General features: G+C 46.1%; 5 protein-coding genes and 1 non-coding gene across 19 annotated transcripts in view; 3 read left to right on the plus strand and 3 right to left on the minus strand.

Moving 5' to 3' along the window:
- Nucleotides 1–9,157: 9,157 nt before the first annotated feature.
- On the minus strand, nt 9,158–30,307 carry LOC144128645 (cell division cycle protein 20 homolog). 4 transcript variants are annotated; one of them, XM_077662195.1, is made up of 12 exons: nt 30,159–30,290; nt 29,711–29,752; nt 25,681–25,901; nt 24,518–24,550; nt 22,834–22,952; nt 21,827–21,959; nt 20,026–20,151; nt 17,953–18,143; nt 15,460–15,789; nt 14,613–14,738; nt 11,040–11,157; nt 9,158–9,625 (listed from the first exon to the last, which is right to left on the minus strand). In XM_077662195.1, exons 3-12 carry the CDS (start codon nt 25,895–25,897, stop codon nt 9,444–9,446), a joined length of 1,575 nt encoding a protein of 524 aa, XP_077518321.1. In that variant the 5' UTR covers nt 25,898–25,901; nt 29,711–29,752; nt 30,159–30,290; the 3' UTR covers nt 9,158–9,443. The 4 variants fall into 4 exon arrangements, with proteins under 4 accessions (XP_077518321.1, XP_077518323.1, XP_077518322.1 ...); XM_077662197.1 differs by lacking the exon at nt 24,518–24,550 and having other exon boundaries at nt 30,159–30,307; XM_077662196.1 differs by lacking the exon at nt 29,711–29,752.
- A 7,186-nt stretch (nt 30,308–37,493) lies between these two features.
- Nucleotides 37,494–122,037, minus strand: Rab3-GEF (Rab3 GDP-GTP exchange factor). 4 transcript variants are annotated; one of them, XM_077662199.1, is made up of 36 exons: nt 121,880–122,037; nt 116,822–118,120; nt 115,663–115,804; nt 113,556–113,714; nt 112,465–112,596; nt 111,515–111,709; nt 108,986–109,177; nt 105,588–105,746; nt 104,418–104,484; nt 102,830–102,973; nt 101,285–101,389; nt 98,167–98,350; nt 95,237–95,300; nt 94,295–94,543; nt 93,361–93,507; nt 90,542–90,758; nt 87,122–87,187; nt 84,179–84,317; nt 83,210–83,393; nt 79,461–79,637; nt 75,476–75,625; nt 74,401–74,476; nt 73,282–73,374; nt 71,186–71,370; nt 64,383–64,550; nt 59,173–59,365; nt 58,337–58,457; nt 57,735–57,951; nt 56,309–56,335; nt 55,592–55,702; nt 55,219–55,383; nt 54,533–54,605; nt 53,046–53,152; nt 38,939–39,011; nt 38,568–38,614; nt 37,494–37,807 (listed from the first exon to the last, which is right to left on the minus strand). In XM_077662199.1, the coding sequence occupies exons 2-36, from the start codon at nt 117,409–117,411 to the stop codon at nt 37,730–37,732; spliced, it is 5,196 nt and encodes a 1,731-aa protein (XP_077518325.1). In that variant the 5' UTR covers nt 117,412–118,120; nt 121,880–122,037; the 3' UTR covers nt 37,494–37,729. The 4 variants fall into 4 exon arrangements, with proteins under 4 accessions (XP_077518325.1, XP_077518326.1, XP_077518328.1 ...); XM_077662200.1 differs by lacking the exon at nt 121,880–122,037 and adding an exon at nt 120,485–120,637; XM_077662202.1 differs by lacking the exon at nt 94,295–94,543.
- Nucleotides 122,038–122,914: 877 nt separating this feature from the next.
- On the minus strand, nt 122,915–200,856 carry Liprin-alpha (PTPRF interacting protein alpha). Of its 2 annotated transcripts, XM_077662203.1 has the most exons (25): nt 200,096–200,856; nt 199,409–199,510; nt 197,113–197,277; nt 196,395–196,469; nt 196,204–196,293; nt 194,162–194,380; nt 192,085–192,231; nt 189,937–190,047; nt 189,762–189,839; nt 183,244–183,438; nt 179,465–179,556; nt 175,160–175,439; nt 172,733–172,968; nt 170,147–170,372; nt 167,010–167,137; nt 166,566–166,652; nt 162,452–162,639; nt 160,939–161,047; nt 160,612–160,693; nt 158,192–158,392; nt 153,667–153,842; nt 142,302–142,399; nt 135,997–136,172; nt 129,891–129,959; nt 122,915–128,981 (listed from the first exon to the last, which is right to left on the minus strand). In XM_077662203.1, exons 1-25 carry the CDS (start codon nt 200,342–200,344, stop codon nt 128,925–128,927), a joined length of 3,636 nt encoding a protein of 1,211 aa, XP_077518329.1. In that variant the 5' UTR covers nt 200,345–200,856; the 3' UTR covers nt 122,915–128,924. The 2 variants fall into 2 exon arrangements, with proteins under 2 accessions (XP_077518329.1, XP_077518330.1); XM_077662204.1 differs by lacking the exon at nt 166,566–166,652.
- Nucleotides 200,857–201,392: 536 nt separating this feature from the next.
- LOC144130443 (fatty acyl-CoA reductase 1-like) lies at nt 201,393–227,204 on the plus strand. The gene is made up of 12 exons (XM_077664361.1): nt 201,393–201,495; nt 205,507–205,623; nt 209,878–210,056; nt 212,248–212,320; nt 214,496–214,602; nt 215,397–215,574; nt 220,062–220,106; nt 222,786–222,904; nt 223,342–223,581; nt 224,350–224,479; nt 224,986–225,113; nt 226,869–227,204. The coding sequence occupies exons 1-12, from the start codon at nt 201,397–201,399 to the stop codon at nt 227,068–227,070; spliced, it is 1,617 nt and encodes a 538-aa protein (XP_077520487.1). The 5' UTR covers nt 201,393–201,396; the 3' UTR covers nt 227,071–227,204.
- Nucleotides 227,205–239,973: 12,769 nt separating this feature from the next.
- LOC144128648 (uncharacterized) overlaps nt 239,974–288,358 on the plus strand; it is a 714,737-nt gene continuing 666,352 nt past the window's right edge. Inside the window, exon 1 of one of the 7 annotated variants that reach the window (XM_077662210.1) lies at nt 239,974–240,484. The gene's annotated coding sequence lies outside the window, so the exon portion shown is untranslated. Of the gene's footprint in view, nt 240,485–242,635; nt 242,929–288,358 lie in introns of those variants that run through there. The other 6 variants (XM_077662211.1, XM_077662205.1, XM_077662206.1 and 3 more) reach the window with 6 other exon arrangements.
- On the plus strand, nt 258,255–258,451 carry LOC144130720 (U2 spliceosomal RNA). Its single transcript, XR_013314185.1, has one exon. It is a non-coding gene; the product is annotated as a U2 spliceosomal RNA (small nuclear RNA).

Below are 288,358 nucleotides of genomic sequence, written 5' to 3' on the forward strand. Positions count from 1 at the left end.
TTATTGTGGCAAAGATTTCGGCAGTTCCACTGCACAATTTCGAGGTCCTCGCCAAACGCCATTATGAGAGTGGAGAGGAACGCGATGGTACGCGTTCCTTCTTTTTTGCCGGGGGCAGTGACTCATGGACGGATTGGAGCATAGATGTGAAAGATTCCAATTGCTTTGATTGTGCTTGGAGGGTGGTAAGAATCTGGAGAACCGAAGTTTCCAGCTGAACCAAGCGAGTGTGATGTGCCTGTGTGGTGGTTTCGACAAGGTCAGCCAAAGGGGCGACCTGGGCGCTGGAGGAGGGAGTGGGGAACGTGGCAAGGTGCTCATTTAGCTTGCTAAGCTGGGAGGTAAGAGAGGAGGTGGTTGTCTGGAGGGTTTGAGTCAAGGCATGTATCTGCTGTTGTAGATCGTGGGAAATGCGCTGCTGCTCTCGCTGCTGGCGTTCGAGCATTGCTAGCCGAAGGTCGAAGGAGCGGCTCGCGTCAGTCAAGGATGGAGAGGGTGGTGTAGTGGAAGAGAGGGACGCTGGCACCGAGGATCCTTTAACTATGGCGGCGAAGGAGCCTGGTGGTGACGTGATCGGAGCTGATGGATATTCATGATTAGAGGAGGAGGACGAGGAGGAGGAGGAGGGGGTGGTGGGTTGAGTGGCCCGGCGCAAAGCTAGGCGTCGGAGGTATGCAGCTTTAGCACACTCGCGTTGTTTAGCAAGGAGGAAGGGGCAAGTGGGGTCGAGGGAAGGGTGGGTATTCACCTGGCAATGAAGGCACCAGGGCTGGGCACACACATGAGCAGAAGGGTCAGCGGGTAGAGGGGCAGCACAGCGACGGCACTTTGCCGGAACGCTGTGCTGGGGGCATTGGTGAGCGCGGTGGCCTAGAGTGAGACAACGGGTGCAGGTGGGAGGCTTAGGTTTATGAGGACGGCACCGGAAGGCAACGCGTTTGAAATATACAAAGTGGGGGATGACGGTACCAGCGAACGTTATGAGCACTGATTGAGTGGATCCCATCATGCGAGCAGCGAGAATATCTGTTTTGAAAGATTCTAGTTCATGCATGAGCTCATCAGGAGTGAAGTGGCCACCGGCGTTATGGATGACGCCGAGGCATGAGATGGGAGGATGGGGGGAATAAGTTTTGATGCTGACAGGCTTACCGTGAAGGTGAAGGTGCGTGATAGAAAGTAGGAGGTGGGCGGTGAGAGGAGAATGAGTTTTTAAAAACACAAGGCTTTGGGCTGGCTTGGCCTGAAGGGTGATGTCTGCACTGGTCTTGGAGGAAAGTTGTGCAGCGGAGGTGACTGCGGCGAGCACGTCGTAGAGAGGCAGCTTGGGATTGAGGGTACCAGGAGGGAGTTGTATGCCAACAGTGATGAGCTCGGAGCGGGGTCGGGTGGCGGAAGCAGGCTTACGGCTGGCACCGATGGTGCTCCAGCCGATTTCCGGGGATGGAAAGTCGTCTACCGGGGACGCCATGAAGTCCATGTCTGCCGACGAATCGTCAGCCTGGGGCGCAATCTGCGACGCTGGTGCCGGGCTGCAGGTCTTGGTGTCAGCGGGTAATGTGGCTGGTGTAGGCGCGGCGGCACCGGCGGCGTCGACGAACGCAGGCGGCTGCGACGCGTCTATGGGCCCAAAGGTGTTGACGTCTCTTAGAGCGTGGAGTTGGCGAGCAGTGGACGCTGCGGCGACGACGAACGCTGCCGGCTGCGCCGCGGCCGTCGATCCGGAGCTCCCAGCGTCGCTCACAGTGTTGGTTGCGACAGGATTTTGCGCGGTGGCGTGGGCGGTTGGAGTAGGCCCCGCGGTGGCGGCATCAGTGGGTCTGGGCTGCAGGGGCTTCGTGAGACGCTGCATTGCAGAGGTGCAGGCGCGGCGCGTTAGGGTTAGCGAGGCGCCGCGCCGGTTCAGACTTTTGGAGGCGCTTGAAGGGCCAGCCCGGCAGCGGTTTCAGGATAGGAATCACAACAACGGATTTCCAGCTCTCGGGCACTGCGCCATCCAACCATACTTTATTTATGGTGTCAAGTAGTTGAGGGAGTGCAGCGCTACTCAGGTTCTTGTGCACCTCGTACTGAATATTGTCTGGGCCGGGCGCTGTTTTCCGTTTCGCATCATCTATTGCAGCCAGCAACTCAGGTATAGAGAATGGACACGCAATTCTATCTACGTCGACATCAGACGGCATTTGATATACATGCGCTGGGATGCCTGCCATATTTAAACTAGCGGATGCGAAAGGCACAGCATCGTATTTTGGGAAAAACTTTCGCGCTGCTTCTTTGGCGAAATCATCTGGCGACAAGTTAGCCGCGAAGCATGCGGTTGCCGCTGCGTCAGTCGAACGGCGACCGCGTTCCATTGTACGAAATATTCGCCAGAGAGAGGCATTCGAGGATTTTGCAGAAAATTGTTCGCACCACGCATGCCACTGCCGCCGAGAGAGGTCACGTTCATATTTGCGTGCCTTAGCTGTAAGATAGTGCAATCGCGTACGTGCCTGCGACGAAGTAGGGTCTCGCGTAGCAGCCAGCTCGACTTGATGGCGTGCTGCCCACAAGTTAAGAAGGCCAAGGTCTGGTGCCGGTCGACCAACATCAGTCCATTTGGTAGTTGTAGCACTGTTGAGCGCTGTTTGTATGCGCTCAACAAGGATTGGCGAAGAATCTGAGGAGAGATTGTCCATACAGGAGCGAATGGTGTACCAGTTGATCACAGAACATTTGTAGCGTAAAGGTCGGAAATGTGAGGTGTGAAGACCGATGATGATAGGGTGATGATCGCTTCCCCAGCAGCCTGGCTCCATGTGCCAGGAGGGAGTACCCGGACCCGATTACCACGTCAAGTCTGGAGCATAGGAAGCACTGCGAGCTTGACGCACTGGCCGTGTTGCTGTCCCAGGATGGTTGAGCAGCACAAATTGGGCATCCATGAAGGCGTCCCGCACACGCCACGAGGGCTTGAGGTACGGTACCCCCAATCCTGGTGAGGGGCGTTAAAGTCGCCTCCGTCTAAAATCGGACACCCGGGATACTGCCGACGGACACTTGTTAACCAGCCAAGATTAATAAGGGAGGGAGCACCACCGGCTGGTCTAACGTAAAATCAAACGACCACAACGGTTCCCCTCTTAAGTTTCGCAGCCACTGCCACTACCTCTTGATACGACGTGCACCAGTTTTCGAGAGCAAGGCGTACATGCGGAAAACGTGAGTCCACATGCACCGCCGCCTTTCCCGGGGGAGCAGTAGTTTGTATACGACGGTCTATCATTGAAGGGGACATGTAGGCACTGAAGCCTGGAATCGATGGCAAGGCGTTTGTTTCCTGTAGCAGCATGGCCCATACCTGGAGCTTGTGAACTTGTAGTCGGGTCTTGAGCTCTCCCATCTTCGTGGAAAGGCCTCTTCAGTTCCACTGCAGCACACCAACACGACTGGAATTTGCCATTTCTAGTTACTAGCCCAAGCGCTGTAGAATCACGGACGTCAGGTTAGACAACTGGTTGACCATAAACCGGAGCAAAGAAGTCGCAGAGTTGTCCAGTGGCATTGCGGTAATCTGGGAAGAGGTGGCAGGAAATGACACTAGTGGGTGGCAGGAAGGCGATGTTGCTGCGCCATTGATAGATGTGGCGGATGATTCCGCTGCCCGTCTACGTCGAGCGAGCAGATCACGGTGTTGCCGGAGCTTGGTGACCTAGCTCCGCTAAAAGACGTGCGATTTGTTCGTCGACTGCGGCCATATCGTCCTGCGGTAGTTCAGGCACACTGCGCTGCTTTGTTGGCTGTTTTCGGAGGCGTTCTTTTGGCACAATACCGTTAGAAGGCTGCTGAGCTGAAGGATCATGCGAGGTGTGGTCAGGGAGCTCCGGCCACTCGTCGTCATCCCACTGGAGAGCTGCGAACCGATTGGATGTCTGCAATGAAGTTATACTGTCTTGTATTGGCCAATGATTAGTCATTCGACGACGAGCCTGTTGTGTTGCCTTTTGTTTTGTCGGACAGCTTGGAGATGTTATCTCGTGGTCGTCGGATTTACAAAGGCCGCATTGATAAGCCACTTTCCCTTCCGATATACTTTCACCATCAGCAGTGAAGGGGCAGGATTTGCGCATATTCCAGTACGGAAGCAGTTATAGCAATATACCGCACTCGGTTTATATGGCCGAGGCCGTAAAATACAGCCATAATTGTACAGACGGGCTGGTAGTGTCAGAGGGTCTTGCAAGGTGAATTTGCAAGAGCGCCCCTTTCCCATGCGTCGGGCCTGGATGACACGGTGCGTGGGACAGTACAGCTCACGCTGGAGTGCAGTTTGATCGTCGGTGATATCGACGTTGTAGACGACGCAGCGCTGCAAGTCGGAGCCTTCAACTAAATAAACTTGTACTGGCACCGAGATTTCGCTTGTCAGCGAAATACTGGTGAGCGTTTGCAGCCGTTCTACGGCAGTCAGAGTCGGAAGCCACACAGCAGTGGTGTTGGACTTTGTCCTGGCTGTGAAGACCCGAAAACTTTTGGTTCCGAGGCACGTGTCCAAGTTAGCTTGTAAAATCTTGTTAGGTATATCCGTGAGGCTTTTGTTGGCCAGTGATTTAATGGTCACTTTGTAAGAAGACGATCCGGGTGTAGGCTCCACCGAGTTCTCGATCGCAAGACAAGAGCGCTTACCTTGGGAGCCATCACTTGCCGAAGATGGAATCGGTTGGCTGTCGTTTGAGGGACGCTCGTGAGTTGCGCGAGGGCATTTTTGCACGGGTAGAGGTGCCGATAAGTCCATTGGAATGCCCTGTTCATCATGCCGTGAGGTTTGAGGCCCATCCGGTGGTGTAGAGTTGATGGCCATGTGCCCTGGTGGCAGATCACTCACGAGCAGTCCGGCATTTCGGGAAGGCAGGAGGGGTGCATCTGCCGATGAACCGGGAGCACAAAGCTGGACATGGCGCCGCGGATCAGGTGTCGACTGCGTGGCAGGTGCTGCCACTAGAGACACCGGCAGAGCTACCTCCGCCAGCGTGGCAGCGGAGGCACTAAGCCTATTGTCAGTGCCCGGCTCAGCTGCACTCATGCATGGTTCCCAGGAGGCCTCAGACGGTGGGAAGACGTCCAGAGCTTCTTGAGAAGGCGAGGATGCAATTCTCTTCAAATAGGGCACGTATTTACGTGGATGGCGAGGTTTTTCTGAAGAACAATGTGCAGCCAGTTTAGGAGGGACACACTTCTATTTCTTGATATTCGTTTTTATCATACAGACAGCGCCATACGCTTCCTTTCTGGATTTAATAGATATTCTTGCTACTGATTATGCTGTTCATTGCTTTGATGCTTTTCCTAGAAATCAAGTTTAACTTCTCGCTTCTTCATTGTTGCTGTTCAAGATTTGTGACTTGTCATCTTCGGACCGATTGTAAGCAAAGTGAATACTAATTATGCGCATGGTTGTTTATCTGGTGACAACGTTATGTATTTAAGACAGACGATAGACTAAATTTCGCAAAAAAGCTGTTGTGTACACTATTGTGATTCATTTATCTTTTTGTAGCCATGTGCCTGATGCTTTTTCTGGTTGATTATCCTGCACACTGTTTTCCTCTTATCTACATACACTGTGCCTTCCCTTTCGATTCAGACATTCTGACGAAGGCCGTTCCACGGTCGAGACGTCAATAAAGCGTTTCAAACGTTGGTCTACGTTTACACACTGTGACCACAGACGAGGACATCATTTCCCAAGTTAAAAACATAGAGCGTGTCGCTGCCAGTGACGACGACGAGGAAGACGACGAGGCACCGGTGCAGCCCTCTGCTGCGGAAGTCATGGCCGGACTTAATGCCGCCCGCCTGTTCTTCAGTTTTGAAGAAAAGAAGAGGAAGCCTTCCGCAACATTCGCTCTTTAGAGCAAAAAGTGCTTGCTGTTGCCTTCAAAGAAAAAAAGCAGACCACAATTACGGATTTTTTCAAACATTAAATTGAACTGGCGCCATGCCCTGCTGCTTCCTGGTCGCGGTGTCCTGTTTTTCTTCATTGCTTTCGTTAGTTCGAACTTCGTTTAATTCGAACTGAGATGGCGTCCCCTTGCGGTTCGAATTAACGAGCTTTTACTGTACATTTCTTCCGGCATATTGTACTGTTGTGTTTCTCCCAATCTATTTACGAGATGCAAGTGATGTTCTCGTCTAATTCCTTTGTCTATGCCGCATGTCGTTGTGCTTCTTGAAGTTTCAAACTGTAGCCAATGAAACAATACTTGTGTATACCTTACGTTCTTATCGACTCCTGTGAAAATCAAAAAAAAAAATGGCCATGCTTAGCTTGGTTAATCAAAGAATGCGTTGCATATTGCGCGGTCTTCAGCGCTCGATCGCCTTTGAGTCGATAGACTATCGGTTCGAGGGCCCTCGAAATGCCCATGTGACAGGGGTATAAGACTGTCCCGGCGAAGGAGCGCAGCTCTTTTATACATATGCCGTGACGTCAATCATAGCGCAGCGCCCCTAGCGGGAGGAGCGGGAGTCAGGTGGTGGCTGCGGCCGCGCGCGACCGCGCGAGTTGGGGCCCAGCATTTCCTCCGGCTGTCGTGACGTCACGTCACGTGGTTGCGCTAAAGGTCAATGGTGGCTGCCCGGCCGCGCCCAAGGGCTGAACTGAGCGATTGCAATATGCAACGCATAAAAGGAATTGACAATACCCAGAAATGTAAATAAAAAGATTAATATGCAGTATCTGTCATTCTCTACATTCATAGAGTGCGGGGAGTCCTCGTGCCACTTCTGGTGCAATGGTGCAGCAGTCAAGAAGTGCACCACTGCCCCAGCAGGTGGCTGTTTCAAACAGCCACCAGTGGTGGATTAAACTACTAATGATTGGTCGCGAGAGATTGCTTGGGGAAAGCAATCTCTCACGACCAATCATTAATTTAACCACGGTGAGCAGGTTGTAGCAGAGTCATGTGACCTAGGTGGGAGGTGGGCCACCTGCTTGCTCCTCAAGTTTCGTCAGCAGACAGGACTGCTTTTTTGGTAGCGAGGAATGTAGTGCTAGCACACAAAAGGAGGCATCTGCATCAATGCAATGTCATTTCTTGCAGCCCAGGAACCCATTTACAGGAGATGTGCGCATGCATTCGAAGACAAGGTACATGAATATCCAAACTTTATGAAAACCTTTTGAGACTTAACTACATCTCCTCCCATTATCTCCAGTTAACCTTGTACTGCACAAGCTATGGCCACCCTATCTTTGCAAAACTTTCTAAATGTCGTGCTCCCACATGGCCTTGCTCCTCACCCCTACTATGCTTGCCTTCTATAGGAATTGATTCAGTTAGCATTATGAACTATTGGTTACCTCCTCTCCACTTTACCCACCTAGTTTATGGCCGTAATACTCCCTCAGAGAGAGTAGTAACAGGTATGCAGTACCTATGCCAGTATGCATGTCAGTACCGCCGCAGACTTCGGCATAAGTGGCATGCAGTGTAGCAGGGAAACATACAATGCAAACCTGGCAAAATCATGACTCTGGCGCATATACAAGCTACTATTACCCGCAGCAAGCGGATTACGACATAGGGCAAAATGCACTATTTCAGGCAGGTTTTTCCGAGTAAAATGATGTTGCAAGGTTCGCAGATTTCTCTGGCTGCTCGATAGTTTCGATCCCACAGAGCCCGAAATATTGCCCGGTGACCACATTTCTTTCTAAGCATATGCACAGACACTAAACAAAGAGCAATCCAGCAATGCCCAATCATTCTTGCATTTCCAATTAGTGCAGTGTTTCACACAGTGCTTCACCTATGGGCCAGCTAGATTATACCAACAAAATAAACAAAACCACTTGTGTGAAAGAAAATCTGCTCACAGTATGCCTCCAGCAAAGAAAGTCGCAAGTAAGAAAGATTAGCACAAGTGATTAGTCACTGGTGCAGGTAATCTGTCCAGCACTGCAGTGCACAGAAATGCCAATAAAGATAATGGCAGGCCTTCCTCAATCCTGCCTTGCACGATAACTTAGAAGAAAATCATAGCCGACAAAAATTTTTTCTGCCTACCTGGCCGTCAATCACCTGCCTTAATATTTTTCACTCTTAACTGTACACACAACAATGCCAAGGCCCATATGGGCATTCCCGTGTGCACTTACTGCCTATACCGCAAGAAACCTAAAATTGTCACTTGTCCCTAAAGGAGAGAAAAGGATGCCATGGTTCTTTGCAAAGTTATATATTCACAATGCATGCTAAATCAAGTGCAGTATAACTGCCGGTGTGGAGCTAACATACAACAGCTTGCAACCCTTCCACCTATATCCTTACTATTACTCAGAGCCCAGATGCACTGCAATATATGTTACCATAAAACACATAAGCAACAGTGGCACCTATCCTCTTACGGTTACAGTGAAAGCCTACAATGTCCAATTAGTGTTGTGGAAGTCACTCCTGAATGCCTCACTAACATGTTACTTACCAGTAATGAAGTGTACTACAGTAGAATCTGTGATCCGTATCTCACGGAGCCACGAAAAATTTATATCATCCGAAATTTTGTATCTTCTAAACAAACAAAATTCGTATGCAGAAGCATAAAAAATGCATTCCCACAGAGCTGTTTACGGCTGACGGGATTTATTCACTGTGCGGCCTCAGCTCACTACTCGCGGTGTGTACCGCGAGATTAGCGACAGAGACTTTGGCGAAGTGTGCGGGCCGCGCACCAACACTCAATGTGTGCGATGCGTACCACGCGATTAGCGATCGCGAAGTCTGCAATGTGCGGGCAGAGCTTAGTGTTAGAGGGTGCAATCGTGGCTCAAGCGTTCGTATCAGTAGAGGCGAGAGAGCAAGTTCGGAACATCCGAAATTTCACATATCGTACACAATGGACTGTGGCCGGGGAATTTCGCTAATTCGTATAATAAAGAAATTCGTATCAACCCGGATCGTATCAGCCAGGTTCGTATCAGATTGTAGTGTTATAATGTTGTATGTAGCATACAGGAATAGAGCCACACGTTCCACCATTCCAGTCATGACAGTAAAGAAGAGCTTCCAGCATGCATTAGTCTCGCATCATGAAAATTTCAAACCCTTGCTTGTGCATTGCTGACACCTACCGACCCAGAGTCTCAAAAGTAACTTAACACAAGAAGGCATGCTCACACTGTTGATCTGCACTTTATTAAGCTCACATTAAAAGTGATGAAAAGTAAGCATGCTGGAAATTTTAGGGATGAATAAATACAATGTGCTGGCTAAGCCAGCATGCAAACTTCCTTTGCTCCAAGCAAGACAGCAGTGAGCGAAAAGCGTTACAGAAAAGTTTCACACACACAGCAGTTCACACAGTCTACAAGCCATGGCCCAGAAGTTTCCGCTTGGATTCTGAGCAAGCCAGTAAGGATGTTCCAGGCAGCTTAAAAATCAAACCATGTGGGCAGTCGTTCAACGGATGCTCTGGCGGAAGATGGTTGAGGCTGTGGCAGTCCTGCCTAGTGTCTGCCGTTTTTTCTTTGCTGGATCAACAGCAAAGCAGTTCCATATACGTAGAGTCTCATCGCCACCAACTGATGCCACCATGGTTCCATCCGGGCTCAGACACATGCCGAGGACACGTGCAGTGTGCCCTGGAGAAAAACAGGACAAAAACCCCCAGGCAGATGAAAAGATGGAAAGTTTTTCTGCCATGAGAACACCTAGCATGCTTATACCCCTTGTGTAGTAAAACTGGGTTCCACGGAACTCTATAATTACTTGCAGTGTTTTCTGGTTTCACCGAGCATCTAAAACCAAGCATGGCTCAGTCCCTACATTTCCTTTCCCCAACTTTGTTTTGGGACCGGGATAGGCTGTGCAATGACACGGTCAGCTATGGGTAATCTTTATCTCAGTAAAACTTCATTCAAAGTCACTGACCACGAAAGGTACTCGAATTAGCGCACACGCATGCAAGCGCGCGCGCACACACACACACAGTGTCAGAGCCGCTCGGTCTTTCTAAGCATGTCAAACAATGCATCCGCACATTGCGTTTTCTGAACTGAGCGCAGCAAATACAAGGAATCCAAGTAAAAAATTTCATTGCAAGAACTCGCTACCTCTATTGGACAAACTTTGCGATTACTCGAAGTAATCAGGTGCCAATAACCTAACTCCCCTACCCGAAGTATACCACAAGAAATGATGCAAACTGGTGTTGCACATAGTCAACCTGTCTTGGGCAAAGAGCAAGAATGGTCGCACCGCGGGACATGCAGAGACTGTGCTAGGGGTGGGAGGTGCTTTGATGTCGGCGCCTTCACTATCCTGACCAAGGCTGGACTTGATAGGAGTGACGAGCATGTGCACCGCTACCTCTAGTCCAGCCAAGCCTTGATGAACCATCGAGAGCAGTTGACAGTGAGCCCGATGCTCCCTGCCGCATTGCAGCGAAGCATATTTTCTCACCAGCCGCGGGCTTCAGCAGTCCACAAACCGTACCGTAGAGTGGTTTTTTTGCTTGAACTACTGGGGCTGGGGCGCTTCGCACATCAAGTATCAGAATCGCTCCGTGACACCGCCTTGCAGCCACGAAGGGCTGTCACCTCACCGGGAGTGGGAATTCCCCGCATAGCACCCCATATATTTGAATTAACCGAACGAGTGCAGGCCACCGGTTCTAATTATCCGGTAAAATTTACAGCATAAATCACGGGACCACAGAAATGCTTCGAATTAAGCAGGATTTCGAATTGATTGCCATGGTTTTGGTTTTATGGGGTTTAACGTCCCAAAGAGACTCGGGCTATGAGGAATGCGCGGTGAAGGGCTCCGGAAATTTTGGTCACCTGGGGTTCTTTAACATGCACTGACATTGCACAGTACACGGGCCTCTAGAATTTCACCTCCATCGAAATTCGACCGCCACGGCCGTGAACAAACCCGCGTCTTTCGGGCCAGCAGCCGAGCGCCATAACCACTCGGCCACCGCAGCCCTAGTCGGAATAATGCCTTTATGCGCAATGCAGGTCTCACAGGCGTGCAACGCAGTAATGCACTTACCGGTGAGCTCTGCCACTTTCCTCATTGATGGGTACTTCCATATGCTCAGCTCATGTTTGGAAAAGCCGTGACCTGAAATGATTTCTTTGTACTCGTCAGACCACAGGAGAGATGAAACCTGAAAAAAAGAAAAAAGATGAGATTGGAGAAAAGAAAGCAACAGCCACCATCAGTGACGCTGCAAGCACAGTACACGGGCTGCTCATGAGTCACTATGTTAACTGATGCACCATTGCCCTGCGATGTCAGGTGCTGCCATCAAAGGGGCGTACAAGGCTCAGATTGCTCTTCCTGAGCAGCCTCTCTCGGCCAATCATTGACTGAACTGCCACCCCCCAAGGTAGGCAGTTCGCTCACAGTCCAGTTGGCAGGTTGTGATGACATCACAAGGTCACGTGACCTAGGTGGCCCGCCTGCCACATAGGTTGCTTCTCTGGGATTTTTTGCTCCCAACAACATCAACGACGACGCAGGCTTTTCTGCAACACTGTGCCCTTAACTCTGTCGCATTAATAGCCAATTCGCACAAATTCCTCAGTGCATTTAATGAATGCTTGTGAAGTCAGTTTCTAAGACACCTGCAAAGCGCATGTTCTGGGCAGATACATGTAATTCTGTTCTGTTTTCGTCCCATTTCCTCAGGTGTTCTTACAGACGAACCTCAATATAACAAACCCAGATATTACGAATTATTAGCTGTCTCAAACTCTTCCTAGATGATTTTAGCACACAGGCGTGTATTAAACTCCCCAGCACCAAGTGGTGCCTGCTCACATGGCAGGCGGCAAGCGCCACAAGTGATTAGTGGTGGTGCAGCAAGCGCTCGCGCCAAGATTCACGCTTTTATCATGCACTGGCGTTCTATCTCTGATTCGCCAAGAACGTCACGCGAAATACAGTTGCATGCAGGGCCAGTAGCCAGGGATTCAGCCCGCGGTGACGCCTTTCGCACCTGTCGTCAGTGCCCCGGAAGCAGCAGCGTGGACGGTTCTAGCCTAGCAGTAGCCATCCTGCATTCATGTCAGCTGCCACGGAGGTGGCGTTAACTGCGATATCTTATGCCGTCACGTGCCGTTTTCTATGCAAGACTGCTGTAATGCGAGAAAACCTCCCTAGCTAGCTAGAGCTTGGTCTGCCGCCACTGCATGCTGGCGATGCTGTGCGGGGAAGACAACCTAACTGGGTTTTGGCACCTTGGTTTTTGCGGCGTCAGGGGTGGAGATATCCCGGGAGCAGGAAAAACTGCATTTTGGCACAGGCTTGGAGTAGGCAAAACAGTTTTTTGAAGCAGGTTGGAAGCACCAAAAGCATGTCCTTTTAGCTTTAAAGTCAAATTTATTTTAGAGCAGTATAAATCAGCTGGTGCATTCACAGCATGCAGAATGCAGTGAGCGGTGAACATACCGTAAAAACCGGACTATAGGTCGGACCGGAATATAGGTCGACCCCCTAACTAACCAATTCTAAAAATGAAAAAGATCTTTTTTCAATGGGAAAAGTACCGAAAGACATCCTTACTTTGAAACAAATGCGACTCGAGAGGTTGGACAATGGTGACAGTATTTAATTTCATTTAAATGCAGCTTGTATGTACACCCGGCAAATTTTTTAACAATATCGCGCACCAATCGGCCCGCATGTTTGTTTCTGGCACAGGCAAGTACGGCGCCGTAGAGCAAAGCCCTCCTCTTCATGAATCGCCGCAACCAGGATGGCGAGTCTTTGAATTGCGCCCTCGTGAGTCTAGAGGCACGCGCGATCTCTGCCGCTTTCACGCGGATGCATTCGGCAGTCACAGGCAGCGATCTTGCTCGCAGCGCAACGTTTCCTTCCTATTCTCGATACACTACGGTCTGCCCACGAAATGTTTTCTTCTGGTTGCTGCAAGTTGTAATACGCAGCTTCTGCCTCCGCCAGTACTGAATGCTCTTTTCGGATACTCCAAATTCGCGCTGTACCGCCAGGTTCCCGTGAGCTTCCTCGTACTCAATCGTGTTTTTCTTGAAGGCGACGGTAAATTGCCGTTAGCTTCCGCTTTGCATCTACTAAAACGCAAAATGGCAGCACTGCTGCTGATGGCGATGGTGATGGAGGCTGTTGACTTCAGCCACCCATTGTTGCAAGACTTCCGTATTTTTTCCGCCAATGACCGGTATATAAGACGGGGGTCGACTTTTCACCATGGTTTTTTGAAAAAAAGTTCGACCTATATTCCGGTTTTTACGGTAATCCTGATGTGCCCCTAGATGGTTTACAACAGTCAAAACAGGCACTGCCACTATTCCGTAGTGCCAGCAACCAAGGCTGCATTAGATGAAGTACTAGTATCAAGCACGGATAGCTATTGCACGCATCTTTCTCATTTCGGTAAGCAGCTTGTTTAACATTGCCAGCAGTTCAGAACGAAGGCAGTTTACATTTTTACATGGCCTTTGAAATCGTGACTGCATGTCGCCATATAACAGCAGATTTTTTTGCCACTGTCGTGCCCCTGTATTTTCCTTCCGCTGCGAGGGTTACACACGCACGTTAATGGGCAGTAGAAAAAGAGCCCTCGACTACATCTTCTGAAGCGGGACATAGCAGCTTACGCCACCAATATCACACGCAGATCATATTTCAGGGAAAGATAATTGCGGATCCTCAATAATACGAAGCATTTTTCTGTTGATCATTAGTACCCTATTAACCATGAGTGCGGCCTTTGGACAAAAGTGCCTTTAAGCAAGCACGTATTGCAGGTTTTTGAACTCTTGTTTTTTTTATATCACACATGTGCCACAACACCCAACTACTGCCACATTACATTTGACATTTATGCAGTAAACCAGCTGGCTTGAATCGAATGCACTTGTAGAAGTAAACTAATTTAGAAACAGAGGCATTTGACTGTTCTGCCAACCGGACTTGCTAAAGCTCAAAAATAAATTCACCACATTCCTATTTGTCAGAACAATTTTAACTAATGTGAGCACTAGTAACTGCAATTTGTCTGGTATGGTACAGTACGGTATGGTAAGTGGGGCTTAAAGTTCCAAAGTAATGCATTGGCTAGGAGGGACACCGTAGTGGAGGGCTTCGAATTTCTGCCAGCTAAGGTTATTTAACGTTCTCTCACATCACACAGCAGACTGAAGTCTCTTGAATTTCGCCTCCATCCAAGTGCAGTTAAATACTGAGACAATCGTATGCTAGAATCACTGTTTAGAGGGCTACGAGATTTGCTGGGAGGCATAACTGGAAATTGGGGTTCCGTGGCCTTGATAGAACAGAACTAGGCTGAATGTACAGACATGTTTCAGTGCATGGGTCCTACAAGTAGGCTCTACAGAGTAGAATCGTGCGAGGTCAGCTTTTCCTCCGTGCTCAGCAGCATTACTTGCTGGTATGAACACTGTGTCAAATAAAACTCTTGCTTTAAGATGCAAGAAAAATGGCGCAATGAATGAGGAGAAAAGTAGAACACAAATGACAGGACCAGCGCCAGGACCGGGCACCGGTCCTGTCGTCTGTGTTCTATTTCTCCTTGTTTGTCGTGCCATTTTCCTTACATCTTAATCTGTCAAAATGTACCTGTGATCCGGTGTCAATGGAGTTTAGATGCGTCCCCATGCTGCAGCTCCAGAACCGAATGCAGCGGTCGGCTGTACCACCACCACTGGCCAGGAGATTGGGCTGCCATGGGCACCAGGCAATGGCCTAGTTTGGAAAAAGAACCACCAAGAGAATGCAAAGAGCCACATCGTGTATAAGAAACTACTTCGCTGTAGTATCACATGATTTCTGAGCTACTACAGTCGAGCAAATCTCACCTCAGAAAGACTCCAATAATTTCAAAGTTCGCAGATGGCAGAAGTGAACATATAAAATCAGCCAGACGTAGCAAAAAAAAAAATTCAACAAAGTGAGACCTGTATCCATTGAAGCCCTGTCTGCTTTCCTGGAGAGGAAGGCAGAGGAATTGGAGCAAGTGCTATAACTCGATAAGACAAGATGCTGTTAGGGTGAGCATAGCTAATGCAGCGCTGCCTTCAGATGTTCTTGAGATATTAAGCACTAGCACGCCCAAGAACAAGGCATAGGAAACATGAGGGGCTCACTGTGCAAAAAAATGAGGGGGAACTCAGAAATGAACAACAAATAAAACCAAGGAATGCATAAAGGATCTGCTGGGTTTCAACCCTACAACCCTAACCAAAAGTAACATCAATGCCAGATTGTGGCCTCTGCCAATCTCTTCTATTGCAGACAAAGTAGGCAGAGAGACCACACAATACAAACACCCTTTTGTTGTCCTAGCTTTATCTACATTCTGAAAGAACAATCAAGAGAGTAACAAACCAAATTTTGCCTGGCCCTAAGTTCACTGCAAAGCCTGTTGGCTCTCAAACAGCCCTGGAGAGAAAGCAGCACCACCAACCTTGACAGCAGCTTGGTGCTCTGTGAATGAATGGAGCGGCTGCACAGCTCCGTGGCTCATGGTAGTGGGCCAGACGCGCAGCAGGTTGTCGTTGCCACCGGTGGCGAGCGAACGGCCATCGGGCGCCCACTTGAGTCCGCACACCTCCTGCTGGTGTGCCTCGAGCGTCCCCACGTGGTGCTGGGGCACACGCACGTCATGGTGGTGCACATAGCCTGAACGGGCGCCACTGGACAGCACATGCCCGTTCCAGCCCAGCGAGCAAACCCGCGACGTGTGGCCCTGAAGCACGCGCAGCCGCTTGCGCTGCCGGATGTCCCACAGGTGAACCTGGGCCATCATAATCCCTATCAAGCCACCTATGTCCAGTGCAGGTCAAAGGCCACTCCCATCAATCTCCAATCAAACCTGTCACCAACTGTGACCCCCCCCCACATAGACTTCCAGACATCCTCCCACCCGACTGTTGCCACCTGCTATACTGGCTTTTTGTTAAGGGGAGACTCTCCTCGGAAAAACTTTTTTTTTTGTAACAACAGCTACATTACGGTAGCATTTTGAGCCTTCAGCGTGGCGGCGCCGCCACGGTGGCTGGTCACATGGTGCGTGGTGCGAAGCAGCTGCCAGCGGCGTGGCGCGCAGGTGAAACCGTGTGGGGGGGGGAGTGGAGAGGGGCAGAGAGTGAATCCACATCCAGGGACGAAGATGAAGAAGGAACGATCAGCGAAAGACTGACTTTGGAATTACACTGAGCGAGTACCACTCGGCCAGCTGTAGCTATTGCGTTGCTCCAGGTTTAACTAGATCTAAACCACTGCCAATTTTTTTAATTATGAAGTTAGATGGCTGAAATTTGCACACCTGGTATAAATTAAGCTTCTGTTATGAAATATGTAATCAGTTTTTTGATACCTACACAATTTTTCTTAATAATACAAAATTACAGAGCATCTTAAAGCACCCTGGGTAGTTCATTACAAGCCACAGAATGTTGAAATCTAGGTGAAATTATTTGTCTGCATCTTTTTCAGCCAAAAAATTCATGAAAAATTAGTGTCATTTTCTTTTGTACTTCAGTCTGTTGGTATGATACTCTTATAAAAATATGGTGAGACTAATTATATACAAGATTTCCACACTCTATGCGCCCCAAGGAAAATCTGTGCAAAATTTCAGTGTGATCCAAGAAGTACAAGAGGAAAAAAATTAAGTGCACAAACTTTAAGAATGGGCAAAAACATCAATTTTAGAAAAACTCAATTGAAAGTTTATTTGTATGTTGGATGCCAAAATTCTCCCTCAATTCACATGAAACTGGGTGGTAATGTAGCTCAACATGTTGGCCACTAGCCCTACAGGCTAGAACCTAGTCAGCTGATCGTATCTGACACCTATCGAACGCGCACCGCTTTCAAATTGATAGCGAAACTATCGCAGGGGCTGCCACCGCACTGCTCTGCGTCGCTGCCTTCATGGCTGTTGGTACCAGTGTGTCGCGACTTATTCACAGCAGAAGCTGCTGCTGCCGGGCATGCTCCATTTGCACACCCGAGCTCCAAGAAAAAAAAAAAAAGACCTTTCCGCTTGTTTTCGACCTCAATCACCGCGATTTCGCACATCCCGCACATGGCACTGCTAACAAGTCTGGTCAGTGCTTCAACTTCGCAGATAACGACGCTTGCACCGGTTCTGCTCTCTGCTATCTCGTCATCCTGGAACGCTGCCAACTTCTAGACGCGCTCATGAAGTCAAAAGCGTCACAGATAAAATCAGACGTGCTTCACTTTGCAGCGCTGGAAGGCGTGCTGCCGTTCTGCTTGCGTAGAGGGCTTGCAGCGTCCCGCAGCATTCGTGGCTCTTTTTCGCTTCTGCTTGCGCTTTCCCATGCACGGGCGTGCAGTCCGGCTCTTCCGGATACGAAAGGTACACTTCTCATTCATCATCGGAAACTTCCAATAATGAAAACAAACGCTCAGTAGCCGTGCGAGGCGATCTGACACGAGCGGATACGAAAGTGCTGGGGTGGCTCCACTGCATGGCGACAACCAATGGCGACCTCGGAACAGGAGCACTCGGAAGACACGGGAAAAAAAAGTTCTTTATATTTCTGTGAAAATACGAAATTGACTGTTGTGCCAGTCAAAAGCAGAAGGCTTAGCCTACTTTTTTGCAAGAGGCTACAATGGCGGCCAGTGCCGCTGCACTGAGCGGCAGCAGCTCAAAAATGGCCAAAACTGGGCAGCGCGCGCGACTTTTTCGGTCACTGCGCGTCATTTAGATGCTTTTTTTACTAACTTCTCATACCGATCTCGCTTTCATATTTTGCTGCATGAAAGTAGGGTGTTCAAAGATGGTAAAACAAGCAAAAACAGAAAACTGAAAACATTTTAAATGCCTATTTTTCAACCCGCGTCTCCCCTTAATATTTAAGCTCCGACAGACACAGAAATGTGTAGGTGCGGACTGACAAAGCAACAAGAGAAGAGGTCCAACCTGACTGTCCGATGTTCCCAAGGCCAGGTATGAGCCGTCGCCACCCCAGGATGCGGAGCACAGATACTCCGCAGGAGAGGGAAGCTCAAGCAGCTGATCCACCTCTCCCGAAGAGGCATCCCAAGTGTACACCTGCCCCTTGAGGCACACGACTAGCAGGTTAGTGGTAGACCAGTCCATCAGGTTAAGGTCTGCAGAAGAGGAAAAGGCAAGAAAAGGACGAGTATCGCAGGCAAAGACTGGCTTGTTCGCATAGCACAGCACCACTTGGTCAACTCTCTGATGTTACATTCAAATTAAAAAACAAGCATTCCAGAGAAATGTTATTTGTAATTGCAGCCCAGCAAACTTATATAATGGCCACAGTTAAAACAATCAGTTGTTTGTTATGAAAGTTGTGCTACTGTCAAAATACAACCTTTGTCCGTAAAGTTTAGAGACTGATTTATTTTCTTCTCTAGAAATGATTCCCCAAAGCAAACGTTGGTACTTATGTGTAGCGCCATCTTTTCAGGCTAACCTGAGCTATCTGTGTTAATTGCTGCGGCAGCTGCTATACGGTGCTACACGTAGAAAATATGTTGTCACTAGTCGTCTGCGCATTCTACTGTGAGTGAATGTGGAGAGATGAACGTCCTCCTCGAACAGCGTGTAAACACAAAATTCTGTGTGAAGTTTGGCAAGACGTATGACACCAGATGTATGAGCTCCTTTGTGACGCTTACGGCAACGAGACATTATCGCAGGCGCGAGTTTTCGAGTGGCAAAAGAGGTTCGTTCAGGGAGAACGTCGGTGGAAGACTACACAAAGCAGGGGTGCCCTTCAACCTCACGGAACGAAAATAACGTGGCTCGGATCAGGGAAATCGTACAGCAAGACCGCACCATTACAGTCCGCATGCTATCAGATGCTCTCAACATTAGTAAGACAACATGCCACTAAATTTTGCATGACAACTTGGGGAAACGGAAGCTGAATGCCGCACTCCCTCATACAGGACCAGAAAGGACACGCGGGGATCAGTGAGCGCTGACTTGCTCTCCGACAGCATCATTCATTGCTGAAGACGAAACATGGTGTTTTCAATACGACCCTGAAACAGAGTCAGAGCGCCAAATGGCGGTCCACAAGCTCTCCGCGTCGAGAAAGGTGTGGCCAAAACAAAGACGATGCTGATAGTTTTTTTCTATGCCAGAGGTGTCATACACCACGAGTTCGTCCCACAAGGGCAGACAGTGAATCAGGAGTTTCATATCCGCGTGCTCCAACACATACGTGATGCACTGCGACGCCGTCGCCCTGACTTATGGCCGTCTGGACAATGGAGCCTTCTCCACGATAACGCGAGGCCGCACACTGCTCTCAACGTGAAAAAATTTCTCACCAAGCACAGCATTACTGCACTTCCCCATCCGCCACACTCGCCAGACGTCTCCCCCATGCGATTTTTTCCTGTTTCCTCGTGTGAAGAGAGCCCTAAAAGGTCACTGGATGGGGAGCGTGGAGGCCATTCAAGTCGCCAAGACAAAGGAGCTGACAGCCCTGCCAAAAGAAACGTTTTCGAACTGTTTCCAAGACCTCAAGAAGCGTTGGAAGCTGTGTATAGACAGCATGGGAGAATATTTTGAAGGGGTGCTGCACAAATGATTTCAATGTTAAATGCATTTTTTTAATGGACACAGTCTCGGAACTTTACGGACAAAGGTTGTAGTAAAAGGGCATTGGTACAGCATCTGACAACGTAAACAACCGTGGCCATATCATCTAAGAGCAAATGAGGAGGCACTGCAAATTACACAAAAATTATTTACTTACATACAATATGATCACACGAACGTGCAGTGCATTGCCAGCTATGCACAGAGTAATGACTGAAAACCTTCAGTCTGTATTGACTTTTGACATACTATAAGCAGAAGTTGAGACATTCTAACTTAATTGTTTAATTCATATCTTTTGACAAGGATGCAGCTCTAGAGAAATTTTGGTAGGAAATTATCGACTTCAAGTAACACTGACCCGTTCGTTACGCACTGGGGTGCAACTGCACACTTAAAATGCGCCGAACTCACAGAAGTCGTCCCTGATGTCAGGGCAGTCCAAAATGCGTTCTGCAGTCTTTGGTATGTACCGAGCGTTCTTCTTGGCTGATGGCAGCTGCTTAGACGCACTGTAAAGAACCCGATTGCCTCCGTGTCCTGCGGATGACAGAGGTAATGCGAAAACTGTAAATGCATCAACGAGCCAACTTCCAAATTACTGGCTCGTGCACATGAGTTCTATACTTCTTTAGTGCTTAGGCAGGCGGGTGGCTTTGAATGTGTAAACACAATGTAGGAAATCAAGCTGCATTGGATATTTAAATTTTATAGCATTTATAGAGCTCCTTTGTGCTAGTTTAATTTTAATTTTGTATTTTATTGTTTCCTGAGCATAAGGATAGCAGCTCTCAATAGCACTTCAGGAACCGGCTTGGGGTCAAGCAGGTTAGGGTTCGATCAAGATTGAGTTGGCCATGTAGCAACACAGGATCAGCATTGTGCTTGTTTACGATCGAAGGAGACCGTGTGACAGTGCTATAAAATAAAATACAATGACAGACAGCCACACTGCCCACTAAAACATTCAGATTTCAAGGATACCGGAAAAAATGTCAGACTGTCCAAAAAGAAATAAGCCGCCAAATATGCGGCAAAGCTTTGAAAGCAGGTTTCACTGAATTATCAGTGATCAGCACGTGAAGAGCACGCAGTTTAGGACCATTGGATAAACAAACAGCAAACAATGCTGTAAGAAAGGAGAGCACAGAGTGGCACCGGAACGACAATGCAGCTCCTAAAAAGGAAAAGGAATTACCAGCAACATGCCAATCAGTGTTGTCCAAAAGGGATGTGCAGCTAGGTTCGTTTCACCGGCTGATACTCAGCAGATAGCTGCTGTCGTCACGGGCTCATGGGTTTTTTTTTTTCCCCTACTAGCAATGGGGGCTCTCCGACTGATATGCCTGCCGTTAAGCACAAATCAGATTGCACAGGCTGCAGTGTGCCATGCAGTAGGCAGGATATTTTCATGATCACTTGTCCTGTCGGAACCTCGGCTCTGTTCCCCTTTAATAGCTCTAAGTCAAATTCTGCGAGCTGTCCTTCCCACATACCACAGCTTACCAAAAACAAGATAGCGGAGCTCTTGCTAGAAGTTCTGTGGAGCCAACAGGACAAGCGCCACGGGTGTGGCCGTGAGGAATGACCCATGTTGAGAAAAATTGAACACAAGCTGCTAGATTTCAAGTTGTGAATAATCACCTGAAGTGGGTGCTTGGCCATCTTGTTTTCATCAACTGTGGCATGTGGGAAAGCACACTTGCGGAATTTAAAATGAGGTTCAAACCCAGCAGCATCAGACGACGTAAGCTGTGGAATGCTACTACCACACAAAGGTGAAGAAAGCAGCGACGACACTTTTGGAGTGTGTTCCGGATGCTATCAACTCAATCTTCGGATAATTTGCATGGACACAGGATTTGTCACGGTCAAATTTATGGCAAAATTTATAGCAGTTGGCAGTATTTGGTCACTGCCAAATAGTATCTGAAATGTTTTGAATACCCATCTTCTGAATAAAATATAAACCAAATAACAAACATTCGATTCGTATTTGAAATTCAAAATCACACACTGCTAGTATTAACACATTTCTACAGTTTCTTTTTCCTTTTTTTTTTCATTCGGCACAGTTTCCCTTACATTTACTTTTAAGCTAGTGCAATGTTTCAAAACTAGCAGCACCAGCAAGGTTTCTAGTGACCCATTGGTACACATTCTCATTCTGCTCCCCGCAGGAGAGGGAAGGAGGGAAATAAGAAGCGGCATAGACCTTCGGGTGCTGCGGGGGCTTTGTCACTGCATGAGAGAATGCGAAAGTTTGCAAGGTCCGGACAAAGTTGGTCCTCCAGAAGTGCCCGGTAATCTCCATTCTCTATGTCCTCTTGATTTTCCTGGTTGTTCAACTGAAACACAAACATTAAGTATGAACAGCTCTGTGCTTTGGCTACAGAAAGTACAGTATTGCATACAATAAGGCAACGATTAGCCTGAATGTGCAATAGTTTGACCAAGAAAGCCGTTGTATCAAAAAAATCACAGCTAAACTGCACAAGCAACAAGTGCGTTGAATGGCACTCCCCGTAGCAGCAGCAAAGGCAAGCCTTGCAATGCACACGCGATCTAGAATACATCAGATAAGGTTTGTTTGTGGGTTGCTTGCTTCGACATAAGTACAGACTAAAACAGCCCTAAGTTTAAAGGCCAGATGCAAGTCAGTGCCTGTATGCATTTTTTTACATTTCTCATCTTTGTGCTGTTTATAATGTGTGGCTGAAAGTACATTGTTTCTCTGTCCTAGCTTAACTCCTATAACTCAACCAAAACAAGCAGTTATCTGCAAGAAGCTAGCAGAGAAGCAGAACAGTTGAGGCAAAGCAATGGTACTGAGCAACCGCATCAAAAGTAAACAAAGAATACAGTGAAACGGCAAAGAGCATACTGACTGTCAGTGGCAAAAGGCCATTTTGAAATGCAAGGATCAAATTTCTATCACCGAGTCAACCCATGCACCACACTAAGTTGCCAGACTAATAACACGAGCGAACATGCTGACTGAGCACAACCAGGCGCAGTAATGAAAGCTGCAAGTGTTAATGCCCCAGCATGTGTTTTCCACTAAAGAGCAGCAAAGCAGAAACCATTGTTTCAAACATTCAGACAAGCAAAAAAAAAAAAAAAGCTGCAGACAATACATGCCACATCTGGCCATCAAGGACCAGGATAAATAAAAGAAAAAAAAGAAGCAAACTGAATATGAAAAGCTTGAAGTATACCAACCATATAATTTGCCAGCTCAAACTGCATTTTTTGACGGTTTGGTATGAAGCGATCCCCGCCATTTCGACCAACTGGTGTCGTCTGTTTCGCTGCATTTTTGTGGCTGCGATTGTGCTTGCCTGCAAGAGGTACAAGTATTATGCAGCCTTGCAATAAGTGGTAAACTATGTCAAGCAAAGAGCAGAAGACGTAAAGTGAAACTGTATAGACATGCTAGTTTAGTAACAGGTAGTGTTAAGCGTTCAATATATTATGCACTGTTTTATTCTCTACTCCCATGCTGCAATGTTATTTCGGTTACGACAACCCATATAAGTCTCGACAGGCTCGTTCTCACACACACAAAAAAACCATGCTAACAGCAATTGAGTGGTATTATAGAAGACCACGACATCTGCGCACTGCCGCACTATATTCCACAACCCCAGCATGCTCAAAGCCAATCAGATTTATTGCTTTCCTTTGTTTCAGTACAAATTATGGCAAAGAAACACTAATTTACCAGGTTTCCTGTGTTCTTAATAGGTTCTATCTGAATTTGACTTATGCATGAGTAAAAATTATTTAAATGCAACACTAAACAATACCTAATTAAGAACACAAAAGTTTTCTTCGCTGTAAAAATTAGTTTTCTGCAGAAATTATTTTCATGTCAACCTAGCACATCGATTGAATATGTTTGCAAATGTGGATTGGACAGCAATTGCCTGTGTTGAGATTGATGCCCATTGATGACGATTGTATATAAAATTGCAATTATTTTGTTCATTTTGTTTTCGAGCCTAGTTTATGTGTTCCTGTAGCTCTTGTGTGAATACAACAATCAGCGTAAAATATGTATGTTTTGAACAGTGCTGAGATGTATATGTTTGTGCTGTGTAACGCCATATGACTGTTCTGTTAAATTGTGCTAGGTTGCAAAGGTGTCCGGTTTTTCAACGTTTAGCGTCAGCTGCCTCTTTCTGTAGAAAAAATTTAGCTCAAATTTAATTTTTTTTTTGTATTAAGATGCACAGAGTAAAAGCCATGTCAGAGTCTGTGCAATTGAAGGCTCTATAGCAAGGGTCTCGACCTCATTTTGCCATGCCAGCTGCTTTGACAAGCATTTGTCTCCCATGGGCAAGTAGCCAAAAAGAACACAAGTACTTTTTTCACATTTTTTCTTCTTCACCTGATTTCCATAGAGTAGTTACTATAACATGTTTAAATTGATGCATACAATGACCCCATAGTCCTTTTTCTCACACTCAAATAACCATCTAGCAACAGCAAATTTCTCAGCAAGGGGTGCCTTACTGTACACCCCTTGCAGAGACTGGCAATGTCACAAAAAGCACAAAGAGCAAGGCCTCAAATCCAGCAGCACAGTTGCCATGCCTCATATATATATTGCAAGCCAATAATCAAAAACCAGTTTTCTATGTACTTGAAAAGATGCCATTGTCCTGAAGCCTTCGCATTTAAATGCCAAATACTACCATGTGGTAACACATAGCCACACGATTTTTCTTGTGCAGCCATTATTTGACTACATTCAGAGCACACTACACAATGAAGTGAAGTACATGAATAACAGGTATCAAGGTAGATTCTGTCCTTCTACATGGCAAAGAACCACAAAAATGGCTGTCCTTTGCAAATCATTATCAGCGAGCGCAATAAGAGGCAGAAGCCTCGCCCCTACCTCGTGAAAAATTCCGTGCCAGTATCGGAGCACCTGCAACAAGAGCGCCCCATTGGCATGAGCGCCTCCTCAGTAAAACTGACCTACTACTGCCTGCCATATGCCGCACTACTCAAAGTGGTCAGCGACAGCATCAACGATTATGGCAGTGCAAGGTTTCAGAACGCCAGCGGAACTGATTGTTTATTTGCGCAAGAGCACCACAGACTGACATTGGATGATCTCATGATGGAAGCAAAATTTATAGCAAGTGACGAGTATTAAACATGAGTGACCTTCAATAAATGGTAAACGTAGGTGGGAGTCAAATGCTCACTTAAAAGACGAATTGCAAAAAAAAAAAAAAACAATTTTCTTTGAAATGTTGAGTGCTGTTAATGTGATCGATGAATTAGATGCAAGGAAAAGTTCAGGGAGAAGTGAGATTCATTCTTGTAAACTTCTGGAAAAAATGCTCTGCTGCCACTATCACACTGATTACACTCAATGAAAGCATGCACAACTCATTATGACCACACTTATCACATAACGGTCAAGGGCTTGAGCAGACGTGCACTTTTATTTATTATGTTATTTATATTATATTTATGTGAGCCTTTTATTCTATCATGCTGCACTGTGCACCTTTTCCCCTGTATTTGTTTTTTTCCTTGGTCTCACCTACAGATGTTCCTGCACGTCACCGAAATTAAATCCGCCAGCTGATAGTCAGCACATAAGGTGTCTGGTTCTATTATGCCCCATCCTTCTTGCTGTTTTAAGTAGTGCAGAGAAGGCTATGTATAAGGCGTTTCGCTTTTATTTCACAGCAGCGAAGAAAAAAACTGAAGCCTCAACCAACTTGTTTTCCAAACATTCATCTTCCTAAACCTGCAGAAATGTGTAAAACTGTAAAACAACATCTAAAAAAATTGTCGGTAAAGCAAGCAGGAGGTGTGTCATGCTTGTGGGAATCCTGTAGCCATTGACACTGACTGGCATGAGCTTTGCGTACATAAGCATATCCTCCCCTGTTTTGCTGCCAAGTTCCATGAACTCTGAGATCTATCTGTTGATGCTCAAGCTGAGCTATTCGGAAGGCTGTGCCCTGCTGATGATGAGATCTACTGAAATGACTGCCCTCAGCTAGTATATAGACTTCTAAGAGAGCCAGGCCAACCCACCAGGAGTCTTCCTTGGAGTCTTCGAGGGCGTCTTGCTGATGGAGATGCTAGTCTGACACGCAGAGATGTTGTGTGATGTGTTGAGCAGAACTGAGGTGGAAAGAATAGATGTGTTGATGGCATTTAGAGCAGAGTTGTCCATCGTCTTGCAGGGACGCAGGGGACCTTTGCTACTGTTGGCATCCTTGCAGTCTCTGTCAGCCAACGGGCAGGACATGATGCTGTAATGAACACGGATTGCTTGTCAAACATACATGTTAAGTACAACAACCTGCAGTGGCTATTATGTATAAACAAGATTAAAACAGAAAACTAAGTAATGCACTGAGATCACATGCTCGCCATACAAGATGCAAGTTGTTTAAATTGGCTTTTGTATTTTGGTCTCTCTCTCACCCGTTGCGCACATTCAAAAGAACTGCTGTTTGCATGCATGTTTGCAGTATGAGGCACAGTCAGCAAACCACATCAAAAACCAAGCTAAGCTGCATTATCCCCGTCAGACCCCACATACATTATAATGCACATTTGTCTCGTATGGAATTTCTGCAGTCAAATTTAATGCCATTAATTGCTTACTGCCACTAAAAAGGATTCTGAGCTTGTCTTTTTATCATGGGAACTTACCTACACGCTCCAAACATTCCTAGAAACTTCGAAAATGTTGCCCTGTGCGGCAGATTTCTCTATTAAATGGAATTAAACGTCCCTGCTGCCGCCGCTTTTTTTCTCACCTATGAAAGTAGGAGGAGTCAACTAAAATGTGGAGTGCCTCTCAGCCAGCAGAGACGGCTTGCTGCTCTGCCATCGGCGAAGTGATACACAAAGCAAGGAGTCCACGCGTATTATTTCCATGAGCCTAATTTGTAGCATGTTGTATGCAACTAAAAAAATTTATTCACCAAATCCTAAAAAACAAAAGAGCAAAATCGACTGGCTGAAAAGCACTCCACGCACTGGTTGACTTCTACTCTCAAAAACAAGTAAAAAAAAAGGCGGGAACTGGGACATTTAATTCGATTTATATGGAAATCTGTCGCAGAAGACAATAATTCCAAGGTTCTAAGCATGCTCGGAGCGAGTAGATCGAGTTCTCATGGTAAAAAAACGAGCTCAGAATCCTCTATAGTGCACCTTTAATGGCGTTAGCCTTGCTGCCATTCACAACCTACTGAGTTTGTCACAACTCATTCGCCCGAGCAATGCATGCTCTCATCCCCATTCCACAAGCAGGAGCTTGCAACTTTGGTAGTAACAACTTCATATCCAGTAGAAAATGGTTTATTTGTAACTTTCACTCAGATGAAACATCCCTACTGCATTTTTGATGAGAAGGGCACCAATTGTGCAAGCACTCATGACAATCTCTGCTAGTGTGTTCACATGAGAGTTTATGGCTACTTAGTTGACTTGTCAAGCAAGAACAGCAGCATTTTATGCGAAATAATTTTTTTATTACATTTGAACGACACTGCCGAGATATTGTGCTCATCAGCAATGTTTATATTTGCAAGCCTTGTCGTCATTGTGACTTTCGTATAATGAATTAAATGTGGACGTGTAGCACCAACTCCGAAAATAATGGCAATGACAAACTTAAGGCCCTAAGCATTTACTGCCATTTCTTGTGCGCGTGTGACACAGGTATCAGTGCCCTTGGAAGTCGCAGAGCACTCACTGTGCTCCCATGCAGTTAAGCTTTTCAAAAATTGTGAAATGATAGGGGCACTCTGAGCAGCCTCCCAAGTTGGTGGATTTTGTCAAAACCTCATTTTTGCTTCCAGATGCCGAGCAGCTCCCAAGCCTCTTCTGCTTTTCCATGAGATTTCTTGAAATTTCGATCTTAATACGCATTTTGTCATGCATGTAAAACGCTGTTGCAAGTTTATGTATGCCCAGTGGCCCGTAGCAGAGAGCATACAAAAAAACTCAAAGGAAGAACTGTTGCACCTCCAGCTGCCAGATTATGTGTGTACAGTACACATTACAGGGACCGGCAAGACATGAGGTAATTATTTGGATTAACGCTAATAGGCTGAGCTTTTGCTCACATCTGACGAGGTTATATCTCGCTGAAACCTATATTCCAGCCCTCCGCAGAACAAGTTGCACTGACACTCTTATAAAAAAACTTCAATAAATGAGAAAAAATTAGCTTTGGATACAGATTTGGGTTACTTAAAAAGCACAAAAAAAACTAAGGAAGTTTAACATCCACATATTTGCTGTGAAAAGCAGCAAGACCAGAATCTTTTACTTTGTACTCAAGATAAAACACTTGCATCATTGAAAATAGGATCATTCCTGGATTTTGTATTAAATATTGTTACTGATGCTATTACACTGTATTTAATCACCTGGCAGTTTAGTGTAGTCAGTTGCTATATGTAGAGCCACTGAAATAAGATTCACAGTATGTTTCTCAAAGCCACAGACAATGGTGCTATATAGTACACTGCGGTTGCCAAAAAATGACCATACAAGGCACACAGAATTAGTCTTGCTGGCTTTGGTTGGTTTACGAGGTTTAACGTACCAAAGCGACTAAGGCTCAGGAAAATTTCGACCATATATGTTTCTTAACGTGCACTGACATCGCACAGTACATGAGCCTCTAGCATTTCTCCTTCATCGAAATGCAACTGCCATGGCCGGGATCAAACCCGCGTTTTTCAGCACCCAAGCACCATAACTACTGAGCCCCTGCAGAGGTTGAAAAATCAGTCTTCCAATTAGCCACTGCTTCCTACAGCAAGGTGAACATGTTTTCAATGGGAAACTGGGCTTTCACTCCAGTAGGCTTTGAGTACCATTAACATAAGGTAGTAACCAGTGTCACACTTACCCTTTTTTTAGCAGTTTGTTTTGTCTTAAAATAAATTTCCAAAATGATAAAAACTAAGCTGTGTAAAGTGCCATCTATTTCAAAGTTTTTGCAGTTCTAGGCAAGGGCAACGTGGCCTGTAAAGCTCTGCAAACAATAACTGCAGAAGATCCCACATCCACAGATACTTCAATTCCTCAGGCTCTCCACAAAATTCCCCCGTGCAGAAGTGAAGAAGCTATAAGACTGCAAGTCAAACCTTTTACTCAGGCTAAATGCCTTACATGGCTGTGTCTATTCTGCTGGCAGCCGGAATTCCCAAGCTGAAATTCTGCCGGAGCTCACCTAAAAACCAAGTGACACTTTACCATGAAATTGATTTTTGGTACTTTTACAGTCACCTTTCAGGAAAGAAAGTGCTCCGAACATTCCGTGCTGCACTGCAGCTATGAATTTTCATCTACAGAAACTTACCTGCTTGTGTTGCAAGCTCCTGAAAGGAGCTAAGTATTTAAGCTTTCTTTTTGAGATAGTCATGCGAGACAAATAAAATGCGGTGTTGAATTTTAGTGCACTGAACATGGAAACAAGTTACTGGGTGCATAATCACTGCAAAAACAATAAAAAACAAGACTGAACGAGGGGGGAAACAGCGTGCACCACTAAAGGTTTCAGTTCGTGAGCTCGAGACTTGCATCCGCATTCGATATGAGGGTCATTACAGAGCTTAGCTGCTTTTTGTGGCAATTTGTGCACCTATTTTTCATTGAGTCCACGTTCGGCTTGTCGAGCCGCATGATCTTTTAAGCTCACCAGAGACAAACTCTCAGTAGCCAAGAATGGCCGCAAGAAATAACAGAGGAACTACTCTCAAGCTGTTGCCAATCGCTGGCAAGAGCCGGGTCTATCTGGCACTTCTCCCAGAAGCGGCAAAAACGAACTGTGCCGGGAGAATCGGGGCCGTGAAAAGTGCAGACAAATTGTTCTCACGATGACCGATGCGTTATAGGCTGTATCCACATCCAGTGTCCAGCCCGAAACAGCTGCGCTCGAGACTCGCTGTGGCGTGTCTCGTGGCTCGAGCTCGCGCCGGTGTTCGACCGCCTCGCTGGCCGATTAAGCCTACCCCGTTTTCCAATTCAACACAAATGTAACTTATCAGGAGGGAATGCCGTAAGAAAAGGCAGTGCATTTTGTAATACCTACCTAAGCTGTGCGGCCTGCAGAGGAGGTGTGGTTGATGACGCGCTAGAAAGTCAGAATACGCCACATGAGAAACATGCCGTCATGACGAAAAAAAGAACAGTAAAATCCATTTTCAGCTGCCAACAAATTTTTGACAGTTTGTGACCTAGCTAGTCGTACGCCTGAAGACTGAACACAGAAGTCGATTTCACCGAAGGCCCACTGTTGTCACCGACGGCAATTTTTCGCGACATCCCAGCGGAACTAAACCCGAAATACACCGTCCCAGGCATAATTTACGTTTGCCGCTCAGCCACTTTAATGCTAAAAGGCGAAGACAAAATGGTAAAATGAAAGCAGCACAGCACACCTCACAGCAAAGCAGGACAAACAAGTGCAACCGAATCTCCGAACGAAAAATAATCGTTGCAAATTACGCTCTGCTTATTATGACCTAAGAGCGGTTTACCTTGTTGTGCAGTAGTCCAGGCGCCAAGTGAGTCCAAGTTCCAGAGCTACAGCAGGCAATAACGGCCACTGAAGGCTCGTTGCTACCAACCGTCCAACTGCTCCAACCGCCAAGCGGCAATGGACAGCTCTCCAGCCGGAGCCCGCAGTTTGAACGAGGGCGCACAATTGCGATTGGCGTGCCAAACACAACCTTTTTGCCACTGGTAGCAAGGATGGCAGCACAAAACTATCTAATTCATGAATGCTTTAAATTTGAGTTTAGCACATTATTAAACATAAAAGCCTACAATATGAAGCGAAGTCAAAAAGTCTATTGCACCAAAAATGTCCATGTAGGGCACGGTAGTTAAGGTAAAATAAATAAAACACTCATTTTGAGCATTTTTTTTTTAGCTCGTTTATGACGCCACCACATGAATGTCACAAGCGTCACAAAGACATGCACAAAACCACAAAACCGTGCACTATTTCCTTTGCGTGTTGTGCTTTACACCGTAACGTGCTGTATTTTCTTTGCGCGTTGTCCTTTCCGCATGTAACGGCGCAAAGAAAATACAGGAAATGCCTTAAGCTCTTTATGATGTTATTCCACCGCGAGATGGCTGCACGAATAGGTGAAGTTCCATGACAGTGTCATCAAAGAAGGGTCCGGACTAGTGTTCTGGAAGGCTCTGTGCGGACACTTTTATTTTGTCGATGACTGCAACTAACACTTCGTTATGTATGCATAGACAGCGCTCATACAGTGCAATTATTATGCGGAAATATCCATGCCGTATTGTTTTAGTAGTAAGTAGACACAATTCAGCGTAGCGCGTACCGCTCCACCAGTGCGCAAGCGCTGATTGGTTTCGACACGGCAGATGTGCGCACCGCTGAGAAACCGCTGGCTAGAGTTACTAGATATAGCATAGCGCGATCTGCGATCCGTTGCCGTGATACACTTCCGCCAGGCCTCACTGCGCGTGCGCGGAACGCCTTGAAGGCGCCAGATGACGCCCCGTTTCCGTCAGTTGCGTGCGTGCCTGCCGCGTCGGGACCAATCAGCGCGTACGCAGTGGTGGTGCCCCATCTGGTGCCCCCAAGGATATATATATTCGTAATTATAAAAACTGATATATGGATATTAATTACGGTGGGCTACACGCCCCTCTATAAGGAGCCTAACAGTAATTGTTAAAAGTTAGCTATTCAATATTAGTTAACCAGCCTGCTAGTTTGCACATATTTGCTGTATTCTGATGTACTATGCTGCTGAAAATGCTATTCCGAAAAAAAGCATTCTTCTAACACAAAAAGCCAATTGTTAAAATTGTGCAAAGCCTTAGGTGAAACACGCTGTATACTCTAGGCACTATACAGTGCATTGTGCATCTTTATCATATGAAGACTTAAAAATTGTCTTTGCAGCGACTAATTCGTAGATTACACTTCAATGCAATAAAAATTTAATTACGGAAGCTCCTGAGTTTTGGTGAGAGCGTAATACTCCTGTCACACGACCAAATTTAGTCTTTTCTACGAATGACACACGTTTATGGGCTCCGTGCGCTGCAGTTTGGCGTGCGCGAGTGGCGCCACCTGGTTAACAGCGGTGGCGAAAGGCGGACGCAGCCAACACAGCTCTCTGGTTCAGTTTGCAGTGAGCGAGGCGAGCGGTGAGGTGTTTCGTCCGAAGGCGAGAACAAATTTGGATAATTATGGGTGCTCTACTTACTGCTGTGTTTACTCAATGTCATAACAGCTATAAAAACACTGCAGTCAAAGTACCGAATATATTTAAACGCTTTTCTTGGACATCGTGCATGCTCGCTCATGCACAGAGGGTATGCTGGAAATGAGTGCACTGTGGAATTAAATTCATGGTAGTGAACTGGGAAATGGTTTACATTGACTGGGGTGTTTCGAACGTGACATCATTGGTAGGAGCAGCTTTATGTCTTTGTGTAGAGTGAAGGAATGCGTTCAATCAGTCACAGGAAATGGCCTACGGTGAAGTTCTTGGAGCTAGCGTCTGAAGTTTAATTCTTCGTTTGTTATGCTCATTTGTGGTTCAGCGTGTGAATTTTGTTTCTAGTTCTTTTTTCGTGCGTGTGTGTATGCAGTGGGAGCGACGTCGTACTTTTGAGAGTGCTTATGTCGTTTTTCACATTGTTTCACCTAAGCTTTTGTGTATTTATTTGCATCATTTTATTTCCTTCAGTGGTTTAAAATTTTGTATCTTTATTTGTTGCATTTATGAGATCTCAAATCCTGTTCTAGACGAATAAAAAGAAAAATAGAGAGTGGTTCAAATTTCTCTATATATTTCTTGGATTTCACAACATCACTAAACACTTAATTTCGGGAATTAATCTTTTTATTTTAATTAGGTTTATCGTCCCAATGCAACGAAGACTATAAGGGGTGCCATAGTAGGAGGCTCCAGATAATTGCAACCACTTGGAGTTTTTTAACGTGCACTGACATCGCGCAGTACGCGGGCCTCTAGAATTTTGCCTTCACCGAAATGCGACCGCCGCAACCAGGATCGAACACGAGTCATTTGGGTCAGCAGCTGAGCACCATAACCGCCGAGCCACCGCGGCGGCCTTTCTATAGTTAAGTATTTACCAAAAGAGAAATACGACCAAAACAATTCATGTAATTGGTGCCTTCATGAAATTCCTGAAATGAAACTGCTCTAACTGTGGAAGATACTTGCCAAGAAACCCATCGTCTTTTTGTATGCTTAGAGCTATGCTCCTCTGAGGGAAATATATAAAGTAAAGCAGGGTCAATCGTGCAGGATGTAGAGCACTATCATCTGATATTTATGTGTAGTAAGTTTGCGTTTTTCGCATTTCTAGCCGACCATTCACATCGTCGATGACACAGTGGATGTAAATTACATAGCTGATTTCATTATTTGGGTCAGAGCCTTGTTTCTCAAACTGTAAAGGTACTTAATTAATCTCAATAAGCTCAACTGCGCTGCCAGATATTGCAGTGCCGTCGGGACTGCAACACAATCATGGTTGCTCGGAATCGGTGATCAGCCCAAAAACGAAATGCAACAGTAGTGGCGTCAAGGCTTTCAATGCGTTGAAATCCGCAGAGAAGAAGGCGTTGACTTAGAATGGCATCGCGGTCAGTGCGCGTCTGCTATGCGGCCGGGCTGGCGCTAACGCATTGGGCATGGAGGAAGGCGAAGGGCCACCACGGCCAGTCTCGAGGGGGTCGCGCGCGCTCTCCCTTCGAGAGACCGGCCGTGACTGAGCGTCCGGTAAACGCGGCGAGTGCCACGAGGCGGCGCTGGCGATGTGGTCGCTGCTGGCGCCACCATACCAGCGCACGGAGCCCATAGTCATTCGCTCAGTGTCGCATGATTAACTTCACTGACACTGGCGGCAAACCCAGTCAAAAAAACCAATGGGTCCAGTTGGGCATACCATTTGATTCCAGTTGAAACCAGTTGGACCCAATTGGCCAGCCAGTTGGGCTCATGAATCCAACTGGGTAGTCCACTTGGTTTCCCTAGTCCCAGTTGGACATTCCAATTGGTTCTGTGTTTCCAACTGGATTACCCAACTGGTTTGTGAAGCTCCAATTTGTATCGGCAGTCCCAGTTGGATCACCAACTGGAACCATTTGAAACCAATTGGGCTCCCATTTGGAACCAAGAAAACCACCTGGAAGCTGATCTCCCAACTGGAAGCTCCAGTTGGCTCCAAATGGACGATCCAATTGGAAAATCTAAGTGTAAGTCAGTGATGTCCTTCATTCTGTATATATATTTTGCTGGCTATAAAACAGAACAGTAGGCTAATTAGGTTCTCGTAAAAGAGATATTAGCGGCTTAATCTCTTGAATTATTTTCATTACTTCTACCATCACCGCGGGCGTTCTTAAATTAGATAACTTTGCTTAATGTTCCCCCGCCACTGTCTCCAGCTAGACAGTCTCGTGAGGTGGGGTATATAATTGACTGCAAAAGTGTTCTGTGGATATACGTTGAGAACTTGTGTTGGTATACAGTGTTTGACTATATGTTTGTGCTTGTTGGTCTCTCTTGATTTTCATAATTACATGTAGTTATAATTTCAGTTGCCTTGTATAAATGTTGGCAGCAGTCTCACAGCAGTCATAGAAGAAAGGCCAATTGATTCCAATGCAACTCTAAATTTCTTTTTTTTTGCTAACCCGTTCAAACCATTTAAGCCAAATAAGTATGCCAATTGTGTTCAACTGGTGGGCCATTTGGTCTGGTTGGATGACCATTATTTCTAATTGGAAGCGCCAATTGGGCTCAATTGGTCGAGCCCAATGGGTGGCGAAAACACAATTGGTTTTCGACCCATTGGTTTCAACTGGAAATTTTTCAACTGGACCCATTGGCTTTTTTTGAATGGGAAACCACTCCTAATGAGTTCAGCGAACTCACTCCACTCAGGTGAAACAATGTGCAGTGCGTGAACGGGTTTCTTGTGCAGCACTTTTACCGGTACCATGCCGGCGTGATCTTACTTTTGCAGAAATAATTCCGAGCAGTGTATGCCTACGTCGTCTCGCTAGATCAGAAGTATGTATGTTCGTCTGTGAAACACCTGCCGGGCAATATGCCGTCAGTGCTGCATTTGACTCAAGGACGAGCGAACCATGAGGCGGGTCAGCACCGAGGGCATGAGCATGGGCCCAGAAAATTACTGCATGGAACCTAATATATTGTTTCATAGATCTCAGTGTCTTTGACCAAGGAAATTCACTTCGCTCGAATAATCGAATAGGAGAATATTCGATTCATTACTAGAAATTTTCAACTATTCACCACAGAGCACTTGAGGTCTAGGGAGCATCGCCCATACACGTCCGTCATCAGTAAAGGGTAGGGGTGATTGACGCTGCTAACGCAAGGGAAGAGATGCCCAAGTTGAGGGAGCGCGAGCGACACAGGTCCGCTCCTACATTGTCCCCAGCGAGAAGAGTCCCACCCATTGGCTACAGCTGTGCAACTGCGCAATCTCCTCATTGGCTAAGCCTCCTGATGCGTGCGTTGCCACAGTGGTGAGGGTAATCCTGCTTTCAAAATTTTTTAGAACTGATATGGCTGTTACTAACGAATCGCTTCAAATCACCGGGCGCCTATCGGTAATATCTGCCAATATTCAGGACTGCCACGCAGAATTTCTCCATGACAAAAAAGTAGACCATTGTTAAAACCCTTCTTTTTACCTTCACGAACAGTTAATCACGAGAAAAAAATATAAAGTCTAGAATTTTGAAACATCACTTGTTTATTATAGTCAAACATTAAAAAGTTAACTTCATTTACTATTATGATTAGCGTGTGAATACAGTACATTGTGGCCCAGTATTAGCAACTGCTGTTTGCTGTCTTTTAAAGTTGCATCCTACTGTAGTTATAGTTGGGTACAACTTAAGTCTGCAGTGAAGCTCTGCCCACATTCAGGACCGCCGAATTCTTCCACGGCAAACAGATGGTTCATTACTAAAGGTTTTTTTGTTACCCTATAATGAAGCTAATCAAAAAAAAAAATTACAAGCTCTAGAATTTCGATACCAGACTTGTTTACACAGCGAAACATTAAAAACTTAAATTCATTAACTATTGTGATTGGCCAGCGGAGTAATACAGTACGCCATGGACCATGACCCAGTGTTAGCAACTGTTGTTTTTTTAGGTTGTAGCCTGTTATAACAACATTTGCCTCTTTTTTTACATCTGCCAACATTGGTATTACTATGCCGCAAAAAGCTTCTTCTTACCTCAAAAACCACATTTTAAAAAATTAGTGGCAGCCTTCCCTAAAACACCTGGTGTACAGGTTAGGTATATTCTGTGCATTTCCGTTACCAGATTGGCGTGAATATTGGTTATTGTTGAGTATAGCCTTTCCGAACGCCAGTCTAGTCCTCTGGTTGACTTAAGTCTATGGTTGATCCAATTCAATTAGCGGATACCTTAGTAAATACCTTGTATACAACAGATAGTATGCTGGTTGGTCTGCAAGTTTTTAAGTCCTCGACATCTCCCTTCTTAGCAAGACGTCAGTGTTCTTCCGAGATTCCAGTAATCTTGAGGTCGTTTCGTATAGGTGGCAAGTTTTCCTAGCACAATGTCTCTTCAGTGCTTCAATGAATCTGCCGCTACCAGATTCTCACCGCTTTCCCCCTTTCCAGCAAGGCTTTCTTCCTTTTTCATTGCTGGATGTCCAATCCACCATTTTCACACAGCGCGCAGCGACTAGGCAAGAAAGGGAAGGGCATTTTTCCACGTGCCCTGGTGAGTGGGTTGTTCGTTGTTCAGACTAGGGGTGCGGAGGTGTTAAAGGTGCGGTGCAGTGTGCCCACTCACCAGGCCAAGTGCATCGAGGCACTCTAATTAAGGGGGCACGGGAAGTTGAAAAGATGGTGCAGGGTCGCTAGGGCTGATGAGGACAAAGGCCTCTGTCCCTTTCCTGCCTAGCATCTGCTGCAGAGCCAGAACTGGTGCCTGTTTTGAGGGGCATCAGGTGCTGCATTCTTCAGTTGTAACTCACTATAGAGGCGCATATGACAGATGACGGCAGCTGTCAAGCACTTACTTGCCACCTCGTATGCGCAGTTTGAGCCTCTTGGAATCGGACCGCGCCTGTGTCTCTCACGTGCGTTTGCTTTCAAACAGTAGCAGACAAATTTCCGCCGTTCCCCAGAGGGTGCCACGTCATGACAGTCCCTCGCTGCCCCCATCGTTATTGGCACGTGGGTGCCTTTTGCATTTCGCTTCCATCGAACCGTGGCCGCCGTGGCTGGGTTTGAACTCGAGAACTCCGGTTCAGTAGTCAAGCACCCTACTCCTCTGGGGATAAAATTAGTTTTTCAGGAAAAGAAATGGTGCAGTACCTGTTTCACATCTCGGTGGACACCTGATCCGTGCCGAAAGGGAAGGGATAAAGGAGGTAGTGAAAGAAGGAAGAAAGAGGTGCCATAGTAAAAAGCTCCAGAATAACTTCGACCACCTGGTGATCTTTAACATGCACTGACATCACACAGCACACGGGTGCCTTTTGCGTTTCGCCTCTATCGAAACACGGCCGTCACGGCCAGTTGCAGGGTTCCAACCCGGGAACTCGGGCTCGGTAGCTGAGCGCCCTAACCACCGAGCCACCATGGCGGGATCTCCTCTGGGGATTGTTCGCGTACTCTTCTGTCTGCTTTTCTGCAACATAGGGTCCTTAATGCTATCGCGTAAAACAAACAAAAGTGCGGCCATTAAATAAGTGCATATGCTATTTAATGACAAATGTATAGCTTGATGCTATCAGAAAGAGCAAAATGAATGCAGAGAGTCTAGTTTGAGTAACATCGATGTGCTTTTATTTTTCCAGTACAATAGCGCCAGGAGCTAAAGCCTGCTCCAGACCATGCAACACTCATAATCATGACTCTGGCAAGCCTGAAACTATTATATGACACATCTGTAACTTGTGACAGTGTCCTTTTTCTAAGTATATATATATTTATATATATATATATATAAACACCTCACTGTCAGCAGTGTGAACTCTGCTTCTTGCAACTTCGTAGAGTTCACGGATGACTGGGCCGGGGATCACCAGAAACAACGTATGAAAAAACACAGAGAACTGCATAGCATATATCATTTGCCTGAAATGAAAAAAAAAAAAGAAAGAGCAAGTCCAGGTTTTTAATGAAGGCAGACAGTCAGGCACTGACTTGAAAACAAGATGCTGTATCACACAAGGCACAGGAAGACTTCAAATGCACCAAATAATATCAGTGACAAATTATCTCAAAAGGTTACTTTAATTGATGCCAACTTGCCCTCAATGCTGTGCTCATAATTGCACAGGTCAAAGCCATGTGAAGTACCTGAAACAACACTTTTTTGGCAGGCCTCATGCTCTTCTATCTGGTGGACAGCTCTGAGCAGTTTTGACTGGTAGCAAATACCTGCCTGCCCCCCCCCCCCCCCCCAAATGTTTTTTCAGTCATAGTAGAATGGACTACCCCTAGATGACCACCGCTTCAAACCAGTCAGTGCATGCCTTCATACTTCTATTAAAAAAGCTAAAAAAAAAAGCCGTGACTAATCAACACCCAATAAGCATGAGAACTGCTTATTTGTAATGTTTGCCTAGACGGACAATCAAAGTGCAGGGACAGTGCCACTATGACCGTTGTAGGGCCCATATATAATTTGTACTCACAATACCAAATAAAGTAACCAGACACCATTCATTATTATTAATTGAAACTAATATTTTGCCGCTCAGGCTCACAAAACTGCACTAGTCGAATTCTTCTATATCCAGTTTACTTTAGTACTCTGCATATACTTTCAGTAGTTTATTCACAAATATTGCCCAGTTTTCGAGTAAATCTCTGTACTTAATCAGACACTCACCATTTTAGACTCATACTTCCTTTCAATAATACGATGAGTCTTTGGGTCTGCAACAAAAGTATTGCTATTCAGTACAAAACACGCATGAAACAGCAGTCTAACTGCAATGCTAACAGTTGTTGTTTTTCTCCAGGTTCACATTTCAAGGTATAAAAAAATGTAACGACCTTTGCTAGGTTTATAGCATTAACATTGTTTTAAAACAGCAAATTTAATATAGTAGCATTTGCTCTCTTTTTTTTTTAACGGAATGAAACAGACAGAACAAACTCTGGAACTTTCAAAACTGTATACCTCAAGCTACAAGCTAAAACAGGCATAAAATGCTCTCCAATTTGAGAAAGATCACCACACTTTTGTGGGCTACTTACTGTATTCTTCAAGTACAAAGATGATATTGTTCTGTGTGTAGCATCTCTTGATATTTTCTATTCTTACAAAGAACTGGAAGAATGAACAGGTTTTCCAACATCAGAAACATGCAGCATACATAAATTAGAAGAAATCGTCTAGTGCTGAATTTTGGGAACTATGGCTTAACAGCTATGCAAACACATTAGCTGTGTACCTCTCTCCTTTTATTTTTTTCCCCAGAACAAGCCAATGGAATGCATCACAAGGCTACGGACCTTAAGCCCACGGCGCAGAAGGAGAGGGGGGATGTGTTAAGGACCGATGTGTGCTTTATTTAAAACTTTTTTTTTTCTCCTTAAACAACATGGCAATGCAAATATCAGAGCGTTTTGAGAATCCCGGTGTGCTTACATTACCATCAATACTGTATTTGACGTCCTTAGTGCTAGAAATAAGAGCAAAATTCCTGTACATAAAAAGCAAGACTTGAGAAAAAAATGCACACTCCCACTAAAGCACAAAAACTGTAACAAAGCATGTTGGCATAATTAAATTTTGCACCAGTGATATGCTGTAACTGTCACTTTGCAACCTAACAGAGCTTTAATAACCCTTTAAAAATATAAATGGGCAAGACAGGAGTTGTAATTTTGGTTGCTTGTGTCGTGTGAGCATGTTGTAACCGTCACTTTGCAACCTAACAGAGCTTTAATAACCCTTTAAAAATATAAATGGGCAAGACAGGAGTTGTAATTTTGGTTGCTTGTGTCGTGTGAGCATGTTGTAACCGTCACTTTGCAACCTAACAGAGCTTTAATAACCCTTTAAAAATATAAATGGGCAAGACAGGAGTTGTAATTTTGGTTGCTTGTGTCGTGTGAGCATGTTGTAACCGTCACTTTGCAACCTAACAGAGCTTTAATAGCCCTTTAAAAATATAAATGGGCAAGACAGGAGTTGTAATTTTGGTTGCTTGTGTCGTGTGAGCATGTTGTAACCGTCATTTTGCAACCTAACAGAGCTTTAATAACCCTTTAAAAATATAAATGGGCAAGACAGGAGTTGTAATTTTGGTTGCTTGTGTCGTGTGAGCATGTTGTAACCGTCACTTCGCAACCTAATAAAGCTTTAATAACCTTTTAAAAATATAACTGGGCAAGACAGGAGTTGTAACTTTGGTTGCTTGTGTCGTGCGAGCTTTCAATATAGATGCTGATGAGTGCTTCTGTGCATATGTATGGAAAAGCACTTGGGCTGCCTGAACGAAACTGTAGTGTGTTCATTAACCTCAATGAATGTGCTTGGTGTTGAGATCCACTACAGAGATCGTCAATTTTATGAGACTGTCGAGTGATGTACTGCACAGAAAACAGAGTGACATACAGCTGTGGCTGCTGGGTTCCAATGACAATAGTTATGTGCAAACGGACCTACAGAGACCAAGAGGGCACAAAGAACCTCGAGGACACGTAGACACGAGTAACATACTTCGAACATCACAAATGTTGTCTATGTATCACCTTCTTTACACTGCAGTGCATCACTCGAACATTCTTCACAACATTGATGAGCACTGTACTCTTAGAAGCATACATAGGTGATGCAATGAGGTGAAACGGTCAAACTAAAAATACAACAAAACCTCATGTACGATGTCACTTCGCACAACAAAGCCATCATATATGAGACTTCATGTACGAAGAAAATTAGACATGAAACCATCATATATGATGCCAAAGTACAGAAGCCACCTTGAGGAAAGCCTATGAAGCTCAAAGCACCTGAGGCAGCTCTCAATAATTACCTACCCAAGTACCTAACGCATTATTGCAACTAAACTTATGTTTATTAATATTTGTGCTCATTTCATAATAATACATATGAATGAAGGAAGTATGCTTCCATACTTAAAGCACCAATTTGATGCAGAATGCACATAGGCGCCATGCGGGAAAATGCCCAGTGAACTCTAACTTACCCTGAATTGCAAAAACTACTGGTACATTAAAAATAAACAGTATTGATCAATACGAAGGAAACTGTTCTTAGGAGCTAAGTAAACTTTAGCCCATCCCTTAAGCTCTGTCTAAGCATTTTCCAGCAGCTGGTGTGTGCAAGAAAAAGATTAATTTTGAATAATACAAAGCAACACTGTTGACTGCTCAATCTTTTTTTGCTTCTACAGTGCTGACAATTTCAGCCTACCCTAGGTTTGATCCTCAGTAGGAAGGAATGTCAATGAGAAGTGAACTAGCCTTCAGTTAGTCCAAGAAATGAACATAGACTTGAAAAAAGTTTCAAATATTATTCTGCTTGTTACAAGCAATTTTATATGTTGGACAGAAAAGGAAAACAAGGACTGTTGAAACTGATTTGCCATAAGCAGCCTCTAAAATTAAGCTAACAGGCAACACATGAATATGTGAGCTTAACACATATTATGAGCAGACATCGAATTCTGCACTCTCAATAATGCTAAAACATATACCACTGCAGCCAAAAAGCAAAAAAAAAAAATGCTGAGTACTACAGTCAGAACAATGGCCATAGCACTTGGAACTTTCTCAGTAAAACAATCTGCCCTGCATTTGAAATTTCAGCCTACGCACGGCTCTTGCAATGAGGTTTTGCTGTAAATAAATGTGCTGCCTGTGTAACAGTAGCACATTAACATTAAATATAAGTAAAACATTAAAAAGTTAGAAAGGGATTAAAATGCAAAAAACAAAAAGAATGAATGAATGTGCAACAAACCTCTACGGCTAAACATGGACATATCAGTGGAAGGGTTTCAAGGTACAGCCTTCGTCAAAAGTAAAGAGCCCACTGTGAGACTGACTGTAGGCGGAGTTGGGCTGTTTGGGAAAGCTTCTGTAACCCACTTAGTGCTGCAAAGCTCAGATATTAAGGAAGACAGTTCTTCCAGCTCTACAGATTAACATAATCATGGAATGCCATATGCACCATATATACGTCCACATAAAAACAGAGTACACATATATGGCGTACATGGTTAGGTGAACCAGATATATGTGGCACGTGCTGTATATATACGTGTACCACACAGGCTGTCGGTTCTGGTTACGTGCGCAGTGGGCTCTTCATATTTTTGCAGACACTGTACACCATGCTCTACTGCTTATGATGTGAGAAATGTGTCATGCCAGTGCAGTGAGGTGGATGGGTGGAATAGAGAACAACCAAAGTGCATCAGTGGTATACACATGTGCTACCAATACCCAGTCTAGCACGCAACAGCAGGTCACTCAAAACTCAAAAAAAAAAGAACAGAAGGCGCAAACCACTTTTTTTTACGGGAAAAGAGGTTGTCACAAGGTGACCAGCCTCGCTGTGAGTTTTGACCAGCACCATTTGACTTCAAGGCACAGTTTTTGTGCTGATTAGGCTGGCCAGACAACACCTCAGGGCTGTCATCTGCCACGATGCTGTGATAAATAGCATTGCAAGATTCTGATTTATATTCTAATCACTAGGATAATGTCCAGGGCCTGCGAAAAACACAAGTATTGCATTCATTAATGACAATTCAGAAGGTCTGATCTTTGTTTAACTTAAAGCTCAAGCAACAGCATTGCTTACTGTTTAAAGTAAACAAATACAAAACAGAGAGAGAAAAAAAAAAGATGGGGAGATGAAGGGACTCTGATTGGCGACAAGGGGACTCCGTAGACTAACAGCAGCAGCTTCTAGCCAGCAGTAAAAAATTTGGTCAAATATATAAAAATACAGCTCACTTAGGCAGCTTGCATTTTATAGTTGCAAAAGCCCAGCAGTCAATCTATTTGAGGGCCTTCTTGTTGGTAACGGATGGACACCCTCATTCAAGTTAGTACCACTCGAACCTTTGCATAGGTACCTCACTTTTTCACTTTCAAGCTAAGCCTCATCACTCCCTGAGCTCAGCAGCCTAAGGAAAGGAGTGCAGAGAGGGAGGGAGACACAGGAGCACTGGGACCTGGAAGGTCTATGCAAGCTATACAAGCACATGCAGTGACAACAAACATGCAAAAACATGCTAAAATTGTGCAGTCGCGAACATCACTCCACTGCCGCAAGAAGACAACCGAAGCAGCCAAGGAGCAACAAAGACCGAAACCAGTCGGGTGAAGACAGAAAACAAAAGAAAAACAGCTGAGGCAGGAGTGTGTGTATGTGGTGTGCAAGTCTTCACCGATACCAACCAACATATGCAAGAACAAGCACAGCTGATTGACGGGGCAGGCAACTGGTCGAGAGGGGGAAACCACAGAAGTACAGCAGAAAAGATTTGAAAGAAAAATAAAATAAAAACAGAACAAAGCAAAGTAGAAACCCAAAGAACTGCACAGAAGATGGGGGGTGACACCCACAAACCGAAAGCAGCAGCAAAAGAAGAAACTTTTGGAGATGGTCAAAGTCACGTCAAATCATGTGGTGTTGCTCCAATTCTACGGGAACCAAGCAATATAGATATATATATATGATAGACGCCATCATGCTTTTTGAGACCATGTTGAAGAACAGAAAAAACAGAGAGAGAGAGAGAGAGAAAGAGAAGGTGGTAGGTGTGCGTGTGCGCATCTGCTCATGTTGGCACAAGTGTTGCTGCCAGGCTGTCGCAACATCAAGTTGCGCCGACCTAGCAGCCAACTCGCAGCTCTATCAAGTGCGCTCTGCTTTTTGTCTGCGTGTAAGACAGTAGCACGGCGTGCAACTACAGTGCAGCAGCTATATAAGACAATGCTAGTAAAACTATTGCTACGGCTAAGTAGTAACTGCTGTTGTAGTGACAGTTGTTGTTGTTGTTGTGGTGGTGGTGGTGACAGCAGTGATGGTGGTGACAATAGTAGAAGCAGCCCGCCCTCTTCAGCTTGATAAAAATAAAAAGAAAGCTTTGCTCGCATCTACACAGTGAGAGTGCATTTAGCAAGGGCACGCACTAATTGACAGTTAGCCACAAGTGAAAAAAGGCTCATTTTTAAGTGAATGCATTTTAAGCACATTTAGGCACGTGTATAAAGTTAACACTTTGCATCCTCCAGGCCTCTAATATGTTTAACTGCAAAAGAGTAGCGACAAGGGAAAAAAAATGAGTTGGGTCTGTACCTCAAAGTCCTTTTCCCCGCATTCACGTGGGAGGAGTGGACAAGAGACACACAGCGACATAGAAGAAAGAACCCCAGGGTTGGCATTAGTTAGGGGAAAAGAGGGAGAGGGGAGGGGGAAAATATATATATATGTATATATATATATATATACAGGAATGAAGAAAGACTGCATAGGTTGTACATACATGAAAAAAAGGTATATAACTACGGAAAAACAAAAATGCCAGCTTGGTAGAAATGACAGAGCACACAGCTGTGACTGCAAACACTGCTACAATTCTGTATGCAGGCTTGTGGCTCACTTAAGACTGCAGCAGAAGCCCGCTGCAAATGCACGAGACTAGAATTAAAAGAGAAACCACTCTCTCTCTATGCGCAGTAACTATCCTCTAACACAGTTTCACATAGGCCTAGTAGCTCTGTTTACTAACTGCTAAGTTCCTGTATGCCTACCTAACCTAATTGTAAAATAAATCAGGAGCAATGAAAGCAAAGTGGAAAGTATGGAGAAAGAAAAAGGGGGTTACTTGCAAGTACACAAGCAATAAACTATAACTGCATTACAATTTGAAATTAAACTATGACAGCAACATACCAAAAAAGTCTGCTCAAGTTGCCGAACGACAACATGCTGTCTCAGCACTTATTCACTTTGTTCTTAACCTCCGAGAGAGTCAAAGCGTAGGAAGAAATAGAATGTGAGAAAAATGAAACAAAGTGTGCAAACAGGCAGAAAGAAGGAAAGAAGACAAGACAAAATGTAAAAAAAGAGTTTGGGAAGAAAGAGGGCACTTCCATTTGCCTGATGAATAGAACAGAGAGAGAGAGAGAGAAATGGTTTTTGAATGTGGAAGGCAAAAAGACAAGCATGTTGACAAAAGCAGTAGTGGAAAAGACACAGTATAGGACCATCTCAAAAGTCCCTTCGCTTGCTCCTTTCTTTTCGACCATACGAAAAGATATCTTTGTGGGGTGGGGAAGAAGAGATGTGGTACGTGTAGATATTTATAAAAAAAATTTGAGCAGGAAAAGAGAGGTACGTATATGTATATACACAAGAGAAGAGGTGGTTATACGAAGATATATATATATATATAGATATACAAATGTGGAATCAAAAGCGAATAAAAGAGGGAGGTGGGCAAATGTATCAAAAAATCGCATGCACAGACCTCATTCCAAGATTCACCTCACTAGAGAAGTGAGCAAAAAGACAGCTGGCTTCAGAAGACAAGTAGAGACTGCTGCGCACACATTACAGAAATTTTATCCAAGCTAAGAGTCGCCTTCTCAATATAAAAGGCACCCCACTACCGTACAAGTGTCCAGGACGGCAAAATAGAAGCAAAAAAGAAGAAAAAAAAGAAGTGTGCATCAGCAATGAACACTTCTTCACAAGGTAGGTCTGGCAAAAATTTTGGACAAAACAGAGTGCTGGTATACTGCTACAGCTTCTATTGACGCTTCAAAAGCAGGAAAATGTTGAACAGAACTCATGTGTAGAAGAAAGCAGTATTCTTCGCCCTGTAGTAAGAGATGCACTACAAGAATCTAAATGTTAAAAGGACTTCAAGATTGCAAAACTAACAGGAAAACTTCGTGTCAGGTTAGGTAGTTTGCTAGCCTTTAAGGGCACTGCTCTTCCCGTATTAACTGTAAGAGGACCTAACAGGAGATAGAAATACAGCGTAAAAAAATAATAAAAATAAACAAACAAACAAAAATAATGGGGGAAAAAGAACAGAAAGAAGGAAAGGCAGATTTTTGCTCTTCCTTGAAGCAACACGGGCCAAAATGCGGTTTTGGGAGTTACACTGGCAGGTGGGAAAGGAGGGAGCAAAGGTAGCTCTGACATACAGCCTCAGTCACCTCAAGAAGGGGTAGAAGAAAAAAAGAAAAAAAAAAACAAACACTCAACTTAGTAAGACCGTGGGGGTCATATCAAGCATTCAGCAGCATTACACCAAAAGTAAGCAAATAACAGTGAAAGCAAGCAAGAGGAGGAGTTTTGAGAAGGTCCTCTCGACACAACAGAACCAAAAAACCAGAAACCTTCACTGTTGGCCTCGCTGCCATTTGCATCAAGGCCGCATACAGGTGTTGCAGAGAGTAACTGCTGCACTGAATTTTACACTATCATTCGCTTCGTTACACTAGAATAATAGAACCTAGCCGCAGGTTCCATGTTCTTAAACCACCACAGCATCTAGTTGGCTGTGACCCAACAGTAAAGAAATATATTTCAGGCCAGGTTTAGGGATCACCTGAGCACCTTATTTGGAAGTCATCCAAGTGCTCACATTTATGTCTCACTTGTTCTGTTTTTAATAAGAGAGTAATTAGTGCAAGTACAGCCATATGGCTACAAAGGAAAGCTAAACAGCTTCCACTGAAACCTCGTAGTTAAACAATAATTTGTCCTGGCATGGGGTTCGAACCTGGGACCACTGCTTCACTAGAGCAGTCGCTCTACCAGCTGAGCTAAGGCGAGAGCGAGTTGATCAATAACTCGAAGTGGGAACAGCATCAGTCAAATGTTTAGGGGAATCCCCCCAAGGTGGAGTAGATTTGTAATAAGGGAGTAATTACTCATTGGAATCCAACCAAGTGCAGCCGTATGGCTGCAAAGGCAAGTTTTATTTCATTTTTTAGCTCAACTATCATTCATTTCAGTTCATTCAGTTCATTTTTCAGCTCAACTGTCATATTCTGCCTAAGCCTGTCTACAGATCCAAAAGACATGAAAACTAATTACATACATATCCTGCACATATCTTGCGATGTATTTTGACAGAGCACTGCAATCTTTTGTTGCAACAGCACATAACGAGCAAGTAATGTTTCTGGCAAGAATGACCATGAAGCACACAATCTAAATGCATACAATGTTGAATTCAGCCCCCCCCCGAACAGCAAGATAACAGTAGCATTATGATCTAAGTTAAGTATACAATGCTTGAGAAAAACAGCAAAGGAAGGGCGACAGTTCGTGGCACTTTTACTAGTTGTCGGAAAAGCAGTTAAATCTCAGAGTTAGTTGCGTGGTTCTTCTATTGAAACAACAGCAAGTACTAAAACAGCCCTGCCATCATGGCAATATTATTGGCACATCCCTTGAACTGCCTACTAATAAACAACCTAGTCTCTGCCTTTTGCATATGACCACTTGAAATAAATTTCAATGAGCACTGAACAGATCGTCACTTGATGTCACCAAACATCGACCCAAACAAAGACTTCCATCGTTTCACGCCATGGTCACATAGATCTTTCAGGCATCCACAATAGGTACTTCATGGCTAAGTGTTTGAAATTTAAATCTCCTACCGTACACTGTCACAAACGCTCACATAATAAGGGCTCGTATTGTGGGTTTGGGCTATGATCGCTCCCAAAAGTTCAAACTGGTTGAATCAAGCACTGGAAACAGCAGCAGAAAAGTGCAAGCACGTCACCCGAGCTGACTTTCAACTTTTTCAGACAGTCCGTGCACAATCATGAATCAATAACGACTAAGCAGCATGACACAGGAGGGCTTGTTTTAATGAAATGAACTTAAAAGGACTATGCAATAAATTAATTGAGATTACGTAAAGCAGATAAGAGATAGGCATTTCATCACTCGTCACCCCAACACAAGAATTTTTAAGCTAGTATCAATAACAACGAAGATATAGACAATTAAAAATTAATCTCCTCCTCTCCCCCCTCAACTCGTACACACGGAGCACTGGAAAAAAAAACAAAGAAAACAGCCCTGGGACTAGGCCCTGCCCATGAATACATTATACACTGATGTTCCCTTTGCAACTTTCGGTTGTCAATCCTAACACCCCAGCAGCAGCGTCGGGGGCGTGATTGCGGCGCGCGTCGGGTTTCTTTGCTTGCCGTCTGTTGTAGTTAGCAGTAATGGACCCGGACCTCGAGGCGCGACTGCTCGCTCTTACGGCCGCGATGGGCATCGAGCCCTATGCGTTCACGCCGTACCGGCTGCGTTCCATCCAGGCAGCTCGCTCACGCACGTCTCTAGGAATAACATGCCCGAGTTCAACTCCTCGCCAGTCACTGGGTTTGCAGCCGACGACACAGCAAGGCACATTCATCTTGGGCGGAGAAAAAGACACTGCGCGTGGCTCCGGAACTCCCGACAGAAGGAGGTGGCAGAGGAAAATTGAAACCATATGCGCGAAGGCAATGCCCTGGCTCGCGCTTGTCCGAGAGGGGCGCGCGGCGGCACGAGCAGACGATTTTCACAGCTACCGGAAGTGTGCCCGTGATGTCGTGGCTGCCGTGGCTCCAGCGAATGAGAGCGTGTGGTGGCCTGCTGACGTCATCGGTATACTGACGTCTTTTTTCACGATTTTAGTTTCAAAATCGGTCACTACAAACACACCAATTGGCCCGCGAATTTTAAAAAATATGGTTTTTAAAAATTCATAATAAATTGCCGGCTCAGTTCCGAAGACTCATACTTAGTGTGAATGATCCTTAGCATCATTTCTAAGCATTTAAAACATTTACAAGCGACTTTTTATTCATTGCATAGTCCCTTTAAACATGGCTGCTGCTTGTAAGAAAAAACAAAAACTTCGCATCACCTGTTAACACCTGTGAGCACCATACAAATGAGATTATGTTAATGTTTCAAGTTCTTCTAACTCTATCAAAAGAAAACAAGAAAGAACACTATGACAACAGTGCATTTACAAGATTATTTATGTCTAACTTCCAGTCTTAGGATCTTGAAGTCTTTCTTACAGAGCGTACAAGTGAATAATTGGGTTGAGCATATTTGCTATAGGTGCCAGTCTCTATTGAAGACTTGTTGCAAACACACTGCCCCTAGACCATTGCCAATGTTTGAACTAATCAGTGCACTTTGCTGAAGACTATCCCTCTGGAGATTGACTTTGCAATAAAAGTTCAGATGAAAATGCAAGATGTGTCTGTAATCTTGCAACTCGTCTGTGTCCTAAATGATACCACAGGGTGAATGGTCTCCAAGAAAACGAAATGGATTCTGAAAATAAACACTAAGAGATCTGCACAAAAATACAAAGATGCTGTTTTTAGCTGCTACAACTTGACATTAACATGAGTGAAAACACACAGCATTATACCCCACTTCACATGGCGATATGTGCACATGGTCATCATGTGTTGGCCTTAAAGGGGCAAAGAGTATGCTGGGACGAGCAAAAAGGATTGAAAAATAAAACGTCCCTGCCACTACCACCAGGTATAATGGGTTTGCCTTAAAGGCACAGTCAGAAAAGAACTGTAGTTGGTCGGCATCAATAGATAAGCGCATTCTAATGGCTAAGAGGCTACTTTCACCAAAACAAACATTAAGCCAGAAACCATCAAAAATTAAATACTACAGGTATCTCCCACCACAGGCCATTTTCATAACCAAGGTGCTGTGCATCAAGATAGCTTTTGTGTGCGGATACCTGAGGCTACACCGCCATTCATTTCCCAATAATTATCACAGAGTCCTTTTCAGTTTTAACATCACGAGCTTGAATCAAATAATAAAAAATTCTAAATACAGGCTGTGTCAGGTTGTTGCATTTTTAATTCCCTCCAGCATACTTAGCACTCCACAATGAATGCAAAACCTCCAATTATGCAGTTCCAGTTCACGTGAAGTGTACTGAATGCTTCAAAGAGCTCGCACCCATGCTAACACATTACAATACTACTACATTATACGGCCACAGTTTACAAATGCTATTGTCTTGTACAGCACAACATGGAGCCCATTGTCGTTAATCTGCGGGTGCAGATGGCGAAGTGAATTGGGCATTGAAATCCAGTTAGTAATTATTTTTTTGTGTTGCTCAGGACATACGTAGAAATGTGTAGACTAGGGAATGAAGCAAGCATAAAAAATGGTACCAAAAGAGTTCACATATGTCCAGCCACACATTATTAGCTATCATTTTCTATGTATGGCCTTTGACTTTCACTATGCTTTCAAATGGTCCCCTAGAAGACGCACTATTGCTTTTGCTTTAAACAATGCAAATCTATTTTCACATCTGATTTTGTGTGTCTGAAAATGAGAAGTGTGTCCAGTCTCTAAAGAGCGTGTCCAGTCTCTTAGTACTTAATAGCTGCATCTAAAAATCAGCTTCTGAAGACATTCAACAGGGTTGTTTCAATGTCAATTTAAACAAATTGCTTATTTTTTAAAAACAGAAGAGTTTTAATGAATCTCAAGCGAGTCTGTGTGGTTTATTTAGTATAAATAGGAAGGCAAATCATTTGCATTTCAAGTTTTTGAAAACAACATGTGGTTTTTCATTAACAACCACTTCAGTCATTAAATAGCAAAGTTACCACTAGAACAAACTGCACTACATTTTACCAAGCAAACTTCCGGTGAATTCATGACCATGGTGGTCTATGGGTTTATCAGCTTGCGTCTCCTTTATAGGCATGTTTTTCTGTATGCATGCACATATAAGCAACGCACTTCAGCAAATTGAGGTTCATAATGGTACAGAATAAAGGCAAGTCGCTGCAGTACTCTAGTGACTACCATTGGGTAAATGATGTGCTAATCACTACAGGAAAAAAACAAAACAATATAAAACGTACTGTGCCAGTACATGCTCATCTTTCTCTATTATTTTGTGAGCCGAAATGAGACACGGTTAGACTGGCCTTCAAAAATTAAGATGCTGTTTCAAGCTACTTTATTAGCCACCCACTTAACTGTATGCAACTTACACTGGAAAGGAGCTAATAGTGTTTTATACACTGAACAGTACACAAGAGCCTGCAGGAATTGTAGCTTCTACATTTGCAGTAGCTTTGAATGCACACAACATACAAACAGTAACTGGGAATAGGCATTTGAAGTGCAGATCCCTTAATTCACTTTTGCCAAGGGAGCTTCTTAGAATGAAAATCAACAACAGTGTAAGGCTAAGCTAGCAAGGAGGTATCAACACAGCAGCATCAACTGAAGAAAGAGTGAAAAGTACTGTCTTCTTCTGCATTTCTCTTCTCCATTTCCAAAGGAAAAAAAAAAAGTTGAGAGCACAGTACCAAATGTAACATATTTTGAACAAGCATTGAAAATGGTTATAGTAAGACAAAATCACAAAATCTGGCAGGAGTGACTACAATTTACATTTGTCTTAAGTTGGCTATTCTCTGCTCAACATAAAGACTGACGTGCAAAGCGCCGGACTTTTATTTTACTCGACTCTAGCAGCACATCTGTGCGCAAACAATAGCTATATCAGCAGAAATAAAAGAAAAAATACAACAGTGATTTGTATGCTGCTTTGTTCTGCAGCAGCTGTCTAACATTAGCTGCAGCTAACAAAAGCACTTGGTTAGGCATCTCTTATGCACTGATTGGCTGTCTACTTGTATTGGTCCCATCATCTTTGCAATCAATTACATTTGACCAGCTCTGCACCGCTTCCCTTTGCAAAGAAAGGAACAGTGCTGCAAGCAAAAAATATGCGCACAATGGCGACAGACAATTTTATTACATGCAGAGTGCTGTTCCAAGATAACTTTCGGAACTTAAACATTATCACAGTTGTAAAATGTATAATGAGCAAAACCATTGTGATCTAAGAGAACCAGGAAGCCAGACTGACCTGGAGATGAAAATGATATTACAGAACAGCAAATGCCAGGTGCAAACATAGCATTATTGGCTGCCACTGGTGAAAAATAAGATCGGCAAGTACTGTGTCACTGCAACAATGCAGCTCTGAGGTTCACCAGCGATAAGGTCAAGTACAGTTAATTTTGCAAGGTATTCCTTTTACAGAATGTCTAATAACTAAGAAAGGTGGAATTGTCATGTTTGCCTTAATTTTACATTTAATTTAATCCCCCATAATCACATAACCACAGATGCTGAAACTACAAACTCAGCCTAAAATGAATGTGCACGGACAAGTTCCCTTAATTCATCTGACTGTGAATGCCATTTTGACCACACATCACTGAGTTTTCTCGCATAACAGCAAATAGTGATATTAACAACGAATGTCATTCATTGCAAACTTGACACTCCTGCCGTGTAACAGGGCCATAAAAACTGAACTTTGCATGCATGGACAGTCGAAGCTCACTAGCGGTTTCGATACAACCTTTCTTTCAATAGAGACTGCAGAGAATCATTACATTTGACCTGTGTCAAAGATAAACTGCTATTTGTCTACCTGCAGCACTGATTTCTCCAAGTTACAACAAAAGGTGTGAAGACATTCAAACTAAACTCTCTTACTAATAGAAAAAGAAATGGTGCAATATAAAATGCTGCAAAATACTTAGCTGAGAATAAATCTGTCAATATCTAAACAGTAAGCACTTTTCCAGATGATGGCAAGTGCAGAGACTTAATGAATGATAATATCAGTCACACTGAACTAATTGCCATGAGAAACGTCTTTACTGATCGTGTTACTGCCAGTGCCCAGAAACAATAGCCAGAACAGTACAAGAGGACACTGTTTTGATTCACCGTTTTCATTTTTTTTTTCGTCCATTCAACTAAGCTGTGTATAGGACGACATGCAGCCTGATGAGTACAACTAATGAAAGGATGATGTTAGTACATTCACACACAACCATCACTATTCAGTGCTGTCTCCTTTCGTGCAAAGTTTGCACCAAATTATGTATGAATATGGAGAATTTTAATACTAAAAAGATGCACTTCTGACGTTTTATAGAAAAAAATTGCCGGCATCTGAGCAATCTTGTTATTGAACCCATAGCCACCGGCTGGATGCAAGTATAACCATCCGTGTAGAGGTGCTGTCACCAATAAACCTGCTAATGAAGTGGACCAAGAGCTGACAAAAAAAAATAAACTGCAAAATTCCTTTGCGACACCTACAGCTACGGTGGTTGTGAAAGGAAAAACGTGGTCGCACACACCAGAAGAGTTATCACAACAAAGTACAGAAAAGCACAGTAAGGGTTGCACAGATTAAAAAAAAAAAGAGAGAGAGAGTCAGGCAGACAGACGGCCTACCTTGCTATTGGCAAAGAGCAAGCCCACGCCTTCCATGCATACTTGCAAAATGCCGCCTTCCCGAGTTGTCAAATCCAGCACTGGAAACTCTCCACCGAGTTCTGTGCCTTTACAGAAAAAGAGCATGCGATAAAGGATTAACACAAAGGCATGCAGTAGCAGGCATGGTACAGCATACCATGGCATACAACTCTCCACCGTAGGCCTGTGTGCATGTGTTAGTAAGTGCTATTTGTTTGCAAGCCACAGAAAATGAATAAGAACCTTAATGTGCAAGTGAACAGCCACCATTACTACTTTTTTAGCTGAAACGATCACACATGCGAAAACTATGACAAAGTGGAGTTAATGTGTTACAGTACATATGAATAAACTCAAGTAACTGTAGTAATGCATTAATTTACTTTGCACCTTTGGGGTAATAAATATGTCTGGCTGCAAATTAAATTATTTGGAGAAGTAGAGGCACTGCACTTTCAGGTTGTTTTTTTTTCTTCTAAAAATGCAGAGGGCCTTAGGAACAATAAAACTGTGTATTTATTACAGAATTACTTTTAGCCAAGAGTTTCACTTTGAGTGGGCTGCGATGTCGCAACAGAGTATGCAAAACCACAACATGTCATATGCGCTCACATAACAGTGATGCCGTTGCTGCTCCGTCATCTGCTGCCAGTACATGTGACTTACTGTGGTTGCGCACGATCTCTCACGTCACAACCTACATAAATAAAAATGAAGCTCTTGGCAGAAAAACAGCCGTAATAAGTAATTCAAACCACGGCAGGTCATATCTTCGCCGATCCTATCATTCCTGAGGTCTGGCATACAGCCATCACAAAAGACAGAACCTGAAAACTTGGTGCCCCTGCTTCTTTTAAGACAGCTCAGGTCACCTACTTATAAGGCCATTAAGACACAAAAACAAATTTTAAAATAGTAGATGTTGCCCGCCGTGGTGGCTCAGTGGTTAGGGCGCTCGGCTACTGATCCGGAGTTCCCGGGTTCGAACCCGACCGCGGCGGCTGCGTTTTTATGGAGGCACAAAGGCGCCGCCCGCCCGTGTGCTGTGCTACTGTTAAAGATCCCCAGGTGGTCGAAATTATTCTGGAGCCCTCCACTACGGCACCTCTTTCTTCCTTTCTTCTTTCACTCCCTCCTTTAACCCTTCCCTTACGGCACCGTTCAGGTGTCCCCTGATATATGAGACAGGTACTGCGCCATTTCCTTTCCCCAAAAAAACCAATTATTAAAATAGTAGATGTTGAACAAAAATTGCAGAAAGAAGCTCCACATTACAAGTATTTCCTTGTCCATAGCCACATTTACATCCGTAAGCTCAGAATCTAGCGTTACTGGTTTGCCATGAGCATTGTGTGGCTTCCTTATAACACAGCAGTTCATAAGTATTAACTTGTTCAACCCAATCAATGGTAACCAAGAGCTGAACTGAAGGCATGATGCATAAGCTAAAGGCAGATCTTACTTACCAGACTTGAGTACATTTCCTTGGGCAGCTGCCCTTTCCATTGCCTCTTTGATACAGTAGTACATGTCCTTGCACTAAAAAAAAAACAATTTGTCACCAATTTTGCTTATCATATGATTGTAGGTGACGAGCAGCAAGAGCAGCATAAGTAAAGAAAAAAAAATTCTCAAAATTTTGAAAGTTTCTAATAGAAATGCAGTAATGGTAAAGTTACAGGCGTTCGGAAGCACATAACTCAGCTTCATACTTTTCACAGTGCCCTTCCTTCGATACCCATCAGGCCTGCCCACATGTTTAAATCGTGCCAAGCCTTTGCAGACCAGAGCAAAAGGGCCCTAGAATGTCATAACTCATCTCCCAATGGGTCATTTTCGACGTTTTCAATTTTGCAGGGAGCACCCATGGTTTCGATGGATTGACACTGTGTTGTGTTCTATGTCCATTTGCCTTACCCGCCGCCCCATCATGACACCATGCATGACTTTTTGCTTGGACCATGACCCTGGAAACCATTGTTCCAGCATATGGCCCCACATTTCACAGCTAGTCAATCAGTTTGCAATTCTCAAGTGCAACAAAATTGCTATAGAAATGAACAAAAAAGAAACTGAAGAAGAAGATAAAAAGAGCCCTCCACCCAGCAAAATCCCTTGGCTGCTACGGTAAAAAAACACCTCCACACCTCACCTTTTTTGTATAGTACTTGTGGAGTTGCGTTTGGCCTGAGCTCCGCCTCCAGAGACAAAGTACCTTGTTTTTGGGGCAGTAGGACATGTTCACCAGCCTCTCATACCACCAACGTTCTATCACAACGCCATTGGCACCGCGCAGCACCAGTCCGTCGTCCCTAACCTGAAACGAAAAGAAAGCAACTTCGATTTGAGCAGGCTGCTGAGAACTACACGTACCACTTAACAGATTTTCAAAAACAGTCTCACAGACTGCCTGATCAAACCTGACACTTCGAAAACACAGCTGCGAGAAGCACAGCACAGAATGCTTTGTGCTTTTCTCATCACCTCATGAGGTTGGCTGCATAGCACACACTAACTGCACTCACCTCAAGAAAGCGCACTTCTTCGTCATCGGTGTTTGTGGTGGTGTGAACAGTGAAGCACTGAGACTGCATCTGCCGACTTCCCAGGGGCTTGAGGTCGATTTCGTTGCCATACTGCAACAGCAGGGCGGGAAAGATGCTATATTGGGCGATACGTTACAGTAGCTACAGCCTAAATTACCTCTCTTAAAGTGGCACTGAAGGAACACAGAGGACAATGCACCCAATTCTTGGGCAGACTAAAAATTTATTCTATGAATCATTAAGGCTATGCTGAAGTTTGTTTGCCAGCAAAAGATGCATTTATTGCTGAGAAAATTAAAAACTGAACCTAAAAATGGAACTTTTTTTTCCCTACCACTCTGCTGAAACTCATGATGTCGATAATGAAAGACTCCATGATCACAGTGTAGAAGCAAATGGCAAAATAGCCTAGCCTCAGAGATTCGCGTTTGCTTGAGAAACCAGCCAGTGGCAGCAGTACTTGTGCAGTATTTTATGGTCGTTTCTAGATTGTAAAGGTATGTTTTTAGTGAAAACAACCTCTTTCTTGTCAGAATGGAGTAATCTATAGATACACACAAACTTCAATTTGCCCTCAGTGCCCCTTCAACTTTCAGAGTACTCCACATAATTCCTGCACACAGCTGCAGACAGCTGCATTTGCAGTTGACGGCAAGAGCCACTCTGACAGACAGAGGAGGAACAAGTAATGCGCACCTTCCTGATCCTGTTTCCATCCCGGTCCTGAAACCAAACAGTGCAGGAAAGAAATTGATTTCAAGAAATGATCAAACTAATTGACAAAAAAAAAAAAAAAGGAGATTGAGGGCCACATTCTGGAAGTGTCAACTAAGTGCACATGCACATTTCAATCTTCACTGGCTGGTCGGAGTCTCTAATGTGGCAGCTGACCATTCTTTACTCTTACATTATCTCGGCTGAAACTGCACTTTCTGTTGCGTCACTGATTGTAGTTCGAAGGTGAATAGTATTAGAAAACTTCTGCTATAAATAACTTAAGATCAAAAATAAGTTCAATTTAAGGCAGTGAGAGGTTCTACGCAACATGATCCAAGATAGTGGTGTAAGCATTTACCTTTTTTTTGGAACAAGAGCACATGCCCTGTTTCCGCCAGGCCTATTTTGGACACGTCCACTTAGTGAACACTTTCCGAATATGGACACAGGTTACGTCACAAAGTTAGGAAAAATAAGCAAATAATGAGAAAGGCAGCCATGCATACTGTGTACCCAAGTTCTTGGCATTCTGTTCCATCAGACGTAGTAACAATGACATTTACAACAATTTTTTCAAGCATTTTAAAATGTCCTGTTGTATTACTTACAGTACCATAGCTGAGCATACATTTCACTGGGTGAAGAGCTTGCAATTGCTGCAAAGAGCTTATGGTCAATAAAATTCAGCACAGTGGCCCTCTGAAACGGAGGGCCTTGTGGAACGAACCGAACATGTGGTCTTCATTTTTTTTTCACTGCATAGTGTGCAATGTCACAATGTTCGAGTTTTCTAGAATCGCAACACCGGATAATTCAATTCTGCTCCAGAAATGCCCATTTCAATCCAACTGTTTAATAACATGGTGATTTTCAGCAGTGGGGTAGGTAGACAGGACAAGCATCACTGACTACAACCGCAGTACTAATTTGACTGTTCTTTTCTACACTTGCTGGCTGAATGAAAAGAAAAAAAAGTTCACCTAGGCTTTATAGCTTGTTTGTCCTGCAAACCTTAGTTCAAGAGAATGGAAGCAGCAACTAATGCTAAATACACCATTTGCCATTAATTTGCTTCAGAAATGTTGCCAGTGAGTATTGCACAAACTCTAAATACCGTGAACAGAACAAAGAAAACCAACTGACCGACTCAGTCAAAAAGGAAAATATAAAAATACAATAGATTTGCAATTTTTCCACAGCCTCAGTGATTAATTTGACAGCTGTGCCATGTCAATCATGCAAGCCTTCAATTTTTTTTTTGTAACCTGGGCTCACTTGCTCACTCTGCCTGCTTCATAGCACTGTTTTGAAGCCCAGAGCTGGCATAACAAAGACCATGCAGTGTGTTATTCAGCTCCAGCTGTTAATTACTCCAGGGTGCCCTCAAAGTAGTGAGCAGCCATACCACGTAGTCGAGAGCATCCAGAATGGTGTTGATTTCAGCGCTGTAGACGAGGCTGATGTGGCACTTGCCCAGCAGGCGGCGAGCCCGCCGCCGGATCTCTTCGATGGGTACCTCCATCATGAGCATGAAGGCGATCAGGTTAGAGAGTAGCGTCGACAGCAGCCGGTCTTCGTCGTGCTCCAACCGTTTCTTCTCAGGGCTCGACAGAGACCGGTACCTAGAAGAGGAAGAAGGGGCAGCAGATGCAATCTAAGCATCCCTTAAAAGGTGCCTGACAGGGGTTCTGACGTTTAAAGATTAGGCAGTTATGACTATAAGGGTGTGCGGATGTCCAAAACTTCAAATAATTTGCAAGCTGTATTTGCTATTCAGTTTGACACGCACCCCACTTTCACCATTGGAACTACCAAGGAACTTTGCCTCATCCATTTATTTTCACTGTTAACAGAGAAGGGGTGCTGCATCATTACATTTTAATTCCAGGACAAAAGCAAGAAAAAATTCCTTTCGAGATTCCTCACCAGCTCTACCAAAGCTATTTTACTGGAAACGACATCATGCAGCCTCGTCCACCTTCTGACAGCAGCACTGAAAATGCTTGCCTTTCCATCAGAACCCCCGGTTGCTGGTCCATCCCGATAAGGTCACGCTCTTGTGCGACAGCATCGAAGAAGGCATCTTCCCAGAACTGAGGCTCACCCCAAATGCTGGCTCGTTCTTTGCCTGCACAGGAAGACAGCAGAGTGAGGGCACAGAGTTAGCTGTGTATTGCCTCCAAAACCACAATGATGAAAGGCAATGGAATGCTTTGTGTACGGTCAATGCATTTCGTGTGAATGTCTCATGCACTGCTTTCTGGTAAAGCATGGCACCACCGAAATCTGCGAGCAACCTGCAGCTCAGATTTGTCTTTGTACTACTTGTGGTTATTCCAAAGGTACTCCTGTAGCCCAGCCTCCCTGTAGTCCTCTGCAAATCTCGTTAATGCAAAGATACAGTAAACCCTCATTAACCTAAGGTTGTAAAGCACAGAAAGCTTTCAAGACAAGCGAAGGAATAAAGTTTTCGGTACATTTAAATTAAGAACTTCATTTTGTAACAAAGGTTCCACTATGCAAAGTGAGCACATAATTATAATGAAAGCTGTTCTGTGTTAACAAGCCTGGAAACACAAGAAACCTGGACTACAAAGAGCAGCGCATGAGCGTTGAGTGTATGATTGCACAATTTTGAATCTACTTCACCTTGAGGGGTTCCCCTAAACGCATTAAAAAAAAACTTCTACAATGTTTCGAGATGTGCAGTTAAAGTTTATGAGGGCTCACTGCATTCCAATTTTTCACCAAATGCACAGCATAACCCACACGAGGGGCACAGAACAGATTTTGCCTCCACCTGTGCTAGAATGTCTTCGGCACAGCAACCTGTGTGCACCCACCGATCAGGCCTTGGTAGATGTACGTGCGGCACTGTGGTGGTGGGGACGAGCGAGTGGGCGTGCTGGGACTGGCCCCATGGGCCCCCTGGCCGCCACTGGGGTTCCTGCTGCCCCCGGCGAACCCAAAGCCTCCACTCAGGCTGCTCTTGGTGCTCCAGATGCTTGAGGCACGCATCTGCCTCGACATCATGAACTGTGCCGAGGTGGAAGAAGAAAAGGAAGCAACATGCACTAAGGGCAAAGCTCATTGAACATTTACCCTCTCCACCCTGGGGCTCTGCAGTGGAAGTTTGGCAACAAGCACCCATGTGTTGGAAACAACACTCACTGCACAACAGCACAATGCAACATGCAACTCTTCAGTAGCTAAGCAGTTGTGCAACAATTACTGTGCAACTACACAACACTGATTAGGCAATTACTTGTAAGCAGTCACAAGTTCTTGTTTTCCATTGTGAGCTTCAAAGAGTACCCTCACGGCCATCCAAATAACTGTCATAACTGCCTAACCAACGCAGCAGTGGCCTAGCAGTTTGACCATCCGTCTCGCATGTGGGAGGTGCAGGGTTCGATCCACAGTGTCGTTGGTACCCACCGATGATACAATGGGTACAAGCTTTCCCCTGCCTGTTGCTCGGCTTCTTTAGAGCAAAATTCTTGGGAAATGGGTCTTTGACCCCATCTTCAGTAGAAGAAAAAAACCTTGTGCCATGGCACTCTTTGGCCACAGATGCCCTTGCGTCATAAGAAATCATCATCAATTAAACAACCACTCACAAATTAAGACAGGCAAATTTATCTTCGGCAGCTCATCCATTCACTGCTGGTGGCAAGCCGGCAAGAGCGCACGTCGACTGTGACGTAAGCTATTGCTGGCAAACCACAACAAGCCCCATTTTTTTTACAATGTGTAAACTGCAAACAAATGTGGTCGAAGCACCAACAACTTAACAACCTTCAGATGGTCTGTGCAATGACAATTTTTCACCTTGTCAAAGCTGAATGTGGTGTCAGTGAAAGCTGAAAACTATGGCCAATAGCTTGCTAGCAATAGCTTTGCCCGATATCAGAGACACTACATTCACTGCCCCGGTCACCGATTACACGGGAGCACATTGCAGGCTGAAAATTTTCTGTCTGTCTTACATTGGAAAAGATGACCTGCAAAGCACCACAAAGCATATGCATCCTGAATGCTGTGTACAACTGCCCATACAGCAATTCTAAGACCAGAAAGCATAAGCATTCACACCTGACCACAACTACATCTACCATTGCTTACCGATATGTAAAACACAATTTATTCCAGTGTTAGAACTCGATTATGCCGTAAAGCAAGACCATGTTACAGCGTCTAAATAAAGCTTTTCACAAAGCCTTTTTGAAATACAGAACTTTCATAAAAGGGTGAATTCTTAGCATGCGGCCATTGAACTCTCTCCCTGTGCACACTAATGCATTGTGTAATATACCGCTCAACTTGAGTAACAGACAGCGCTCAAAACAAAATTGAGAGCTTTTTTTTTAAAAAAAGACTATATATATTCCTGGCAGCATACTGAAGTTCCAGGAACAAAGCAAGCCAGGCAGACTTTCATGACAGCTGTTATTATGGGACAGAAAAAACAAAAACAAATGCAAACTCACATGCATGCATATGCAAGCATGCAGTAACGAGCAATTAGTTGAGCTCTTCTCAGTGGAATGTCTGTCTCTACCTGCAACTTTAGACGGCATTTAAAAAGGGCAAAAAAGAAAAAGTGTTTGAGGAAAGTAGAAAACTAGATTCAAAGGCTTTGCACTTCATAAATGACCAATGATTTCAAGACTGCGCTAAAATGTACACTTGATTCTATACAGTGTTATATATTCATATGTGACACTATCTCAGCGCCCCAATGTGTGGCTGCTGCAATGCTTACCAATACCCAATGCCTACGAATCACAGTGTGCCAACCACTGCAGCAGAATTAAATGTTTACAAACTGAATCGCCTTGCAAGTCACACAGACCTAGCAATAAATAAATACTTACATGAAAAGTGCTAGTTAGGAACCTAATTGGTCATTCGGTGAAAATAAGGCTCGAGTTACTAACTCTCAGATGGACGTATGTATAAAGCGCAATGAAAATTTTGCTTTCGGTAGGTCTTTTTCTTCCTGCAGCCTGCTGTAATGAGACCTAGAGCTAAATGTGGCACAAATCAGCACTGCAGAAAAACAAGGACGTAAAATTGAGAAGTGAGCACGACAAATGCTGGACAACAGACAACCAGATCTACTAGATCCACTAGCGTCGATTAGTGTCAACTAGCGTACCCTACATCCCCGTTTTTCCTTCGCATTCGCGAGCATTTCTTGCCGTGTTATGAGCAACCAAACAAACTACCCCAGCTCTTTGCTTTGAGTGACAAAGTAATACATTAATAACAGCTGCCTGTCATGATGTTCACTGATTTGCCAACAAGTTATGCCAAAGTTATGGACAAAGAATTAATTTTAGTTTTTAACACATGCAACCTGTCGCAGCTCTCCCACACTTACTGTGGCATAGAGTAATGAATTTTATAAACAGCATGGTTCCTGTCAAGGTATGCTTGCAATAACGAACAAGGTCCTGATCCTCCTGCCCTATAGAGTAAGTGATTCTAAATGCAATACATAACATTTCTAACTAAGCGCTTGCTAGTTTTGTCAGTATAGGCAGCAGAACTTGTAACTGCCCATAGCCCCTGAAGAGGTGACATTACATTACGTGAGAAGGTGCAGTAATAAATAAATTCTGGCATTCAAAGAAGGGATAAATCACAGTTTATGAGGCTATTTAAAAAGACTACTGATTTAAAGCCTTTCATATCTTTAGCAAAGAGCAATGGTTCAGCCACTGGCATTTATTCCACTTATCTGGTATGGAAACCTGTTTTTATGGCTGAGGAACCCAGGTTTGTAAGAATGAGTTCATCTTCCGTGTCACGGTACTTAAATAAATTTTCATGCTAGAGCATGAGGCGAGTCACGTACCATGGGTGTGCTCCTTCAACAGTGGGGCTTTCAGTCCCTTAATTAACATAGAGCATGCAACAATGAATAAGCAATCTTTTATGCTGTGGCTGCAGCTCACAAAGACACGTTTGACTTTGTACTTTGTCTAACCTAATCATAGTAATCTCTCTTTATCAATAAAATGCTCAATGTATTATAACAGCTCTGTGCCATACCATGCCTTTAGTATGTTACATACATTTTCAACAAGCTTTGTAGCCTTATTTTTATTACTAGAATACTACAAGACCTAGTAGCCTTGAAAACAGAAAAACCTCTGAGTACTAGCTGTAAAATCTTCAGATTTAGGACATTCACATACAGAATGTGGTAATTACGTGCGTAAAGTACAAAAATGCAACTTATCACGAATGACTTGGCAACATGGACAGTCAAAAGACTCAAGTGGCAGTCTAATGATTTCAAAATACTTTTCATATCTCCAGTTTTAAGCCTGTCAAAGTGCCAGGGTGGGCTCATTCCGGTGCATGATGCAAGTTAGTGAAAACAAAGGCAACATATGACCTCAAAAGCTTGCACTCTCCTGAGGTATCGTTTTCCCAGAAAAACCTCGTACAATCTCTCCATGTTCCAGTTTCAAACACGTTTCCCAGTGCTCCTCTTTAGCCCTTAGCCGAAGCGAAAATGCTGCAGTGACATACCATACTGCATTGGTAGCCTCGTGAAGAAACAAAAAACCTTTCAGCAGACCCTAAGACAGACAACACAGAATGCAAGGCACACACACACACAACACACAAATAAGGCATGCATAACATGTCAGGCAAATAACTGGAAAGAATTGGAAAAAGCACCATTCATGTAATGTAGCCCAGATTTAACAAAAAGAATAAAGGTATATGCACTACTGCAACTACTACTACTACTACCACAAACTACCACAGCTACAAAGTATACCAGAAAGGGGTTTTATTTTTCATCATGAGTAAAAAATAATAAAAAAGTCCAAACTAAATATGTGCCACATCACAGCCTTTGCAAAACTGCTTTGATCATTCGCACAACACACAAGGCACCGAAGCAGCAAATAATAGTGTGTGTCATTCAGAGCATGAAGCACATCTCCAGTGCTAAGCAGACAAGCAGACAATACCAGATTGTCGTAACAGTTTAGCACAACATCACACATGTTCTTGGTGTTTGCAGACTTCACTACAGAAAGGCCTTTAGTGCATTAAAGAACAAATCAGCAGATAAAGCAGAAGTTTCCAAATTTCTTGTCGACATTCATATGGGTATTATGACAACAATGCGAATTAGACACCATTACCAGCCACACGTATGTCTACGAAGTTTACACATACTTTGATGAAGTTCAAAAAATTCTGCTGCATCAGAGTGGCTACAGCTTGGGCAACACAATAACTAAGTTCAAGTTGTTTCTTCTTAGGGACACTACATGCTTGCGTGTACGTGAACCATTTTAAAGTTCAGCAATTGCTCAGGAAAATAAAGTTATGCTTTGCCATTATACATTTCTGCCACATCTTACGTGCTGACCCTAGGTAAAACATACACGCCTCTTTAATGTCATTAAGGCTTGAAAGTGCTCCCAGCTAAGACACTGTAACCCTCCGAAGCTCCAGCTCGAAGACAACAACCAAGGAAGTTGCAAGCTTTGCATAGTCCCAGTGAATGTGCAAAATCATTAGAAATGCTTTTTAGAGAGCAAGCACCATCTCAACAAAACAGCAATATTAGTATGTTAAGGGGATAAACTTCAAACTGCAAACAAAAGACAGAACAAAAGCACCACCTTTGAAAGCCTGCAGCTCCAACTCGAGTCTTACTGTGCCTACTGGAGCCAGACGCTGCCTCATTATCTTTCAAGCATACATACTTATTTTTTTCTCCTTTCACTGCTGGTGGCATGCTTGCTAGTTGAAAATACAAGCTGGCTACTACATAGGCAGTCGATTGTGCAAATTTACCACATAAAGGAAGCAGGGGAACAATGGAGCAGCAAAGGGAATGCCTGACTAAATCGGTTCCCACAGCTTGCAGGAAAATATGGCACAGCTTTGCCTACCTCCCATACCGAGACGTGCTCAGAAGTTTACGAAAACTGCACCCCACTCGTATTACGATGGTCTACGACATCTACAAGAGAGGGAGGAAGCCGCAGATGAGGATGCTTGGTATACTCACGCCGCCTGCCTCCACCTCACTGTCAGAGACGGTCGAGCGAAAGGAGGCGTTGCTCCCACCTCGCGACTGGCGAAAGAAGGCAGGGTTCATGGTGACGCTGCCTGTATCGCTGATGTTGCCGCTGGGCACCGTCAAATCCGAGCCTTGGCTCGTGCCGGCGTCCGACACCTATGCAGGGACCCCCCAGACACACAGGTGGGTGCTGTTTTTACATTTTTACATATGATGATGGGGCTACACTACCACTTCTCACCCAACTACGACCTACTCACGACAGTTGATGACCATCGCAACAAAAAAACACCCCATCCCTTGGACGAGTGAGACATTCTGCCTGATTGAAGAATAAAAAGCTGTCCATCAACGACAGCTCCACAGCCAGGCTTCTTCCCTGGCAATAGTCGCCTATGATGGTATTTATTACAGTGGAGTTCTTGAGGGACTCCCAAATACAGCTATTCACGCTTTTCACCCGCTTTTGAGGGTAGCAATTGCGGTAGTTTTTTATCTTTCCCTTCTCAATTTCCGTGCTTCATTTCTCTTGTAGTATTCTCCCTTCTACTTTCTCAAACATCCCTGCGCCATTTATTGTATGACAGTATCAAAATATCCCCGCTTTTATAATCACTTTCCTCTGCTATATTTAAACTCTAGAAATAGAAGAACTCTTCTCAATAGTTCACCTGCACACACATGCTTCTGAGGTTCAACCTATCATCCCAGTGCAAGTGGAGCCCAAACAACACAAAGCCATATACACAGTAGAACCCCGCTGTTATGTTTCCGGGTGCTGTGTTCTCCCGGCATGTTTTTGAGGACCAGACCCATCCTATCTACCATAGAAACCCATTCAATACAAACTCAGCTTTTACATCACAACAGTGGCAGTGTTCCCACATGCTGCATCGCAAATGTCACCTCCCGGTACTAATTTATCCCGTGCCAGTATTTTGACATCCTACGTTTAGCAAGCGCAAACAACGACTACAGAACGGGCAAAGCTGGACTCTCTATTCCAACAGCACGTTGCACCCACACCAATGCCGAACACACTTACGGGAGGCTTAAATTTTGTTGTGGCTGTTGGCACAATTCCATCGCTGCTGTGGCGCGAGCACGAACGACTGAAAGCACGCACAAATGAAACTTTGCCATGGCAAATGTTGCACAGACAGCGCTGTTTGAGATGCAGTAATATGGGTTGGGTGGTATTAATCGACAACTGACATTAGCCTTACAACTGGCCTATCGGCAATTGCTCTGCCTGAGGCACTGATGTGAATGATTGTGTTGGCTCCAAGGCATGTTTCTGTCATCCACATTTGCCTTATTGCCAGCACCTTAAAAATGTAATTTATATGTTCAAATTGACAAGGTTTGTGTACGATCAAAGCAGCTGCACGAAAATAGCGCAAAAGCATGCACAAGTCCCCTAACTTCACCCGCTCCGCGCACCCTCCCTGTTCGTTGCTGCCTCCCTTCACCACCAACAGCAGCTACGGCAGACAAACAGCCACTGCATGGCGTTTAGGGCTTTCTGAGGATGTGAATGATCATGAGAAACACAAAGACTTGCAAATTCCAGAGAAGCAAGCTGCCCTTACTAGACATTAAAAAAAAGAAGGCATACAACAAGGCATACAACAATGTACATTTTTTTTCATGCGCGCTTCCTGGCTGTTACGTTTCCCAGCATATATGTTTTTTGTTTTCCACAGTCCCATGAAAAAACATAACAGCGAGGTTCTATTCACTGTGAATGGTGACGTGTGGTACTCGTCATATGGGCAATGGCAAAAAAACATACCAAACAGAGAGAGAAAGAACAGAAGGAACAGAATGAAGTACTCCAAGTAGCTGTTCAACTTGACAGTCAAATTATTCCATTTCTGACCTTCCACGAGCTCAGTTAACTCAACTTGCTCAAATGAGCAAATGACTAAATTACATTTGCCATTCATCAAAAGAAAAACAAACAGATGCGGAAAGAGAGACAGAAGAAAGAAACAGAGGGAAGCTACACAGCCCTCGTGAATGTTCATTCACTGCAATTGTTCTCAACTACTTTTCTGTAAGAAAGCTCAACACTGGAATCACGCCGCGTCGTTTCCCGCCTATGCTTACTTCATACATTTTATCATAACACAAGATCACGGCACGCTCTATTAACCGCCCCACTACAAACGTCCTCCCGGCTTAGTCACGGTAACCCGATAGCACGCATCAGTGGCCACACGTCAGCTTACAACAATTCATTTTTCCCCAACACAATAGCACTATGGAATTCACTGCCTAACGACATCGCTGCACGCACTGATCACAAAACATTCCGCGAGAAAATAAAAATTCACCTCACATAAATCTTGATCACTTCTGCGCTCTTTTGTAGCGAGTATTGCTTGACATATCTTTGTTAAATGATGTATCACTTGCTGGAAAACCCTGATATGACTACAACCCCTTTTATGTTTGTTTGTATGTTTGTTCTTTTTATTGTTATGCATGTTCCCATCATCGCCGTTGGAAACCAATATGCCCCCCCTTATGTAATGCCTTCGGGCCTTTAAGGGATCAATAAATGAAATGAAATGAAATGAAAATATGCACCACATGATTGTGCTGAGTGAACAATAATTGTAATTATTTCTTTATTTCAAACTGCCTCCCTGGATAGTTTCCCTACACACGTCAGGCTAGTGTAGCCTTCTAGGCGCTAGAGAGTTTTAGAATAAGGTGACCCTATTGCTTTGGGGGATTGGGGAATTGCAGGGTGTCAGTGCATATACCCAGAATGGAAATGCCCCTTGGTCTTTGGTTTAGCAGGTGAAGCTAACCCGAAACAGGCAATACAGTGTGGCCCCCAAATGCTGGGTAGGGTTAAGCAACATGGCGGCATCCAACAAAGTGGGTGCCACTTGCCCCACCACCGATTCGACGTTGCCGCTTCACTGCATCTCGCATTTGCGGCAGATGAATGGTGCACGAAGGTTACTGTTTGTCTCAAGATGCCCAAACCACAAAACTCCAATGATAAAACGCCACAAATTTTTAGACTGCTCCTGGATTTCGACAGCTCTAGGCTTAGGAGGCATGGGTTGTTTGGTCTCCATAAGACAAGACGTCAGACAGCGTGGGAGGTTCAAACAGGTTGGTGTTGTACACGTAAAAAAAGGAGCTTACAAACCAATTAAATTTTTGTAATGTGCTCTTTTTATTATTTACTACTGCATTTTGCTTAAGCTGACATAAATAAAACCAAAATAAAATTAAACTTATTATTATTTACAATTTATAGTGCTTAACTTTTCAGCCAACATGACGCTACACGCAGCTAATGCAATTCAGGTGCAGCTGGTGCTCTATTCTGAAACTTTCAAGAGTACACACCGCAAGGCTGCCGTATGCAGAGTGAATGGGCACTCCTAAGTTTGAATCCGCTATTCTAAAACTCTCTACTGTATTAGGCTGGTCCGCCATGATATATATATAGGCTGCTCACATAGCCTCATTACAACTTTGCACTACAACTTAGCACAACTATTCACTACCCTCCACTACATACCACATATACTCGTGTAAGGGCCACCCCTGAGTAAGGGCCGCACCGCCAACTTGGCAGCAGGTAATACGCAAAAAAAAAAGTAAGGCAAACATCTGTCCTGTGTACAAAATTTCGCCCAAGAAGCACATTACGCTGGGAGCTGACAGACGATAACTGCCTGTGACATTCGGTACAACCATGCATGCGTCGTCCCGCGTGCCGGACTAATTGCGAACACGTGGTGCCTCAGCAGTGCTAACTCGTCTTGTGTGCTTGGCATTCACATCAGAAAGGACAAAACATTATCCTACACAAAAAACTGTAACAGGCAGTACCAACGCTTGCAGCGCGTTTACTTGCGGCGATATGCCGGCCATCAGGCTCAGGCGATACGTGCTGTAGTAGCGCGCTGTTCGCCCGGTGTCGCTAGGCCTAGCGTGGTTCACATCGAAGCCGCAGCGAAAGTGCTTCGAACCTGCCACAGTTTACTATAAAAGCTAGCCTTGTTACTAGTTTACCATCACATAATAACCTCGCATTAGAAAGAATGTATAATTGATTTCCTCAAGGCCTTCAACAGTGAAGCGCACGGAAAAACAGGCCAGGCGAATGCCACTTCACACTAATGGGCACAGGTGGCACATTAATGGATGCCACTCTGAACTGTCGGCCAAGGCAACATTAATAACAGTCGAGCTCCAGATCATCATAGGATCTAGATCTTAACTTAGATTCATGTAAAATTTTGCAAGTAAACTGACCTATAGTACGATAAATCTTGAGAAAAAGAAAACTGCAGTTGGTACCAATAGGCCGCGGTTTGTGGCATCCTGTATTACTCCGCTGACCAATCACGACAGTGAACAAAATCAGCTTTTTAACGTTTGACTATCAATTAAGCCAGGGGCATCAAAATTCTTGAGCTTATAATTTTATCTCGAGGTTAACTTACTGCTTAGGTAACAAGAAAAGCTTTAACAATAGCTTTAAGTTTTGTCACAGAGAAATTCTGATCAGCGGTACTGAATGTGGGCAGAGCTTCAGTGTAGACTTGAGTTGTATCTGACCATAGCAACCTGTTTTACTTTGAGCGGTTAATTCGCGCCGGTCGTCAGACATGTATCCCATCATCCATATATTCAATGCATTATGTAGTTGAAGGATTCACTGCAACTGTGCTAATTAATCTCAACAATGTGTGTCGCAGCATAAAAAAGGAACGCATAATCGGGGCTCCACTGTGGTTGGAAAAATTTTACGGAAAAATGCCGGTCCCGTTCAAGGGCCACACCCCATCAAAACCATGGGAAAAAAGTGCGGCCCTTACACGAGTATATACAGTATACATGCATTCATAGTATCTGCTATGTAACCATCTCTACATGTCAAAATTTCAATGAATAGTGTTTCATTAAATTCGTGTCATTTACCCATTTAATAGGATGTGTGTCATATGAAAATGCAGTCTCTGATCCACTGCTTGGTTCATCAAAACAACAGTCTGATGTACAAACATAATATTTCATAAACAAGTATGAAAAACTTCACCACATAATTTATGCACCAATGACACCAGATATTCAAGGAGAGTGACGCTGTCTTGAATAAAAATCGTAGTGGCCACCTGTGTACGCTAAGAGAAGATGTGGAATGTGTTTGCGTACATTCTGAATTTCAAGTGAATTTGTTTAAACAAGACTAACTATTTTGAGCCTTAAAACACAAACAAGGTAAGCTCAATTGTCTTTTTTTTTTACTCAGTATGCTTTCATACATGCATACATTTTACCCTCAAGATTGGGGATGCACAATCAAAGAAAAAAAATGTAAGAAAGAGAGAGGAAAGAAAGAAATAAATGGCAAAGAACTGGTCGAAGAACACGATAGTTGCAGTGTACCAATCTATGCATCACAAGCAAGCTTATTTCACAAACTAAACTGCCCCAACCAATGTGCAACAAACACCACATCGCTTATACTTTTCTACACAACAAACTGCTATACAAGGACGGCTTCAAAGACCTTTAGAGCTTTTAGCATTGACTGTGGGCACACGCCAGAAGAATTCGCAAACCTTACCTTACAAAAGGAAAAGGAAAACATCTGTCCAAGTGCTTCAATTTGACACAATAAAAGTTCGATATTTGCGGTGCTGGTAACATTTAAAACAATATATGTAAAGACAAGCCGCAGTGTGAAAGAGGTGCTTTTTCCAAAAAGAGTGCATAGTATAAGTTTTTTTTTTTTTCAAGGTTCGGAACAGAGAGAGAGAGAGAAAAAGAGCAGGTACCACAAGACCAGGTTCATGCAGAAAGAAGCCTCTGTGAAACTGTATACAATAAGAGACTGCCATGTGCTTACAAGGACACTGCACCAACTTTGCACAGCACCAAAAGCCACAACAGTAACAGTGCACAAGGCCCCTCAAAGGTGTAGAGAGAGAACGAGAAAGAGAGAAAACCCCAAGATCAGAAAAGCATGCATTGCTGGCAAGGAGAATTTGCCAAGTTAGGATGCTCCAACTTCCCAATGCGAGCGGAAGCACAATAAGTAAGACGTGCACAAGGTGCCACCCCAAAAACAGTTGCCCAGAGAAGAAAGATGTTGACAGAGTATGGTCAAACCTCCACTGGCCCCTCTCCACAGGGTTAAGCTAAGTTATAGTTAAGCCAATCGTGAGAAGTTAAACAAGCAACCCTGCCTGTATAAAGCCGCATTTTTTTTCCAGCTGCCCTTATAAACAACTGAATACCTAAATCTGGCAATGATATATACCTTCAACAACAAAATAACAACTGAACTGCAGTTTTTCCTTTACTCTGAAGAGCAAGCTGTTCTGATGCTATTGTCATGAAGTATGTACTGCTTACACACAAAAATTAAGTGGAGAGATTAAGTGCAGTTGTATGTAAACATGACATCTTCCGAGCTTATGCAGCAGAGATTGCAGGTAATATATAAACCCTGCAATGGCTTTTTCATTTCCTGTGCATTCAAAACAAGACTTTTGGAGAACCAATAAGGAGGCAACAAGGAAATGAGTTTCAGACAACAGCATTTGAGTATGGTCCAGTATGTCTTGCTTGCCCCACAGAATCAGTACAGTGCTGAGGCTTGCATGCACACTTCACAATTGAGAGCGACTTATAGACACAAGTGTTACGAATCACTGTCAGCGACAACGGGCAAGGGTGGCAGAAAAAAAGTAACATGAGAGAGAAACAGCAGAGCAGCATGGCAGGACAGAATAGGATGCCTTTACCTCTGAATCGATGCTTGTGATTTTTGAGAGGACAAGCTTTTTGGCGTTGAGCAGCCCCCGGAACATGTCCGACGGCTCGTTTGAGAGGTCGATGCTGCCGCTGGAAGGGATCACATTCATTTGCGGTGGTGGCTGCTGTTGGTGCAGTGGTGGCGGTGGTGCGTGCTGAGACATGTCAGTCAGGCCTGGTGACAAGGAGATGGACGAGGGAAATTAACACAAACCAATGACGACATTTATATGAGAAAATACTCCATGGAAAACACAACGGGGCCTTGTTGACAAGTTCAGCTAAACAGAAGTTCCCAGAACACTGGTTTCACTACATAAAAGTGTTGCCAGTGAAGCTGCAATGAGCCAAGTATCAATAAGAAGCATAGCTTAAGAGAACTTCTTGCTGGGCTAGTTGGTAATTGATCATTGTAATTTAAAGGTGCCGAGTTTCGATAACCAATTGGCTAGGCTGGCTTTAGCCAGGTTCCCTGATTCACTCGTGACAAGAGTCGCCGAAAGCCTCTTGCAGAAGATGAAGTCTAGGGCAGTGAGAGCTGGGGCAGAGGTCCCTCGAGAAGAGGTGAGACCTGTGGCGGTGCCATATGTGCACAAGTTGGCCCACAATCTGAAAAAGGTTGCGAGCAGGCATGGTGTTCTGCTTATCTTCTCAGCCCCCTGAAGCTTAGAAGCGTTTGCCCTCGAGTCGAAAAAAGAAAGCAAAAAGAAAAAGAGGCTGCGGAACCAAGCATGGGCGACCATTCATGAGATGTACCGAAGGGGTAGTTTATGAAATTCCCCTCTCGTGCGGTCAATCCGATATAGGACAAACTGGACGCTGTGTCATTGAGTGAATCAGAGAACATGAAAGAAACGTGGAGGAAAATAAAGACGGCCCAAATTTACCTAAGCATATATGCTCTTGTCAGCCATGTTTTTCAAAGGTGCGGATTCTTGCCAGGTGTAGCAATGTGAAAGCCAGAGAACTGACTGAAGTGTTCTATATCAGCAAGAAAGGCAGCTTGTGCGCCTGCGAAACATCGATATCTTGGCATAAGGCGGAAGAAAAGTTTTTTGAGCGATGTTTATCGTGTACAACTTGATATGTGAATATGTTCCTTGCGCAGGAGCTGGCTGACTGTATATACATGTATGCGGTTTCTGCAAATTAAACCAGTTATGAGTGGCACTCTGTCCCGTTCTCTTATCTTGTGTGTGTGTGTGTGTGCGTGTGTGCGTGCGCGTGTGTGTGCAGGTGTTTGTGTGTGCGTGCGCGTGCATGAGTGCGTGCATGGTTTTGGCGTCTTTAAATTACAATGATCAATAAGAAGCAGTTTCCTAGGAAACAATGATTAACCAGTCAAAAAATATTGCGTACACGTCAATGAAAAATAAAAAAGAGCATGCTAATAGAAACGGCAAAAGCTAAATACATATCCTAGGTTTCGTTTCTCCACACCTGCTGTGTGTATGAGAAAAATTGCTTAGAGATTGCAAGATACCGTATACTGCCGCGTATAAATCGACATTTTTCCCCAAAACAACCATCTGAAAAAAAGGGGGAACGACCAATACACACAGCTGACCTATTTACATGCTCCAAGGTAGTTTCAGCCAAGCCAAAGGTAGTAAATGGCACATGCCAGTGCCCGCTCCCGCTAACCTCCGGAGCGCGCACATCCCACCAGAATCCAAAAGTACACGCCCGTTGGCAGTTCGATTTGATGCTACTCATCTGGCCGTATGCAAGCAAGGAAGGTAGAATGGAGTGCTGTTTCACTGCCTTTGATTTTATTTCCCTCCGAGTGCTGGCCATGCAATTGCATCATTACACGTTTTTTGCTTTGAGCTGCCTTTCCGCTGAGGTGGGAGGGGTATACGCGACAACTTATATTTGGAGTCTTTTTTTTTTTCCGGTCAGCGAGGGCTGCTAGTTGGGTAATGGGGGGGGGGGACGATTTATATTCGGAATCGACTTATAAGAGGCAACATGCAGTAAGTGCCCTAGAGTCTCCAATGGTATTCTTGTGAATGACAAAAACGTATTTCAGGGTCCCCATGAAGATAAATGACAGGTGAGAGGTGATGAATCCAAGCCAACTCACTGAAACGATGGTCCACAAGAGAGCCACGGTCAAATGAGCCTCTTTCTTCTCTTTGAGGAGAAGCATCCACAGGGCTGCTGTTTCCATAGATGTCTGCAAAGAAAACCATTTGAAAATATGAGCAGAAGTGGGAACCGTAGTAAACTTTCTGCTTTGTGAAGTGACCGCCTGGGTAGTCATTCACACTACACTGAGCTATCTACCGCAGATATCAACCATACCACCTGCAGTGATGCACATAGAAACATCTCACTAGATGAAGACCCACCAGTTTTCAAAACTCTGCAGTGCACAATCAGTGTTTTTGTCACATGCCAGCAAAGTGAAATCATTGGTTACAATCGTGACCAGCCTTATCATCAATATCCGAATGCTCAGTTACGTGATTTCTTCACAGCTAGCACATACATTGCAAAGAAAACAGAATAAACTATTTACTTGAGTAACTTCTGCACCCCCAATTTATTTTTTAAATTCTTTCAGAAGGTGCCTAAGAGCCCCACATATCTCTACTTTCATCCCTTTCTGCCCGATATGCTTGCAAAGAGGGCATGTATATGCACAGCGCCTCAAAAAATGCCCCATCTTCAATTCAATTGATAATCGCTACCTGCATGGTGAAACCTGCATGGTGAAACCGTCCGCTGTAAGCAATTACAGTATGATCAGTCCCAATATACTGAAGGTAAAAGAAAGGTGGAGGTTGAAGTATGCTCAAGAAATTTAGTGGTTTTTGAGGAAAGGAAATGGTGCAGTAACTACCTCATTCCTCAGTGAACACTTCACTTCAATGGTGCTAGGAGGGAAGAGTGGAAGGAGAGGAAGAGAAAATGGTGCCACAGTGGAGGGTTCTGGGATGATTTTGATCTTTAATGTGCACTGACAGTTTACCACATTTCCTCTCTGTTTAAACCTGGCTGAGTTCAGTTCGAACCTGGGTACTATGAAACCAAGTCAGAGAACCCATGCTCTATCCTAACTTTCAATGTGCTGCAGTATGCCACTTCCACTTAATGACAAACTTCATCTGGCAGTCAGCAGGGGTCTGGTCACTTCTTCAATTTGTCCTGAGCACCTACACGCTTTTCCAACAGGTTTACAGAGGTGCTTTACACTTACCGGATGAGGACGTCGTGATGTCATCTACCCCAGGCTGTCTATTCAAATGCTCACCACTGCCAAATGGCGTAGTGTCCTAGAGGCAGAAAAAACAAAAACAAAATAAAGACATTAATTCGTTCCGCAAAGCATCTTAAAGGTACCCTGCAAATATTTAGGGTTTCGAATATGAAATGAACAATAACCAGGTCAATCATTTAACTCTTTGTAGCCACTCATGCCAATCTAGCTGACAATACACAGGTATGAAAGTGCCTTCCAAAAGAACAGTGCATGTCCTGTAGTTTCTTGTCTGTGTGTGTACCTTCTTTAAGCGCCTCATATTGTTTCACTTCTGGGATCTACAGCAGTCCTGCAGCAGTGCACAGCTCTGAATGCTGTACTTGACCTAAACCCGTAAGTGCGCAAGTACTGTACTACAGCTATTCGTGCTTCAACCTGTTGGACAACATAATGCAAGCGAAAACTTACAGATGCAGCAAGTTTCAGCTGGTCCAAGTTTGCGCCCTGTGCATTACTTTTTCCCCAACTATGAAAGTCATCAAAGCTCAGTTACCAAGAAGTGCAACAGACTAACTTGATGGAAGCAAATGCATAGAGCAAGTATATACAAATGGAGGAGGAGCTTCAATTTCTGCTGCTAATGGACAGTATCAAGCACACTTCCAGGGGCTCTACGATACCCACCTGCTGGTGGCGTATGGCTGATAATAAGCCAATTCCCATGTCACCCGCTGCATCTTGTAATGATACTCAATGCGACTCTGGGGCGTCTTTAATTTCAGCATTTAAGCACACGCCAACAATTCAATGTGCACCTTGTGACAAGTTTTACCATTACTCATTAGAAAAGCGTAGTGTGAGAAGACTGCATTCTGCACTGCCAGATGTAGCTAGTGCACGAGCCTCCACAGCTACCCGCTAACTTTCTGAAGTATCATGGGGTTGCTTAGTCCACTCTCTCACAAGCGAAGAGCTTACACTGTGGTCCATTTTTTCCCCCGGAGCTGAGACAGATGCAAAGTGCAAAAATATGAAGGAGGAGATAGAGAATGGCACATAGAAAAGCACGCACGGAGCTTCGGCTGTTGCACTTCCCATCCTGGGCGCAGAGCGAGTTCTTGCGCGAGGACGCAGCTGAATGGTCAAGCAGACTGCTCGGCTCTGTGCTCTGGGGACGAAAGGCTGCACTGATGGAACCACGTACACTGCTGCTGGCACTCTCCTGAGACATGGGAAGCAACGAAACAGAAATGAGAAAATGCAAGTACCACGCAAACAAGATGTGGCTGAGAAATGGAAGCAATACACAATGCTTAGTCAGTCGTATTGTTGCAAATTTGTTTCTTTTTTTCTTTTTTTTGCAGCAGCAGTACGCACTGGGCAGTAGATGCCATATATAGTATATTTATCATAACAGAATTGTGACTTTGAGATTAAAGCTTTGATTCCCGTGCATAGAAAGCTCTGCGTGATGCCACATGAAGGTATGCGATGTAGCACGTCACAAATGCAACAGACTTGATGCACCCCGTCATATGATCAACTTTGTAAGCGCTCCTACAGACATGCTACAAAACACACTGTGGCAGGAGCCGAGCTCATGAAGAAGTGCAAGCCTAAAGTGCTGGAAAGCTATGCACTTAGTGGCCAATGAAAACAGCAGAGTGATCTGAATGCTTGTTCATGTTCAGTGCTTTGTAGGAAGGTGAATGCTTTGCTATTAGACAGTTTTAGTTTCATATATGCAGCAGCTTTACGTATGTAAAAATTTTACGGTTATCATTGCACATGTGCAGATTACAAAGGAACTGCGTGAGTCTCACAGACATACATGAAATTCGGACTTTAACATTGCGGTCTTTGCGTTGCTTTCATACATAGTGTTGACAACGGGGCAGAGCCCTGCCCGCCCACTTCACAGCGATAACAGCTTTGTCACTAATCCCTCGACGCGATATCGTGTTCTTAACTGTTGTATTCGCCTTCAATTTGCCTATTCTTACCCTCACATAAAGTTTAAAGTGACGAATAGCTTTTGCTTTTCAGATAGAAGGCAGATTCTTCAGATGTTAAGCCTGACGAAGTAGCATTTGTCATCGTCATAGCAATGCTCTGTCGCAGTTCGACTGGCTTTGTTTTGACTCATCTTGTATTAGAGTAGACACAGAAGTGTATCGGTCAGTAGATGGTGCTAGGAACAACGCGCGGCGTGCGTCGCGTATGTGTAACTGTAATGTTTCAAATGACATGCGCATAAGCTATGTAGATTTCTCAATTTGCGTACATGAACTGTATGTATATGCGAAACCGGAACTGCCTATTATGTAAACTGTTCTCTACTAACACATTGCAGGTAGTGTGGAACACACTTGTACGCTATAATGCAGATAAGAATGATACCCAGCTGTTGTTTGTTTGGACCCATGCAGTAGTTACAGCCACCTTAATTTCACATATTTCTTCCAAAAAAAATTGGAGGTCGCTTAAGCTTCGCCATTAAGAGTGGAATGCGACAGCGTGTTGCAGCGCTGCCAGGGAGCCCACGGATGCCATCGCCTTGCCCATCAGACAAATCGCTCGGAGTCTCTAAGAGGCCTCTGAAAACAACATAGATGCTGCTCCACACTAGCACTCGTAGACTGCTGTGGTTCCATCACACCTGTTCAGAAATGAATAACACTACTCCGACGCAGAAAGGTCGCCTACGTGCGCACCATCTGCCGGGCCCGCGCCATGCATGGTGAAGAGGGGTTTCAGTAGATGCCACATGACTGCGCTACAACTGCACGCCAAGCATGGAGGAAATTTTCCGAAAATGCATGGTACTCACTAAATTTCGACATCTGTAATTTACATGGTCATGATTACTCATGACTGCCTCAGTACAGATCACGAAGGTATGTTACTAAGAAACCTGTACATTCCCTAGACACGCCTTTATTCATGTTCAAACGTCGGGCCGTCGTGGCAGAGTGGAAGCGTCCCCATCTCGAAAGCCAAAGACCCTGGTTCGATTCTTGGCCTAGACCTCGGTTTTTTTATTCATTGAGTGTGCTGAACTTGCTTGTATGTACTATTGGGGACAAAAGCTTCCGGGACAAGAGTTCTAGGAAAAACGTTTATTGTAGCTCCACCTCGCTACCCAGTCACCTGATATTGTATGAAGGCAATAAAGGCCTAAATGCTCCTTCCTCTTACACCTTACCTTACAAATTTGTGTAATATGTAAAAGGTGAACCTACAGCCACGCTTAGGCCCCTAAGGGTTCAGTCAGTGTGTCACAGTGAATGGTCCTCATAAGCCAGCATGAGAGTTGAAATGTGCAAAGAACAGCTAAACTGTATGGTAGGAGGAGAAAACGGACTAATAGCTATGTCACCAATGAATTACGAAGGTCTGCATGTCAGTCACTTTGGGTACCATTTCACCTATGCTCTTTGAAAGCCCTCTTTTTTTTTTGCATTGCAGCCAAAACTATAGAGCCAAAACGTGCAATCTCTTCTCAAACAGCAGAATATAGTCGGCGGTTAGTTAATAGTTTTTTTCTTAAAGCACCATATATTGGCAATGCTCATTGTTTAAAGCATATTTCTAATATGGCTGCACATTTTGAACATTAGAGAGTCACAGCAAAAACAGTTTAGTTTCTTTGATTACAACAAATTATTTTGGCAAGTATGGTTACAAAAAGCTTACATAGATGGCGCCAGCTGCACCAGCGATGGAGCGGAGCAACTACTAAATGAGCAACGTGCCAGGCGGCGGACCTGTGGCCGAATTGATTGGCAGAGTGACATAGTTCAACCCACTCGGCCTCTTAGTTTTCTCTTCATTGCCAAAAAAAAAGTTGCCGAGTATAGTCAGAGTTGTCACAAGTCACCCCAGAAAGACAGATACGTACTTCTGATGAGGCTGTAATACGTGCCTAGTTATACCAAGTATGCCACAATGCTCCCACTAGGACATTTTTGTAGCCGAAGCTACACTGGGCTACCAGTCGAGCATTTCACGGTGGCTGGGAGAGGCCAGTTGTGCGCATGTGCCGTTACCATGGCAACTGGAGAGGAGCAGCAGGTGCGGTGCTTGCCCGCTCCACTGTCGGAACGAAGCAAGTCGTGCACTTCGTCGCCGCCTTGCCACACGCCGCTCTATCACTCAAACCGCGCGTCGCACGTGCAGCATTGCGTATAAAACGCGGAGCTGTAACAGGCGGCTGTATCACAACGTTTGACACGGATGCAGAGAAGGAGAGTGCAGCCACTGCTAAACGGCAGTACAGACAAGAGAAGATCAACTCTTCCAATCCTGAGGTTGTCGCCTGGCACTTGGCTACTCAACAAGGAGAGAATGAGCGTAAAAAGGCGAAGAGAGCAGCGGAGATGCCCGAACAGAGAGAGGAATGGCTTGCCAAATGGAGATGCCAGATTGCAGAGTGTAATAGATGGCGCATAGCGCCGAGATGGAGCCTAATGTCTATCATTGGTAAACATACAGTGACTACAACAAGCTCAGCCAGGGAAATGTACCTCTCACTACGTATATCCTGGCATAGCCGAGCTAATTAAGCCACTGCCAATTTTTTTTTTTTTTTGCCTAGATATGTTGAACCAAAAATTTTTGTTACGGTTACCCTCAGCACTGCAAGAATTTCCATCTTACAAAATGCCTTACTTTTGGCTGACCAACAGTGTAATGCAAGACAATGCAGGATGAAAAACTCCCTACTGGAAGCACCTGCTGGCACAGAATAGAAACTCCTCGTTTGTGCTCCGATATAAAAGTGATAGCAATACGAAACACGAGGCACCTTTTATGTTTCTGCTCCTGTTTAAAAACACCAACTAAAAGGGTAGAGATGAGGACAGGCACTGCAAAAGTTAATACAAGCACATGCAAATTACTCTAAATTGCAAGAAGCATCTGAGGCAATACTACACCGACTCTACATTCTTGTTTTCTGCTCAACAGTGAGCTGCAATTGCACCTTTTATAAATGCACATTTTACGCCATCTAAGTCACATGCCACAGGCGAGAATTCAGATGATACAGGTGATACCTGCATGCCTGCCTCAGAGCCGAGGTCCTTGGTCCAGAAGTGTGTGTGGGCGATCTCGAGGATCTGGAGGGCACTGGACATGCCCCCCATGCCGCAGTTGTGGTAGCTGTGCTCCAGGCCAGTGATGACCAGCTGGAGCATCCGCAGGGTGCCCTTGTACACTGCTTTGGAGATCATCTAGCATTGAGGGGAGAGGCGGGTAACAGAAAAGTTGAATGGAATGTAGCCCCCCCACCCCATACAAAATCACTGATGCAGTTTTTGCTCCTACGTTACTGATTCAAGGAGAGGTAGGCTTTATTAAGAAAAAAAATAAAGAATCGCAGGTGATCAAGCAATATGCAGGATTTCTGAGTCAGCAGTATGACTTTAATATTACCGTAAAAACCGGAATATAGGTCGAACTTTTTCAAAAAACCATGGTGAAAAGTCGACCCCCGTCTTATATACCAATCATTGGCGGAAAAACTACGGAAGTCTTGCAACAATGAGTGGCTGAACTCAACAGCGTCCCTCCATCACCATTGCTAGGGTGGCTAGAACTTTTTCAGGTGTGAAAAGTGCGGCACCTTTCCCTTGCCGGAAGTGGCACCGCTGCTCACCGATGCCGCCAGGGGCGCTGATGCTAGAGGCGCCGACGACGCACGGTCGCTAATCATGCACGGTGGAAAGTGCGTGGACCACGTTTAGTTGTGTGATTTGCGCGCTGTGCTTTGCTTTTGGGATGCCGCTGATGGTGAAAAATGGCTCCGCAATGGTGGTTTGTCCACACGATGCAGTTATAAGCTCCGAGTGCTGAAGAATTATTCACCAAGCAGAACTGCTTTCTTGCGCAGCAGATGTCAAGCAGTTGCTGGAATCATTTCGCTTTTTGTTTCTTCAGCAGAATATTTGCGGAGGTTTGATTTAAAGGGAACTAGAGCACTCATCATGTTCGATTTGTGTTCTGGCATGAAAAGCTGCTGCGCATACGTCCACATGCTTTTCAAGAACGCACTCGAACGGCGCGCTCGGCTGTTCGTTCGTAACATGAAAAGAAGTGCCAAAAGTTTGCTCCTCCCTACTCCCTTGTTTTTCCACGCCGCTAGAGGATTCGCTCACGCTGCTTTTTGCCTTTCAGTTTTAGTAAATTCTTTTCCTTTCAGCTGGGCTTCTTCAATAATGTGCAGTATTTTTGTTTTGCGCAATCAGACGCCGTGGTGGCTGAGTGGTTATGACACTCAGCTGCTGACGCGAAAGACGTGGGTTCAATCCGGCCGCGCTGGTCGAATTTCAATGGAGACGAAATTTACCTGCCGCGGTGGCTCAGTGGTTAGGGCACTCAGCTACTGATCCGGAGAACCCGGGTTCGAACCAGACCGCGGCGGCCGCGTTTCAATAGAGGCGATTGAAACGCTGTGCGATGTCAGTGCACATTAAAGATCCCCAGGTGGTCGAAATTATTCCAGAGACCTCCACTACAGCACCTCTTTCCTCCTTTCTTCTCTCATTCCCTCCTTTATCCCTTCCATTATGGTGGGGTTCAGGTGTCCACCCAGATATTAGACTGCACCATTTCCTTTCCCAAAAACCAATTTTCACATTCTAGAGGCCCCCTGTACAGTGATGTTAGTCCACGTTAAAGAACCCCAGGTGGTTGAAATTTCGGGAGCCCTTCTCCACGGCGTCCCTCATGGCCTGAGTCACTTTGGGACGTTAAATATATGAAGTGGGAAGTGAGTGTTTTGCGTCAGCACCTTCTCTTGCCTCCTGTGATGGGGTTCGTTAAGGTACAAACGTCGAGTAGCAGCGGATAACAACAGAGCAACTAGATCTGCCTCTCAAGAACTTTGATTTGAAGCCCAAATGCTCTAAACAAAGCATGCAGATTTGCGGTGCTACTATGTGGAAAATTTTAACATATTCGGAAAGCATTGCATGCCTTTCTTCTGCTTCTTAGACCATTTTATGTCAAGACTACATTGTGTCGGGTATTACCATGAAAGATTTAGTGGGTTTTTACTTAACGAGGCCGAAAAGCAATAGTAAAAACATAGTGGAGGGCTCCGAATTAATTTTCCTCCGCGTGGAGTTTTTACATGCATTGCAATCTCAGCAAACGAGAATTCCCTTTTCAAAGAAACGCTCCCAAGAAGTGCAGCTCATGAAGCATAGAAGTGTGACAAGGGCACTTCCCAGCAAAACAGCACAGTAAGAAAAAGATGCGTTTCTGGAAGGACACTTATTTTGAGTTGTTGATCCACGCAGTACACAACAGCATGATAAGCCACTAAAGAACGCATGGCTTCACGGTTTTTCCTTTCCTTTCGTCTTTCTTTTGATTTACTCCTTAAAAAAAAAAAATGTGAACCCAGTGTTTAAGCAGTAAAACTTGACTTTTGGGCACGAAACACCAGTGCTGGGTATTTTTTTTTTCCTTTTGCTGTTGGTGGCATTCTCAAAGCTCGCGGCAGAAATAACGCATCTAGTGGTCCATGCACCTTAACTTTACCTGCTTCGGAAAGCAAAAATCAGCGCGAGCGATGCTTTCTTGCTGCGCGCAATGCTCCGGTGGCTCGCTCTGGACTGCTCACTCTGACAGCGCCGCTGTCTTCAGCCCCCGCACGGCATCGGTACGTTTTGGGGGGCAGCTTCCGGCGGCCGCTTTACACACCTAAAAAAGTTCTAACCACCCTACCATCGCCATCAGCAGCAGTGCTGCCATTTTGTGTTTCCGTAGTTGCAAATACAGTGTTCCAGAACACTGTAGTTGCAAAACTATTTTGGTACAGTGCCTAGAATATACTGTAATTTTGGTTAGAGGCTGCTTTTTCACGTTTTGTTTCAAAATGAGCGGAAGCCATCAGCAGTTCACAGTCGCCTTCAAGAAAACGCGACTGAGTACGTGGAAGCTCATGGCAACCTGGCGGCACAGCGCAAATTTGGAACATCCGAAAACAGCATTCAGTACTGGCAGAAGCAGAAGCTGCGTATTACAACTTGCAGTAACCAGAAGAAACCATCATTTCGTGGGCGGACCGCAGCGTATCCAGAATTGGAAGGAAAGGTTGCGCTGCGTGCAAGATCGCTGCCTGTGACTGCCGAATGCATCTGCTTGAAAGTGGTAGAGATCGCGCGTGCCTCTAGACTCACGAGGGCGCAATTCAAGGGCTCACCATCCTGGGTGCGGCGATTCATGAAGAGGAAGGGCGTTGCTCTACGGCGCCGTACTTGTGTGTGCCAGAAACAAACACGCGGGTCGATGGGCGCACGATACTGTTAAACTGGCCGGGTGTACATACAAGCAGCATTTAAATGAAAATAAATACTGTCACCATTGTGAAACCTGTCGAGACACATTTGTTTCAAGTTAAGGGTGTCTTTCAGCACTTTTTCCATTGAAAATGATTTTTTTCATTTTTTAGAATTGGTTAGTTGGGGGGTCGACCTATATTCCGGTCCGACCTATAGCGTGGCTTTTACGGTAGTCTCTTCAAATTCACATTTAGTATTTGCCTTTCTGATTTTAGGCCCAGACCGGAGTGCTATTTCCGCATACCCCTACGTCTTTTTCCAACTCGCACCTCTCTATTCGCTCTGACCCAAGTGCTCCCACTAGGGATGCTACCGCTGTGTGGCTCTTCCTTTCCCTCTCCCTCTCACACTCCTTTGCTCCACACATACAACCTTCCGGTCAAAATGCCCACAACAACAGATTTTGAGGAAACGAGGGTCATACTGCTACTGAAGTAAAGGAGGGTGACACACACCACGTCCTTGATGTGACCGTCGGGACCAACCCTCCTTTCCAGGGTACGATTGAGTTTCAGGACGACCAGGTTCCGATAGCTCTCATCCTCCATGAGGCGGGCAAGGCGGTTCTTCTTGAACCACTTGATGCCTTCCCCGTTCACCACCGAATTGAGCACATCCTTCAGGAACTGCTGGTTGTCGCTGCACAAAACCGTTCGGCCAAGGATCACGCATTACACATGCTAATTCAATTCCCACGAACATTTAAGCCAGAAAGAGAACAGGCTTAAAAAAAAAAATCTACACATTGCCAATGAAAGTTCTTGGAAGGGGTAAGCCGCATAGCACACGATTCAGGCCATGGACTCTCAGGCTAGGTTCCATAGAACCTTTGGGTTCTTTGGAGTGCTTTGTGAGGTTCCCTAAGCACCTAAATCCTAGCAAGCATTAACTCTCACTTTTCTTTTACCCACATTACTTAGAGACTAATCAGACTATAGTTGCTTCCAGCAGACTTCTTCACTATACAGCCAGTCATTATCAACTGAATTTGGACATTTCTTGATAGGTACTGCATATGCATGCTCCTTGCTACACATGCATGTCATGCAGGTAGGAACGAAAGCCATGACACATGGGGTTCCTCAGCAGCTTTTGAAAGCCATCGGGGTTCCCAAAGTTAAAACAAAATTGAGAACTCATGATTTAGGCTTTTGTACAGGCATTACTACTTGGGGTTAAACGCTAAGCCACATGAAGTTCCCAAATTATGCTGTGAATGAGGACCGCAGAAGGCTTAAGTGAATGAACAAAGTGCAGTACAACTAATGCATCGGCAATGAGGCATGAATAAATAATGATAAAAGGTGATCACAAGGCATCCCATAAACCCATTCAAAACAAAACAAACTGTAAAAAGGGGGGAAAGAGAGAGAGAGAGAGAACAAATGAGAGACTTCCAAGACATTGGCGCAAGAGCTGCGTACCTTTGGGTAGAGGACTGCTCCTCGAAGGTCTGGATGGAGGAGCGCGGCTGCTCCTGGGGCTGGACCCTCCTGCCCTGCTGTGGTGTGATGTGCTTGATAAGCGGGGTCCGCTCCACAGGGCCCCTCCTTCCCATGTTAGCTGGCGCAACGCGTGGCAGTGGTTAGCAAGGTTAGTGCTGTTAGTCAAGCAAGCATCATGAAGGGGAGACTTATGGGACCAGAGCAGGCAACACACACAACCAGAACAATAGAGCATGTGAACCACATTCACTTGTTATCCACACATTGCACCAGGCGGTAGAAAGCAAAATCAAGCAGCCCTTGCAGAGATACCATGCTCATGGAGAGACAGAGAGACAGATTATGCTCAGCAAATGAAGAACTATTACAGAGGTGGCATTGTTAACAGTGGTGAAGCAAGGGAGACTGGTCATACATTGCTTGTCAACTCGATACACTGTCCTGACACATGAAACATCCACAGGTACAGGTCCAGCCAAAATATTCCAGAGCACAGTTCTGGAGAACCGTAAACAAGACCTAACAAAGGGGACTGAATTCGTAAAGTCAGGGATGAACTTGTAATATATTCCTGTTGTGTTAAAAAACCGAATTATCAGAGATGGAGTGAACTTCTTCGTGTGACTTCAAAATGATATATTGCCCTATTAGGCTTAATATCTGTGGAATATAGTCCACTGAACTTTATTATGTGCACGAAGTAGCACCCAATGTGAGCAAGGGGCTGAAAAGGAGCTCGTACGCATTGCCAGAATGAAAGTAATGGAGCATTGTAGGCAATCTGCATTTTTCACAAGATGTGGCGTCCTCAGGGGAGCGGCGAAAATTCGTCTGCTAGCGGTTGAAATCAAACATATGGAGACGCAGGCACGATCTGGTTCCACGAGGAGCCAGCTGCGCTTGCAAAGTGGCAAGTGTGTACTTCACAGCTGCTGCCATACGTCACATGCGCCTGTCACTAGCATGAACTGCGCATGCACAGTAAGAGCCGGTGCTTTAGAAAAGCGCGCACGTGCAGAGTGGCCTTGTGAAAAAGGTGGATTGCACATACCAAGCAGAAGTGCGCTCTGTTTTATGCCAGCATAATTATCATTGGTTAATGCTGATTTATGACTTATTAACCATAGAAGGAAACTAAAAAGTAAAATTCAGGAACTTGCAGAGTGCAAGAAAAGCCACCAAGAGTGCAATTTATAAAAACAAAGCTATATCTTGAAAGCACCATTTTTTTGTGCATGTAGCCACGAGGGGCATCAGATATATTTTTATGCTTGTGTGCAGGGCATGCAAGGTTAACAGCCAGTAAGAAGATTGCTGCATAGTACGGGATGCTTGAACTACAAAATACACACATTCTGTGCTTTGCGTGCATTATACTCAGACCACAAAGGACGCTTTTAAGAGACCCTGAAATGATTTCGATGGGTATATAGTAGTGTAAAGATATGTAGAGGTGGTCTTTGTAGGTATTTGAGGCAAACTTGAAAGCTCTACATGGACCCTATAATTTAGAAATAATTTTAAATCGCTCCTCGCAGTAGCTCGCAACCGATCAGGGTGAAACGCCTCAATGCGCGTCCCCTTCCCCAATGGCGTCAGTGGGCAGATGGGGCGAGCTTGAAAGCTGGGCCTTCTGCCCGCTGGCGTCATCGGGGTAGGGGACGTGCAGGTAGGTGTGTCGCCATAATCGTTTGCGAGCTACTGTGAGCAGTGGTTTTTAAAATTTATTTCTAAATTATAGGATCCGCACAGAGTTTTCAAATTTGACTCAAATACCGACAAAGACCCCCTCTACATATCTTTGTACTATAATATGAACATCGAAATCATTTTAGGGTCCCTTTAATGATAAGCTACTGTGACTGTGACAAAAATAATACACAACACCATGTGTGCTTTCTTTCGATGATCTCTAATTAGTCAATAACGTCCCTCAATACGTAAGTAAAAAGGGAGTAGATAACAACTTGCGATGCAAAAAAGGAGTAACGGCAAATAAATAATAACTTACATACCCCCTTGTCCCCTAAATAGAATCGCATCAATTTTTTCATCTTTCTTGCACTAGAAAAAGTTAGGCATATCCAAGAAAAAAAAAGAAAACACCATTCACTCTAACTGCAATTGAACCATGTAGGGTTAATTATTCAGGAAGCTTTACATCTTTCAGCCGCAGAACACTTCTTTCAGACTGAGGGCCCTGTTCATTCCGCAAGTATAAACCTTACAGCACCTTTCAGTTTCTCTTAGCGGATTTTTCCTTACCCCATTCGGTGTTTGAAAGCACTACTATATTGCAAGCAACAGGCAAACCACCTCATGCAATGCAGTTGGTCTACATACATATATATTTCATGCCATTCATGCTGTTAGTACTTTTTTTTTATACTGCTTACTTTCCACAGGCACCCGTCCTTAGTTTACCGGGACAGGTCCAAACATATCAATGCACATGCAGTCCAGACCACGCAGCAAGAAAATACAAGAAATGAAAGATTCCGCAGGTAATATTTCATCTGCACAAGATTCTGGGCTGCGCTCAAGTACAGTTTTTTCTTTTTTTTTTTCCTTCAGGTGTAACACTACTGCACTGCTGTAGCCAGTTTTTTTTATGCCAACTTGCCCAACAGCAAATAACAAAAGTTGTAACAAACGCTGCGGAAGGGGCCCGCTCGAAGCATTTATGAAAGTACAATGCTATGCTAGAGTGTGCAGCTTCCCCTCTGCCGCATTGCTGCTTCATGGTCCAGCAGGTCAACACACCACACACACAGATCCTTGATAAAAATTTCGATGTACAGCATGGATTATCTATGGGATGTCTATTGACATTTTTTTAAGGGATGGGGACCCAAGTAGAACAGGCAATACGGTGAGGCAGCCAAGAAAAAGCAGGCAGAAGCAAAAGGGTGCTGCGTTTACCTTTAGGAAAGGGTCCAAACGGAGGTGCCCGTTCCCTACCCTTTACAGCAGCTGAAACCCTGTTGCCTGAAAGCAAGAGCAAAAAAAAGAAGGGTTGCAGAGCATTCAGACGGTGTTTGCAGCTAAGATGATTGCAGTGCAGTACAATGTTAGAAAGCAACTAGTGCACCTAATGCCTCTTGCAGCAATGAAATAAAAGAAGAGGCTGGCAGAGGAAAGTTCAGCACGTGCTTGGCAGCAGAATGTGTATACAGACTGCACTAACGCACTGACACAAAGCCTCCACAACTTATTGTACGAGTAAGTTTACACTGCAACATTTCCAGCGGATGCGCAGTCGCAGTATAGTGGCCACGCCATTGAAAAAGTTTCACACATGCATGCACAGGTCTCAGGGATTCGAATAGCACTAAAAATCCAGCCATAATCCAGAGAAATAGACCCGTGCAGGATAAATGATAACTTTTCTGTTTTAAGGTAGGGGGGGAAAACTTTGCGGCAACCTGGCCTACCACAGCCACTGGCAGAAGCCCCAGCCCACTGCCTTCCATCTCTGTCAAGGCTTTTGCACAACCATCATCTGCTGAAACAGTTGGCACAGCGGGTGGTCTGTGCTAGTGGCACAGATGGCAACGACAATGATGTCATAAAACTGAGGTAAGAAAGAGCTAGTAACAGCCAATGCTGTGAAATGCAGGAGATAAAGGATAGCAGAGGTCAGCAATGTGAAGTTAAGGGATTCGTTACAAGAGGCTGGCACAAAAAATGGAGTGGTTGGAGCTCTCTATGAGAAAGAAGCCTTTGTTTCGCAGTAGATTTATTAGTCCAGGCAACAACAATGTCTGGAGCAATAAAATAAAAGCTATATTCCTAAGGACTGCAGCCCCAAGGAAATTTTATGTGGATGTTACTTCCAAATCAGCCCCATGACTCAAAGACTGAATGCCACACAAAAGCAGACTCGCCATCAAAATTTTATGGGATGTGAATTTGGCAAATAAATTTAATTTGTTTGCATCCAGGTCTCAGTGCTTGCGGCTGAATATTGTACTGTATAATTCACATATCTGTTGGTGTTGGGTTGATGGGTTGAGTTTAGTGGCACATAAGCATCTAAGGCTATCGTGTGCCAAACTAAAAGCGCATAAGATTGTTTCGCGCAGGATTTCATAAAAAGGTGTTAAACAATGGTGGCATAAAGAGCCTGAAAAATTATTTCGTACTACCTAGTGATGAAAAAGGACAAATTTTAGGAATGGCAAATGGTACAAGCTTCAAGAAAGGTTGGGTAACCTCAGCAACCATCCTTGGCTGCGCAAGGATCTGGAAGCTCCCAACAAATAAAAACAAAGACCTCAGCCTTCTTTTCAGTATAATTCACATTCGGTATAATTCACATATCTATTCTTTTAACTGCCGGTGTACACAGATGAGTCGGTTTCTGTGGTTGAGGACTTTTAACCCTTTGGTAGTTTTTGCCATTTATGTACGGAAATGGATTTCCATCCCACAGGGTTTTTGCCGTATGGGAACGGCTCCAACCTTGTGTTTGAAAGTTTGCATCATACTGCCGATACGTGCTCACTGGGAGGTGCTGCCACCTACTAGAACTTACAAGAAGTGTTAGAAAATTGCTTATCCTACATTCTTGCAGTGAAAAAGAACTAATTTCAATCTTCAGCGTGCCACGGGGCTCGGAGTGACGCATTTCCATGGTTTCGGTTTCTCTACATAATCGCAACAGAGGCGTGCGAAGGTTGTTTTTCATCTTTAATGGCAGTCTCCTTAATTTGTTTATTATCGGCGCTTACGAAGTATTATTGCTATCCTGGTTTACTGAGCTTCCAGACCTCTGCTTCAGGCAGCCGCACGCAGCGAAGGTGTCATGCATGCACCAGCAAAACTCTGCGTCCAAGCGGAGAGCAGACATGCATTTTATCTGTGCAGACTGTGACAAGGCACTGTGCATAGAGCAATGTTTCAAGGACTACCATACTCTTGAATACTACTGAACAATTTCACAGGTCGCAGTGATGCTGACCCCAAAATAGGTACTGTCTCATTTTTTTTTTCATCTTTTTTCCAGACTTTACTCAATTTGCTTATTCAAAGTCCACAATAAAATAATTTGACCACCTAAGAAAGTTTTCGAAAAAATTCAACTGTCAAAGGATATACCTTAAGGGTCCCCTGTCACAGGAAAAGTGGCATTGTAGGCGTTGGCCACGAGCTTGAGCAAAAAAATCCCGGACTGGTCGGCTGGCAAGGCAGTGGCGCCCAACTGATTAGCATAGTGATGCTGGCATGTGGCAGCTGCCAGAACTAAGACTAAAACGCGCCGCTGCACCAAGAGATGACACGCAAGATGCAGCGTGCTAGGGCCTGCGCTACTAAGTGTTCGTGTCTCCAAAACGACATGCAGAGGACTACAGGCTGCTGAAGAGAGCCATTATAGCAATCACGTCATACTCTTAAGGCTGAGCTTAAGTGTCCCCACAATTTTTTTTTTTTTAGGACTACAAAAAATATGAGAACCAAGATCTATCCCAAAACTAAAAAAAAAAAAAAACATTTTGCAGTATTCTTCCTGTAAGAGTTCAGAGAATATCCATTAATTAAAATCTTCCAAACAGCCAACAAAGTAATGTATATAATGCCTTAAAAATAATGGAATGGCTTCTTTTACTGGACAACAGTACGCAAGTGCAGAGCAGCTTGTAACCTCCTGCTAAAAAAAATTAAAGCAGTGCTTGTCTGCATGCTTCCCTACTGGCCCTGCTGTGAGCCAAACGTACTACAGTGCACCAAGAATGCCAAAAGAGAAATGGTGCTAGACAAGGTACACAATGGCTATGAGCAAAGTCTTTCATGCCCAGAATGATTCCTGCTCAGCACCAGAAATTTCAGTGAATTGCAGGAAATAAATCAGCAGGCATTCTTGTAGGGGGCATTCAGAGTGTACCAATGCACAAGAGAATCCGTCTTAAGTCTTCTCGATCCAGTAAACTCTTTGACTTACTTGTAACTAAACACTTCTGACAGTCAATCTGATTCACACTATACATTTTTTTTAAGCTATCTTGCATCATCTCAATCAGATCCGACTTGAAATGCAATTTCAGTATTTTCACACCCCTAAAAACGAAATTAACTGCACTTTCGCAGAAGCTGTTCCTTGGTCATTCGATAGTCCGCTATTTCTACACAGTGACACCTTATTATTCAAGCTTGCTTAATTTGAATGTCCAGTTTATTCGAACACCACGTTAACAGGCATGCATTATGGGGAGCCTAAGTAGACTCCACTTATTCTGAACAAATTTTCAGTCCCCATGAGTTCGAATCACTGATACTGCACTGTTATGTGGCCACTACAGCCAATACCCTGAGGAACCAATGTGGCAAGGTGGATGCCCTCACCAAAGAGTCCCGAGATGCCCTGGATGACGTTCGAGGTATGTGCAGCAAAGCCATTGAGTTCGCTGCTCACAGTGGACATGAGGGACCCAGAGTCTCGACGCGGGAATGACTGCGCCGGCTGTGACTGCGACTGCTGCTGCTGCTGCTGCTGCTGCCCCTCGCCGAACGTTTCGGAAGGCCCAGCCTCCTGCTTCTCTTTGTCTCGGTCACTCAAGGCCTGCGTCCATACAGTCAGCATGGCATCATATGAGACTATGTTTTCTAGAATGCTAGACACACTCAGTCTGGCACCCGATTAGTCAACAAATCAAACTTAATTTTGTCTCTAAAGGAGAAACAGGGGAATGAGTAAAAGCCGCTCAAGTGCAGGTTGACGAAGCCCAGCCCCCTCCAAGTACAGTTCAGCATGGTACACTGCATTCAGTATAGTACATTAGGTTTACTACGTTAAGGGTGTTACATCTTGGGCAAAAGTTTATGGAGCACAACAGGTTTGCTTCGGGGACATGCTATGCAGCGCGTTTTTCACTGCCAGCATTCCAAATCTCCTGAAGGTGAGAGGTACCATACTTACACGATTGTAAGTCGACCTACTTTTAAAAATTTGAAAGTCTGAAGTGGGGGGGGTCGACCTACAATCGAAACGAAAACATCGCACTATAAGTAAAGGCGAGACAAACGAGATATCAGGCATGCTACAGCATGGTTGCATTTTTGCTGTGTGGCTCCATCGCATTGCTCTTGGTGCTGGCATTGAACAGCTGCTATGTCAACGCGCAGAAATGGCATCCCTTCCCCGCGCGGGTGGTGGCCGATGGCGGCTATCGATAAGCAGCAAACTGGCACCCCACACTCCCCACACGTGGCTGCTGACTGCAGTTGCTGATAAGCAGCAGCGGCCCGATAACGCAATCGCGTTCTACGGGAGGCTCAAGCGTCCAACAAGTTTTCTTTTTACTTTCAAATGCGCGCTAGGCGCTCAAGGGAGCGTTGATAGTTGATGGAAGGGCCGCTGTTCCAATCAAGGCGGCACCCCGACTCGGAACGGCAGCGGTGCCAGGGAGTGTCGGTAGCCGACGGAAGAGCCGACGCCATTCACACGTAGTTTCTCCTTGGCTCTGACGCATTTGACTACTGCCGGCCGTGTTTCACAAGTTTTTAGTGCTTCGTCAGTCATTTGTGCTCCAGGTCCGGCAAGCAACTGGCGCTCGTTCACGGCTGCATTCAAGATCACTGTCATTTTTTTTCCGCCGAAGAAACGAACAGCCGCGCGCCGGGCCGCAAGTTCGACGTTTGCAACGGGTGATACGGGTGTGACAGCTGCAGCGAGGAAAATTTTCAGCTGTTCCACGCGATGTCGTGATGTGGCTGTTTGTGAAGTGCGGGGTTTCGCTGGACGACGACGTTAGAATGACGTGCTGTGGGACCACAGCAGTGATCACGACGGCAGCGCTAGTGAGGACGATGGCGCAAGTGTGGACGAGTAGCCCAGTGACCAATACATTTCCGTTTTGGAATGTGCCCACAGGCACACCCGCGCTGCAGTCAATAGCGGCTGGCGATAAATGGCGGCCACTGGATAATGCTATCACATTCAACTATTCAAGGCCAAGCCTAAACAACCTCGGAACTTTTTTTTATTTTTCGGAAATGTGATTTGGGGGGTCAACTACATTCGAGTCGACTTAAAATTGTGTAAATACGTCACTTTAGTCCTCACTCCTCATAAAGTTGGAACTCGCACGGACGCAACAAAAACCTTCCCCACATGGCTTAGCATCAAACCCCTTAGGCTCTTTACTTTTGACAAATGCTTTGCATTAGGTAATACATTAGGTAAGGAACTAAACAGTTGTTGTGTCCAGAATTTTCAGCTCCTTTCTGAGAGGTAGTACAGGCAATGAGAAGCGCAGGTAATCAGCCTCCATGATGATCTGCTTGAATTTTCTCAGCCATGAGAAAAACAACAGCGACCACAATGACCAGTGGTTTGCTTGAGCAAGCAGCAAGGTTGGTGAGATAGTACTCGGTAATTTTATTAAAAACAGCTGTAAGGCATATGACCGATAGAAGGAAGTAGTGGTATGCAGACTGACCTTCAACTGAAGTTATCAGACAAGCTTGCTTTTTCTGCATGAGATGGAGGATTAGCTTTCAGTTCTGGCACGGTACCGACTCTTCCATCTTTCTTCCATTGAGTGTACGCATGCATTAAGTCTCTCACACTTTTATTTGATACTGAATTTTCTAGACTGAACCTCAGCTGAAAGCCAGAGTTCCGAAGCCTCTATCTTCTTTCATTCCTTCAGTTATTTTGAGGTTTACTAAAATGACCAGTGGTCATTCCATGCACCCATGCATATGCAGTATGTCTAAACAGACGAAGCGATCTCAGCCAAAAAATTCCTTTTCTAAGAGTAACTATAAAATCAAGAAAGCTTTTATGAGGAAGCTAGCTTATGCGAGTGAGGGACTGATTTCAGGCAATGGGGGATGCATATGATGGAAACATAATGTCGACAAGAAAAAGCTTCTTTTTTTTCTTTTTTTTCTAACAAACATCGCAGTGGCTCTTGCAAGTGAGGTAACCCATAGGTTGGAGTTGCTAAGGGGCCAAGAAAAATAAAGACCATGTATGAATGGCCACAAATGCTCTTTGCTGAGACAAAGGTCAGCAGATTGAGGCTTCCTGCCTATCCTTTGTTCAAGTCTTGAGCTTCACAGAGGTCTCTTCAACCACTGAACACAGCATAGTGTGATATCGTCACAGAGAGGCACCCTCGAACACTGGCACGGCAAAAATAGCAGAGGCCAGTCACCTTCATGAGAGTCTTGCGGCCAGCCTCACGAGCTGGCTTGGTGGCCTCCAGAGCAGTGCGGCTGACCTCTGCGGCCGCCTTGGTGGCCTCGCGCGCCACTTCCTTGGCTTCGCGCGCCACCGTCTCAAACAGTGAGCTTTGGCTGCCCTGCAAGAGTTGCACAGAGCACAGATTATCTCTGGAATGCCAGTAGGAGTACTTTCATTTTGTGTGAAAAGCTGGCCCCACCTTGGCACTCACCTTTGCCCAGCAAAGATTAGGTGATAAACGTGACAGCCAAGAACTTTCACTCATAACTGTGTGTTTCCACATCGCGAATTTTGGGACGAAAGAAACATGATTACAACAAAGGAGAGCACCCAGTAAAGCAGAGCAAGAGGAAAGATGGCGGCCCCGGTCCCATACCACAAGCACGAGAAAGAAGCAGAAGGAAAAACAAAGAAAAGGAAGGAAGAGTACCGTTACAAACAATCTCACAACTGATTTGGTTAAAATACTTAGTGCATGATATGTACAGTGGGCAAATGCATGAAAGGAGTGCTGCATCAATATATATATATCGCTTTTCAGTCTCTACTCAGAAGAGGCTTAAAGCTGGACCCCTAAATTATTCTCCACATTGCACACATGACTACCGTCCAAGCTGCGAATGCAGGCATCAACACTACATTCATAGTAGCAGGTAGGCGTTCAAGCCACAACAATAACAAAAATAATAATATCAACTAGGACCAAACATGCACAAGAATAATTGTGCAGCAAAAAGGGCTTTAATGTGAAAAATTCTCTTATCAAAGCAAAGTGAGCAAGTCGAGCTTTCTTCAAGCATTTTGCTGCCTGCACAAAAACTGACATCAGGCAGGTGACGAATGAATAAATCCCCAACACGGACACGAGCACTGACAACTACGTGTTTTCACGGGCAAGTGTCTACCTGAGAGGAAAGGCCCGCCCGGTTCAGCACGCCTCCCAGGCCCCCGACAAGAGGAGCGGGACCACGAGGGGTGCCGCTGCCCCCGCTGGTGTCAGGTGGCGTGCTGCGGCCGCTGCTCAGGCTGCCCCCCGGGCTGCGTCCCGACCGCACAGTCGAGGGTGTTGGAGGCTCGGCCTCCACACTGGCATCCCCGCCACCACCACCCCAGACGGTGCCTCTGCCACCCCCAGTTGCCTCTGGCTTAGTCTCCTGAAGCAGTGACATGGACCGCACTATCGCTCTCTTTCTCCACAAAGACCACGGTGGATATTTCTCTCTCCTCCACTATGGGTTATGACGACAATTTGGGTGCACTTCTGGTATATCTGAACTAATGATAGTGACTTTCCTACATGAAATGCTGAGAAATTTGCTTTTAGTGATACACTCTGAACTAACCCTTTCAACATCACTCATTAATCCTTTTTAAGAAATATTTTTCTCCTGCGCGGTCTATGCAGAAAAAAAGACTTTCAATCCAGAAATACTGCAGTGACACTAGGCATTAGACAGGGACACCAAATGAAGCAGTGCATCAGAGAAACTGAAAAAGAAACATGATGTATATACAAGGTGTCCTGCTCAAATAAGTGCAGTACTTCAGTGCCCTAAAGCAACTACACAGCCTCCCAGGGGCCTCTCCTTTCACTGCGCTAAAGAGAAAGAAACAAGAATAAAAGGAAGACAAAGGATGAACGACTATAATAACAGGTACGATGACTGAAGAAGAAAGATAGGCTAGTTGGTGCTGAGTAACTGGCGGCGACATAGTAACTAGCGTGCAAAAAAAAACATACTGTCCGTTTTCGCTGTCTGTTGTATTTTTTTCACACCAGTTGCTATGTCGCAACCGGGCAGGATGAGATTCCACAAGAGTGAAACAGAGAACAGGAGCAACCTTACCCTAGTATCTGCTCTTGGTGGTTCAAATGCATCCCCAGGGTCCCCCTGAGGTTGGCCTGTTGGGCTGTGGGAGCAGTGCAGCAGACAATTAGCTGTCAACATGGCAGACACACAGTGCCAACTACCGAAAAAAGTAGCGTTTCAGCCTAATGAAAAAGTACAAAAAAAAGATGGGAAAACTCCATGGGTACCAACACAAGCAGAGAACATACAGCCTTTACTTGAATGTAAAGCGAGTTTTCACTGTCAAGAAAGAAGGGGAAACTCTCCAGTCACCTCATAATTGAACCAGACCATTTAATATTTAGATAATTTTTTTTTCTGGTCTGAGTTGAGAACAGCAACCCCTCTTTTACAAACATGGCCACACTACATTTGGCTCATTGTGATATTATGTCAAAGAGAGAAAAGGTACTGATGAAGGTACAACAGTGGCAACATGCAATGGCACAAAATACGAGCCCCTTTGCTACAATTACTACAATTGTAGCTATGGAAACAAAAGTGAAAACGTCACTCAAGAATGTTTTGTTTCAATGTATTTATGTGTGTGCAATTAAGGAAACCCTCATAGCCTGAGTCGCTTTGGGACATTTAAACCACCATAAGCCAAACCAAACTAAACCAAAAAAAAATCTGTCATAGTAAAAATTAGCCTCATAAGGGACAAAACAAGTGTTTGGAGGATGGTTCTATTCGGACACCACCAGCAGGTAACTAACTTGAAAGGCAGCACTGCTTGTGAAATTATGCGGCATTACAGCAGTGCCTACGTGGTGGAGACATCACGGTAATGCATCTTCTCAGCCTTACCGTTGCAATCTCAATCTCAAGTTCGCTATGAAATTACTGTGCCCTGGGAAACAAACCTCAGACTTTATCTTCACTATGCCTGCCATGCGTTGGCCAGAACTGCATGAAGTACTATCAGCTGGAAAAGTAAACGAGCCAGGGAAGCGGACCAAAAATTTCATTTCTTGAAAGCTGGCATAGATTATTATATCAGTTTACTCCACTGACAGATGCTAAGCATGGTAGACTGCACTCGACGCGCTCATCATTTTCTGACTACTGTTCAGCTGTCCAGGAGTAAAAGCTTAAGTTGCTTTTGCAGTCCATTTGTTTTTCCAGCCAATAAACAGTTAGTACATGCAAAGTGGCAGTGAGAGGTGTGCATTGCAGCATGATAGCACAGAACTGCCTGCTGGCTGTGGCGTGGCTCACGGCTCACCACACGACCTGTATGTCATGCAAATGGAACTGGTATCGATGATATGCAGTGCGGACATGATGAATACATTACAATCACTCAAATACAAGCTAATATTATCGCTTGCAGGCAGAGAATGACACAGGACAAAACTATCCTTTTTTCAGATCGATTTATTTCAGTAAAATTATGTTTCGAAGCTCACAGATTTTTCATTTCAGACTGTTCAATTATCTGAATTTTCTGGCCCCGCCAAATCAAAACAAAATCGGTCAGCGACCGTAAACAATTTTTTGCTTCACTGAGAGAAACAAAACTCACATCTGGTCTGCACATTTCTGAGCAAGAACAGCCATGTAGTTTCCTTCTGGCATGCAATCATAACTTAATTCGTTTTTGTCAGTCAAGACATTCTACCCACTGGATAGTACAGAGTCGATCACACTTGTCTAGAGCGCTTGGGCGGTGTGCTGCGGAGCAAATCAAGTGAAATCTTTTCGCAACTCCTTTGCTAGCGTTAAGGCACTAATGACTGTGCGGTTCAAAAGTCTATTCAGCTGCTCTCCAGCGCAAGCATTATCAGTAAAAGCCAATACCTGCTTTAGAATGTCGCCTTATTTCCCCCCCACGGCACCTCTCGAGCGCTCTAGACAAGTGTGATCGACTCTGTACGCACTTTTTGCGTGTTCCAGCAACTGAGGGACACTCAATAAAGATTGAAGTCGGCATGTATCAGGGATCGGCATGTATCAAATACAGGGATCGCCAGCATTACCAGCAGGAAAATATTTAAGTGCAAATTTTTTAGCAATAAAGTCACCTTTGGCTGTCGAATATGAATATCAGCACAGCCAGAAAAAGACATAGAATCGATTTTAATAAAAACAAACGTTGGATGGAGTTGCCCCCCAGGGTCCATTTAACAAGCTCCTACTATTGTGTCCTCTTGATCCTAGCTACGCTTTTATAGGAGGGCAAACTCTCACGAACTGCGCAGTGTCCTCAAGGGAGCGCGTAGAGATCAAATTAAAAAAATTAAAAAAAAGTAGAATTTTATAAAATGTCCCATTTGGCATCTATAGGGTTTTTTTAGTCACAACCTGAAAAATTTTCCTCGAAAACAGCCCAGAAGTGATTTTAAAAACTGTTCTTGTGACTCTATGTGACAAAAAAACTGGCTGAAATCTCCAGGAAATTGCTAGTTTTCTCGAAAGTGTTTGACCTAGCTGCCCTGCTTGTAGAAAGCATAGCATGATAATGGCTTCATAGACTTTTGTGAGGTTTGTTACACTGGGTTCCTTGATAAATTTTTTATGCAGTGACGTTCCTACACTTCTGAATTACTTCCTCATTTTTTCACTCTATCACTAATTTGGTGTGATGATAATGAGTGCATTATGCAAGAGTGAATATAGTATTCTGTGTAGATAACATTAGGCTGCTAAAAATATCTGCATAAAGATATCACTGCATAAACCATTCCTTTGGGTAAAATTTAAGAGTAACTACAGGCTCCTACCATGTCTTATTGTCACGCCAGGCTTTCTGCAAGTTTTGTATAGCAATAAAGCACATAAATTTATGTTGTCAAAACTACTTAAGATACTTAAGTGGAATTGTGTATTTAAACATTCAGTGGACTACTCAATAAGCATGCCAAATTTCATTGCTCTACATCCAAAAATAAAAAATTTCGCCTCCAATCCCCATTTCTGCTCACCTGGACAGTGAAGAGCTTGGAGAAGATGAGGAGACAGAGCCATGCACTGAGTTCTCGGAGTCGGCTCGCTTCAAGTTCTGCTGGTTTGTGCCCGGAAGCTGGAGTGTCTTAGGGGGGTTGAATGCAGCCATGTAGTCTGCGCGACTGAGTATTGCTGCTGATGCCTCTTCCACATGAGCCCCACCTGTTGACCAAAAGAGGCACGATGAAGCTAACAATGTACTCACATCAAAGTTACAGCTAATTTTACATGTTTACACAGCAAATTTCAAACTAGTAAGAACATGGTTAATATGAACTCTTAGAACTCCTTAGTCGGAGTGCACTGTGTACAATGTCAGAATTTCAGATGTTCCAAACATTCTCCTGCACCACTGCGGATGACACTGATACGAGGTGGGAAGCCAAGGAACAGGACGACATGACGTCAGATGAAATATGATTTAATGGCTGCGGGCCTAGAGCGAGTGCTCCTGCCCTCTTCTTCGTCTTCTTTATAACATTACCCGGAGCCACCAAGCAATCATCCCAACTGATTGCTTGAATTTTGAAAAGTGAGGTGAGGATGAGCATGGTCAGAAAGGATAGAAGATGAAGGCTTGTCATCAAGATGAATGAGATGATCTGATGAACAGTTGCCCCCAGAGCTTCGGGTCCAGCGGTCGGGTGCCCACAGCCGAAGGCCAAGGTTTATGGACTCGCCGCACAGCTTGGGCAGAGGTGCCGTCTTGCTTTTTGCCGTCGTCAGGTCATAGTGCGTCAGGTCCTGGTCGTCGTGTTTGTGTCGGGCTGGGGATGAGGCAGGGGAAGGCGGCTGGTCGGTTCTCGTCAGGTCGAGCTAGGGCTGAGCCAAGCGGCGGAGTCCAGGTCCCCTTGGCTGACGACGAAGGCAAGCAGAAGGCGGCGATGCTCCAGGGACCAGGATGACAATGTGTAACCCGCACCTCACACCAAACGATATGAGGTGGCAAGCCAAGGAACAGGCCGACATGATGCGAGATGAAATATAACTTAATGGCTGCGGACCCAGCGCGAGCACTCCGTCCCGCGCCACTGCCCTTTTCATTGTCTTCATAACAATACGAACACATGAGCTGCGACTCCACCCTTGAGCACTAAGCACTGCCCACACATACACTATTCCGCGATCACCATTCGCGCTGCATGCACCGGGAGCAATGAACAGTGGCAGCAGCCCGCGTCCTGAGTGAGCTTGGGAATGCATACCATACATCCCCTACGTGTGATTGCCAGTTGCGCTGTATGCACCGCGAGTAGTCAGCAGTGGCCGCACGGCCATAAACACAAAACAGACTTGCTTGAATTTATTTTCCATGCTTCTGCATACGGGTTTTGTTTGTTTTGAATGATATAAAATTCCGGATGATACGAATATTTTCATGGCGTCATGAGATTCATATCATTCGCACTCCACTGTAACAGGAAGTTTGAAATGCAACCGTGAAAGCTTAAAGGGCACCATAAACAATGGGCATAAGTTTTAAGCATGTCCTTCCCAGAAAAAGAGGCATTAATATAACTTTTTTTCGGAAATAGCAAAGAAGTTTATAAAGAAAGAACCTTCCACCATAATAAATTTGCTTGTATTCACAGTTTCTCCTGAACTCAATTCCATGAACCTTTGACTTAACAGCACAGTTTCTTCATACATTAGTGCAAATTGTTCTCACAGCTATAAGAGTCGAAACAATAAAAAAACATCAGAACATCAAACCTATCCAGCAAGGATTCCTGTATTCAGAGTCTCCATGAGGTCAACACAAAATGCACCACTTGCACTTACCGTATTTACACGATTGTAAGTCGACCTATTTTTCAAAATTTTAAAATCCGAAGTGTGTGGGGGGGGGGGGGGTCGACTTAAAATCGAAACCAAAGCATCACACCATAAATAAAGGTGAGAAAAATGAGATATTAGGCATGCTACGGCGTGGTTGCTTTTTTGCTGCGTGGCTTCGTTGCATCGCTCTTGGTGCTGGCCTTGAGCAGCTGCTATGTCAACGCGCAGAACCGGCATCCCCACCCCGCGCAAGGCCGCCGATGGTGGCTGTCGATAAGCAGCAAACTACACCAGCCCACTCCCCACACGTGGCTGAAGGTTGCGTCTGCTGATAAGCGGCAGCCGTCCGATAACGCATTGCCGTTCTACTCTTAATAGGCACTGTCCAAGTTTTTTTTTTGCTCACTTTCAACTGCGCACTCTGCGCTCAAGGGAGCATCGATAGTTGATGGAAGGGCCACTGTTCCAATCGCGGCGGCAACCCCACTCAGAACCGCAGCGGCGCCAGGGAGTGTCGATAGCAGACGGAAGAGCCGACGCCACTCACGAGTAGTTTTCCTTTGGCTCTGACATATTTGACTACAGCCGGCCGCGTTTCACAAGTATTAATGTAGTGCTTCCGTCATTTGTGCTCCGAATCCAGTAAGCGACTGGCGCTCGCTCACACCTACATGCAAGATTGCAGTCGTTCTTTACGCCGAAGAAACGAAGAACTGCATGCCGGGCCGCAAAGTTCGACGTTCGCAACGGGTGATACAGGTGTGGCAGCTGCTGCGAGGCAAAATTTTCAGCTCTTCCATGCGATGTCGTGATGTGGATGTTTGCGAAGTGCGGGATTTCGCTGCGCAACGATGTTAGAACGACGAGCTGTGGGACCGCAGCAGCGATGTTGACAGCAGCGCTAGCGATGACGCAAGTGTGGACGAGTAGTCCCGTGACTAATACATTTTCGTTTCGGAATGTGTCCACGGGCACGCCTGCGCACGACAGCCAATAGCGGCTGGCGATAAGCGGAGGCCACAATATAGTGCTATCGCGTTGTTATTAAAAGCCAAACGTAAACGACCTCCAAGTTTTTCTTTTTTTCAGAAATGTGATGTGAGGGGTCGACTTACATTCGAGTCGACTTATGTGCAAATACGGTACACTTGCAAAGATTATTAAGTCAGAGTTCTGAGCAGCCACATTTTTTTTTTTTTGCAGTTACAAGCTCAAAGGAACCAGTGCTCAAAAGGGTGCCTGCATCTCCAAGTAAAGCAACTGGAATATCGAGAGTTCATAAGATGGCGAGAAAAACTCGGTGGCAAAGTCACTTACCCATGTTGTCCCCATTGAATTCCACCATATCACAGACAAAGTCACTTAAGGAAGAGTAGGAGGAGCTCGTGCTGCTGGCATCATCACTTTCGCTGCCACTTTCACCTGTGGAAGGATGAAAATAAAATAAAATGAAAAAGAAAAATGCAGCCTTAACACCACATTTAGAAATGTTTCTAAACTGGTACTGTGTATAATAAGGAAGGAAGTCTGTGAATGAGATAAGGAAGTTTGAGGGGAAAAGGTGGCCGCAGTTGGCACAGGACTGGGTTATTTGTAGAAGCATGAGAGGCCTCTGTACTGCAGTGGACGCAGTCAGGCTGATGATTATGATCATGACAATGCAAAAATGCTGTAAGGCCTCTTACTGCACGAAAGTTTATGCAAGAAAGAATGCCGCTTACAGAATGGATTGCAAGATGCTATAAGAACACCAGGACTGGTATAATGGCCCCCTAAACAGGTTGGATATAATGAATCCACATGTGCAACATGCAGAGCATGTGTTCAGGAACACGCAGACCAAATATTACTGCTTTGCGTGCTGCATGGAGTCTGCAGGTTCAGAAGAGAATTAACAAGTTCACTTTGCATGAGAGTGCCACTCTCTTCAGCACCCACCTGTGCAGTTAAAGATCAAGCCACATCAGATTGGCGGCACACTGAATTGAGCTCAGAAACTTTGCAGAGCCTTCATGGTCAAGGTTGGAGACTTGAGGCAGAAAAAACCCGAGGGAAAAAAGCGCCACTACTGCCTAGGGTTCTGGCATTCAATAATATCTGACATAAAGACTGCAGAAGCCTGCCTCAGTGAAATAAGGCTATGCAAGGAAGAGAGGAAATGGTAACAAGTAAAGTGCTCAGAGTATTCTTTTAAACACTCAGAAAATTAATATTACAGCACTCATAAAAAAAAAAAAAAACTGCTGCAAGAGAATGTTTCTCATGTTGTGCGCAATAACCAGAAGTCCACAGAATATTTTTCTATTAGCACCGTTTTAAAAGCCCATTAACAAAGCAAGCTATATGCAGCAGTAATGGAATGAGCACAGTACTGATTACATGATGATTGACGGGTTAAGCATTTTACTATCACTACCCTCAAATTGCTTCCCTAAGTATCTTGGTAAAAAAAGCAAAAAGTGACAGGAGGGTACAGCTTGTACATATGCCGCAGCATCCAAAGGGATTTTGCAAGGAAATCCTGTACATGATTTCTTCTTCATGCTACAACAAAGTTTTAAAACTGGAATCAGGAAAGAATAAAAGAAAAATACACCACCAATTCTAGTTCACTCGCTACCAGCATCTGCACGCAAAAGCAAAACTTGATGCTAAGAAACAATGTCTTTGTCCAACACACTCAAAAAGGAGTAAGTAGTCATCAGCACCAACCTAAACGTAGCCATATGGCCACAAATATGCTTAAACTGCAAGGCTTCTCAGAAACCCATACAGCCTTTCTTTGTGGAGACATGGCTGCCCTCAAGTGGACATTAATGAGTAATCACTCTCCTAATCGAAATATTGTGTTTTATGACTGACCCGTGCTTGCTTCGTCGGCCTGACTAATGGAAGCCATGTCGATGTTGAGCGTGCAATTTTCCGACCACACCTCGAAATAAATGGGTTCTAGCTGGTGGCTGTACCACTTTGCCTTGTCCCCTATCACTGCTGGGTCAAACACACCTGCAGATAAGAGTAAGAAAAAGAAAGAATAGACCGTTATTACATGCCTTTAATCCCTAAAAGTGAAAATGCATTGCAGAAACCTTAGGTGTCATGATAAATGCTTTTTTTTCTTGTTGAATGCATAGTAAGCACACTTAGAACAAAATAAACGCATTAAACATCCACACTTATTTGCAATTATTAATTAAGAGTCTCGTGTTAATCCTCCCGTTTCTTTACTTTAGTGCAGCGGTTCTCGCTTTTTAGGCCCGGGCAACAAAACAGCTTTAAAAGGTGCTGGGGAACCCTGCGTGTCTTGATATCCACCCACACCTGCCATATACCTATGCCTGTAAAAAAGGACCATGCAGACACATGGCACCTCAAGAAATGCCCAAATACAACCAATAATTCAATAATGGCCTGCTCCACAGCAAAAGTCTGCAATGTACAATAACAGTGTGACTAGTCCCAAAATAAAGTGCATAAGGAAATAAGGTGGGAGGGGTAGAGACATGCATAGATTTGGATGCTCGGGGAACCCCAAAAAGCACTCCAAGGAACCCCAGGGTCCTGCAGAACCCAGCTTGAGTTTGAGAACCCTTGCTCTAGTGCTTATTTCCAATACTTACTATCACAACCCTATGTACTCATACACAACAGTGCACTAGTACACTACGCAAGCAGGTCAGCGTGGCTTTGTAGTAGGAATGGTAGGCAGCCCGACTCAGCCCTCTCTTTGTAGTAGGAGGTGGTATAGAGAGGGATCTACATTCATTTTTGTAATACTTCAGAGACGCTTACATGAGGCTCATATAATTCACAGAAGAGCATATTATCACCAGCATACAACATACGCTTGTCAGTGGTATGTCAAAGATAATACTTTTAATAGTATATAAAGTTGACCTTTTTTTTACTTTTTGCACAAATTTTTATGCTTCCCACAAAGATATCTTCAAGCCAGTTCACTATATATGCTTAGGTACACGAGAATGAGATAGCATATAACGTCATCATTAGCAAAGCAAGGACTACATCTGGTAATGTGTGTGAAACTTATGTGTTATGTTGGGTTTAATGGTGCATAAGCAGCTAAGGCTATCGTACACCAAGCTCAAAGAAAGCTGTTTTCTGCAGACTTTTAAAAATAATGTGAAACTTATGCTCTCAACCTAGTAAAAAGAAAACAAGATGTTACAAGCAACCTAACAGGCAGTATTTATGGTCACTGTTGACCTAGGTGGCAAACTTGTTGATATTCATCGCCTTTCAACAAAAATACAGAGACAAGTTCGCAACCTTAAATATAAAGTCAATCTGCTAAGTGGCAACAGTTGATATAAAAGGCTGCCATCAAGCACCAAAAACGGATTAAGACAATGTGTGCCTTTTCCACTCTTTCTTTCTTGTTACATATTTAGCTCACCGTGAAAAAAAAGAAAAAAGGCAATGTGCCTACCTGTATGTACACGAAGGAAAGCCACATTGGTTGGGCAGAGAGACCACTCAGCATAAAATTCAACAGCCTGAAACAAAATAAGACTGCTTAAGCTGGGAAACATTTGTTAAAGAAAATTAGATAAAAACATGATAATTATGGATTTTTATGGCGCAAGGGCATCTATGGCCAAAGAGCGCCATGGCACAAGGTGTTTTCGACCACTCAAGGTAGGGTCACAGACCCATTTTCCAAGCATTTCACCCCAGATAAGCCGAGCATCAGGTCAGGGGAAAGCTTGGGGAAAGCTCGGTGGCACGGGGGATCGAACCCCGCACCTCTCCGCATGCGAGGTGGATGCTCAACCACTTGGCAGATAAAAACATCAAGCTGAAAACTCCCGCACAAGCAGTTTCTTTTGACACTTTACAGCTTTCTTTGTAGAAGAATGAGCGCTGAAGGCAATATCTAAACAGTTGGCTGATTTATGTTACTTAATTAAGGAGACAACATGGAAAAAAATTAACAGCCACTAACTGTGCTTAATGTGTAACAAAATTCTCTTGGTTCCGATTTTCTGCAGCAATCCACTTTGCTAACCGTTGGTGCCTATCTGCTTCAAAGCCTTCTCCTAACAGTAATAAATATCCATAAAAAACAACTTTCATTAATCTGTTTGTGGTGCACCACAGAACAAAGCAGAGTGTGAACATGACTGTGTGAACAACCATGACCCACAAAGAAAACAACAAAAAGACAGAAAGAACATTCCAACAGTGCAAGTTTACACAGCCAGGGTTACATGAACTCTGCGATTTGTGACAGAAAAACATGAAGAGGCTATGGTGGCATGATGACCAACTACATAAAATCTTTTCATTACTTTATGACTACAAATACTAGACATTCACAGGCAGACCTCAGTTGTTGGACTGGTTATTATTCGATATAAGCTGAACATTTAAAAATTTGCAAACCTTTAAAACGAGTCTTTTCAACCAAGTTCCACATAAGAGTAACTGCATTTTAGAACCACCTCAAAAATCCGAACAGGCTTGATAATTTCGTTCAGTTCATCCAAAAAGACAAGAGGAAGAAAATGGCTCTAAAAGCCCGTGTGCCTCTTAAAGATATGTGCATACAGATGCATACAAGAAAAAACAGACACGCCAGGAGAAAATCGGGACTCACCTGTGTCCTAACAAACTTGCGCAAAAAAGAAGACTGTTTTGTACGTGAGTGCAAAAAGCTGTTCACTTGGAAGGCAACAACGGGACGAGGGTAGAGGCGCAGTGTCCGCGTGTGTTCCATGAAGTGTGCAAGCACTCCAACAGAGTTGAAGAAGCGCACCTGCACACAGCAAGGAGGGAAGCAGGACAGCTCCAAAAACTGGCACAAGTACGCTGCCTAGGCTGTTGACAGTACACAGTTCAACATGCAGACACCAAATCAACTACCGTATTTACGCGCATAATTTGCGCCCTTGCGTAAGTTGCGCACCCTTAACTTATCACCCGGATTTCTAAAAAAATTTTTTTACTCGCACATTTAACGCACTGTGCTGCGCTAGACCACTATCAGTCACGCGGGCTCTACACAGTAGCATTTGGCTATTCCGTGTGTTTGTTCAGAAGGCTTTTTGAATCTTTTGTGCACTGGGCGTTCATGGTGGCGTTGGGGGCCGCAGTTACAATCGCGGCGACACCAGCGACATCGCCACTCGGAACGGCCGGCAATGCTTCCGGGGAGGATCAGCAGCTGATAGAAGAGCCGACACCGCTATTTGTTAGGCTGATGCATGGGCTGATGCATGTGACTCGACTGCCGGCTACGCTTTTCTTGGTGGCACTGACAGCTTGTGTTTGGTCATACGGTCGTGTCTTCTGATGGGATATCACAACTATACGGCAAGTTTCAAACTGCTTGTCAGCGCCTTATCACGGTGCGGAGTGGCTAAGCCAGCAAGAATAACCGCGCGTGTGCACAAGTTTGCCCATAGACGACAATCGTTGTGTCGGCAAACTTGTGCACACGTGGCTGGCTTCGCCGCTCCGTGCCATGATAAGGCGCTGACAAGCAGCTTGATCGACGCTCGCGCCGTACTGTTAAAGAATTGGCTGGGTGTACATTTTGTGTGTGGTGTGATAAATGATTTATTGATTTGCGGTTGCTTTCCCGGACGAAGTTACGAAAGCAAACTTACGGAATCCGGAACAACCGAACAATTGGCTGGGCCGCAAGCGATGATGCTGTTTTAGCGTCTTATTGAGCTTCGTGCATGCACCTTCATGCCATCCCGCAAAGAAAGGGGGGGGGAGGGGGCGGGGGAGGTGCGCGCGGCCTATCATTTAGAGTGAATTTTTTTTGGGGGGGGGGTGGCCAGCGTGGGGTACGGGTCCGAGTGCTGACGTATATGCAGCAACATACACTATACCTATATTGCGCGTTATGACCTTTGTGGAGTTTTTTAAAGTCGCGCTCGCGAAATCCCCGTGTAATTTGCGCACCCCCTTCTTGGAGCCCTAATTTCTGAATAAAAAGTGCGCATATTATGTGCGTAAATACGGTACATCAGCAAGCTTGCTAAAAATATTTAGTTTATGACATTGAGAAAGCAATATGGCCAGGTACTATGCACGTATAGCACATAGAGCACAAGACCATACTATGCGGCTTTTTCAGGGCGCTTGGGAATACATTTGTAATGTCCATGTTTTTTCTGTTGCCTGCAGCAAGTATTTACACTAAGACATCACAACTAAGACAATCTAGTGATGTATTACTTCAATGCTATTGCACTTCTATCCACATATGATCTACCTCTGGCATCCAGATGCTGCCTCAAGGAGAGTTTTATCCTTTCCGCTCGCAAAAACTAAAAGAAGTGAAGAGATCAGAGAAGAGTAAAATCATGCACTGACAATAACTTAAAACATTGCTGGTAGAGGCAAGCAAATATATTAAATTTCTTGGTTGCGAATTGAATAGAATATTTTTGAATAATTTTTAGGGGTGTGCGAATACTGAAATTTTCGAATACGAATCATATACCAATATGAAGGAAAAAATGGCTTCGGATATTAAATCGACTATTGAATATCTGTTCAGTACAAAAAAATTTCAGAAAATGATAAACATGCAAACGTTGTTGCCCTTATTTTTTCAAAACAGTGTATGATCTTTGCAAGTGAAATAAACATAGCTAGACTGATTCAGCACCATATAAAAAACATGATGTGCACAGATAAGTACACTACTTGGTTAGACAGCACAATGGTATCCAACTTGCAATGTGGCAACAAGACTGGCAACAAAAAACAACATGACGTCTAGTAAGACCTCATTGATTCAGTACTCAAGGGACTGGAAGAAACGCTCCGGTTACCTGAAGGTTGATTATAAAAATGCCCCGCGGCCCCCTAAAAAAAAAACTGCCAGAAATGCGTAAATGCGGTAAAGTCTTAAGAGGCGGCTCCATCGCGCTAACACCTATAAGTGTGTGATGAGCACCCAGTTTCGGCATGCTGGAAGAACAACACGAACGTAAGCAAACGGGAAACACACTTTGGCGTCGGAACGGCAGGACTGCTTCTAAAAAGAAAAAAAGATATCACCAGCAACGTGCCAGTCGCTGTCCGAAAGCGGCACAGAGCTGGGGTTGGACTACCAGCGAATGCGCGGACCGACAGCTTCTGTCGCAACAGGCGAGAGGCGAAGCTCGAAGCCAAAACCACACAGCCAGGCTATTTTTTGGCCTAACAACAGGAGCCTTCCGATTGTTGTCATGCCGGCCGTTACACCCACCTAAGAGGTGCGAGGGTTACAATTCATAATGCAATAGGCGGGATTTTTACATGACACCTCGACTTGCCCCCTCGCGAGCCACATATTAAGTTCCGCAAGTGGGCTTTCCCGCATATCATAATTGACTAAAATGAGTCCGCGGACCTCATGCTAAGTGAGTTACGAAGGAGACAGGACAAATGCCATGGGTGTAGTCGTGACATATGTAACATATCATGGAAGGGTTAAAAAAAAAAAAGCATGCTTTCACTATGAGATTGTTAGAAGCAGGCCGTTGGCCCTCATGTTCACAGCAGGTATGATATGGGGGAGAGCCCACTTGCGGAATTTCGCCCTAGGTCAAGCCTAGTAGTGTCCGAATGCAATTGGTCCATGAGATAAAAGACAGAAATGAAAGCGAATAGGGCCTTTGTACTGTTTTCCTGGAACTTTAAAATCCATCATCGGATAATTTGCCCGGATGCTGTGATTTTGCCGTGGTCGAATCTATGAAAGTCAGCACGGTACACGATTGCTAGCGAGTACTAGAGAATTTTTGAGTATTCGAAAATCCTCTAATATCAATTTCTCGAATACGGATCAAATATCAAGCATATTCGATTAGTATTTGAAAATCAAATCAGAGTTCACTAGTTCAAAAAAATTATTTTACCTTAATACTTACTTTGAATTTACTTAGTTCTTTTTGAACATTCTGTTTTAATTAAAAAGAGGTACAAATACCATGACTTTGAAATATATATTTAAAATGCCACTAGGCAGTCCCCAGTTCGCTGCTTGCTCACCATGGCTATTCGCGTGGCCACGTCCACGGAGTCGACGTCGTTGCCATAAATGAAAGGGTTGAATCCGGAGAGAGGAGCCGGTGCGTCTGGTTTCTCTACAGGGGCGCCCCCTAGCGACTGCCTGGGTGCTGGCACTGGGACCCTGTCCAGGTTCTTGATGGGCTGAGGGTTGATGCTCATGGAGGCCAGTGCCTGCGGTTGTGCAATGCAGGTCCATTTAGCACCAAGATTTCTTTGCCGACAAGAGCATGCGCATGTGTTACGCCTCATTTCACACTTGTGAGGCACTCTATTCCCTGCAGGAGCAATAAAGGCACGTTCAAAGATGACAGCACTTACCAAGGTCCATGCAACCGCAGCTGTGTGTCCGCAAATCGTCTGACTCGCAGGCGTACAGACTGTGCCAACATATACAGCACAGTGGGTTTGTTTCTGGACTCGGCAGTGTGACTTGCCTAGCATTGTCAGCAATCTAAATATTTGGAAGGTGACTCTTGTTCTCATCTCTACAGAGCTTAGAACTTCAAGGGGTTCTGGCAACCCCACTGAAATTAGTGTATTTACATGTTTGTAAGTCGACCTATTTTTCAAAAATTGAAAATCCAAAGTGGGGGGGTCGACTTACAATCGAAACGAAAACATGGCACTATAAGTAAAGGAGAGACAAACAAGATATCGGGCATGCTACAGCGTGGTTGCATTTTTGCTGCGCGGCGCCATCGCATCGCTCTTGGTTCTGGCATTGAGCAGCTGCTATGTCAACTCGCAAAACTGGCATCCCTTCCCCGCGCGGGCGGTGGCTGATGGCGGCTATCGATAAGCAGCAAACTGGCACCCCACACTCCCCACACGTGGCTGCTGACTGCAGTTGCTGATAAGCAGCAGCGGCCCGATAACGCAATCGCGTTCTACGGGAGGCTCAAGCGTCCAACAAGTTTTCTTTTTTACTTTCAAATGTGCGCTTGGCGCTCAAGGGAGCGTTGATAGTTGATGGAAGGGCTGCTGTTCCAATCGAGGCAGCACCCCCACTCGGAATGACAGCGGTGCTGGGGAGTGTCGGTAGCTGACGGAAGAGCCGACGCCATTCACACACAGTTTCTTTTTGGCTTAGACACATTTGACTACTGCTGGCCGCGTTTCACAAGTTTTTAATGTTGTGCTTCGTCAGTCGTCATTTGTGCTCCAAGTCTGGCAAGCTACCGGCGCTCGTTCATGGCTACACTCAAGATGGCTGCTATTCTTTACGCCGAAGAAACAAACACACAGCTGCGTGCTGGGCCGCAAGTTCGACGTTCGCATCGATATTCCCAACGGGTGATACAGGTGTGGCAGCTGCAGCAAGGAGAATTTTCAGTTGCTCTACGCAATGTCATGATGCGGCTGTTTGCGAAGTGCAGGATTTAGCTGGACAATGACGTTAGAACGATGTACTGTGCGACCGCAGCAGCGATCACGACGGCAGCGCTAGGGAGGACGATGGCGCAAGTGTGGACGAGTAGTCCAGTGACTAACACATTTTCGTTTTGGAATGTGCTCACGGGCACGCCCACGAGCGGCAGCCGATAGCGGCTGGCGATAAACGGCGGCCACTGGATAATGCTATCACGTTCAACTATTCAAGGCCTAGCCCAAACAACCTCGAAGTTCTTTTTTTTTTTACCGGAAATGTGATTTGGGGGTGGGGGGGCTGATCGACTTCCAACATGTAAATACGGTAGTTTCAATAGGTGCACAGAGCGGAATCTCATTAATTTGGACTCAGAACTTTAGTGTATCTGAACTAAGGCTTCGGTTCCATCAACATACCATGGACTAAAAGGACCTGCATTAATAGAGCTCCGTATAATTTAAAGAAATTTTCATTCCGCTTAAAGTTTGAATTATCAAGAGTTGATGTAACTGCAGCAAGAATGAAGGCAAGAAACTACCCAATGTACAGCCTAATCCTGAATGCACACGAATAACAAAGTGGCCACCATCTGCAGTGGCCTCCATCTACAATGACCTTCTTCTGCAATGGCCCCCTAGCGAAGGCCTATTTTGAGTAGTCGTATACTGTGCGCCGTCTTCAACATGAAGTGGTCAGTTCTCTACAGCCTACACAGTTACTGAAAGCTCCATGGTATGAAACATTTACTTTCGTTGACCCTTCAGCGGATGTTTCCATTCAGTCCACAAGATTCATCCCACACACGGACCCTGGATGACTGCATCCCAGCCCACAGCGTGGACTAAAACATCTGCCCTTTAGCATTCACAGCATCTTCTGCATGCTAAATCTGTGCTTTTGATGAAAGAGCCATATCCCCACTCTCACATAGCAGCACAGTGATTTTACCATATTAACACGTACCTAGGTACCCATGAATTCAACCACCAGCTCTCATGATCAGCTTAGCCATACATGCAACGGAAAGAGAGGAAAGGCTGAATTTGCCTTCATCACCATGCAAAGGAAAGGTGTATTCATTTCCATGCAGACCCTCGCTTCACTTTCCCAGTGACAACACAGTCAGCACAGATGTGTACCTGCTTAAGATGGTAAGAAAGGTGGCTGCCCTCGGGGTCGGGCAGTGGAGGCAAATCCTCCACACCAGGAGGCTTGAGCACGCTGTTGGAGTCCAAATCAACCAGCCAGACGTCATCCGGCAGGCAAAAGGACCGCTTTAGCTTGAAGAATGTGGCTGGTACGCCTATGATGAATGGTGTCGGAGCCAACAGGAGCTGTGAGAGCAGCAAGAAAAAAAAAGATTTCAATGGGTTCCTGACTAAATGTAGTCAGCATTACACACACTGCTATAAGCGTGTACAAAGGGAAGAACTGAGATGAGGACATGGATGACATTACAGAGTTGAAGCGTGCTAAATGCCCTATGCTGGCGTGACTACTCTAGGATGCTTCAAATAAACTTGTGAGATGGAACGGCTGCGACGAAAACAGTCTTTTTGTGCCATGCAACACCAATTAAACCTCTGCGTTTCACACGACGGCTTTTTGCCATTTGAGATAAAACAGTATGTGGCCAAAAAAGTGCCCCTAAAATCTTGCATTAAAGTCTTCTTTACGCAACAGGAGGTTACACATACTGCACCTTGAACAACAAACTGTCAAAAAAAACGGCACTGGTGTGAGACCTCAAAACAGTTCAACGCCCTCACCATGACATAAAATATATTCTCATGCTAATGCTAGAGATATATAGCAAGAGCCTAAGCAGGCCGTTTAGGCATAAGGTGAATGATTTTCTGCTGCCTTTCCATGTTGTTTCATGCATACAAAATAAAATAACCTTCAAAGGCAGACAAAGAATAGCACAAAAAATAATGTTTACAATCAATGCTTCAGCAGGGATAAAACCTGAAGTGAGACAAATTACTACAGCCCTTGCAGCACACATTACATACAACTGAAAATGTACAACAAGAAAATGCTACGAATAGGAACTTGCCTATTTGTATAGACATCACAACATTCTCACCTGTTCTGCAGAGGCCATACAGGTAGGCAAAAGTGGGATCACAGGAAACATGTACTCCAAGGGGTATATCATTGTGACAAAGGCCATGACGCTCATGGAAAGCGCGTTGTAATCACGGGACTGGAGAACAAGCTGCAAGAAAGATGAAGCCCACTGAAGCAGCTTGTAAAAACAGAGCAAGCACAACTGAAAAGAAAGAGCATGGCTAGTTGTTTTTACTGCATAAACAGTACGAGTGCCATTAGACAAAAATGCCGGCATGCGTCTGCATGGCCGTTGAGAGAAGCGTCCAGTGCCCACAGCAAGCCAAGCATGAGAACTGCCCGCCCCCCCCAAACAAGAGGCAAGGGGGAAATCTGAATAGATCCAGGCAAAGAGGCGGGTGCAGAGACACTCCCAAGCAAACAGTGAGTGCAGAGAGAGGAAATGCGGTGCCGAAAGTGAGCGCACATCATTGGCTGATCTAACATGGCACACAAATAAGACGAAATGTGTATAATCTAACAAATGTGAAAGCATAAGATTGTTGCCAAGCCATAAATTTTGAAAACGTGATTACCCTAGCTGCTGTGGCTCAACAAAATTTGGCTACATCGTGCCAAAACTACATGCGCTTTCGAAAAGCGTGCAGGTAAAGCAACCTCTCAAGTGCACATAACTAGTCAAAATAGCCAAATTTTGTCAAGCCACAGCGCTGAGGGTAATTTCGAAAATTCTAAGACTGATAAGGCTATTAGTAACGGCTGGCTACAAATCTCTAATTGCAATCAGGTACCTATTAGTAATATTTAAAAGTTAACTACTAGAATTTAGATAATCACTTTAACATGATTCGCCTGTCTTTTGACGACCGCTAACACTGGTATTACTATGCCGCAAAAAGCTTCTCTTTACCTCAAAAACACTATTTTTAAAAGCTAGCGATCACCTTCCCTGAAACACCAGGTATATAGTTATACTGAGTTGTATGGTGCAAAAGCAACTAAGGCTATAAGTGCTTGGTATGTGAAGCCTTCTTGCAACCTTAAACAGAGAGAGAGCGGCACGAAAGGCAAGAGCTGGAGGGGCAGCTAAAAGAAAAGGTCGAATACCTTGTGCTCCAGGATGATGCAGGTGAGCACTTTTATGCAAGTGTCCACCCCAAGGAGCTCGAGAGGAAGATGCAGTGGGAAATCAACCAGGGAGAAGCGGGTGTGGTCGGGAAGTGCAAAGATCAGAGGCTGCTCCACGCGTCTGGGTAAAATGGCAACCTACAACAGGACAGAGACATGGTCCATTACCCAAAGAACACTTCTGCCCAGAGTGCTTCATTACCTGCATTCTAAAGTCAAACCAAAAATTTGTTTCAATGATATGATTTAAAAGACACCTTTTTAATACATTTGATTTTGACGGGACTAAAGCGTCAGTTCGAATAAACCAGTTGTTAAAATTAATTAAACGCTTTAATGACAGAGTGGAATGCCCAGAAATTTGAAACAGACTTGAAACCCTTTCACGCCGCTTTTTTTCTCTATACTGACCACACAAAGAAGTGCACATTCCCCAAAGGAGCAACTCAAGAAAACTTTCCTAAAAAACAAAGAAAAAAGGGTGCATGGAGAGTGATGACTTGTGTAACAGTTTGAATTATAGTCAAACAAGCCAAATCCGTGTCGAAGGTTGCTACTTGAGTCATGGCACATTCAGCAGACACTGGGGAATGTTAATTACTCCCTCAGAACGCTTCCCTCTTCCTGCACCCACAGTTTAAGTTCAGTGACCTGGTGGTTTACAATACGTGGGCTTAAAAGGCCAAGCTGTAACTCGCCTGCAGTCACAACTTGATAAAGAAACCAAATAAATTTCAAAATGGTGTTCTTCCTTACAAGACCTTGGTTGGCCTTCATTTCTCACTGCAATGAACTTCCTGCTGTTTCGAGAACATAACAAAAATAGCACATAAATAGAATGTGGTGCAATAAACTGGCAGCTTTAGAGAGCCTCAAACTCAACAAACACAAAAAAAAAACTTCAGTGTTAAAAGAACACAGTAAACAGAATGAGAGTCTTCCTGCTCATTAGGTTTACTTGTCCAACTGCTGCTTCTTTCATGCTCTTGGGTAAGAACGTTCACATAGTCACCCTACCAAAGTTATATTGGCAGATGGAAAAATTGACAGAAAAGAAAGCGGAAAACTATGGTTGATATCCGACTTGTGAAAGGCAGCAGTTATCAAAAGCACACGACTGGGTATGTCCATCGCTGTGGAGAGCAACATGTGCTATTTTTATGAGTGGTTTAACTGTGCACTTTTCGTTCCTAACAGTATAATGAAGGTGAATAAGCCAGCCATCTCTCACTCTCTTTCTGCTACTTGCTGCTAATAACTTTCAGCATGCCACTGCAATGTCATGTGGTATTTTTTGAGATCATGTTACTATTATCTTTGCTGCTAAATTTCACTACAAGTAGCAGGCACGCAAACACCAGCTCGCATACTACAAGATACACAAGCCAGTCCAATCACTGAGCATTTTACACTTCACGCATTGATGTTTTTGGTTCTTTCCAATTTGTAGTGTCCAAACTAGAAATATGATACCTCTGAGTCAGACATCAGTAAAAATGGCCTAGTGCAACTATGCTTCAATTGTGCATAATGCTGTTGTGATTACAACTAAGCCGCCAGAAGGAAGGTCTTAAGTTATTAAAATTGTTCCTTGTTGTAAAGAAAATTTCTATGCACAAAATTTCCTGTAGAAAAAGGCACCCTTAAAGTGCTCTAATCCAAGACATTCAGAGAACACACCACTTGCATTTGATAATCAAAGACAGGTCACAATAGCAACCGCATACATAGTGAAGTAGCAATCTGAAGAGTGCCCAACAACAAATTATAGAAAATTATGAAAGTATGAAGTACAAAAAACAAAAGAAGGTCCCATATGTTCTAACATAAAGTTAAGGACTAATGGCAATTCACACACTTCCAAAATTAAAGGCTGTGACTACACACACATTATGATGATTAATTCATCACTGATTTCTTAGAGATGTGTTGTAGTCATGGGCATCCTTGAGCTGGTAAGTTTTACTTTTCTTATAACTTCTAAACATCTTCTAGCAAAACTCTCAAGGAGCAAAAGGAATCAAGTGCTCCTGCGAATGCAGCTTCCCTTTATTACAATAACATGTGCAGCTATTGGAAGACAAACCTCAACGCGTGTCTTGCCAGGCACAGGAACAGGTGCACTCAGCAGCTTCAACATCCAAGTTTCAATTTCTCTCACTTCATGGAGGACAGCACTCGAGTACCCTTCAGAGATGCGGCCTAAGAAAACATTCCACACGTTGTCTCTGCAAAAGAAGAAAAAAGGAAAAACAATGGCATGCCACACGTATTTGTTCCTTCCAGGGGCATGATGTGATTAGAACCACCCACATACCACTTTAATCAGCATCAATGAGAGTCCCTGCCTCCCCACAGCTGTTACTAACTCTTACGTTTGAATCCTTCTCACAACTTTTCACTCACAGCCACTCTGCTTGAATTATCCCTGCTTCAACGTTTCTTTGCAGAACTAGCTGCATGACTTCCTTGCCACAAAAGGGTGTCAGTATCGTGGTACATCACTAAAAGCCCTGCATTCAGTTTCTAATTAATCAACAGGAAAGTTACACAGGCAAATTGGGGAGTAGGCACTCTCGAGAATGTGTCATGTGATCATGCGGTTTGAGTGGGCCAGACTCGACCTAATTACCCTACTTGGTATTTTTGCTTCGTTTAAACTGATGCACGCTTCTTCATATGCTTTGCCTCATGCATCTCGTGTATTTCCCTACTTGTTTTTTCCCTCTAACATATTACAACCGTACTTTTGTATTACACGCTTTGCAAAGTTCATTCTTAGTTCCTTTCTATGATGCTAGCAAATCTGAAGGCAAAATAAAGAAACAGCTGAAAAGCCTGAAAAACACATCTATACTTTAATTATATTTTAGTTGTAAGACCTGCCTTCATCTTGATGTTATGTATATGAAATTAGCACTTAACAAATGCATCAAGTAACATACTCTTTATGAAACTGCACCATACGTATGACGAGGCAAAAGCAATTACACAACACTCTCAGCCTGCCTCTTTTGTCAGTGTGCTTCAAAGGTTGTGTGGAATAGCAGAGACCAGGAGCTGATGATGCAACGTCTGACTCTCCACTTATCCCTGTTTAGCGGTGAGAAAGAGCCTGCACCAGATATGGCTTCATGGTATGAATTAACTTGAAAGAAAGAGACCCACTATGCTGCCCACAGAGTATCCTACACCAAAACTCATACATGCTGGTATACTAGGTATGAACAAGTATGAGGTCATACCTGCTGGGCAGTCTGTTGGCCATCCTCGAGCCAAGCAGCAGGCGCTCGTGCGACGAGTCGACCAGCTTGCGCAGCGCAAAAAGGCACTCGCGGAACGTCGAGAAGAACGGGTGGTGGCTGATGATGCACAGCGACACGAGCGAGTGGCTCGACAGGCGCTTGCGTCGCCGGGCCCGTGGTGCTGGGATGGGCCGGCCACCTGGGTATTCGGGCACGCCGCCACTGCCTCCGTCTCCACTCTCGACAGACGATGACCGCTGCGCACGCAGTGGTGCCCGGTCGATGGGCCGGAAGAAGTTGACGCAGATGCCGTACCGCACGCGACTCGTGTCTTTTTCCGTCAGTGAGAAGACAAACGGGGTCGACTCGCGGAGGCTCGTGCGCCGGGGCCCAACCAGGAGGCATCCCTCGGGTTGGCAGAAGAACACCACGTCTGTCGGAAGCGGGAAGTCTGCGTGGTCCTCAACAGGGTACCGTCGCAGTAGCTCTGGTGGCTGGACGGGCAGGTTCCGGTTGGGCTGGCGTGCCCCAGACACAACAATGTAGTCTAGCAGGCGTGGGCAGAAGTACTTGCGCACGGCGTCGGCCATCAGCGACGCCTCTCTGTGTGCGGGATTCCCCCCTTTCCTTCTTTTGCTACAGTTCGCGCCCCTCTTCCAGCCTACACTTCACAGCACAAACATCCCACGGGCTGTGCGGAGGGGAAGAGTTCACTTTGCCAACGCTGGTTTTCTTGATTCCCTAGCTGTGTCGTGCTTAGAACGCCCTCTTCTCTTGCCAAAGTGCAGAGCCCCCGCCAAGAACAAGTTGGTGTTGACGTCAGCTAATACGAGTTGCTTTGACTATCACACTTTTGTTGATGTTGCAGTCCTTTTTCAAATTAACGTCTTTAACACACAATTACTTAAAAAATGTTCCAAGTTAAAAAGAAACACCTTCAAAGCACTGAACCCTAAGTAAGCACTTTGGCAGAACAAGATATGTACACAAAATGTTCCGAAAAGCAAGGTCTCCAAAGGCAGCTTTCTTTGAGGAGGAACTAAAAGCCTGAAGAGCAAACTGAGCTGATAACAGGCAATAATTAACAATAAAAACGAAGGGAAGAGGAAACTAAATGAAAACTAAGGAGGGGCAAAAAAAGGGAGTTCATTTGTAGTTATCTGTTGATGTAGATCGTGCGTGAGGGCTGCTTCATGATCGTTATATTGCTGATGAACACCGTTGCTCGAAAGATGGCCCACCGCGTCTCCTCCGCAAGTGCTGTGCCCCCTGATGCCATGGTTTAATCATTCCTTCGCACTGCACAAGAAGCGAAAGAAATGAATGAAAAACATGTTACACTGTGCACTGAAAAAATACCGCTTACCACAGAAAACACAAACAGCACACAGCTGAGTAAACCTCAAGAAAAAGTTATATGCAGACAATTATAACAGACACACATAACCGCTGATTCTGGCCCCAAACTATACCAATGCAATCATTTTTCTCTTCTCTTGGAAACTAATAGTAACTATAACATGCTTACAACACTGATGTGCCATTTACTGCATTTAACATTCACCACCACAGTTAACTGAAGCTTATATTGCATTGCTTATAGCATGCAGTATGGTAGCACTGATAAAGAAACCATAAAGCCACATTAAAAGTAGCACTTATTTTTCATCAATTAATCCCAATTGACAGGTGCCACTTTCAAAACGAATAAAGGCCACTTCAGTGAACACTAACAAAATAGGACCATAGAGATAATTCATTAATCAACCACTAAGCAACCATTGTTTGCCTGACAAAGATTAATTTTGCAAAAACTTGTCAGTGTAGCGCATGAGGAGCCTGCAATAGCAGACAGAATAATGTGAGGCACCATAAGTTTGTAATAATGCAAGGCACAGATGACAGAATACAAACAAAGCAAGATTAGCAGCACTAGCCTGACACTTGTGTTGTAACACTAGAGTGGGGAACTTCAATGAAATATTACAATACGTAGTTAAAGGCAAGGCTGATGTTTGAGCATGGTAGGCAGAAGAGTACGCAAAGTAAGCCGACTGTAGCTGTGCTTGTAGATATTTTCAAAGAAGATAGGAAATTGATTTTGTAGTAAAAGAACTGGACGGCTACAAGCAAACAAAAATAATAACCAAAAAAGTGTCCAGAAGAAAGTGCAAGTAAGCTTTTGTTTTTTTCTTTTTCGAGACCACAATACAAAAAATAATGCGACAGGAATGATAGGCTACAGATAAAGCATGACCGTAAAAAATGTTTTTCAAACTCTGTAAGTGGCAAAATTAAAAAGTCTGAAAACAAAAGAAATTAAAAATAATTTAAAAGCTTAAAAGAATGAAATCATGTCCAGAGCAGCACGAAAACAGTTATAAAACACATCTGTAACTGCAAAATGGCACAGCTGTGTTCAGAGCTGAAATTGCCTTATGACACATGTCAATTAACATACCCATGGGCCACAATTCTTAGACTTTTAAATCAGCAAGCTTGCACATGTCACACCTGGAAACGCGTACAAGACTTGCAATATGACAAGCGTACACGTTTAAAAATTGGTCTCAGTGACATTAGAAGGCAAATTTAACATTGAGGTTTCAGGTCACATCAGAGCGTTTCCTTCCTATGTCATATAAAGCTGCTTTAATCGAACTTAAGGAGAAACGAACTTCAATGAAGGCGAAATTCTAGAGGCCCGTGTACTGTGTGGTATTTGAGCGCGTTAAAGAACCCCAGGTCGTCGAAATTTTTGAAGCCCTTCCCTATGGCGTCCCTCATAGCTTGAGTCGCTTTGGGACATTAAACCCCCCTAAACCATAAAGTGGACTACAGCTACTTTGAAGTGGTGCTTTATCATACTGAAGCAAGTTCAAGATCCCAGCTAGCAGAGCTACAAATTTGTTCTGAGAGGCACAATACACAGAACAAACGAATTCACACATTCTTTCTTTCCTCAATTATGGATAGTAATTAACCTCACACAAAGTTTAATCATTGATTAATGGGTTCTTAAGTGTCAAAGCAGCATGGGGCTACGAGGAATGCCATATGCCTCCGGAACAATTTCAACCATCAGGGGCACTTGAAATGCACCAAAAACGCAGTACATAGGAGTTTTTGCATTCTGCGCCCATTAAAATGTGCTCACAGTCACAGCGGAGCATTTCCTGGTTTGGTCCCCGCCACTGCTGCTTCATTTTTATGCAGGCAAAATGCAAAAACATGTGCACCAAGCTTCCGGTGAGCGGTATGCACGAACCCCAGATGGCCGAAATTCGAATATTTAAAATCTAAAAATAAAGTGAATAAAAAAAAGCGCACGCTCTTATACTTAACCAACAGCAACAAATATGAAAGCAACATCTTCACTCGATTTTAAAATGTCCTCACTTCATGCACAAGCTTAACATGGAACTGCAGCAAGCTTTAACTTATATGTATGTACGTGTGATACACTTTGGTGAAGCAGATATTTTAGCCGGCACTCTCAGATATTACTGCATGTCGCCCCTCGAGCTACCTGAAAGTGCCCTGGCGCCAGCATTTTAATGTAATGCCGCCGAAGTGGTGCATAATACTACACCCGGATCTACAGCCCATGTTATATTTTGTTTTCTTTGCAGAGTGGGGAACAGCTGCCGCATCAGTTCTCACCCGCGTTTCCAGCCGGCTGCACTGAACCACTGGTTCGCAAGAGTTCAGTGCAGGCATTTTCATGCACTTGAGTAGGCGACTACCACACAGGCGTGTAAAGGTTGCAGCGCTGCCCTAATAAGACAGCTTCATACTGCCATATCGAAACGGCTTCTGAAATACATGTCGAGCTGTCAAACACGCAACTGGTCAAGCAAATCAGAAAGACAAGTGCTTATGCTATACGCATATTGGTGCATATATATACGACAGACGCAATAGATGGCTTCTAAGAAAGAGAACGTGCCGTGGACAACGATACTCGGTCGAAGTATCGTAATCGTGAGCGCAACCTGCCGTCGATCCCCAAGAGACTGGACAGCCACACAACTGTATGCGCGTAAGATCACGAAATCACGCGTGCCACATACACAACGTGAAGCAGGACATCAAACGCACGAAACAGAGTGTGTTATGATTAGCCGTTCCTTACAGGAAACGCATGCACACGTTCATAGACGCAGTTCCTAAACTTGCGATAAGTAACCGCGCGCGCGCGTCAAGATCTAGGCGCACATGCATCGCGGGCGCTCGCGCCTACGCACGTAAGACGTTCTTGAGAACTGCCATTACTTTACCTAAGAACGCAGCAAAAAAAAAAAAAATACGTAGGCGGATCTCGCCTAGTAAGAGCGCTAGTATACGCCTCCCTTACATTTAGTTAACTACGCTGCTACCAGACGGGCACAGAGCCGCGCCCATCGCGAACCGTGCTACTGCTAACCGAAATACTTCGATGACACGAACAATCGTAAGTGAGAGTAGCTCGCAATGGCAACACGCATAACTTAGGTTTTTATTACATTCTTTACGATGCGTGTAAGTGGGAAAAAAAAATATCGAATTCATCGCAGCACTTTCCATTTCACATCATCTGACGTGCTTTCGAGCGTTTACGCGCAATCTAGTTGTGGCTACGCGAAATAACTCAAAGATGTTAGTGGATGTTAGCAGAGCAGTGCCACTAGGCCACTGCGCTCTTAAAAGGACTCCGGTGACAAACACTGCGGCAAACGACCTTCGGGGGCCCAGTGCGCGGGCCCAACCCCATCGACCGAAAAATCAATACGGCGCCGCTCCGCGCAGCGCGCGCCCGACAGCCTGTGATCTTCCGGCCCATTTCCTTTCATTCGGCACATAATTACCACACAGCCATATTGATGCCAACGCCGCCAGCCTCCTTAAAATATGCGATTTCCCGGCCGTCATAGCACGCATAAATGACACTAATCGACACGGTGGAGAGCAAGAAAATCGGCCATTCGCGAGCCATAGGCCGCATCGCGGAGTAGGTGGAAGGAGGCAGCGCTTGCGGATGTCCGATCGGGTCCTCATTTCTCAAAAGGCGACACTTACCTCCCTGTGACTGTGACATCTTCAGAAGCAAACAGGTGTAACTAAGTTGTCAAAAAACGAGACAAACCATCATTCAAACAGAAACTCAGTCCACAGAGAAGGAAAGGCACGACACACTCCGCGTCTCTGAGAAGCGCCGCACTGGCCGTACTGACTGCAGCGCCACGAAAGACGTGACGTCAGGAACTACCCAGCCACTGGGGATCGAACTAATCCGACGAGCGAAGAAAAACAGCGCTGAAAAGGGTCCCCGATATAACTGTGGTCTATTTTACATTCGGCCGGTGAACTAATTGCACCTGGAATAATGACACGCGTCACGGGTAGCTCGCCAATATAATACTGTGGGCGCACTACTTCGCTGCGCGTGCAATTATAACGGGATCAGCTCACTCTTCGCTATGAGCGACCAGCGGGCGTCTGTCGCAAGTTTGATAAAACACGGCCAATAGAGCCGGTGTGCCTAGAGCTAAATCTTTAGCAGCACAAAACGTGGTGACAAGCTTCAGGGGCATCTAAACAGCGTTATATGGTTATATCGACCCCACTAAACGAACCACTAGTCTTGTGACGTCACATTGCGCCGGCAAGTTCTTCGCTTCTACGCGCGCCCACCAGCCCGATCTCCGCCAAAAAAAAAAAAAAAAATCGATCTTGCAGCATATCTTCCATGGTTTCTGCGGATGCCATACTGGCGTTTGACAGTCCGAAAATATGATCAAAGAATGCCGTCCTTCAAGAAAAATGACACCTCTTGCGCGTGCGCACGACTCCATGGCCTTTTCGGGCGCCTAGAAATTAAAAAAATGCATACCTCGCCGCGCAAGTTTTGTGGAAAACACGTAGTCGTCACCTCTTGCTTCAGGTCAGACTCAGCAGATGCTGTCCCTCTTACGTAAGCGACTAATTTAATAGAAACAGAGTGCACCACACCAAACAAAAATTAATGCAGCCGCACATGCAATCCCGCATTTTGCCATATCTCTTGCAACCAATCACCACTGCCTAAGAAAGAATGAGGCACACAAGGAAATCTTTCTTCTTGGATGTTAATTTTATTTACAAAAGAAATGACTTTTTGAGAGCAAAAGGTCTCCCAAGATTCACACAGCTCAGTCACGTGCGCTTTGGTACATCGCAATGCTGCCACTCTCACCATTCAAAGGTCCTCTCTTATACGTTACAGAAGACATGCGTGTCCTACGGAATTGGCTGGCACATAAATGCAACATGTATAGGTATAATACTTTTCCTTTTGTACGTGACAGCAGTTCTACTATATAGCGTCCCGAAAAATGTACAATGCATTCCTGGGGTCCATATGACATTCTGCCGCTGCACCTTATGTTCATGCCAAGAAACAGCAGCAGGCAGCAGTAGCAGTCAACTCAGTGCATGTGAACGACAACAAAACAAAGAAACAAGAGCTAAAACTGCAGAAAAAAAATCCAGCTACACACAGAAGATAAACATTAAACATATGTATAAAATAAACATACATTTAAAGAAAATGACCGGCACTGACATGGACATTAAATATACACCAGTATTTACAACTATGTTTCACAAGGTAGCACTGTTCAGTTCAAGGTTCTATAAACATGCACACGACACGCACACAAAACTACATCTACGCTTGTGCTCTGGAAAGAATGATCATCTCATGAGATAAATTAGGCTAGGAGGAGAACGGGCTTTCGGGGAGGCTGTCAATTCATGTCATCAAAAAGAAATGTGCAGTTACAGAACAAATGGTCGACCACCTAAAAAGCACAACTCTCAAGATCCCAAGGTGTGTACTGATACACTGGTGAAGGCACGTGACTTTTTCAGTGTAACTCACAATGATGGTACATACTTGGAACACACAGACCATGCGTACATAACAAGCAACATCCGATGCGAAACCAAACAAGACTGCTCTTGAAAGCATGAAGACTGAACTGGCCCACATTTCCAAGAGAAACGCATGAATAAACTTGTCAATCTTACACAATCACTTTTTTCAACACCTGAAAAATATGGTCACATCGTGCACTCTTCATAATAATTTACACAAGCAACACCTTGCTGTTCCGCAACAATATGCAGAAAGATTTCCAGCACGCATCTACAACAAGCCAACTCACCAGGGCAGACCCTCTCAAAGCTCAGTCACCACATGAACATAAAAAGCATACCTCAGACCCACTGCTCTCCATGCTGTCAGTTCCAAGAATGAAAGTTGAAGTCCTATACAGTAATGTTCAGAGAAAGCAGCCCCCGTTGCCACCACTCAAATATAGATGCAGAGCCGGTATAGAAACACAAGTTCTCATTATTTGGCCTCAGACACAACAGTGGCACCCAATGGCAAAGCGCATTTTGTTTTCTACAATTGGATTCTGAAGAAACACATCACGGCAACAAAAATGCTTGATTCACGGGAAGGAGGGAAATAGCCAATGACGAGAGCAACCTGCTCACTGCAGACAGCGCTAATTATCCTGCACTGTAGATGTAGCTACTGCAAGCACATGTAACCACGGTCCCACTCCATTGGTGGTGTGCTGGAAACCAGTCTATGAGAGCAGCACTTAGTGAAGGGGGCATTTAAATGGGCGAGGGGCCTTTATTGGGGCTTTAAAGCACAGACTAAAAGTTTGATTTCTATATAAGTGCTGCAAATTGGAACCTAGTTGTCTTAGACTCAAAAAGGAATTGGGTTTGAATGCCAAAAAAAAAAACAGCAACTCAGCACTGTCCTTCCCACCCTCTTCAGCTCTGGGATTGCATTCTGTAGAGCAAACTCAGCATCTAATACAAGCAAAAATAAGTTACATAAAGCCTGAGTCGGTGACGCAGAAGCATGGCAGAGCACATGTTTCTATCTAGTATTTTACCAGGAAGAGGACACTAAGGACACTAACGTAAAGAAAATGGCATACAGCCAACAGTCTATGCAAAACACGAAACTCATGTAGGCATTTTGCATCTATGCACGCATTACTTGCATTCTGAGGTGAAGAGAAAAAAAATGAGAGAGAAAGAAAAAAAAGCTCAAACTCAAACCAAAATTGAGAGATGCCCTCAGCATGAGTCTTGTCTATGCATGATATGCAACGCTCGTATGCGACGACTCCGCTCACAGGCTATTTTTCTTTCCTCGTATATGACAATGCTAAAAAAATCTCCCAACATGCTTTGCCTGCTCTGACACAAAACAAACACCGTGTCTGAAGTGGCTCTCCCAAACACACTCATCGTTACACATGCACAAGCCACATTCCAGTACTCTCCTGTAGCTTTTGTTTTGCATCCAGCAGTTAATACAAAAAGAGGAGCAGCTTAATACACATTTTCACAATAACCTATTCTTTACCTTCCTACAGGTATATTGCTCTCACGTTATCGGGCTTGCACTGATCACGTTTTACTGCTCTGATGAGCAGGAGGTCTTGCATGGAGTGTTCATGTTAGCTCAATCATTTTTAGCTTTTAGCTGAATGTGTCACTGGTCTGCACTGACACCTCTGGTAGGCAAAGAGACCCTTAGAGATGTTTAGCAACACAACTTTTAATTGTAGAGCTGAATGCAAAGCTCTCGAGCTTCTGAGATGAACTCAGGTATAAATTAAGGGCTGCTAAAAAAGTTTGACCGCAGTAACAAGCAAAAAAACAGCTGCATGATCACCTAAAGAGCGCCAGAGTATGCTATATTATGACTTACCTAGAAGCCAACTTTTGTCAGAGTTCAGAGGCACAGTGCACAAAACTATTTCCCACTTTCCACACCAGCGATTTCGCGCAAAATGACAGCTTGAGGTGTGTATTCCATACCCTTTACAATGTTCAAACTCAAAAAAAAAAAACCCTGCTGATGACATTTCAACCACAGAGCCTCATTCAGTGCACTCCATACATTCAGCATGACCCGCATGCTCCTGCATGTAATGAAAACTGAACAAAAAATGCAATATCTTGGAGACACTGTGTAAATGGCAATCAGACAGCATCAAGGCTGCTGCTGCAAACAGTGGCAATTGTAAATAACATATTAGATGCAATATCATAGGAATAACTTGGCAAAAGCAAACAGCTTTACCAATCAATACGCACAAATGATTTCACTCAGCAGTACGCAGAAAGGAAAGAGCGTGTCAAAGTTAAGGTTGGTATTTTCGAGCGTACAAGCCCAGCCCAAAGATCAGCTACTCTTTTTACTGCAGTAAGGGAACACAGAATGTGGGGGCAGAACCCAGACAGAGGCATACATGACTGGGTAGCTAGCACATGCATGTTATGCACACACAAGCATCAAGTATGCGCTAACACACATTTATCTAGTTTCCATCCAGTCTTTTTATGTTCATTTACAGCAGTAAAAAAGCTGTCGACCCCAATGATCACCTTGCATGGTTCTCTTCTACATACCATTCAGGGTCGTCTCTTATATGGTTTCCTTTATGTTGGCGCAAAGTTGCAAAATTCGCATCACCAACTAGCCTGCCCCTGTGCTTCAACCGCTGTATGAAATCTTTCAAGGTACAAATGCAATGGTTGCCATAGGTTACTTAAAAATATAAAAAACATCAAATGTCTAACACATTCCGCTTGCTTTGAAGCAAATTAATTGACCCTCACAAGTAATTATTCCTCCAGCCATTTCTGCTGGCATACATGAGACAAGTACGAATCCATGCACTACAGGCTTTGAGATAGTAGAGGGTCCGAGGCGTGATCCCCTCTAAAGTATGCAGAGGACATAAAAAAAAAAGAAGAAAACAAGGAAGGACAAGAAATGTTTGCATTATTTCCATCATAGAATCCTGCAGCCAGTGAACACAACAGAACGTCGGCTAAACACAGCACTATAAACTACTATAGGGTATGGTGGTTACGCTGCCTGACTAGTTTTACCAGTAGCATGACAAGACTTAAAAAAAAGAAGAAGCAGGGTGCAAAAAATACTAAACTCACAAATGATGTGCTTCGAGCACTGTGCACTATTATATATTACACTATTATGCACACACAGGGAAGCACACCACATAACATAAAAAAACAGCTGATATGCAAAAAATCAGAACTAGAAATGAAACCACGTTTAACATGGCCCAGAGTGCTGTCACAAGAACTACAGGCTGCTATGGAAACACATAAATACCATTATGTACAAAAAGAAAGGAAAACAGCAGCATAAATAAGAAACTTCACATAATAGCTGCTTACAAAACAGACACTTTAAAGACATAAAAGCGTGTACAGGACAACTCATTCACATGACCAGCTAAGAGGAAGAAACTGAGTTCTTGTAATGCATTGCTGACCCGTCAAGCCCAGTTATGAGTTTACATGTAAACACATCTGCTGGCATTCTAAGCAGACATCATACATTGCAACAAGTATCTGCTGCAAAGGTTGAAATTTTGTCTTCAATATGGTCAAGCAATTCTAGAAAATTGACCATAAATCTAAGCCACCCGTGGGCAAGCCATAGGTACACAAAAAAAAGTAACCGTTACCGGTCTGGTTTCTTAACAGTGCCTCCTTTGCCTGAAGAATTACTTTATTTTATTCATTTCTTTTCTAAAGTCGAGAAACATAACTCATTGAAGTGTAGTTAAAACATTTAAGGCTTGACAATGAGTGGAATGGCAGTAAACTCATAAGATTTGAAAACAAAAAGCACAGGACAGGGTTAAATTTTGTATGGTTTAACAAGTTTCAGTTTTTCAATGTGTGCACGCATTGCAATGTTAGGTTATGTGAAATTAGCTGCTCAGTTTTGAAGCTATTTACATGGAATCTGGAATGCAGTCAGTTGTGTAGCATTCTTTAATTAATGTGGCTATTACTGCAACATAACTTAGTACAACCTTACAAGCAACAGCCAGCCATGGCATAAAAGAAGTGGGAGCTTGGATAGCACGGAGGTCTACTTTCCAATCGGAAGTGGAAATAGTCAAATACCAAACTGGCACAAGTCATGTGGTAACACTATGTCTTTTTCCAACTTGCAAGATGTGCCAGAACTGAAAGAAATCCTTCCTTTGCCTTCCTTTGCCTCAACATGAAAATTCCAGGCCTATATGAAGTAATCACAGCTATATCACCTAATCAGTGAGCATGCCTGTGCAATTTAAAGACTGCTGCATGACAACTTTTTGGTTACAATAAACTTTGAGCAAAAGTCAATGCAATACAGCTTATGAAAATGTGCCAAGTATGAAATACCTTTGACGGTTATTCTAGTTACATGCCTTCTTTACCCCAGCAAAACCATCAGAACCTCCCACTTTCATGAATTTGGCTAGGAATATGGCTAGGACCCCACACAGTGCACTAGTTCAGACAAGACTCTGCTGGTGGTCTGATTATGGAGAAGCCAGGATGTACAAACACTGAAAAAAAGAGCAGTGCAGTACATAACACTGGGAACCTTGTCTTCACAGCACAGCAAAATGCTTCACTAAAACTCTGTTGTTGACTTTAAAACTGGTACCTAAGACAAGAGGCAGGAGCTAATTAAAGGTCTTAAATCATAAAGAGGGACAAAATGATTTTCATATACACTAATGAGTTACACGCTACAAAAAAAAAAAAGCCGTTGCATGACCATGAAAACCTAACCCCTACCAACGTCTTTTCAAGCAAGCCTGTGTATGGTCTGATGAAGTGATGATGTGCAACACATTTGGCCTGTCAGTGCACCCATCTAGTCAATGACTTGCAGAACCAATCGAGGTTGAAACAAAGAAAGAAAAAGTCTCCGGTAATACATTACTTCATTAAAAATAAGGACCAGTAAGGTTCTCAACATGTCCTCGGTAAAAAATAAAAAGCCAGGGCAAGAAAAACAAGGTGTGGAGAATGACAGTGTGTCATTAATCCTTGCACGCACACACTGCGAAACACTGCCATCACTGAAAACAGTCTGCACCTTTCCAACGATGAAGTGAAACAAGCCACGCGAAGTAGTAGTCCCATTGAGTTGCCAGAATGAATTTCTTGTCGCAGGTCTCCGCCTGAAGAGAGCAGCTATTTTTTTTTACAAGCTATCTCATCACACAAGGCGATCTCCCTGAAGACCTGGCAATGCTGCGCCCATGTGCTTGGGTCCCTAGAGCATTAGAAGAGCAGAAGAAAGAAAGGATCAGGATGAACATCCAGTGATTTAAAAAGCAGCAATTTTTCCTTCACGCTCTTTCTGAACTCGCAAAAACAGTAGTTCAAATTATACAGGCTACACAGCTGTACATAAAAGGCAGTTCTCAAATGGCATGATAAGCGAACCGCATACCGTAGCAGACGACAGCACCACCGATACCCTGCGAGCGTCTGCAAGTGCACCCTATGTTTGTAAACATGGTGTTGGTTTAAGCCTGATAATGGCACAAATAGACTGCGGACTTGTGTGTACAGCAGTGCACAATAGAGTGGACAATAGAGTGGACAATAGAGTGGACAAGAGAATACATGGCCGAACAATGTAACGCTGCATAGACTGAGCGCAAACACTGCTATGAGCAGTTAAAAAAAGCAACCTTTCATCCTTTGGTTTATGCCTGTATGGCATCCGTTTTTCGCAATCACTTCCTCGCAGCTGGCACACAAAGTGACCTTGAAGCCAGTGCAAGTACATGTGGCAGGCGTGCTCTTTCCTGTATCACTGCCACACAATTATTTTGTTGTTCTTTGCTTCACAAACTATGACCAAAAAAGGAAAGCAACTGGATTGCATTTGTGATCCAGTTGCCCCGCAAAACAGTGCTACGCTAAGCAAAAATTCTTACGGCACCTGTGTGGGCACAAAAGTTTTCAATCTATCCAGTGCCCTTAAGGTGTGCCAGGTCTGTTCCCATTAATCTATATTAATCACAATTTTACAAACGATAAGGAAGCCCTGCTGCAGATACAACAGTTTAATACTATAACACACAGTAGTACAGTGTACTATGCAATGCCACAAAGTAAACAAGCCAAAGCAGACATTCACTGTGACATGCAAAGTGAGGAAAGGCAGACTTACATCGTCAGGTCTCCTTTCAGTCCCCATGATAAGAAGGTTACTAAACTCGTGCTCAAGTAGCTGCCGTACCTGCAAATAGAAATGTATGCTCATCAGAACCAGGCCATGGTGAAGTGGGCATCAGCAACAAGTCTCTTCGGAGTCTGTTCAGCAAGGCTAGGTAGCCGGCAAGTACACAGACTCTACAAGTGATTCACTGTGCGTAAACTTGTTCAGTTCCAGTTACAACAGTTGTTTCACTCTGCTTGTTTATAATTTGTTACCTTGGCAGAAGCAATGTTAGACTTCACATGAAGGCCTCAGTGTAAAGGCAGTGAGTGCACATGCCAAATTGCACTATCAGACCTCTCCATTGCTCATATATGAAGAAATGACCTCCAGAAGCGAGCTTCTCTGCAGAGCATACTGCCAATAGCCCATTTTTCAAAAATGTTAGGCTACCTTCATGACCATGGTGCATGCACAAGTAATGTAGGGGGGCCACCAATTTTCAGTGCAGCAAATGCAGGCACAGTTCATGGATTTTATGATGTGGAAGATGTTTATGTGGTTCCCATGACAATGCCAAGTACAGTCAAATCTCGATATAACGAATTTCAAGGGACCACTGAAATTCATTCGTTATTTTGAAATATCGTTACAGTGAAAATCGCGTAGAGTAGTGGCAATAATTAGAGATCACCTACCTCAGCTCTACAGCAGCGGGTACGCTTGGAAATAGTAATTTCCGGCCAATAAATACACATGGTTGAACACACAGCATTTATTTGAAAAAAATCAATGATATTTTTCTGCTTTGTGGAGGACGAACGGTGCAAGACAAACGACTCGATGTCGTCGACTTTCTTGTGTACCGCCTCGGGCACACTGACAGAAGCTCCAAGGAAGACTTGCACCTTCCCAATGGCGTTCAAGACATCAGAGCTTGAGACGCAGTCGTCCGGACGATCAGCAATCTCTGCCTCCACGTCGTCGTCGTCACTGCCATCCTCCGGCTCGCGAACGCTGCTCACAATGTCCTCAGTTGTTAGCTCCGCCACCGTCCACACAGCCGCATAGCACTCGACATAATCATCGAATGTGACCGAAGGGTCTATGGAGAGATTTTCTTGCGCCTCCTCCCACAACTCGCTTGCGTAGTCGTTGTCTTTGTATTCACGATCTTGCGGATGGGCTGGCATCTTCAGTAAACTTGCCTTCCTCCAGCAGTTTCGAATGGTGGTAGGCCTAACCATCTACCACGACCCGGTGAGCATCTCCGCGGCCTGCTTGACATTTATTGCTGTTGGCTGGTTCATTTAAAGGTTAATTAGCAGCCGCTGAACTAAACGCCTTTGAAATTCTGTCTTCACGCTCTTAATTATCCCCTGATCCAGAGGCAGGAGTAGTGAAGTGCAATTCTGGGGCAAGAGCTCGAGGCACACATTTATCGAATGTTCACAAGTGCGCCGAACAGTTGTCAACAATCATCAGGATTTTCTTGCCTTCCTTCTTCATTTCGCTGTCGACCTTGAGGAGCCACTCAGAGAAGATATCACTCGTCATCCAAGCACGGCTGTTGGCTCGGTAATCACACGGCAGCGACACTACATTTTTCATGCAACGAGGTTTTAAAATTTCCCAATGACGAGAGGCCTGAGCTTCTTCGTGCCAGTTGCATTACAGGCGAGCAGCACGGAAATGCGAACCTTCGCTTTCTTCCTGCCTTTGCACTTCATGCCCTTAAAATGCATCGTTTTCTCAGGGAGGAGCTGACAGAAAGCACGCGGTCTCATCGGCGTTAAAAATAACATCCTCAGCGTAAGATTGCACAATTTCTTGAAAGTAGCCGTTCGTCCACGCAGTGGCACCCTGTGCATCCGCTGCTTTTTCTTCTCCGGAGGCCGTCTGCCAAGTGATCCCATTTCTCTGACAAAAACGGTAGAGCCACCCGGCACTTGCTTCAAAACCAGCGACTTCAAGAGCTGCGGCGAATTCCCGCGCTTTTTCCTGTAGCATTGGCACCGACACTGGCACACCTTGCAATCCGGCATCCTTGAACCACGTCAACACTGCTTGATCAACGTTTTGAAAATTCCCAAGCCGCAGCTGTTTCCTGCTTGGAGCAAGCTGAGACCCCTGGTGAAGCTCAACTATTTTCGCACGATCCTTCAAGATGGTCGCAATGGTCGACGGCGCCACTCCAAGCTCCTTGCCCACGTCGATCTGCCTTTTCGCGGCATCAATGTCCCGAAGAATGATGACTTTATCCTGCAGCGAAAACTGCTTTCGCTTATTTTTGGTGGGCACCGCAGAATTCATCGTCGTCCGAGGGGCAGAGTGATCGCGCGGCAGCCGAATATCAACACGTCCTCACCAACCTGAGAGAGACAACGGCGCGGGTGCTCTGCAGGCTCAGAGTAGTGCGCAAGAAAAAGTAGGCCTAGTTACACATTCTACCTGCACGTTTGGATTTAGATTTGGCTACGAAACCCGTACCTCGTTTCCCCAGACGTGGCCTCTGCGATTGGCTCCGGCAGCGCTGCTGGAGCCAATAGCGGAGGCCACGCCCTAGATCGGTTCCGAACTTGCCGCTTTCCTTTCTACGGTGGATGTAAATTCGTAGTAATGAGGTATTTAACTTGAGTGACAGCGATAAAATTGCAGTCGTTATTCTGAGTTATTCGGTATTTTGAAATTCGTAGTATTGAAAAATTTTTACATTGAAAGCATAGGCCTTCGGAAGGAGATTTTTGAAATGTTCGTAATTCTGAAAAAATCGTTAATCTGAGGTTCGCTGTAACGAGATATGACTGTACAGTTACCAAGAACTGGCTGGCCCGTTCAGCCCTCCATTCTTATATGACTGATGGCCGGCGATGCCATCTGTTGATCAATGCGTAAGGGGGAAAAGCAAACTTACACTTTTGAAAAGTATGACACAAAGTCACCTGTTCGTGTCAGGCACTCAGTCAGCAAGCTCAGAGCAACTTGCAGTGCCACAACATTTCTGTTAACTCCAGTGAGCTACCAACAACATGCTAAAAATAAGAATTGTTATCTGCCATGATGAGACAATTATCTATATGATGAACAGCAAAACAGTAGCTGGAACAGTGAGCTAGCTAGCTAGCTAGCTTCAACTGATTCACATAAAACCAATTTTATTCACCACTGAATATACCCGCTGCAGTGGCTCAGTGGTCAGTGCGCTCGGCTACTGATCCAGAGTACCTGGGTTCGAACCCGACTGCGGCAGCCATGTTTCCATGGAGGCAAAACGCAACAGCGCCCATGTGCTGTGGGATGTCAGTGCATCAGTGCATGTTAAAGATCCCCAGGAGTTTGAAATTATTCCTGAGCCTTCCACTGCCGCACCACACACCTTTATTCCTTTTTTCTCTCAGTCCCTCCTTTATCCCTTCCCTTACAGTGCCCAGATGCCAGACAGATACTGGATACTGCGCCATTGCCATTTCCTTTCCCCAAAAACGAATTTCAATTTCATTTCACCACTGAATACAAAAAAAATGTAGTCACAAAATATCTGCATTTAACTGCCTAATCTGAAATAAAAAAAGGACCTGATAAGTAACGTTCATTTTGTGTTACTGAAACACTTTTTGAGCATGGCAAATCATCATCGTCAGCCTGACTACGACCACTGCAGGGCAAGGCCTCTTCCATGTCTCTCCAATTAACCCTGTCTTTTGCCAGTTGCGGCCACTGTATCCTATCCTTGCTAACCTGCGTCTTCCATCTCAACCACCCATTTAAATTTCCGCCAACCCCTACTACGCTTGCCTTCTCTTGAAATCTACTATTGTTACCTTTAAGAACCAGCGGTTATCTTGCCTTCGCATTACATGCCCCGCCCAAGTCCATTTCTTCATCTTGATTTCGACTAAGATGTCATTAACCCGCATTTGTTACCTCGCCCACTCTGCCCGCTTCTGGTCCCTTAAAGGTGCACTAAAGAGGAATCTGAACTTGTCTTTTTACCGCGGGAACTTGACATACAAGTTCCCAGTTTCCCAGCACTCTTAGAAATCTCAAATTATTGTGCTGTGCAGCCGATTTCCCTAATTTAAATCGGATTAAACGTCCCGGCTCCCGCTTTTTTTTTAACTCAATGCTGAGGGTAGGAGGAGTCAACCAATGCGTGGAACGCCTTTCAGCCAGTCCCATGGCGGCTTGCCGCTCTTGCATCGCCAGAGTGATACGTAAATCAAAGAGTCCACGCGTATTTTTACTTCCGTGGGCCTAATTTGCGGCTATGTTGCCTGCGACCGAAAAACTATTTTACCAAAGAAACCCAAAAAAGAGAATAAAAGTGAAAGCGAAGCCACCACAGGTCTGGCTGAAAGGCACTCCATGCGTTGGTCGACTCCTCCTACCTTCAGCATTGATTTCGAAAAAAGGTGGGAGCTGGGACGTTTAATCCAATTTAAATTAGGGAAACCGGCCGCATAGGACAATAACTTGAAGTTTCTAAGAATGCTCGGAATGTGTAGATAAAGTTCTCGCGGTAAAAAGACGAGTTCAAATTCCTCTTTAGTGCACCTTTAACGTAACACCTATAATTTTTCTTTCCATAGGTCGCTGCGTTGTCCTTAACTTGAGCTGAACCCTTTTTTTAGCCTCCAAGTTTCTGCCCCATTGGTGAGTACCGCTAAGGTACAGCTGTTGTATACTTTTCTCTTCAGGGATATTGGCAAACTGCCATTCATGATCTGAGAGAACCTGATGTATGCGCTCAACCCCATTCTTATTCTTCTAGTTATTTCCCTCTAATGATCAGGATCAGCACACGGCAAATAAACCAACCCAATTATTAGACAAAATTCTGATGATCATCTTATGCAAACATAGCTGCTCTATATACAGACCAGTAAACCTAGAGTCTTGGAAAGGAACCTGTTAGCCATTTCAGATCCCTTTTTGAATGCCCACCCTTGCTTCATGCAGATGTCACGTCACTTCTACTATCATAATGACACAGCAGACAGACTGAAGCTGTCACGCTTTTCCAACAGACTCACAAATGGCAGGTGCCAGTGGGAGGACAGCAGCACAGACAGCATGCCAAGAAAATGCTGTCATTTGCATGCCTGACCAGCAGTAATAAAGCTATCTGCCTGAGGAAAAAAGAGATACTGGATTTGCACAATTATAACAAAGCCCCGACCGTAAAGCGAGGTGAGAGTTCGGTGCACTATCTCCAGCCGGTAACAAAGTACGCATCAAACAAGTTCACCAAGGATGCAATAGCTCTAGACTTGGCCATCCGATAGGAAAGTAATGTTGACCCCGTTCAGGGATGAAAAGCAGTAATTTTGGAGCACTATAAGTCCCAAGAAAAAGCTGTCATCTCTCCAATACACCAGAGCCCCTGAAGAGTCACCTGTGACCTGCAATCACTGAAAAGACATGGCCTCCTGAGTAGACTCTTGACAATGTGTGGCCTTGTACTGCCCATGCAACTGCACCAGCAGCCAAAGACCTGAATTTTGAGTGCCTCCCACATCTGCCATAGCGCCACAACCTCGCTCCCAGCGGCCACCACATTTTTAGACTGTTGAAATGGGTGACGAGAGGGAAAAAGTTCCCTCTGAGTTATAACCAAGCCACTTTTTTTTTCTTCTAAAGGCATTTACAAACTTCTAGAAAGCCAGTAAGCTTACATGATGCGCAGCAGAGACCGTGCCAAAAAACAACAGCATTCGATTATTCCTGCAATCAATAAATTTTCATTTAACTGCGATTTTCAGTTGAACCACTTTCTTATTACAGCTGACAGCGCAAACGGTCTTCTTAAAGCAAAGTTTTATGTACACTAATTTTTCTCAGCATTAAGTCAAGTACAGGCTTTGTCAAGTTTAAAACCCAAGAGGCTTGTGTTCCTGGCAATGCTGTGTGGCTCATTATTCATTGCCAGTGTCCCAGATCTCTTGAATGTCAGAGGATATCTTGTCCTCACCCATCTAATAGTTAAAACTTCCACGGGTGCTATAGGAGTCCCACTTTACACGCTTAGAGGAAAACACATTGAGCTTCTTGCTTTTGATAAACACTGTACACCTAGGCACAAACTTAGTAATGCACCGAGGCCTTCTTGGTTCCTGACCTGAATGTTCTGCGTGGGTATCTGCAGTGCCAGGGCCAGGGCAGAGTGGTCGAAGGTGTCGTCGAGGGCAACCAGGCCTCCGTGCACCCCTGATTCCAGCAGGTTGTTGGAGTACTCACGCAGCCCAATGCTGTTCACCCACTTGATCACTCGCTCATTGGACCACACCACCACATCTACAAGGGGGAAGGAAAAGTGTTGGCGCTATGGATAACCACAGACTACAACCAGCAGTACTGCATGCTGGGTGAGAAAAACACGAGACTGAAGGCGCAAGTGTAGCATGCTTGATACAGTCAAACCTCGTTATAGCAAGCAAGTAAAAAATCATAAGCTAGTTCGATACAGCCGAAATTCATAATATAAAATTTCATCAAAAACGCACAAAAGCAGTGCAGTTTAGCCAGCAAACAAACGCCAACTCAGACAATGCATACTATCAAAATGGGGAGACCTTTTCCAAAGATTTAGCTCCATTTCAAGGGTGCTCGCAGTGATTCTAGAGACTGCAAAAACCCAAACGCCAGCTAGGGTGGCTTCACCACATCCCAGCTATGTAGCATGAAAATTGGTACATTACAGCGAGCACTCCTGCTGTTATCCGCACCTCTGTGACAGCCGACATAGCACACGTTGGTTACTGCAAGGTTAACAATTGCCCACACCGATAATTCCGGGACGCTGTCACTGAATGCGAGAGGTGTAATGCCTGCTGACCGCTTGGCCTCCAACCCTCCGCGCCACTCCATCTTTTATGGCGCTGTTTGACAAGCGCAAGAAAAGAACACTAGTGCGAAGTCAAAGCATGAAACTTGGAGCGAATGCTTGCCACATCACCACCAGTCATTTGCGTAGTGCGGCGAAGCCTGACACCTGCCATTCGAATGGGCGCTGCTTGGCATTGGAGAGTTCAATACATCCATTTTAGAGCCAACTGTGTTCAATATACAGTCGAACCCCGCTACAACGAAATTCACGGGGTGCGCGGAAAATTTCGTTGAAGGGGAATTTTTGTTGCGGCGAAATCAGCGCAAGAACATTGTTAAGTTGGACAACATAATCCCAAAACATCATTTATTTCCAAAGAAGTCGGTCAGCTTCTTCTGCTTTTTTTCTGCCACGAGTGCCATGGCGCGACTTTCGCACTCGGTGAGCAGCTGCATCGTGACATCGTCATCGTGAGCACCAATAAATCTGCGGAGCACATCAAATACTTCCATCACTTTTAGTGCAGATGGTGGTGCTAAATCCTCTGCGTCGCTGTCATCATCTGATGAGGCGTCGCTGTGGCGAACGCCATCAATTATGGCTTCACCACTCTGCTCCTTGGAATAAAAGAACTTTCGCTTCTTAGACAAAGCCGCTGTGCTTGTGTCAATTGCAGCGCACAAGCACGAGTGAAAAAAACTAGGGCAAACGAGCTGCTGCTGTTGCCAGGCTGCTGCGTCCTTTGGCGACGGATTGGTTGCAGCTCTGGCTTGGAAAAAAACTGGAGCTTGCAACCGCGTCTTGCCGCAAGCCAGCCGGCCCGATGGTCATCACCACCAAGCAATGGCGGTCCTCATGTGCGTTTGAATAAGTGGATCAATTGGTTCCAGCGAAAGTTTAGTGAAACAAAGCAGCGTGACCTGCAGAAGTACACAGATGGGCGGCGATATGCTTGTTTTATTTAAGATAGATTTTTAAACCCAGCTTCGCATAGCAAAAATTTCGTTGAAGTGGAAACACACCCCAAAAATGGTTCGTTATGGTGAGAAATTTGTTCCATTACTTTCTATGGCGAGCTGACGGGGAAGTGGAACTATTTCGCTGAAGCGACGTTAGTTGTAGCGGGGTCCGACTGTATAAATTATGTTTTTATCAAAAATATTTAGGAAGAGTTCGATATAGCCAACAATTCATAATATCCGTTTGTTACATTGAGGTTTCACTATAATTGTGTCGCAGTTTTTTCCGCCCACTGGACGCCATGCATCAACTTCCAAATACCCGAAGGTATGCTCAAATATCTCGGAAGATGCATTGCCCTTCATACCTTTCCTGCAGTGTACCTCCTTGTGCACTGGCACAATCGAAAGAGGCAAGGCAGGCTGGGCAACACTGAATGAAAGCAACCCACAGCTGACAACTCTGCACCAAGAGATGTATTGTTTTTTAAATTATGATGTAATATAAATTGGGCATACAGTTAAACCTGTCTATAACGAACCTCCGTACAACGAATTCCTCGATTTTACGAAGTTTTTCTATTCCCCGTCTCCAGTCCCATAGAAATCCATGTATTTGTGACCTCAAAGTAACAAAGTGGCCGTGCGAGAGAACCTCCAAATAACGAATTTGCCCCGTCGACCGCCTCGTCTTTTTTCCCCATATTTTAAGAACATAGAGCTAAATTGTGCCAATTGCTTCGTTAGTTAATGATCAAGAACGATGAACGCCTCAAAAAAACATTCGCAGCGGCGGCGAGCGAGCATCATCACCCGTCCGCTCGGTGGTGATGATGATAATGCACAGGCGCCGCTTTATTGCTTCCGCGCCGGCAGCGCCACTCTTTGGCCGCTGGAGAAATCACTTCACTTCGTATGCGTGACACTAGGTGGCACTACACGCGTTTCTAAAAAAAACTTGTTTTCAGCTGGCGCTTTCCGAATCTGTTTCTTTGTTCCCTTCGCTGCCTTCGCCGTGCCGGCGTGTGCGTGCTTTGTTCTCGACTTCGTATATCTGTGCGCCGGGTCGCGTTAGTGCTTTGACACATCGAGAATGAATGCGTCTACGAAGAAACGGAAAATATTGTCTCTTGAGGACAAAATTGCTATTCTGGACGCCGTTGCTGCAGGCGAAAAAAAGAAGGATGTAGCTGCCAGATTTGAAATCCCAGCGAGCTCTCTCTCTACGATACTCAACGCGAAAGATGCGATTCGCGGTGCAGTGGAGTCCGGTACTAGCGGCAAAAAGAAGAAGCTAAAGCCGTCAACATACACCGACGTGGACAAGGCTGTATTCACATGGTTCATGGACATGAGAGCTAGAAATCTTCCTATCAGCGGCGCTCTCTTGCAGCAAAAGGCACGGGATTACGCCTGTATCTTAGGATTTCATGACCTAAAGGTGAGCAACGGATGGCTTCAAGGCTTCAAAAACAGGTATGGCATCGTTGGAAAGATAATAAGTGGTGAGTCCTCTTCTGCGGACAGCGATGCTGCCAATTCTTGGGTCGAAGAGAAACTGCCAGCAATTTTGGAGCGCTACGACGCGGCCGAAGTGTACAACTGTGACGAGACCGCTCTTTTTTATCAGTTGCTTCCAAACCGCACCCTGAGCCTGAAAGGCGACGTCTGCCATGGAGGCAAGCAGAGTAAACTTCGTTTAACTGTTTTGCTGTGTGTTAACTCGGACGGGACTGACAAGCGCGTCCCACTGGTTATCGGTAAGAGTGCCCGCCCCAGGTGCTTCAAAGGAACACACCGGATGCCCGTGAAATACGTAGCCAACACGAAAGCGTGGATGACGCGAGCCATATTTGGTGACTGGCTGAAAGCGTTTAATGGAGACATCAAGAAGCAAGGCCGCAGAATTTGCTTATTCTTAGATAACTGTTCTGCGCACCATGTTGAAGGCCTCGACCTTTCAAATATAGAACTGCAGTATTTTCCCGCGAACTGCACTTCACTAATACAGCCGCTTGACAAAGGAATTATCAAAAGCGTGAAGTGCAGCTACCGGCGTAGACTGATCCAAATGCTGCTTCTGAACATTCGTCTTCAGCGGCAAATGAAAGTGGACATTTTCCAAGCAGTTGAAATGATTGAAGCATCGTGGCGAGAAACAAGTGCGGACATTATCGCCAACTGTTTCAGAAAAGCCCACGTAACGAAAGAAGTTCACGCTGCGCAAACTGACGAAGAGGAGCACTTAGGAGTGGAGCCTTCAGGGCCGCCCGATCTCGCCGAAGCTTGGGGTTTACTGCGCGTGAATGGAGCAGCCCCGGATGACGTGCAGCTCTGCGACTTTTTGTATGCAGACGACTGTGCCGTGACTACAGAGGAGATGTCGGATGAGGCGCTGGTTGAAAGTGTCCGATGTCAGACCGACAATGATGGATCTCCAGAGGTCGAGTCACCATGTGAGATGCCTTCAACAAATGAAGTGTTGAATGCCATCGACGTTTTGCGGCGCGTCGCGGGCTCGCTGGACGATGGCGGTACAGCATTAAATACCTTGATGTGCTACGAGCGATCAGTGGTGCCGACCCTCATCAACAAACAGCAGAGCAAAATCACTCGTTTCTTTTCAGTGCAATAAATGTATTCTAGGCCATTTCAATGGCCTCGATTTTCACTTTGGTTTCGCTTCTGTATTTATTTTTCAAACTTTCTCGCGAAACTGCATATAGCGAAAACCTCCCTATAACGAATATTTTTCGGCCTTTTTCAATTTCGTTATATCCAGGTTTAACTGTACTTGTAAAAGCGTTAGCAAGCAAGCAAACCAATTAATGGCAGGTTTAATGAAAAAAAAAATTACTTTCACAATGACACATCTTCTGTATTGGTATTAATAATGTATATAGTATAATGAGTATAAATAATTAAATAAGCCAATCCAATAACATGTGTAATGGGAGCATATAATATTACATTAATGACTTTACACAGACGCAAGTGTTTGATATAAGGCAGCTACAAACATCCAAATTCGATTTATCCTGTGAAGCATGGCAGCTATTTTTGAAGTCTTGGCACAGATCTGTCATGCCCCCCCATTACAGTGGACTCTCGTTAAACGGAACCTCAAGGGACCGAGAAAATATGTTCCGTTTAGCAGGAGTTTCGTTTAGAGAGAGAAGGTTCAGGATTTCGCAATCCGTTCCGCGCTGCTTGGTCCCGACGAGGCAGGTGTGCGCGCAGTGGGCGGTCTCCATGGAAACGGATCTCAAATGCAAAACCTAGCCAATAGAGAGAACGGTACACTATGGGCACAAACTTTATTGCGCAAAAGCAGTAAGCAGTGAACTTTTTTTTTCTTCAAAGCACCACTGAAATTTTAAAAAAAATGTCATTAGTCCACTTTTTCCGTGGAAACCAGTGGGAACTGAAATTTATTGGCTTGTGAAAAAGAACTTTATGTTTGTTTGTTTTAGCTCTCGCAACCGTTTTCTTTGGATGGCGCCACCCATACTGGACAGGCTGCTCACTTCTGCAGAATTTTGGGGAGCCGTCTTGCTCGCCAGTCCCTGCATGCTGTCGTGTCTGCAGCGGCAGCCTCCCCTGAAACGGCACGACACACTATGCCATTCCGATCTATAAATCTCGTCAACCACGCTTCGCTGCACGAGAAACCTTCGATGCCGAGCTGCAGAACAAATTCGTCTGCTTGCGCGTGAATGAGTGGCCTGCTGATCGGAATGTTTTCACTGCGGGCTCTCCGCAGCCAAACCACCAGGCACTTCTTCAGATCTTCGTGGTTGGCCACCCACAGTCGTTTTCTTTGAGGGCCAAAGCGTGACGTCTCGAAAGCCTGCCGCAGCTTATCCTTGTCCTGAAGTATCCTCGTGAGGCTGCTCTTGGCGACAGCGTAGTTCGTCGCAAGCGCTGTTTTTGTGAAGCGCCCACTCTCGAAGTCGTTGATTATCTCCACCTTCCTTTCTAACGTAAGGGCATTGTGAGGTCGCTTCTGCGCTGCCATCGAATGCTGACTTCGCGACGGAACGTCGCAGACGATGCTCAACAGCGGATGTAAGGCTTAAGCCTAGCTGAACACAACTGCAAGCACACCGTGATAGAAAGCAAGCGATGCGGTTGCAGTGTGCGAGAAAACCGGAAACGTCCAAAGACGGAAATCGGAAGGGGGGGGGGGGGGCAGTCATGCGTACCGCGATGGGGCTGCACGTTCACGTCAAGTTGCGGTTTCGAGCCTATTTTCGGTTCCGTTTATACGGTGGTCGGAAAATTTTTGTTCCGATTAACGAGATTTTTTTTACATTGCCTTAATACAAAACCAACCAACTGCGAGGCGTTTGTTGCATTTAAGCGTTGGTTCCGTTTAACCGACTTCCGTTTATCGAGATTCTACTGTAGATAGCCTGCTATAGACCTTTTCACAAACAGGTCCACAGGTGCCGCCATATTGAGCACTGGACTGTGCCATAGTACAGGAAAGAGTCGACGGTTTAGCTCCCCCAAGTTCTCCGCACAGCCCGGAAAACCGTTTCTTCCAGGGGTCATGAAAAGGTCTATACTTCCCTAGGGAAAACCATGAACCGTACCGCAGGCACGAGCATAAAGTGCAAAATGTGCGTCACTTGCCTTTCGTTTCATTCTCACTGTTTTTCCTCCGTTCAGCGAGCTCTTGCTTGTCATAGTTGACTCGTTTCAGACAGCTCACTCCGCACTGAAGACTTGTTCTGCAAGCAGCAAAGTACCAAAAGCTCAAGCTCACTCATTCTAATCCTTAATTCTTGTAAGCAGTTGCTTCAAGTCAGGGTGAATATTTCAGAAACATGCCAGTATGTGCATGAAACAACTGACATATCTTAACCAGAGTACAGTAAAAGAATAGCGCACAATAACCTGACAAGGGCAGCGATGGCGTAGAGGTAGAACATCCGCCTCGCGTGCAAGAGGACCGGGGCTCAAATCCTGGTGCCGCGCAATTCTCCACCGGGTTTAAAAAAAAAAAAGAAAAATCCGCGTGTCGATGGAATTGCATAATCAGGCCTGGAGTGCGGCCTTATCTCGGTGACCAGAACCGACAACGCACTCTCTCACCAGAGCAGGATTTGGCCACCCTGGTGTAGTACTTGGCCACAACCTTCTATGATCAAACCAATTAACCCTCGGCCCTCAGTCCCCAGCGGCTGCAGAGCAACTGACCACGGCGGCGGTCAGACCTGTGACGCAGCGGAGGGTGCTAAGAATCTCTGGCTCCGGACAGGCCGCCATTGGAATCTGAACCTGGCAACGTTTAACGCTAGAACTTTAGCTAGTGAGGCTAGCCTAGCAGTGCTGTTCGAGGAACTAGCGGGAATTAAATGGGATGTGATAGGGCTTAGCGAAGTTAGGAGGACAGGTGAGGCGTATACAGTACTAAAGGACGGACACATACTGTGCTATCGCGGGTTAAAGGATAGACGAGAACTAGGTGTGGGTTTCCTCATTAATAAGGATATAGCTGGCAACGTAGAGGAGCTCTACAGTATTAACGAGAGGGTAGCAGCAATAGTAATTAGGCTGAATAGGAGGTACAAGCTGAAAGTGGTGCAGGCCTACGCGCCCACATCCAGCCATGATGACCAGACCGTTGAAAGCTTCTATGAGGACGTAGAATCAGCAATGAATAGAGTAAAATCGCAGTACACTGTACTGATGGGCGACTTCAATGCGAAGGTGGGCAAGAAGCAGGCTGACGACCACGCGGTAGGTGACTATGGGATAGGCTCTAGAAATAGCAGGGGAGAGTTATTAGTCGAATTCGCGGATAGAAATAATTTACGGATCATGAATACCTTCTTCCGCAAACGAGAAAACAGGAAGTGGACCTGGAAGAGCCCCAATGGTGAGATTAAAAATGAAATCGACTTCATACTATGCGCTAAACCTGGCATCATTCAGGATGTGGCCGTCCTCGGAAGGGTGCGTTGCAGCGACCATAGAATGGTAAGGTCTAGAATTAGCTTAGACTTGAAGAGGGAACGGAAGAAGCTAGCGAAGAAGAAGACTATTAACGAGTTAGCCGTAAGAGGGAAAGCACAGGAGTTTAGGATAGCGCTGCAAAACAGATACTCGGCTTTAACTGAGGAAGATGATCTTGATGTTCATTCAATGCACGATAACCTGACATCAATAATTACGGAGTGCGCAGTAGAAGTAGGCGGTAGGACAGTTCGAAAAGATACCGGGAAGCTATCTCAGGTGACGAAAGATCTGATTAAGAAGCGCCAAAACATGAAGGCATCTAACACTACCGATAGAATAGAACTAACGGAGCTATCAAAGTTAATAAATAAGCGCAAGGTAGCCGACATAAGGAAGTTTAATATGGAGAGAATCGAGCATGCTATAAAGAACGGAGGTAGCCTAAAAACAGTGAAGAGGAAACTAGGCATAGGTAAAAACCAGATGTATGCATTAAGAGACAAGCAGGGCAATGTCATTAGCAATATGGATAAGATAGTTAACGTAGCCGAAGAGTTCTACACTGAGCTGTACAGTAGCCAATGTAATCAGAGCGCCAATGAGAAAGACAGCAGTGCACAGCAATGCGTCATCCCGCCAGTAACGAAAGATGAAGTAAAGAAAGCCTTAGAAGCAATGAAAAGGGGAAAAGCAGCTGGGGAGGATCAGGTAACAGCAGATCTGTTGAAGGATGGAGGGGACATCGTGCTAGAAAAACTAGCCACCCTGTATACGCAATGCCTTATGACCTCGACTGTACCAGAAGCTTGGAAGAATGCAAACATTATCTTAATTCATAAGAAGGGAGACGCCAAGGACTTGAAAAATTACAGGCCGATCAGCTTACTATCCGTTGCCTACAAAGTATTTACTAAGGTAATCGCTAATAGAGTCAGGGCAACGTTAGACTTTAATCAACCAAATGATCAGGCAGGCTTTCGTAAAGGATATTCCACAATAGATCATATTCACACTATCAATCAGGTGATAGAGAAATGCGCAGAATATAACCAACCTCTATATATAGCTTTCATTGATTACGAGAAAGCATTCGACTCAGTGGAAACCTCAGCAGTCATACAGGCATTGCGTAATCAGGGGGTAGAAGAGCCTTATGTCAAAATACTGGAAGATATATATAGCAACTGCACAGCTACTATAGTCCTCCATAAAGTCAGCAATAAAATTCCAATAAGGAAGGGCGTCAGGCAAGGAGACACGATATCGCCAATGCTGTTCACCGCATGTTTGCAGGAGGTATTTCGAGGCCTGAATTGGGAACAGTTGGGAATAAGAATAAATGGAGAATACCTAAATAATCTGAGATTTGCTGATGACATTGCCTTGCTGAGTCACTCAGGAGGTGAACTGCAAATCATGATCAACGAGTTAGACAGGCAGAGCAGATCGATGGGTCTAAAAATTAACATGCAGAAAACCAAGGTAATGTTCAACAGTCTAGCAAGGGAACAACAGTTCACAATTGGCAGCGAGAGCCTAGAAATTGTGCCGGAATACGTCTACTTAGGGCAGGTAGTGACCGCTGATCCGGGTCATGAGAGGGAGATAACTAGAAGGATAAGAATGGGGTGGAGCGCATATGGCAAATTCTCGCAGATCATGAGTGGCAGTTTACCAATTTCCCTCAAGAGGAAAGTGTACAACAGCATAATCTTACCGGTACTCACCTACGGGGCAGAAACGTGGAGGCTAACGAAAAGAGTTCAGCTTAAGTTAAGGACAACGCAGCGAGCCATGGAAAGAAAAATGATAGGTGTAACGTTAAGAGATCGGAAGCGGGCAGAGTGGGTGAGGGAACAAACACGGGTTAATGACATCCTAGTCGAAATCAAGAGAAAGAAATGGGCTTGGGCAGGGCATGTGATCCGAAGGCAAGATAACCGCTGGTCTTTAAGGGTAACGGAGTGGGTTCCAAGAGAAAGTAAGCGTAGCAGGGGGCGGCAGAAGGTTAGATGGGCGGATGAGATTAAGAAGTTTGCAGGCAAAGGGTGGATGCAGCTGGCAAAGGATAGGGTTAATTGGAGAAACATGGGAGAGGCCTTTGCCCTGCAGTGGGTGTAGTAAGGCTGATGATGATGATGATGATGATGAACCTGACAAAAGGTGGTTAGCAGTAACGTGGTTAAAAATATATGCTCCATCAAATGTACAACAGACTCTCTTTAAGGCAAACTTGAAAGGACCATAAACACTAGTTTTTCTTATCAGAAGTTCATTTCAACAGAAGTGCCCTGTCCCTTAAAAAAAATACAGGAGAATTCTAGGGTGAAGAAATCCGGCTCGTTTCAACGGAGGAGACTTACGACGTTGGCAGTCGCTGCATGTTTTTACGTAGGCCCGCACTGATGGGAGTAACCTGGGCCAATAATACTTCTGCTTGATGCGCGCGAGTGTACGAGTTACTCCGAGATGGCCGGCGGAGGGTGCATCAAGACAGGCACTCAAAATCTCTGGCCGCAGCTGTGATGGTACGACAACCAGGAACACTTCCCTGTTGCTGGAAAAGTTGCGCTTGTAGAGAACACCAGATTGTAAAGTGAAGGTGTGGAGCCCGCGACGAAAAACATGCGGGATGCGAGCGTCGACGCCTTCGAGGTAATCGAATAGCGGCGCGAACTCCGAGTCCGCCTGCCGAAGCTGTGCCATTTGGGTGGTACTAATAGCGCCCAGGAAAGGAAAATCATCGGCGGGTTCCTCGGGACCGATTGTGATAGGCACACGCGACAAACAATCCGCATCCTGATGATCATGGCCCGACTTGTAGATGACTGTTAAGTCGTATTCTTGCAAGCGTAAGCTCCATCTAGCCAAGCGTCCCGAGGGGTCTTTGAGGCTCGCTAGCCAGCATAAGGAGTGGTGGTCACTTACCACACGGAAGGGTCGACCGTAGAGGTACGGCCGGAACTTGCTGATGGCCCATATCACTGCAAGGCACTCTTTCTCCGTCGTAGAATAATTGGTCTCGGCGCGCGTAAGTGTTCGGCTGGCATAACTGATGACCCGTTCTGCACCGTCTTGCCACTGGATCAGTACCGCACCAAGGTCGACATTGCTGGCATCAGTGTCGATGTCCGTGGCAGCGTGTTCATCGAGAGGGGCGAGTATCGGAGTACGTTGTAGACGGTTGCGAAGCTCGACAAAAGCAGCCTCTTGGTCGCTTCCCCACACGAAGGGCGTGTCGTCTCGAGTCAGCGAGTTTAATGGTTCGGCGATTCGCGACAAATCTTGAACAAAGCGCCGATAATACGAGCACAGACCCAAAAACCGGCGAACGGCCTTCTTGTCACTTGGGCGTGGAAAACCTCAGACGGCAGCGGTCTTGTCAGGGTCCGGGCAAACACCTTGTGCGCTGACAACGTGACCAAGAAAGCGAAGTTCTTCAAAGCCAAAATTGCATTTCTCGGCTTTGATGGTGAGTTGTGCGGATTTGAGTGCTTGTAGCACAATGCGCAACCGCTCCAAGTGTTGGTCAAACATGGTCGAAAATATAACGACATCGTCCAGGTACACCAGGCAGGACTGCCACTTCCAAGCCGGAGAGAACAGTGTCCATCATGCGTTGGAATGTGGCCGGTGCTGAGTACAGACCAAATGGGAGCACCTTAAACTCATAGAGGCCGTCGGGCGTCACGAAAGCTGTCTTCTCCTGGTCTCTTTCGTCCACTTCGATCTGCCAGTACCCACTTTTAAGATCTAAGGATGAGAAGTATCGGGCGTCCCGCAATCGATCGAGCGCGTCGTCTATCCTGGGCAGTGGTTAACGTCATTTTTGGTCACGTTATTAAGTTTTCCATAGTCAACACAGAAACACAGAGTGTTGTCCTTTTTTTTTTTTTTACAAGAACCACAGGCGATGCCCATGGGCTGGTGGAAGGCTGAATGACATCGTCCGCAAGCATTTCGGCAACTTTATTTTGAATGGCTTCTCGCTCCATCGGCGAAACACGGTAGGGGCGCTGGCAGACGAGTCGCGTAGTCGCATTGATGATGATACGGTGCTTGGCGAGTGGAGTGCGGCCGACCTTCGAACACGTAGCGAAACAGTCCGCAAAGTCTGCCAAGAGGTCTGACAGAAGATCCTTCTGAACAGATGGCAAGGCCAGATTTATTTTGACTGACTGAAGAGCGTGGTGTGGGCCAGCATTCTCTGGCATGGGTCCTCCCACGGTGCACAAACCTGGGACCTCAGCAACGTCGTGAAGGAAGGCAACAGCCGTGCCTCTGACAAGGTGCTGATATTCGTTGGAAAAGTTGGTCAGGAGGACGTTGGTACGGCTGTCACGTAGTTGGACGAGACCTCAGGCAACAACAAGGCCCCGCTCAAGCAGCAGTGGAGTATGGCCATCTGCCAGGCCCTCGTAGTCGTGGAATAGGTCGTTCCGCATGAGCACCAGGACACTGCACCGTGGCGGCACCGTGACGTCATTCTGGACAATGCGCAGAGCGTTGCTGCAAGGATCTTGGGAGTCAAAGCGGGCCACGGCCTGTTTGGTCGAGAACGTGACATGTGCGTCCCTAAAGTCAATCACAGCACCCTTCGCCTGCAGAAAGTCGATCCCCAGAATCAAGTCTCTGGAACACTCAGAGAGCACGACAAATTCACCAACGTACGAGAACCCACAAATTCCAACCCTAGCCGCGCACTTGCCAACAGGGAAAATTAAGTGGCCACCAGCGGTGCGCATGGGGGTCCCCGTCCACGGTATCAGAATCTTTTTAAGGTCTTCAGCAAAGGCACGGCTCATAACGGAATAATCAGCACCGGTATCGAGCAGCGCGGTAACCTCAGTGCCATCAATTGTCACCCGCAAATCGGATGCAGCGTATCGGGTACTGTCACTGCCTCTCTCTATCCAGGTATCGTCGGCTCGATGGTTCCGCGATGCAGGATCTTGACACATCTCGACGTCAGCGGCCTTGCCTGCAGAGCTCGCTGGTGTTAGTTTTCCCGACGAGGACTGGGCGAGCGACGGCCAGCGGAACTACTCTGGCAGCCGGGGCTGGACGCATGATAGCGGAGAAGCGAATGCGAACGGGACTCGCGCCTTCCAGAGTAAACACGGTTCTGGCGCGCCCAGAGATGCTCCGCAATCTCAGGCGGTCATTCACCGTTCTGAGGACAAGGTGCGCCACAAATCTGACTTCCGAGGACGTGGCTGAGCTGTAGCAGGGGCAGTTGCATAATATGGGATGGTGCTACTGACAGCAGATGTCGAGGGAACAGCGGAGCCAGGTGCGATTGCGTGACGTGCCAATGCTGCTCATGGCAGGCGTCGGAGTAGCGGGACCGTAGCCGGCCGAGCAACGTACAGCGGATGCATATGTGGGTCGGGCATCGAACTGGGGCGGCGCTTCGGGAACAGGAGGCGCCTGCGCAAGCTGCCGCACTTCGTCGCTGACGACTTCTGTCAGCGCAGCCAGGGGCCCAGGCGCAACCTGGGGCAGACGGAACCGTTGAAGTTCCTCCCGGACAACTGACGGAATCAGTTCGTGCAATGTGTCTGTACTGCCGCCTAGGCACGACGAAAAGGTTTCGGGCACAATGCTGTTGATGTCCCGATTGTACTGGCGGGCCCGTTGTTGCAGCGTCGTCTCCATGGCGGTCGCCTCGGTGAGAAATTCCGCTACAGTGCGGGGTGGGCTGCGTACGAGGCCTGCGAAGAGCTCCTGCTTAACCTCTCGCATCAGTCATGTTGGGATCGGCACGCTTGAATAGACGGGCCATGTCCTCGATGTACAAGCGCACACTTTCATTCGTGCGCTGGTTTTGGGAGTGCAGAGCAGCTTCAGCCTTCTCCCAGCGGTTGCCGTTGGGGAATGTAGCCAGGAGATTCTGGCAAAACGTCTCCCAGGTGGGAAGGGTAGTCTCGTGGTTTTCAAACCACATCCGGGCAGATTCTTCCTGAGCAAATTATACGTTGTGGAGCTTGCGCTCGTCGCTTTAGCCATTGTAGCGGGCGACCCGCTCGAAGGTCTCCAGCCAATCCTCAGCGTCTTCGAAAACATCACCGTGAAAAGATGGCAATGTTCGCGGTGAGTGGCAAAGGATCGGCGCCAGGAGCCGGGGGTCAGTGGCCATGGCAGTTGGACTTACCGGGCTAGGCTGGGTCGGCGCAGGGGACTCGGTGTCAGTGGCCATGTCAGTTAGACTCTGTGGCCGAGGGTGCGTAGTTCTTTTGGGCGGGGGAAGGGGCCCAAATTCAGGAGACTCTCCGCGGATACGGCGGCTGGATCGCTGGTGGACAGGTGTGAGGTCCGTTGTGATGCTGTGCGGAGTGCTGTAGTCGGGAAGCGTTACCCAGCACCTCCACCAAATGTTACGAGCAATTCGAAGGAGAACCTCCGGAGACGAGACGCAAAACTGTGGCGGTCCCTAAGTGGTCCGAGCGCGCGAGCGGGAGAGCAACATCTTCTTTCTCCACGGATGCAGGCGCTTTTTCTTCTTCTTCCACAGTGGCATGTATTAATATTTTACTGAAAAACAATAAATAAATAGCCTAACAGCAGGAGGAGAATAGCAAATAGAATATTAATTGTACAATGCATGAAGCGAGCTGAAGAGTGAGGGCATAAAACAAGCACTTGTATAGACTTCCCTTTTCTTGTCTCTTTTGTGCTCTCCCTCTCTCTCTGCTACAGCAACTGATATTTGAGTCCTCCTCCTAATTATTTCTTTCCATCCCACTCCTTCCTTAGTGCGGCTGAAATCAACTCTAAAGATAGGTGCACCACATGTCTTTCCATTCACTGCAGGCAATACACAAGCAGCACCAATATGTGGCCATCTCTGCACTGGGGTAACATGCGCTGCGGTGCCGTGTTAGTTGAAAATTTAGCTCCCCTGCTGTTTAAGCCTTAAGTCAATGAGCGGGCAGATTCCATGCCTGAGTGCCTTTTAGCCCGCCAGAGGCAAGGGGCAGCACATGACCCACGTGCAATGCCATGATCTGGCCATATCAAATCTCTGCACCTTAGCTGCACCAGCAAGAATGCTTCCCTCTCCCAAAGAAAAGGTACCCTTGCCATTTCTCATGGTCACCATGGTTCACCATGGTTCACGGTAGGGACAAAAGTTTGTCTTAAGCAAAGGACACATGAAACAATTCACCCTAAGCAGATTTTTTTAAGGGCAGACAAAAGTTGAAAAACGGCGATTTTAAGTAAAAAAAATCACTTTTGCGTTTTTGACTGCTTTAGTAAACCTGAGCATTCCTCTTTCATGTATGCAAAAATCAGAGCCATAATTGATCTGGAAATTATCGAAAACCCCTGTTAAAGTACTCGCGGTGGACAGAAAAGGTGCCGATCTGACCCATTTTTAAGCGCGTGAGGCGTCAAATCGTGGAATCGTACTGCGTTGGGCTTGCGTGACGAGCCAGGTCTATGCTTTTTCTCCCGGAGGCGGGCTTTGCCGCTGCGCAAATTGCCAAGAAATAATAATAAAAACAGCAATTTCCACTGCCAAAACCGAGCGCTTCCACATCACGTGGTTCGATCGTGGCCACGACATTGGCTCCTAGCTCGCGAAGCGTCATTGCGGCGTCTGCTCTTCTGCGACACGCACCTCTCGCTACATGCTCCGCAAGCTATTGCAAATATTTCTGCTTTTCGTTAGTATGGATGCCAAGAAGAAACGTATCAAGTTTCGGAAGAAGCATAAATTCAAGGGAACTTGCAGGAAAGCGAAGCGGCGTGCAACGGAGATGCCCGCGGCAGCTAAGCCTAACCTCGGCCGAGGCGACGCTTCTGACGCTTCGTAGCCGGCTGGATGTTCGAACTTCATCGAAAGCATTGACAGTTTCGTTAGCACGTCGGAAAAGAAGATAGGATTCTTCGAAAATGAAGGTAGGGGTGGTGAAGAGTCAGCGAGTGCTTTTATCTGCGAGATCGGCGCCGTGAATGACCTTGTGAGCGGTGCAGCATGCCTGGAGTGCGGACTATGCGAGCTTATGATCGACGCACTGGCTGGGAAGCGGAAAGGCCTCGCGTTGTTTCTGGAGTTGCGTTGCAACAATGAAGCATGTCCCACATCCGTTGCTTCGCCGACGCATTCATCGCGGCATGCAACTCCGGCGGGCGACTACAACAGTGAAGCGCGTCCATCTGCCAGCGCTAGGGAGAGCTTCGCCGTGAACGTCAAGGCCGTGGTTGCGGCGCGCGCTGTTGGAGCAGGACACAACCAACTCGTCCGATTTTGCGCAATTCTTGGATTACCCAAACCGATGCATCAGAAATCGTTCAACGCCATCACGAAGAAGGTGCATCTCGCGGCTATGAAGGCAGTGGTCGAGAACTTGGAGTTGGCTCGCAAAGTGACAGCCCAGGAAGTTGGATCTGCAAATTTAGCTGTCATGTTTGATGGCACTTGGCAAAAGAGAGGCCATAAGAGCTATAATGGTGTAAGCACAGCCATTTCTGTAGAAACAGGGCTTTGTCTAGATTTTGAAGTTTTATCTAATTACTGTCAGAGCTGCAATACCCACAAGGAATTTGAAGATAAAGGGGAGGAGGAAATATGGCAAGCCTTCCACATGCCAGTGTGTGCAAAAATGTTGATTGCTCAGCACACGCCATGGAAACAAATGCTGCTCTGAGGATATGGAATAGGACAGAGTCCTACAGCACGCCCCTGAATTCACAACCTTCCTAAGTGAAGGGGACAGCAAGGCCTTTACAGCTGTGTCAACGCCAAGTGTGCATAACGGTGTGCCCATCACAAAAGAGGACTGCACTAACCACGTTTCCAAGCACCTTGGGACTGCACTACGACGGCTCAAGATGCCAAGAGGCCAGAAGCTCACAGATGCAGTCATCCAGAAGCTGCAAACCTACTTTCAAGTAGCCATCACTGCCAACAGAGGAAGTGTGCAAGGCATGTATCGTGCAGTTTGGGCAACCTTCTTCCACTCATGCTCGACGGATGCAGCCAAGAGCCACAAATTTTGCCCGGATGGAGAGGACTCGTGGTGCAAGTTCAAGAGGGCAGAAGCATTGGGTCAGGCAGCCCCAGCACACACCCCCATTCTCACCAACAGCCAGGGCAAGGCAATGCTGCCCACATACAAGAGGCCTACAGATGAACAACTGCTCTCTCGTTGTGTGAAGGGGAAAACCCAAAATGCAGTCGAATCACTCAACAGTAAGATGTATAATCTTTAAGGTATGTAGAATGCAAGTATCTAGGTTTCAATACAATTGGTAATGTTTATAAGTATGAAAGGTCCCAAAATATTTATGCGCTGGCTTCTGAAAAGGAAGCATAAGCTTAAATTCCAGTAAAATGGTGCATGGCATAGGTGCACCATTTCCTTGCTTATTTGCACTTAGTGGAGTATTAGGAACAAGAAGAACTATTTTACACTGCTTTCTCGTGCTCACTGGCATGTCCAGAAGGTGTCTTAGCAAGCACAGTTTTTCACATGTGCATGGTGCTTGGAACATGAAAGCATCAAGCTATCTTGTAAATAAAAACAGATTTGGAAAGAGGAGATCAATCTCTATAACTGGTGCAATTTTAACTTATCTGGCATCAATATTAAAGAAAAAATGTTTCCGAAGAGCGTCTCCCCTTAACACTCAATCCTATGGCAAACCAACCAGCAGTTCTCGCGTTATTCATCCTATCCAAAAATACGCCTTAGCAGGAGTTTTCCTATAACATATATTAATTTTAAGGTCAAGTGAAGTAAAGGTCGATTTGCACTGAAAAAAAAAAAAAGAGGCAATATCCTTGACCCGTTGCAGTCTGAAACTTTTACTCTTTCAATGATATTTGAGCAGCGTGCGGTTTAAAAAATGGTGCATCATACGTAGTGAGGAAAATGCATTCAATTCAAACACGGAGAAGCTTGTCAGGCAGTGCCCGATAGCAGACTGAATCACAGCGTTGCATTGTAGAAAGGGGCCCAACTAGGGACCACAAAGGGTTGACGGATGTGAGGCTACTGAAGTGGAATGTTGTGCTTGAGTGTCATACCTGTGCAAGTTGTCGACCATCTTGAGATGAACGCGGAGGTCCTTTTTGGAGAGGTGGCTGAGCATGCGGGCATCCACCAGGCACTCCATGAAAGTGGACCGATACTGGGGCAGTCCCAGGCTGGGCAGCCACTCATTGCCTAACCACTCGTGGTTCATCTCCCCAAAGGCCAGGCTCTGCAGTGGCATCAAGGGGCACAGAGGCATCAGAGACACCACAGGGAAGAACAACAGCATGGTGCGTTCAGACAACACTAATGAAGGCCTCATGGGCATTTTTTTGTTTTAAATTAAATTTTTATATGAGATGGGCAAAAATGTTGACACAAAGGAATGCTCCTTAGCTTTCGAAGAAATGCTGCAGTTTTCTAAAAAAAAAGAATGTGTATTACAAAAGGCCAAGAACGTCACTTTTGAGATTTCATAAAATTGAAAGATTGAAGCCATGTGGAACAAAGCATAAAAGTTCATCAAGCCTCTGTATATTTTCACTAATTACATGGATACTTTTCTAAGTAAAAAGCTTTTTTTACACAGCTGAAATTTTGCTGCAAAAGAATTGCAAGCATTGCTCAGAAAGCAATGCACCCTTCACATTGCCAAAGATGTGCCTTTGGCACCACTGCTATGCATTTCTTGAATAATACGGCAGCTATGATCCACTAAATCTTTCGTCGAAGAGGCGTAAATCACTGTTCCGTAACAGCTTTGAGTGTGGAAACTGAAACAAATGCTGCTCTGTACAGTAAAAGCTTGTTAATTCGAACTTCACCGGACCGAAAAAAAAAAGTTTGAAAAACTGACAAGAACCATTTGAATTACGGTATATGTACCGTATTTACTCGCGTAACGAACCCACTGGCATAATGAACCCACCCACCCTCGATTTTTGCCTAAGAATTTGAAAAAAAAAAAAAGCATCAATCAGTAACCTCAGTTTCGCACCGTCACGGTCCACAATGCATTTCTTGGCAGTGCGCCAAGATGCTGCACAGCGATGCATCTGCAGTAAAGAGATAATGTCACGGTGTGTTTACCTTTTGACATAAGCTCTAGCAGGGGCGGGGAAGCAAACTTGGCAGAGTGCCAGCACTTGTCCGGTTGTGCAAGCCTCGTTTTCAGTATGTTCGCCTAATCTTGCCATGGGCGATTAGGGCGGATGCCGTCTACTGCCACTCAATCATTGGAACGCGCGATAGCAGCAAAGGCCTTTTGCAGCGAAAGATGCTAAAAGCTGGCGTCATGATTGTGGCTGACTGCGTGCTTTCATTGGCGACTGATGGATGGAAGGATGGACGACACTCGCAAAGAAAAAAAAAAGTTTTTCGCACGTAATTTGTAGCGCCCGTCCGAAATCATAGCATTTCATGGGCATTGGCTGAGACCGCGCCGACAGTACTTATCCGTATTTCCAAATTAACAGAGCTCGAATTAACGAGTATTTAGTTGAGAGTTTCAGAGGCTGCGCAGAAAAGAGGGTAGGCAGCCACGGCCGCCAACCCCGACCCTCCGGCGTCGCCGGCCACCGCGCCAGTGATGGCGCCATTTAGGCTTTACCCACTCTTCCACGGCTTTATCTGGTTCCATCTTCTGTCCCCATTTAGGATGTGCGCAGCCTCTAACTATGCGGAGGTGCTTTTTTTTTGGCCACGTGCTGTGTGCCAAGCCGCCCAGACGCACATGGCGGCACATAGTTCGAATTATCCCTAGCGGAACCGACTCACTTTCGAATTATTGGGCTTTTTTATACACAGATCTCTATAGAGCTTGGCCGGACCAAGTAATGTCGTTCAAGTTATCTGAAAATTCGAATTATCGAGGTTCGAATTAATGAGCTTTCACTGTATTAAAAATTCCTTATTACTCCCTGAGGGGTGAGACTATGGTACATCACTTCTGCCAACATGCCGTCACCATAGCTTTTGCTGATCATGGTTTCCAGCATCAGGGTACGTAACAACAGGCGCACGCACCAATAGAAAAAATTCTCGGGTAAAAAATCATCTATGGCATTTTTAACAAGATTGCTGCGGTATCGAGCATTTTGGACAGCAAGCTTTCCGCTGCGCTGAAAAAAATTGGGTGAAATTCCACAGGATTTAGAGAGATACAAAAAACTTGTCCATCCAGAAGTAAACATTTTTTCTGATGGTAGCTGAGAGGACTGAAGAATAACGAGGAGAAGTAGTGTGGTGTCCTGAAATGTCCTCACTCCATCTCACCGAACAGTCATCCTGAAATGTGCCCTTTCTGGAACGCCCAATTTTTAGAGCAATATTTGCAATTTATTGGCAGCAAAATTCCAACAGTAAAAAAAGTTTTTCTGTGTTGATTAAAACAGAAAAGTTTGCATATAGTTACTGAAAAAAGATTGAGGCTTGACAAAATTTTGTTTTGTTCTACATGGCTTTCCAAGCCTGCAATTTTATGAACTCACAAAAGCAATGCTTTCCACCCATTGCAATAGAGTATGCAATTTTTTTTCTGGAAAACTACAGCATCTCTTCCAGAGCTAAAGACCATTAATTTGTGTCGACACACAACTAATGGTTGTGTGTAAAAAAAGGCCGCCACCGTCTGGAAGACGTTGAAGTAACGAGAATTAGCTGTTTGGTTTACTAGATGAAGAAAGTGAAGAAGAACGCGCCGCTCGTCTCGAGAAACGGAATGTAATAAATACCATTTGAAACGGGGTGGATTGCCACCATGCTCGGCTACGCGTGCACGCACTCCACCTAGCGGAACGATCGCCGCCTAGTGCACGCCTAGTGCACGTCTACCCATTGTCGAGTTGCACCCCCTCAAGATACGTCCCAAATGGAATTTGCTTCATTTGGGGTGGTAAAGGTGGGCCTAGAATTTGGCTTGCGGTGTGATATGGTAACATTTCAATTAGTAATTGCATGTATACAATGTTTACCTATTATTTAAATGTGGTTTTATTTCTATACCCCAACCCATAGGGTTTTATTTGCCTACCAAATTCGGTATACAGCTGTCCCCGGATGGGTGCCCGTTGTTGTCCGAGTATATATATAACGGAACGAATGTATACATGTATAGCGGTCCCATAACGGGACAGTTTAACCTACCCGTTATAGGATATTTTTTGGTGAAGCGGGGGGAAGGGATGAGAGGGCACAACCAATTTTAATGGCCACCATATTGGATTCGAGAAACCGAAACTATGCCGTCATTTCGTCCCCTGGCGTCATACTCACCTAGTTCCACCTCTATCCACCATTTTGGACCATGAAGTCATCATTGGCACGTGGCATTTGTTTGTACAATGCTGTTGTAGATGGCGCTATAAGTCTGAATGCGAGATGCGCTGTTTTCTAGTTGCAGCTGCAGATGGCGCTTCGATCTCAGGGTGGTAGGAGACCTCACGAAATCTCGAAACGTGATGAGTATTTGCTGCCACAGATGGTGCTGTGATCAAGGGTGTAACAGACCCCACGAAATGTCGAAACGTGATGAGTAAGAGCTAACGCTCTTAAAATTATTCCGACTCAACAGCAGTGATTCCAACACAGCAAGAGACACCATAATAAGATGTTAAGAGTGCCTCACCAACTGTGATCGGCTATATTCAGATAAGCATCAAGGGTAGTGCTCAGAAACACACTACAGCTACAAGTATGCAAGAGTATTGCAAGTTCCCTGTTACATTAGTACATATCAGCTCTTGATGCCACTACTGTTTGAACCTACTCTGCATAGATTGGAGAGAATTTAAAAATGAGCTAAAGGTGTGCTCTGCAGCTTGCAGGTGGCAGCAGCAGACCCAAGAGCACACAGCATGAATAAAAAAGAGTGGAAGACCTTATCAATGTGAGCGCACGCAACTAGATAGCCGCATAAAGAAAAAAATACAAGTCTCAAGTGCCATGCTTCACAAAGGCAGCAACGACTAAGTGCACTAACACGCACGGTATAAAATTCCAAAAATTTCAATATTCAACACTGCTGAAATTCGCCGAGGTGATAATAAGCACCATGAGTAACACAAGTGCAAAGGTGCCTGCCAAGAGTTGCGCCGGCCCACACATGGCTCTAAACCAATCAGTGCGTAGGAAACCGTCAAACCAAAGCATTTTGATTACACCAGTTGCAAAACTGCCGATGGAACCCACGTGTTCTGGCACCCCGACTAGGTCAGAACATGGAAGTTAGCAAGACTGTCACGTCAACTGTGACATGCATTTGAGCTGCTCCGCACTGCTCAAAATGCTAAGATAGGGTAGGAAAAAAAGTTCCTCTGCCACTGGTAGCTGAGGAACCAGCTACCCGTGGTGCTATCAATAACCGAAGAACAGACTAGCGGCCACCGGTAGCCGATTCTCCAGCTTATAGGAGTACCACCGTCTGTTAACCTCTGTGAAGTGGCCATTGGAAATAGCCAGGCTTTGAAGCTGAATTTCGCAAGAGGTATGGTCAGACAGATCTACACCAACCATGTCAAATAGACAAGTTTTCCCTTTCCATATATTATTTCTCTGCCCAAACAACTTATCTGTACTTGCCGTGCGAGCGGGCTTGGCGGCTGAGGGGCTGGTGAGTGCCACCATCTCCTGGATGGCCAGACGCAGCTTGAGCCGGTGCAGCGGGTTGCTGATGCCAATCTCCCGCTGGATCTCGGTGTCCGACAGCGCCGACATAATGGCCCCACTCTTCACATTCGCTCGACATGCGGCCACGTACCACGCTGGCATGCCCACCCAGAGCTGCAGCGAGCGAGTGTGGGAGGAAGGACATCAAATGTTTGCTTGTGTGACCGTTACTGCAAATACAGTTGACTACAGACAATTTGAACTCAAAGGGAACAAAAATTTGTTGTCATTATGTGGAAGTACGTATTAAAGGAAGTCGTATCTGCTGCTGAAAAGACTAAAGGGTCTGTTCAAATAAATCTCGATGTAACAAACTTCAGAGTAACAAAATTTTCAAAGTAAAAAGTATTTTAGCTTTCAAAACTTCATGTCCATAGAAAACCATATATTCTCAGTTTCAATATAAAAAACTAGATTTTGCCGCACTTTCGATGAAAAAAAATTTCACTGGCTGATTTGTAATAAACCTGAGCAAAAATTGTACTGCAGGTTCAAGTGGTTGAGCGGAGCTTGTACTGAAGCACGCACAGGTGTGTGTACAAGAAAGCGGGCACTGCTCACCTAGCAGAGATATAACAAACAAGCAGATGGTAATGTGAAGGTGATCATACTGGCAAGTGCACTGTATATTATGTCATCATAAGTAGTATAGGCGACACTGGCACGGGCATTAGTGCAACCAGCCAGGCCAGCTCTCACTATCTTGCCCAGAATCTGTGCTAGAGTGTACTAGTGCACTAGAAGGGTCTGAGTGAGATAACGGAGCACTCGAAAGTGAGGTCCCGTCTGTGTATTTTATTTTCTACTTTCCACGTACAAAACTCCCCTGTGCCCTCTCTTGGCAGATTCATTTAAGATTACTGTTGCTTGGCACCTGTTATATGTCAGTGTCAGTAGGCTGAACCTACTACATTTATACGTCAAGAGGCTGAAGCACTTTTTGTCCTTTTACAAAGCCTCATCATACTGAATGTTGAGGGAATAGAGGAAGAACAACGCTGACTAAGCGAGGGGGATGCACATTGGCAGCGGAACGGCGAGACTGGTTCTAAAGAAATAAAAAATGACCAGCGACGTGCCAGTCGGTGTCTGAAAGCAGCGTGCTGCTGGATTGGGACGGCTGGCAAACGTGCGGCTGACAGCCGCCATTGCCATGGGCTGTTCGTGAAACTCAGAAAACAAAACTTGGAAGCCAGGCTGCTTTTTTTGGACTAGCAACAGGGCCCTCCATATCGCTTCCTGACCTTACGGGGCTGGGATTGGGGCCTCTCACGCATGTGGCGGAGCTTCTTGTCACCGGGGGTATCTGTTGCTAAACCGTCGTCGTCGATTCAGATGACGCGATTCTTGCGACGCGCGTCCTTTTTTTTTAAATTTTCTCTCCTACTCCTATCTCTTTCAACTCTATATCGTCCGCACGACTGGTGGTAGCCAATAAGTGCACATCAGTTTTAGTATCTTTATGTGTACAATGCACCATGTATAGGCGGGATTTTTACATGAATGTTCGCTCTGCCGGTGGCACAACTTGGCTCCCCCCACTTAGGCAGCCCCATGCGAAATTCCACAAGCGGGCTTCCTGCATTTCAGCTTTACCAAAACGAGGTGGCGCAGCTCACATCGTCCTATCTCGCACTAAAAGGGTTCTAAAGGCGACAGGACGAGTGCCATGGATGTGGGCGTTAGGTGTGTAGCACATTATAGAAGGATCAAACAAACAAAAAGAACCACGCGCTTTTGCGTTGTGATTATTGAAAGCGGGTAGTCGGCCATGTCGTTCTCATCGTGTGGCATGTGGAAAAACCCACTTGTGGAATTTCGTGTGTGGCACCAGCCCATCAATGTCCGAATGCGATTGGTGCACGCTACAAATGACAGAGAAGAAAACAAAGAGGACATTTTTCTGCAGTTTTTCTGACACTTTAAACTCAACCTATGGATAGTTTGCCCAGATATTGGGGTTTTTCCACAGTCGGGCTTATGAAAGTCGGTGCGGTAATCTATCGCTGCCGAATATTCAGAAATTTTAGAATATTCAAAAATGCTTGAATGTCAGTTCTTAATATCGAATAAGAACTGAATTCGCACTATAAACATTGATTACTTGCACATACCTACTTATGCTCGGGGACAGCTTTTTGTGGCTATGCTGCAGAAGCTATGGGCTTGCGCCCCCAGCTTAAACGCCTATCTCTCTCCCTCGTGAGAGCATGGTAAAAGTGTGCTTGTGAAATCATTGCGCCTCGCCCTCATAGCTTCTACTGCACAGCCACAGAAAGCTATGAATATGAATTAATAGAGGGCGGAGAAAAGAAGGAAAGGCCAGCTCTTACCTCAAGCCAAGCGACAATAGTGGGTCCGTTCCACAGTGCAAATGGTGTGCCAGCTTTCATTGCCTCTGCTAACAGCTCATGCCTGCAGAGACAGCAGGCCATAAGTGAAGTATGCCTCGTAACGAACTCACATACAGCAAAGTTTGTCTTATATCAAACACTTGCTAACCCTATGAAAGTTGTCAACTACCTTATGAAAGTTGTCAACACAAAATATATCGCCTGTGCTGAACTAGACAATGGCTACACAAAATCTGGAGGCCATTGTGCCACTTACAGCAAACAAAGGCTTTGGATATTCCAAAGGAAACAACAGAGGGCACTCACTTCTTTTTTGTGCGCCGATCCACCTCTGTCTTTGGCCCCAGTGCACCCCCAGCCATTGAGAGGGTTCCTGTGTCGCTACCGCAAATGTCACTGTCCATGTAGATACCCCCTGCAGAAGCAGAGAACGGCACGTTGTCTGTACATGCCAGTCTGCCAGTAAAACACAGGCACAGACAAGCAGTTAAGCAGGCTGAATTCTCTCCCTAGTCCGTTAGCGCAGCAACGCTGGTCACTCTGAACCTATTCCATTCTGAACTTTCAGCAGACCAAAATGAATCCGAAATGACAGCTCCACTTCCCTGACAAACCACAATAATGAGGTTCTTTCCTCGTTTCCACTTTTAGCCTCCTTGGGAGTGTACCCGGAGAACAAGAAAAGACGAGTGTGTCCCTGAAGCAGAGAAAGAATCTTTCAGCAGCTATACCCAAAGGTTAAGCAATAGCATTTTGGCAATGGCCCGGGCCAATTTGGAGGTCGCCATCATGTCGAATGCGCTCAGTTATGGTTGGACATCGATTATGGTCCAAATCGGCCAAGGTCAAATTTTGTGGGTGGGCCGGGCTAAATTTTGGAAACCACAGAGAATGTTTACTACATTCGAATCCGTGTGAAAGCATGAATTTGTGCTATGTAGAAGACGACGATGAGCAGGCAGTACTGCCGGATTGAGCAGATGGAAGTTGATCAAGACGATACTCTGCAACGCGACACGCGAGAGTGTGATGCAGTTTAACATGAGACGTGTTCGGCTGTGGTGATAGCCTTGTGGTCCTGTGCAATGCCCTGTGAAGCTGCCCTATGAAGCTGATCTGTTCCCGCCGCCGCAGGTTCGACTCTAAGTCATGGACGTAATTTTTTTTTCTGCGCCATATTTCTATCTCGGCACATTTTTGCCTTGGCTAGGCTGAAGGTCAAATTCAGACAGTGGAAAGGTCACGTGGTGTTGAGCGGAGTTGATGCATCTACCACTCCAAAAAGCTACAGCTCTAAAAAAAAAGAACACAAACTTGTGGTGCATGCTGAACCTCACACTACCACTTTTTTGTGTGCACACAGTAAAGAGAAGGGGGCAAGGACTTTTCAAATAAGGAACTTCCAAACTGTTTCCTCCATGAGTGGTCATCTAGCTCTTCAGGACCACTTTAGCAAAGCCTGCATGATGATGGGCACAATATGCCAACCAGCACTTTTTTCATTGCAGTGAACCTTCAAAGTGCTGATGGTTACCTTTCATATGCTGAACCAGTCACTCAAGTTACCAGGCAGACATACCTGTGGAATGATATGGAGTGCACCTACAATTCTTCTTTAGATGACAAATACCTCTTTCCACATGCATGAGAGCAATAGTGGAATGCCCCTTGCAAACTTTAACGGAAAACCAACCAGCAGCACTGATCAGTTCGTTACTCTGACGCCCTCAGCCTACTCCTACCACAGGCATTGTGGACTAGGTGGAAAGTGAATCGGGAATCACTGATCGGTTACAAGGACAAGCTGCCATCAGCTCACCACTGACACCATACTCCTGCCCATAGGGATCCTTTCCCTTGACTTTGTCCTTTTTGCTGAAGAAGCGACCCAGCGAGGACTTGATGCCCTTTTTCTTGGCTGCCTTGTTGAGCGAGTCTTGTGAAGAGTTGGTCGAGCTCAGTGGAGACTGAGCACTTAGCGAGCTGGGTCCTCCGTCCATAGTGACCCTGTGCAGCACAAAGGCATCCCTGTCAGGCCAGATGCAAAAGCGAAGAAGAGATGCAATGCAAGGAATGCCTACCAGTCCTGCCACTGAGGACAATTAAAAGCTTAGGTGTTTTGCATAGCAATATGTAAAACAGTTATCCCTGATGAATCTAACTAGACTGGCACATTATGTTGGGACTCCCATATCTGCCCTGTTCTATAACTTAACATATCGCATATTCGCAACAGGTCTTCAGATTTACACTGCATTAGAGATGGTTCGTAGAGGATATGAGCCACACCAGTACTAATAAGGGTAACACGAGGACAGCAACGAGTAACACATACTAGGCCAGGCAAGAAATTTGCACATTTTAGAGACATGACTGTCAAAGCAAACTGATTTCAAAACGCTAGCTAGAAGCTTTATTCTGTCAATGCAGTTTTTGAAAATGTCATGAACATGAGATCTTAAGCGCACTAACAACTTTCAACTTCCTGCAAGTTACCTGGCAGAGCAAATCAGACAAGGAACAGCCTCAAACCTCACTTTGCTTGTAGCTGTGTTCAGAACAGGATTCTAAACTGGAGCTCTGCCAGAGCAAAGGGTTCCATGGGTTAACTTGTTTGCTGGTCACCTATATCATCAGTTGGGATGGTAGCGTCAGTCCAGAACGTGCTCCATATTTATTGCCTTTCATCTCTGTTTGCCCCTGACTGTCTGCCTCTACTGCCATCAGTAGTCCTACTCTGTGCACAAGTCTCGATGTCATTGCACTGTTGTAAGCGCTGCACCAATGTGCTCAAGCAAGAAAAGCATTGGTGATTCTGCAGGAGGTCAGTGAGGAAGGCAGGCAGACATGACATAATGGAAAAGCTTGACATGCCAGACAGCACGCTGTTAACATACACCCGTAACACGAAAAGAACCAAGGATGTTATTGAGGCTGAAATGTTCAACTGCAAAGAAGAAAAGAGCTTTAATTTATTAGGAACCCAGATTAAGAGACTACAGTAAAATCTCGTTAATTCGACCCCCGTTAATTCAGAAAATCGGATAATTCGAACAGCCAGCTTGGTCCCGGCCAGCGCCCATAGCACTATATGGAGTCGGGCACTCAATAATTCGAACACTGCTACTCTCGCGCCAGTCAATTGAACCTAGCTTCCATGACGCAGGCATGCCGAAGTAAGACTTTTATAGCAAATAATCGCGAAAATATACTTCTAGAAGCCCGAAATGCGCAAAGAATTTTTTGCAATGCACTCGCGACTTGCTTAGTGAGCACAACAACGATCACACAGCCGCCAGATGCATAGTTTTGGTTTCTGAAAGCCTGCCGCCAGCCAGAGCTGACAGAAGTTACTGGCTGCAGGTCATTCAACTAGCCGAGCCAAGCCGAGCTGCCTGTCGTTTCGGACGCTGATTGGCCCGTATGTGTGCTTTGTTGGCGGTGTTTGTTTACATGTGGTTTCGTGTTCCAGCGTGCCAAGGCTAAGCGCTAGTCTCCCTTTGTTCGTTGTGTGTGGTTCCGCATTTGCATCATTTGGCAGGCCCGTTCTTGTCAAGCACAGTTCTGCTAGAACTCTGCAACAGCATGGCTATTTCGTCGAAGCGACCGAAATATTGTACAGCGAAGGACTTGGCCACAAAAGTAGAAATGTTGAACACCTTGAAAGACAGGCTCTCACGCCAAGAAGTCATGCGCAAATATGACATGCAGAAGAGCACTTTGTCAACGTACGTGAAGATGGAATCTGAGACTATAAGAGCATACTAAAAGATTGACAAAAGGCGAAAGTGTCTACAAACAGCTGCACATCCCAAGGTGGAGGACGCCGTTCTGTGATAGATTGGCGACTCTTGTAATGCACTGCTGCCCTTAAGCGGTGCAATGGTTTGTGCGCAAGCTGAAAGGTTTGCCCTGAAGATGGGGGTTGCTAGTACCTTTAGAGCGTCTGAAGGTTGGCTAAGTCGTTAGACACCGACTTTCATTCAAAATCATGTGCGAAGAAAGAGCTGCCGTCGATGACAACGTCACTGAGAACTGGAAAGCTAGAGAGCTCCGCGAGCATACTACTGCATTTGCGCCAGAAGATATTTTCAATGCCGACAAAAGTGTGCTTTTATTTTCAAGGCACTCCTGAACAATACTATCACATTTCAGGAGCATCCCTGTATCGGCGGCAAACGCAGAAAAGAACGAGTGACAGTTCTCCTTGTGGCAAACATGACTAGAACGGAGTGCCTGCCTCTGCTTGTGATTGGCAAGTCCCGAAAACCTAGATGTTTTAAAAATTCAAAAATCCTCCCGGTTGACTATTACATGCACCGTAAGGCATGGATGACTACGGAGATATTTAGGGAATGGCTGCACAGGCTGGACCGTCAGTTCCGGGCGAACGACTGAAGGGTGCTGATGATTGTTTGTAATTGCAGTGTACACTGCATTTCCAGACTAGAAGCTATAAACCTAGCCTTCTTTCCTTCAAACACTACGGCTGTCTTGCAGCCGATGGACCAGGGGATCATTCAGCTCATCAAGACGAGTACAGGAAGAACCTCCCAGAAAGGATGCTCCTGTGCAATGAGGCTATGAAAACATATGAAGTGTTGCTTCTCAGCGCCGTGCACAAATTAGCTTATGAGTAGGACACCACCGCAGGTGATCGCCAACTGTTTCCGTCACTGCGGCTTTGTTCAGTATGGTGGTTAGGTTTATGGGGGCTTAATGTCTCAAAGCGACTCAGACTATGAGAGACGCCGTAGTGAAGGGCTGCGGAAATTTCGACCACCTGGGGTTCTTTAACGTGCACTGACATCGCACAGTACACGGGCCTCTAGAATTCCGCCTCCATCAAAATTCGACCGCTGTGACCGGGATCGAGTTCAGTCTGGTGCAGATGAACCAGTGCGCGCCATTGATGAGTGCGTCGATGCACAGTCCAATGATGATCGTTTTGAAGACTCGCTTCCTGAACAAGTGCGTCTTGAGGATTATATCAACACAGATGCGGGTGTGGCCGTCGTGGGCTCATTAACGGAGAACGAGATTGTTGAAAATGCGCTCGGTGCCTCGGTGGGCGACAGCGCACGTGAGAAGCTGCCACAGGTAACGCGCCGCACAGTGAAAGATGCCGCGGAGGCTCTAGCCATTCTGGAACAAGTCCACCTCGAGACTCACGACAGCGTTAGCGCAGTGAAGTATCTTGCAGAACTACGCAAAATCGTAGTTGCCGTGCAGTTTTCGCGTGAAAGGCAGGCGACTACTATTTCCGAGTTTTTCTCCAAATAAATCTGCAGCAGTTGAATGGTTTTTTCCAATTTTTTCGGGGTCATTTGATAATTCAAACTTTCGGTTAATTCGAAATTTTTTTTTCAGTCACTTGAAGTTCGAATTAACGAGATTATACCGTACACTTATCACCGAGGTAAAAGATGACAGCAGCCAAAATATTCCATCGGGCAGCCCCAACATCAAGACAAAGACATCCAACTTCAAGCAGCAATTGAATATCTCTGACTAAGCTCAAGTAGCCGGCGAAAAGCCTAATTGAATCATTAAAGTTTCATTTAAAAAATTTATTAAGCCCTTTTTCTAGGCAATTTGGGCAACCTTCAAGCTTGTAAACTGCGTTCCAGTTTTACTTCCATTCAGCCTATCTTCATACGAGCTGCAACCCATTTTTTAATTAGTGATATATAATTTCGCCCTGTGATCAGCATTACCACAAGAACAAAACATTTTTCTGTGCTTTCCTTAGTATCAATTACTGCTGGCTTCTTCCATACATGTGTCTTAATGGGCCTCCTGCTCCCCAAACTTGTGCGCTCATGAAAAGTGGCGAGAGAGAGAAAAAAAATGGTGGGGAAGGCACCCACTCAAAACGAACATGGCAAAGCTGAAAAAAGAGGCCACCGACATGAGCACGAGCCATGGCGCACCTGAGCAAAGCATCTGGTGGGATGCCTGAGAGGCAAGCAGGGCTGCCGCCCAAAGCGGCGTGCTGAGACAGAGACGGCCCAAAGGACCTGCGAGGGGACACAGGGACAGGAAGAGAGAACACGCACACGTCATGCACAGAGACCAGGCCAGCAAAAAGGGGCTTTCGGCAGTCTGCCATGATGCAGCACTTCTACGTGCTACTGGTAAGAGACCAAAAACGGTAAACTTTATGGCCATTTCGGCTTCTAGCAAAGGTTGGCAATCACAGAACAAGCATAAGCCAACAAGAGTTATAGAAACAGTCACTCAAGTTTTCCACTCCAACAAAGGACCTTTGCAAGATAATGAAAAGAGTTGAGCCATTTTTTTATTTTCTGATTAAGCAGTACAGCCGAAGCACATTAAAGCTGCAAAGCATAAGCAGACAAGCAAAGCCAAGATACCTCCGCAGCTCTTCGGAGCTCTGTGCCAGGGCTTGGGCGACTCGGTCAATGCGCATTGCCCGTGGTGTTGGTGGGCTCGTCTCTCTCCTTAACAGTCGATCATCTCGTACCTCTAGTGATGCTGGCACCTGCAGAAGTTGCATCAAAGTAAATTTCTCTTCAACACGTCAGCAGCTTCCACACACGGGAGTATTCAGGTACAGACACAGTAAAACCTCGTTAACTTGAACGTGGTCAATTCGAACTTACGGTTAATTCGAACTCACACCCGGGACCCGGCGCAGCCCTGTGCATTTCAATGGGGGAAAACTCCCGATAAATCGAACAAGTCGACATCCCCTACGGTTAATTCGAACTAGGAGCCCCTGGCTGACAGCACTCCTCGTAGATAGAAGTTGACCCATAGCGAGTACACCACACTGCAAATTTACTAAAGATGTTAAACAATGGAAAATAAAAAAAAAGCTGACCGCACGACGCTGGCAGAGCCTGCGCTCCAGAGCATGCCAAAGCAAATTTTCGCTGCCGGAGCACTTGCCCGCGCCGCCGATGCTCTGGTGCAAGCTGTTCCAGGTTTTCCTTGTGCCGCAGTGGCTGGGTCACGATCACGTGGTGTACACAACATAATAAGGCAGTTCGGGCAATGACGGCTTTTTGTTGGTGCCGCGAGCTACGTGGGCAGCAATGTGGAGACGTTGGAGCCCTTGAGTGACGCCGATATAATTGAGGCTACATGCTGTCAGCAGACTTCACAGGGCTCACGTGCGCTGAGCACAGCCAACAGTGATGAGTCCGACTGCGGCGATGAGCCTAAGCCACTGCCAAGTGCATGTAGTGCATGTAATGTAGCGTCAGCACTCGATGTTGCATGCAGCACGCTGCAAATGATGCTGATGAAGTCTCGGCAGAAGAAACGCAAGCAAATGCATGTCACTGATTAGTTTTAATTTTGACAACATTTCCCCATAAATAAACATGTTTTGGAGCATAAATAGCACCCTATATTCCAGCACTAAAGCTCGTTGCTCACGCGAATGCATTCTAGTACTTGTTTCTGGCACATAACTGGCCAATCAGTTTATTTCATTTGCCATTAGGACCGCATGAATTTAATTCTCAGAATTGCCTGCCACAAACATCTAGTAGCACCTAGCTCGTGATAGCTAGTCTAGATGTGACTGCTTTGAATTCAGCCAGCGCAGTGGGGTGCAATGACGCTCATTCTGGCGCCCATTCGATAATTCGAACTTCGCTTAATTCGAACAATTTTTCGGTCCCCTTCGGGTTCGAATTAACGAGCTTTTACAGCATTAATTTTTTAAGTGGCTAAATAGAGACGCTGGCAAATTTGCCAACAACATTCTTCTGTGTCACTTATGAGCTCCTACAACATGCAATCTCTCACTGGTGCTTATACTTTGACACTGAACTTTGTGGAGGATTGCCACCTGTGGCGGTACGTTAATTAAGTGGCGCTATGCCCCCATAACGTGGGTTAGGGCCAGGGCAAGCTGAAGGCATTGCTAGCGTTAGCCGCATGCCTGCGCTCCTTCTCCGTAGGAAGGAAGGCGCAGTTATCTGCGAGCAAAAGTGCTCATTATGTATACAGTAAGCTGTATTACAGAACACTGCACTAATCCCCAAACCTCGGTATACAACCCATAGCCCTGCCGCAGCACCCGAAAGCACGCCCGCGGAGCTGCGTGCACAAAGCAAAGACTACATACGCCCATGACGGCACAGGCGATCGTATGGCGCACAGCCAAACAAAGGGTTACATCACGCACGACACAACATGAGGGAAGATGGAGAATGCGTGGAGCACATCCTCCTGACACAGGTCGCACACTGATGGCTCATATCACGTCGTCACCGCGGCAATGGCCGGCAATGACAGAGAGCCAGTCAAATGAGGCCCCCCCGAAGATGGAGCACATCAGTGCAGGTTCAGGCCTGGACTCAAGCATGTATACTAGGTGCACACATTAAACCACCCGCGTTTCTTGGTCCCCCGGCAAAGGACGGGGCAATGGGAGGCAAAATCTATGCACCTATCTGCTGCCCGAGCCGGTGGCGATATCCTGTTCATTTCCCGCTCGGGGCCTCTCACCGAAACAACGCCCCCAACTGTCACTCGGAGTGACCCAATGGGGACTTGAGGTTGAAGCGGGAAGAAGGGAAGGGAGGGTGATTTACAGTGGTGCTTCAAAAGAGCTTCCCTTAGAAAGGAGGACAAGCAGCGCGGCCACCTGCAATCCGCTCGCGGAGACACCCGATGGGGGCCTCTCTAACGAGCAAACTTCTGCAGCGGGCGAGCACTCCAATCATTCAAGAAGCCCAATCCCCACAACTTCAAGCTCAGATACAAGTCCACTTCACTGAAATTTCCCCTGCAGTGAAGTGTTTTCGCCTTTCATCTATCGCACTATAGAAGTTAATGCATGCAAGTCACTGCCTTTAAGAATTAGCTGCAGTGCTGTTGCAGTAATAGCACAAAAGCCTGCAGCTGTTCTGAATACAAATCATAAAAAAAACTGAAGCCATAAGTGTCATCAAACTAGCTCAAGCTACTTGGCACAGTAATAAAATTACAATAGCCACACCCTTATATGCCGTGTGCTTAGCTCCCAGGAGTTATTCTCTACTAAAGCGCAGTAGCAGTCAAAATAGTTCAAAGCTGAAAGATTCTTCCAGAACAGGTAAAGGCCAGCTTTGTTACTCTCGGAGACTTGTCAGTGATCGAAAATGCTATGCTTTATGAGATCAAAAATGAATACAGTGACATCACATACATATATCCTTGTCATCAAGGCTCCCCCTAATTTCACTGAATTCTCTCTCAAAACTGGGTGAATGTCATGTCCAAACATTTGATGCTTAACTGTTCAATGACTATAAACTGCTTCCAAGTGAGGCATGGTGCCCAATTGGTTCCACCACTGCAGCAGAACAACCTCCCTTACCGCTAATTGCTATATGCCTATGGCTGTAAGGTCAAGGTTGGTCAGCTTTGAGGTTTGGGAACAACGAAGTGTATGTGCAGACAAGGCACATCCCTGAGGCTTAGCGGCAGGTGGAAAAACCCGCAGCAATGGTGAGAAAGTGGCAGGGGCACCCTGCCCCTCTTCCCTGCTCACCGTATGGTACTTGGGCAGGTACTCCCTCTGCGGGCTGTGGTGGGTTGGTGGGCCCGAGGAGGAGGGTGGTGTGGATCGCCCACTCAGGGGCGGGGAGCCCCGGTCGAAGGAGCGGCCTCGTGACAGCAAGCCCCCCAGGGGCTCCAGGCTCCCGCCGCCACCGCTGACGCGCGACTCCAGCTCTTCCGCGCGCTGCTCCGTGCTCTGCTTCTCCTCCTGGATCAGCCTGTAGGACCAACAACAACAACAGAGCCAAGAAATTGAGCATCACGGAACCACTAAGAACTGCACGTAGAATTCTTCATGCTTTATGCATTTGCCAAAGATAAAAAGAAAAGAGAGAAAAATATGTCATTCTGCAACCAGCACCACACATGCTAGTGCATTTTTTGTGACTATTATTGCTGGAAATGATAAATCCACAGTACTGGTCGTTATTTCTTGAGTGCCTGCTCCTGCACAGCTCCAATACATGCAATAAAAGGTTCAATAAAACCTTGTCAAGGCATACTCAAGTAAAGCAGTAGTTCCACATAGGATGTAGTTACATGAAATCCCCAACTCTGCGTTCATTACACCTCATGCCTATGATGCCCACTTATGGCGTTGTGGCTAATAGCAAGCGTCTCAGTTAAGTGTGTACCTGTCATCGCATACGAGGCAGAAGGGGCATCTCATAATGCAGCCATGCACTACGCCGCACATTATACAAGGAAGCTTCACTGGTACTCTTAACGCATCAATCGTGGCAATACATTGATACTGACATGGCACAGCACATGACGAGCACACTTGCAGTACTTAGCCGACAAGCCTGGAGGAAGAGCACCCTTATGACATTGAAAAAAACACTGTCCCCCTTTCGTCAAAGGGGTGCCAATTTACTCCCACTGCATTGCCACCACACTGTTCACAGGTGCCAATCAATGTCTGAGTGGTCCCGGTCCAAGCCATACAGATATAGCTGTAGTCATAGCTTTTGCATAGCACTGTCACACGACTTGGCTTCTCCGCAGTTTAAGCTAGAGGCAGCACTCTAGCAATCTTTTTTTCCACCATGTGCCTCAGCCACCATTGCTTATTTAGTTGCGTAATGAACCCACTCGCATAATGAACACTGCCCCCATTTTTGTTGGCCAATATTTTTTTTGTGTTCCAGCCCAGCGAGTTCTTCAGTTTTGGCTGTTGTCCCTAGCGCAGACCTTGGCAGCATGCCAAGAAGCTGCCCCCCCTCCCCCTGACATCATCATTTGTTTGTTTATCTTTTGACGAGACCTCCAGCCAGAGGGTGGGGGAGCGAGGGAGGGAGAGGGGGTGGTGAGTGCGCCAAGCAGATAACATCGTTTGGTTTTTTATATTTTGAGGAGAGCTCCTGCCAGAGGGGTTGTGGGAGAGGGGGGCTCAGCGCACTCAGCGAACTTGGCAGAGCTCCAAGACGTTGTGCGCTCTAACCTAAAAGATTTGCATTAGACACTCCCTGGGGGTGTTCAGCATGTTCGTTCGCGTTATCTTGCAGCTATTGGCCAGCGCCCCCGGCTAGCACAAATCCTGTCAAACTGAAGGATGCTAAACACTAGCGGCACAAATGCGCCTGAACACGTGCATTTGTTGATGACAGCTGCGTGTTTTTGTTGATGACAGAAGGACGGAAGAAGATATATGAAATCTCAACCCTTCGAAAAAAATCTGTTGAAACTTTTTTCCTGCGTAATGAACCCTCCCCCCAAACTGATGTCAACTTTTCTGGAAAAAAAGTGGGTTCATTACGCGAGTAAATACGGTATGTTGCTGCCTAACTAGAGTCAATGCGCGCTCTGAATTGGCCCCATGCCACTGCTTTGTCACGCTATTGCCACTGTCATGGATCACATGCTTCCCACATCCAGTACCTCCCAAGTGACATCATTCTCCAGAGCGTCTCTTATTGGGGCCATGCACCAAGTGCCAAGAAGAAATTTGTGGTCAACGCCGTGCCTCAGTTGCTTCGTGTTTTGTGCTGCCTAGTACTGTGCCTGTTTCTGTCTGTCCTTTTCTTTCCCTACTCCATTGCTTCGTGTTTTGTGCTGCCTAGTACTGTGCCTGTTTCTGTCTGTCCTTCTTTTCTTTCCCTACTCCATTCAACTCTTCCAGTGCCCTCTTTCACAATGACCTGCGCCGCCTTGTTTGTTCCCGCGTTCAGAAGCACCCTCTCTTTTGATGGTAAGCACTGCACAGCCAAAATGTCACTGTAAAGGTGGCTTTTCCTTGCAGCTTACGAGTCTTGTAGTAAAAGTTGCTGTAGCTGTCTTGAAGAGCAACAGAAAAAAGAAAATGCGTTCTATTAATACCTCAGTTCCGAATATAACGCAGGTTGCAGTCTTAAAACAGATGGTCTGAGGAAAAAACGCGTATATTCGAGTAAATATGGTACTTCCCTTTCCAATCTTTGCCTCTGTCCTGTAACGAGGTGTCAATGCTTGCACTGAGTTAAATTTTTCATGCCAGCACATAAATTTCTTCTTGTTCCATTAGGCTTTTGCCAATGTTCTCCACAACCACACTTAAAAAATGGTGGCCAGTGGGAAATGCCTTCATCAATAGACGCACCGTATCTCGTTGTTGATGGCATCCAGCTGCTCCTGTAGCATGAGTGCCAGGGCCTGCGCATCGGAGTGGTGCCCCACAGGCGAGAGCAGGTGGTCCATGCTACCCAGCAGACCACCTCCTCCCCCATCTTCCTCCTCTTCCTCTGTGGGGCTGCACTCGGGGTCACTGACCCCTCCGTCCAGGGCACTGCTGCCACCACCAGAGACCACCTTGTCCCACTCAGAGTCACCCAGGCCCTGGGGAAGAAAGGGAAGCAGAGAAATCCGGTCTGACAGCCCTCCTACCATTACTCAGAAGACCTGAAGGTGAAATTCAAGAACTCCTGACAATGGTGACACTTCACCAGTGGTGGAAGACGCATTTAACCTTTCAGAGCAGGGTACACAGCAGGCAAAATGCTAATTAGAGCAGCTACAGATGAATTCCGAGCAGGCGCTGATGCAAGTTGGTTTACCACTTAAGAGGTGGAGGGGAGGGATGTGGCAACTAGAGCTATTTTTGTTATTTATGCATAAAATATAACTAAATTTGGTACAGATATGCAACTTTTCAAGTCGATGACAGCATTTAATTTTATGCTAGCTCTTACATTTGCTGAGCAATAGCCATTACCACCCATGGCGGGCCATCCCCAAATTATTAAATGATAGGATAAAACGCACAAGTTCTTGATGTCAGCATGTCCACTAAGCCCTGCTCTGTGCACAAAACCATTAGTTCTTTTTTTTAGCAGCCTAGCACTCATACAAATAATGGTTGTACTTTACTATGCATATTAACATGATAAAATTTATTACAAAAACAACTTTCAAAAACTAACTGCATGTACGTAAAAATTGTGAGCTTTATTGCACTCTTCATCATTTCAGGACTCATGTCCAAATAACAGAATCATCCTACCGTCATTCATTCTGAAATACGAAAGGGATAGGGACTGCAGAAAAAGTGACAGCTGACAAAATCAACCCTGGTTTATTTTGCCACATTCTTGGCTAATACAGTCTCAAATGCTCGAAACCCTCCTTGGCGGCCCGTCTACTTACAGATCAGTGCGACACCATGGCAGCGACAGCCACATCCGTCATTAACATACATATTAGAACTAACAAGCATCACAGACGCAATGAAGCAAAGAGAAGCCATTTGAGATGCAATCTTGCAGTCTTAGCCAACTTCACAATAACTGTTAGACAAGCTACCACATTTTAGAATTATAAGGTATTACATCAGATGTACACCACATGCTTTTAATATGTGCACTATTTTCCCTATCACCAATTTACTGTTCAGTTTTTTGCTTCTTTAGTAATTTTGTAATGTATAAGTAGTACTGAATAACTGTATAACTATAAGCACTGTATAACTTCTATTTTCATTATTCTGCTTGGTTGTTGTATATGCCTACTCACCCCTGTATATAATATGTGTGTCGCTGCGGAACTGTATTTTCCTTGTATAAATAAACATGATTCTTATTCTGAACTGCGCATGCTGATGAAGCCAAACACACCCCCAGAGTGGATGTATACTATTTCTAGGGACACCAGCAGACGACACACTTACATCCCGCTGCAATTTGACATACACATGAAAGGGTGTTGCCGATGCATACATGCCTCAGCCAATGGCGGTGCTCTCCGACTACCGTGTGACTCAAGCAGCTGACTAGAGTGCTACTTCTGGTTTTTCGATGGCCTCATTTTATTTCATTTTTTCTCAGAGAAATGTGTAATTGCAGACATCAGAAGCTCTGATTTTTACTCTTTGCGGTGATTCCGCAATGATGGGGCTCTGTCGTTGGAAAATTGCGGAATCTACATTGCACTCAGACCATCAGAAGCGCGTTTTGCTCACAATTTTTAACGACCATGCATAAAAAAAATGTCATTTTCTAAATTTCTACTGCATAGCAATTCTATATCATTTTTTGCCATGAGACATAATAACCCCAGGAACACGATAAAAAAACTAAAAATTGAGAAATAAATTATTTTGACCGAATTGCTCATTTTATTTGCCGTGCCGCCCCACAATGAATATTTAAAAAAGCCTTGAAGCAGGTATCTGTATTACAGTACAGCTCCATGAATTTTTTTTTTTCATGGAAGAATGAAAGAAAGAAGTACTATCAGCAGGGAAACATAGTAGTTTAACACAGCCCGTGAAAAAAGAAAGTACTATCACACTCAATATGAGGTGCAACACACGGGCTGTGGCAGGAGGTCAGTTCGGGAAGCAGTGTGAGCCCTATGGTTCTGAAAGTTGATGCATTTAGTTGCCGATTCAAAGAACAAGGTGAACTGAATAGTTGTGTAAGCTGGATGCTCTGTGCGACGGCGCATTGATTTACTACTATAAGCCAAAACCTCAGCAGGCTCACTTCGGTCGCGTTGAGAGTCATACGGATTGCTTCAGTTCACCACTCACCTTGCCGGGGTCTTCGTCGAGGGACCGGCGTCGCACCCGCGGCAGGGTGCGGTGCTGGGTGCCCGGTGTGGAAGTGGGTGGTACCGAGCTCAGGTCCAGGCCTGCACTGCCAACAGACAGAGTAGAACGGAAGACGTCCGCTGACGAGACCACCGCTGCGGTCGCCTCTGAGGTGGATGGTGCTGTGAGACCAACCATCGATGGGGGTGACAGCATGCTGCTGCCCCCTCGCTGTGGAGAAAGCGGTGAGTGGTGTGCTAGGCTCCGCGCCGAAGTTACCCTGCAAGACAGAAGGAAGGCAGTGAACACAAGTTTTTCATTAAAGAGGAATCATTTTGTACAGTAAAAAGTTGTTAGGGGTTGAGGGCCTTAAAATAGAAATTTTAGTAATAAAGTCACAATTGCAAAATATTCAGGCAACATATTTTTGTGTGCTGGTTCCATATATGCCATTTAATTTAATGTAAAAGTAGACTTTGCGCACTTATGGGGCATGTTACATAAGGTCAACAAGGAAGGTAATATCATCCTGCGTATTACAGAACTTGAGTTAAGGTTTAGAAGTTGTCACTTCAGAAATGGGAGAAAAAATTTTTATATTTATTTTTGCTTCTGAAGTTACAACTTCAAAACCCTGTAACTCAAGTTTTATTATAGCCAGGATGATAACTGCAGACCTTAATATCAAGAAAAGCAATTGCACGCTGTTTAAAGGAAGTTGCCTGCAGCAAATTTTCTTAACAGCTCACAATGAAACCTTATATAATATAGCTATAGTATAATACAGTGCCGTGTGTGTCTTGTGTGTCTTTTCTACGTCCAAGTCTTTTGCGCTGTTTAAACCAATTATGTAATATGCCCCATCAATGCACAAGGGCTCGTTTTACATGAAGAAAAAGTCACATTTGGTATCGGCACATAAAAATACATACTACCTGAAGATTTTATAACTGTGATTTTATTAAACAATATTTTCAGTTCAAAACCCCGCTTTTCAACTATTACGGATCTCAGGGCATTGGAACAATTTTCGAATTGTCGAATGTCCTCCCCCAAAACAACCAGAAACAACCCGCATCATAATAAGTTTATTTGGTTAAAACCTGGGAGACTGTACAGTAAACTAGAATATTGGGCACTGTGCTCATTGGCCCTGCTCATGTGGTGCTGCCGGTGTCAAAAAGGGCGAGGGAGTATAGTGACGCTGCATGTGTCTTCACTGCTAAACGAGTGCTGCCTTCAGCCGGCATCATGCTGGCCCGTCGCCCAGATCGTACAAATATTACTGCAGTGCTCTAATGGGCATCACCGAAATCGCGAATTGCCTGTCAAATGGCGTTTTATTTGGCTGCTTGCATGTGGAAGTCCCACCTTTATTAACAGGTTTACAACAGCAACAAGATCACGTGCATTCCTTCACTCTGGTGTGACAGCAGTTTTCGCATTTGCCTGTTCTTGCGCAAGTGTTTAGAATCCATTCACAATATACTGCACACAAGGTGGGCTAAAAAGATTTCTTTAGCAATACTTACCGTGCAAGAAGCTTTCGCAACAGGAAAGCCACTTAGGACACAACAACCACTGTGGAGTGAATGTTTAGATGCCAGTGACAGCCACTGCTGTTTAGAACAATGATGACAGAACTATGGCGGCATCACACATATACAGGTCAGACCATCTATAACGTAACCGCATATAATGCGGGACATCATTGTATGCAGCTTTCTGTGACAACCACTTCGCTTCCCATAGAGTTCAATGTATTGGCGTACCGCTTAATACGTGGCAGCGCATAACCGGAGACCACGTATAGTGCGGTTTCGGGAAAGCCTGGCGGCCTGTGTACCGGCCCGGGCCGTGGGTACCAGCGGGTGCAAAGAGCGTGCTTCCCAGATTGTGCAAGAAGGGGGTAACAGCGTAGTTGAAGGCAAGGCTGAAGGCAGGAAAGGATAGAAAAAAAAAAAGAAGTTGCAAAGCAGGCGTTTTTCCTCTCACTCTCCGATGCGCCTCCGTTGGGCACACTGATTGGACAGAACTTGAAAGCAGGTGATGGCATGATCTGACTGGAGCATGCTGGAGCGGCGGCCACGGTGGCGGCGAGCGCACGGCATGACGCTGCAAGCGCTGCTCGTACCATGTGCATGTGCAGCAGCGTCTTGCCACACCTGAGCCCATGAGCAAAATATGTGTCATTGCGTGCAGCGAAAAGTTGACAACTCAGGCAAGTAAGCTGACAACGTGAGCAAGTCTACCAGCCTCGGCTGTCGTCAGTTCCAATGGCGTCTGCTCCTCCGAATGCCAGGAAATGGCAAGCTGTCGAAACCAAGCAGAGCATTATGAGAGACGTCGAGAGCGGTTTGGAAAAGGCTACGGTGGCAAAAGAGTACGGTGTCGCCGACTGTGTCCGCGATTTGGAAAAACAGCAACAAACTGCGACAACAGCTGCAGGAAGACTCCGTGTCGCTTGCAAGGAAGCGGATTCATGCGTTAACGTACGAAGATGTCGCCGCTTTGTTTGAACTGTTTCACGAGGTCTGGGCCCAGGGTGTTCCTGTGAATGGCTCGATATTGCAAGCCCAGGCCAGCTGCCTTGCAAACATTTTGAGGCATGATGGTTTCAACCCACTGAATGGTTTTGTTCGGTGTTTTAAGGACCGGCACGAGATAAGGTCCTCGTCTTCGTCGCCGACCCCAACAGCCTTGCGTGTGAAGTAGCCGCCACAGATGAAAACATCGTGGCAGTGGTGCGTGGTCGCGATGAGCCTCTATCCGAGAATGAGCCCGACGAAGTGAGTGAAAGTGCAGCAGAAGTTTCATGCAAAGACACACTCGACTGTTGCAACAAACTGCACCTGTACTACGCTCAGAGAAACCTCAGTGAGGAAGCGCTCAAGTGCTTCACTGTTTTTGAAGATGACATCATTAGCAACGCAGTTAATCGCAATGCCAGACTAAAGTAACGTCGTTCTTTCATTCATTAGGACACTTCAACAAAAAGATCACATAGACTTCTTTGATGCCTGTGATTGCAGTGTTGTGCATCTGATGCATTGTCAGGTGCACTCTGAAAGGTAGTCTGGCCATTCTGAAAACGCGAATACATGGAAAAACTACAATTTGGTTACAGTGCAGTACCGTTTATAATGCGGATTTTCCTGACTCCCGTGGTATGCGTTATAAACGGTCTATGCTGTCTATGTTCAATCATTTTTATTTTAATTAGTATTCCATCCAACTCGCTGTTGTACTTGTGACAGCACCATCAGCAACAACTCGAAATGCATTGCCCACTCGCATTTTTTTGCCTTGTTTGGGTTGGCTTTTTATGATACCTCGCTACCAGGTAAGACATTACTTTGCAATGCACACTGCAAAGTAATGCAAATGATATTTACTGTATGACCTCATGTATAGCCTGCATTTGTGAAAGGACTGCTCCCCCAACTTGGCTTGGAAATTTTTAAAAAATCAACAAAGAGTAGTAGCATTTCACATGTGTGTAATTTTCCTTCCACGGTATGTTCCGCAGCAAGCTACGAACAATGCAGTAACCAAATGAAGGTGCCAAAGAATTATGCAAAGGTTTCAGCTGCGAAGCCGGTGGAAAAGCAGGTGAGGTGACAGCCACCTCGCACTGATGGCCACAGGTGTTGCGCATAAGTGCATTTCCGAACTGTTAGTCAAACCAGTGCAAAATCATGTTGCTTTGTGCAGACGTGTCCACCTTGATTCTAGTTCAGAATAACTTGGGGTGATGTGACATCTGCCTATGAACTGATCTACCAGCCTGTTTTATTACAGGCAGTTTTAGCAGGTCGTCGTATCATCCAGACTGTCAACGATATATCTCTGTAACAGGCCTCCCAGGCCCATGCTAATTAGTCATAAAATACAAGCTTTAGCACTAATGGGGTATGCATACTTTGTGTCACACTGTATTAAAAAAAAAATTGAATAAAAAAATATTGAGTGAAAAAATGCTGCTTTCACACCCCATCAAAATCTCAAAGAAAAAAAAAAGTGCAGCCCATGGATGAGTGTAAGCAGTACGCGCAATGCACATAACCAGTCTAGTAGCGGCGGGCACGTAACACACATCACATTAGATAGTTTCAGCACCATTGTGAGTGGTAGCACCATTGTGAATTAGTGAGTGGCTGATGCTTAGACCTAGTACATGGGTACTGGCTAAGACCCCAAGGCAGTTCGAATTTCCCGAATTTCTGAATTAGCTTTTTGCTTTAACTCCAAATGTGAGCATTCACGCTAGATGGCCAACAGAAAAGCAAAAAAAAAATAGTTTACCTAGAAAGGCTCTCTGTCCTATAGTTCTGGACATCACGGCGGATCATCTCCATCTCTGCCCTAACTTTGGAGAGTTCTTCAAAGATTTTTTCCTGCAAGAAAACGAGAAAAAAATGTCCTGCTAAGAGCGTGCTGAGAAACCTGCACATACTGTGAAAGAAACACATTCGAGAATGCACACAAAGAACTCAAAACTAGAAAAAACAGGTATCAGCTCTATATTACATTTCTAGCAATGACAAGCAGAGATATAAAATGTGGTATGTCACCTACGAACAAAGAAAGACAGTAAATAAAATTTGTGGACCCTATTGAAGGGCTGTTGAGCACTTATATCAATATGTACTTTGCAACAAATATTCGCCAAATCGCGATGACTTTTGAAATTTCAAGGGCGTTTTCATGGACAGACTAAAAATAAAAGAATGCAGAGACTCCCACCTGAAAGTTCAACCCAGATCACTAAATATTTCTGCCAGCCCACCAGAAATTTTTGCATGCTAAAAAATAAAATCATAAGCACTGATTCACATTATCAGCTAGAATGCATCATCGTGAACTGGCAATGCAGCACGAAATATACCCTTGTAGCTGCAATAGACTTCTTGCCATGCTACCTAATGACTATTGCAAGACGGAAGCCAAAATACCTGGCTTCATGTAATAGATTTATGCTGGCAATCTAATGTCTAACGGTTAATAGTACATACCTTAACAAAAAGCTCCAGACTATGTTGAGCAATGGTTCAAATTTTATTTATATCTTAGAAAAAGGGTGCCTTTTGAATCTAAGTCCTTGGCTCTCGAACAAGCCAGCCATGGTCAGTAATGAAATGAGCATCCTCCACACATTTCCACATCTAAATCCTTAACTCCCGAACAAACCAGCCATGGTTAGTAATGAAATGAGCATCCTCCACACATTTCCACACCCTTTCTTCAATGCATCATATGTCGTTAATGAACCAAATTCAAGACACACAGCGAGAAAAGTCCTATTCAGAAAGGAAACAAGCAAAGAAAGAATTGTCTGTTACCTTGCATATCAAAACAAAAACATTACGGGGGTGAAGAATTCATACTCTGGCACAGTGCAACAGTATCACTGGCTTGGAATGACTGCGAGCCAATCACATGCCAGCTGCATTGGTGACAGGAAAAACTATCAACCACATGCAAGTAGCTGCGCTTAGTGCAACAAGAAGCTTGCAATCAGCATCACCATCTGCTTACCGGCATGAGTGCTACAGAGACGCCTTGTTCAAGCAATGTTATCCAGCTATCTGGTCATGGTTGAACCAACCGAGACCTGCCGAATATATCAAATTATTGCCTATATCGAACAGTTGTAAAATCCCCTTGGGAATCCCATGCAAAAGTATTGCAAATCTGTTTGCGGTCATCGAATTTCCGTGCACCCCAAATCTGAAATATTGAACGCTGTGCCACGCCGCACCCCTGCAAGCGCGCTTCTCCTAATATGCTCCACCCTGGAAGTGGGTTTCTCCCACAGTAGCCCACACCCCTGCAAAAGGGCTTCTTCTAATGGAGTTCACGATCTTCCCGAAATCTCATCTCGCGTGCGGCGCTGGCCTTGGGCACCTTCGTTCGGAGCTGCACAGGTAAGAGTCACGTGATGAGAACTTTGTGGGGTGTGAATGGAAATGGAAATGGCCATGGGGGCATGTAAGGGGCTGGAAAGAGGGAAACCGTGCTGGCCGCAGGACCACACGGGTCCAATTTCTGCATGTTGGTTGGCCGACTCCACTGGCATAGCCAAAACAAGCGACGCCAGCTAGCTGTCACCAACGTTTTGGCCATGTTGGCTGTCACTACTGTCGGTGCTGCTTGGGCATGTGACTGGCGTCGTATGGTGCGGTGGTCGTTCTTTTCGCTTTGTTCACGAGGCCGATGTGAGTTCTCTTGAGATTTGTGCAGTGCCGTGCATTCTCTTTTCGCTTTGGTAGCATGTTTGACAGCCATGAACGCGTAAAAAACGCAAGACTTTGGACTTGGACACAAAGGCGAACATCATTCGATGGGTGGAGGCCGGTGAGAAAAAGCCGTTGGTCGCCAATGCGTTCAGAATTCCTTGCAACACGCTGAGTACAAACCTGAAGGACAAAGCAGACGTAAAGCTGAAGGCAGCGCAATCCACTCACCCTGGAGCGGAGCATGTTATATGCGTGCTCCGACCTAAGACAAGGTCAAGAAAGCTTTGTATGTCTGGTTTTCAGAGACACGTGCCAGAAAGATCCCTGTCGACGGCCCGATGCTCATGGAGAAAGCAAAATGGTTTGCTGTAGCCTTCGGAGAAGAGAGCTTCACTGGTGGCACTGGTTGGCAGCAGCATTTTAAGAGTCGCTACAGCATTGTCAGAAAGACCCTCTCGGGTGAAGCGAGGTGACCAGCAGTATTAACACTGAAAAGTGGCTGTCCGAAGAGTGGCCAGAGATTTGTGATAGCTTTTCGCCGTTGCAAATATTCAACGCAGATGAGACAGCATTGCTTTGGCAATTGCTGCACCTGAAGGGCACTGGTGGAAAAAACACCAAAAGTGCGCGTCTCGATTGAGCTTGCTGCAAATATGGATGGGTCATGTAAACTGCGACCACTGGTTATCAGCAAAAGCAGGTCACTACATTGTTTCAAAAACAGGAAAGGCCTCCCGGTTCGATACGCATTTAATAAGAAGGCTTGGATGACACGCTATCTTTACACTGAGTGGCTCCGAACATGAGATGCCGAACTGGAGAAGTCAGGCCGCAAGGTTTAACTTCTCCTCGACAACTGTTCTGCCCATCATGTTGTCTGCCAGTTGAAGCAGATCACCATCAAATTTCTGCCGCCAAATACAATGGCGAAGCTTCAGCCTCTCGATCTGGGCACAGTGAAAGCGTTTAAGGTTGGTTACAGACGGAGACGGGCAAAGGCTCCTAATCAACCTTTGGTTGAGAATCGAACTCAAGGTGGACCTCCTCAGAGCCATGCAGATGCTGGCTGGTGCCTGGAATGACGTGAAGCAAAGCACAATCGTGAGCTGCTTCCGCAAAGCACGGTTTGTGGTGGCTTCGGACGACAGGTGTCCAGACAATACGATGGCGCTGGATGCCTGGACAGCGAGTTTCGTGAGCTCTCAGCATTTCGCAGGCACAGCCCCAGACGGCATAAAAGCACATGTTTGTCAGTGCTGACAACTATGTGCAAGCCGTTGCGGATCGTGCTGATGCTGAGATTGTGGCTGATATCACAGATACCGAGGAAGTGGAGCCGAGCAGTGGCGAAGATTCAGGCGAAAAGACCCAGCCGCCATGCACTCAGGTTGAACCATCACCCGCATTCAGCGTCATTTGCCGCTGTTGTGGTGCAATGGAAGGCACTGGATTTCCTCATTTGGATACCACCAACAAGCTTGAGGACAGCTTAATGAACGTTATGGTGCAGAAGAAGAGACAAGCTAAGCTCACAGACTTTTTTTCTTGCGAAATGAAGTGCAGCAGTCGTGGAGCTGTGCTTTCATTTTTTGTGGACTTTGGAGGAGCAAATCGGTAGGTTCCCACTTGTCACGATCCCGGGGGAATTGTCCGAGATGTGCACAATTTTGAAATAAGCATCTAATAGGCATATTTTAATTTCTAATTATCGATACATCAAACTTTTTCGCGATCCCCTTCGAGTTCGATACATCCAGAACCGACTGTATTCTCGTATACTCAAGCCCCATGAAACAGTGCCAGGATAGGGCATGAGAAGAGGGTGCAGGAGAACCGGTTCCTCACCTTCTCGCCTTGAGTCTCCTCAAGAACCTTGCGCGTGCGCTCGAGCTCCTGCACAAGCATGTTCTTCTCGTCAAGGGCATGCATGCGCTCCTTGAGGTGCATCTGCAGCCGGTCGTTGCTCTCGGCTAGCAGCTTGTCCACCGTTGCAGACAGCTTCTGGTTGTGGTCATCGTTCATCTTCTCCCTTTGGCGTGCCTGCACATGTGCAACAAAGGCAGAAAGGTGACGTACGTGGAGGACCACAAAAAGGCCAAGGCACCCGGTTTGAGACACTAGATGAATGTCTGTTTGCAACACATCAGCAATGTACTATGATGCACCGCAGGTTGCATCATGGCATGTGAAAATGCAAGAGCCCCAGTGAAATACCAGACGAAACTTTGCTATGGGGCAGGTATTAAGAGGAAAAGAGGCATGCATGAATCAGCCATACACCCCCATTGCGAAAAACTACAAAAAAATCGGATCTTATAAAACACCAGATTTGGTATCTATAAGGTCTTTTTAATTATATCTTGACAAATTTTACCAAACCACAGCCCAGAAGGGACATTAAAAAATTGTTTGTGTGACCGTAGGTAGAAAAAAACTGACTAAAATCTGTGAAAATGCCAGTTTTCTCAAAGTGTTTTTTTTGGCCAGAATTCCCTGCCTATAGAAAGCATAGCATGATAATGGCTTCACTGATTGTCATGCGGTTGGTTGCATTGTATTCCTTAATAAACTCTTCATGCAGTAACACTCCAATATTTTTTTATAAATTGCTTTAAATTTTTCACTTTGTTACTAATTTGACATGATAATGAGTGCATTATGCAAGTGTGGATATAACATTCTCTGTAGAAAAAAAATCTAATCGGTTTGTTCATGGAAGGTTGTGGCCAAGTACTACACCAGGGTGGCCAAATCCTGTTCTGGTGAGGCAGTGCGTTGTTGGTACTGGACACTGAGACAGGCCGCACCCCAGGCCTGGACATGCAACTCCATGGACATGCAGAGTTCTTTTTCTTTTTTTCATACCCGGTGGAGAACTGCGTGGGAGATTCGAACACGGTCCTCTTGCACACGAGGCGGATGCACTACCTCTAAGCCATCACCGCGGGCATACAGTGGGCGCAGCTGGCAAAGTACAGGGTTAATTGGAGAGACATGGGAGAGGCCTTTGCTCTGCAGTAGGCGTAGTCAGGTTGACGATGATCTAGAAAAACATCAGGCTGCTAAAATATTTCAAGGATGTCACTACAAAAGCCATTCCTTTGGATAAAACTTGTGGCTGCAGGTTGTCACGCCAGGCTTTCTGCAAGTTTGGTTTAGCAATGAATCATCAAAATTTATATTGTCAAAACTACTTATATTTCAGTGAAATTTTGTATTTAAGCATTCAGTAGACTTCCCATAAGCATGCCAAATTTGACTGCTCTACAACAAAAAATAAAAAATTTCACCTCTGAACTCTCGTCCCCCCTTAAAGATGCACTAAAGAGGAATCTGAACTCGTCTTTTTACAGCGGGAACACGATCTACACGTTCCAAGCATTCTTAGAAACTTTGAATTATTGTCCTGTGCGACCGATTTTCCCAATTTAAATCGAATTGAACGTCCTGACTCCCACTTTTTTTTTTTTAACTCAACGTTGAAGGTAGGAGGAGTCAACCAACGCGTAGAGCTCCTTTCAGCCAGTCCCATGGTGGCTTGCCGTTATGCTATCGGCGGAGTGATATGCAAAGCAGAGTCCATGCGTATGTATGTATATCTTGAGCGTCTTTGCTTTTTAGGTTGCTGATTCCGCCCTGCCCGGTGTTTCTGGCATCAAATAATTTGCTACTTATGCGTGTAGTTTTTGTTCTGCTTGCTATTGTTATAATTTTATAGTGTAATCTCTGTATTTTCAAGCCTCAATTGGCTTCATAACTGCTAATGTTATGCACCCCCGTTTCCCCTCCCCCTCCCTTTATTTTTGTTTGTCAAGACCCACTCCCCTCTATAATGCCCGCTGGGCCAAGAGAGTAACTGAAATAAATAAATAAATAAATAAATAAATAAATAAATAAATAAATAAATAAATAAATAAATAAATTTCTGTGGGCTAATTTGCGGCTATGTTGTCTGCGACTGAAACTATTTTTCACAGAAACCTAAAAAACAAAAGCGAAAGGAACAGTTTGAATCAAGTAGCAGGGAGATTTTCAGATCCAATTCTCAGCAATAAATGTGGCTTTTGCTGCAGGAAAAACATCAACATGGCCAGAAAGAGCCACAGAATTGATTCTGACTGAGAATGAAACCTGGATGAAGTTGTATCCTGTCTCCCTTTAACCTTCTAGAACTTGTGATGCCAGGCATTAGGTAATTGTTATTGTAATTCCTGCACTGCCCCTAACGTACATTTTCATACTCCTATGCCGTTTAAGCACAATGTGTTTGTGTGCGGCACTGGCAGCCAGCAAGATACACAAGTGGTTCACCATGCCAAACAAGTAAAAAAAATTTTTTGTAACAAAGTGAACAAAATGTGGATATATAACTTGCTCAGAGTGACGCATATTCAACAACACGGCATCAGACAGCTATTGAAACAGCTGTTGAAAGACACGTTTCAACAGGATTGCTGCACTCTTCAATACCAGTTTCCAAGCAATGGTTATGTCGGCTGGCAAGAAATGGGGGTGATGAAAACTGCGATAGCTTCCGTCCTGGCGTTCGATTTTTTTACACGACACCACTGTAATGCGAGGAAGCCACTGTAGCTGGCGTATGACCTACCGCCGCCGCGTGCTGCGCTGCTGCGTGGCGAAGCCAACTTCACTGGCGTTTGCTGCTTGGTTTCTTTGCTGCCTCCGCAATCATAGCGAGCGGTTTCGAAGCAGTGCTAAAACTACTGAAAAGGTCTCTCCCAGTTGCTGCTCTTTCGCTGGCTAAATTTAGCTTCTCCATTGCGAATTTTTTGGTGATATCTTATATTACAAATTTCAGCTACAACGAACTAATTTACGATTTTTTACTGGTTTGTTATACAGTTGACTTATTTTTCGGACTCGCTAGGGACTGCGAAAACGACCGAAAAATCAGGCAGTCCGGAATATCAGATTTCACTGAAAAAATCAAGACGTTATTACTAATATGCCGGAGGAAGCGGTCAGCTGTATTGCACACATTCTAAAGCTCCTCATGACTAAATTTCGCAGCGCGACATGTGCATGGACGATGGGCGGCGACCACTTTCACGAGCTCGACCTGGCTCTGCTGCCCTCGGCATGTCGCCAGTGAACACACGGGTTGGGTCAAAGTAAAAACGGGAAAGCAAACTTGCCCCTGCGGGAACTGCGGTGCGCCCGCAGTACGATGGGCTTGGAACGAGAACGCGAAGATGGTGAAACAATAAGAACTGAGAAACGGCCGAAGTAAGCGCTCCATTGGCGTTGGCCTTCGTCATTAGGCCTAGGGACTAGAGCCAAAATCGGCATTGTATCCAGCGATATGCACACTGATGTGGCGTGTGTATCATGAGGCACATTGCCTGTCATCAAAATGCGTTGTTTATGGTTTTACAATAGAAGAGTCAGGGTTGCGGTGCATTTTGCCGCGGGTACACTGATGTTGCTTTAAAATGCACCATCATTTCCTTCCGCGCTTGCCGTCTCCGTGAGGCTGTACGCCTCACGGAGACGGCAAGCACTTCGCTGCCACTTCGCTGCCACTTCGCTGCTATCTCTTTCCGTATTCGGGACGAAAGACTCGGCACAGATGAGTTCTGCAAACTCTGACTACGGTTCAAGTTCATACAGCAGAAGACATTCAAGAACAGTGTGAATTCGAAACCACCCGGGCGCAATGTGCCGACTCGCGCAGAAGTTCAGCATCGTAAGTTAAGAGGCTCCCTTTAAGCTTGAATTTCGTTTTGTTTGATCAAGTTTTCAAACTCTCCTGCAGTTTGAATTAATAAGGTTCCACTGTACACATTATATGGCAGCCTGGGTATTGGCGAAAAGTGCGAACAAGGTCCGAAAAATCGAGCGGTCAGTTGCTGTGCATTCGAAATTTCAGGCCCTCTTATATCGTATTTATTCAAATCTAGGACATTACTTTTTTTTTTTAGATTGTTTACGAAAGTCACGGGTCGGCTTAGATTCGAGGATGCAGTTTGCCCGCAACCGCTAGACACGCAACGCCATCTCGCGGCCACAGCTTGACGCTGCTTGCAGCTTGCAGGTTTGCAGGCTCCATTTTGCTTGTTGGCGCTGGCTTGTTCGAACGTTGTGAATAAAGGTCTCGCCATCCCGTACTTGCTTGTGTTCGTCGCCACGTGACTTCGAGAAACGCCCATGTTTGAGGCGCAATGGGGCCCACCAAGTGATGCCATTACACTGCAGCTTTTAAGCAGAAAGCACTTAAAACCTACAAGCCCAGGCAAGCCCAGCACAATTTCAGCGCGGATGACAAGAACTCGCGCTGGTGACAGAAGCAGCGGAAAGAGCCCTTCAACTACACTGCAAAGCGAATGGCCTTCGCTGGACCCAAGAGCAGGTGACACCACGAGGTGGAAAAGGATATCACCAACTTTATCAGGAAACAAAGGGAAGGTGCGATGCCCGTGGCGACGGAGATAATACAGGCAAAGGCGACGGAGGTCGCTAACGGTACAGGCGTCCCATGGACCCAATTTAAAGCCAGCAGGGGCAGGGTCACGCGTTTCATGAAGCGTTTCGGGTACAGCCTGCGACGGCGGACTTCCGTATGCCAAAACCTACCACCTGATTTTGAGGAGAAGCTGGTGGCATCGGCATTACAGCACTTTGTGATCAAGAAGTGGCTGGAGAAGCAGTACAGTCCAGGTCAATTGGTAACGCCGATCAGACCCCAGTGTATTTCGACATGCCTGTGGCATACACAGTCTATGAGAAGGGTGCAAAACAGGTGAAAGTAAGAACTGCTGGGTATGAGAAGCAATGTCTTACCGTGATGTTATGTTGCATGGCCGATGGGCAAAAACTGATGCCCTACCTCATTTTTAAGCTGAAAATGTGTCCATCTGGAGAGGTTTTCCCTGAAAACGTCGTGCGTGCACAAGAGAATGGATGGATGAGTGGTGCCCTAGTCGAAGAGTGGGTGAAGACAGTTTGGCAACGTCGTGCCAGGGTCCTGTTCTCCAAAGAGCCACTCCTAGTTCTTGACTACTACCGCAGCCATTTGACAGATGCCGTAAAGTCAGTGCTTTCGAAAGGCCGTATGGACATTGCGGTGATAACCGCAAAAATGACGAGTCAGCTACACCACTCAACGTTGCAATCAACAAGCCCTTTAAGGATAGGCTGCGGAAGCACTACGACTGGCTAACGCTTCAGGACCACCAGCTCATACTGACCAGGCGCATCAAGCGTGCTTCGCAAGCACGCTTAGCCAAGTGGCGAACTGGGTTGACGCGACATGGGAGGAAGTTCCAACCACACTGAATGTGCGGGCCTTCCGCAAGTGCAGAGTCTCGAACCCGCTGAACGGAAGCGAAGACAGTGGACAGTGCGCTGTGGAAGGAAGCCAGCGACAAAGAGGACAGCGATGTCAGCAATGTTGACGAAGACGATGAGTGAGCATTCGACGAGCTACGACGAGCGTCGCAAGCTTAATAAAATGCATGTTCTAGTCCTAGTCAATGCCTTTTTTCATTCGGTTTACATTCGAGTAAACTTGTTTTTTTTTATTTTCTGAGTTTATGGATTTCGGGGGTCGGCCTAAAATCGAGGCTGGCCTAGATTCGAGTAAATACGGTACATTGGCACTATGGGCCATGTCGCGGTGCGGCGAAAAAGTCCGAATAATCAAGCATGTTCGAAAAGTAAGGCGTCCGAATTTTCGGTCATCGAGTGTAATGAGGTTTCAGTGTACTGCCATTCTCACCATCACCAACAGTGGTGTGCCTGCTTGTGGACTGTGCGGTTTTTTCTGTGATAACAGGTGAAAATGCTGCAGTAGTGTTCAGTTTTACATGTTTACACCATCAGAGGCATATTGTTTTTGTACCTTTTTCTCCTTAACTGAAAGACGAAATTGAGCCCTGCTTCTCGAAGACTCTGGTGCGTTGTCATGACTGAAGAAAATTCATTTGTTGTCGCAAGACTTTTCATCCATTAACTCTTATGCTAGTAGACCCAGTAAGAAACAGAAATAGGCACTTTTTTCCAGAGAAAATTTCATTGAAGCAGACTACTGCGGCAAGGCTAGACTGTATAATAAAGTAAACTGATCTGCATGCATCTATATCTCGTGACCCCAAAGAAGCAAAGTGTTAGGGCAATCATTTTAATCGTACAATTGCGGTTTCAAAGAAAAATGGCACAAACTCGCAAGCTGAAATTGGGCTGAAAAAAAACCAGAACGTATGTAGTTGCAATAAAATAGTGCAAAAAACATGCCAACGCAACGGACCTGCCAACACACAAAATAATCTGAATCAGAGCCCATATACAGATTATGGCACCAAAGAATAGAAACTGATGCTCAAAGCACTGCCAGTCCTGCTCACCCGCACAAGTTCTCCTGCTTGCTCTTCCAGCTGCTGCTCCAGCCGACTGACAGTGTCCTCCATGGAGCCATGCTTGTCCTATGGTAGGACCAGAAATGAGAGACAGCTTTCAAACCAGAGCAGTAGATGACGACACACACACTGCCGACTGATAGGATACATGTACTCGACTTACATGAGCAATGATTGAAGAGATGTTCACATCCGTCTCCTTCTTCGCAAACTGCGCTAGCTTTTGTTCAGCCAGCTCAAGGCGTTCCTGGAGAGCCTTGATTTTTTCTTCACTCTAAGTAAAACAACAGAGAATGTAACATGCAACTGTTTGCATGCAAACAGCACTATCCAGCCCCCTTATAAGTCGACCATCAGGCGGCATGAGCTTCAACATGATGTTCTAGCACGACATCATGCAAGGGATGAGCAAATAACAAACCATGGGCAATGCCTGTGCTGTCTTTTTCAGCTCGTCCCTTGTGTAGTGTCAAGCTGGAATATCATGTTGAACAATTACTAATTCGCACATTTCTCTGGCTGGCATAAGTTTGTTGTGCCCCAAAGTCCACACTAGCCAGGCTACCAGAACAGTGATAGGTACAGCATGTTTTGTAGCGATAGCTACATTACGGCAGCATTTTGAGCCTTCAGCGTGACGGCGCCGCAACCCTGTGGCTGCGCCGCCACGCTGTCATGTGGTTGGTCACGTGGCGCGGAGCAGCTGCCGGCAGCGCGGCGCCATGGCTGATCACGTGGTTCGTCACGTGGTTGGTCACGTGACCAAGTTCCACTTGGCCAGCTGTAGCTATCGCGTCCCTCCAGGTTTAACCATAACTAAACCACCACCAATTTTTTAGGACAAATGCATGCATCACCATTGTCACAGGCACGCTTTTCAGCCAAAAGGTGCGTTTTTTTGGAGTGGCTTATGTTCTGAGATCAAGGGGTCAGTTGGCAGTCTATGACGTGTATCTCTTTGCCACCCAACCGTGTGGTGTGGAGGCAACTACCCGTCTACTCTTGTCCAAGGGACATGCAGATTTATTGAGCAAGCCTAGTGAACGATGCACTCCCAATTAACCATAACTGCCTGTTTCACCCTGCTTTGCTGAATTAGTGACCAAGCATATGGCGCAGGCAATAACTAGTATGACCACTGCCTAACTAAGAAATATGACTATGGTTCAGCTGAGGCACAGAACCACATTTTTTTCATGAATTGCAATTAAAAAAAAAAACGCAAGGTACACTCAAGCATGTACACTTTCCACAAGCAGCCTGCTGCTCTTTTCTCTTCCCCTCCCACAAATTGCTGCTAAGGCAGACAAGTAACAAGTAGCAGTGATGTATTCTTCAATGTTTAAAGCAACTGCACGCAGCATGGCTCTGCAATTAAGTTAGCACCTGTGTATTTGCTGTAAATAAAACCTGTTCCTGTGGACAGTTGTTCTATGCGACACTCAGTGCCACAGTCCTAACCTGCACTCCCCACGTGGCTTTCGTTTGTACCAAGCATATGAGGCCATTACCAATGAGCTCTAGACTACACACGACGACAAGCTTCCTACAAATCTAACACACAAATTCCTCACTGATTTTCGAGACATCAACACAAGCCTGCAGCATTTCAAAGCACTCTTGGCCATAAGCTTTCTTGAAGACATTCAGTGTACCTGCCACTGCCTGTTTAAATGGGCTGGCCCCCCATAACCCAACAAACAAATGCTGTCTTCATAAAAATGTCATAGTGAAGATTCTACACAGAAATAGCACCAACAAGAGATGAAAACTAGTCATGTGCCATTTCTTCACCATTTATTTTTTTCCCCTTTTCCGTTCAGACAAAAATCCACAATGGCACACTAACATGTGCAGCTGTGAACTTTTAGCTCTACGAATGCATGCCTGAAATTAATGTCGAAATGGATGTGTCTAATGACAGCTCTTCAAAAATTCTAAAGGCACACGCACCAGCACTGAAGAAGAGGCAGTGAGAGACAAAACACTGTGGTGTCTAGCATGATGAAGCATACACACACACACATACAAAAAAAAAGGGGGCTAGAGAAGATCATTCGAGGAGATGATTGATGCAGACAAAATTTGCTGCGTTAACGTTCGAAGCTGAGCTAGCTGGTGCATCATCATTTCAGTAACTGCTGCGAGAAACAGTGCATAGAAAGAGACAGGCCTTGACGTTGTTTCACTGTTCTATATTTTCAGCTGTTCGCTGAGATGACAACGAGCCAATTAGCTCAATTTCATTTTAAGCTTACAGCAATACAGTTCGCACGCAATGTGAAACTCTAAAAGCAACGCTGATACCCACCAGCTTCAGCTGTGCCTCCTTGTTGGCGAGCTCCTGCTCTAGCTTCTCATTGAGGTCATGCAGCGAGACTGACTCACGCTGGGCATTGAGGCAACGTTTCTCTAATGTCGATATCCTCTCCTCCTGGTCCTCCTTCTGTGCCATGTTCTGCAACAGGCAAGGGCAATGACAGCATATTTGATTTGTGCAAGAAAACTGATGCACACATGTAAAAAGGGACTGAAAATACATTAACTTTTACGATGGCTGCATACCTAGAAGCAAATTTTCTAAATTTAATACCATATACTTTAACTAGGCGTCTAACAGAAGCATATGTACATATGACTCGCTTATGCTGAAGGGCACATTTCCACAACTAAAAAAAAAAAGCCAAAGCCTTGGAAGGTTGCTTCCTTCCTGCAATGCAGAGCCAACACTCGAACCTTTCAGATTTGGAGAGGGGTATGAAATGTGGCAGTTTCAACAGCGCACAATGTGACGAGGACCAGATGTCCCGTAGACCAACAACAAAGGGCATAGTGAGGACAGAGCAGTGCATGCAGTCCCTGCTGCACCTTAGCTCCCATTTGATCATCGCTGTCCTTTTGCAAAAGTGTTGTTTGTGCTGCAACTGCGTGCAAACAGCTTCATGAAATGCACGCTATGCTCGCGAGTAAACAACTTCATAGGAACCAGCGTACTACCAGTAAGGGCGCTTTTCAGTGCCAAAAGGGGACGCTCGGCTTGGCTCTTGGTGGATTGATGTAGGACAGAGCAAATAGGGTCAAGCTTGGCACTGATACCGGCCCGAAGAAGGAGGAACCACTATGCTTTGCACTAATTAGGCTAGTCAGGCTGACAGGATTTCTTGAGGAGTGATCTCTGGCCTGACGTTCCTGATCGCTCTATATGACAGCAACCACCTTGGAAGTTGTCTAGTCTGTTTGTGCAACGTGTCGCCAGATCATCGAATCATGAGGGAACTCCACTGGAACATTGAGATTAACACCATCGATCATCATCCTCATCGATCAAAATATAACTCCACCTCCTCACAAAACATCGCCTGCTAATTAAGCTCTGTTAACTGTCATCACCCATTTAGATCAGCTGCTTAGTTACTCCTCCACTGCATGTAAGAACACTGAAGCAAAACCAAGGACAAGCGCCATGAAAATGTGCCACGCTCTGGCTACCTCAAAGGTTAAGCTCCAGTTCCACTGCTGCCTTCACCTTGCAGACCAAGCGAGGCCTCACCTCTAGCTCCACCCAGTGCAGAAACCTAGCGCTAACATGAAATACTAGGTTTTAGAAGTCAACTACCACTTGTGTTTTTGTTTTACGCTTCCGTCATAAACTACCCTATTTTTCTTTAATGATGGAGAGCATTTCTTTTTACAAGCACCACTCTAAGTACAACCGTTTTTGCTTAATTACTGGTAAATAGAATGATTGGGCTGACAAAAAGGTCAAGAGAAATTGTAGGAGCTTTTAGACCACACGGGAGAACCACATTATATCACTGAAAAAAAAAAAAAAGCTGATTCATGTGCATAAAACAATATTTGCCGAGAAAAGTCAACCGAATTTTCAAAAAATAAAAGCTGAAAAGTCCAACCCCTATGTATAAGCAACACGAAAGAAGAACAACTGCAAACATCACACAATAGATGCTTAAGGACTGTGGCTTCTTTCAAGGGTCAACTAGTCCTTAACTTATATGCTTCTGTGAGCTGTTTTTCCCACAGTGCACTGCTGAATCCAAAGAAAAAAAGGCTCCTCTGAGCTAATCAAACATTAAAAAGACGAAAGTTTCTCCTCCCCATAAAAACACACACCAACAAGTGCGACATTATGTTTCTCTATGATCACATGAAATACACACAAACACCAGCACACCTCTCATTTCTTTAAATATGCTCCAACCCTCGCTCTTCATGAGCAGTGGCGTAACCATCATTTCTGTTGTACCCACTGTAGATACTGCTTGCCGTACATCAGATGCACATTGTGGATCACTAGGAACAGAGGGCCAAATATGTCTGTTGCCACTAAACAGAGACTCAAGCCACTTGAGAACCAGGGTGTTACGTGCCTCCTTGAGGTCCCTTGCAAGTCGTGCATTTTCTTCCTTCATGCGTGCCACCTCCTTCTGTGCCAGGGCTAGGGCTTCCTCGAGCTCGCGGACACGCGGCAGCAGCTCGTTGAGGCGGCTGCGTGCCACCGCAAGCTCCGCCGCCTGCTTCTCCACCAGTTCCTGCAGCTCCACCAGCTTGCATGCCTCTTCCGCAGCATCCGCAGATCCATTCGACACCTGTGTGGTACAGGGTCCCCAAAAGTGTTTAAGGCACTTAGGCATAAAAAAGCATGGCTCTGAAAGAGCCTACCAAATCACCCGTATATGTTATTCTTCTCACAGTAGTTCAAAGTACTTCTCTCTCGCACTTAGATCACGCACTTCAATGCCAGAGGCATTTACCTGAACCATGTCAGCTTCCTTTAGAAGAAGCAACCAGCAAAGTAATAACAGTAACAAACAAGAGTATTCAACTGACTGCAAACAATTATGCACTTGGTTGAGACCTAAAGGTGCTTTTAACAACTTAAAAAAAAGAGCATAGCAAATATGCAAAAATGCTGCTAACAAACATTCAGTCGCTGCCTGATATTTTTTTTTTTTTTCACTGTCTCCCACTAAATTCCACCCTTCTTCCCTGCAAAAAAATATAGTCACTCTTGCAAAGCCAAATTCCTCCAGTACCTTCGGTTATGCTGAACATACAAGACATACACAAACAAACACAATAACAGATGGCTTCAACTTGTGAAAGTGGGCCACTCGTGCCTCACGAACATGGAGTGACAGCTGACCTAAATTATCGCAACAAGGTGAGAGCAGAATGGGCACACAATACCTCATGCTAAACTCACTTGTTTAACAGAGCAGACGCACATTACACCGCAGAAAACCTTAAAGGTCAAACATTGTTAAGCGCTCCTGCCACCACATCCAAGCTCAAGGACATAACGACATCAGAGATGATGCAAAACTGCACACTAATGCACAACTTCCGTGGAATGCAGCGTGCTGTCACCGCCCAGCACCCTATCAACTGAAATGCTGCCTGCCCGAGTATTTCAAGCCCCTCCCCTCTGCAAGATCATAATGCAGAAGAAACATGCTACCAAGGAGCCTCCTTTATATGCTTAGGACATGGCACTCTGTGAGGGGCCCGCCTGTAGTGCATCCAGTTTTCATCAGACCATGAGCAGAGGTTTGGATGGCAAAAACTCAGTCTTTAAGACACAAGGCGGAGACATAATATAGCCAGAGAGATGGTTAAATACTGTTTCAACATGCTATTCTGGGCTCCAAACAATAGATGTCTAAATCGCAGCCACTCCCACTATAGCCTCTTAAAGCTTGCTGCTCTTCTATTCATTAAACAGGTGCATACTTGAGCATGGATGTTATTCTAACATCTTCACAATGCCTGACAGAGAGTCACAAAATTTGTTCTTATAGCCAGGCATGAAAAACCTAGAAGGAGATATTCAACCCTGCATCTTTTTCTCAGAAGCTACCCATTTCAATATATAATGGAACGCCATTCTGTAGCAAGCCCTTAGTGAATAGCTAAAGGGCAAAAGTAAAAATGGCACTAATTTTTACACAAACACACAGAAAGACCAAAAAATTAGCGCTGTTTTTACTTTTGTTACACAATGTTACACCAACTAGCCCAGCAAGAGGTACTGTTAAGCTAAAGGGCAGTATATGGCAACCCTCATGCTCCTTTATTCATGTTTTTACTGTACCACAACACAACAATGCAAATGTTTCCATCCCAGCTGCCTTCAATCACTCTTTCTAAAGAGATAAAAGGGGCGCACTGATAGTGGTTCTTTGCACCAGGTGTAAATAGCACACAAGCAAGTGCATAGGACACAAAAAACATAACACAAGTTCTTTGCACTTCTTGTGACCTGCGTACTTGCTTTCCATCTACCTATATCCAGCATAAGGAACGACCATGAATTTTCCATGAACAAGTATTGCAGCTTCGCAAACACTATGTCCATGGCTCTTGAGAGACAAAACAAGATTTTGGCAAGAGGCAGGAACAGGACACTTACCTTGTTGACATGCACAGAATTTTCCACCGGCCCATCCCCACTTTTTCTGTCATCTGATAGCGTCACACCCTTTGTCTTATACTGAGTGATCTGGAAGAAGCAGAACAGCATTGTGCATGTCACACCCAGCCAAGGGGGCAGAGCTTCATAACATAGATTGATCAATCTGATTGGAAGAGTGAGTCGCTTACCTCTTCATTGGCTTTGCCGAGCTCTTCCTCCAAGGTGCTGACTCGTTCCAATGCAACCCTCAATCGTTCCCTCACCTGGAGTGAAGACAGCAATGAAGATTATTAGGTTCATGAAACTTCTGAACTGGCAAAAACTGCAAAAGCCCACGCATGCATAAGTTTGAATGAAGTCACATTACTCTTATGGATGTTATAATGGAAAGCACAAAATAAGAACAATAAAAGTGGAAATAAAGTGCAGCAGGCAATTATGTCACCAGTTTCTTAGCAGAAAAATGAAAACTCATTTCAACATACTGTAAAATGATAGTGTTGTGAAGTGACATATAGAAGTCTTTGCAATTATGAGTAACACATTCTGACAACTAGATTGCAACATAGATGCACTGGCAAAGAGATCAGCCACTCATGCACGCCATCAAACATTTTCCTTGCCAAACTACTCAACCAACTGGAGCAAATTAATTAGGCTTTCAAAGCAAGGCACTATAACGGACTGTCATTCTGCAAAGATATTATCGTAACAGAGTTGCGACGCAGGAATATTTTTTAAAAGTTGTAAGCTAAAACATTCCTTAACCATTGTTCAGAGATTTTAGCATGACTCTGCTGAAATAAGTACCTCACTCACAAAACTGTCAACCTAACATGAATGAAACCTTAGTAAGTAGCTAGATGCCACTTCGCTAAGTCACACCACATTGTGCAGCCGACTGACCTTCTCATCGAGCGCCTTGTGATGCTCAAATAATGACTTCAGGGCCTTGAGCACTTCCACCTCAGAGGAGACACCAGCCGGCGACTGTGCTTGGCGCTTCACTACCGTCATGCGCAGAGACCGCTCATGCCGCGAGACTAGGCACTCCAGGTGCTCCAGCAGCAACTGCAAAGCAGTGACATACACACAGAAAAACGCCATAGTGTATACGCAGCTAAACCCATTCTGGCCAACTTCTTTCAATGTCAGATAACACACAATTGCACAGGATGTTTGTTAAACCAAAAGCCTAAATGCTGCGGCCACGCCCCATTCCACAGCCTAGCAGAGTATCACTTACAGCTAAGCTGAATGCATGTATCACCGTGTTAGTCAGTATTTTATAAAAGGACTAAGTCATTGTCATGAAAAAATTACTAAACACAAAATAATTGACGGACCTGCACAGAAAAGTTTTAATATAGTTCATCATGAGTATTCTAACCATGCATTTGAAATAGCATGTCTATACCAGTAGGATGGACATGCCTCTGAACTGAGGAGAAGTATGGTAGGCACTGTAAAGTGTCCAGTTGAAATGTTGCAGTTAGTAAGGCCACAGATGAAATGGAAGAAAATTAACAGGAGAAGACAATATCTGGCAGTAGTGACAGCCTCTTCTTGAAGTAGTTTTCATGATGAAACTTGTAATCTGGAAGTAGATCTAGAGCAAAATGATAGCCATTTTGGAGAATGTCAGCATTAACAAAACTACTGAAACCCTCGCCATTTTTTAAAATAGCAAAGCCTTCTTTCAGAGGTATTTTTCATTAAGATACCCCAAAAACCACTGCAGAATAAATTAAAGATACAGTGTTGGTGTAATCTACACTAGTATTTTCATCTCTGTGGGCGTAAGCATTTTCAGAGAAGCAATGGGATCATTTTTTAAACAAAACAAATCGCATGGCTAGACCAGCCAGAGAAACAATGATCTGAGACTGAGACACGTACACAGGTACCACAACCAAGTAACCTTAGTTGCATGCAGAAAAGAAAGCAAGCAGATTTGAACATGTGCAAACCTTGTGCAGCCAACGTAAACAATAAATCTGGCCCCCTTAGCAATCACAATACTCTAACACATTTGGGTCATTGAACAAAATGTATTCAATAGAATGATATGTAGCATTTCTCAGAATTCAATCAAACTGCCACAATACATTTTGCTAACTGGCACAAACACCAAGGTGGTGAAAGCACGTGATATTAGCCCAACGCCTGCAAGCAGTTGCAATACCGAGAACTAAACAAGCAGTAAAAAGTCCGTCATTTCGAAAAGAATGCACCTCATTCATAGATAAGAAAGAGATAAAGTCGTGCTGCTACAACGGCTCTGCAACGCACACCTAAGCAGGGCAAAAGGCTGCCGCAGCTTGCACAGATTACGAGCAGGTCTTATCTGAGCACACATTGACTAGGGCATTCACTTGTTCATAACTGCTTTCCCCACAACCATGTCAAGTACTCCATTGCCATCCCACATTCCTGCTGTCCCACTGTGTCACTGAGTGCTACACTGACGATGTATTGCCTGTATTTTGAACTTTCTGCACCGGAACAACACGTTGCAATCTTAACAAGAAAAACTAAAAGAAGGCCCCTTCTATTTCTGATGATGAGACCCCTTTAAGAATGTACCGCTACTATTTCATATATGTTTTCTGTCATCATGAACGAACTGTACTGAAATGAAAAAAAAAAAAGTATGTATAAAGTACTGAAACAAAGAATTAACTGCCAGTAAACTAGCAAGCGATGTGACAAAAAGTGGCACCTGACAACAAAAAAAGATGTGCAGTACATAGCAGCACGTACAGCTTTGCTCCAATGATTTTAAAGAAACTCACTTAGAGAACCACCTTCGACTCAATGCCACAAACTAGGCGGCAAGCATGTTCTGTGCAATATTTCACACAGCATGGGGCTACTAGAATGATTGATGCAGCAGGTCACAATGAAAGCTACAAATAAGTTGGCAACAAGAGGATGCCGCTTGGGGAGGTAAGAACATCCTGTCAAGTTTTGGCAATTAAAAACATTTTGAAAAGTGATAAAACAGCTTTATGACAGGATTTGGCGAGAGGTTTGCCAGCAGTAAATTGCTCTAGCCTGCTACTCTGCAGTGGTGGCAGGGTATGGAAAAAAAAATGCACTGCTGTATTTGAAGAAACGTCGACATGAACCAAGACATGTTACACACCAAAGCTCATACACAGCAAGGAATTTTATAGATTAGGAAAGAACTGGCTCTTACCCTGGTGTTGTTTCGTTCAGCTTTTAACTCTTGAATTTCTTCGTCCTTCTCCAAAAGTTGCTCCCTCGCATGGTTAAGCTCTTTGGTGAGTGTTGCAAATTCCTGGAATTAATTTAAGTGTGAACCTATTGCGTTGCATTTCTAGTACAGCAAGGAAACATGGTACACATTTTCGTGCGCTGCTGTGGCATAATGGACGCTCGGAAATCTTCATATTTAAAATTTTCACAAAAACACGTTGTAACATTTGCAATTTGCTCGAAGCGCCGCCCTCAGACATGTGCAAACAGAGCAACAAGCAAGTCGCTGACATTGAAAAAGATGGGAAACAACCACCTCCGCAACACCTAGAGCGGTATGCGAGGCGTCGCAAAAGTTTATCAATGCGACTTTTCACTTCCACTGCCGGCTGAGAACGCGCCGTGTAGGCTGCAGCCGCTCCATGCTTGCAATTCCGCACAGCCAACGCACTCACACTATGCGACCAGTCGTGGGCGTGTTATCACGGCCACAGTGTTCACGTTACGCAACGCACTGGCTGCACCGCCGAAATGCACTGGGCGCATCCACAGAAAACTCACGCGCTTGCAAACACATGCAAGCATTTCTCAGATTTAAAGGGGCTCCGCACAACACGAAGAGGGAAATAAACGGGTGAAACAATACACAGCTGCGGCGGTGGCCTACCTGCGGCAAGTTGGCCTGCAATTGCCTGTGCAGCGAATCGCGTTCCTTTTCAACCTCCGAAAGCTTCTGTTGCGTGTTTGTGAGCGTCTCCTGCGTCTCCCGAAGCGTTTCCATGAGCTTATCCCGCTCGTCCAGCATGTTAACCATGAGCTGTTCGAAGTTCGCTTCATCGCCGGAGAACTGACCGCTCCGCTGGGCGATGCTGTCCTCCGAAATGGTCGGCATCACGTCGCACATCATGTTCCACATCTTGAGGCCGCTTGGTTGGGCCCACGCAGCGCCGCGGCCTTTCTACACAAGCTTTAGATCGTGGCTCGCGGCAGTCTCTTCAGGGAAGCCTACGGGCAACTTCCCCGCACGTCTGGGCGAACGCTCCGTGCACCGAGCAGCAAGCCACTAGGCCTAATCGGACGCTGGCCTGTTTGAATGACGGGCGACATCACAGGCGGCTTTCGACCGTCGCCGGGTTGAGGTCCGGGCGAAGCGTCGGTTGGGCTTCGTTACAGAGCCCGCTGCAACCATCTTGAGAGCCCGTGCTTGTTTCGGCCGCCCCGGGAGCCGTCCGCGCCGCCTTCGCCGTAGGCCTGCTGCTTGCTGCGCTCAATCTCCGCTGTTGGTCGTTTCGTTTTGACGTTGCGCTGTTCAGTTTCTTTCCTGCGCTTTTTTTTTTTTCCTTTTTCGGCGCAACTCACTCACCCAGCCGAGCGAACGACAGCCTACACGGCAAAACGGAGCACCGCCGGGCGTATCCCAGAATGCCTGCCTTCACTACGCACCCGTAGGGCTAGAAAAGTGAAGTGGTTTCACTTGTACCTCAAACGACTGCCCGGCTTTTTCTTGCTTCAGGATATTAGCAAGCTTAAATGCTCTAACCAGCAGCCACACGCCCTAGTTATGTGAGAACGTATTTAATTTGCTTAACTTTGTGACAATTTTGAATGTTTTTCTTGATACCTTACAACATGTGCCGCTTGCGTAGAACTAGACGCCTCGCTCACGTATCCTCTACCATGTTTTATAAAAGCCACCAAGACTTTGTTTTTCCCAACTCTTCACAGAGGGCACTACATTGCGGTGAAATTTGTTTTAGCTGTCAGCGTGTGCAAACAGTTTTCCTTATTGCAATTCTAATGCGATAGCAAAGTATTTAAATACTTGATGAGTGATATAATAAAAGCCAATTGTTTTAAATAGTTTATTTGCGATCAATTAAGTAACGAAATAGAAATTACTATTGTTAACAGAGGCGCCATCTCGGTGTAGCATTGCTAGTTAACATGCTCCCATTGGGAAACAGGCGGATGGAGCTCAGGATGGCATCCATGGATAAATCTTTTGTATCCGATTTTTACAAAGACAAGGATATTTTTATAACTGGAGCTACTGGGTTTATGGGAAAGGTAAGTACACAGTTCCCTGTGAGCAGCGTGGCTACGATTAAGCATGAAGAGAGAGAGAGAGAGACGTCTATCCTGACCGCTGCTTTTCCGCGCACAGTCTTGATTCATCTCGTGCGATCACGAGTGAAACTAGAGTGCTTATTGGAGCCACGTTCACAGGTAGCGGCTTGCCCTTCTAAGTATGCATTGTTTCAGATGTGATTCTATGTTTTCTATTGAAATATGCAGTAACGACGTCGTACTACGCAAAACTCGTAGCAGCTTTACTTTTGATTATGATATATGTTTACACATACTTCGTAACTCTCACAATCAATCTCAAAATTGCAATTTATAACATTAACGCTAATTTGGCTCTCTAAACGTGCACATGTTAGAGAAACCATAGTAAAAAGCTAGACGGCGCCCATGAAAGCTGTCTTTGTTACAAGCACTTGTGTATTGCGAAAAAGCTTACCTAGTCGAAGCAGCGTTTACAGTTGTTTTTGTGATTACGACCGGTCAGTGGTGTTCAGTATCATGCCGTGTTAGAATGTTCACATATGTAAGTTACGCGCGCAGGAATAGACGAATTGTGGTAGAATAGAAAATAACTAGTAATAGTGACCGCGCAGCATTAACTATTCACAATATGTACTGCTTTCGTGAAAAGTTTAGAGCACATGCAGTTTGCTTCTAAGATGTGTCGTGGGGCTCCTGCAGAGCTAGAGTGGGCATGACCAGAGATCTTCTTACCTTCAGGTAGTTTGGAACGCTGGGAATGCATTAGAAGCCACACGCTATGGCTCAGAAAAAAAATCTCCTGGGCTCTAAACTGTCTGACAAATGTTTTACAGTGTACGGATTAAGCACTGAGAGTAAGACACAGTAAAGAGAAAAGTATTTTAAATACCAGACAGAACAGATGCGTTTCGAAGTATGAATATTGGTAGTAAATAAAATCCAAGTCCCATTGAGCCAACACTTTCCAGAATCCCCACTAAAGCTGGCTTTGTTACAATAAAGATCTTATTGTAAGGAAGCCTGCCTATGCGATCAGGAGTTAATAATCCGATAAAATGGTTAGTCATTATTCGCGTAGTGGGACATGCATTATTTTCTTCCATACATTGAACAAGCTGATAACTTCGCTGTAACTACAGATATAAAGAGCAAGCTGCATTGCAACGCTAACAACTGTATGCAGAAGAATACGTGATGTATTTTATTAGTTGAGTGTTATGTCTATGTACTAAGATTATGATGCAGTACTTGCACGTAATATTAGAATTATGAATTGCTATACTAGAACTACCTTAAATGCATAAATAAATAACATCAAATATATACAGGGTACCCCTTGTAATGTTCACCAAGCGTGCAAAAAAAAAAAATACTGCAGCATGATGTGGCTTTGAAACCGCAGCATTATATTGTTAAGAGTCACCTGCAGCAAGTAAGAGTACATTTACCGCATGATAGATAATTAATAAGGTAAAATCAATTCAACAGCTCATAAACAAAAGTGGTATACGAAAATGTTCAGTTGGAGAGTTCTAGCAAGTCAAAAAAGAAAAAAACTCGCATGAGCGTTTTTTTTTTTTTTCTAACGGCGGCTTTGTCGTAAAAGTGCTTGCTGCGATTATAAATAGAATTCACAAGCCAAAAGTTTCGCTGCAGGAGCGCTCTTGTTGTTGTTGTTGTAAGCACTTTTAAAGGGGCTCCGAAACCCCTTCTGAGGAGAGTGCATGAACTCGCTTAATCAGTATACATCCTCTCGCCATGAACACCTGAGCCAAATAAAAATTAGAGTGGACACTTTAGCTCTGCCTTATGGGTATCACGCGAGGACGTTAATGGGTTAATGCCCATATATGCGAAATTGGTCATAGATAGTTATGAATCCTCATACAACCCCTGGCGGAGTGGTGCAGAGCTTAAAGGGGCTGTGAAGGGGGCTCTAATAAAGTTGCGGCATGCCTGGGATATTGAAGCACGCCGCTTCACGAATAGTGTCCAGTAAGGATTTTTTTTAATGCGCTTTGTAGAAGCTGAGTTATCTGTAGTTAAAATTTGAATTTCAGCGTCTTCGCGCCTTCCCCTCTTCTCTCGTCACTTTTTGCACGCTGGAAGGCAGGCGCTCCTTCGCCGACCCACTTCTGGGAGCGGAGCTTCCCGACACGCCGGAGATAAGCGGCTTATTGGCCGCTGCTACGGTAGCTGCCTGACGTCTGAAAGAACCTAACCAATGGCCACCTCTCACCTTGTCTACGCAGATACGGGGGACAGAGGAGGGCGCGAGCCTAAAAAGGTCGCCGGGAAGGGCTCGCCAACTTTGACGCGCGATTGTGGGTCGTCTGCTGCGTGTAGAAGAGTATTATTTGGCTCTGGTTTTCATGGCAGCACAGTGCAGTGATTAAGTGAATTAATGTGCTCTCCTCAGAAGGCGTTTCAGAGCCTCTTTAAGCGATGTGCCACTGCCCTGTGGTGGAAGGTGCTGCCACCTGTAAGACTTTTGAGACCCAGATTGCTCTTCCCCAGCAACCTCTCGCAACCAATGATTAACTAAGCTGCCAACTGCCACGGTGAGTAGTTAGCTCACAATCCGGTGGGCAGGTTGTGATGACGCCACGTACAGCGTCACGTGACCCACCTAGGTTGCTCCTCTGCGGATTTTTCGTGGATTTTTCACTCGTGCTCAAGACACCGACGAGGACGCCGGCTTTCCTGCGACACGGGCTCTTTAACGCTTTAATATACTTCTACACGCAGCAGAGAACCAACAATTCCGAGCGAAAGTTGGCGAGTCCTTTGCGACGACTTTTTAATGTTCCCACCCTCCTTCGATCGTTGCACGCTTCTGCGTAATTGTGTTCAGAGATGGCTATTGGCTAGATTCTTTCAGGTGCTACACAGCCACCATGTCCGCGACCAGTCAGCGGGTCAGGAAGCTCTATCCCTCCCCCCTCCCCCGCCGGTGAATTCCAGCGGTGGGGCCAGCGGAGGAGCGCCGGCCTTTGAGCGTGTAAAAAGTGACGAGGAATGGGAAAGGCGCGAAGCCGCTGAAATTCAAATTTCGACTACAAATAACTCAGCTTCAACCAAACGAATTTCAAGGAGTTCTTGCTGAAAGGTATTCGTTTAACAGCCCACGAATACCGCACCTTTATTGAGAGCCCCTTTAAAACACCCTGCGCCTTGAAGCCTTCCTTTAAGAGTTGTCTAGGATGCATGCATTGGTAGGTGATTGGCCAAAGGCCCAAATAGCTGTAGCCTGCCCGATCACCGTCTTTAGCTGCAGTATCAAGCGGATATCCTTTTCTATAGACAGCTAAAGAAACAGCTGCACGATTCGAAAACTAAAGCTTTAGTACTACAGATTTTTCAATGGCCGACAATAAGCACTTCTTTGGGTATGTTTAGATGATCATAAAAGGCCATAGATTGACATGAATTACCACAAAGGTTTTTCATAGGCTCCCATAGACCATTTTTATGGGTTAATTTGAACAGTATCAAGTAAAATATATTTTTGCGTGGCCTATACTCGCTTGCCAACACACATTACATGAAATGGGCACTGAGGAGAATTCCGTCGAATTATAGTTCTAAGTGATAATTGATTTCCCGACTCTTTCTGACTATTTTAATGATTGTCAACAGAAAAAATATGGCGCAGAGAATTGAATTTAAAAATTTTCCCGCTCTTCGAATCAAACGCGTGACGTGTAAATCGAGGAGGGCTGGTGCCGCCATTCTGAAGTGAATGGCGGTGTAGCATAGCCTCTGGGATCCGAGCCCGAAATTCAGTGTCTATGCAAGCAGTTTACTTGCAAAATTTGCCGGTGATGGCGACACCTGTATTTCGTTTTTTTTCTTTTGCAGCTAATAAAACTTCTGTTTTCGGTGAGAATGGTCTCTCTGTCGTTCCAGCTCCAATGCGTCATCAATGTCCCTTTAAGTTCAATCCAGCAAAATTCAACAGTACTTTGTTTGTTTTTGTTCGGTTTCTTTAATCCACACCTGTCGCAGGTACTGCTTGAGAAGCTGCTCCGATCATGCGGTGGCCTGCGTCGAATATTTGTCCTGATGCGGGCCAAAGGAGGAGCATCGCCACAAGCCCGTTTAGACGAACTGCTGGACACGGAGGTAAGCGTCGACCGGTTTTTACCTTTTTAAAGTGGAAATAAAGCAGAGAAATAAAATATACCGGCCACTTGTGTCCGTAGTTTTGGACCCATCGCCGGTACAGCTTTAATATTTTCGTGCTTTGGGTGGTTGATAAATTAACTACCAAGCAGCAAATAATTGCTATTTTATTACGCTCCCCATTCTCGATGGCAAGCGATGGCAGGCAAAAACCTGAACAAAACACTCACACAGCATAGTGTTGGTGCTTAAAGGGCTTGGACAACATCCATTCCATTTTTGTCCTCAGTAAAAATCGGTTATTGGACTCTTTGTAGTTACGTTGATGTTTGTTTGGAAGAAAAAGACATTTATCGCCGACAAAATTAAATTTTGAAAATTGTATATTTTTTTTTCCGCCACTTGGTTCAAGCTCGAGACGTCAGTACCGAAAAGTACTCCGTGATCATCAAATGAAAGTGAATGGCTGCGTAGCCTAGCCTCAGAGATCCGCAACAAAAAAACTGAATTCATAGGCCGCTTTCCATCAGCGATAAATTTTGAATGAAATAACCACGAAAAAAAACATTTTTTTCTACATGGAAACAGCGCAGCAGACGGCACCAAGAAAGGAAGACACAAACATGGGCGCTTGGTCCCGTCTGCTGCGCTGTTTCCATGCAAAGAATTTACCAACTAGCCCGGCTTACTCCTTTGTCCCATTTTTTTGACGAAGGAATTACAAGAAAGGCTTTGCGCAAATAGGACCGCGACCTCCAAGAATCGCCTATAAATCCACCCGTTAGTGAATGGGAGCAAAAACATAACCAACGGTCTCATTACAAGACGCAGCATGGTCACCAAGGAAAGCAAGACCAAGCGAGCCCAATGCATACGGCAACCTTATACCCGTGCCACACGCGCACAAGAGAAATGGCAGTAACTGCTTAAGGCCTTAAGTTTGTTAACGCCATTATGTTCGCAGTTGGTGCTACATGTCCACATTTAATGTCATTATATTGAATTCGCGATGACGATAACGCTTGCAAGGCGCTCAAAAATTTCACCTGCTTATAAGCATTGCTAATGAGCACAATATCTCAGGAACGTTGTTCAAATGTAATACAAAAAATTATTGCGCAGAAAATACCACTGTTCTTGTCTGGAAAGTTGAAAAAGTACTCATAAAATCGTGTCAGCACAAAATACGAGAGAATCTGTCAGAAGTGCTGGTAAAAATGGCGCCCTTCGCATCTAAAATGCAGTATAGAGATGGCTCATCTGACTGGAAGTTCTGAATTAACCATTTACCACTGATCAGAAAGTTACTACTGACAAAGTTGCATGCTTTCCTGCGTGTAGAATAGGGACGAGAGTACTGGCGAACTCAGTAGCTCACGAATGGCAGTAAGGCTAATGCCATTAAATTTATGCGTGTGTCACCGCGCGAATACCATTAAAATGTAAAGCAGTAAGCACTTCATGGCATTAAATTTGCTCATGCGGCATGGGTATCAGTCAGGCAGACGTGAAACGACTGTTTGGGAGACGGAGCCGTCCACAGAGCACGTGATCTGCTACTTGTCACTTTGACACAGGCATACGGAAAAAAAAAAAAAAAACCTGTTGCTGGGAGCTGCTTGTCAAGCGAGTATTTCTAGAAACTGAGGCAATTGTCTCTGTGCCGACGTTTGCTTACGTCAGTTTTAGCCCTTGGACGCTGCGCAAGTTTCTTACAAATTCCGCCTCTCTTTCAGCTGAATAATCGCTTAAATGTCCTTCCTAGGCTCGTGCTAAAGAAACGGCGGCCTTGTAAGATCAGGTTTATTGACTTTTCTTTCATCTCTTATTTTGGGGTGCAAAATTTCGCTATTCACACCTTCTTTTGATGCCTTTTGTTTTTTCACTGTAACATGCTTATGACATTTGTACGTTTCGCACGTTACATTCTGATCTTGCGCTTGAATCCACCAGCTCAGTGTCGCCCTTTCTCTACGCGTGCCTTTACGCTGATTGAAATTTTATAAATGCAATAGAACCCCGTATATAACGAAGTCGATGGGGCACCGCGATTTCTTCGTTATAGCCGTTGCTTCGTTATAGCAGTACGCGATCTTGGTTGTAACTATCGCATGACAACGTGCTAACGTGCCGCTGTGCATAGCGAGGATAACATAGCCGGCATTTAGTATGCCGCCTACATGCTTTGCGGGAGCCTTCAACACGCAGAAACCTAACCTGTCAGCCTTGCCATCGCGCGCCTGTTTCTTTCCGCAGCCCACTTACGCTTCAGAGCTTGGAAAATGGGTCTTAGAAGAATAATGTCTGTACAGGAGCAAAAGAACCCTATGCAGAATATTTACCTCCGTTTTCTAGATTCTGGAGCCTATATCGACCACTTTTAAAAGAAGGCACGTGGCGACAATATAAACGCGAGTACATGTTTTAGTTGGCTTCGCCGCATAGCTTACGAGCACGCGGGCCACATCAATTCCTCACACGACAAGGATGTCTTGTGTTGAATGCGCACGCCAGTCCGACGGCTTTGATGGCCACCTTCTGGTCAGCATAAATTGTTCTGCGCTTTTGTTGTGCCGTCTGCATGGCTCTGTGAAGCCAGCGGAAGCTCGATACCGTCGAGCACATGAAGCGAACTGCCAAACAATTTTACCTGTGTACTAACGCTGCGAAAACGGAAACTGCACTTAGAACCAGAGAAGTATACTCCATCGCATAAGTTCCTTGCAGCGCTGTGGAAGGTAGAGCTGCCGTCAGCCAATCAGGAGAGCATGTTAAAAGTGTTCCTCCTGCGCGTCGTCGTCTGCTCGCGGCGTACACATATGGTTAGAAAAAGCCCAATCGATGCTGTCTACCTAACATAATCGTATGCACGCTTACGTATGCTAGACGCAAGCATTTTGTGGGATGTTACGCCATTTGTCACATTAGTATTTTAAGTTCAGCGTATGCAGAGATGAAATGCTAAGCTTAGCCCAGTGACGCCATCTGGTTGTTACAACGGGAACCATTGTTGTAAACAAACCAATGTTCCTCTTAGGACTAGAAGAGGCACAATTGTCACCCTAAATGAAAATAAAGCTAATTTATCGCTCATATGTTTGTTATAGGCGAGGTGAGTCGAAACGAAAGCCTGTGCACTCATCGCAGCTTTGGTAGTGCCGAGATGGAGTATAGAGCTATAGGAGCGCGCTCGCAGTGGGCCATGTGGTGTGAGGAAGTTGAAGAATGAGGCAGCTGCAATGACCTCACTCACTCGCTAGGCAACTCTGTAGAGGCACAGCATGGCGCAGCGGGTCGTGGGCATCGCGCAGTGTGACATCGTTCAGCAGAGACTGCAGACCTAATTATTGCCGCAGAAGGGCGTGCCAGCGTGCAACAACGTGCCGAAGCTGAAGAAATGGCCCAACAATCGCTCTGTGCAGGCTCCATACAGGATAAGTTCCTGCTGCTCCCTGATGTCCTGGCAATCATTTCCATTATGTCTCTTATGTATGTGATATCGTTACTGTTGCGGCTCATTGTTTATTTTTCATTTCATGAATTTGTGGTTTAATACCGTTTACTGTGATTAGTACATATCATTGCTTATAATATATCCTCATTTTATGTCACAAGGTAATGTCATCACTTGTAGTTTATTTTTCTACTTTATGTCCGCATTTCTGACGTGTCCATTGCACTATTTGTCTTGTGGATTGTGTATGTTGTAGCTGTGCTTTTTTGAGCGTTATGTCGCCAGTTAGTGTTTCTTTTTTCAATTATGTGCAAAAGAGTAGCCGGCGCCATAATCGAGCACCGACATCTCATTTTATGTCCATGTCAATAAAAAATAAATCCCGCATTATTTCTTTTATTTTGCGGTACGATGACTTGAATTTTGTACATCTATTCAGTACCTAGACGTTGGGCACCGTTATAAATTGACGTACTCAGTGATAAGTGCCCATGGGGTTCACAGGAGGTTTGTTAAATGCAGTTGTAGGGAAATTTTACTTCGTAAAAGCGAGGCATCAGATACAGAGACTTCTATGGGAGGTTTCAAGGGGTATGGTTGTTCCTTAGTTATATTCAGTATTAGGTTATAAATTCTTCGTTATAACGAGGATTCACTGTAAAACAAAACTTGAGTGCCCCTTCTAGATATATACTGACCACACTATATGAACCAATGGGATAAGTGAAGTACCAATATTTTCCTCGCTTTGTCTCGCTGTTTCGCGCACCCACAACGGCTCCTGTTCGGCGGGGAAGCAGATCTTCCAGGCGGTGCGCTCTTCGAACGCGCACTTTGCGCGCGGCAAGGTGATCCCCGTAGAAGGAGACCTGACCCTACCGGAACTGGGACTCAGTGCCGACCACCGAAGGGCGCTGCTGGACAATGTCGAGCTCGTCTTCCACTCGGCTGCCATCGTGAAGTTCGACGAGCCGCTCAAGTAAGCACTGTAGCAACCGCGGTATTTACAATGCGGTCTAACGTCGGTCGGTGTGACATCACCGAAATGCTTGCAAAATGCTCCATGCCAATTACTATGCAAGGCTCGATATTAGCCGAACAGTCTCGTTGCAGAGGTAGGCTTTACTCTTGCTGTAAATTGTTAGACCAAAAGGAGGAGGCGGGGGAAGGGGAGAGGTGGCTGCCGGTTTTATGCTGATGCGCATTTTCACTCTAATAAACGATCGCAGGCTGCTTTGAAGAGCGCGCAGGAGATTTGCTAGAACATGTTCTTGGCTTATTTCGAAAAAAATGAACCTCTGTTGGTACTGTAAAACTGCCAAATGTGAGACTATCGCTCCCACTTTGTTATTCGCGCTTTGCGTGTTCTTTTCAAAGTTCGCGAATAAGGGAGCAAAGCTCATTGGCGCGCGAAAGCTCTTGGTCGGAGCGAAAAACGTGTAGAGCTGTCGGTTTGAGGGAATTTCGCAAGAAACTTCGATCAGCTTTATCAGACACGTGTTCACTCACACACTATCAGTGCCAGCTGAGCGAGTGACTAAAGAAAATGAAAGAGTGAAGAAGCATTACCGCATTTGCAAAGCATTCAGTGGGTGACGAAGTGCATTGCGTTCTAGAATAAACTGCAAATACTCAAGGTTCTCATTGGTATTATAGAATGCAGCCAATGAGCATATGCGTGACATCGTCTTGTACAGAACTGTAGTATAGCACTTGGTAAAGGATTAATCGGGAGATCGAGGATTGATCTTTTCAACAACGAAACCTTTCTTCACATACGAGTGATGCCCCCAAACATTGCGGCGCGTTTTTGAGGGTGGGCTTTAGAAGCAAACAAAAGTTATTGATGAGCATTTCTTGAGCCCCGGTACCATCCTGGGCGGGCAAAAAGCATGTGTGTGAGGTCAACCACTTTTATACTGCTTGAACCATCGCAGCACTCTAGGTAGTAAAGAGCATCACCGTTTGCGGCTGTCCACTATAGCAAATTCTTAAAGCCGTGCTCTTTGGGGGCGTGTGAACTTTGTATTGTAGGAGGCGGTGTACTTATTAAAGGGGCTCTGGAAGGGGCTCTAATAAAGCTCCAGTATGGCTGGGATGTTTAAGCACGCCTCTTCACGAATACTGTCCAGCAAGAAATTTTCTAATGCGCTTTGTAGAAGCTGACTTTTCTGTAGTCAAAATTCGAATTTCCGCGTTTTCGCGCTTTTCCCTCTCCTCTCGTCACTTTTTTCACGCTCGAATGTCGGCGCTCCTCCGCCGGCCCCACCTCCAGCAGCGGAGCTTCCTGATCCGCCTGAGCTGCGCGGCTTATTGGCCGCGGCCTTGGTAGCTGCCTGACGTCTGAAAGAATCTAACCAATAGCCATCTCTCAACATGTATGCGTAGATGCGAGCGACGGAGGAGGGTGCGAGCATGAAAAAGTCGCCGGGAAGGGCTCGCCAACTTTCGCGCGTGATTGTGGGTCCTCTGATGCATGTAGAAGTGTATTATTTGGCTCAAGTTTTCATGACAACACAATGCAGGGATTGAGCGAGTTGATGTGCTTTCCTCAGAAGGTAGTTGCAGAGCCCCTTTAAGGTTTCAGCAAATTCTGCTCGGGCAGGCCATCTCAATTGGAGAAGGAATTAACTGGTTTATGGTTCACAGGGTTTAACGTCCCTAAGCGGTTCAGGCTATGGGGACACCGTAGTGGAGGGCTCCAGATAATTTCGACCACGTGGGGGCTCCTTAACGTACACCAACATCGTACAGCACATAGGCCTCTAGCATTTCGCCCCCATCGAAATGCGACTGCCGCGGCCGGGATTGAACCCACGCCTTTAGGATCAGTGGCCATGTACTATAACCACTGAGCCACTGCGGCGGCTGAAGTAAGGAAGGAATTGACTGTTAACGTTGTGGTACTGCCCACATCTAATCGAACCTACTAGAGCACTCTCATGTGCGCAGTCGCCTATAACGATTATTCCAGAGTTGGCAGTATCAAAAAAAGTAGAACGTTTATATCTGTGAGGCACCATGTCAGTAACGCAGATGCAATCACTCTGTAAAGTGTTTAAAGGTCGGGCTTATGAAAAACGCTCAGCGGACTTGTTCGCCGTCTTTGATATGCTTTGAGCCACATAACACTAACGCGAGTGTACTTAATGAATGTACCTGTCTTCCAGGAGCTCCATCGACATGAACGTTCTGGGCACAAGGAGATTGCTGCAGCTTTGTCAAGGCATGAGCAAACTTAAGGTACACCCTTCTGCAGATGGAACGGTTTTTACCGCTCTATTCATGAAAATATTTTCCGCGTCAGGGTACTAAATCAGCATCATGATTTAGATGGAGGCTAACCGGAACCCGCTTTATGTAGAGAAATAAAAAACATGACCATCGAAGAGGCAAATACTGTCGTTATCATTTTCCTGTTCAATACGACATAATTTGCACTTGCTTGGAGCCTATTACTGCATGAAACGATGAAGTCATATTAGTTCTCATGTAGCTTTTCTTAGTAAATTAATATTCGTGTATAAGGTGTGTAATGCAGGCTTGAACCGAAGTGTATGTAAGGAAAAAAGATATACATTTCGCAAGAATAATACTGAAGCAGTGTAGTTGGGGGTTGTCTGGAACACGTACTTGTAAAGCTATCTTCATTTTATCGACTCCATAATTAGTTACGACTAATTAAAGTTGTAGCTATTCGGGATAGCGGATAAGCTTCAATCAGTCAAGTTCGAGAGCGTCTAAGATAGAAAAAACCTCCCAATGGAGTCATTCTTCCTACTGCAGGTTCTTCTAGAACTCGAAAAAATTTCGAGAATAATGTCTTCGAAACAGTACTTCTGACGCACGAGTGACTCCTTTGTAAACCCAGCAGGGCATATTTATTAGAAGGTGCCTCCGGGTTTTCGCGTACGTGGCTGATTTCGTTGAAAAAAAATCATTTCATTGTAAAAAACGTTTTCAAAAATCGTATTTGAAGCATTTTACTTGAAGTTTTGCGCTCACCTCCCTCCGGAGGTCAATAAAGATACAATTATACATGTCAATTAAGAAATAACGCACTTGTTTACACTAGATGAACACCCCCCACCATGTTAGTTTACTTTCATCATATTACGAAGGAAGCAGCCTATAACTTGAAACATTGCTTTCAAATCCGACCGTAATACGAGCATTTTTTTTATGTCCTGCGTAGTATCTTTCTTTTTATGAAAATAGCTAGAACGAACCGTTGCGTTCGTTTCAAACAACAGTTGTAACAGTTTTCTTAATTCTTGAAATGTATATGCTTCCCGCGTTGATATATAAGCTTATATAATCAAATTCATTTAATGGCGCGTTCTGTTCATTCGGTCCGCGCTCTCGTGCACTACACTCTAAACACGAATAGGCCTATATGGGAGTAAAAAGCGAGCAAACTGTCCTCTAGCGCACACTCTTTTGATAAAAGGGAATGCGCTAGAGGAAAGTAGACTCCCTTTTTACTCCTTTTTCTTTAGAGTGTAGGGCGATGTGCAAACTTCTTCAAATGCATTTTGCATATTCCAGCTGTTCACTTTTTTCCTCGTATACCAAGCAGTAGCAATAGTCGTAGCAGTTGTAGGAAGCGGCTGTAGAAAAATTTGGAGGAATGAGCAAGCTCCTGTCGATTGGCGCATTTATAACGCAGGGACTATAAGCGATGTTTTCCTCCGTGTATCACAGCGACATTTGAGCCCAGCGGCGCAGTGCGCTTGCAGTTTCCGGCTCATTTCTAGAAGTCCACCTGACTATTCTCAACCGTCTGGGCCATACACGGGCATAGAAAAGGGGGGGGGGGGGGGGGGGGGGGGTTGACAGACGCCCTCCTCAATAGGCATGATATAGGGGATATAATTTTGACCCTTGTTTTCCTCTACTATCTAGAAGACTTGAAGCCTCCCCCCCTTCCCCCCCCCCCCCCCTACTATTCCCCATCTCTAGGAAGTGTCTCTAGATGCACTAGGTTATTCTTCAGGAACGAACGACACCGTCTGTGCACTGTGAAATCAGGAAACTGCTCTGAAAAGTTTTGCTTTCATTTATTCTTACGGGCGCTAACCCTACTTTTCGCCCCCACCCGATTAAGCTGGCGACAACAGCGCCACCGCATCTTGCTTACATCGCTGACCCAGGTTCCTCTATAGGAGATATGCACTAAAGCCGCCGCCCTCAAGCATCTATGCAGCATGGCGAAAGGCTACGGCGTGTGTCTAATCAGCTTATCCCCCCCCCCCCCCCTCACACACCCTCCTCCGGCCTCCTCGGCTGAAGCTGGCCGTTCAACGCCGAAATGGTGCCCGTGACGCACTTGACTGAGAAATGACGTGAATGTCGTGCCTGCCTTATGTTGAGGTTCATGCTTCGAGATGATTCGCTCGCGTGCTCTGCTGTGCACAGGCCTTTGTACACGTGTCAACGGCGTACTGCAACTGCGACAAGGAGGAAGTAGCTGAGGTCATCTACCCGCCGCCTTTTGATCCACAGAACGTCATCGACGCCGTCAGGTGTGTGTACGCGGATACTTTTACCTCGTTTATTTAGTTATTTTTTCAAGTGAGGGGTGAGAGAAGGGTTGTCATCAAAGAAACGGAGCTCTCAGTAACACTTAACAATACAGAAATAACAAAAGGCAAAATTTGTTCTGAAGGCGATTCCCCGATCGCGAATGTAAGGCTCGTTAGACATTACGCCTCTCTCTTGAGGTGTAATGCAGCAATCAACTTTCAAGCGTAAACCTTAAGCGTGAGTCCTGGAGCGGCTGAAGGTATTTTTCCTTTGAGGTCCTCTTATTCTAAGAAGGAAAAAGGGGTGCATTCAGATGTCTCGAGCATGAACAGAGTTGAATCGTGAAAAATTAAATGATTTTAAATAAAATTGCCTGGGGTGAGAATTCAACAAATGTAGGCCCTCGATATATCTAACAGTGTCCTTATCGTCAAGATATCAACGTGGTGACAAAAATGTGTGGTTCCCCGCTTCATGATCTGATGGGTGTCTCCCCTTACAAAAATTTCTTTAGACAGTCTACAGACTGTCGTTAGACTTCTGTCTATGAAGTCTATAAACTCTCTATGGACAACCAACCCCTAGAGAACAGTCTATAGGTAATAAAAATCCTGTATACAATCTATAGATTTATGGCCATACACTTGTAGTAGACTTTTGTCTATAGAAAGTCTATAGACTATGAATACACAGAAAGAAATATCTATATGAAGGCAGTACAGTCTATAAGAAGTGTGTAGACTGTCTATAGACCATTTTTATAAGGGTCGTACACTTACTTTATGTTACGCAGTTGGATGGACGACGCACTGGTGGAGGCCATCACGCCCAAGCTGCTGGGAAGCCGTCCCAACATGTACACCTTCACCAAGGCCCTCGCCGAGAGCCTGTTGGCCGAAGAGAAGGGCTCGATACCGGTGGCAATCGTCAGACCTTCCATCGTCACGGCCGCTTGGCAGGAGCCCATACCGGTGGGATGTGCTAGGGCTGTTCTCCGAACACAATACAAACGGTACTCCCTGCGACGCGAGTTAAAGAATGCAGTTTGGGGCAACCCGTGTATTAACTTAGTCGCATATCTTTTTTTGTGTGTGTATCGCTAGCTTGTTGGCAATCAAATTTCGCACGATAATGCTTACAGAGGTAGGCTTCGCATAGTTCTACATTTGACGTCGGCACGAAAAGGCGACTTATGGCTCGTACGAAATGAAAAACTGATTAAATCAGTCTGTCTGATACTCGGGAGAGCATGTGAAGCTGGCTCAGTCAGTTTAGTGAAATGCTTTCGGCATCTGTAGACAAAGACGATGTCCTACGAAAACAGATAGCTGGATAGATAGCGGTATAGGAAAAACAAAATTCTTCGTAGCCGTCGAGATTTCTGTATGATGTGTTTTCCTACTCGTGAAGCGCCTCGATGGCTGATTATTTAGTGCTTCCATTATCCGCACTAGAGAATAAACTTATACGTGACCCACCATCATCATCAGCAGCAGCACGGTTACGTCCGCCGCGAGGGCCAAAGGCTTCTCCTTTTAGTCTCCAATCATTTCCGTCCTGTAGCAGGCCCGATCACACCCGGTCTCCGCAGATTTTATTTCCTCAAGAAGCACTGCTGTCTCTGTTTGCGTTTCCTTTCCTTCAGCAGCTACTCTTCCATCCTAAAGCATCACTGGTCATCTTTTCACTGCGGTACGTCCCCACTCAAACTGATCAGGGCTTGTCATCCATTGTCAGCTATTAGTGCAGCTCCTGAGATCTTGGTCGTAGGTTGGCGTTGTGGTCCACACAGATGAGGAAAGAGGACAGCGGTGTTGGGAAGGGACAGTGCGTCGAACAGCTGTCGGCATGAAACCTGGTGTGGGTGCGAGCTAGACGGCGACCCATAGTAAACGTAAAGCGCTGCAAACACAGGGACGTAAGAAAGCGCTTGTCCGTCTTCTTTCTTATGTCCCTGCGTTTGCTGCGCTTTGCGTCTACCGTGAAACCTGAGCCGACAGCAAATCGCCGTGCCCAGAACTTGACGACTCTGCTCCCCATCCCCGCCCCCGTCCCTGGATGGTGTGCAGTGCTCAGAAGATCTGTACAGTAAACAACAGTCACAACAACTGTCAACAATTGTCAAAGAAAATATCTATGATAATTGTAGGGGAAGTTCTTTGTTGTTTGAGGCCAGGACTGGAGTTTTGCGGACTAAGACGTATAGAGTCAGGTACCAGGAGATAGACACTTTGTGCATTGCGTGCGGAGAGGAGGAGGAAACGGCTGAACACTTGATACTTTTCTGTAAAGGGCTTCACCCTACAGTGGAAGGCAGCGGGGCTGACTTACCCAAGGCATTGGGGTTTAGGGATAGTGAAGGGAAAGTGGATTTTAAGAGGTTAGAAGTAACCAAGCGAAGGTTATCTGATTGGTGGCTAAAAGCAAGACAGGAGTAAAATTTCACAAGACATGGCTAGGTGGCTTGAGCCACCGCCCGATGTAAAGGGTTCAGCCGTATCCATCCATCCATCCATCCATCCATCCATCCATCCATCCATCCATCCATCCATCCATCCATCCATCCATCCATCCATCCATCCATCCATCCATCCATCCATCCATCCATCCATCCATCCATCCATCCATCCATCCATCCATCCATCCATCCATCCATCCATCCATCCATCCATCCATCCATCCATCCATCCATCCATCCATCCATCCATCCATCCATCCATCCATCCATCCATCCATCCATCCATCCATCCATCCATCCATCCATCCATCCATCCATCCATCCATCCATCCATCCATCCATCCATCCATCCATCCATCCATCCATCCATCCATCCATCCATCCATCCATCCATCCATCCATCCATCCATCCATCCATCCATCCATCCATCCATCCATCCATCCATCCATCCATCCATCCATCCATCCATCCATCCATCCATCCATCCATCCATCCATCCATCCATCCATCCATCCATCCATCCATCCATCCATCCATCCATCCATCCATCCATCCATCCATCCATCCATCCATCCATCCATCCATCCATCCATCCATCCATCCATCCATCCATCCATCCATCCATCCATCCATCCATCCATCCATCCATCCATCCATCCATCCATCCATCCATCCATCCATCCATCCATCCATCCATCCATCCATCCATCCATCCATCCATCCATCCATCCATCCATCCATCCATCCATCCATCCATCCATCCATCCATCCATCCATCCATCCATCCATCCATCCATCCATCCATCCATCCATCCATCCATCCATCCATCCATCCATCCATCCATCCATCCATCCATCCATCCATCCATCCATCCATCCATCCATCCATCCATCCATCCATCCATCCATCCATCCATCCATCCATCCATCCATCCATCCATCCATCCATCCATCCATCCATCCATCCATCCATCCATCCATCCATCCATCCATCCATCCATCCATCCATCCATCCATCCAGTGTGGCTACGGCTCTGCTGCTACTCCGGGTGAGCGAGCGAGTCGTCCGACCTCACGTGCGCGCTGTGCTAGAGCCGACAAGCGCCATGGGATAGTGCACATTGGTGGCGGTGCACGGCGGCTACGTTCCTGCACCCACAGTTGCCAAAGAAGGATGATAAACCGTACCTTGTGAGGACAGTCGGGCAAGACGTGGCCGGGGACTAGTAGAAAGGCCCAGGAACGTTAATGAATGCATCCTGTCCGCCATAATGCTGCATGAAACCGTATGCGGTGTCATTGCCAAGGAAGAAATTATTTAGAGCTGTGATATATATCTCAGACTTAACTATGCAGTGCAAGAGTTACGTTCTCATTAAGAAGACGCACACCCACGGGCGGATGCTGCGCTCGAAATTGGTTCGCCGCAAGAAGGCAGGCCAGTTCGGGGCGTCGTCACATGGCGAAGCCACCAATAGCGCGCGGAGAACCGCGGAGTAGCGAGCCGGTTCCAAAGCGAACCGTGTCGACCTGCGTCGCACATGCGCGCACATACTAAAACAAGCAAAACATAAATACAGATGGACACGTGCCAAACGCAATGCAAGCTCCGACCCTTATTTTAAAACACCTTATCGTGTGGAAGAGAAAAGTTCGTATTCCGATATGTACATCGCAACCGAAGCATCGCTCATGCAGTCAGTCCCTATTTTCCTTGTGTTATGATAAGTTTCCAGCAGTTCACGTGCGGCTTGATCATCACTTTTGCTGATATTATTAGCACTCTCAAAATGTGGCGCACACCTCGTGCAAGACTTGCAATGTGCGAATAAGTGCACATCTTCACATCTCGGTGTTCTTTCAGTTTTATTCGTGCTCCCTCGAACGATCGTCCACACATCTGCCTGTTTGGCGAAACAGTTTTGCCGCACGATAGCGGTAATTCTTAGGCCGCTCCTGTTTCACACTCCACCTAGCGCTCGTACGCTTTTTTTTTCGGGTTCATTTCTTCTATTTTCTTGTCCTTACCAGAGATACGAGGGCATAGTTTTGCTAGCTTTAGCGGAGCTTCATGTTGTGTTATACTTTGCATAGGCTTAGGAGTTGACTTCCGGTCATAAGGCCTTTTCACTTTTCCTCGTCTTCAGGCGTGTAACAGCTGTCACGACCGACAAAGGGCAGCCCCATGCCACAATTCTTGCCAATTGGTAATTAAAACTCGCCTAGTTTTCGTGAGCGCACGGTTTGTATATAGTGTGTCTCCACAGTGTTCGCTTTACAGAGTGGTAACCTGGCTGTGTTTTTTATTGATGAAACGTTTGTGAGTGCCATTGCCAGCGATCCTTGTAGAATATATATCGCAGTTTTATGCATTTTTGTGCAATTTTGTAAGTTTGTAGAATAAGGTATAAAAGTAAGCAGGAACTGCCTTCGCAACTCCCAATTCGCTGACCACGTCCGTTTTTAGCAATTTCAAACATAAATTGCAGCCAGGAAGGGCACTCGTTGATCGGCAAAGTTATAAGCAACGTTTGAAAATTAATATAACGGAGGCTAAGCTAATACTCAACATCATGGTGAAGGAGCAACAGTTTACTAGAGGCTGTGTTTTGGAAGTTTAAGGAATAAATAAATATATCTGACCACAGTAGAGCCACTGTACATTCTGATAGTAAGCGAGGAATTAGCAAGGAAACAAACAAAAGGTAGGTTAACAGGACTACCTTTGGCAAACTATTAAATGGTGAAAAAAACCTAACTTGTGTGCCTTAAATTAAACGTGTGCGAAAAATTCATTCCTCCAGCAAACACACACAAGGCTAAAACTTCACAGACCTTTGTCTGGTTGCAGGGTATTCCGCTCGGCTGAGATGAAGGTGATATTTTCTGCATAGTTATTTAATATCTGCGAACTTAATAAGGTCATGCATACTTACAATCAGTTAAGAATGTGGGATGCAAGCTTTTATTCTTGTTTTTTTCCTTTGTATCCTCCGTAGGGCTGGATTGACAACATTAATGGACCTACGGGCCTTCTTGTGGCTGTAAGTATACCTTCTTTTCCCTGTGGAACAAATATTTATAAACCGCATATTATGCACCTTTTTAAATGCGCTTGTTTTAACCAAAGCCGTGTAGGCATGAAACTGGAGAAGCCAAAGTTCATGTTTCTTTCACCGAGTGCCGTTTGTGAGGCTGGAGAGTTCGATTTACCGACAAAACTTAGCAATAGTAATGAAATGTCTTTTTTTTTTGTGGTGAGCACTGTGGGAAGGAGCAATAAATAATAAAGAAATTGAGAGAAAAAAACATTATTTCTTCGCATTGCAGCCGTACAGAAACACCAATGATTGCTTAGCGTGTGTTGCACTGAGCAAGCTAAAACCATATCAACAAGGAAATGCGATCTAGTTGGCACACTGTTGAAGGAAATCACCACGCAACACTGGACCGAAGAGATAAGATTAACGCGAAGGCAGATATTTTAGGCAATTAATCATCAAGAGCAGGCTTTCGCAGATTTGCACAGTGTTCACCACAAGGTGATAACAGAAGCAGCAGAGAACATTTCTCCCCTCGTAAGCATGCCTTAGTGACAACAGCGCCCTAGTAGTGACTGTAATGCTGAAGAGTCAAATTTATTGGCCTTGAAATAAAAGTTACGTAGTCATCATATTCGGGTAGCCCTGTTTAATACTATTCATTTAACGATGGACTAAACATCCGCTCGTTTTATATTGCAACGAGATAATAAAAGGACTCTATAAAGGCAGTTTGTTAAAGCCAGGGCCTATATATCTCGTAAACTGCATCTACAGGAAATGCTTTCTGCATGTAACAACACGAAGTTCTTTGTACTGCTCTCCCGGTCCTTTGTTCTCCAAGACTGAAGTCCTCAACTAGTGGGAAAAAATTATACTAATAATGGCCATAAGAATAATCGCCCGCCGCTGAGCGTTCCACGCAGCAAAGCAGTTCCAAGGGACGCTATGGTCACGGGCTTCGATATATTTTAATAGCTCCTGCCTTTGGGTTTAGTTGGATAATGGCTCGGGTCGTACTATCTTTTAGCGCAATACAGTGCAGCACAAAGAAGTAGACGAGACGAGCGCTCATCCTGTCTGTTTCTTCGTGTTGTCACATGTGATTGCGCAAAAATTAATTCCGTCCTGTGCTTAGGATACCTTGGACAGAATCATTGTCGCCCTGGTAACGTGGCTCTCTTGGAGTGTCGTCGGTTGTCGCTTTTGGTCTATCTATCCGGCCTGCGGATACGATGCCTTGGAGATTTTCTTTTTATTTTTTCAATCTTCCAAGTCTTTTTCTGTACGAAACGCTGTGGTAACAAGCACATCAAGCTACTTACGGCCTCTGTCAAAATTATGCAGGCTGCCGAGTTTGTTTCCGCACTGTGCAACGTGACTCGTGTCACACTGCCAGCTTTTTAAATCTTTACCGTCTTCCCTTTCACAGAGATTAGCACCTGTAAAGTTTTTACATGAGCGCCACATAGTAGCCCTGCAGCAAATCCTGTGGCCTGTGTATTTCTGACGAAACCTTTACATTTACAGCAGTTTAGTGCACTACGAATCTAGTGCCCATGCCCATAACTTACCTTGGCGTGATTTATGGGTCACTCCGGAAGGGGGCGGTCCCATTTGAGCCATAGTTCCTAGCCTGACTTTCGGTAATGCGGTCTTCTGCATGCGACCGGATGTTCAAGCAAGGTTATAAATTAAACAACGTGGCGTAGGGAGGCTAGCTTTGGGAGCACATGGTAATACGCCAAATCAGGGGGTACAGGGTGATATGGGATGGGCGTCTTTCGAGAGCAGAGAGGCTAGCAGTAAGATAGCATTTGAGGAGCGATTGAGAAAAATGGGGAAAAGCAGTGGGCTAGGAAAGTTTTCATATACCTGTATATAAGGAATGTTGATACGAAATGGAGAAAGCGGACTAGAAAATTGACAAGCAAATATCTGGACAGCAGTAGGGGGGGCAAATCAGCAGTTATCAGTTAAGAAAAAGGTTGAAGAAACAGAGAGAGCTTTGTGGAAAACAGGGATGCTGACCAAATCAGCACTAGGAACATACAGGATTTTTAAGCAGGAAATTGCCAAGGAAAATATCTATGATAATTGTAGGGGAATCTCTTTGTTGTTTGAGGCCACGACGGGAGTTTTGCGGACTATGACATATAGAGTCAGGTACCTTGAGATAGACACGTTGTGCGTTGCTTGTGTAGAGAAGGAAACGGCTGAACACTTGATACTTTTCTGTAAAGGGCTTCACCCTACGGTGGAAAGCAGCGGGGCTGAGTTATCCAAGGCATTGGGGTTTAAGGACAGGGAAGGGAAAGTAGATTTTAAGCGGGTAGAAGTAACCAAGTTAAGGTTATCTGATTGGTGGCTAAAATCGAGAGAAGAGTAAAATTTGATAAGTCATGGCTAGGTGTCTTGAGCCACCGCCCGATTTAAAGGGTTCAGCCGCATCCATCCATCCATCCATAGTGTTTCTTAGGCTCGACCCTCCCACCTGCCGCCTCTTTCTATATCCGCCCCTATAACTTACCTTTAAGATTTCTGGACAATCTTTTGAGATATTTCGAGCAGTTATCCAGTGGTCGTCCCCATGGCTTCATCGTTGCAACATTAGTTGTGAAACAGGCTCAGTCTCTGGGAAATGGGCTTGCACAAACCCTTTTTTTCCTTTCTCTCGTCAAGTCTGGCAAAGGTCTGCTTCGGTCCATGGTGGCGGACACGGAGAAGGCGGCCGACTTCGTGCCCGTTGACGTGGTCATAAACACCATGATCATAGTCGCCTGGCACACTGCCATGTACAGGTGTGTGCCACTCATCTTTTTTCCCTCATGTGCAGCGAGCTTTCTCCTCGGGGAATTGAGGGTCCCCAGGTACCGTGGGGCAGAAGTTTTAAATAAATTGTCACATATCCCGAGGGAATCAATTTCTGGTGGGATTGGGCCTTCGCATCAAGGGATGCAGCTGCAGTTCTGTAGGCTAGTGATGCCTTTGGATAAATTATTGTTAAAACTCAGTGCCCGTTTGTTCGGCTCTTGTTTGTGTGTTTCTTTTCTTAAAGAATATTCAGAAGATTGACCACTTGTGATGTTCTGTCCATGCTCTAGCGGCTGTCGCAACAAGCCGCTCAACACTCAATATTCAGTTACGACTGCTCCCACCCACCAGCAAAACATTATGTAACTACAGCTGCAGGTTAAAGACGTAAGCGCTTGACGGTATTTCACCCGACGACCCACAGGCCGGACAAAGTGGCGGTGTACCACGTCGCTTCGGGAACCCTGCGCAAGCTGACGTGGGGCGACATCGAGACGATCGCGTACCCTCTGCTGCTGTGGCACCCGATGCCTCATGCCGTGCGCCACCCGGGCGGCAGCTTCAAGAAGAGCCGCTGCCTGAACGCATTGTCCATGTTCTTCGAGCACCGCTGCCCTGCCGTGTTCTTCGACGCCTACCTCTGGTTGTCCGGCCGGAAGCCAAAGTGAGTGCACACAGTGGTGTGCGCTGAATATGCAGGTCTCTTAGAACACGTTAACTGAATAGGGAGTCACCGTTTGGTCACGTCCAGTATGCAAGCTGCGCGGAAACGAATTCTGAGTCACGTGATGAAGACGAGGGATAGCTTGGTAACTTCAAAAGAGCCGCGAAAAGCCATGCAAGGTCGCTATTGCCATCTGTTGGAGACTTAAAGAAGCAGCTCGCCAGTGGCTCACTGGTGGGTCACGCCGCATCAGTGTTGCACACGTTACAGAAAATAAGTAACCGATTACAATTACAATATTTCTCCATCTAAAATGTAACTGATTACAGTAGTCAATTACAGCCCCAGAAAAGTAACTGAAAATTGCAGAAAAGTAATCGATTACTATTGTGTTACTTTCGTTACAACTTTTATTGCCATAACATTAATTTACTCAGACTACATGTAACTATTGTAGCTTGCTCGACATTTCGTTACACGTTGCTTGCGGTGTTCGGAAACATAACTCGCATATTCGTGCTATTGTGCACAGGGAGAACTAGGCCTACGTTTCCGGACTTTCAACTTTGAGCTAGGGCGCCACATAGCTCGACGAAGTAACGTGAAATTAAAAAAAAAGCTAGGCTATGTTAGTATATCAGTGACGTTCTTTCATTTCCGAGAGAACTACAAGGCAACTTCTGAGCGTCAAATATGTAGTAGGCTCGCAAAAACTGCTCTCATGCATACTTCATATTGGGTTGCACTTTTTGTTGTTCGTCGGTGCAGGATGCTCCGGCTGTTCAACAAGCTGTACAAGGTCATGGTCTCCCTCGAGTACTTCACCACGCACGAGTGGCGTTTCCACTGTAACAACCTGCTTGCGCTCCTGCAGGAAGTCTCACCCGCCGACCGGAAGGTGCGCTTTGACAGTCTACGCCAGCGATGGTGGCGCCTCGACTTTCATATTGATGATACTCGTAACGCTGTGCGACATCTGTGCCGGTTATTTATGTGTATGTCATAAGTCTTGCACCTAAATTATGAGTCCATTCTTTTCCATCGTTCTTTTAAGAGAGGGCTGAATAGTTACAAGTGGAAGGTGTTTCTGTGAGCTCACAATGTATAGCAAAGTGGAGCTACTGCCTTTCTCGTCTTGTATAAAAGTTCTACGCTTTAAAGGACATGACAGCAAACATATAAAATAAAACAAATGCTGATAGGAGGCTCAAACACTGAAGGAGACGACTTTTGTCGCTATAAGCCCTCCATTGAGCTATTCTTCTACGAGATTAGGACTGCTTCAGTATGAACAAACTTGTATTCTGATCGAGAACTACTGCTCAGAATACTGAGATAAGAAAAAGCGTGCATGGCAGATAGTAGAGCGCTGTCCTTGTACGGTCTCGTCGTACACTCGTGCAGACGTTCTGCGCGGACCTGCGGTTGCTGGACTGGGGCAACTACTTCAAGGACTACGTGGTGGGCACACGCAAGTTCGTCCTCAAAGAAGACCCTTCCACGGTGCCGGAGGGACGCAGCGCGCTGCGCAGGTATATACAAGCAGCTATATGTGCAGGCTCGGGTCGAGCACTACGGGTCATGTTCGCGAATTATGAACTATACAAAGAGGTCTCCGAACATCACCCTTGATTGTGTCTGCGCTGCTGAAGGGCATTGTACACGTATTCAGGCTTCGAAATCCTATCAAAGACACACGTAGGGATTTTTCCAATGAGCATTACAACTCCCTGGACGTCTCAGGACGTCCAAGGGAGTTTCTGTGCCCATTGGGATATAAAGCATGTCGCTAAACTCTCTAAGAAGTAGACGTTTTAGCATATACCGGAGACACACTACCGGAAACGCATACCGGGTTACCGGACTCCTTCCGCGCCCGCGCGCAGTGACATGCGTGCGGCCAGGCGGCGCCACTGTGCGTGCTCAGGAGGCGTCCGGTAAACCGGTATGCGTGTCCGGTATATGCTAAAAACGTCTAGTATGGCATGTGCAGTTTAAGGTCCCAAAGCTGCAAGTGTGCTGTGAGAGACGTGCCAAGCTTTGTACTGGGGTTTCTGTGTCCCCTAAAGATTTTGTTCTTTTTAGTGACGCACAATGCATCCTGTCTTGCCACATTGTAAGCAACAAAGCAAAAGGGAGGAATCGCACATGAAGAATAGTACAACCGAGGAAACATGACGCCTTTTTTCACTGCACTGAATTAAATTAAGGGGTACCTGCCTCAGCGACAAGGGCGGAGGGCTATGCGCTTTGAACAGTATTTTTTCCCCCTTTCTCTACGTCACTCTGTCTCGGCGGCAGTCGCTGTGCTGACATCAGCGCGTCGCAGCCAAAGAAGTTTGACCGTGACCCAAGCCGCAGGCGATGAGGCCCGGAAATTAACTCGCGCTATAAGGGGTGCCTCTCTTTAGACGGCCGCCGCTCGCAGGGGCGTTGTGCACGTTCCGAGGGCGACAGGAGCGTTGCAGGGAGAGCGCGTTACCGGAAAGCCACAGATCGCGTAGGGCTGCGCTTACAGCTGTGCAAGGCTTAACGCAGAGCATACGTACCGGAATTAGTTGACAGGTTTCCCGAAAGCGCTCACAATGTATTCTCTGTAACCACTGCGCTTGCGACGTCTTAATTAACGGCCTGCAACATTTAACAGGAAATATATGGAACGCCGCCTGCAGAGGCTTGACCTTGAGTTTGAAAAACGAACTAGGAACTGTGTGCTCAGTCTTTCGTTTAAGCACTTTGGGCTTTATAAAGCCACGCGGTATTCCACGATGGTCGCCATTTTGCTGCTTTCATTTTGTGGTCATTAAACGGGGGAAAAGCACGATACTACCTTCTGTCAAGATGCCTTTTTTTCTAGGCGCGTGCGTATTTTGGTCGTGTAATGGCATGCATTTAATCCCACGCCTATATGCATTTTAAGGTCGAGTTTACGAGCTAGGCCATTTTGAAGAAGTTGAGCTATTAGCACAAGGATTTACTCACTGCTGCATTCGACTTTCGTCATCGAATGTTGCAGTGGTTTTAAAACGAGTTTAGTGTGGGACAATTTTCTTGTTTGCGTGTTGGCTTCAAATGAGGGCTTTACACGGCACAATAACAAAAGCGGAAGCCTTAGCAGCCTGAGATGACGGCGCCCGTTGGATGAACTACATTCTAAACAGGAAGAAGTATAAAGCTGTCCTCTGTCCCACTGCCTAAAAGGACAGCTTTCTCCCTTTTAACTCCCATGTATAGGCGTATCCGTGTTTAAAGTCTAAGACGCCCTACGCGCGCATGCGTGCACGCAGGCTGTACATCTACCAGCAGCTGCTATACGCCGCGCTGATCGCGCTCACCTGGCGGCTCATCATGCTCAAGTCCAAGTCGGCCTGCCGACTCTGGCACGGCTTGGTCTCGCTCTTCCTGCCTCTACTGAGCCTGGTCTCCTCAGCGCTGGGGCTGCCCTACCCGGACGACGCGGCACCATCCCCTGCCGGCGGAAATTCCTAGAGATGCTCCCTTTGCCTGGGAGCGCACACTCGAAAGGAATCACGGAGGCAGATGTGTACACCGGTCGTCAAAAGTTTATGGAACGTCACTGTGGCAAAAGAAAAAAATAACAACTTATTAGCGTCCCGGGCACATTGACTGACATTTAATAGAGTACTGTTAAATCCGAGGACTTAGAATTAGGCGACAGCATTCTATTTCAGGCTGCGGTAAGAGGGGGAATAAATTTTCCTCAGCGCTGAGTTCGGCCCTCTCGCACTAGCGTAAAACTTTCCCTAGCGGCGCTGCGTGAACGGTGGCGTCGTGTACGCAGTTCCATGGAACGAAGTCCGCGCCACCTGCATTTGCACAGCGCGCTAGTCACGTGACATCAAAGACTACCTTGCGCTCCATCGCTGTCCACGAGTGCGACGGGACTGCTACCGGCGCCAGATGGCGCAGCAGGCGTTTCTATGTCACAAATGCTGTCGTCCCCCATTGGCTATTGTCATCTGCGAAGCTGGAAAAATACGACGGACCCATAGATCTGCGGGACGGAAAGCCCGTTTGCTCCACGGCAAAAAAGCCAGTTGATGCTGGAGAGAGCTCGCAGAGCGAGTTTTGCGCTTTGTGTTCTTACGTAAGTGTGAGCGCGGCCTTCCATAAACTTTTGACTTTGATGGCGCGCGTATGAAGTGAAAATGAATACGAAGGTGATCGGTGTCGTGTCAGCCTGTCGAGACTATAGTAAACCTTTTCTGCTTCGACGGTCACTCGCTCTCTGATTAGGCACAGCAGATTTGGGGAACTGAGGGGCCAGCTATGATCATACATTTTATTCGTCCTTCCTGCAACACAAATTTCTGCAAAACAATTTAAACCACGCAGACTAAGCCTAATGAGGTCACCTCCGTACTCATTCTGATTATAATGGTGGGGTCGAATGAAACTGGAGCCGTTATACTGAAATGCTAACAGCAAAAGTAGGAAGCTCGGGCTGAGGGAGATCAAATGCTAATGTAATTAGTTTTTACTTCAAAGGTACAGAGACCGCTACTCGGCAGTGATTACGTACTGCATATTAATTTTTTGCACTTCACTTAATTGCATATGCGTTTCCTTTATTGCTCGCATTTCACTCGCCCTGCTCGCGTTTCATTTGACCCTGGTAGCACTGTTACGACTGTGGTCGGCTTCCAGAGCTGCGCATGTTAGCTAGCGCTGTGCACGGTTTAAGGGTAGGCTGCCGATCCGTAAAATGCTCTTCGGCCAACGCAGTGGTTGTGATCATCAGTTTAACTCGTGCTTTCAAGTGAAACACAGGGACGTACCCCGGGCTGGTCTTTATGTCTCTTATTTCCTTAGCTCATTTGTTGAGGACGAGTGCATGGGGTCATGTTTCCGAACAAAGAAAGTTCATACGAATTCTAGGAATGCAAGGCCTCTTTCAAGTGTTGGGAACAACTGACTTTCACTTTGCTTTCAGGCATATATTGAGATTTAATAGATATGTTTACCTCCATTGTTTTTTATCAGATATTTTGTAATATACTCCCTTGTACTTCGATAATAAAGACCCTTTTTGGTTTGATTTAGAGCAGTGTTAACTATGGTGAGTATCTGTGAAACGTGTTTTCATTAAAATGTTTTGGAGGAAATATACTGCGTGAGTACCGTTTTGCATGTCGCGAATTCCCAAAGAAGCCTTTTTTCCAAAACTTTTTGCCCTAAGAAATTCACTGAGGTATTAGATGGTATTTCTATCACGACACCCTATATAGCCATTCTCCGGAAGGGAATGAGAGAGGGGCAATTAGGTTTACTTTAGAGGCTGCCTACCCAAAGGTCACTTTCGCCAAAAAAAAACAAGGAAAAGGTGCCTGCGTTTTGACTTCGGCTTAAAATGAGGTCTATAACATTCTTGGAAAACGTGTCAGAAATTTAAACAACGTGAACATTTGTTTATGACCCAGAGACAGGCGTAATATAGCCTCCACTCTTCCTCTGCCAACGGCATCTTTCCCAGCGAATAAAGAACTGCATGACGCTCAATTTATTGGTGTCGTAAGGTGAAACCTTAGGCCGGGCAGCGTCACCGACTCAGCACGAATGTGCGCTTGTCATACTGCATTGCAGCCCGCACCATTAAGGAATTTTTACCGCCATCAGCTTGTTTTAACGACCAAGAAGTCTTTCTTAAAAAAAAAAAGAAGGTCTGTGCCCTTTTTTGAACTGCGCATTGAAACAAAGCATCTTTGCTTTGATAGAGCACCAATAACGTGACTCTAAAGCCGCGCAGTGGCGCCATCTCGTTCTTCTGCTGAATGCTTCGCATGCGTCCTATTTCCTGCAGCTCCATACAGCATTGCGAAAAAAAAAAGAACTAGCCATCTTTATCCATCTCCAGTTTTGCACGAAAGCAGGGAGTGCTAGCACCGCATAGCCAACTAGCTCACCAGGTAAGGACATGACCTTTGACCCCGTCGCTGCCAGATAGACAGGAAGCTTTCAACCATGAGTGGCCAAGTAAGGGAGAGGCGTGATCTTGAAGCCCGGCTCTTGTCCCATCCTTCGAAGTGGCAATAGTGACGGTAGAGGGTCATCATTACACGTTCTACGACAGCCAGTATAAAGACTTCAGATGAGTCGAAGTCGTGATTGGCCCTGAGGTTCAAGCGCATATGTATAAGCGTCCACCGAAGCTTGGCAGGCTCCTGTGTTGGTTCATGCAGGAAGCAATATTTGTCCAGGTGTAGTGTTTTGTAGCCTTTCACTTCGTTTCCGTTTCATTTGGTCCTCTTCTATTGGTTGGAACTCGCAATGATGCAGATCCTAGGGAACGACATGACGCTGGCAGCGGCAAAACACACCTATGACACCACTTACTTGGATATACGGGCCCGAACGCTCGTGCCGCACTGGCATATCGGTGCGGCGACGAATGACAGAACACAGAAATGCGTTTGGCTTGCCTGGCGAGATTTATTGGCGCTAATGCCGTCTCGGGAGAAGAAGCTGTGCAGTGGTCGGGCAATGAATTCGCGGGGCGTAGTCCCTGTGACTCGGCCGGATTGGATGCGGCGGCCGCAAGGGGCGTACGGTGGTGTCGCATCCAGTCCGGCCGTGCTTGTCGTTTGCTTCCCTACTTGCTGTTTATTTCGTCACCAGTAACGACAGTGCTAAATAAATGAGAAAGAAATGAAACGCTCCCAAAAAGGTCCCAGTTAGCATTCTTCTGCCGCCTACCTGCATCAAAGCACCTTCTTCGAGACAGATGTTCTGAATGATCTACAGGGCACAGCTGGCCCGCGTAATGACGCGGTCATGTCCAATGTCACTTTCCAGGATATGCAGGATATGTACCAGGACGCTACAGCTGTAGCAATTCAAAGCAAATATAGCGCCATCCAGTAAATGCCAGGCACGGGCTCCCGTTTGCATGCTGTGTGCTTCTTCAAGACAGCTGTATAGCTTCGCCCACACCGTCGTCTCAGGGTGGGCCGACGACGATCGGCGGTCACGCATTAGTGCAAGAAGCTGCAAGAAGGACACGATGTGCTTTAGTACAGCCACCTAGTACCATCCACACCTGTTCATGGTCTCTGCTGGGGAGATGCGACGGGCTCATTCTTAAACGCACGATGACTTTTTCTCCTTTTTCAGTGGAAAATATTGTGAATGACACGTTTGATCCAGAAGAAGACGCAAATTAGAGATTATTCCGCAGGCGATTGTGGCCTTATCAAGGGCACCTTCGTGCGGAATAACACAGAGTAAACAAAGTCTTTAAAAAGCGAAGTTTTCGTAACATTGTGCAGTGTTTTAGCCGAGTTGAAAAATCGGGCTTGTGTGCATGGCAAAATTTAATAATTGGACGGCCTTAATTGTAAGCCAGGAGAGCAGGTGCTTGTTCACTTGATGTGTTAGCACTTCAGAAGTTGCTACCCGCGGTTTCCGAAGAAATAAAAGCAAACAACTGAGCCACGAGCCTTAAGCAGAACAGATGGAGCGCTTTTCGCACTCTTGCTGAAACAGGGCCCTGCCCGACATTATTCGCGAGAAAAAAAAAAGAATACAAATACAGGCCGACCATGGAGTTCTCGCTTTATTACTTCCTTAATTCCACGAAAAGGAAATATTTATGGTAAGCACTCGCGTTTTCCCTCTCATTCCAACTCACGCGAAACGTTGCCTGACCTTACGCTACGCACACTGGCTACGCGGATGCGTCTATCGCGTTGTGCCCACCACAACAGGGCGCTTGGCGACGGGCAGGAAGAAGCGACAGGCTCGCATTACCGGCGCGATTACGAAGTCTCGCCGCGCGAGGGAGGCAAATAAGTGCTTTGTGATTCGCTCGCGGAGCTCCATCGCGCGCACAACGTCGCTTTTCACTGAAAGAATTACACGCGCACGGAGCGGAGGGGATGGGGAGGGGGGGCAGTGTAAGGATATTTCCTTGATGGTCCACGACGGCTGCTGCGACTCGGCGGCGAAAGGGTGTCCTCCCTCCATTCTGGGCGCACGTTATTCTTCTTGGGCGCGCCACGCCCTCTGCACAGCGCGCGTCGCCCACGCACCCGGTAGGAGCACCAGGAAGAGGGAGAGGAGGAAGGGGGCACGCTTTTGTTTCGGCACAGGCATCGCCCGTTGGGAGGGCAGCTCATTGTCTCCGTCGCTGTTGCGCGTACAGCGCGTACGCACGGTGCTTGCATGCATACAACGCTTGTTTACACTGCCCGCGTGTATAGTAGGCGCGTGCCTGCCCTTTCGTGGCCCGTCTCGACCGCGTTGTCGCGCGCTAGAAGGGAGCGAGCGGCGGAGGTGAGCCGGGAGTTCCGGACGTTGTTGTTGTTGGTTTTGTCGCTACGTGTGGGGGAAACAATGACAAAATACGTGTTGTTTCGGTTTGTTGGAAAGCTGTGGATCCCTGACGACACTTCTGCCTTCTTCGCATAGGATTTAGATGCCTTGTTTCATTCTCAGCTCTTTTTTTCCCAGCGTTTCGTCGCGCTAACGCAAACTGTTAATGACGCCAATGCGGTCGCTCCTCACAAAGACGAGGTTAGGTTTTTGCTAGTTTTCTGATTCCCAAGGAACAGGTGCCGTACTCTTTGATGCATACGACGTAACAGCGCTAAGACACGGGACGGGGGAGGAGACAGGCACAACCAAATGATTTATTCCTGCAGGGAAGGCATCAATATAAAGGAAACAGGGCGAGAAAAAAAACAAGGGAAATCATCAATGGGGCACGATTAACGATCGGAAAATCAACAATTGGGAAGTGTCATATCGTCACTGATTGACAAATGCAAGCTCCTGTGTTATTAGAGCCACCGATGCTTGGCTGACGAACATGTCACCAACGCTGCGTATGTTTTATGCCTCGGGAGTCTGGTGTTTATATTTGGAAAGAATAGTGGTCTTGCTCAGAAACGCCTCACACTCTTCGCATTCAGCAAAACGGGTGGCTATGTTGCTTCTGAGTGACTGATGTTGTATACATTTGGCACGCTCGCGCAGTCGGTCGTTGATGCAGCTTCCGGTTTCCCCGATGTAAATTCTGCCGCATGTTAACCGAATCATATACACAGCCCCACAACAACAACAGACAAATTTCTTTCGGTGCTTCTTAACACGGGCTTTCTTTCTCTTTTTCTCCAGTAAGTCGTTTCTACAAGCTCCCCCCGGTTTATTCCGGGCGGCAAAACTGAGCTTGCACCAGCTTTGCTCGCGAACGTTTAGATATATATGGTATACGCGCTATGTTTCTTTTTTTATTGCCTACTTTCCGCGCGTCGCTATGAAATCAGCTGCTCGCCTTCCGTAATTAACATTCTGGCCGATTCCTCAGCGTTTTTAGTAATTAAATTGTACTAGCTCTTTTCCTGAATTAATAAAATTCTAAATTAAATTGATAAGCGTCTCCCCTGCAGTTTAGTCAATGAAATACGCAATTATTTAATCGCTGAAATATAATTGATTAGAAAGCAGAAGAAATACAACCACATCCCGCCGGTGGCATTCAAACCCACGACCTCCGAATATCGCGTCCGGTGCTCTACCAACTGAGCTACGGCGGCGGCTGTTCAGTCTTTTGCTCTCGTCCGAGAAATCGAGAAATCTGATTTCTTTTCTTTTCAGGTTAACAGAAGGAGTGCTGACGCATTTCTCCCCTCGTTGATGTATAGCATACGCCTCAAAAAGTTCGCGGTCAAGCTGGTTTTTGTAGCGTTTAAGAACCTTGGTCCTGTCCAAAGTGGCAGTGCACTGGCATGAGGTCATGTGTTCAGGCAAGTTCTTCTTTGCACCGTCTTTTATATCTTTATTATGCTCTCTGAGCCTGTCATTCAAACAGCGCGTTTTTGAGGCGTATGCTATACATCAACGAGGGGAGAAGTGCGTCAGCACTCCTTCTGTTAACCTGAAAAGAAATCAGATTTCTCGATGGCTGATTAGAAGAATCTTGTGACCTAGTTTCATGCTTTTATAATATGTATGGGTTTTATATATTAACGATGCTGCAATAAGTTTCTTTCAGTTGATAGTCAGCGCCCGTGTGTGTGTCTTCCTTTCTTGGTCCCGTCTGCTGCGCTGTTTCCATGAAGAGAGTGTAACTGCAGATGAAGAAGAGAATTTACCGCGAAAAACAAAATAAATAATAATAATAATAATAATAATAATAATAATAATAATAATAATAATAATAATAATAATAATAATAATAATGCATAATGCTGGATGTAACACCTAAAGCGGAAAGGTACACTGTAACGTCCACATTATGCGCAGCACATGCAACGCAAGAAGGAAAATGGTGCCGGATGTCAATAAAAGAAAGACACCCGTTTTATGGATGCATTGCTGTTTTCTCTGCACAGGTTTTCGCATTTTTGAGTAATTTTCTGCACCTCACGACTTATTCGAAATGGGGCACGTGTGCTATCGATGGAAAGCGAAAGCCGAGAGAAATAGTTTGGTGCGGCAGTGTATCTGTGTGGTAAGTTAGAGATACATCGTAGTGATTAGAGAACAGCAGGTATGATGCATAACTTGTGGTGACAGTTGAGCGCACCTGCAACAGGTATTTGCTCTATCAGCCAGCGCTGTGCTGACAGGATGCCATTCTCTGAATAACTAGCGCTGCGTCGTGCACACGCAGGTCATGGCGTGACTTCATGAGAGAAAGGACTGTGGTGCTAGTTGCTGTTGCATGGTGTCAAAATCGCAGCAGAATAATGTAAAAGCGTGAGCAGGAAAAGCTTTTTTTTAAAACAATTACTGAGGTGAATAAATGTCATTATGCCATGACAATGCGTTAGCCTTTGGTCTTCTGATTTGTAGAGCTGAAGTGTCCTGTTTAGCGCACTAATCAGTGAAAGCTGATTAAATAGGTTGACTGATTGATGCCTACATTCCTCGGAAGCCACCCGCAAGGCTGTCCCCTTGACAACGACCCTCAGGTTGAGCATTCCCCCCGCCGATGTCCGATCCTGCTTCCTCCATGGTGACCACCCTCTCGGTTACCCTCTGGAAAGTTGGTGGCCACCTTCCAGCCCCTCCATCCTCTTCTCTACAAGTGTAGAAGTGGATTTCTCTCTCTCCACTTTTAGCCACCGCGGTGGCAGAGTGGTTACGGCGCTCGGCTGCTGGCCCGAAACACGCGGGTTCGATCCCGGCCGCGGCGGTCGCATTCCGATGGAGGCGAAATTCTAGAGGCTCGTGTGCTTTGCGATGTCAGTGCACGTTAAAGAACCCCAGGTGGTCGAAATTTCTGGAGACCTTCACTACGGCGTCCCTCATAGCCTGAGTCGCTTTGGGGAGTTATACCCCCATAAACCAAACTAAACTAAACTCTCTCCACTTTTTTACCTGCCAACCGCAGCAGGTGGCAGGTGGTGTACACAACACTATGTCTCCGGACGCCGGATGCGTTTTCTTCACGGAGGGGCTCTAATGCTAACACATTAAGACGCAGCGAGCTGATCAAGTGCGGGAAGAACGCCTAGTCGGGCTGGTTGTCGAGGCATTTAACATTTACAAATACGCTTGTACGTGCGTCGGCCAGCCGTCGGTGGCTCTGATCCCACGAGAACTTGCCTTTCTTAACTAGTGGCACCCTTTGATACCAACTGATTGCTAACATTCCCTATAAACTGGCGGTCTCGATCCTTCGTGCATCTGCTCGCCATGTTTCCTTTATATTGGTGCCTTCCATATCGCAGTTAATCATTTGTTCGCTAGTCAGCGCTTGTATCTGTGTTCTTGTCTTCCGTCCCGTCGTTTTTATAAAGTGCAACATGAAGAAGAAACGAACAAAACGCAATGAAGCAATCGAAAGATACGGGTTCCGTGTCAATCCCGTGAGATTAGGCCAGAAACGAGTGGCCTGAAAGGCACAGTAGGAGGGATGCATGAACGGCTTTGAAAGGTCCTTTTTATGCCGGAGGGGCAGCGGATGGACCACATCGCACAAGGGCGTGCAGTCTGTTCGCATGGTGCGTAGTCAGAACGCGGTGTCGCGTTGCTTCAGAGGTGTTCCGGGCCCCTACCCCAAAACAAAAAGACAATGGCGCATTGTTTAGTATTTGAGATAGAGCGCCCAGAAAGGCGCGGACGAGTGATGACTACAGGCAAGTGCTGTTCCAAAAAAAGTGTATTCTGAAGATCGCTCGAATGTACAGGAATATGTAAGCGAGAAAATACACCAGAAGGACTTACAAGACAAGACGCTTTATGTCGAACATGGATACCAACTTGCGCAAACCCATACCAAGTTTAGTAACGTGTTCCGTCCTGCCGCAGTTTCGTCACCGTACACTACAGTTTTCTTTAACTCATAGTTGCAATCAGAATGAATGCAGTAAGAGTGTATTGTTTTCCGTTCATTATGCGCTTAAAACTATGGTATTTTTTATTATTTGTTAGGCTAAATATGTAGTGTCACGCTTCCTTTCGTCTATCAAATTTACTGATCTGTTTATCACCTCTCCAGGCTGGCGGATTCCATTAAAACTGCGCCTTTCCGTGCTTGCTACTCTGAGTCTTCATTTATCTCTTTTTCTGGTCGTTATGATCGTTCTTTATTTCCACGCAGTTAGCTTTCCTCACAAGCTGCTTCCTAAGGCGCGGCATACACCCAGCGACAGCCGCCACCCACGCCCACCGAAAAGCGCACAACATTGAAAGCTAAGCCTATTGTTTTCTTGTTCCTGTCACCACCCAGCTTCTTCGTCTTGTTCTCGTCATACCTTTTAATTTTTGCTCGCGCGCGCTTCTCCCGTGGGCAGCCCGTGCACCATCGCGGCCGGTGAGCTCAACCGCTCGTGGCCGTCTCACCGCGCGACTCCGCGGAGCAACTTCCGAGCCACTTTCATTCTGTGGCAGCCCCGAAGAATGGTGGATGGGGGCCTCCTGCGGCGATTTTGACGGCGGCGGGGGATGAAACGCTGCTCTCACAAGGGAGACGAGTGTTCGCTGCGCTGGGCATCCCGCGCGGCTTTCACCGAGCGAGCTGCCAGCCAGCACGCGCCCATCATCATCAGCCGCGGATCGCGGCAAGAAAGGCTGACGCGTGCGCGGGCGGACATTGGCTCGAATAACCTGCCCCTTCCACGCTGTACCCCTTCTCCCACCTCCTCTCTCAACCCGCGCCATAATTCTCGCCTCTTTATTTTTTTTTTGTCTTTTCAGTTCTGTGCCGTCTGTGCGGAGGGTTCACTTAAGCTCAGAGATGTGCATTTCAGCGCGGGCGAGAGTTCTTCGGACCTGTAAATCCGCGTTCAATATTTCCACCTTGTCCCTTTCCCTCTCTTTTCTGTCCTCCCTAACAGCGCGGTGGCATCGAGAAGTGGGCGACACCTGTGCGAAGAGAGCACAGGCCGTGCAAGTGTTCCTGCTGACTATCGCTGATGATTATGTGTATCGAGTGTCGGGTTGCGTAATGTAAGATATTCTGTGGCCACAGCGGCGCTCACTGCGCAATCATCAGGAACAAAGTCATAAAGCTTTACGACTGAAACTTGCTGCGGTTATTGGTGAGTAGCTATATAGACATTTCCCTCGTGGTAGTAGGCTTAGGGTTTAAGACAATGCGCCATATGGCGAGAAGTGACGCTCTGAGCAGGAAAACAAAAAGGAATATCGGTAACAGTATCGAAGACCAGCCGCGAAATTAAGGTCACCAGGCAGGCTTGGCAGCGTCAGGGAGCTGAGAAGTATTAGTAAAAAGAATTGTCACAACTAGACAGGACGTATAAGGCAGAATAACGTCAAGGCATTCACTGAACTTTCAAATGAGGCGGTGAGCCGAATGAAGCGCTTCCTGTCGTGGTTCTGCTATACGCTCAGCCTGCTGGCTCCTAGTTTCTTTCATATGCAATGTATCATTTATGCAGCAATTAAATACGCTTTTCAGTTATGTTTCTACTGAAGTGAATTAAAAAAGAGGAGTCAGAGACGCCAAGCCAGTGTATATTTGTAATGGGCATGCATGCGTGCGTGCGTGCGTGCGTGTGAATCCCAGGTGGCCATCACGAGCTGTGCGCGACTCGAGCAAGACATGTTGCTCGCATCAACAACGCCGTTTCAGAAGTTTTGCCTTTTGGAGCCATCTAAATGGCCGTCCCACCTGCAAGACATTCAGGTATCATGATCACCGTCGTCCTCATCGCCATCAGCCCACTTTGCCGTCCACTACAGAACAAAGGCCTCTGTCATCGATATTGCGAGCTGCAGCCACCAAATACCACCATTAATTTTTAGACCACCCGTTCTGATTTGCCCGTTTAAGCCATTGATCATGCTTTGCAGTTCATCCTCCGAGTGGCTTAGCAAGCCTGTCATTAGCGAATCACAGGCTAGTAAATTATTAACTCTTATTTCCAACTGTTCTCAATCTACGTCCATTACCTCCTATAGACAGGCGGTTAATATCATTGGAGAGATCGTGTCTTCCTACCTGGCACCCTTATTGAAATTTCATTGCTATCTTTACGGTCTTCGCTGGGTCTCCATACGGGGGATTTGCAGCCGTTATAAACATCTTCCAGTATTTTTATATAAGGCACCCTGATTACGTAATGCCGTCATGACTGATGATGTTTCGATTGAGTCAAATGCTTTCTCGTAATCTATGAACGCTGTATAGAGGGGTCATGAGGCGTCGCGTATACAAAATGGCTTGTCTTTCTAGAACAATTTTTCCATCGTTGTTCAACATATCTGCTGTTACCTGACCCTCACCCGCTGCTTTCCCCCTGTCACCTACTGTAACTGGTACCGGACAGCCAGACAGGTGTGTCATGCATGTCAGAAATACTGACATTTCTCGGAGAAAATAAAATTTCTAAAAGAGGATTCGGAGTACGTTTATCGTTTTTTTTTTTTTCTGTTTATAAGTCCAACCACTGCACACAGCGTATGAGAACTGTGTGTGCCTGTATGCCGAATCTCTCTGAACCTCTTAGTTGCGACCTCATCTTGTTTACGTCGGTGCAATGGGTCATTTTGTTCCACTTGGGGTCCGACAGGCCCCCAAGGAAATTAAAAAAGAAGGACAAAAGGCACAAGCAAAAAAAAAACACTCCACACGTCATTTCTGTCTTGTAAGAGTGGCATAACGAGGTTCTGCAATGTAAACATCTGTCATTTGACTAGCAGGCCTTCGCGCACAAACAAGAAGGGTTCATTTGGGCTTTAGCTATTAAGACGATATCCTTGGCTATTCTTCCGCATGCCTACTGAGCTTTAGAAGTGCGGCTTCCTTGTTCACTAAGCGCTAGGGCAACAGGCGCTTGCTCTGGCCGTGTAAGCGTTTACTCTTGCGTGCGCTAGCTAAGAGTGTACAGAGGATGAATAAAATGCGACTGTGAGGACAAGATCGTACGATGTCAACTGCATCCCCAAATCCAAAGTGAAGACAGCCATTAGTGTCAAACATAGGCACCGAAACGTGGCTACGCAAGCGCAGGGACAGGACAGGACGGCGCCTTGGAAATGGGCGCACCATGCCGTACTTAGCACCAGTAGCTGTCGAGCATTTTCTTTGGCCTGTTTCTCGTGCCGTTGGGGCAGAGGTTTTCAGAAGGCGCAGTGGATTCGGCCACACGCTGTTTGCATCTGGGTGTTTCTAATTTATAGCATTCATCATCGCCGTTTAGCATATATAGTGATTCTCCGACCTGTGATTCTCCCCCTCTCCTTCCTGAATTCAAGCTCCCCCTGCTCTTGTTGCAGTGCTCATGCTGGGCAGGCACCCTGCTCCCGCTCGACGCAGAAAGTTACCTTAGGCCTCTCTCTCGAAAAAAAAAAATTACTGGCTACGAGCCTGGCCTACACCATTGCTTTTTTATGCATAAATACATTGATTAACCACTGACCAATGCGCTGTCTGTACTCGGAAGTCACAAATTATGGGTTAACCTCCACGACAGTACGAAGCTCTGAAGCTCACAAAAAAAAATAGAAATAAAAGAGGACAAAGTTGATACGAAGAGAGTCGGGCGCGCGTGTCTAGCCATGTAACCATGTCCGCTGGCCCCGTTTGCTCATGCAGCGAAACAGGGATGCAAAGCCAGCAGAAATGCGGGGAGCAGACACGCTCTCGCGTTTTTTTGGGCGTCCACGCCAACCGCAGCAGGAACGAAGGAAACACGGGGAGAGAGCGCGCGCGCGCGCTTTCTGCGCACTCACTTCGGGAGAGAATGAGAGATTAAAGAAGAAGAAAAAAAAGCGACGGCGATAGAGGAGAAAGGAAAACGGACTTGTACAAAAGAATCTGGCGACACAAAAGAACCAGCGGCGCGAGGCCATGTCTCGTGGCCCGCTCGTCGGGCTATTCATCTCCTCAATAGGCCGGTCCGGCTGCTGCTGCTGCTGCAGACTCGGCCGCTCTCGCCCAGATGGCGTGCGCGCCGCTGCGCCGCCACTTTGAGAGGAGTTTTCAAACGGGCCGAGTTCCGAGGCGGTCGCGTGCTGTAGGCCGAAAGCACGTGACAGCATCCCGCCGCGGTCGGTTACTTCGTCTGCTGGTCTCGGTGGCGGTTTTCTGCGTCGCTGTTGTTCTCTGTGGTCGTCGTTCCGGCAATCTTCATCGCTTCTTCTGCTATCGAGCGCGCTAAAGTGCGTGGTCCAGGAGTGTTTCGACGTCTTGCTGCGATGTCCCACGTCAACGCCACCCTCGTCGCAGTGACAACGCACGAATCATCACCGCGTCAAGTTTCTTTGTGATAGTGCGCATTCGTTGACCTGACGTCACCATCTGGATCAACTAATCCCGTTTCCTCGCGTGAGCTGTGTGTGTTGTTTGTGCCTTTTTTTTTTCTGAACGGTGGGTGTTGCCCTTGCCGCGAGGATTTCTGTCGTTAAGCATCGTCGACCGTAGTTCACTGACAGTGGCACACACCTGAACCCTGCTTCGCGCCCAGGATTGGTGAGTGCCCAGTTTTATGCTGTGTTCCCCGCCGCCCCTGCTAAGCAGTCACTATTCGATATGCATGATGTCTTGTAAAGTGGAAACCGAAAGTAGAATGCATTAAATGCTGCTGATACAATTATAGCAGCATACGATGAGATCAGACTCCTAGGCGTCTAAGGTACAAGCTCTGCCACTGCTTGGACATATTTTTTTTTCTTCTGTCGTCTGGTGTACTCTGGATATCTAATCTAATGTTACATGACACACAAAATTCCGGCTCACAACCGCTCCGTGGGATGCGCTCTACTATGGCGCCCATGTCCCACGGTAATCAGACAAAACTTCCTCCATTCATTCTTGTTGCTATTTTCTTTTGCAACGCTTTGTCGAATTGCGCGTAATCATGCCTTTGCGACTGAATATCCGGGGTGCGCAACATGCGCTTATCCGACTTTCCGCCCGCCTACATTCGCCCTGTCGAGTTTTTAACAGGCCGAGTTAAAACATTTGAGCTTGTTTCCTTCTGTTCTGGTTCTCAGTCAGACTAGTGTGTTGCTTTTAGACTTAGCAACACTCAGCGGTCATATCTTGGTTTGGGTCGCCCTTACTTATAAATTACTTGTCTATGGTCCGGCACACGAAACGCGTATTCAGTGCGTTGTATCGATAAAGCCTAACTTAAGAGCGTGTTGTTAGTACTGATACAAACTGAGAATTGAAGGCCGGGCAACGTTTACTCTTGACCACTAAGTAAAAATGACGAGTCCTGAGAGCAGACGTTGAAGGAGGAAGTGGCTAGACATTAAAGAAAAAGAAATGAATACCCACAGAATGCAGTCGTCCCCTTAAATTGATATTAACCAGTTTCACTCCGAAGGTAACATAAAGACTGTAGACCAGAGACATATGTAAGGATTCTCATTTAAAGAACAGTAAATGCATGCTTGTGCACACTTCTCTGTCATGACTTGGCGTTCTGTTTCGTAGACGACACGGGGCGGCGCAAGGAGTTTGAAGGCGATCTTGTGTACAGTCCGATATTTTGACAAGCCTGGGGCCATATAGGCCCCAGACCTTGGCGACTATACACGTCGCCAAGCCACTAGTTCCAATGCCGGAACATTCGCTGAAACGGATGGCGCCTAGCACCTTGAAAACGACAAGGTGGTTTCTTCTCCAGGTCTCAGGAGCCTGGTTTCCTTAACTCCAGTGCCTGGCATACAACTTACACGTCAAAAATTATATTAGTTAACTAATGCGCGAATGTAACACGTGCAGCTAAAAGCAATATGAGAGGGAACACGTCAGCGCGCGGCCGCCGACGGCCGACGATAATGGGCAGCATCAGGGGCATGCTGGGAAAGAGCAGCAGGCCATGCTTACTTTGCATGAGCCTTTACCGCCGATTCTCTTTGTTTGTCGGTGGCAGCTCTTCGCGAAGTGCAACGGCCACGTTCTCCCGTGTTCCCTCTCATATTGTTTCCAGCTGTACTTGATACCGTTCATCTGCAGCGCAAAGAATACTAATAATAACGAAATGCAGCAGTAAAAATTAAGAAAGGCACAGAACGAAAACAGAGTGGTCGAGGAAAGCGGAGATATGTTACTTCTCCGCCGAAGTAATTATCTCCACGATCGCGATCGAACGACAGATGAGAAGACTGCACGCCAAGCATGCCGACAATAGCGAGACACCCTCCGTTCGACACAGGATGCTTTTGAGGGCCTATCTCGCAGTTCCACGTTGAATAAATCTCAAACTGAGATAAAGAAGACGCATCGTCAGCAAAAACCAAAAAAAAAAATAAGAGCGTATATAAAACGAGACCCTTTCGGCATAGGCCGTCAGAAGACCAATCTCTCTCAGATCTTAGAGCGGCGTGTCAGCGATGCATATATACTGTTGGTCTGTGAGTCTGAGATAGTCGATGAGTAAGCACTGTGTATGCTTCCTTATCGTTCGGCGTCCGAATGACCAGCTTTCTGCACGCACTCCAGCGCGATGCGTTACACATGGGGGCGCCGTCTGTAACGGAGGGCGAAAGCGCAGACGCATAGTGCATGCTGCGTCATACACTGCACCTTGCAAGCATGACGCACCACTGCATCAGCGCCTCGTTCGAAGAGCATATCCCGCAGCAGCGATAGCGCACCCAGAGACCAACCGTATTCGCCGACGCTGTGCGGAGCAGCGGATCACGTCGTCGACCGAGCCCTCTAGACGTGTGGATGTGTGCACGATACGCCAGAACCGGTATTCACCGCTGTATGTATACGAACAGAGCGGCAAATGACGCTAAAAACGCCTTTGCATGTGGCATTTGCGGCAAGGCCACTTCGCAGGCAGCATAGCTGAAAACGGACGGGACTTCGTTCGTTGGTGCTATAGAGTGGACCGAGGAATGAAGCGCCGGCGGCTTGCGCGCACTGGTTTGTTTAAAAGGGTCTCATCCCGACAGGTAAGTGACGCTGCAGAGGGCGCTGCGTAGAGGGCACAAGCGTTCGTAACATGCGCATGTCCTTCAAAATCCCTCCAATTTCAATTACCATAGTTCAAGCAGAGTGTCAATGCTCTTTTCTCGAACGGAGTCGACCAAACCACCACGGTTCGAAATCTTAGTTCAAGCAGAGTTCGATTTCGAACCGTGGTGGTTTGGTGGACTCCGTTCGAGAAACGCGCATTGACACCTTGTTTGAAAGCCGCTGAACCAAGCTGGCGGATAGTAACGACAGAGTAAATAGGGGAATGGCTGCTGACTTCGGGTTGTTGCTTCTATTCCACGGGACGGAGCTAACGGCACAGTAGTGTCTTGGGATGACACACGAACGATGCTGTCGGCTTCCGAATGGCTGTCGCTTGATACTTGGGAGCTGCTCGACTGAGGATCACACTTGCAAGACCGATCGGCCGGCCGCCTTCTCGAAGGATCTGATTAGGAACGGGAGTTCTCGGTTTTGACTGTTACCAGCAACGAGAAACCGGAAGCGGAACAGGTTTCCGTTAACTTCTGAGGCGCCGCTGATTGGTTTAGCGGCTTGGGACTCGCTGTCGCAAGACTGGAAAATCGAGCAGCGCGCGACTGTCTTGCGAAGGTGACTTTCTGACCAATGCGATTATTTGCAACGGTCCCTTTTCTACCAAACGGTCGCACGAAGTCTCCGACTCGCAAATGTGAACGGACCTTGATAATCTCTCTCGACATACGGTCGGCCACCGCCTCAGTGTTTGTGCAAACTGCTTAGCGTTCCTCGGAGATCAGAGATTTACTGAGATCGAGCCCGGTCGGAAAGCGTCTGTCAAGCAGCTAGAGTGCAAGAATTCTACCGCTTGTCGCATACGGAGTGTTAGGATACGCCAAAGAAAGCCAAATTTCGGAATGTAGCGCCGAGGACGGGTTCTTGAGCAGCGCTGCCTTTGACGACCGGTCGGAGCGTTCTGCCTCGCCAGGACAAGTTCGGGGGCAACGTGCGGTTCATGCCGGCTCCAATGTAACCAGTAAGCCACCTTGGCTACAAATGACGGTTACCAATGTAAATATCGTGACACTCTTTATGATATTGTATCATATAATTTCCTCCTTCAACTCCCGTCTGATGGGACGTGAATTGAAGGCTATCATACCCGTATAATACAAGAATGTTTAGGGAATTTAAACGAAGAGTTTGAGCAGACAGTGAACCGTTTGCTCAGCGGACGCACGTTTAATTTCTAACACTTCCGGCCACTTAGAGTGGCCACCTATAACTACATCTAGCGTCGCACTTTTGTTTAGGCTTATGAAGCATAAATGAACTCATCGCAGGGGCCGGGCGAGCCAAGCCCACGGATACAGCGGATCTGGGCAGTGTGTATAGACTGCGTTGAGACGGGAAAGATTAACATGCCCTTATTTGTTGCTCTGTGTACCTGCGTATATGGTTGACTTCCGCATGTACAGGCAGCTCCAAACTGAAAGGGAGCAGCGAGTTTATGCGCAAGAACCGAATTTTGTAGTTACTTTTGCATTGAAGTAGGAAATGATTCGTGGTAAATATCCCTCCAGAGGAAAAATATTTGGAACAAAGGCAGAAGCGTTCTTCCCACTCATTCTGAGGGGTGAATCGCTGGTTGAATGAGGATGATGTGCTCCGTCTCCTACCTGAACCTCTTTGGAGCTACCTGAGCCTCTTGGCCAAATCACTGGTCCTCGTGATTGGGTGGGGTGCCCCTGGTGCAGGTTTGCACCGAACACCCTTGCTGTAGACCACTCGGAGCGTGTTTAGAGAATCTTCTTTTCCGTTAAAAACAGTAACAGCCGACAAAGAACCAACCCCGAGAGAAGAGCACGCGTCACGAGGGTGACTTACAGCTGTTCTTTGTTTAAGCGTACGAGAACATGCGAGGAGGGGAAAGAGGGAAGCGCGGAATTCCGCTCAGTTTTGAGAAATCAGAAGTAATCACGTCACAGAGTGCAAAATAATATAATAAAACACCAAAAAAGCGGGAGGCCTAAAAAGCAAAACCCAAATATAAATTCGAAGACCAGTAAGAGCAAATCCGGAAGTAAAAAAATCACAAGTGGTAAAAAGCTAAACCGTAAGTACGCAAACTGAACACATTGCAAAAAAAAAAAGGGTGGGGGGGGGGCGAAGTAAAAAACGCGAAACCATAAGGCAAAAGCATCTGTCAAAAGTCTAATATTCTCGGCGTAAGAAGTGATAAAACTATCCACAGCATCTCTCTCTCTCTCTCTCTCTCTCTCTCTCTCTCTCTCTCTCTCGGTAAAGGGTACGGACGCTGCACTCATGCAGGCTTCTCTGTCGTCGCAAATCCCCACCGCTTCTAGAACTTTCCGCGTTGGCTGCTCACTCTTTTTGCCTCAGAAGTGAACAACGGTGCACAGCCGCTGAGCTCGCGGTGCTGAGGCAAATGTCCCCCCGAGACATTAGATACCTTTAGAATAGGGTGACACTATCGGTTAGGGGCATAAGGGAATAGCGCTGACCCAGGACAGTAACGCCCCTCCCTCCGGTTATTGTCCTGCGCTTGCGCACTTGCCCCCCCCCCCCCCCCCCCCCCCCGCGATTCCCGTATGCGTCACCCTATTCTAAAGGTCACTATGTTGACGGACTTTGCGTGCTCCATAGCGCTTTCATGAAAACTTTATTCGTCCAATACTGTACATTTCTCCACAAGAGAAGGGGAACATGAACACCACTGCCACCTCACAAGATGTGCACGGCTTCTCACGGATGGCGCGTGTTACATTTGGGGTCTCTTCCTGTGTACACTGTCGTGCATATTGAAATGGTTTTCCTAGGCACGGAGAACAACGCTAACGTCCGGCTTCTTGCGGTAATAATCTTGAGATTCTGTGAAAGCCAGTGTATGAAGGAGATAACGTCTCGAAGGGATGACATCTTCCTCGGAGGAGGACGACAACGGCTCGGAGCACTGCAAACGCTGCAACTCCAGCAGATATATTACATCGCCCATAATTGAGTATTTTTTAGGGCGAAAATTGCGACGAGAACTTTTTCTCAGTTTAACTTTGCCCGGTTCCTGCCTTGGACAATATCGTTAATGCATAAAAAATTTAGCAGTGCATGCTCTCTCCAGTGCCGTTAGCAGAAGCGTAGCAAGGTAATTGCAGTGGCTCGTCAAGATGGTAGTGGGTATGTACGGGTAACGGGTGGCGTTGCCAGCGGCTGTTCATCTGAAGAAAGGTGACTTTAGACTCGTTGCTCAAAGAAAAGGATTTGTAGGTACTCCAAAAAGCTTGTAAAGGGGCACAACTAAGCTGGACAGGTTGGGAATGAACTTTTTGAGGTATGACTTTTTGAGGTAGTTTCCTAACCCTTACAGCAACCTTACTTAAGGCTGTCATTGGGCTTGGCTCCTTTAGCAATGGCTTCCACCTCATCAGCGAGAGGCTGGACAAAGCAATCACCGGTTACGATACGACCAAGATACTCCAGCTGGTCCGCGGAAAATTCGCACTGCTCCCAGAAAGATGCGGAAAGAACCTCTTTATTCCAGTTCGTTGGGAAATGGCGGTAGGGGCAGGACACTTTATTTTCCGTTATTTTTATTTCCCAAATTGCCGGATGCCTCTTCCTGGGTAACAGTTCAGGATAGCTTCTATATTCTGCAAATGTTGTTCATAAGTCTTCCTTTTACGATGATATAATAAATATAAAATGAAACCCCTTCAATACCATCAAGAACTTGTTTTCATCCTTTGAAATATCGCAGCAACACAGGTTCTATCGAAAAATCCAACAGAAAATTTCTTATGTGACAACATGTTTCCCGGTAGCATTTCGGGACCTGACAGCAGAAATTCTTCTTTTAACAAAATACTTTTCTGTTGTATTGAGCTGTCTTCTGTCGGAACGACACGGCCAGTTTTGTCGCTACAATAGATAACTTCACAATACTACAGAAAAATATGTCGTAACGACAGGGCGACAAAAATTTCGGTTGCATTTTGGGACAGCCCCTGTCGTATTTTTCGACTATGGGAGTTGGTTTAGAACGTTCCTTCATGCGTATTCGGAGGCAGGAAACTTTTCGGTGGTTTGTTCATTCCTACCTGACCATACGCTCGTTTCAGGTCATGTTTCGAGAACTTATTTCCTCGACAATGATGGCAAATAGCCCGTGAGCTCTTGGAATCGCTTGTGCTCGGTGTCCAGAGCTGGGTTCACGGCGGCTTTGTAGTCTGCATATTGTGCCATTGAGCCGTTGCTGTTAATGAGCAGATTAGCCGGCGTCGCAGATTTATTGTTGGCAATGGGGTACTTAATGCCAGGCTTTTTGTAGGCTCACAAGTTCCTCGTGTGTAGAGCTGGGCGTAAGTATAATTGTAATGTCCTTACTTGGCCTTGCCTTAAAAAGTCTGGGCTGTTCGTTGTAATTGATAGAGAAAAAATATTCTCTCCGGCAGTTTATTTGGCCTTTAGGTTTTCTCTCAATAGATATCCGCGCTTCCGCCGAAGTTCTTGAAGTGCGGTGAAAGCTTTTGTTAGAAGCACGGCTGAAACACCGGACTGGCCATTTCAGTTATAATATTTGCTCCATCCCTGCTTCTCTCCTTAGCTGACTCAGGCACCATGTAATAGCATCTATGTCTTCTGACAACACTAACAGCGCCGCCGCGAATCTATCGTAGTTACGTAAGAGTGTGGTAAGCCAATCGAACGTGCTTTCACACGGTTCACTGCGTGCACAAAGCATAAATACAGTCGAGCCCTCTTATAACGGACCTGAAGGTGATTCAGTACCAACTCGCCCGGTCGTCAGCCTTGTTGGAATTCATTTCTGGTTCCTTGGGCTCTTTTCAGCGTGTAGCTTTCATCATTTATAACCCCCAGCCTTGTCTCGTATTCTTACTTTCTCCCGTGTGCGTCTTTTGGCTGACTTTAAGATGATTCAGTATCAACTCGTCCACTCGTCATACTTGTTGAACCTGACAGTCGTGTGGGTTGCGTTCGCAGTGATTCGAGGTTCATAGTAAGTGGACTTCTCATCTTACAGCCAGAAATGCCAAGTTCAACGAAACTGGCGTCTACTCTTACAAAATTTAGTTATGCCGGTTGGCTTCTCCGGAGGATACCATATCTTCGCTGATTCCAAGCCACCAAGGGCGGTCATAGTTTATGCTCCTTGCTGAGGCTTTAAGCGCCAGCAGTGAAGCTCCTTTAAGAACATGATACAGTTAGATGGCACGTCGGCTTTTTCATCACCGTCATCAGATTCATAACAGTCGGGCGTCGCTCTTATACTTCCCGTGCAGTGGCTTCGTTAGTGTATGACTTTGTGATGCCTGTGTCATGATACGCATCAGCGAAGTCATCTGAGGCGAAATCATGTTCGGCCATCTGTGCATCGGCAACATGTTGTTACAAATCTACATGCGTCTAATCACGCGAGGGTTCAACAGTGTTCTCAGTCGTTTCTTGGTCCATAGATCGTGCTTTACGGCAGAAATTCTTTATGTACTCCGCAGTCAGTCCCAATCACATAGCCTTAATCTGTCTAAGTTTTGCGCTAACTTCTTCTATATCATGCAAAGCCAACTTGCCCGACAACACGCTCTTCTTAATCAATTCCACAGCAGGGAACAAATATATTCGGTCCGGAACATCACCATCTGGTGCGTCAGCGTGAGCTGGATGATGCACCGATGATAGACCATCTCGAGCGCGTGAATGAATCCCATGTCCGATGGCTGGATCCTGCACTTGACATTTGGTGGCGAGAAAAACGTTGTCACTACAGCCAGAGAAGGCAACGCATGATGCGTTGCAAAGTAATCAAGTAGGAGTTAGAGCTCGTATTTTATTCGCTCTGTCAACAAGCCACTCTGCGAGCAAGTATGCGCAATACCCACCGCGCAATTGGAAGTTATGCCTGGTTGCACGCTCTGCATGAAAACAAACAGTCGCACGTTATCCGGGCCTTTGTGTTTGCCTTGTAGCGTAATAAAACGTAGATCCGAAAGCATCGCAGTGCGCGAGACTTTTCGACGAAGGTCTCTGCCATTCCTCCTCGTGCGCAGTTATAGGATTTTAACGCAAAAAGTTACCGTTTCTTTCACCGCCCCCTCCCCCCTCGTTCGTTTGAACCGAGTTACGCCGCCATGGTTGCTCGTTGTTTCTGAGACCCAGTCCCATTGCCCTGATGCAATGTTTTGACGAAAGCATCGCCCTCATTCGTAATAAGCGAGCGTTCGCTATAAGTGCGGCCGTTATAAATGGCCTTGACTGTAAATGGTATGGTTGACTTCCGCCGTGCAAAGAGACGCTTTCCAATTATAAACAACCGCATGACTTGGCGTATGTGAGCCAAGTCGTCGTCAGCGCATGGTCGCCGAATGGGGGCGTTTTCGACAACGTGCATTGCTGACGCACTTTAGAGCGTGTGTAATGACACTGTAGAACATCCGTGCAGTGCTCACTGCACAGTCATTCTTTATTAACTTTTTTCTCAATGATTGAATGTCTTGCTACACACCGCGGCGAAGAGGCACTTGAAAGACAGATAATGGCGCATCCAGGAATAGTGCAGCACGTCACCGAGGTTAACCAACAACTCGCCACGGTAGCCCAGCCAATTTTCAGGAAGCACTGTCCACAATTTTGTTCGACCAGGCTGACCATTTCTTTCAGCCGCCTCGTCCCTGTCAACCCTATCGCGTGCATGCAGCATTTGGCGGCTATTTCAGCGTTGCATTCCAGCGCGTCCGCGTCTGTATACGCCGCGGCCCTTCACAATCGCGTCAACATTGCGGTCCCTCTTTGCAGCCCCTTTTTCGCGTCTCATCCAATGGCCCGAGGTATGGAAGGGCGCCGCGCCATACACGAGGCGTCTCGGACTTACAAGTATCAAGGGGAGAAACACACCGTGAAGATGAGAGCGCAATTTTGCTGTCTTCGAAGAGATACCGGCCTTTGCACAGAGGCAGGGATGGATAGATAGACAGATAGAGAGAGGAGCTAGATGAAGAGAAAAGAAAGAAAAGGAAATGAAGGGCAAAGGAAGAAAGAGGCGCGAGAGATGGCGCGGCGCTCACGACCTCTCGCGTTTATGTATACGCGCTGCCTGTCTGCACCGTTTGACGCAGGCGCGCGAGCTCACGCCGAACGTTCGAAGGCTCGATCAAGTTCGACGTAGTGTCAGCCCTCGGCGGCTGAGTCGGCGCCTGACGGTTCTGACATGCTAATCTTGGCTATTCTGTGCCGTTTCTCCCCACTCGGGACTCCCGAATCTGTATCGTTGAGGCGGCTGGCGAGGCGCCGCTGCTGAAGTTGCGCATCAGCTGAGTTGTTGCGCTCTCTCTGTATATGCTGACCGGCTCTCTGTTTCTTGTTTTTTTTTATCTCTTCTTTTTTCTTCGGTGGGTCGTGTCTCTGCGGCTTCAATTCCGGCAGCTGCTTGGATGATTGTGGCGTCCGTGCTGTTGGTCGTGCGGCTCACCGTGCTGCGAGATTATGGCGTATGTGGGCTTGCCTTTATGACGTCTATTCTGAGCCCAGAGCTATATGCCGAGGTTCGCCATCTTACCGTTGCTCTGTCTGTGTTCACGTCGGCGCAGTCCAGCACGCATTTTGGCATGAAGTTGTCATCCAGAAAGGCGTTTTTATAGAGGGCACGGGTGTTCTTCTCGGAGAAATAAAAACGCTACTGTGCGCATAAGAACACGAGATGGACGACGTAAATAAAACAAAAAACGAAGATTCCGATTGATATAGGTTAAATAACGAATCAATTGGCACTTGCCTGCGAAGCGAGACGATCGCTGCTCGTGAAGACAAATCGTGTGTGCTATAAAATCTTAAGCGGTACTGGCTTTGCGTTTATATACTTGTAGTTTTGTTTTGCGTTTCTGCGCATAGGTGCACAGTACAGCACTGGTACAGTAGCATTTCATACCCGAACGACAGTAATCGACTTGCCATGTTTACGACACAGTAGCTGTAAGGTCACTATAATAAAACAAAATTCAGAGTCACAGATACATGTTATATCAGCAGAGAAAGGCGATCTCGAGGCACTGAAATCCTTTTTCTGAATAAGGCGTCCATTTTTTTTTTCTTAAATCCGCATGAGTGACTCGTGGATCTAACGTTAGCTCTTGGTGAGTGTACCATTCTTGCCCAGGTTGTATGCTGTTTTCGTCTGCCAGATGTTTCTATTTCTGCAGTAGCGTTAGGAGCTCGTTCTCCTAAAAACCCGGCGTCGCCCGTCGTCCTTCGGAAAAAAAAAATTCCAGAATTCTTAAAATTAGAATACAGAGAATAAAATAGCCGGCATTGGGGTTCCAACGCAAGCCCTCTGCGTGCCAGGCAGGCACCAAAAAGGGCCCCTAAATCCGCTCGCACAAGACCCCTTCGAAGGGCAGAAAGCAACATATCTTGCAAGTCAAGTTAAGCCAACAATGATGGAAACGTGCACTTTGACTTGATGAAGCTGAAGAATCACATACAGAAGAGCCCTCATTGTTATAAAGACAGTTTAGCAAAATTTGGAGCAAAACAAATTGGTTATGTGATGATGATGATGATGTCCTCGACTTAATGACACATACCCACGGTGGAGGATTGTCCAGGGTGCACTGCTGATGTGCTGGTGCTAGCGCGTGTCCTTGTCTTTCTTGGCCTCTCGTGAGTGTCTTCCTGCGCTATTATTTGATTCCAAAAAAGTTTGTTGAGCTGCTGTTAGCCTTTTGTGTATTTTTAAACAAATAATTGGCAGATAAGTCGACGCGCGAAATTTATCCACTAATGCGAGACGGAAAACTCATGCACTCATATCATGAACAAGACATCTGGGACCCGCCGCGGTGGCTCAGTGGTTAGGGCGCTCGACTACTGATCCGGAGTTCCCGGGTTCGAACCCGACCGCGGCGGCTGCGTTTTTATGGAGGAAAAACGCTAAGACGCCCGTGTGCTGTGCGATGTCAGCGCACGTTAAAGATCCCCAGGTGGTCGAAATTATTCCGGAGCCCTCCACTACCGCACCTCTTCCTTCCTTTCTTCTTTCACTCCCTCCTTTATCCCTTCCCTTGCGGCGCGGTTCAGGTGTCCAAAGATATATGAGACAGATACTGCGCCATTTCCTTTCCCCAAAAACCAATTATTATTATTATATTACGGCACATATCGATTACAGACTAAAATTCATTAATATGCCTATTAATAAGACGCACACCAAAACCAGGTCGCACTTAATACAGAACGTTAAAGAACCCTAGGTGACTATACTGCGGACACGCTGCATTGGTTCGATAACCTTAGGCTACAGCTTAGAGGTGCACAGAAATCGCCCCAAAATACGGCACCTCTAAGAACTCGAGAGGTATTCAGATGCTTGGATTGGGAACAGATGGAAGAGTAAATGGAGAGTGGCTTAGTAATCTCTGATTCGCTAAGGGCATTGCCTTGCTAAGTCACTCGGGAGATGAACTGCAAAACATAATCAACGGGTTAGACAGGCAGCGCAGAACGATGGGTCTAAAAATTAACAGGCAGAAAAAACAAATTAATGTTCAACAGTATCGCAAGGAAACAGCAGCTTACAGTTGGTAGTGAGGTGCCGGGGTAGTGATAAGGTAATACGTCTACTTAAGGCAGGTAGTGACCGCTGATCCGGATCACGAGAGGAAGTTAACTACAAGAATAAGAAAAGTGTGGAGAACATTCACCTGGTTCTCTCAGGTCATGAATGGCAGTTTAACAATGTCCTTCAAGAGAAAAGCATATAACAGCTGCATCTTACCAGTACTCACCTACGGGGCTGAAACGGGGAGGCTAATGAAAAGGGTTCAACTTAAATTAAGGACAACGCAGAGAGCGATGGAAAGGAAAATGATAGGGGCAAGGTTAAGAGACAGGAAGACAGGAGAGTGGGTCAGAGAACAAACGCTGGTTAATTACATCCTAGTCGAAATCAAGAGGAATAAATGGGCTTGGTCAGGGCATGTACTGATAAGGCAAGATAACCGATGACCATTAAGGGCAACTGAGTGGATATCAAGAGAAGGCAAGCGTAGCAGGGGGTGGCAGAAGGTTAGGTTGGCGGATGATATTAGGAAGTTTGCGGGGATAAGGTGTCCGCAGCTGGCACAGGATAGGGTTAGTGGGAAATGTTTGGGAGAGACCTCTGTCCTGCAGTGGACTTAGTCAGGCTGATGATGAAGAAATCAAGTAAAGCGCTTATCGCATCACAAGCTTTTGTAACTAATTATCGATCTGAAAAAAAAGCATTGGGCCGATGGAATTGAATAATCAAGCCTAGGGTGCGGCCTGATTCCGGTGACAAGAGCCGACAACGCCCTCCCTCAACAGAGTAGGATTTAGCCACCATGGTGTAGTGCTTGGCCACAACCTCCTACATGAATACACCAATTAACTCTCAGTCCTCAGTCTCCAGCGGCTGCGGAGCAACTGACCAAGACGGCGGTCAGAACTTTGACGCAGCGGAGGGCGCCAAGAATCTCTGGCTCCGGACAGGCCGCCATTGAAAAGAGAACCTTGTAACTTTTACCGCTAGAATTTTATCTAGTGAGGCTGGCCTAGCAGTGCTGTTCGAGGAACTAGCGGGCATTAAATGGAATGTAATAGGGCTTAGTGAAGTTTGGAGGACAGATAATACGTAAACAGTGCTAAAAGGGCGTGCATGTTCTTTTCTATCGCGAATTAGCGGACGGATGAGAACTAGCTATATGGTTCCTCATCAATAAGGATGTAGCTGGCTACAGTGGAAATTTATAGTGGTAAGGTGGAAAGTTGGGCTGGTTGAATTTGATTCATAGTGAAGGGTAGCGCGAAACGAACAAGCATCGTCTTCCTTTGGCCCCTGTTCTTTTCGCTCTACCTTTCACCATGATTTCTATAGTATTAACGAGAGGGTGGAGGTTATCGTAATTAAGCTTAAGATTATATATATACAAACTGAAGGTGGTACACGCTTACGCACCTGCATCCATCTATGCTGACCCGATCGTCGAAAGGTTCTACGAAGACATGGGATCGGCAATGAGCAAAGTAAGAACACAGTACTCTGCACTGATGGGCGACTTCAGTGCCAAGGTAAGCGAGCAGCTGGCTGGAGACCAGGAAGTGGGCGACTATGGCATAGACTGCAGGAATAGCAGAAGGAAGTTATTAGTAGAGTTCGCAGGAAAAAAAATAATTTGCGGATCATGAATACCTTCTTTCACAACCAGGAGAACAGGAGGTGGGCGTGGAAGAGCCCAAATGGCGAGATTAAAAATGAAATAGAATTTACACTGTACCATTAGCCTGGCATCGTACAGGATATGTAGGTCATCGGAAAAGTGCGTTGTAGTGACCACGGGATGATAAGGTCTCGAATTAGCTGGGACTGGAAGAGAGAACGGAAGAAACCGATGAGCCAGAGGCCCACCAACGAGTAAGCGGTAAGAGGGGTAGACGAGGAGTTCAGGATATCGCTGCAGAACAGATATTCTGCTTTAACCGAGGACGATCGACGAACTTGTGTTCCTGCAATGAACGATAATCACATAGCTATCATTACGGAGTGCGCAAGCGAAGTGGAGGGGTAGCGTGAAAGCCTCTAACCTTACAGGGAGAACTGGCAGAGATATCAAAGCTAACCAACGAGCTCAATGTAACAGACGTAAGGAAGTACAATAAGGAGAGAGTCTAACATGCTCTAAAGAACGGAGGCAGCCTAAAAGCAGTGAAGAAACGAGGCATAACTAAAAGGCCGATGTATGCGCTAAGAGACAAAGAAGGCAATGTCATTAGCAGTATGGATAAGATGGTTAAAGTAGCCGAAGAATTCTGCACCAATCTACACAGTAGCCAATGTAATCAGAACGTTAATGAGAGAGGTAGGAGCGCAGAGCAATGGGACATCGTGCCAGTAAAGAAAGAGGAAGTAAAGAAAGCCTTAGGGGAGCAACGCAAAGAGGAAAAGCAGCTGGTCAGGATCAGAGAACAGTAGATTTGTTGAAAGACGGTGACCAGATTGCGCTAGTAAAAGTGGAGGTAACAGTTAAAATTCGCCCTAAGGGTATGACACGATAGCGTTGACGGGTTAATGCCCATATGTGCGGAATTGGTCTTTCTTTACATTAATAGATCGCTGAGAGTCCTCATACCACTCCTGGCGCAGTAGTGCAGCAGTAGTGCCCTGCGATGGCACCTTCTGCCACCGGTGGGGCTTGTGAGACCCAGATTGCTCTCTTCCCGAGCAACCTCTCGCGATCAATTATTAATTTAGCTGCCACTCGTCACGGTGGGAAGGTTGCTCACAATCCAGTGGGCAGGCAGTGATGACGTCACAAGGTCATATTATCTAGGTGGCTCACCTATAGGTTGCTTCTCTAGGGATTTTTCCTAACGCTGTCGTGTTAAAAACTGGCCACCCTGTGTATGAAATGCCTCGCTACCTCAATCGTATTGAAACCTTCGAAGAGCGCTAACATTGTTTTAATCCACGAGAAAAGGAACGTCAAGGGTTTGAAAAATTGCATGCCATTCAGCTTACCGTCCGTTGCTTAGAACATATTTACTAAGGCAATCGCTAATAGAATCATGGCAGCCTGGACTTCACTCAACCAAATGGCCAGGCAGGTTATCGTGAATTCTATTCAACAATGCTCATATTCATACTATTCATTAGGTGATAGACAAATGCGCAGAATAACGCCAACCAATATATATATATATATATATATATATATATATATATATATATATATATATATATATATATATATATATATATATACATCGAAGTATACGCTTCATTTAAGGCGACATTTTTGTCTTGAAAAAGATCGGTCCTCCGATCGAAACGTCGAGTAAAATAAAAATGTTTCCTTAAATGAAGAGTATACTTCGATGTATATTATTTTAAGCAGTTAAGTACCTCATGTTTTCGCAATTATATATATATATATATATATATATATATATATATATATATATATATATATATATATATATATATATATATATATATATATATATATATATATATAGCCTGCATTGATTACGAGAAAGCATTTTGTAGAGTTGAAACTGCAGCCTTCTTCATGCCGACATTACTTAATCACGCAAGGTGCAAAAGAGGCGCACGTAAAAGTTCTGAAAACTATCTTATAGCGGTTGCACGGCCACCATCGTCTTCCATTGGGGGAGCACTAAAAACCCAAGAAGCAGAGGCGTTAGGCAGGGCAGCCCTATCTCTTCGGTACTATTCACTGCGTGTTTATAGGAAGGAAAGAAAACCATTTATTGAGAGAGAAGAAGAGGGTGGTTGAAGCAAAGCAGGTGGAGTTTTCACTCCAAGACCCCAGTGGCTCTGGTCGATGCCGTGGAGATGGCAATGGTCTCCTCCTGGTCTTCCGGTGTGGCGCTCCTCCGAATGCACTGCCCCCCCCTGTTGTCATCGTCCTACGGGCGACGCTAACCAGAGCACGCAGGACCCATGAGCTGACAACAACGCCGGCATCCTCGCGGCGCCGCGGCTCCAACTCGTGGTAGCGGCGGCGTCTGCCATCTGTTGCGGGAAGGGAGGGTTCCATCCCTACCTTGCCTGTAAGCCATTTCAACGGGGCGCCCACAACAGCGAGAGTCTGCGTAAGCGGAACGGCGCCAGGAAAAGTAAAGGCCCCATTTTCTCTGTACTGAGACCGGCGGCGGCAGGGGAAGGAAGCCGTCTTTTCCCAATGGTCGCTGCGAGAAAAAGACGAAGACCTGCTCGGAAGCGGTGACCTTCCTAGAAAGTGTGCTCCAAATTGACCCTGATCTCAGTGGTTCAATTTGGTTCTCAGTGGTGGCTCAGTGGTTATGATGCTCGGCTGCTGACCCGAAAGTCGCAGGCTCGATCCCGGCAGTGGCGGTTTCTCGCATTTCGCCTCCATCGAAATGCTAGAGGCCCGTGTACTGAGCGATGTCAGTCCATGTTTAAGAACCCCAGGTCATCGAAGTTTCCGACCAACTTCCCTGCGGCGTCCCTTATAGTTTGAGTCTCTTCGGGACGTTAAACCACAGAAAAAAAAAGTTGACCCTGATCAACGCTCGGGTCCAACGGGACCTGCTTGACCTGGTGGAGGACGTCTATCACCGCCAGAAGTGCAGCGTAACGTTGAAATCATCGCCATCCCGAGCAGAAGAGCTGCGAGAGGGCATCGGTCACGCCTCCTGCTGTTAGCGGCTCCGCAAGAATTCACGAGCGACCACTTCATTGGACACTAGTGAAGTAGCCGCATTTCCCAGCTGGGGAGATGGTTATACAGCGGGATGCATACAATCAGCCGGATTGAAGGTTGTGGTACACTTTGTGGAACAGCTGTAAATATATAAATTAAATTGTACAGTCTTCTCCAGCACCCTCCGGCTCTAACTAGTCCGTCCCCGGCCGCCCAGTTCCTCGACCTGAACCCGTCCCCTTCGCCGAGGAACAATTTGTAGTGAATTTTATTTTGCGGCGTTCTGACAGAACTTCCATCAGCCGCACATGGCAACACGTAGCCATTGAACTGTTACTCAAAAAGGTCCGCAGATTACTAGGCATCAAGCTCGGTTAGTTTGCATCTTAAGCGCAACGACCTCGAGGATCTGAGATCTTAAACCGAAAGCTTTACTGGACGCGAACTTGCGATTTCGCCGTGGCGGTACTCCGAGGAGGCACATGACGTCACAACGCGCGCCTCGCCGCGGATATTTCTCTCTCGCTCGCTCCCTAGTCACTACTGCGCATGCGCCACTAGTAGCACCGAGCCACAGGTGTTCCGCCGCGGCGCAGCGCAGTGCCTTTCCTCAAAATCCAACTTTCAATTTCCAGTTTTCTCTTTCTTCTTTCCCTCCGTCCTTTATCCCTTCCTTTACGGCACGGTTCGGGTGTCCACCGAGATATGTGAGGCGGCTACTGTGTCATTTCCTTTCTTAAAAAAACAAACAAAACAAGTGAGCCGACGGCGTTCATACAGTTCATTGGCGTTGACAAACTTTGCAAAGGCCCTTCATTTTCACGAAATGAAACGCGCACAACCGGCCCCGTGGGTGAGTGTAAACCTCAATCTCGCTTTCATGTACGTGGCGTTGGTGTCCAACTGCAAAAGCCTGCTTTGATTGCGTTCCGCGCAGTGGATAGGCAGCGCGCCCTCCCTGCCACCCAGGGAGGGGCCGTGCAGTTAATGGTTGATCGCGAGGGATTGATCACCAAATGAACGCTGCGGCCTAGCTATTGCTGCAGTGCCCCATATCAGCCACAACGCTGTCAGCACTAATGCATTCAGGCCACATCTCTCTCTCACCACCGCCCGGACTCCCGGGCGGCGTCCACCACCATCTTATCTGATACCTGATTTAATATCTGGTGCGGGTCCTTGGACCCAAAATATTAAACTTATTTTTGGAATATGGCAGAGTGCTTAGCTCGAAGCACTCTGGCATGGGTCGGCCCGGTATTACACTGCCGCTGGGATCGGCCCGGGGCATATTAGCGCGCGCCTTTTTTTTCTATTTTTTCTTTCTCTCCTATCCTTTAACTCTCCTACTTTCAGCAGGGGGCAGCGAGCATGGCTCGGCTTGAGCCAGTAGGCAGGCCCGTGCACTTTCCTTTTCTCTCTTCTTATCAACAACAGCAGCAGCCACCTCCACATCTATCAAAGCACAAATGTGACGTCCGCATATCCAGGGAGTCAGTTATGCGCCCTTCCATTCCTCAAAGCCATCGGCGTCTAGAACATTGTCAACGCCAACGCCAATGAACACAGCGAACGACGATATCTTTCGCTTTGTATATCCTGGATTAGCTCAGCTAATCCACAATAATTTTTTCACTTCGTCGCCGACCATACGCACCACAATGGGGTGGAACGTATGAAGGCAGTTCCTTCCGAGCGCCTCGGTTCATCGAACCCCCGAACTTTCTCCCGTGAGAATCACCTCGCAGACCGGAGCGCATGCTTTCTCGCAGTCCCAGCAAACCGAAGGAGCAGCCTTTTGTTCGTTTTCCTTGCCCCCTCTTTGTCCACTTTCGCGAGGATGAGGCGCAAAACAGCTGGACTCCGCACAGTGCGTATATGCCGGCCGGGCAGACAGACAGGCCGCCGCAAAGAACAACGCGCGATGATGAAACCGCACCGTCCGTGGATGCCGGCGTGACAGACAGGCCGTGGAAGAACAACGCGCCTCTGCACGTGATGGGACCGGGGAGGTGCTGGGCGCAGCCGGAGACGAGTGGCAGAGGGCGTGGCGTGGCGATGGACGCGAGCTGCGGCGGCTTCTTTGGCAGCGGTGACGTCGTCGCCAGCAGGCGCGCCACTCCGTGCTTGTGTGAGAGTACAGCGTACGCGCCTTCGTGTCCGGCCACCCAGCGTGCTCGAAAGCGGACCCAGCGGGAGGCGCCTTCTCATCTCGCGGCCGGCCTTCGGTGCGTGGCGTCTATGGACAAGAGATGCATGCTCGCGCGCGCACGCCTAGCGAGCATTGTCTCGGAGTTCTCGCGAACCTCCGGAGAAGCGCGCGTCGCCAGGACAGCGGGGTGGCCAGACCTGGAACGGAGTTGTCGGCAGTCCTTTGGAGCCTTCTCGTTTCTTTGAATTGGCAGTGGAATAGGATGCGAAAGATCGGAAGAGACACTTTAATTAAGCGGCTCGGGTCAGTACTGCGTTTTTTAACAAAAAGGGGTCATGGGCCCTTCGGGCACCGGTACTGAGGGTTCTCATATTGTGCAGGCGTTCAGTGTCTTCGGTTGCAGGATGGTTTTGTTGTGTTGTTCATGATAAGGTCCATTGCTAGATAGAGGGCGCTGCATGAACGCACGGTCCTAGTGAGGCGCTGCGTAAGCGCGCAGCACCCCAGTTGCGCCTATGCAGCCTGTTGTAACTTGCTAATCAGTAGCGGTGACTGTTGTGAAAACTGAAAGCAAAAATGCTAAAACAACCTGCTTTGTGCGGGCTTGGTAGTAATCTGGGGTGGTGGCTTTCGATTTCACATGATGCATGCGCGATATTGCGCTGCTATATTGCCGCGGATCTTGGAGTGTTTGTTCATTCTGCAAAGTTGCCGGCACGCCGCTTTATCGCTTTGTTTGCGATGCAGGACGCGACCACATTTATATCGATTCATCGCATCCAGGCGGAGCCAATCTACATTGTTCCAGAATGTTGTATTAACTTTGCACGCGTCATCTCAAAAGTTCGCTCTCAGCTTTAAATTGAGCACGGCCGAGAGCGGCGGGCATTCTGTTCGACGACCGCCGAGCACGCGTATTGCTACGCGGCCGCCGAGTGATTCAGACCATTGTGGGCGCAAGTGAACCCAAATAAAGACTCTTGTTCAGACGCCATTTTCACTCTCTTTCTGCTCTCCTGACTGCAGTCACCACTTCGAGACAACACACACACACGCACGCGCAGTTACTTTGGCACTCCCCTAGTTGTCTACCTATTTTTTTCAGGCGCCTGTTCGGACCGTTTTTCAAAAAGCAAAAAAGAGTGTTGTGTATGTTTTCGAGAATTTGACGCTCTAATAAACTTAGGCGACCGCTTACTTCTGACGTGCCGGCGCAGTTTGAAGCGTCGTAGCGTACAGGAAACGAATAGGTGCCCACAGTCAAAGCTTGAAACATCGTAGTGCACAGGCATCGAATACGTGCCACAGTAGCGTTGAATCTCAATCCAGGTGAAAGCGAATACAATTTGTCCCTCCTTCACAAACAGAGCACCAGAAAAATTTACGGAACCCTTACGGTGAACTCCATATTGCTCTGGAAGGCGGAGCGGATATTTCGACTTCGCGCAATAAGGGGCAAGCTTCTCCTACCTTCAACGATTTAGCACCACTTTAAAGTGCAAACGGCATCCCGCACGGACCATACTTCCTCGCAGATATACGGTGAGGGGATGTGGGTGCTTGAGCTGGAGGCCGGTGGTCAGAGAGAAAGCTCACGTAGTTACTTGCTCATCAAGACGGTTATAGTTAACGATTAGCACCTTGGTAGACACATTTTTTGAGTGGTGTCGATAAAACTCCGGCAAAAATCTCTCACGCAGCTATATTGCATGAAACGAATTTAGGCTTCAAACAACAATAAGAAAAGACGTAAAAAATAACCGCGCATTGCATCTATAACGTTGGCTACCATGAATGAAGCTGGCGAAAGGACTTATTCGCAGGGGGCGAGCAAGCGATATTGTCAACTTTGTTATTCAGTATAAATTACTTCTGAGCATGTCTGGTTACTACTGCTTGCTGAGTTTGAGTCTGTGTAGGGGTGAACAGAAACGACCAGGAATTTTCGGCACTCTGCTTTTTGTGAGAGTGAGAAAGAAACGCGACGAAGATTTGTTTATTCATTTATTTATTTATTTATTTATTTATTTATTTCCTCAAAGGCCTATATGAAGGGGTATTACATGAGGGAGTGGGTAACAGGGCATAACATTGCTTCAATTGATGACTTGAATAGTGATGGATCAGCATGAAGCACGACGTCCGGGCAAGTCATTCAATTCCTTCGCGGTGCGGACAAGAAATGAGGACAGATGAGCAGATGTGCGGGCAGCCGGAGGATAGGTGGCCTTTTCATGGTTCGTGCGGCTTGAGGTGCGGTAGGCTGGGATGATAACAGACTCGAGCGGAACATGATAATAGAACTTGTGATATAGACATCTTGCGATGTGACGTCGGCCAGTTGAACTTGTGAGATCAGCATTGCGTTTTAGTTTGGTGACACTTTTATGATAAGAATAAGCAGAGAATATTAACCTAGCGGCGCTGTTTTGAATTGCTTCTAGCGTGTTAGAAAGATTATTTTCATTAGGGTATCAGATAGCGCATGCATACTCAAGTTTAGGCCGACAAATGTTAGATAGGCTAGTGATTTCAACGATGGTGGTGCTATAGACTTAACGTTCGCCGAAAATACCCGAGCACGCGATCTTCTTCCCTTGAGATTTTTGTGACATGGTATGACCACGTAAGGTCATCCGTTAAATGAAGGCCTAAGTATTTGTAAGTTGTTACAGCGGTGATTTCTGAGTTAGCAATAAAGTACTTTGGACATGGGTCAGAGGGACGCCTGTGGAAAGAAAGAGAGAAGTTTTTTTCACGTTAAGCGACATTATCCACTTATCACACCAAGATAATTTGCAATCTATGTCGGATTGAAGGAGCTGGTGATCATTGTTAGTGAGTGTAGGACAGTATACAACACAATCATCAGCGAACAAGACTATTTTAGAGCGTATGCCAGTTAGTAGGTCGTTTATATAAATAAATAAAAAAAGAAGGGGCCTGAGGACCGTGCCTTAGGGTACCTCAGAAATAACAGAGGAGCGGGACGATGAACATTTATTAGCAAAAACGAACTGTTGCCGGTTAGTTCGAAAGCCACGAGTCCAGGCAAGAACAAAGGGGTTGAGAATAAGATGTGAGAGTTTCAAAGAAGTCGTTTGTGTGGAACTTTGTCGAAAGTTTTTCCGAAGTCTAAAATGATATGGTGTCCACTAGAATGTTGAGATCAAGTTTGGCGCTTAGGTCATTAATAAATAGAGCTGATTGAGTATCACAGTCCTTTTATGTATCCGTGCTGGTTAGCGTGAAAGAAATTAAGAGAAACTACAAATTTCATGGTGTGAGAGAAGATTACGTGTTCCATTACCTTTGATGGAACGCTAGTAATGGATATCGGACGGTAATTGTGACGAGAAGATGAAAACCCTTTTTTGGTTCTAAAATGACTTTACCCACTTTCCAGTCGAGCGGTACAGTGCCCTATGAAAGGGATTGCTGAAAGATATGAGAGCAGGACATTGTGGCATGTTTTGTGTTTTTTAGTACCTTAACGTTAATGTCATCAATACCTGCTGATGACGTTAGCTTGCATTCTGAAAGGAAGACTGAGTCCCAGTGCCAATGATTTGCGGCGCTTCTATTGGACACATCCTTCACTTCACAAAACGGCAACATCTCTTCTCCCGAACTCTTATGTTGCCTAGGCCTCGAGGCAATTCCATTTTGTCTGTGTTTGTATTCGGGGTGTTCTAAATAGCTCCTGCATGGAGGCCAGTTTCTTTCAGCGGTAGCTGTCTGAGTACGTTTCTCGGGGTTCGACTGCGTTACCGTCATAATTCACCGTAACCTGGAACTATCGCACCCACGGTAAGAACTGTTGTCCAGGTCAGAGCTCTTTGATCATACCTGATGTGAAACTTCGCTTCGAAACCTTGCTCTTCCCCTCAGACACTTCGCGGATTTTGGAAGGAGAAGGCACCAGGTAGAGGAGCATGAATAAAAGCTATCGCCATTCGTCGTCAATAACCTCAGGAGCACAGGCATTTACTGCTTGTTTTAGATTTGGCTGCGTCTGTTTCACTGATTTTGTTGGCATTCATTAAAGTGGTTATCTGTGATCTCGGAGTTTGTAACTTGTACACAGTGTTTTACTGCCCATAAGCGCTACGGCAGCCAGCTAACCTCCAGTTTTGGCCCTACCAGTTGGCTAGGTTTAAACCCATGCAAAAAAACAAACCGTATTTGGTCCAATAGGGCTTTCCAGTTTGAATGTGCGCCCAGTAATAGAAAAACCGGCGGCTTCCAAGTGGACTTTCCGATTGTAAAATTATCACTTGTGGAATTGGAACCAATTGGAAGCTCCGATCGGAATGCGTGCCAGTCAAAGAATATCTATTGGCTATCTCTAATTGGCAAATTCCCAGTTGCATATTTAGAACAAATTGGAAGCTCGAAATGGCATTCCAATTGGATGTTCCGCTTGCGATTTTCAATCGTACTGTTGTTTCCCAACTGTAGTGACAGCTCCAAGTGAGCCGCTGGCAACCATGCATAACACATTAACCATAGAGTCCAGACACGTATACAAGGGGTTTCCTGCCCCGCCCTCTCCCTTTTTTTTCCGGGCCCGGAGCATCCGACATGTTGCACCTCCGTATCATCACGAATAGTCATCAGCCTGACTATCCCCACTGCAGGGCAAATGAATCTCCCATGTCTCTTCAGTTAACCCTGTCCTTTGCCAGCTGCGGCCACCGTATCCCCGCAAACTTCTTAGCCTCATCTTTCCACCTTTCTGCCGCCCTCTGATATGCTTGTCTTCTCTTGGAATTCTTGGCTGAAGTTGCGTGAAGCACCCTGTATGTGTATACACCATACCCAACGGGACTGCAGAGGCATGCTGTTCTAGTTCGTTGTTTCTAGATGGAGAAACGGGGAAGTGGAATTGACAGGCCGCTGGAGCAGGTTCATCATGGGGTTTCACCTGCACCTCTATCCAAACTCACTACTCAGAAACATACCGAACGAAAAGCAGTGCAATTAAACAGGCATACCCAAAAAAAGAAACACGCAAAATGAAACGGGAACCAGTTTTGTGTGTGCATTTTGCTGTTCTTGTCTGAGTGTGTCGTTTTTCGCTTTTCAACTTTCGCAAAGAACTAGCCGCAGTCCACAGTATGATAACCATCGCGTACTATCGTGTACGCGAACAGGGCACATTTGAGAGGAGCCTCGCACTCAAGCGTGTCAACGACAGTTCTTGTTAATTAGCAATGTGTAACACTTAATTTTTTTTGTCCGCATTGCGAGCTCCACGGTGCGTAATATGGCGTGTAGTGTTGCAGTTTCTGGAGGACAATGGCGAGCTACCACTTCGCCGCAAGGGGGCAACCAATCGCAAGAGGAATATAGGGAGAACGTTTTCAGCAGCATGTAGCCAACTCCTGTCCGCCTGCACTAAATAACTCGCTCATTCAACGAGTAGTGGCAGCACAAATAAACACAAGTGGGCTGGTCAGATCCGTGACAAGAAAATAAGACTTTTGTTGAAAGGCCACCAGTTTTTATGACGCGCTGTTACTTCTCACTAAAAAGGCGAAAGGATGAGTTAAGTCATGTTAGCCTGGAACCACCGTGCGCATCTGCTGTACCCGACCGTCGGTAGTACTGAGGAATACGCAGACGCAGTACTTTCGAGGCAAAAGCGAACGAGCGCCCACATGCTGCCTCCAGGGGTCGTCAGTGGCGGTGACGTGCCCGTCGTCCCCGCCCCGAAGAGTTCTTGATTGCCCTCTCGGTGGGGGCTCCTTTCGCTTCTTCTCCGCAAGGGGGCGTCTTCATCGCTGCCGCTTGCCCACGGACGGGAAATGAAGAGGAGAAAGTTGGCCACTTGATGACCAGCTCCGCTGTTGTTACCGGCTCGCGGAAGACGAAGCGGCGAACAAAGTGACGAGGTCTGGCATGCGTTGGGGTTGCACGGAGCAGAGTTGAATAATGCGTTACGTGCTCGGTGCAACGGCGTTCCGCCACTCCTCACTGCGCGTTGCTTTTGGAGAAGAATCATGTAGGCTGTTCTGCGGGGTGCGAGCCAAGCGAGGGTCATACGGGAATGACCTTCCTGACTGTTGCCTCGGGCGACAAGGAGTATGTTTATTTATTCATGACCTAATTATTTGCTTCATGTTATTATATTCACAGACTACTTTCTGAAATGCTACAAATAATAACGGCTTCAATAGTAACGCTATGGAGGTAAAATGATTAAAAAATTGTTAATAAAGACCCACTTTCGAATACAGCTTATTACAAGGGAATAGGCGGCTGCCAATATTTCCCCTTGATCATATGCCTGTAAAATTTATCCTCTTTCACAAAACTCTGTTTCGGACTACGTGATTCGCGCTGTTTATATTTTATTCATCGCTATTTTTAAGCTTCTGTTCGTACTCATCTTTTCGTGATTTTTTTGTTTATGTAGAGCCAACAACTATTACAGCTGCAAAAACGCTTAAACATTACTTTCCGAAAGGTGCCATCAGAGGTGTTTGTGCTGCTGGCTAGTTTGTAAGTCGGTTTCCTTGGAGTACCGACAAACAACATTTGGCAGCAAGTGCTATCGGTACCGCAGCGGTGGCCAAGTGGTTGAGCATCCGCCTCGTATGCGGGAGGTGCGGGGTTCGATCCCCAGTGCCGCCGGGTACCCATCGGTGATACAATGGGTACAAGCTTTCCCCTGGTCTGGTGCTCGGCTTATTTGGGGTGAAATGCTTGGGGAAAGGGGTCTTTGACCCCACCTTGAGAAAAAGAAAAATACCCTGTGACATGGCGCTCTTTGGCCATAGCTGCCCTTGCGCCATAAAAATCCATAATCATCATCAAGTGCTATCGGTTATGTGCACTGATGGTAAGCCTGCGGGTGTATATCTGCCTGCTTGCTCAATGACCCTACCCAATTCTGCGCGTTGCAGTGCCGCACCTTTGAAGTGACTGACGCTGCGCCAAGAACGGCGGTGGAATATGGCTGAAAGGACAAGGCACCTGGTAATCTTTTTATTTCATAGTTCGCTTTCTCTTGCCTGAGCACCTCCAAGATACACGTTGGCCCAAGTAGCGTTGTATAACAACAAACAACGACGAAGAAGCAAGCCACCAAAGAAAAAAAAACACAGCCATGCAACACACACAGACGAGAATAGGGGCATCATTAGCACATTGCTTGAAGCCTCTGTTGGAAAACGCGCTCAGCGACATGTGAGGGAGGGCGAAAGAGAAAGACAGGGAATGACAGAGACCAGCAGTAAGGGGGAGGTGGAAAGAGAGACTCCGTGACCGCGTTCCTTTGTGTTGTCCATCCGCTCCTCGCCCTGCTGCTGGTGCGGTAAGAATCCGCATCCTTTTGTCGCTCCGCTCGGCGTGTCTTGCTTTCGTCTGGCTCGGCTTGGCTGCTTCCGATTCGTGTCACTGAAGTCGAAAGCGCGCTCGCGTGCATTTGGCGCGTGCGTGCCGGCAGCGGCTCGTGCGCGCCACCGCCGCCGCAATAGTGTGCCTCTTCGGCGCGCCAAAACGGCGGTTCGAATAAGTAGGGCTAAGAATGTAAAAGCAGCTATTGGACACAAGTCAAGAAGAAAGCGGCTTTGCCCTGTCAAAGGGAACCCCTTCCAGCCATTGGCGTCAGCTGATTCGCATGAACCTGCTAGCGTGACGATGCAGAGAGTGGCAGATGAAAAGGGATAGTCCCCTCCCTGCAATGTCACGCTAGCATGGCCATAAGAGTCGTCCGACACCATTGGCTGGAAGGAGGTCCTTCGACAGGGAAAAGCGCTGCTTTCTTCTCGACTTGTATCCGACTATAGTGAGTTACTTGGAAGGCTTAGTCGAAGTCTGAACCTGAATTTATTTTGCGCCTTCCTTGCCATGAACACTCCGATTCTACACCATAAATAGAAAATGGTAAAAATGGAGTAAGTTGCCCTCTAGCGCACCCTTTCATAGAACGGAGTGCGCGGGAGGGCAGCTTATTACATTTTTACTCCCATGTAAGCGTATTTGCGTTTAAAGTGTAGGAGAGGGAGGATACATGTTGATTAAAAGGATGTAAGAGCGCTTTTTAAAGCGGGACAAAGGGAACTAGTGGGTTGGGAGTGTTGGTCTTGTTCCCTTTGTCGCGTCTTAGTGCTGTTACACCCTTTCCGTCATTTTAGTCACGCAGAAGAAAATTTGTGTACATGGGCACTTTTCCAATTAACGTCCCCGAAAGACGCGGGTTCGATCCCGGCCACGGCAGTCGAATTTAAAAAGAGGAGGAATTCTTGAGGCCCGTGTACTGTGCGACATCAGTGCGCGTTAAAGAACGCCAGGTGCTCGAAATTTCTGGAGCTCTGCACTACGCCGTCCCACATAGCCTGAGTCGCTTTGTGACGTTAAACACCCATAAACCAATTAACGTCCCGTTGAAGCGCACCCAAAGCATCGGCCTGTGATTTTACATGACAGCTTGCACTGTGCGGAAGAACGAATGAATTCGATGTAATACTGTGGCTTGTGCGCAACCTGTTTTCGCGACATTCTTGCATGGCTTTGAAGCTTGCGGGCGCGATCGAATGTCTGCGGGGACAGCAAACTGAATATGCGTTCCTCCTTTGTATAGTGCAATACGTCGTGCGTTTTGAGCACGCGTTCAGCTCCTGTTTTGTGTACCTCAACGCACATACTGCCTTTACTGAAATTTACTCGTGTCTCCCTGAATCAAACAGCCTCGTTTAGTGCGGCGGTGACTGCACCGCTTCTCACGTTCTTGGCTCCCAACAGGTTGGATGATGTATTCTGCTGATGACTGACTGGAAGAAGGCGTTGCGGTGACTTGAGGCGTTAAATGTTTGTACCGTCCAGTATATGAAGGCCATGAAAGCTCGCTGAGAAGACCGCGCAGCGAAGCTTTGCCAAAAATAGGACAAATGTCCTTAATGCTGCAGTCGATCTTCTTTTCGTTTGCAAAAAATTTTGGTTTCTTGTTTGAAAAACTAAGAAGTGCCCGATATTCACATACGTATATAAGCACCGTCCGAAATCTCGAAAATCCGGGACGCTGTAGACGCGTCGAATCTCTGCATAACTTCTTTTTTGGTTGGTTTGCTTTGCTTTTGAAAACTGCGACTCGTGTAAAACACCTCATAACCGCAATTGAGACACGCTAAATACGGTTTCGACATCAACAGGTTTGAAATGTGGGAAACATGTGCCTCATAGTTTAAACGCGAGTGTACCGTTAGTCTGTGTTGCACAAGGAAGTATATGCAGCATTTTTTGATTATTTGCACAGAGTATGTAAAAAATTCACATGCAATGAGCGTGCCGTTCTTTCTTTCTTTATTTTTCATTTAGGAGAAATAGAATCGGATCAAATTTAAGAAAATGTGCTCTGTAATTTAGTCAAAAGTTTTCAAAAGTGATGGGGTGGGGTCGTTGGAGAGTTTTATGATTTTCATTAAATTTTAGGAGTGTTACAGCAGCATCGTTTAGTTGGCACGTTCTTTTATTTTTCTTTTCGGTAAGCTTCCTGGAAGCCTCGAGTCGCACAATTTTCCGCCTTTCGCGAAATTATATCACTCCTTAAAGTTTGGACCGCTCTTTCTGACCCTTTTCGGCATTGCGATGAATGGTAGGCCGTTCGCTTGTATCTTGTGCTGTATCACGGCGAATCTGTTGCGTAGTTTAAGGTAAAGCAACTCCATGGCGGTTCCTACATGCGTATTCGTGAGGAAAATGCAGCGTGTTCGCGAACACATATATGATATAAATGTAAATGGCTCGTGGATGGCTGTACCAACGTCACGTGCGATTGGGATTGGCTTACCTGGACTTCCCAGTCCTCCAGCAGTCCATAAAAAGCAAGCGAAAAGTCTAAGGGACAGAGAAAGTGCGCCGTCAGTGAAGGGTGTTTCGTGGCCGATTTAGACCAGTGCCGAATACACATCACGCAGACCCTTCGCACCGCAATGTCCAGAATAACGAAATGCGCGCTTACTGTTGAACTTATGTCGACACCCTTGCTCTGGACACAGATTTCGCAACGTAGGGCCAGCTCACATTCTTGCAAGTTCGGCATTTTGCCTCAAGGGACGTTCACCTCGGCGCGTCGCGCACAATGGAACCGTAGTACCACATGCGTGGAAGTAAGAACAGCTTCGCACAATGCATTGGCACAGCGCATGCGTGTACGCCGTCGCACCCGATGTGTAGTACTCGAATGTGCGTGCCTAACATTCCCTCGAGGGTTTCAAAGCATTCTTGTAGTAAAAAAAAAAAGCAGCCCGAACGCCGTAAGATCAGCGCCTTTTCTCACACCCAGCAGTAAGGTAGCGCAAGAAACAAAGGTACGAAAAGAACTACTCTCAGGAGACAGAAGCGGGCCTGCGGTGCCCCTTTTAAGTTTGAACGGGGAACTGGCGATTTCACGGCGGTTTTCGGCAGAAGCGCTCTCTTCAAACGCTGCCCTTCCCTGTGCGTGGCGCGGTATGTCGCACGCATGCCGCCGCATGCTGTTCCGACAGCGGCGACCAAGCTCCATCCGGTGTATACGCTCGACGGCGCGACGGATGGCTTTGCACGTCTCGGCATCTTCTGGTGCAGTGCGTATATACGGTTTAGATTGTTGTATCTCTCTCTCTCTCTCTCACTTGTATCCCTAGGTTTCTTACTGTCCCCTCACAGCGGCGGGCGTCGCGATGATTGATATGAATGGGGTTAGTCGCGAATGTCTGTGCATTTGGCTCGGCGCTGTGTTTTCGGAGACCGCGACAAATTGATTACTCACGGTCTGCGTTCGTTGCCTCTCCGAGCAGCAGCGCCCACAGCTGCTCTTTTTTTTCTTGCTTTATTTTTTATTTTCCGTGCGTCTCCTGTGGCCGCGTTGAAGAGTTTAAAATGATCTTGCGCTGAAACAGTGCGCTCTGTCGCGTTCTGCTTTTTCGTTGTCGGGATACCCATGAGTGGGTGCGTCAATGGTCGAACTTCTCTGGCCCTGGCCGAGATGAGGATTTGACATGGCGACAGAGGCACGTATACGTACCTTATGGGTTGGCAATACGATGGCATTAGATAGTTGTGGATGCCTTCACCGGAAGTTTCGCCGCTTTTGTTCTGATGACGTCCCTTCCCCTCCGCCGATAATTATCATCCGGTCTGGTGAAGTCACTCCCCCTTCGCCAGTTGGCAAATTTTGTGAACGAAAACACGTTTTTTTTTTCTCGGCGACGCTTTTAAAATAAAATTAAATGAAAATAGGTTTACTTCAAGCTTGATGCTGGCTGTATTGTCCTGCATCCTCGCATCCTGCACTTCAGGCCTCTCCCGTCCCTCCCCCTTAGTATAGGCAAGAGTTAGGAAGTGATGTCCATGCCATGTATGGTGTGATCTCGTTTCAGTAATTGTTGTCCACTAAAAAGAAGTAACATTAGCTGGCGTCGTGCACAAAATTTTCCAGGTCCTTATTTTTCTTTTTCCTTCCCGCTCATTGAGTAAATTTTAATGTCCTGTGCTGTCTTTTATTAAAACGCAATATACTGCCCCATATAAACATACTATAGGGCCTTCGTGATGAAGTACGCCGAAGTTAAAGTGTCAGTCTCCGAAGAGCACACCGTGCCGCGCGTTCATTTCTGCCGCCCTCCAGCCGCGCGGGTGATCGGGCATCGCTGGCAGCCGAGTGACGGACACCCCTCCCACTCTCTCCGAGCACTACATGATCGCGCGGGCGGGTTGCATGGGCGATCGCACTTCTCTCGCATACCGTGTCGTGTAGCGGCGGCCAAAGGGATCGCGATTGGATTGAAGTGTCTCGCGCGCCGCCTCGTCGAGATCGAGGGAGTGTATAACATTACGTCTCCATCTGCTCGCACCGCATGCCACAAAGAATCGTTTAGAAGGCCTAAAAGGTGAAGGGGGGGTGCTTGATTGACCTACCACTGGAGCGACCACGCGTCGAACGTCCTTCTGGACGTTTCTCACGCCAACTGACGGGCGCGCTACGGCGCCCAGCGCGGTGTGTGCTGGCGCTGTAGCGGCTCTTTGGCTCGGCGTCATCATCCGCGAGACGGAACGGAAGGCGTGGGTGTTGGGTCTGCGCGCGGCGTTTCCGCGTATGCATTCTTCGGTGCCGTTCGGAAATCGCTTCTATCGCCACACGACCTTGTGCGCTGACGACGCCGCGACATATGCGCGGCCTCGAGGCGAGCATTATTCTAGTCGAAGGAAGGGAAGGGGGGGACGGCTGATTGTGCTGTGGCGCGGATCAAAGCGTCTCTTCAGCGCTCGTTAGCTGGCAGTCAGCGCCGCGCTTTCTCGACACGTAAGCCGCCTCGCTTCGAGGTGTCTCTGTCGGCTCGGAAGTGATTGTGTGTGCGTGTGTGGCAACTGCCGCATCGCCTTGTAGCTTTCGATCTCTCTTTCGTTCACGAGGCGACCTCTCTTCTTCCCCTTGAGTGTTTTCTTTTCTTACTTGCATTACGCGTTTATTCAGTGGCCTCAGTACCGTCGGGAAGCGTTATAACGGGAGTGTGTGGCACCCTTCTTTTATGATTAGCTGAATGCTCTATATAGAACCTTTGTGTAATATGCTCTTTTCTACCCCTCGTCCCCCATCAGCAAATCGCTCTCCGAAACGCGTGTCTGTTTTATTTTAGAGCGCAGCTCTTAAGCATCCGTTCATGGGGGGTTGAGCCGCGTTATCGCCGTCGGTGCAGCCGAGCCAAACTGTAAATAATTAAACATTGCCGCGACTGGGATTCGAACCTGCAGCGCCGTGATCACATCACCTTCGCTGGCAACTGTGCGAGAGCAGTAGGCTATCGCTTCAGCCGATCACGCCCTGTGTTAAACTTCAACACACTCTCGCGCTGTGCATTGCACATCGTCTCCTTCATGAACTAATACTATACTATCGAACTAATATCGTCGCCAGACGTTCCGACGACCCAGGAAAGCAAAACTATGAGCCCACAGAACCTGAGACGTCGACAGAGCTGCGCTCAGATTTCGCGTCAGGGAGAATCGTAATCGTCCTTACAATTTTTTTTCTCGTGTACTACCTGTGCTTCCCGCTGGATGTCACCCGGAAGCTCTCCTTGCCGGCAGTGGCGAAGCCTTGCGAAGCGTGCTCCTTCTGCGACGGAAGTCGCGGTAGACGAAGCGTGGTACCTTACGGCACTCATGATCCCTCTCTTTCTTCGCTGATCCCCGGCGGCGGCGCGCCCGAAAAGCGCCCAAAGGCGGCCTTTCTGCGGCCAGCGCCAGTGACCTGTCACACGACGGCACCGGTATTCGGTATCGCCGCGGGCCTCCGACCGAGACGCCTTGTCTTGCGGGGGCTGGCTTCGGCGCGGCCGCGCGCAGCCAAGAGAAAACATTCCACGCCCTGCATTCTCTTGCTTCTTTCCAGCTCTCCGTCTATCTCCCACTTCCCTTCTCTGCATTGACTTTCTCTCACGTCTTTAACCCCCGGTTCCCGCCGCAGGGGTGTCCTTGTGGTCCACATGTGCTCGCGTCTGTCTGTCTACATCTAGGAGGAGGGGGAGGGAGCGGAGGAGGGCTGCGATGTCTGCTCCTTCTCTTCTTCCATCTTCGTGTTCCGCTTTTATCGCGGGGCGTGACTCAGCGTCGGCGAGGAGGGACGATTGGTTTAATTTCTTTGTCTTTGCGGACAACCTCCCTGCCACCCTGTGAGCCCGGCTCTCCTACACTTTTCTATACGGGCGCCTTACCGCGGGCAGCAAATTACTCTGTGGGGGCGGTTGGCGGCAGCAGTTGGGTGGGCGGGTGGGAAAGCGGAAAGACGGCGTGCTGGGAAAAACGTTCGTCGCAAAGAGGAGGAGGAGGAGTCGGGAAGACAGCTTTGACGTTGCGACGGCGTTCGCAGTGACGCTTGTCTGCTGGTGTCGGTGACGTAAGACCCGGGGTGGCAGGCCCGAAACCTGCCGCGGGCTTGGTCCATCACCTTTAGATTAGTTACGGGTGCCCTGCCTGTGCGTCAAGACTTTTGAATTCCGAGCTTTTTTTTTTCCTGAACAGAGTTTCAAAGAAGAAAAGAAATTGATCGTAAGTCATTGGTTACTAGAATGAGGCTTGGAATGTTCACTCCAAGAGCAGCTGCATCTGAGAGTTTCGTCGTTACACGTAGTAAACCTGCGTGACGGCCATAGTATAGTTGTTAGTCGCGACCGGATATATACATGTGGGATTGGTTCTACGTATAACCTCTTGTAAGAGTGAACACAAAACAAAGTGAACAGGGGTTCAGGGGGGAGCCTCATTGTGTTTGTTACATAAGTACACTGAGGCTTCCCCTCAGCCCCTGTTTTGTGTTTTCAAGAATCCCCTCTTCCCGCTACTTCCCTACCATGGACTCTTATAACAGCCGTTAGACAGACGTGTCGTTGGTTGCCCTTCTTCGAGTCTTTCATTGAGGAAAAAAAAAAAACCTGAATAGTGCCTCAGAGCTTGGGCTATGACAGAGCGTGTCTGAAGCGCCGTTGACACAACAGTCTCAGGAGTGGCGCAGCGGACTGCGCCTTCCCTTGTTCGAGTGGTGGGCACCCTTTGACACGACGGTGTAGGCGCGACGGCACGTCACACGTCGCAGCAACCTGCTACGCCGAGAGTTCCGGCGCGTTACGTCACCTGCGGAGCCGAACCCAGGTCAGACCCCCCGCCGACCGCAAGAAATCAAAATGGTCTCATTGTCCTGATTTCGCTCTTGTAGTGAACGTGGGCACCTCTTGTGGGTGTGGGTTCTATCTTCGTACGCGTGGTTATAAGCAGGAGGGAGAAAGGCAAAAAAATTTGTAATTCTTTTATTAATGAAAGAAGAAACACCTTTTGAATGTACTTAAGTTTGGTTTTATTAGCTTTTATTCGATTGTGACATTGAATGGAATGTTCCAAAGGATGCCTCAACAATATCCGTTTGTCAAGAAATAATGCCGTGTGGTGGTCTCTTGCGCCGAAAGTGTAGGCATTTTCTTCACATAGTCCTCCTATCTTGCACGTGTAGATATCCAGGTCTTTACGCCAGGGAAAACTAATAGTTTGACTGTAGTGCTGGTGAACATTCTGAGCATTTATTTTGCACATCCTTGAACAACGTCCACAAGTGGCGGCAACGCTACGGGCACCTCCAATTTTATTTGCAGTGTGAAATACAGTGATGCCTACCAAATTTCAGCCGATCTTTCGCGCAGCTCGACAGTTCACATAATCTTCACCTGTATCTGTCATCAGGTAAAATGTAAACATCCTCCCGCTTTGCACAGTCCCTGCCAAAAAGTCTAATCCCTGCTGAGTAAAGTGATAGATGAAAAGAAAATTAGAATTCCTGGCCAAGAAGGGATCGAACCATCGACCTCACAATCCTATGGCCGTCTCGCTGCTGACTAAGCCGTAATATATGTCTTAATTATTTACATGCAAATAATACCGCTGTAGTAAGGCATAGGGAACATAGCGGGCTGTGCGAAAGTAACGTTGAAGCTCAAGCAAGCAGAGTCCAGTACGGGATCAGGCCTGAGGGGTGCTACTTCGCCGAAAACACAATATGCGTGTACGCTGTAGTCCAATTAAAAAAAAAAACGACGCAGTGGATGAAAGGATGTTGCCATGTCGGTCCTAAATCCGCGTTAACCAGAGGCTAAAAAAAGACCAGGCATCATAAAAGTATCACAAGGACGGTGCCCGGGATTCTGCAACTGCGTGGAAATTTAACTGGTTGGGGCGTGACGTTTATGTCCTGCTTAAATGTTCTCCGGAGGAAAATACCCAAAATCGCAGAGGGAAAGAGAGACAATGGTGGCGACGGTCACACAGTAGGCATGGACGATAATAACTGTCCATGTCCTTGTGATCGTACGCTCCACATGTTTTTTTTGTCTTTATTTATTCATTTGATGGTCTCTGCTTTACGTGTGAGACGTGCCCCGCGCCGCCACACATGTAAGGCAGAGGCCATCAAATGGATCAATAAAAAACAAACAAAAAATCATGTGGAGCGTACGATCACAAGTACATGGACAGTTATTATTGTTCATGCCTACTGTGTGAACGCCGCCACTGGCGTACATGTACGGCGGTGATCGTGTTTTTGAGCGGCATGGAGAAACCAGGCGCTTACGGGAAGGTTTAGAATGTATAGTTGCAACAAAATAATACGGACCGCGTTTCAGCGGTCAAAGCATTATGACGTGTTACCTTGTGAACATTTATGGATGCTTGATGCACATACAAGTAAAATTTGCTTTTGCACCGGCACATAGAGAAAGCTAGCATTTCTGTCTCCATTACGCAATGCGTGAGAAGAGTTTTAACGCCGGAGCGTGTTTAATTCATATTACTCTTTGCGTGACTGTACCTCCTTTTAAGCGTAAGGAAGGCTTTTTTTCTATCTGAAGAGTCTATAAAAATCAATCAATCAATCAATCATTCTTTATTTTTCCCAGAAAGAACTGGAATGGTCTCCTGGGCTAAAAGCTGGGTGAGCAGCTTGACGAGGCCCAGGAGACCGTTACATGGCAGAAACAGTGAAGTTGAGAAAAAAACTAATGTGAATATAAAGCAATGTACACCATACGCAAAACTTGTTGCGGCAACATAATACAGTATGTAATGCATCATATTCGCCAAAATGAGCTAAAAATAGTTAAAAATAGTACAAGTTGACATAAATAACAGTACGAAATTGTAAACAAAGGAAGCACAGTAGAAAAAAACTAAGTATAACATCAAATGTGGTTCACAATGTTATGAAGTAGGTGCGCAATTTCTTGGGATTCAGACGAGTTGTGTTTTGGTACATATTAAGCATTGATGGCAGGTTATGTGCTAATGATTGATGTTTATAATAAGTGCGGAAGTGGGGGATTTCCCAGACATCTTTACTTCTTGTGTGTATATCTGTGCTACGTAGTGTTAAAAATGCCAGAGATGAGAGTAAGTTCTTGACTTCAGTAGAGGAAAAAAAGAATGTTTGGAGTAATCGATATTTGTATAAGTTATCAACCCTTATGATGTTAAAGGAAACAAACGCATCTTTAGTACTGGCTGTTGGATCGATATTTCCAATGTAGCGGATAACCTTCTTTTGTAACAAATGGAGTTTGTCTAAGTTTGTCTTTGTTGTTGTGGCCCATACCAACGAACAGTAATTTAAATAGGAATTGAATAAAGCATTATAGACTTGAAGTTTAGCTTTTACTGGAAGCAGTCTCCGACAACGCGATATCATGCCTGCAACTGAGGATAGTTTTTTCCTAAGATAGTGAGTGTGTGCATCCCAGCTTAAGTTCTGAGAAATGAGAAAGTTCTGAGAATGACCATGGGGCACGTTTTCTGAGAGAAAAGCTAGATCGGCAAATGGGCCAATGGCTTGAAAGCTCTTTTCTTTAATTGTACTCGAGGCTTAAAACATTCATTGCTCACTGGTTACATCAACCAGAGTTCCTATCAATGGCTTCGCGCTACAAACATATGAGCCAACCAAGCGTCTGCTCGAGATATGATCATCGTCGTCATATGGCAACTTGAAAGATGAAAAATCAGCGCGCGAAGCAAGGATAAAAGGTTTGACGGGTGGCCATGCGACGGCTGGCCACTGATTAATTGTGTTGCTGTTCAATTTCGTTTTTGTTTTGTCTAAACAGCTTTCTATTGTCCCTATACCTAGCCAACTCGTTAGTCTTTGGCGAAGAGCAGGCCCACGGCATGGCAGAAGCGCGATTTCACTTTCTCTAGGGAGAGCTGTAGAGGTAAGAAACGTCCGAGCTGTCTTCGAGGTTATTATTTCTCAGCTGCCAGTATGGAAGACGTTGCAAGGCGAGTAAGCTTTTTTTTTATGAGAGACCTGACCACAGCACACGCAGGCCACGCCTACGTAGGCGGTGGCTACGCTGGTCCGTTGCGCCACTCGTGAAGACGCAGCATCACCTTTCCGGGTCAAGCGCGTCAAGCCGTCATAAGCAGATTCGCACACCGCTCAGAGTGGATGCGCGTACCTTCCTCGAGCAGCTGTTCCCGCACTGAGTGAACAAAGTGCGTAGTTGTTCCAAGAGAAAACATTTGCAGAGTCAGCTTCCAATATCCTTTACATTGAGAAACTGGAAATTTACTAGGGCTTCGTGTCTGCATTGTAGGGAAAATTTTAAATATTCGGATCAAATTAAGATGCTCGCCTTTCTTACATGTAGTTGTGTAGATATATTTCTTCTTCTGTTTACTCTTTCACTCTTTTTGGGCCGCCGCGGTGGCTAAGTAGTTATAGTGCTCGGCTGCTGGCCAGGAGGCGGGTTCGATCCCGGCCGTGGCGGTCGAATTTCGATGGAGGCGAAGTGCTAAGGGCCCTTGTACTGTGCAATGTCAGTGCACGTCAAAGAACCCCAGGTGGTAGAAATTATCCGGAGCCCTCCACTACGGCGTCCCCATAGCCTTAGTGGCTTCGGGGACGTTAAATTCCGATAAACCATAAACCAAACCATACTCTTCTTGATTATCTGTGGCACCGACTGAAGTGGAGTTAAGCTTTAAGTCACACCATCACCAAATGTTCTTTACTGACTCTTTTCAAGCTTCGGGGCTTTTGTACGTGATACAGAGGAATAACGTAATGCGGTTGCACAACGACATTGCTTCGCGAAGAGTTTGAATCGAACTTGGAGCCGTCCTCTTTGTGAATTTTGGAAACATCGACCCCTGACCGTCCAGCTCGACACAACAAAGGGATCCGATGCCGTCTCACGTCCTTTCTCGGCGTATAGTGCCCGGTCGTCTTTTCACATTGTTATTTTCGCTTTCGCTTTCCAGTGACTCTCCGGCGCATCCGGCCGCCCTGTATATATAGACCATTTTAACGTGATTTTGTTCCCCCAAGGGGCGCAGTTCTCTGCGTTTCGGCATTCGAGTTCGTCCCATTGTCACTCATGTTTGCGTCGAAGAGGCCGCGGCGATCCTCTGCGGTGCCCTTTCACCGCGCTATGGCTTTGAGTTGCGCGCGCGTGTTTTTGTTCAGGAATTCTCTAGCGCGCTCAGCTTCGGACAAGCCAAGAAAAAAAGGGTAAAATATAAAAATGGTGTATGGATGCCGAAGCAAGTAACAGGCGAGAGACCTCGGAGTCGCGCGCTGCGGGGCCTCAAAAGGAGTGGTGCTGGGCGCTAATATTATAGAAAGATGATGCATTGTAGCGACCCGCGGCGATCGGCGGCCCAATCCCTTTGTGACGGCTACTTGGCAGCCACCGCCAGTCAAAGAGCAGAAATTCCACCGACGGAGTGCGTGCTTGCGAGCTGCTGTGCCGCGAAAAAAAAAGGAAGAAATGAACAAATAGAAACAAAACAGGAACAGTTTTTGACGCCGCGCCTGAAAGAAATCGAGAAAAAGAGAGAAAGTTGAGTCGCATTCGTCCTGCATTCTTCTCCCATCTGGACGTTCACCAAGGAGGGTAACACAATTGGTCCAACCATTGTCGTGGCCGTCGAAAGTGCGAGTGTGAGCGGGCGCGCTAGCGGGCGCTTCGTTTCGAGAGTGCGCTGCCCCTTCGTCCCCCCCCCCCCCCCCCCTTCTAACACCCAGCGGAGTCGTTGCGGAAGACTGACAAGGACGGGCGCTGCGGGCTCTTGCCGAATCCTTCCTTGCCCCCTGAGCGCGCGTCGACCAGTTCGCTCGGCCGCGCGCGTAGTCCGTGTGCGACGCGCCCAGCGGCGGCCTGCTTTGCGTTGCCCTCCGCTGTTTATTTACCGCTGCTTCGGGAGGAAGCGGGCCCGAAGCCTGTCGCTGTTTATTTTTCTGGCGGCGGAAATAATGGGAGAAGGAGAGGCGCGAGCCGAAGAAGGGCTCGCTGGCGCGCAAGGAAAACGAAGAAAGGAAGAAGGGGCCATTGTGGCGGCCTCGCGGTCGCCCCGCTGCCGCAGCCTTTGTCGCGCCGTTTACGGCTGTCTTCTGCGCGCGGCGCCCAGACGTCACACAATGCGTTGACAAATTGCTCCAGAATGGAGCCGACTTGCCAAACCGTCGCTGCGCCGTCGCACGTGCTGGTGGGCATCGAATGGCGATGCCCCGCGTGGCTCCTCGCTGGCTTGGGTCTTCTCCTGCGTCGCCTCGCGTAGCGAGGATAGCGTATTTGCCCCTACGATGCAGCGCATGCACTGCGGATCATTACGCTGCGTACACGTGGAAACGTTAACGTCACATAGAGACATTTAGAATGGGGTGATGTTAGGGGCATAAGGGAATGCCGGTAGGCCAGTGCGCAGGCGCAGGACAATAACGCCCCTTCCTCCGGTTATCGTCCTCGCCTGCGCGTTCATCATCATCATCATTGTAATCAGCCTGATTACGCCCACTGCAGGGCAAAGCCTCTCCGATGTCTCTAAAATTAATCCTGTCCTTTGCTAGCTGCAGCCACCGTATCCCCGCAAACTTCTTTATCGCATCCACCCACCTAACCTTCTGCCGCCCTCTGCTACGCTTGCCTTCTATTAGAACCTGCTCCGTTACCGTTAAGGACCAGCAGTTATCTTGCCTTCGCATTGCATGCCCTTCCCAAGCCCATTACTTCGTCTTTATTTTGACTAGGATGTCATCAACCCCCGTTTGTTTCCTCACTAAACTGCCCACTTCCGGTCTCTTAACATTACGCCTATCATTTTTCGTTCCGTAACTCGCTGCATTGTCCTTAACTTAAGCTAAAACCTTTTCGTTAGCCTCCACTTTTCTGCCCCATAGGTGACTACCCGTAAGATACCTGCGCAGCTGCTGTAAACCTTTCCTCGTGAGGGATATTGGTAAACTGCCATTCATGATCTGAGAGAACCTGCCATATGCGCTCCATCCCATCCTTATTCTTCTAGTTATTTCCCTCTCATGATCAGGATCAGCGATTACTACCTGCCCTAAGTAGGCGTATTCCCTTACCACTTCCAGCACCTCGCTACCAATTGTGTTCTTCCACGAGGCTGTTGATCATTATTTTTAGACCGACCGCTCTGCTCTGCCTGTTTAACTCATTGATCATGGTTTGCAGTTCATCTCCTTAATGACTTAGCAAGGCAATGTCATCAACGAATCGCATATTAGTTCGGTATTCTCCATAAACTCATATCCCCACTGTTCCCAATCCAGGCCTCGGAACCCAGGTCACCATTCTGAAATATCTCTAATAACACCCTTCCGGTTATTGTCCTGCGTCTGCGCACTGCCACCCCCTGCTCTCCTATGCCCCTAAGTGATAGGGTCACCTTATTCTAAATATCCTTATTGGCTTTGCTGTGTCGCCCGTTTCCGTCGTCTGCTCCAAGAGGTCGTCTAGTCGGCTGATCACTGCGCGTACCCTGGTGGGCGTCTTTAACCCTTCCGGTTATTGTCCTGCGCCTGCGCACTGCCGCACCCATGTTCTCTTATGCCCCTAACGGATAGGGTCACCCTATTCTAGATATTCTTATTGGCTTTGCTGTGTCGCCCGTTTCCGTCGTCTGCTCCAAGAGGTCGTCTAGTCGGCTGATCACTGCGCGTATCCTCGTGGGCGTCTTTAACCCTTCCGGTTATTGTCCTGCGCCTGCGCACTGCCGCACCCCTGTTCTCTTATGCCCCTAACGGATAGGGTCACCCTATTCTAGATATTCTTATTGGCTTTGCTGTGTCGCCCGTTTCCGTCGTCTGCTCCAAGAGGTCGTCTAGTCGGCTGATCACTGCGCTTATCCTGGTGGGTGTCTTTAACCCTTCCGGTTATTGTCCTGCGCCTGCGCACTGCCGCACCCCCGTTCTCTTATGCCCCTAACGGATAGGGTCACCCTATTCTAGATATTCTTATTGGCTTTGCTGTGCCGCCCGTTTTCGTCGCCTGCTCCAAGAGGTCGCCTAGTCGGCTGATCACTGCGCGTATCCTGGTGGGCGTCTTTAACCCTTCCGGTTATTGTCCTGCGCCTGCGCACTGCCGCACCCCTGTTCTCTTATGCCCCTAACGGATAGGGTCACCCTATTCTAGATATTCTTATTGGCTTTGCTGTGTCGCCTGTTTCCGTCGTCTGCTCCAAGAGGTCGTCTAGTCGGCTGATCACTGCGCGTACCCTGGTGGGCGTCTTTAACCCTTCCGGTTATTGTCCTGCGCCTGCGCACTGCCGCACCCATGTTCTCTTATGCCCCTAACGGATAGGGTCACCCTATTCTAGATATTCTTATTGGCTTTGCTGTGTCGCCCGTTTCCGTCGTCTGCTCCAAGAGGTCGTCTAGTCGGCTGATCACTGCGCGTACCCTGGTGGGCGTCTTTAACCCTTCCGGTTATTGTCCTGCGCCTGCGCACTGCCGCACCCCCGTTCTCTTATGCCCCTAACGGATAGGGTCACCCTATTCTAGATATTCTTATTGGCTTTGCTGTGTCGCCTGTTTCCGTCGTCTGCTCCAAGAGGTCGTCTAGTCGGCTGATCACTGCGCGTATCCTGGTGGGCGTCTTTAACCCTTCCGGTTATTGTCCTGCGCCTGCACACTGCCGCACCCCTGTTCTCTTATGCCCCTAACGGATAGGGTCACCCTATTCTAGATATTCTTATTGGCTTTGCTGTGTCGCCCGTTTCCGTCGTCTGCTCCAAGAGGTCGTCTAGTCGGCTGATCACTGCGCGTATCCTGGTGGGCGTCTTTAACCCTTCCGGTTATTGTCCTGCGCCTGCGCACTGCCGCACCCCTGTTGTCTTATGCCCATAACGGATAGGGTCACCCTATTCTAGATATTCTTATTGGCTTTGCGGTGTCGCCCGTTTCCGTCGTCTGCTCCAAGAGGTCGTCTAGTCGGCTGATCACTGCGCGTATCCTGGTGGGCGTCTTTAACCCTTCCGGTTATTGTCCTGCGCCTGCGCACTGCCGCACCCCTGTTCTCTTATGCCCCTAACGGATAGGGTCACCCTATTCTAGATATTCTTATTGGCTTTGCTGTGTCGCCCGTTTCCGTCGTCTGCTCCAAGAGGTCGTCTAGTCGGCTGATCACTGCGCGTATCCTGGTGGGCGTCTTTAACCCTTCCGGTTATTGTGCTGCGCCTGCACACTGCCGCACCCCTGTTCTCTTATGCCCCTAACGGATAGGGTCACCCTATTCTAGATATTCTTATTGGCTTTGCTGTGTCGCCCGTTTCCGTCGTCTGCTCCAAGAGGTCGTCTAGTCGGCTGATCACTGCGCGTATCCTGGTGGCCGTCTTTAACCCTTCCGCTTATTGTCCTGCGCCTGCACACTGCCGCACCCCTGTTCTCTTATGCCCCTAACGGATAGGGTCACCCTATTCTAGATATTCTTATTGGCTTTGCTGTGTCGCCCGTTTCCGTCGTCCGCTCCAAGAGGTCGTCTAGTCCGCTGATCACTGCGCGTATCCTGGTGGGCGTCTTTAACCCTTCCGGTTATTGTCCTGCGCCTGCACACTGCCGCACCCCTGTTCTCTTATGCCCCTAACGGATAGGGTCACCCTATTCTAGATATTCTTATTGGCTTTGCTGTGTCGCCCGTTTCCGTCGTCTGCTCCAAGAGGTCGCCTAGTCGGCTGATCACTGCGCGTATCCTGGTGGGCGTCTTTAACCCTTCCGGTTATTGTCCTGCGCCTGCACACTGCCGCACCCCTGTTCCCTTATGCCCCTAACGGATAGGGTCACCCTATTCTAGATATTCTTATTGGCTTTGCTGTGTCGCCCGTTTCCGTCGTCTGCTCCAAGAGGTCGTCTAGTCGGCTGACCACTGCGCGTATCCTGGTGGCCGTCTTTAACCCTTCCGATTATTGTCCTGCGCCCGCGCACTGCCGCACCCCTGTTCTCTTATGCCCCTAACGAATAGGGTCACCCTATTCTAGATATTCTTATTGGCTTTGCTGTGTCGCCCGTTTCCGTCGTCTGCTCCAAGAGGTCGTCTAGTCAGCTGATCACTGCGCGTATCCTGGTGGGCGTCTTTAACCCTTCCGGTTATTGTCCTGCGCCTGCACACTGCCGCACCCCTGTTCTCTTATGCCCTAACGGATAGGGTCACCCTATTCTAGATATTCTTATTGGCTTTGCTGTGTCGCCCGTTTCCGTCGTCTGCTCCAAGAGGTCGTCTAGTCGGCTGATCACTGCGCGTATCCTGGTGGGCGTCTTTAGAAATTAAGAATCGAGATCCAGCGTGAGTGACTGATGGGAAAGGGTGTACGTGGTTGCGCCAACCAGGGCCCAGAGTGATAAAGACAGTCTTCGTACGCATGCGTGAGTAGTCTTCAACTTCATTAACTTAGAAAGATCCACGTGTACTAATGTTTAAACACAGATATATGTATAAAAAAACAGGACTTCGCAAAACAGAAAAGGGATTGCCAAGATATATACACGAGATACTTGGAGTCTCTTTAGCAGCAGGCTTCGAGTGCGGTAAATGTATGAGCGTAGATGAAAATAAAAAAACATTTGTAGTATTCCTTTTTTTCCTTTTAACGGTTTATGTATACGATCGTCCGTGTTGCAATTGCAAAGCTGCTCAGGGGAACGACAAGAAGGTATATGCGCTACGAAGTGCAGGCAGCATAACTCTGGGAGGTTTACAGTGTCTATACAGAGTGAAGAAAAGGATCGCTTACCACCTATGCGGATGGCTTAGCTGAGGAGGAAACTAGGTAGCTGCGCCAAGTGCCGGAATTCCTTTTTAGTGCTTAGCGGAGAATGTCAAGGCGGCAGCGCCAGGGAAGGATGCGATGCAGGCGCCTCGACACAGTTTCGCGATGCGTTTGACATTGTTTCCCACGCAGGAGCAAACGCGGCGCGTCTTTCAGTGTAATACGCCGGCGCGATTAGCGTGCCTCTTGCTTCTCCGCGCAGGTGGCAATCGTCGTTTCGCGTATGCTATAGCAGACTGCGCAAAACCATCAAGATATGTGCCTTCTGTTGCGAGAACAAAATCACGAAAAGAAAGAGAAAGGCGTGCTTTTCAAATCGAGAAGTTACTTTATCCAGCTCAAGAGCTGTTTGGTTACATTGCATGGTGGGCTGTACTTTGTTCTTGAAATTTCATATCTGCCCTTGGCTTTTGATAATGCATTAGGCTGCACCGTGCCATTTTTTTTCCTCCCTTTGAAGAACGACTGAAGTCTTGCTCATTCCAAACATTCCTTGCCGAAAGAGCCTGACACTCTAATGTATATGAACTTGCGATCGTCATTGCACCAGCTGCACGCAAAGTGTGCCTGCATAACAGCCATTTGGAGAATGCACAGTCGCTGCTTATGTCTAGGTTTTAATCTTCGCAAAATCATAGATGCCATCATAGCATTGAACAGTCGCTCGGCCAGAGACTGGTCTGTTTGGTGAGCTTCTTCAAGGTAGTCCCGATCTCCGGCGATTCTACGCTGCATCAAAAACGGTGCATCCGCGCTTTTTGCCTTTTTTTATTTTCGTCTTCGAGTAGAGTAAGAGAGGTCGACAGACTTCCGACGCGCAACGCTGAAGGCTATGAAGACGACCTACTATAAGTTGCCTCTGCACCTACACCCCCATCCTTCCTCCTAATTCCCCAACAGCGCACGAATGCAATCTTTCCCTTTCATTCATTCATTCATTCATTCATTCATTCATTCATTCATTCATTCATTCATTCATTCATTCATTCATTCATTCATTCATTCATTCATTCGTTCATTCATTCATTCCCACACCGCACGTGAAAGCCACATATATACTTCATCTATACCGTGCCTTAGGTGCAGCATACTGTTAATGTATACTCTTCAAGCAGCTAACTAGTACCCCCCGCTGTTACAATCGTGCTGATCGCTGCAGTATGGACAATATCGGTTACATATGGTGGCCCGCTGCGTGATTAAACTTGGATTCTTTTAGTCTTATAGGTGGTCCTTTAGCTGCCGGCATAAGCCTTACAAAAAGCTAAACACGTGCGAGTTTCATACAACACAATGTGTGCGCTTGCGTCTCCCTATCCCGCCCGAATATTTATTGCACCGCAGACACGACGACGCGCGTTGTAGTCTCTGGCCGTGTCGTCCTCCTCAGCGCCAGTGTTGTCTCTCCTCCTCGACGAGGACCCTCGCTTGCCTCGAAACAAGGACGGCAGGACGGGTTAAGGCTGCGCGTGCATTATTAAAGTGGAGCAGAACACAAGGGGTCATTGCCTATTCACCCGCGGCGCCAATTAAACCTCGTTAGCGTCCTTTCTGACAGCCGCGCATTCCGCACCACCGGCTGAAGAAGTGCGACTTATTCCGGCGTCGGCTTCGTCCTTCGTTTCTTGCTGATTCGAGCGTCTGTGTACGTGGATGAGAGGCGCAGTGTGAACATCACTGTTCGCCGGCATCCACGCTGCGTGCGACGGCAGCTCCTCCGAAGGCGAGGAGGGGGGGATGCGGACGCTGGCTCACTTCCTCCTCGCTGGCAGTGCGCGGAATTGACCAGCGGAGCCGAGAGCATCGGGGCGGGAAAAAGAAGACGGGGGGCCATTTAGACTCGTCTGCTCGGGGCGCCTTCGTCAACGAAGTCGGCGCCAGCCGACGACGTGCCTCAGAGGTCCTCGATCTCGTTTGATCGCCGAGACAATGGACCGGCACTGCCACGCTGACGCCGTTTGCGTCTCTGAGCTCGTTTTTCTTTTTTACTGTACGCGCATTCTTAGGAGTTCTGTTTTCTCCTTATTGCTTGTTCTGACAGGCTCTCGACTTCGCCGCGGCGCTATAGATACAGACGAGCTCATTTTAGTTTATTCCGCACGGGCATTCCGCGTTTCGCTGATCCAGTTTGCTCAGATATGGCAAGCTTGCTTTACTGAAGTGAAGCGAATGGGTGGGGGGGTAGAAAGGGGAAAGGTGCGTCTGTTAAGCACCCAGACGGTATTAAATGTACAAAAATTAATAAAAACCTAGAGGTGGTACGTCAAGAAAAAGCAGTGTTGTCTAAGTGCGAGCACATGGTTTAAGCTATAAAGTTTTAATAGCTCATAGATTAAGTATTATGTACTGCAATGAAAACAACCACGAACAATGAACCGGTGAGCCTCAGTCGCGTGCGACTAACACTGGATTGTCACAAATTTTTTTATCGTATGCAGCAGAAGGCAGCAAGCGCACAGCATATGGCTGGCACCGTGAGCTTACTTCAACCGTGTAAAATAAGGAAGCGTGAAGAAAAGACACATCGCTATTAGAAATGCGCTAGGTTGTACGTAAAGTTGCTGAAATGCACTATGTTGGAAGAAATGTGCATGGGTAGGGCACGTAATAAGAATGAAAGATAACCGATCGGGATTCTAAAAGCGTGCAAATGTATCAAGGGGCCGCGGAGTCAGGTGGGTGGATGAGTTCAGGAAATCTGTGGGGATAAGGCAGCCGCAGCTGGCACAGTACACATATGGGAGAAGTCTTTTTTCCTGCAGTGAATGTAGTTAGGTTGACGATGATCATGATGTTTGTATCAAGCAAGACCTATTGAACTAGAGACCTGCACATTTGGCACTGCTCCAGCGCGGATGTTCTAGGTCATGCCTTTTGCCGCTAAGGAATCAGCAGCTACGGGCGGTTTGGCGCTACAATTAACTTGTTGAGCAAGATGGCGTCAGTTATTTTACTTCAAGGATGTAATAGTTTTGTCATTTGTCTACGTTGTGAGTATTCATCATTCATCCATTGCCTAGCAATGATGCCAGAAAGTCTCACGCCTGGCATCCGCGCAAACAAAATATTCACCGCTAGGATTTGAAGAAATGTCATATTCGCATCGTTCATTGCTAGGTTTCAAAATAATAAGACAGGACAAGTGCACAGAGGGGCAGTGAGAGGAGAGAAATCATTTGTCGAAAGCAGGCGATGATGATGATAATGACAGACGAACAGGTCAACCGAGCGCCCTCAGCAGCCAAAAAGTTAACGAAAGTTGGCGCGCGCAGTCCCATAGGACCGCGCCACATGTGCAGGTCTCTAGTTCAGTAAGTCTTGATTTCATGTTACAACCTGGTTGGGTAGCTAAGGTAGTCAGTCATATAAGAGATCCTACCCATATGGTTCCTTTAAATGGCTTACATATCGGTTTTGAACTATTTTCATTCATTCATTCATTCATTCATTCATTCATTCATTCATTCATTCATTCATTCATTCATTCATTCATTCATTCATTGTCAGTCGTCCACACGGGCATGTACTGCCTAGTGCCCGCGGCAGTGAAGAATGGTTGGGAAGAAGTTCAGGCATGAGTTCTCTCTAGCGATGAGTCGGCTTTGAACGGTGTTCGGTGAACCAGCTTTGCTTAAACTATAAATCGTAGATTTAAACCATACAGCCATGGTTTACGTAACTAAATCATGCAAACGTACAGGGTTGGTCAAAAGTTTCCAGGCCGCAGGGTCGGCTTTATTTCTGTATATGGCGGCACTTAAGGTGCCGATAGAGTTATCAAGGTTGTCGGAGGTTAGAACGATACTTTTTTTTATCCCCTACAGATATATTGAGCTTCGCGGGTGTTGTAGCTGCCTTACCACACTGCTCAAAAGCAAACCCTGTGGCCTGGAAACTTTTGACCGACCCTTTGCATGCTATGGCGCAGCTAAAAAAACAGACATTATCCTGCCTGCAGCACTCTCACTCGTTCCTCAACGCCCAACTTGTACAGTACGCCTTTAAGTGAAACCTAATTGACCGCGCATATATAGCCATTGTCGCATACTGTCGCTGCTGCCACGGCGTTCTAAACAAAAAACAAAAACACTCCGGTATATCTCGCCTCGCGTCAGGACGCGTTGTCATCAGGACTGGAGGACGCGAGGACATTTTACAAGTTTCCTAATCGGCCTACACACTGCGCACGCCTAAAATGAGTTAGACAGGAACAAAAGCCGAAGAGGAAACACACACACAGGCTGCCGTTGCCGCCTCCTCCTTTCACTCGCGGCGCAGCCTTGGCGCTCTCTCTCCGTTCGTTCGTTCGTTTTTCGAGCACGTGCACGCAGGGGCAACACGCGGAAAGCTCGCGCACAGACGAGGCCGTATAATGTGCGGGCACGCCCGCGACAATAAAGGCTCGCCGGGCAGCAGCAACAATGAGAGCGGAGGCCCCGTCGGCGCTCGGTGATCGCG

The sequence above is a fragment of the Amblyomma americanum genome, chromosome 4 (genome assembly GCF_052857255.1).
Source record: "Amblyomma americanum isolate KBUSLIRL-KWMA chromosome 4, ASM5285725v1, whole genome shotgun sequence".
NCBI classification, from domain to species: domain Eukaryota; kingdom Metazoa; phylum Arthropoda; class Arachnida; order Ixodida; family Ixodidae; genus Amblyomma; species Amblyomma americanum.

Bases quoted from the DNA above. Each gene is read 5' to 3' on its own strand.
- Rab3-GEF (XM_077662199.1), bottom strand. From the start codon at position 117,411: ATGGCCGACGCCGTGCGCAAGTACTTCTGCCCACGCCTGCTAGACTAC. The intron at 104,485-105,587 runs GTGAGTCCCGAT...ATTTTGTTTCAG, and splicing joins GCAAGTTTGTTAGGACACAG to GCTGTTGAATTTTATGCTGA. The intron at 55,703-56,308 runs GTGCGCATTACT...CTGCTGTTGCAG, and splicing joins ATGGAAACAGGATCAGGAAG to TATGGCAACGAAATCGACCT.
- LOC144128645 (XM_077662196.1), bottom strand. From the start codon at position 25,897: ATGTCCTGCCCGTTGGCTGACAGAGACTGCAAGGATGCCAACAGTAGC. The intron at 20,152-21,826 runs GTCTATGCCGCT...TGTCATCCGCAG, and splicing joins AGCCCCCGCAGCACCCGAAG to GACACGGAGGCAATCGGGTT. The intron at 14,739-15,459 runs GTTGGTGGTGCT...TTTCCAAACTAG, and splicing joins AGCACCAAGCTGCTGTCAAG to GCCATTGCCTGGTGCCCATG.
- LOC144130443 (XM_077664361.1), top strand. From the start codon at position 201,397: ATGGAGCTCAGGATGGCATCCATGGATAAATCTTTTGTATCCGATTTT. The intron at 205,624-209,877 runs GTAAGCGTCGAC...GCGGGGAAGCAG, and splicing joins ACGAACTGCTGGACACGGAG to ATCTTCCAGGCGGTGCGCTC. The intron at 212,321-214,495 runs GTACACCCTTCT...TGCTGTGCACAG, and splicing joins AAGGCATGAGCAAACTTAAG to GCCTTTGTACACGTGTCAAC.
- Liprin-alpha (XM_077662203.1), bottom strand. From the start codon at position 200,344: ATGTGGAACATGATGTGCGACGTGATGCCGACCATTTCGGAGGACAGC. The intron at 196,470-197,112 runs GTCAGTCGGCTG...TCTTCACTCCAG, and splicing joins ACAAGGCGCTCGATGAGAAG to GTGAGGGAACGATTGAGGGT. The intron at 128,982-129,890 runs GTAAGTCTGCCT...CTAATGCTCTAG, and splicing joins CTGAAAGGAGACCTGACGAT to GGACCCAAGCACATGGGCGC.